The sequence below is a fragment of the Athene noctua genome, chromosome 13, assembly GCF_965140245.1.
Source record: "Athene noctua chromosome 13, bAthNoc1.hap1.1, whole genome shotgun sequence".
NCBI classification, from domain to species: Eukaryota; Metazoa; Chordata; class Aves; order Strigiformes; family Strigidae; genus Athene; species Athene noctua.
In genome coordinates, this window is record NC_134049.1 from 19,082,386 (window position 1) to 19,352,248 (window position 269,863).

The 269,863-nt window shown below is 39.4% G+C and overlaps 1 protein-coding gene across 3 annotated transcripts; it reads left to right on the top strand.

Moving 5' to 3' along the window:
* Nucleotides 1-4,975: 4,975 nt before the first annotated feature.
* On the top strand, nucleotides 4,976-211,484 carry TLN2 (talin 2). Of its 3 annotated transcripts, XM_074917748.1 has the most exons (58): nucleotides 5,743-5,853; nucleotides 67,879-67,961; nucleotides 91,371-91,541; nucleotides 94,224-94,321; nucleotides 94,957-95,086; nucleotides 96,541-96,693; nucleotides 98,164-98,306; nucleotides 99,757-99,884; nucleotides 105,100-105,163; nucleotides 107,365-107,469; nucleotides 109,340-109,495; nucleotides 111,428-111,529; nucleotides 114,122-114,198; nucleotides 116,716-116,896; nucleotides 118,847-118,960; nucleotides 119,569-119,677; nucleotides 120,355-120,563; nucleotides 121,392-121,490; nucleotides 123,858-124,025; nucleotides 125,517-125,811; nucleotides 128,095-128,261; nucleotides 129,342-129,470; nucleotides 131,121-131,234; nucleotides 133,046-133,159; nucleotides 134,530-134,664; nucleotides 135,622-135,750; nucleotides 136,324-136,426; nucleotides 138,707-138,915; nucleotides 139,736-139,855; nucleotides 140,875-141,072; nucleotides 143,270-143,409; nucleotides 147,274-147,367; nucleotides 150,337-150,426; nucleotides 151,569-151,691; nucleotides 152,954-153,097; nucleotides 153,287-153,448; nucleotides 154,566-154,706; nucleotides 155,899-156,080; nucleotides 157,187-157,319; nucleotides 158,897-158,998; nucleotides 161,729-161,899; nucleotides 163,343-163,489; nucleotides 164,361-164,462; nucleotides 165,841-165,960; nucleotides 168,512-168,658; nucleotides 170,145-170,311; nucleotides 171,747-171,930; nucleotides 173,948-174,073; nucleotides 175,315-175,431; nucleotides 177,679-177,864; nucleotides 183,133-183,240; nucleotides 187,888-187,993; nucleotides 191,237-191,361; nucleotides 198,154-198,279; nucleotides 201,542-201,604; nucleotides 201,700-201,882; nucleotides 206,316-206,441; nucleotides 207,297-211,484. In XM_074917748.1, the coding sequence occupies exons 3-58, from the start codon at nucleotides 91,406-91,408 to the stop codon at nucleotides 207,423-207,425; spliced, it is 7,629 nt and encodes a 2,542-aa protein (XP_074773849.1). In that variant the 5' UTR covers nucleotides 5,743-5,853; nucleotides 67,879-67,961; nucleotides 91,371-91,405; the 3' UTR covers nucleotides 207,426-211,484. The 3 variants fall into 3 exon arrangements, with proteins under 3 accessions (XP_074773852.1, XP_074773850.1, XP_074773849.1); XM_074917751.1 differs by lacking the exons at nucleotides 5,743-5,853; nucleotides 67,879-67,961 and adding an exon at nucleotides 4,976-5,471; XM_074917749.1 differs by lacking the exon at nucleotides 67,879-67,961 and having other exon boundaries at nucleotides 5,733-5,853.
* The last annotated feature ends 58,379 nt before the right edge of the window (nucleotides 211,485-269,863 follow it).

The window sequence follows — 269,863 nt, forward strand, 5'->3', positions numbered from 1 at the left end:
CAATAAAACCACATGATAAAAATGAGGCACAGCTGTTGCCAGTCATTGAAGGAGATTGTAAAAGAGAAACAGTTACATACATTATAGTGCATGTTATCTAAACGATTTGTTTGAAGACAAGGTGCTAACAATATCTCTCATTTTAAAGGTGAAGATTTTTTCTGTAACACTGAATAGTTAGATAGTAAAATTTACTATTTATTCCAGCAAGAAACTTAATATATTGTAACATCTGGGGAACCAGGGAAACAGCAGTGTATTTCCTAAAATACCTGGCATTGCTCCAGTGCTTTATCAGCATCCTTAAAACGCAGGAATTGAAAAAACACCATTATTGCTGCATGATATGAATTTCAGACAAAGCAGAAAGTTTAACATAACTCCATTCAAGTCAGATCTGATTTGGATCGCTCTGTATAATAACCAAGCAGTTTAGAAGACTAAATACTATTTTCAAAACTGTAATACAATATTTCCATGTGTACTTTGTGCAGAAAACTTTATGTTATCTTTGGATATAGATAAGAAAAAAAACTAAATAAAGCATCAAACTTTTAAAAATAAATGCTGATTTAGTAGGTGCTTTTAAAAACCAGCAAGAATGGTGTGAATATTTACACTCAGGAGTATCTGGAACCCAAAGACTCTGTATTACTTACTGTTCATATTGAGAATTATCGCTTAGCTAGATGCATGTGGGTTCATGACAACAGTCCTCATGTTTACTTTGCAATTCTTCCCACAACAGTTTTAAAAACCTGGAAGTGTTCATCAGACCAGAATGTAGTTCCGCTTCAAACATTAATGTTAAAATATGTTTGTCAGAAGCCACAGGGGGCTTGTAATCAAAAGGCAACTTGGATTGCCTTCCAAGGGGCAGCATTACAGAAAACACTACTGTTTGGGAGTCAGGATTTTTCCTGACAATAGAAATATCATGCTCGAGGGCAGCCAGACTGATTGACAAGAGGATCAGTTTATAACCCTTCTGCTCTACATACTATGTGGGATACAACTAAGAGATGCTACTCTTGTTCTTAGTCTCCTGACCTCCCACATTGCCAAATCTGTGTCCTATTAGCTTTGCCAGGACTGACATTTTCTGTGGGAATCAGTTCTGAATTATAATCCTATCCTTCATTCTCTTTGAGCTCTTGAAACTGCTGTTCTCTTTAAGATTATGTACCAAAACATCTCTTTTGTTTTCTGCAGTCTTGGTCTTGAGTGTTCCTTACTAAAAGTTTTAACTTGCTAAACTCATTCTTTCTCTGATCTCCTTCATATGTCTTCCAAACTTGCCTTTACTACATACAGCACTTTAAGGTAACAGACAACAGTTTAGGATACTGATGTATGGAAACAGAAGTGTGTGATGCTGGCCACTAACATCTTATTAGCACTCCCCATCCATCTCATTCAATCCGCTGTTCCTTACAGTGTAGATAGGTAGTAAGCTCTTCAAAACAAGGAGTGAGCTTTTATTCCATGTTTGCTTAATGCCTAGCAAAATTAGATGTCCTTCAACAATGATAACACAAACAGTAGCAAGATTATTAGAACAATAAGGAATACATAAGTACTATAATAGCTTGAGGAGCTAGTTTGTACCTTAGTCTCTTTCTGCTAGGGAGCAGCAAGGACTAGCTGCTGCCTAGAGGGTGGGAGGTTGGAAGTTACACACAATAACACAGCCAGCAAAGCAGAAGCCATCCTACAGTACTAAAGCAAGAGTAACAAGACAGGTATTATCATAGCAGACAGGCTTAACTCCAAACCCACATCATTAGAAAAGTTCACATCAATAAAGCAGATCCAAGATACAATCAGGAAGTCAGTCTACAGGTGAGGATGATGCCTAGTGAAGATAACCAGGGTCAGACACCATCTATTGATCTCCACAGCAGGTCCATAGTCAGGTCCATAGGTCAGGTTCAAAGTCAGACTAGGAACTACAATGTGCAGCTCACAACCTAAACCAACAGATAGTTCTATAACCAAGCTTCCACATGGACTCAAGGCCCAGGGCTGAGCTTATATGGAGCTCCTGGGTCCATGGGGCAGAGGGTGTGGGTGGAGGCCCCAGGTGAGGTTGGTCAGGGCAACTGAGTGAATGCACTCAGAACCATTATAATTACTGCCTGCTAATGCTAAAGCAATAATGACAGAGTTGACTTTTGCCTAACATTACTGATCAAGGATAAGTTTGACTCATTATAAATGCCATTTTTATAACTACATGTCTTAAGTTTATCTTTCAAAGCTTTCATTAAAGTAGTCTGGTCACACACAGAGAATCTAGTTTACATGCTTGGGGATGATTTATGCTGCATTTTAATAGAGCTATTCCAAGACAGTGATTTAAAATGTATTTGAAATGACAGATAGGAAAACTGTTTATAACGCACTTCATTGGAGGCCCCTGCACACACACACTTGACTAAGTTCTAGTTCACCCAAAACTATGCCAGTATTTCTGTCATCCACAGGCTACTTTAACAGAAATTTCAATACAAGGATTAACAGAGGGCTATGAACAAGTAAGACAGCATTTATCGATAGTTTGTATAGATGTTTCATGCCTCTGTTTTGGGGGATTGCTTCACATCTGCCCCCTGAGCGGTAAAAAAAAAAATGTCTTCAACCTTACTGTCCCACCTGGTAAACCACTGGAGAATGTCTTTCATGTTCACACGCCAATCCCATTTCACTTTGTTGAAGCATGTAAGTTTGTTGTAGCTCTTGCTCTAACAAAACACACTTACCCTTACAGCTCTGGGGTTTAGTAATTAGGAGATGGAAAGATAAAGCTGGGATGGAAGGAAAGCATAATCTCAGAAGTGGTCAGATGCCTGATAGCATATCTTAATTTTAAAATGTTCTCTGAACACAAGTAAAGCCTAGAAATGTTATATTCTTCTAAAAAATTCATTATTTTTCCACCAATCACAACAAATCATAAACATTACCTGTCACTGCTGGTAACTGCAACTGGAGTCTGATTTAATCTCAGCAGATTATTATGACATGCAGGTACTAGTATTTCAAACTCTGCAGCTATGACTGGTAAAATCAGTTTAACAATACTCCAGGAAACTGGTGGCAGGCTGAATAGAAAAGGAACGGTAAAGAAATTTTGGATTATGCAAGGACATTAACGTAAGTGCTTTCAGGTTCATCTATACTGTGACCATTATTTTTCAAGGGAAACACACCTATTTGCAAATTTTGATAAATTGAAATAATATAAAGGAACCAGGAAGTTGTACTTCTGTTCCCTATATCCACTTACTGCAGCAAAACTGTGGATATTTCTTATCACTGAAATAACAAAAACTGGATCCTCAAATGACAGATTGACAGGATACCTCATTTTTTATTGTAATAGTATTATAATGGATTGTTACTGTAGAACTCAGGAGTGTGCTCACACCCCCTTGTATTTGGTAGGGTGGTTTGTGCCTCAGAGCAAGTCACTAGCTGGGTGCAAAGGGAGATAGTAAATGTGTCCAGACACACAGAGGTATTGGGAGTAGCAAGACACAGAAGTGATACAGGGGAGCCTGGTCTCGCCACTGCACTCCATATTGCAGTAAAATTTTGTTCTTTGGGATTGGGGGGTATTTTTGCAGGCATTATGATAAAGAGATTTCCAAGGATCTGTTCGGAGGGCAATGCAGCAGAGGGATTTAAATGGTCTTCCTGTGAACTGAGAGGAAACAGAACACAGAAATTACAAGAACAAGAGACTGGAATTGTGGCTTTGCATGTTATTGCGAGAGAGAACACATAGGCTAGGAAAAAGTTTAAAAATGAAGTTCGTCAGGCAGAAAAAGCTGGTGCAATCAAGTATAGCAATGGAGCAGAGGAATTTTCTTTTGAATCAGTATTGCAGCCAGAAAATGGGATAATACTGCACAAAGAGATTAAATACAAAGAGATTATGTATTTTGTAAGAGGGGAGTTTAAATTGTATGCTGAATAGGGAAAGCCACATTGTTGGAAGCTTATCCTTATGGTGAGTAAAAGACCAGGATAAAAAAGCTGCTCTTTATGCAAAATGTTATGGCTGTTCACAGGTAACTTACATCTGGAAAAGTACCCCTAAAACACAAGAAATACTGAAGGTGTCACTTCTTCTAGTAACAGACACGATAGTATCTCATTAGTAACAAATATGATAACAATAACTCATTTGTAAAACAGGTATATTGTAAAGTATTTGTAAGTTATAAAGCACACCCTGTGTAGTCTCTATTTTAGTTACGAGGGTAGATGCTTGTTCCTTACTGAAGCTGACACAGCTCAGAGTGATTATTACTGATGTTAACATTATGCTGCTTCTAATTCTGTAGCGTGAGTGTGTAAGATAACCCCAGTTAGTTTTTGTAACCTCAGACTGTTTTAAACATGCCCACCAATAAGTGTGTTGGTACAAGTGTAACTATATTGGACTGTCACAGTGCAATTGTATGTGAGTGCAGTGTCTCAAGGTTAATTTGTTGGAGCAAAATTACTGTTGAAGGCGAAACCAGCTGTAGGGCGATGCAGCCCTTTAATCTAGTTACAAGTAAAAATATTTACTAATGGCTGTACTTCAGCTAAATCAGATTCCATTATTTTGATTGCATGATTTTTAACCGTTGCAGTTTTACTGATAGAGGCCTCAGTATATATGGAACTGATTCACATAAGGGACTAAATTTCCATCACTATTTCTTTTCTCCTGTTCATATCAATATATTGGTATGGAAGCCATCTACACAGCTCTAACGGTGGCAGAGCAGTTAAAATGATAAAAGATGCATAAGGCAAGTCCCGAGTTTTCTTCGCTGTGACAGCAGGTGATTTCTTGCTGCTGTTACTCGTGTAAATACTTAATACAACAAAACGCAAGGGCAGTTTGGATCGCTTTCAAAGCATTCTGACTGTATCCACGTCTCTGTGTTATCCTGAAGCCGTGTCTGCCCACGGAGTTCCGCCCGAGGTCGCCGAGCAGGAGGTGCGTGTCTGGGTGCCAGGCCCTGGGCGGAATCCCGGCGCCCCAGGTGCCTGGGTGGGGCACGGGCCGGCCCAGGGGCAGCCCGCGGGGGGTGCGGGGGGTGCGGGGCTCTGCCCCAGGCGCCGGCAGGCTGCCGGGAGCCGCCGGGGCGAGCCCCGGCCTAGAGCACCGCGCACCCGCCCAGCGCCCCGCACCGCCCGCACGAGCGAGGCCGCGCGCGCTGCCTCAGGGGCCCGGCGCCTCGCGCTCCACAGCGGCCCCCGGGGCTCGCTGTGCCCCGCAGCTTCGTCCTCCTCCTCCTCGCGGCGAAAAATGCCGGGCTCCCCCGGCCTCCTCCGGCCGCCTCCTCCGCCCTGAGGGGCCGTCGTCCCCCCCAGCGACTGCGCTCCCGGACGAGTGCAGCGGGAGCGACGCTGCCTCATCGCCTCGGCAAGGGCCGCGGCCGGCGGAGGGGCCTCCCCGTCTCGCCCAGGTAAGGGGGGGGGCTAAGCCCTGGGCCTGGCGGGCCGGCTGAGGCCGGTCTCCCCTCCCGCCGGTCTCCGGGCGCAGCGGAGGGGCTGGGCGGGCGGGACCCGAGGGTCGCTCGGGCTGGGCGGCCGTCCCGGGCTTCCCGCGCCGTGGGCCGGGCGGCGGCGGAGCGGGCCGGGCCGTGCCGGGCGGAGGGCGGCGGAGCGGTCCCGGACTGATGACGCGCTTCCTGCCCTCCCCGGCGGGGGTCTGCGCTGGAGTCCGCAGCGGCGGCGGCGGCGGAGCAGGCGGGAGCGGGCAGCAGGCGAGCGGGGGGGAAGGAAGGAAGGAAGCGAGCGAGCGGCGGGGCTTGGGCGCTTTGCAATGCTACAGTAACGTCTTTCCCGGTAGGAGCCCCGCGAGGACCCCCTTGTCCTGCCCTGCCGTTGCACGTTGCATGGACTGTCTGGTCCGTGCTGAGCCGCCGCCGAGAGGGGGAAGACTCGGCGCAGGGCTGAGCGGCGGGAGCGCAGAGCTGCTCCCTGCCTGCGGCGACTCGGCTGCTGCTGCGTTCGCATGTAGGCGCTGCGTTGCCCCCCGCCAGCCAGGCAGGCGGCAGCTGCGCTCCGTCCGGCACAACCTCGCCCGTGCGGAGCGCTGCCCGCCCAACAAGTTGCCGGTTCTGGGGGGGGCAGCAATAGCCCGGCCCGGTGCCGTGGCCCCGGGAGGTGGAGAGCGGTCCCGCTCACCTTCCCTTCGACAGGGGCCGAGCCGGGGTGGGAGGGAAACCGCGGTCCCTTGGGATTCCCCCCCCACCCCGTGCCGTATAGGGTTGGTATGGGAGGGAGGTGATGGGCCGGCCGGCTCCTCCCGGCCCCTCGCAGGCAGTCCAGGGGAACTTGGCGTGGCCGGGTCGGGGGGTGGGTTTGCCCGAGGGACGGAACTGTTCGCTGCTGGGCGCTACTGGCGACCGCGATTTAGAAAAAAACCTTTTCGCAACGCGTTGCGAAGCGACGACCTCCCAAGGACGATCGTGCCGCGTGTGTGTACGCGTATATTTGTATCCATCTATCTGTGCATATGTCCGCCTTCTCCCACCAGACCCGTGGGACTGCTAGGGTTGGAAGCGGGTCGCGGGCCGGTCCCGTAGGGCCACCCCGAGGGGAGGGAAGGACGCGTTCGCCCCTGCGCAGCGCAAACGGGGATGGATGGATGGATGGATGGATGGATGGATGGATGGAGGGGCGGGTGAGCCGCGCTGCTCTGCCGCCTCCCCATTGCCGGGGCCAGCCTGGGAGCGTGCCAGCGGTTCTGGGTTACCTGTCCCGGTGCAGCAGGGCTTCGTGCCCTCCACCGAGCAAAGCGCAAAACCACCGTTGGTGCGAGCCGGTAGTGGGTGTTTGCGGAGGGCCTGTCCACGCTGTGGGCTGGGGTTCCCCTGCGTGTCCTGGCACCTCTCTTTCTTCCATGCCACCCTAGGAGATGGCTGTGGGGTGCAGGGCACAGTCTTCTCTTAGGGCGACTAGAGGGCGCCGACACAGTGCCACTGCCCGGGCACTGCGTGGGAACACCTGTCTGGGAGCTGGGGCCTCTGCTGTCTTTGTGCTCACCTTCTGTAGCGCTTTTGTTCTGCTGACCAGCCACTTCGATTTCTTTAGGCTCTACTTTTTGTGTGTTAAAATGCTGCTGCGGTATCTCGTTAGAAAGATCATGGGAATGTTCATTGATTGAAATAACTGTGTCAGATTAAACAATTGCCCCCTTTCCTCCAAGTCTTTTAAAAGTTTATTTTGCAGACCTGTATTTTAGAGCCAAGTTTGAGCCATATTAAGTTTCAAACCAGTTCTGAATTTGAAAGTATGTTATTTAAAGACATCAGGAGTTCTGCATCATCAAGAGAGCCCGGTAGCTGTGGAAAAATGTCCATACGATTAAAAAGCAAGCAAGCAACACGTTTCTGAGATTTCTCTTGCTTATGTAAAACATCACTTACTCATATGTGAATGGCAGTGTGTTGCAAGTACAAGTGCAAGCTGCCAGTGTTAGTTATAAAACCTTGCAAATTGTGGTATAGGAAAGACTTTCATATCTGTTTAAGATAATGGTCACCCTTCTTCCAACAGTACAGTTGTTAACTCAGTTTACTATGAATTAAATTGGCTGAACTACCTCTTCTGCTTGAATTCTCAATACATGGAATTTTTGAGGCGGTACCTTGAGATCGGAGGTTACCACACAGCTGGGGGGGGGGAATCTCTTGCCTCTGGGAAGTGCATTTTGTGTGAGTTTTACAATGCCTCATTTAACTCGCTGGTCCCTGCAGAACTAAAGGGTTAAGTGGAATTTTCATCTAGCTTATCTGTTGATGGCAAAATTGTTGAGTTTAAGTAAAACAAGAATACTTTTTGTTTCTGGTTGCCAATCTAAGCCTTTGGGTTGTGACAAATGTGGGCAATATTTTAAATGTTTAATCTCAGTATAAAACTTGATAAAGATTATAGCAATTTCATATAGGATACCCATTCATTTTACCATTCAAATTATAGACGTTTACCCTGAATAATTGTCCTGTGTGTTCTTAGAGTAACATCTGTTGCATGATATCATGTAATGGAATGTAATACAGCCTAATTTAAGTTGATTTGAAATGTTGCCATCGCACTGTAGTAGTGCCTGAGAGGGCGAGAGGTTTTTTGGTGTATGTATGATGGATAGGTTGGTTAGGAGTAGACAGTGTTGAGAAAGATGAACTTGCATTTGATCTGCAAAGGATTAAGTAATTTTACTGTGAGCTAGTTTTGTTGTACAGTTTTACTTAGACTTCTTTCATCGTTTGCCAGCTATTCTAATCACTGAATTCTACTTATATTAGGAAATGCATCTATAGTTATATTTGTAACTGACTAGTACAGCACTACAGTTGATTCAAGTATTTTTTATTTTGGAGAGGGGGGCGGGAGCTTGAAACATCAGGCTGTGGCATAGCTTGAACTGTGTAATATTCATAATGACTTAAAATTCTTGCTGTGAAAACTTTCTCTTATTTGGTATTGTTTCTACAAAGATTTGACTCCACACAGCAAGGATGTTCTGAAGCATTAGTATTTGGATAGTGGCATTTTCATATGCTTACCTATGTAATACCTGTTAAATCTCTGCAAATGTAAGGTCTAGGCAGCTTCCAAAATGCCAGTACTTAGTCACCACAGCTAGACAGTAGCAGTGCAGACATCCATCTCCATTTCTTTTTGTGACATTTGTCAGATAGCTGTTGGGATATCAGCGTTGTATGTTCATGACATGTGAACTATACCATTTGCTGAAGCATCGTTCCAATCCTTAATTTTAGCATTAAAGTCCCAAAACCACCATTTGAAGTAACTCTCAGCTTGTAGTCCTGTCTGAACCTCAGAGATTTCAATAAACTGCCAAATGTGTAGGCATCCTGATTTTTTTTTGAAATATGCAGTTTCTTGCAAAGAAGTTCTTATCCAGATGCTGCCTTTGCATCAGGCCATAATTAGAAAAGAAGTGTGAATGTGTTTACAGACCACTGTATCCAGCTTTCAAAAGTTATTTTTTTTTCATTGCTCTTGAATCTTTAAAAATTTGGCAAGTCCGCTTATACATGTTTCTGCAGACAATAGAATGCTGAGGCAAATTGAGAACAGCAAACAAAATGGTTGGGTGTTGTTGCAAATAGGGGGAGGCTGTCTTAATAGGCAGTATTTTGCATATTAGGTTTCATTTGTTTACTTTTGGATTTTAGTGTGTCAGTTGGGACAAATGTTGCTGGTATATAGCTGGAAATTGTAGTTTCAGGTAGCCCTGACTGTTGGTACCTGGAGGAGAATACAGGTTTTTGCTTCTGGGTTTCTGCTTTTGACCACACATGGTTATAAGAGTATAAATTAAATTGAACTGAAGAACTTTTGTGGTCAGAGGAGATGCAAATGTTAAAGCAGAGGGTTGTTTTCATAGTAGCCTGTCTACTTCTGGTTCTAGAGGCTATGTTAAGCAGAATAATCTAGACTTTTGAAAATCCTGGGTCTGATCAGTGTCAGAGAATTGTGGCCTTCTATCTCTGGGTGCAGTAAAGACATGCCTTTTGAGTGAGACTGATGTGCTTGGAGATGAGAATGTGGAGAGGAACCTGTGGTTAGTTTTGATGCCAGACTTGTAACTGTGACCACTGAATTTTCTAAGTTTCTGTCCGTGCTAATGCTGCTGTGAAAACCTGTTTCATAGTAGTGTCAGAGAACCATTTCCCTGGGTGTGTTATGTGCACACATGCTTATCTTGGAATGGAGTTTGAATTAGCCTGTGTACTTGAAGCAATTGTGATAACATTTTGATATTTTCCACTTCCAGTTGCAAGCTGGAATTCTATCCCCAGAGATCCACCCCCTCAATTCTCAAAGCTCCACCACTTTTTTACCCAAACATCTTCATAAAACTAGGAAACACACTGACTGACTTCACAAGATGAGGGTGACCATACAACAATAAGTCTGGTCTTAAAATATGTTTACAGTGTTGACTTCTTACTTGTAGTCCCTTTACTTGACAGCAACCAGTTGAATTTCTGCCAAGATGGGTCAGGCTGGCACTTGAAACTGCCTTCCTTGAATTCTCAGTAGGTAGCTCATCTTTCTGTGTTTGGGCAGTAGGAAGAAAGTGTGAACTGAAGTGAATTGTAAATGAACCTTGTGTCTTTCTATCTGTCAGCTCTTGAAAGGTTGAGATTTCTTACTTACATGAAAAAGTGATGTGTAACCCAGGAATAAGCAGGAGACTCTCAGTCTTCTGCATCACAGCAATTAACAGTTGAGGTGATAAAGAATCAATGGGCTACATGGGTTGTTTTAGTTTTTCAAGTTGAATAACCATCTACATTTGTCAGCTGTGGTAGAGTGATTTGTTGCTATAGTGTATCAAAGTGTGTATTGTTTTGCTGAAGTGTTTGGTATAGTGGTGTGAGAACATCTTAAACAATAGGGTTGTGTTCAGTTTAGAAAAGCTTTCAGAGGGGTGTAATGCTTTTCTTGTTACATATTCTTGTTTATTTTCTTATAATGATCTCTCTTACCTTTCTTGGGAATTGATATCTGTGATACGGTAAATAACCCCTTGTTTCAGCTACCTCAAGTCTAGCTTATACTGTGTTTTATTTACAGTGGTGGTATGTACTAGTGGGAAAGCTGTGATTTTTCTGGAATACGATATTTAAAGTTTGGCTGTAGATGATAGAAATAAGTGAGCATAAAACAGTTTCAGAAACTTACTGATAGTAAAAATTAGGCTTGAATTTGTACAAGTGGAAACATTAATTAGCCCTAAAGGGATTTATGGCAAGTACATCTTTCCTTTGTTCAGTTTAAATGTGCCAAATGCTACGTAGCAGGAAACATCAAGGTGGCATTTGGCAGAGGGAATGGAAGCAGCAAAAGCAGGTTGTGAATGTCTGACAGGATTGATAATCCCTGTTGAAGAAGAGATTTATGGTAATTTAATGGGAGAGGCTGTGGCAGGAATATGGTGGTGGTGTAGGACTGAAGTACATAATGTTTAGACAGTAATAATGTTGATTTACCAGGACACAGTCAAAATTCAGCAACAGGGATACAAATGAATGTATGAATAAATGAGATCAGGAAACTGAACTTGAATGCTGTAGTTCCGTATAGCCTGCAAGTTTTGTAATTCTTCCTTGTAATTTTCCCATTTTTGACTAACAGATTTTCTTAGATTAATTTTTGTTGCAGTATAAGGAAACATCTCCTGTTGGTGAGGAGGTAACTGAACTATCTGGGAGAAGGATCAAGTGAGAGCCACTACTGCGCAGCCCACATGCAAGGTCAAATAGAAGGAACCAGTGGCGCATCTTCTGGGTCAGGGTATCACTAAAGGCCTTGTTACAGGGAGGAAGAGATAAATGTCCAACTTCAGTTAAAAAAACGCAAAGACTGTGGGAAACGAGATCACTCTGTTGTGATGTTTAAAGTACTTCTCAGAAGTGTTACGTGCAAAAGCTGAGGATGTACAGATCCCAAGCAAGAACCTGAGATCTTGTAGTACGTATCAACTGTTTTGTAATTAAAAAAACAAATCAGTGGCTGTGTTTGCAGTTCTGAGTAAGGTCCTGATAAGCCTGATTGTAGCTGGGTTGCCTGTTCAGTTGCACTGTGATACTAACCAGACTTAAAAGCAGCTGAGGAGAGAGGCAAAACTGAATGTACAGAATACTGAAGTCTGTGAAGAAAGGGTAGTTAACTAAATTTTGCCTGGTGAAATGGGACAATCCAGACTATGGATTAAGTACAGAACAAACCCAGAATGAGAGAAGCGGGCTTACAGTGTATCTAATGGGCCCTGTCCTCTACATGCAAAGGCCTTCAGACATAGGATATGTAAGGGGTCAGTTCAAATGGGTTCACAGGTGCTGTATGGCTGAGTGAGGTTTTGTCCTCTGTCTTTAGAGAGCCAAGAAAGCAAAGGCTGGGCTGAACAAAACAAAATTTTCCCAGGACCAGGAACATAGTCTGTTAGTGGTGCTACCTGCATCCATATCTGTGGGTAGTTGGAGGACCTATGGCATTTCAGTCTTTCTCCTCTCCTGTTGTATACTGCCTGTTGTTTTGTTCAAAATGGCCACCTCATTCCAGAACATGCAGATACTTACCTCTTACAGGGAGATGCTTAGCCACTGCTGTGTGGCTGTTCTTGAAAGAAAATGGTCTAGTCTTGAAAAACCCCATTGTAGAGGTCACAGCAAACCATCCAACATGAACACAAAGCCTTCTAGTACCATGGAAAATAGTCATTTGAAACTTGATGATCTTGAGGAAAAGAACAGTTACGCTCAGTATGTGATCACCTAGGGCACAGTACAGTTAGAAAGCCCAAGTATGCAAATTTCTTGTATTTTTTCAGTGGGAAGAAGGAAGTGTCACTTCTGCTCTCCTGACAACTTTTTTGCTGTTGCCTGGTTTGCAGGACAGGGCTCTCCATCCCAACAGCTGGTGGTTGCCTGAGCTCTAATGCAAGTATTTCAAGAGTGAAATTGCTTCATGAGAAGATTTAGGGAAGTCTTGTTGGTAATCTTAAAATATAGTTCTTTACTTGCATACTTCTTGAAAGCAAAGACTTTCAGTAGCCTTCTTTCTGTTAGTTGACATGATGACCAAGGTGCTAGCCAAATTTTAATGCATTCTGCCTAAAAAACCAAGATATATGAAATAAGAAACCATGGGATTTAAATTTCACAATTTTCTTGTTTTTCTGAAAGAAATCCCACAAGACAAAGCATTAAAATATTGGGAGGGCCTGGGCAGAAAAGATATTAATGTAAGAAAGATTTCACGTCAGAACTGTGGCTGACTTTGTAAGAACACTCCAACAGAATGGCAGGGCTTTAGTGGCAAAGAGAGGAGGCAGAAAAATAACCTCGATTGTGGTACAAGTGTGTGGCTAAGGTGAGCTACTTCTGCAGCAGTTCTTAGAGATGATTTAACACAGATAAACAGAGGCTGCAACCAGTTAGAAGGGTAGATGTGCCCTGAAGAACCAAACAGATCGCTACTGAAACAACTGTAAGGCCAGCCTCTGAAGGGGACTCAGTAATGATTGTGAATATCTGTGCAGGAAAAATGTGTTCCTACCTAATGCTGCTATTACTCCTTTTCAAAGATACATTGAAATCTGAAGCTTTAAAAATGCCATACATGTATAAGGGCAAAAAGCCCTGTTGCTTTAGGCTGAAAAGTAAAAGTTAAAACCAAAACACCGTGTTCCATGTGGATCTTATTACAATCAGCAATGGCCTTAATTTCTTTGAAATAGTTTTACCAGCCTACCAGATCATTTAAGGTAGTGGTTTCCAAAGATTTTTTTGATCTCATATTAGTAAAAGATTTGTGAGCATGCACACCCAAAATATGTATATTTAGTTATAAATTATGCACATACACTACTGTACTAATATGTACATTATAAAACATATACAAAAGATAAAAAATAAGGATGAGAAACACTATTTAAAACTTTTGGTTTATTTCTTAAAAAACCCTCACTTTTTTCTCTCATTTAAAAACATCTTTTTGTGACACCCATGTGATTGAGTATGCTTCGCTATTTAAAAAAAAAAATCTTGGTTTAACACTTACTTTGATACAGCTATTCGAAGGTCTGGTTCTAAGTTCAGTTTATTTCAATACATGTTTTTAATGGCTGTCATAGCTGAAAAAGACACGAAGATACATAGATCTAAAGGCAAGAAGTGCATTGTTGGTTGTGCTTACTAAATAACGATACTCATTTTCCACTCCCATACACTAATTACGCAAGAGTTTTTCTTGAAATTAATCTCTTAAATTTCTGTCTTCCCTCATGTCAATCAGTTGTTCTTGTAAACTAATGGGAAGGTGTTGCATTCTTCTGTTTTTAACAATTGCATTCAAAACCCCCTGAAACCCTTCTTTTGGAATATTTTTAAACAGGTTAGGAAATTCTGTTTCCAAGTCTTTTAAATGTACAAATTTGAGAGGTTTTTATAGTTAACACATCATTTTCAGCAACAAAATCACCTAACAGTGGAAACATTTCCAAACATCCATTTTCAAAACAATCTGTAGAGTGAGTATCTTTTGAAAAGCAGTTACTTTCTTGCTCACTGTTAAAATGTCAACTTCACCTTGAAGGGACACTGTAAGTGCTTATTTTTTTGAAGATATCTGCTAGGGAGCATACTACTGACAGCCGCTTGTCATCACAGAAAAGGTCAGCAAATTTTGAACAGTTGTCTTTGTGGAAAAAAAATGCACAATGCATTTTAAAGTTTGACAACTCTTCTAAGCACTTTGCCACAAGATAACCAGCAACCTCAGTGTGGGAATATGACTTTCATAGTCACTCCCCATCTCATTACAAGGTTGTCGTAAAGATTTTAAAGGTCTTGTTTTTATAAAATTAACCATTTCAGTGACATCCTGTAGCACTTTGTATGCTTCTGGTTCCAACTTTGCTGCAATAGCTTGCCTATGAATGATGCAGTGAAAGAAATTCACATGCGGTTCTGTTACCTTTACACCGGAATTAATATTATTTTTTGTATTCCAGTCAAAGCAGCCACCCCATGAGTGATTACACTTGCAGAGTTTTTCCATAAAACATTGTTTCTATTAGAGGAATAATTTACTGTTGAGAATGTGTTGAATCTTTTCCAGCACATCTTTCCTGTAGTGACTCACAAAAAAGTAGTTCCCAGTGTATTTCATCATTGAAACAATCTAGCATATACTGTAAACTGAGACGTGTTAGAAACATCTGTACTTTCAGCCAACAGTATAGCAAACCTCCCACACTGCACAATTTATTCTAATGCGCTTTTTTCTTCAATTTTTTAGCTGTTTTCTATGCATCTCAAGCAGTGTTTGCTGACAAAGTAATGCCATGTTGTCTTCCATTTATTACTTCAGCCATTTTTTACTGCGTCAGGAAGACCAAGTGCTTCCCCAATGGTATGTCTCTGTTGCTATTGGGAAATAAACCTTAGAGAGACTTCTAAAGGTTTATTGTGAAGTTCAGTGCTGATTTTTTTTTTTTTTTTTTCCAGCAAAGTTCTGTATTGAGTATCTCATTGCTTGAAACCAGTGCTGAAGAAATTGTAGAGATTTGTCCTCATGTTCTGGGTGCTTAGTTTTAAAATATATTTCTAATTGTGATGGCTTCATACTATCATTAGCTACTATCTCAAGCCACAGTGTACACTTAGGGTGAGGTTCATCGTTAGTGATAGCAGATGTAAATCCATAGGAGATCAGTTGCTGCACATGGATTTTGAAGCAAAATCAAAATCTGTTGTGGCATCTGTGTATCTGACATAACACTTCAGAGTCTTTGGGGTCAGAGGTGATTTGAGCGAGACTGCAACTGTAGAGAGCCCTAAACCATTTGTGGATTTCCCTGGTTAGAATTCCTTGTCTTCACTTGCCTCACATTCTTGTAGTTTAAAACCATGGTATTTAGTAATGTGACCCACGTGTGTTATGACAGCATGCAAATTTTTATGAGCATGCCTTTGTGAATTGCGGCCTTAGGTCACAACAGTTAAACTTTTAGAAATCAGCATTCCTAAATGATGGAAGTTTTCTTTGGTTGCTTGTTTTTGTTTTGTTTTTTTTTCCATCTGGGACTTCTAAGAAGGGACAGCAATTCTTACTCGGCAGCCGACACAAGGTAGTTCTCATTGTGCCTGAGGCTACAGTGTCTTCCCTTAAAGATAAATTTCAGGTACCTGCTAAACATCTGCTATCAGGCACCAGTACTGTCTTGGTACCACCCATTAAGTGTATCTCTTCATGTACAGCTCAGCTGTCATGTGAATTGTGAGGAATGAAGTACAACTTTAGCCCCTGAGGAAGATGTGAAAGCAAGGTGGGATTGCAGATAAGTCCTTTGGGTAAAAAGGGAAGATAAAGCAGGGAGTTGCTTTTTGAAAGTTGTTTACAAGGCACTTCTTAAAACCAAAGTAAAAAATGTAGAATGAAGACAGAAAATAAAAGAAAAAACATGAGGAAAGCATCTTTTTAAAAACTGTAATTACAGCTTTGTAAAGACTGAAGATTTGCCATAGTGTGGTATTGACTAATTGAGTTCTTTTCTGGACTATGTACTCGTTTCAAATTTCTTGCTTAAGCTGTACCTTTCAATATTTAAACCAAAATTGCATTACTACGTGTGAAATAGTCTTTGTACTAGCATTATCAGATATGGAAAGCAGCTGTCTCTTCATAGAAGCAGACTTTCTAGAACAGTTGTGGGTATTCGGTACCAACACTTATATGTATATGTTTAATAGATTTTTTTTTTTTTTTCTTTTTGAGTTAAGTTGTTCTGCAAGAAGAGTCTCCAATTTAGTTTCATTTGGGACATTTTTCTTTACATTTATTCTATGGGACCTAATTTTCCCATTACATGTGACAAGTGAATCAGTATGCTATAGACCTGTGCAAGTGAAATTTATCTTCCTTTTGGGCCTCTAGTGTTTAATACAAGTCAGTTGTTTTCTTTTTCCTGGTCAGTCTACAGATGTTTGAAATACTTGTGCTTGTTGGGAATTTGCAATTTGAAATTTAAGCAATCATACTTAAGATATCTCCAGGTAGCTTAGAATTAGAAAATCTTTCTTCTGACAATGTTTAGGGGATAATCAACTAAGCAATAGGAAAAGGCTTCTTTAAGTAGTTAGCTAATGAAAACCTAGTATTTGTATAATCAAGCTTGCCTGTGGAGTATGACTGTCTTGATAGTAGTTAGTGGAATGCAGTCTTTTGATGGTGTTGGTTGACAATCCAATATTTTCATCAGTGTGAGCGTATCCGTGACCACTAGCTAGTGAAACAGCTGCGCATATGATAGAGGAGCTGCAGCAAGTAGGAGAGAGGCTAGCCTTTGCTTGTGTTTAGTGTTTCTTCCTGTTTAGAGTTATGGAATGCTTGCATGAAACCAGCTTGTTCTCCAGAATGCAGCTGATGCAAAATGGGGCCAAACTGAAGTATTTGCAGAAAAAAATTAAAATGAAGGCTTGGTGAAGAATGTAAACAGGTGAGTCTGGGTTACTGTTAGGCATACTCTGGTTAGGTAATGAATGTATTCAGAACAGTGACATGAAACTCAAGTGGTACACGGTATCTCGGTGCAAGTCCTACAGTCCAGAAATTCAGGGGGTTGTAACAAGGAATCTGTGTTCAGCAAAGAAGCTTTAGTGTTGTGTGGAAGACAAAGGTCCTGACTAACAGCTAAAGAGTGGATTTAGAACAGAACTTTGGAGACTGAAAATATGCATTTCCAGCATCCCTTTGTTTCCATTGAAGGCTTGTTTGCTTTTTCAAGAAGAAAAATAGGCATCAAAGACACCATCAACAAACACTGACCTCAGAGTTAGGTCTGGTTTCAGGGGACATGGATGGCTCCAGACTCCAGCTTATGTGTCTAGATATGCAGAGGTTACAGCCCACCTTGCTACATATTTGGATTACCTACTTTGAAATTTTTTTTTGGCACACAGAAGGGAAAGTTTCCCATCTTTTGCAGGGGAATACATGAATCAGTATGGTGCTCTAAAGCTACGTATCAAGATCCTTTGTGTAAAGAGGATACCTTTAGGAGGGTTTTGGTAATAATAGCTGTTTGTCAAAGAAGACTTTTTTATTATGTACAGCTTTAAATTATCTGTCCAATACACAATGGACAGTGGCTGCTGTCTTCACTCAAGGGGGTTGAAGACTGTGCTTAAGGTTCTCTCACTTAGATGTTATGCTGCAAATTAGTTATACATTGCACTGTCTTCCTAGTGCAATGAATAAACAATTAAAGCACTTGAAACCAGTATTTCTTTCAGAAGAGTCTGATTTTTGAACTGGAAGAAATAAGCTGATGTGTTAAACTGTTCTGAGATTCTCTGGAAAAGTCTGCAGGGTGCTGCAACTTATGAGCGTAATAAACCTTGATTTCAGTTTGTTTATACTAGTAGCTAGTGGTTTCTAAATGTCTGTTCTTGGCTTGTTTGGGGGCAAGTCTTGCAACAGTTGTCTCCTGCAGCTGAACAAAGAAGCAGTGTTTCTTCAGTATTTGAGAGAAAATAATATATAGGCAAAAGAATGCTTACCAGGTAGTGGAGAAAAGGAGCTTCCTAGTAACTCAGCTTTGAAATCCTTGAATTGGAGAAAATCTTGTTTTCCTACATGTTCTCTCCTTTTCCCATGCACGCTTTGTTCTGCTTTAGTTTCTGCTCTTTAATGATTCCAAACACACAGAACCTTTTGTTTAGTCCTACATAAGACAAAGTGTAAACAAGAAGTGGTTTGCACACTTCTAGATCTATATGAAGTGCAACTGGGTGGTTGCATCTTCTGAGCTGCTGTTTCAAGTTCTTGTTCCACTGAGATACCAGTGCAACTGTTTTGACTGCACTTGGTGGTTTTTAATGTGTTGTTAACAGTCATATAAGCTGGAAATGCAAAGCAGAGATAGTTGTTTAGGTCTTTGTGGTGACCATGGGATCCTGAAAATGAAAGAAAATGTTTGACTTTGTAGGGTCCTAGGTTACATCTAGGCCCTATGAGTTTAGGCTTACAGCTTAGTAAAGTGCTTCTTCAGGCAAGGTAGAAAACTATACATACAATATAAAACATAAACCAGAGTTTTGTCATTATAAGAGAGAGGGACTGTGGTGGTGTTCAAATAAAGAAGGGGTTTTTGTTGATTTTTGAGGAGGTTTATAGAGATGAATTACACTTTATAAATTACTCCAAGCATTTTATAAATAGTAATTTGTGCTGCCTTTGTAAAGTGTCAAAAGAATAACCTTGTTGTATGACAGTTACTACATTTGAAGACAATGTAAGTTATTAATGAGATGGTGAAGTTGTGCTTTCTGTTGCATATACTTGGTATCTTCTAACTGACTGAACACAAGTTTTCAATTATACACATAGGCATGAGTCCAAAGCCTTTGAAGCACTATGGAAATCTGTGTACATGAGAGTTATGTCTCTGAGGGAATGTGTGTGTAAAATAAGCATGTACATGATGTGTTGAATTTGTCTAAATAGGCACCAATACAGCCTGTGGCCTTAACAGTTGACTACTTATGATACTTCAACCCACACATAAAAATAAATCCACCTAATTAGTGTTGATGGTCAGAAAGAACTATATATTAATGTATTTTGAACAATGGAACTCTTAAGATTATTTGTTTGACTTCTTAAGGATAAATAGAAAGGCTCAGGAATACGTGGTATTGATTTTGAGTGCTTTAACATGGATTGGAACTCCGAGACAAGGACTAGCCTTTGTGCTTAAGCTGCCGAAGTGTCTAGACATGAATTCAAATCTGGAACTGTTTTTGCAGCATTTTCTTACATAAAATGATGATGTATCGTACCCTGTATCAATGATTTACTGGCATCCATTTTTGGTTTCTGCATTCTCTCTTAGAGAAAAGTGGGTTTGATAGCTTAAGGCCAAGTTCTACTGTCATCTGATACTTCATTCTCTTCACACAGCATGTAGCTAGTCTGTGGACTCTGGCACTTTTGGAGATCAGAGCTGGGTAGCCATATGGGCAGGATTGATGTGGTTATGCATGCTACAATAGAAGTCCTCAACTTCAGCCACAAGCAGCACAATTTAAGTTGAGAGCCTAGGGGGAACAATTTTTTCCTTGTGTTGCATGTATAGGATTGGCCGAATGATCAGGATTTTACCCTTCTAGAAGCATTACAGGCTTGCAATTACTCTGTCAAAGGTGAAGGCAGAGACCTTGATGGGCAAGGGGAAAGTAACTATGTGTGTCATAGCAAATTGAGTTGTTGAGCCCAAATGTCAGGTTTCAGTTTGAAAATTTAATTTGGAATACTGACTTTGCAGGAATTTGACCTACGGCTTCAGTTTGAAGCTTTATTACCCTTGCATCCCTCTATCCCTTCTTTCACATCCCATTCTCTAGTAATCTTTCATATACTCACTGGGCATGATGGAAATAAGTCTGAATTGCTGTATTCTGATGATACTTGAGAAACTCAGATGCTAGATTTTGCACATCAGTGTTAATACTGTTAAAAGCCTTTTTTCTTAATTTGCAAAAAAATACGCAGTTTTTCAGGAAACATAACATATTCAAATTGTTGCATTAATTAAGAAAAAAATTTTTTAAAAAAATTGGCAGTCTCCAGAGGTGGCCCACTGGAGGTCTGACTGATTGATAGATGCTATTTTAAATGTAGTCAAGAAATGTCATGCCTAACCTTACTTTTGTAGGGGTTTTGTTTCCTGTAGAGCTACTAGTCAGAATCCAGTGGCGGTGTTTATAGTATCACTGAACAGGAATTACCCCAAATTATGATTAAAATGTAGCAACATTTTTTTTCTAAAATTCTTAATTAGCAGGATAAAAATAAACTGTATAGGTAAACATGGCTATTGTATTTAACACTCTTTTAGGGTAAGAACATGTGAAGCATGTCCTTCTATTATGAGCTTGGATATCCTAGGTACTGGCATAATAGTCTAAAAAAACTCTTCTGAAAACACTTGTTTCAGTACTTTTTTGACAATGCTGTACTGTGACAAATTCAGTTATTTTTTATAATGAAGGTGCACCTTTTGTCCTTGATGAGTGAATTGCCATCTCTTACAGTGAATATTAAAAATCAAACCCAAAGTTTTTGAGCTAGGTTACATACCTAATGAAATTTTGTCTTGAGATAGTCAGCAATTCAGGAAAGGTTAAAAGTGTTTGATCCATTTTTCCTGGGGATATATTTCTCTTTTTGCACTCAAAGTGATGCAACTGACCCCATCTTGCAGCAACATGTAACTTTGTTCCAGCTTCCTGAGCTGACACTTTGGCTTGTAAGGAGATTTTTTGCTTCTGGCTTGCTCTCTACTTGTGCCTTGTTTAGGATTTTATATGCTGCAAATTTGGTTAAAATAAAGATGAATTGCTAAGTGGATGCTTTTAAGTTTCTTGCTTGTTTCTAACAGAAAAATAGAGGAAATGGTAAGATCTTGCTAACCTTGACTTGTACTTGGACTGTGAGCAGCCCATTTTTGGTGTGCTATAAATGCTGTTTATACTGAAGGTAAAAGTGGATCTGTTCTCAGTTACCCTCTGTAACTATTTATCCCAAAACTTGAAAATAATCTTCTTGGATTTTGGATGTTACATTTTAGTTCGTAAATTTGTGCTTCCCCCAGATTTCTGGGCATTTTTTCCCCAAAAACTGCTTCTGTGCTAAGCACCACTGAAGTACTTGGTAGCTGCATATTGGAGTGCAGCCTGTGACAATAAAAGGGTCATTCCTTGGAAGATGAGCATCTGCCTGCATAGCAAGCTCTCATTGTTCTATACATTGCTAATATTACTATTGTATGTTTCTGTTTTGGAAAGAGCCAGTCCTATTATATTAAACCTGAGACTTTGGAAAAAATGTGTCTCTTTATCTAGGTTTGAGTTCCAATACTTCAGATGAATGCCATAAAAATAATTTCCTGTCGGGTTACTGAGGATGGACCACCTAGCCTCTGTAAGAAGCAGTTCTTTCTTTGAAGGGTTGACAGGTCACAGGACAGACACTTGCTCTTACTTGGTTCTTCTGTAGTCACTCATAATAGGGAACATGTATTCCAGTTGTCTGGTGCTAACACCAAAGACAGTCTCTGTTTTTTATGTGTGGGATGTGTTTGGCAACAAATACTTAATTCCAAATCTTTGTAAGAAATGCTGATTACCAGGTTGTTCAAGTATCACAGAGGTGCACCATCCATACCAAACAATTGTTGTTAATACCCTTTCCTTCTCAGTTTGCTATATTTTCTGTAATAACAGAGATCTTATTCATGGATATTATTCATGTGTATTGAATCTTGCAGAAATGTTGCTGTCAAATCATCACATTAAGGGGTGGGATTTAGGCATGCAGTACTTGTTTGTGAACTAGTGAGGAATCTAACCTTGGTGTGGAGGTAACGCACTGTGTGGTAGTGCATGCAGGAAGTACAGTGAAACTGAAGATGCTTAGGTTGTGTGAATGGCTGTGACTTGTCCTCTTTGTTTAAATACAGTTTTTGAAAGACTTTGAGCATGTTAAATCTACACAAGAGGATGTTGATTCAACCAGTATAAATCTTCATAGTCCCTTAATCTTGATTCTTGTTTTTAAGCTGTGTTTTAAAGCAGATCTCATCAACACTTTGTATAATTTCATGCATGTTTTTTCTCTGGAAGCCTTATTAATTCATTTCAAGCAAAATTATATTGGTTTGCTGTTGGTACCAGTCTGTGATAGCTGCTTATCAGAAGGCTTGAAACTTTTTGTGCCAACTTGGAAGAACAGAATTCTGATCAGTGTTCTGTATTAAGCACTCTGGTAAATACGATTCCAAAGCCTATTTCCTGCTTTAGGTGATCAAAGAGAATGCAGACCTCTCCAGTGATTATTGTGGTTGTGAAGAATTCATGTCCCTTCCAACAGTGCACGAAACTGATTTACAGTCTCTTGTGTGCACAAATCAGCTTCCTGATGTGATTAGCTACACTGCTGCCCACATTCACTTTTTCCAGAAATTAGTAGCATAAATGGTCTTGTAGTACAATATCTAGCTTCTTGATGTAGATGGGGCAGAAAAATATTTGGGCAGTGTATTGACAGAAGACATAGTTGACTTCCAGTGTGCCTGACAAATTGGTTCGTCTCCTTAGCCTTCAAAATTAAAGGCATTCTTATGTTCATAATTTTAAATTTAAATTAGTGTGACAGGACAGATTCTGCCTGACAGCAGGACAGAGGTCTTGATCAACTGTGTGCTTTAATATTTTTGTTGTGGGGAAGCAAAAGATGATGTATTGCATCTTACACACTGTTCCTAGGTTCAACTAGAAGCTGGAGATTCCCCTTTGAAAGTAATTGTTTCCAAAAATCGAAATCTGCTTTACAAAGCAGACTTGCAGCCAAACCAGATTTTCAAATATGCCCAACCAATGCAAAAATCTATTATTCCCTAAGTTTAAAAGCTGTAGGAAAGCTAGTATTAGTTTTCCTTATTTACTCCTCATTTCAGTGCCAGATACTTCCAAGTTCATTGTATTTGACATTGAAATAAAAGTTATACACAGAACACTGAATGTTGACTTTGACTCATTCATGTTATAGAAATGGTCAAAGCGAAGCATGTCTCACTGGATTATGAAGCTTTTCAATCACTTCCTTAGAATGTTGTGTTTGAAATACTTGCACCTTTCATTTCTTTTCCCCTCCCCTGCAGAAGTTCCTTTGAGAACCGTGTGTTAAATTGGCAATGACCTTACTTGCCTTCAGTTATAAATAGGAGCAAGAAGGGGATTCCCCTGCTGCCAACCCCCATTCATGGCTTTCTATTTCGGTTCAGACCATGTCTTTGACTTCCAGCCCTGAACATGCTGCAGCAGATTCGGTTGTATTCCAAAAACGGTGCACTTGAGGTCATGAGCAGGTAAAGTTGCTGTGATACATGTGCTTTGATTTTTTGTGTCTGGGAGTTAGTAGAATTAGACTTGCCACAACATTTATTGAAACAGCGCCCTTTTGATATTCACCACCAGGTGCTATCTCATGTGCTTCATGCATTGATTGATCTGGGTTATGTTCAGTCATGAGTTAAGCTGGTGAAACATAACTGTGCCTGAAATTTAAAGAAAATAAATGTTGTGTATATAATAGCTTGAAAGGACAACAGTTTTTCTTTGTTCATACAGCTTTCTCTTATGGGATTATGGTTCTTATACTGTAGCTGTTACAGAAGCTAAGCACTTGAAATGGTAAAATAATTTAGTAATGTTTTGTTGTGTGTTCTTTCTTTAAGACAACATATTTAAACCTCTTTTTAAAAAATCTGTTATATGAAGCATGAGTAAAAATGTGCCCCTATTAAATAAGGTAATTAAATATTAATAGTTCTTAACCATTAAGTACATGTATTGTGTGGCTGATTAGCTGATCAGTGGTCTTACTAAAATATATATTTGACCAAATATAGGTTGGTACTGGCATTCAGCGTACACCTCATCTTCAAGTTATACTGTTCATCTCAAACTTTGCAATGCAGTAAGTGTTGGTGTGATGGGATGGAGCAGTTGATTACTTAAAAGGTGATCATATATGATCTTGAAAGTAATGTCACCGAGACAATGTGATTCCTAATTCCTAATTCAATGATTTCTAGTGAATTGAATGCAAAACACCTGTCTCTGGTAACACAGTGTGAAATGCTCTGTATCTGTTAAATACACGATAGAGCAGGATTAGTGGTATACCATTATTTTGTACATCGCTGTGATTTAGTTTTGAAGGGAAAATTAAGTTAAGCTTGGCTTCTGACTTAATTGAAGGGCTAGTTAAATTGATTTGACATTAGTATTTTATGTCATTTCACAAATCAAGATAGCAAAACTGGTGGAGAAGGTAGAATTAGTATAAAAAATGTGAGTGGCAGATATGCTCATGTCAATCCTCTGCCATCCTTTTGCTCCTGTCGGACAAGCTAAAACCAGAGTTCTCTGGTTCGGCCTCTCCATGACTGACAAAGTAGGTTATGAGTGGTGATTATTTCTTCACAGCATGTCTCTCACTTGTGTTCCCCTCCTGCCCATTTGTTTGTTGTATTGTAATTCTCTTCTAGAGATTGGACATTTTATATTTTAACAGCTTTGGATTTTATTGATTGTCATTTAATTTGAAATGTCAGAGCAAAGACTGCTGAAACAGTTAATGACAAACTGGTTTTTTGGATGTGTTCCTTGTTTCATGCTTTCCTTTCCACTTCTTCAGTACTCATTCAAGAACAGCCTCTCCTCTCCCAATTTATACCTTTGCCTGGCAAATATAACAAATGTTGCCTGGCACAAGTATAAATTGGAAGGGGAGTGGCTGGAGGGCAGCCCTGCAGAAAGAGATCTGGGGGTGCTGGTTGACAGCAGGCTCAATATGAGTCAGCAGTTTGTCCTGGGCAAACCGCATCCTGGGGTGCATCAAACATAGTAAAACCAGATGGTCAAAAGAAGCAATTCTCTTGCTGTGTTCAGTGTTGGTGTGGCCTCACCTGGAGTACTGTATGAGGTTCCAGGCCCCACAATTTAAGAGGGATGTGAAGGTCCTTGAGTGCGTCCAGAGGAGGACAAAGCTGGTGAAAGGGCTGGAAGGAACGTCCTGTGAGGGGTGGCTAAGGACTTTGGGCTTGTCTAAAGGAGGCTGAAGGGTGACCTCATTGCTCTCTACAGCTTTCTGAGGAGAGGGAGAGGTGCTGAGCTCTTCTCCCTGGTATCTAGTGATAGGGCATGTGGGAATGGTTCAAAGCTGTGTCAGGAGAGGTTTAGACTGGACATTAGGAAGCATTTCTTCACCAAGAGGGTGGTCAAATACTGCAACGGGCTTCCTACAGGGGGGTGGTAGATGCCCCAGGCCTGTCAGTGTTTATAAGAGGCATTTGGACAAGGCCCTGAATAACATGCTTTTAAGTTTTGGTTTGTCCTGAAGTGGTCAGGCAGTTGGACTTAGGTGATCACTGTAGGTCCCTTCCAACTGAAATACTCTATTCTTATTCCTTGACTCTGTCTGCAAAATAGTTTCTAAGTTTTCATGCTTTCAGTGATAACTAGCAAGAATGATTTTTCCTCAGAGGTATACTGGCAGTAATTTCTGATGGTTCTTCTTCTATGGGACAGCTCTTGCTCAAAATTAGTTACCTTTTAATTTCTGTTTCAGGGGATATGACTCCATCTGTTTATTAGGCTAAGAAAGGCTTGCCTTTTTTTTTTTTTTTTTATCTGTTCTTGTTCTGTTCAATAGTTCTATTTTTCTTGTATTTTGAGAGTTACACTGAGGGGATGCCATTTTTTAGTGAAGCCCTAAGCTGGTGCAGTCAGATTCAAAAGAACTTCAGCATGCAAAAAGGCGTTAGTGTGGCAAGAGCTAGAATTTTCATTTTTCAGGTCTTGTTAATGAGCATATCTTCAGTTTCAAGCAGATGAGTTCTCATTAAGTCTGGCTTTTGGCTTCAGTTCAGTCTGAGTGGGAAGAACTGGGGTATGTACTGGAAGTGCCTATCTAGCATAATGTATGATGTCCTGATGACTTTCCTAAGCAAAGTTATTTTTAGGGTAGTGAGGCAGGCAGTATCTCTGCAGGTTTTACTGTACATATATGGTTTGTGAAACATAATTTGTAGTAATAAGGTTCTCAGTGGAGAAACTATAACTAACAGAAGCCTTGAATCTTTCATCTCACCATTTCTTGGATTTTACTCCAGCTTTTGTAGTCTTCATGAATCACTAATGCCTCATGCAGGCAGCTGCTTAACCAGTATCACTTCTTTGAAAAATGAAAAAATTAAAGAGTTTAGAACTAGTTGATTTTGAAGGAATGCATGCTTAAATGCATCTTGGAGAATGTGTGTTGCTTAATTAAAAAACTTCCAAATGCTTGCTGAGCGTAGATCTAAGAAAATTGTAGAATCTTTCTTATTAGGATATGAACAGACCTGCCCAGAAACCATACAACACTTAATAGCTTTATCTTTTAATATCTCTGTGGGCGTTATTTTGTAACTTGCTAGGCATCATGCTGTTAAAATCCTTCTAATGCTTTAGTTAACTTGATATCAGGTCAATTTCAAGTGACTGAAACCCAAAAGAGTAGTTTTGTTATTAGCTGTTCTCTTCCAGAATAATTTGTGCCAGTTCTGGTGCCTGTGTCTGTGGTCAGGTATAGTGTATGTGCAATATGGTCGCTGCACTTTGAAGAACTTAAGCTTCCCTGTTTACCAGCCATTGGTTTGAAGACTGAATATTTTTCCCTGGATGGGAAACTCTTGCAGCATAGTTGAAAGTATAATGGTAAAACCTGAAGTAGTTCAAGTGGCTTGAAAGTCCATGTTCCTGTTTTCCTGATCCCTAAGATTGGAGGAGATAATTTTGTTTACAGTTTTCCCTTACACATGTGTGTGCACACAGCTGGTCTCTAATAACCAATTGCTGGATCCTCTGACTGCTGAAGTTGTAGGCTGTAATTGTAGAAATCCCTTCGAAAGAGCCAGGTTAGTTTGTCAAACTGGATCTACTTGCTCCTCCTGTTTCTTTGGGCATTGCCAGGCTCCCCAGTGATGTCAGGATGGTCAGTGTAATACTCTAACTCAAGTTTAGCACTTACTTGGTAGCTATGGAATTGTCTTTGTTCACAGAAGTTTTTTTGACTCTGTGAATGAAGGCAGAAACGCTGTATATTTCGGAGCTATGTAACAGAAGATTGTGTTTGGGGTTTTTTTGTGTCCTAAAGACAGAGATGTAAGGAATCAAAAGTCATTGGTGCTGTGTAATGAGAAGGAAGAAGCTGCTCTTGGCAAAAGTTACCTCAAAAGTGGAGGTTTACATTTTCTTCCTTGCATGTACTTGGATTCCCACCTACCGTGGGCGAGGTATGAACCACAGTGCGGAAAGCATATGTGGTATGAGTGTGCTGAGAAAAGAGCTTGATCAGACTTCCCTGTGAGAGAGGAGAGGGGAACAGTGTGAGAAATTCACCTGTGGTGTGAGGTGAAGGGGGCTATTAAATAAGAATTCTAAAGCACTGACAAGGAACAGACTTTTGTGGGGAGATGATGTTATCTCACTGATGAGCAGGGATTATGGTGGCAGATGTCCGACCAACTTTTATACTCCTTGGTACAGCTACAGAATCAACAGAGTGATCTCTTTGGAAATGTTTGATATTTTTAGGTCAGAGCTATTGATGGGCCAGGTATTAAGCAATGCCAGATAGCAGTCTTAGTAATTAGTGCAGGCTTTTGATGCACAGGTCACTGGTGGATGATGAGATCCAATGTCTGTTTTACCTGAGTTGTCATCAAGTTTAAATGCTTGGAATGTGGGCAGAATGCAGACAAATGGGACGACTTGGATATAAATTTGTCTTGTGGCTATAAACTTCTTTTAACCTATAAAGGTGCCTTTTGGACTTAAACTTAGATGCCTGAAACATTAAACATGGTTTTTTTTTGTCAAATAGCAGTCTGTGTTTTCAAAAAGTATTACAGAAATTTGAATGACCCACATAGCCCTCAGCAGAAATATTGTCAGACACTCAAAATTCTGTTTCAAGGTCAAATTCTCCTCACTTTTTAATGTTACCGTGTGTAGCCCATGTTTATATAGATGTTTCCTATTGAGCTAGGACTGTTACTTCAGCTTGTCACTTTCCAACTATGTTACTTGCTGAATGAAACTACTCCATTGTCTTTTCACCCTTCTCCTAAACCAGTTCTTTGCTCTCCCCTATGAGATCTTAGCTCTTCATCTTTCCAATAAAGTGTTATGGATTTTAAAGGTATTATGTAGATAAAGAGGAGAGTGTTTACCCTGTGGTGGCTATACACAAGAATACAGGTGTGTTTCTTGGTTGAAGAAGAGCAAGTGTCTTAAAGGTAAAAGGTAGTGAGTGGGGAGCTGGGGAATTTATCGCTATGTTTTAAACCATAGATTAGCCTTTACAAGTTGGACAGCAGAGCAGCTGTTCCTGCTTCATACAGCTACAATTCCATTGGCTGTATTTTCCCACCTTCTAAGTAGTTTTTGAAATCATAGGGCTAAGCGTAAGATAAACTATAATTCAGAACAGTGAATTGGAGAAGTGGTGGTGCTGCAGGTGGTCTTAGCTCAGCGTGATGGGATAAGTTTTTGCAGTGCAAATATTAATTAAGCAAATGAGCTGTGGTGTTGGTCACCTTGTTGCTCTTCCATCTCTGTTGGTGATCTCTGCCCTACTTTCAGCTTACTTCTGCTGACATGTTCCTTTAAAGAAAGGATAGTAACAAATGTGAGTGTAAAATGGCTTGATAAAGTAACCCTGAAACCATATATCTTGTGTGAGGAAAATAAGAAAAGGTCGAAAGTCATTATCTCCATTTTGGTGAAATGTGCTTCAATGTGACACTTCTGTAAAAATTAAGGTTGTTGGTTCTCCAGACTGTGTACTTAGGAATTCCACTTGTAACTGTGTACATAGAGCTGGTGTCAATGGAACAGATCACTTCTTGTCACTTGGTGTACTGCAGCAAGGTGCCTTTCATACTTCAGGAAAGTGTGCTTGATTCAGATTTGAAGTATAATACTTCTTAATTATACTTTTTTCAGAACAGTAAATTCCTTAAGGAAGTATTGGTAGGAATTTTGAAATAGTCAGAGGAAGCAAGACTAAAACCTTTAAATCTTACAGTGTAATCAGGATAACATGAAAAAAACAGAAGACAATGCAACCTTTTAGGTATTTAGGTATTAGCTTTTCTGATTCTTTGCAGTGCAGTGGAAGTTGGAGGTCTCAACATGCTTGTTAATAGCAATTAAAGAATGATACAATGGTTTGGGTTGTAAGGGACCTGTAAGATCATCTCATCCATCATCCTTCACTAGATCAGGTTGTCCAGCTTTCAAAGATGGGACATCCACAACTTCTATGAGCAAGCTGTTCCACTGTCTCATCACTCTCATAGTAAAAGAAAATTTCTTCCTTATGTCCACTCTAAGCTTACCCTCTTTTAGTTTAAAATGGTTGCTCCTTGTCCTGTTACTACAGGCCTTAGTAAAAAGTCTCTCTCTGTCTTTCCTGTAAACCTCCTTTAAGTATTGAGAGGCTGCACTAACATCCCCAGAGCCTTCTCCAGGCTGAACCCTCTCAAGTCTTTCTTCATAGTAGAGCTGTTCCAGGCCTCAACATTTTTGTGGCTCCCCTGTGGACCTGCTCTAACAGCTTTATGTCTGTCTTGTACTGGAGACCCCAGAGGTGAACACAGTGCTGCAGGTGGGCTCTCATAAGAGCAGAGTAGGAGGTAAGAATCACCTCCATTGACCTGCTGGCCACACTACTTTTTGTGCTGTCCAGGACACGATTGGCTTTCTGGGCTGCAAGACAGTCTGATCTGACAGTCAAACAGACTAAAAGTATCTGTTGCATGCTGCTAGTACATACATTTCTGGTATATCCAGTACTTTCTTAAGGTGGAGAACTGCTAATGTATTAACTCTTCAGCTTTGACACTCCTTGACAAACTCCTATCCTGTAAACACAAAGTCACTAATAATTGAAGATCTTTGTGCTGTTGCATTCCAGATTGCTTGCCTGTCAAGTGTGTGGGGTAGGCCTTCTTTCTGTATTTCAAACTTGTAAACAAAGCCTCTATTTATTCCAAATGAATGGTGGCTAAATAAAGTAGGCTGCAATATATGTGGCCTTTACTAAGAGTAAAGGCTTAAATGAGAATTGGGAGGAGGACAAAGCCAACTACCATTCCAGAGCAATATAGCTTGCAAAAGTTACTGCTTTCATTGTAAGCCAGGCTGTTTGTGAAGGCCTGTGCTGTTTAACTGTAGCATGCACTACAAACTTATGTTCACAAGGAACTTCAACATCTGTAGCATCTGTGAAACTAGGAGCTATGTTCATACATTTGCAGGGAACTTGCATATTCAGTGCTTCTTCAGCTATAGAAAGCATCTTGATAAGAATGATAAATCCAATTTTTAGTCAAACTTACTTTAAGGACAAGATGGAGAAACGTTTGCTGCCCTACATTTTAGATATCTGCTTTAGCTACTAAAATGGAAGGGTCATCTCTTCTCTGGTTACAGCCCTGCAGCTGGGAAATAAAATGCAGTCTCCCTAGCTGTGGAATATTATTCTTGGGCACAAATGTAGAAAGTAGAGATGACTGTCATATCCAACCTGATTTTAACTCTATTCCATTCTTTGTGTCTTGTAGTCTCCTACAAGCGTTGCAATGAAGTATCTGAAATCTTAATATAAATTAATTATTAAATGTTACCTCTCTCATCCCACTAGCTATGTAGTGTAACTGCTTTGTTCTGAAATGGGTGAAATGAATGAATTTTGGGAGTAAATAAGCATGATAATTTTTTTTTTTTAAGGATGATCATCTTGTGCCATCTACCTTTGATAGAAGTTGCCATAAATGCTTTTCTTAACTTGGAATATAAACTGAACAGTGATTGTGTTGTAGAAGTGATAATGAAACCTGTTTATTAGGCAGATTTGCATAAATCTTGATTTGAAGAAGCTTGTTCTTGTGCAAAATTACATGCACATGAGAGTTTATCTTTTCCAATACAGTGAAAACAGCAAAAGAGATAGCCTAACTTTGAAATTCTTCATTGTTGGTACACTCTAACAGTAACTGAATCTGATGGAGAACCTCTGAACTATTTCTTGCTCCTTATGGAGCATCTGTGCTTGGGTATTTTCTCTTTGTAAAGGATTTAAAAGGCTAGATCAGCAGTGGGGGCCTTCCTGGTACCTTTACCTTTAAACTGCAAAACCTGTTCTGGTATGCTCTTCCTCATTTAGAGCAAGAGAAATTTGGCTTTTCTGTTGATGTCCTGTATCTAAGCCATCTTGTCCTGCTGTCAGAACAGGTACTGTGACTGCTGTGAAGAGAAGACCTTTGCTTTTCCTGTTACCATGAGTCCCTCAGGTCTGACTTGTATCTTGATAAGCACTGTGTGTGGAAAGAAGCCTATAGTGTATATAATAAAGGTTCACTGGTGTATAACCACTTCTCTAAGGTTGGTTTAGATTGAACCAAGGTTAGTGCTGTCTCGCTCTTCTTCCCTTGTGTCTACCTTGTGTCTGCCTGACTGTGCAGAGAGCTAGACTGGAAATTTCAGCCTAGTTGAAAACTAATATTGTGGAGAAGCAGGGGGACCCAAAGTTGGACAGTTTAGCTCCCTGTGCATACCTTTTATGGACAGGGCTGAGTGCCAGTGTAAGGTGGGAATGGGAAAAGCCGGAATTGTGGGGTAAAGTGAAGGATGGGATTGTGGCAGTGCTGAGATGGGGGACTGCACCTCCAAGGAATCTAGTTGTCTCAGTAGAAGTGGTCTGCTTGCTGGGGTCAGGTTGTTAATGTCCTCCAGCATTATGAGCTTCTAGTTTGGGTTGGTTAAAAAGGTTTCTTCTGGAGTGCAATTACAGATGCTAAGTTTACTTTAATGGCTTTGAGTGAGCTCAGGCTATGCAGCATTGCTTGACTACAGCTGGCTTCATTCATCTCTCATTTTCCACATGGGTTATTAGTCTGGTGGTCATATTGCAGTGGACCTTTGGGAAGGAAATAGTTATTTGAGCAGACTTCAGTTTACATGGTTCCGTTTCTTGTGTGATTGTTTTAAGCTAAGTTGTAGTATGCAATTAAACACTATAATGGATAGTTTCCTTCTAGTGTGTTTCCTCATATTCATTTGTATCTCTCATCAAAGTTGAGCAAGTAAGAGTTGAAGGGAAGAGTGGAGACATTTAAAGATCGAAAAAAACTCATGTGAGAGAAAATTTATTGAGGGGAGATGTATTTCTTCTTAGCCATCCTTGTATTTTGTATAAATTTATGGGCTTTTAAAAATAATAACTTCTGAATCAATGTTGATTCACTCAATTTCTTTAGTAATATTTTTTTTTATCCTGATTTTTTTTTTTTTCCAGTAAACATGGGAAAGGACAGGGTCCTTTACTTACAAAAAGGTAAATCTATTTTCACCTGAAGAAAAGCTAGCTCTTTCAAAGATCTAAAGATTGTGTTGTATCCATTTTGTTATTTTGGCCAATTTGAATAAGAGAATAACAAACAACTCTCAAATGTCATCTTTTATTCTAAGTAAGCCTTCTTTTACTAGCTTGCTGACCTGTGTTGAGTTGTATGGGCATTGTAACAGTGATGAATATTCTTGTCACAAGGTACTAAACACATATTGTCCAAGAAATAAACAAAATTATTGTTCTGTAACCCTACATAAAGCCATCCAGATGGCAGACTGCTGCTGCTCTGAGTGCAGCTTGGAGTCTCTGCTTTTCACTTTCATCACATCTAGAGATAGAGGCAGCAGATGGGAGGAGAAGGTGGGAAGAGTGGACTTCAGGCACATGTTTTGAGTGCTAATGCAAATGGAAAGGGCTTAGGAGGCATTGTTACATCACAGTTTCCACATAAATGATTTTGATGGAAGTAATTTTTAGATACCATCGGGTGACTTGTTAATTGAGGCACTGACTGAGCTGTTATCTTGGCTGAGTTCACTTGATGTGCATAAGGGAAAATGGATATGAAGCAAACAAGCAAATCCTGTGTTTGTTATGAGGGCTTTCTTGGAGTCATAACCAAATTGATGTGAAAAGTGCGGTGCCATTTTGGAAAAGTTGTATTATTATGTGCTGTAGAAAGAAAATTATCTATTGAGAGAAATGAGCAGGGTAATGCCAGTTGCATGTCCAGAAGGGTATGAAGTGAAGCTGCAAGAACTGAGTTAGAACTACAAGAATGTTTGGAACCTACTGGTTTTTGATGTTAACAGAACACATAGAAGCAGTAGCAAGTCTTGCATTTTATTCTGCAGTCTTTGCCCACAGGAGTGTAAAGGATTTGTGTCACAGTAACAATAGCTTTATTGCTATGTTTGGAGTTTCTGGGTCCTCAAAGTCATTCTGTACAGGAAGATTGCTATTAAAGTATCTGCCTCAGGGCACTCTATTTGAAGAGTTTGTTCTCGGTAGCAGGGGCTACAGGGGTGGTTTCTGTGAGAAGCTGCCAGAAGCTTCCCCCATGTCCGACAGAGCCAACGCCAGGCGGCTCCAAGTCAGAGCCACGGCTGGCCAAGGCCGAGCCCACCAGTGACGGTGGTAGTGCCTCGGGGAGAACGTGTTTAAGATGGGGAAAAAGCTGCTGCACAACAGCAGCCAGGAGAGAGGAGTGAGAACGCGTGAGAGAAACAACTCTGCAGACACCGAGGTCCGAGAAGAAGGAGGGGAGGAGGTGCTGCAGGCGCCGGAGCAGAGATTCCCCCGCAGCCCGTGGTGCTGCCCGTGGGGAGGCAGCTGTGCCCTGCGCCCACGGAGGTGAAGGATGGAGCCGATACCCACCCGCAGCCCGTGGGGGACCCCACGCCGGAGCAGGGGGGTGCCCGAAGGAGCTGTGACCCCGTGGGAAGCCCACGCTGGAGCAGGCTCCTGGCAGGACCTGTGGCCCCGTGGATTGAGCCCACGCTGAGGCAGGTTTGGTGGCAGGACTTGTGACCCCGTGGGGGACCCACGCTGGCGCAGTCTGTGCCTGAGGGACTGCACCCTGTGGGAGGGACCCACGCTGGAGCAGTTCACAAAAAACGGAAGCCTGTGGGAAGGACTCACGTTGGAGAAGTTCATGGAGAGCTGTCTGCCATGGGAGGGACCCCAGGCTGGAGCAGGGGAAAAGAGTGAGGAGTCCTCCCCCTGAGGGGAAAAGAGTGGCAGAAACAGCAAGTGAAGGTGTTTTTAAGATTTGTTTTTATATTTGTTTTTATTTTTTATTATCTTACTCTGATTTGATTGGTAGTAAATGTTTCTCGAGTCTGTTTTGCCCGTGACAGTAATTGGTGAGTGATCTCTCCCTGTCCTTATCTCAACCCGTGAGCCTTTTGTTATATTTTCTCTCCCCTGTCTGGTTGAGTGATGGAGTGGCTTTGGTGGGCACCTGGTGTCCAAGCGGAGTCAACCCACCATGGAGGTTCACCCAGTGTCTGACCCTGAAGAGCTGATGCTTCTGAAGAGCATTTAATTCCCTGGACTCATACTGGCCACTGTCAGGGAAGTTGTCTGAGCATTTTGAGATCTATCTTGAGGGACTAGTGTATATGCTGATGGTATTGTTAAGATACCAATTAAAACTTAACCTTCTGATTTGGGCAGGGCTAGAAATGATAGTTTAAGTACCAGTTAAATGGTAGTCTTGCAGTTAATTAATTGTGTATGACATACTTCATAGTATCAAACGATACTGCTGCAGGCTTTTGTAACTGGTATTGTGCGTTAGATTTTGAGTGCCTGCAAATTTGTTGATGCAAATGAAAGTTCCAAGCAGTTAGCTGCTTTTTTTTTCAGTTGAGTTTTGTTACCTCAGTTGACACACATTCACAGGCAGAATTTTCTACCTAATTTAACTTTCATGTAGCATTTTTTTCTAAGTGTTTAATAGGTGTTTAATAACTTTGATAACTATAATTATTGTGCAACATACTTCAGTACATCAGGCCATGCAAATAGAGATTGACTTCTGTTGAAATTTTTTTGAAACATCCAGTGTACTAATAACATTTTGTCAATTATAAGTTAATTAAGAATTATTTTCTGTACTTGAAAGACAGTTTTGTGTAAAAGGTAACAAAATAACTTATTTTTATATCTGTTTCACACATGTACACTTTTAGTAAAAGCCTTGGGTCAGTAGAAGAAACAAGTCATCCAGTAGTGATCAGTGCTGTGCCACATCATTTTGACACACCTAATCCACTAGAGACGAAGAAGATAACATACAAGTGCTTTACAGGCAGTGTCATTAATTGTTTGAAGTGTTTATTAATAAACCTGAATGTACTGGGTAACAGCTTGCCAAGTGCATCATAAATCTGTATGTGCATGTATCTAGGGATGTAAAGTCTTGCCTAGTTTTCCTGATATGCACTTACCAGCCCTGTTGCTGTTATTGGATACCATCGAAGAAGTATTGAAACGGTAACAGGAAATCTAACTAAAGCTCACTGAAGTTACATCTTGCAGGTTTCTTTGAAGTTCCCATACAGCCCAAAACCTTTCCCAGTCTGTTTTATTGCATTGTGTTCTAGCAGTGCTGACCATGCTGGTTGGCCAAGAGATTGTCCTAGAAAATCTTGGACCCACATGAAAGTCAAATCCATTATGCTAATAGAATGTTGTTGTCTGACATGAAGGAGAGAAAGGAATATTTCTGCTTTCAATTGTTGAGATTAAGAAACAACTACAGTTGTGATTTTTTCAGAGCTCAGCAGTAGTCTCTAAAATATATGAAGGAAGCTACTCGACTTCATCTCTTTCTTCTTTGCATGGCTATTTTGTTGCAGCCAAGGCCATTGCTTTACATGTACCATCAATAAATTGTGTATTTCAAAGATTAATGCATCTTATATGAAACTGCAGGAGATTATAGAGTGCTAGACTCACTAGTAAGGTATAATTATCTTGACAGAGCATCAACTGTCTTTTGAGAGGAGGCTAATTTTGGGGTAATTTAGGGTCATCAGATTTAGAAGTTGTAACAGCACAGCCATCAGCTTTTTTTTTTTTTATTATTGAATAAAACAGCAACAGATCAGAATATATGTAGACGTATCAGTCTGGGAAGATCTGTGAAATACAGTTAACTAGCTGAACTGCATGTAAATGGCATCAGTTTTGTGTTACCCATCTGTACTTCACTGAGATTTTTGCGTGGCTAGTTTATTGATATTCAGTACCTTGGCAGTGTTTTCTTGCTCTGACTACATAACCATTTGAAAACTGGGTCTGAGCATTAGTTGTTACTTGACATTGTAAGGATTTTGACATGCACAAACTGGAGCATTTTTAAATTCAACCCAGCTGTCGTAGAGAAGAATCTGAATATTCTTTCAGTGCTATTTACATCCTGCTGCTAATATCTAAGTGTAGAAAGACTACAAGTACTTGCTGTTCCCTGATCTGTAGCAGGCACTATGTATTCAGGAAAAATTTGGAATTTTATAGTATAATACTGCATTCTGTATCTTAAAAATACAGCGATTTTACTTTCCCATTTTAGGAACAACCAGTCTTGTAAGAATTGCACAAGAGTGCAACAAGTCCACTCAGTGCCACAGCAGTGTTGGCAGTGTTGCATTCTCCAAAGTTCTCCTCCAGTGGATTGCTCGAGTCTTGCAGTTGCAGTGCTGAGACCTCAGAATTCAATGTGGCATTTGATGCTATGAGGTACTATTTCACTAGTATCTCTGACAGGTCAGCAGTATTTAACTGGGCTGTAGGTAGTGACCAACTCAAACAGCATGGTTTCAAATTCTGTTCTTAACATTTTGAATTCAAACTGGCCAAACTTGCAGGCTGCATGTTACAGAAAAGTTTCTCAGAGATACTAATGTGAGTCCCTTCTGTTGATGATGATGGAAATGACAGCTGCTGTTTCTGTAAGCATTTTTGGGGGGGGAAGATAGGCTAACTCCAGAGTTTGACTGGAAGGTCTTTTGAGCACTGAACTCTTACAGCAGGTTTCTCAAGTGTGTTTGCCTAATGCTGTCATCTAAGCAAATAACCTTCAAGGCAGATGCATAAGATTGTCTATTGGCAGTCTAGAAGATTCTGCTATGGTAGAAAGCCAGAAATTCGTGCTGTTTCTGTCAAATACATTAGAGGAAAAAAACCTAATTAGTCACTTAGCATTTTCTTTTTAAGTAATTGTGAAGTTGTGAATTCCAGTCTTGGAAAATGACAGAAATGTATTTCCTGTGCCTGGAATAATTTTGTTCTTTGTGACATGGAGGTGTAAAGTTTATTTTGAATTGCTAAAAGGGGTATCTGTGAGGCATACCATGTTAAAGTCCCTTAAGAAGTTGAACTGAAAATTTCATCTGACCTGTCATTAGCAGATCAGTCTCAAAGGCAACTTCAGGATCAAGTAGGTGCAGAAATGTGTTTTGGTGTGCACCAGTTATGTGTGTGAATGTGTGGGCTGCTGGGTGTAAGCAGAGGGAAGCTATGGTGCAATTCAGTTTGCTTAGCTTTTATTCCATGTGACTGAGCAAAGGATAAGCAACACTAACTGCTGCCATGACATTTTGTGGCAACCTTTGTCTGCACTAGTAAAATGTTGTGAATGAAAGCATGGCGAGAGTGGAAGATATTTCTTAGAATACTTCTGGCTGTTCAAGGGGAGTTTACTAGCAGTAGAGCTACTCAAAGAAAACAATTTCATTTTAGTAAAATAGGGAGGTAATTGCACATATAAGGCAAACTGTGATTGGGTAGTGTTAACTTTTTATGTCGTTTAGATGACAAGCTTCCTATTGAGTCTCTTCTTTATGTGGGGATCTGGGCATTACGGTCTGTCCTAGACTGTGCCCCATGCCACAGCTCCTCTCGTTCCCAGTCATATTAACAGAACGGATGCGCTGACAGTTTCCCTTTGGGGCACTAGGATGGTACAGATTTGTAGTGCCAAAAATATCTTCAGAACATATCATTAGTTATTCCTCCAGAACAGAATCTAAATAAGTGACAGTGCTTCTAGGAGAGAGCTGCTTCTGCTGATCTACATAATTAACCCAGTTGCAGAGAAGGATTTAGAGCACTGATTCAGTATTTGCATGAGCCGAGTATAGAGGTGAGGGATGATCCAGTCTGTCTTAAACATTTAAATCATCAAAAGATGCAAAACGTCTTTTTTATTGATGCATGAGAAAAATAATACTAAATGTCAGATCAGTGAGCTGCAAGTTGATCTCTCATGTTACTCTAGTAGACAAGTCAAGTGCAGTTTTCAGTTACAATTGCAGATGTTTATTTGGTATATGAGGGTAAATTTTTTAGGATTAGTTTAGGCTTTCTCTATGCCACCTCATATTTGTGTTTTTAAACCATGCAATGGAGAAATTTGTAGAAAAAGAAACAAAGTAAGGTTGCTGTCTGGTGTCAGCAGGCATATGATCGTTCCAGTAAGGACTAAAGGTAAGTTAGTTAACTAAGAATAGATTACAGTGTAGGTTTGTTTTGAATCCCCAATTATTTCTGGCATGCCTTCAGTTTTCTTAGTTAAAATTATTATTGCCCTTATCTGTAAACTCTTGAGATTAAATGGCTTTAAATTCATCTGTCCAAGTCTATGAACTACCACCTTATGCTAAGCCTTAAAACTGAGGAAAAGCTATTAAAAGACTTAAGATTTTTTTTAATCAAGGGGAAAAGCTAATCTTTTATATTACTTTCTTAAATCTTGTAGATGACCCTGAGTAGTTGTGGCATACTGAACTCATATCCTCCTGCACTGGAGGGCAAGCAGGCAGGTGCTCACGCTGTAACTGATGTCTTTTGAAATGTCCAGCTTTACTACATAGATGAGCAACAGTGCTAAAATGAATGGTAGTGACGGCTGATGTAGTTTCAAGACCAACAAATGACTTCATTTTCTAGATTTTTTTTTTTTTTTTTTTTTGGTGAAAAGCTAACCACTTGTAAAATAATCCTTGGAACCCCAAACAGCATATTGTAGTGGCATGTTCATTACTGAGGTTGGGAGTAATGAAACCAGTCAGGGGTAAAAGGTACACTGTGTATCTTGTATATCTGCATGCACATATATGGTTGTATGTGAATGACGCATTACTGGATAACGCCATCAGCAGCTTAGAAGTTCTATTTAAACACTGCAAGTAATTTCTAAAAATTTTGTGAGCATGTTGAAAGTGCCAAAGGCAAGTATTAAAATTAGAAAAGTAATTTGTTAGACCCACATAATCTGAATCTCAGCGAATTGAAAAGGAGATGGGGTCTGGGAAGAAGTACTTTAGTTGTAGACGATGCATTTCTCTTCAAATTAACACGTTAGCACCAGTGTTCTAACATTCATGTAGACTGAAAATCTTTCTTTCGATTGCAATATTTACTCCTTTATTGGCTCTATTGTAAATTTTTTTGCTTAGTTTGCTATGTATGTGAAGTTTTAGCCCAAAGATGTTAATGTTGAATGGGTGAGTTGCATGAGAAAAAAATATGGGATTTGTAAAAGGTATGTAAAATAATGACATTTCTTAAAGATACTCTGTTCTGATTTGGCCAAAATATTGTAGTTTTTGACAGCTTCAGATAGTGACATTCACATTCATAGATGCCAAATTACTTTGGCATTTAAAGAGAAACTGAACTCATAAATAATTTCTAGGTGTCTGAAGAGTTACTGATTTGCCATAGTGTTTTACCAGAGTTACCCTGAAAATAATGGTAGTTTGTCTATAAACAAGTGTTGGGTGATAGAAGTAGTGACACTGCAAATCCTAAGATTACCTATCAAGGGTTTTGTTTTTCTCTACATATTGCCAATATGCACATTCTTGGGAGCATTGATCAGACACTGTAGATTTGCCATAGCTTATGCGTGTTTGGATAGTAGTTGCTGCTGTCGGGTCACTCCAGCTAAATTGTGTGGTATGAGCTGCCCTGGTTTGTTACTAACTTCACTCTGAAAGACTGAAGTATGGGTCACTTTGCTGCCACATTTCAAGTTGTTGATTTTTTTTTTTCTGTTGTTTGGCTTGATGTGTCTATCGTTCTGAAGAGTAATGTCAAAACATGCTGTTGCTTTCACTAATCTCTTTGCTTAGGTAGAATATTTAAAATGTTTTTTTCTCCCCATGCCTTTTTTTTTTTTTTTTTTTCCCCTGACTATTCTGCTCTGAGTTAACATCTAGGTCTTGCTTGCTTCTGGAATATTCTGCTGACCTGTCTCAGTATTCTAAGATCCTAGACAGGCAGTAAGGAACCAGTAAGTACTATGGTATGGGGTAATATTTTACTGTCATTAGAAGTTCTACATACCTCAAAGATAGATAGTACTAGTTTGTGTGATGTTGTGTGTGCTTGCAAGAAGCCTTGCAAAACAAGTGGCTAGTGGTAGCATTTATTTTATACCACTTAGCCCTTATTATTAGTACATGCAGCTGATCAATAATCAAAGTTTAGGCACCGCTGTCTTAAAACTGCATTTTACATCTGTATCCCTTAAAGAAAATATTAACTGTAAAAAAGGTAGGAGAAAATTCTGTGAATAAAATGCATGTCTCTTCAAGGGCTGTTTTTATTTTACAGTCTTAAAATCTTAGGGAAAGTATTTGACTGCATAACCTATAAAATTGTATCAGTAGGAGGAGGAAGAATATAGGGAAACATTCAAAATAACTGAATATGATAAGATTTAATTTGGCAGCCTGGAGTTTACTACTAGCAACATTCATCTTTGACAGGACATTATGTAGTATATGTGGTGTTCCACCTCGTGTCAGTGTTCTTGGCATGTGAATTATTTGGAGGAGTGATTAATATACTGGTACATAGTAAATGCATAGAAAGATTTGCATTGTCGGTTATTTTGTTGCAATTCCTTAGTTTGGAAATGTTTCTTGAGGTCCAATCAGCGTTCTTTCTAAATGCCCGTGGATTGCCCCATGGGGCATTTAGTATTTTCTGCAGAGATGTCTAGGCTGGCTTCAGGAACTGAAGCACTGTAGCTGTAGCAGTTGACTTGGTTTCTTCACTGATCTTATGCATTTTAAGTTCTGTTGTCTTTGTTCTTGTCTTGTTCCCCTCCTGGCCACCTCTGTAGCTGGAGCTTTAGCAGGTGTGCTAAAAGGCCTTTCTAGTTTAGGCATATACAAAGTGTGTAATTTCCAGTGTGTGTTTTCTTCAATGAAATGTAATGAATGTGATATTTCATGTCTCTTATTTCAAACGACTGAGTCTGAGTCCCTAATAAGAACAGCTTCTGCAGACTAGCTGGGTGGCTTTGCTGCATTGTGTAGTTTTGTTGTTGCAAAGCAATGGATAAAACTAGGAGTATCACACTTGAACAAATACTCTGGAGGAAGTGGTATTATTTGTAGAGGAATGGTTGCTGAATTAAATGTTCTAGCAAGAACACTGGAAAACAAAAAAGTGTGCGTCTTGAGCAGTTCATCAGGTACTCCTTACTGGGAGTGCCATACTAAATACTACGTGGTATTTCAAACACCTAGCATCCTGCAGTAACTGGGTTCTAGAGAAACATCTGAATAGGGAAAAAAAATGTTTTTGTTGCAAGGATTTCATACTGTGACAGTTCAAAAATGGGAAATGCTAGATTATTTTTTTGTCATCGGCTCAACTTGCCATGACTGGAGGTAGAAATGTGAAAACACTTCAGTCAAAATGTGGTTCAGATGTTGTGACTGATGTGGGTCAGATGTGACTGCAAATGGCACTTCACCCTTTGAGAGATCTATTGATGTCTTCTTCAGTGATCGTGCTCTGAAAATGAGATTACTTCATCATGTGACAAGCATTTTCACCTTTTTTTTTTTTTTTTTTTTTTTTTAAATTAAGAGTGGCATAGTAACTTAGCTTTCCAAGTGCTTTGTTTGAAGCTATTTCCAGGAACAAGAGCGTTCAGATATTAAACGATACTCACTTTTTTCTCCCATTGACATTCCTGTCTCTGTTGACATGGCTTTCTTGTGTCAATACAGCTGATTCTTAGTATTGATTACATTTAATTGTTTGAATACTAACTTGAGTTTGATACTGATGTGATTTTGAGCTACAAACACTCAAACTTGTCTGGAATTTTCACCCCTAAAGATTGCTTCATCTGCTTACTGTCCTGCTGATACTTACCCCTCATGTTTGGGGCTGTTAGTATGTATATGTTAATGGTCACAGCTATTACAAGGAGAATTTGGATTTTCTGTTTCAGAGAATGTAAACACGTTCAAAAATGCTTCATGTTGGATAGTGAAACAGTTAAATAGTGTGCTCTGACTGTGGATCTTGCTTGCTAATGAACTTCATAGTTGCCATGTTATCCTTTTTTGATTAACTGCTATATCCCATGCTGTGTGTCTGTGAACTCAATACTGTGGGTCTTCTTCCTACTGAGCTGTGAAGTCAAGAATGGTTTATTTGATTGAAATGCTCCACTGTTCAGTTTGCAGATGGACACTGTTATCTTCAGGTGTTGACATTTATTGTGCAAATAGGAAATAACTCTGGCAGTTTGATTCTTAATTTAAAGTTGAAACCATGGGTTAAAGCTCTTAACTTTTAAATGCTCTGAACACTGAGAGAGAAATGGAAATTTTTCAAATTTGAAGACATTGAGAATACTGCAGAAGAATGAAAATGTTATCTTTTACTTGCCCTGTTTACTTTCTTATCTCACTGTATGTATTTGTAGATTAGCTCTTGTAAGCCCCTAGTTTTAGTTTCTTTAAATAGGCTGTAGTAAGTCTTAATTATATACTAACTTTCTGTTGCATGTGGATTTTTTTGAGGGAATGAAACTGCTTTGTGGAGCAGGAAAGTGTTATAAAATGGCTTCTCCTACAAAGGAGAGAATGTTCAGTGTGACATACCCAAAGTTAGCCTACCTGCACCAGTCCAACAATAAAGTTGCTGTTCAGGCAGAGCTTCCCAAGTTACTTGGCTTTTTGGCTTCTAAAGGCTGATCATAAAGTTTAAGTTGCAACTGAAACATTCTTCAGTATAGGTAGGGTTTGTGCTGTCTCACTAATCCCACAGGGCTGCCAAAGTGTCCTTGACTACTGTTCAAATTGAATTCTAGGAAGTTTGCCAATATTTTGTTGTTCAACTTCTTAGAAAAATTGCCACAGCCTCAGGTTATGTATTTGTATACTGCTGACAAGCATGGTTTGTTGCAAGTACAATAGTTAGCTGAATGTTTTATCTACAAAATGTGCAACTTTTGGTTTAATATTTTTGTGCTGAATGTCCTGGTGAATTGTGTTAGAAGGGCCCATAGTTCAAAGGTAATTCTAAAGGTTCTTTTTGTGAGGCATGTTGAAACCTTGTGAGAACTGCTCGGTGTTGCTGTAATAAGTTGCACTCTGAGATGCAGAGCCAGTTTATACAGGATGATTCAGAAAACTTCAAAATAGTTTGAGTTTTAGAAAGTCATGTCAGTTTGTATTTGAGGAAGTGTAAAGCTTGTAAAAAGTTGTGCGGACTGTTGTAAAGCTAAATGGGCGTTTCTTTGCCTTTTCTGGTGGTAGGGAAACACCCCTTGGAATAGGCCTTGAAGTATGTGTCCTGAAGTTAAAGCTAAGACACTGTTCTTACTTTAATAAAAAAAACCAACCAACCAAACAAAACCCAAACACAAGTTAAATTAGATATGCATTTTAGCTAAACTGTGTGCACACTGGTTAACATTCTCTGAAACTGTTCTTGATAGACATTTAAGTAGGAGGGCCTGACACTTTTGCATCTGTCCAAATATTAACAGAGTTCTTATTACTATTCCTGTTATTCTGTAACTTCAGATTCTGTAACTCCAGAGCTGTCTACCTCTCTGCTTTTTTCCCCCCTTAGATTTCTCTGCAGTGTTCTCAAAAATACCCAGTCCAGTTTATATGGCTTTGAAATTACGTTGGACTTCTGTAAGACTTGGCAATCAGGGCATCTGGCTTATCAGTCGTCTTATTATTAGGGCAATATCTGGAGAATTTTCTGAGGTTTTCTTAGTTCTGTTAGATATTATCAGCTGCTTTATCTTTCATTTTGTTCAAATTTCACTTTTTCCTTTTGTCTTGACACACGCCATCTTGAGTATTGTACATATCACAAATTTTCTTTTCACTCTTGCGTATTATCTGAAATTATTTGTACTTGGCTAGCTGGACTATGTGGAGTACTTGTGAAGTCTTTTCTTGGAGAAGGAAGATGTCACAGGGATGTAGGGTCTGAAGGAATTAGAATTACTGGGGGAGAGAGGTGTTGGGAGAAGGACATTATGTCTTCAGGAAACCACATTTGCTGATCTCACTGCTCAAAATCAACAGTTTCTTCTTCACAATGTTAAGAGTTTTACTTCAGTATCACAGAGGTGAGGGCAGTTTGCAAACTGGTGATATAATTTTTGTGTGTGTGTTTTAGAACTGTTGGAAGACTTGCATATATCCTTATATATAATCTTAGCACTCTGCTTGTATCCCAGTCTATCCCTGCTTTCTCCTCACCCAAATCCCTATAACACCTGCTCCAGAGCAGCTTTTGAGTTCAGTCCCAGAGGGCCCTTACTTCCCAAGGCAGCCATGGCAAAGAGTGTTTGTTGCTTGGTTTAGTGTGCTGTTTGTCTTTTTGGGGTGGTGGTGGTGTGGGTTTTTGTGAGCTGATGGCTTTCTCTAGTGTTTTCCTCTTGCTTCTTTTTTCCCCTGTATGGTGGGCTTCCAACACTTTCTGTGGCAGGTTCAAGCTGCTTATTCTGCTTATATGATATTTTTCTGGGCATGTAACGTGTTTAAACTGTTGATGGGCTTACTAATGGTTCATTAAATGGCTCACTGACTTCTTCTTTAAGTGGAGAGCAGTTCAAGCTGTTTTGATTTATATTTTCTCCTAGGAATGTTTATGGTGCTGAGATCTGGCTTATGAAGAAAACTTGATTATTGAGAGGTAGGAAAGAGTGTGTTTATTTAACTTTCTTAAGTTGTGAGAGAACTTCGGTTTAAATATTCTGTTCTGCTAAATATTTTTTCCATGTATATACTTTCCATATGTCAAATAAATAGATAAGCAGTTCTGGCAGGTTAACTTCAGAGTGCAAGAAGCTGTTACCTTCATAAATAAATAGATGGGAAGTTAGTTATCTTTTGAAAATGTATAAAGAAATATTGAGCTCAAAACAGCTGCTTTGACAAAGTTAAATAAATAAACAAGATGCATTTTATGGATAAGGGGAGACAGAAGGAAAGCTTAACCTTTTTAGTGGCAAAGAAGCAATAGAATCCAAAGGTATGATATACTGATGCTTCCAGGATGGATAACTTCTATATTAGACTTTATTTGTGTATGGAGAAAAATTATCTTATTTTAAAGTGCAACTTTAATTGCATTTTAAATTAATCAACCCACTATGGGAATATTAAAATTATAGGGAAAGTTAGTCTGCAATTTAATTCAGTGCATGAGCCATTGAGCCACCAAGTATGCTGAAACTATAGTACCAAATTATTATACACAGTGTGTAACATAAAATTTGTTTTTATATCATCACTGTGTATATTCCCATAACAACACAGTTCTTTTCCTAAAATCTGAGGTGTACAAGAACTAGAAATGCAGCTAACAGGAGGAAGCTTGCAACAGCTTCCAGTATTCAGAAGGTCATTGGCTGTGATATTTGAAATGGTTGAAAGGAATTACTCACATGCATCTATGATCTGTAGGGCCCTTTTATCAAGGGTCCATTAAAGAAAGATCTTATTTAGATAAGAGAAGGGAACAGAGTTAAAGTTGTGCTTTCTTTACTTGGAATGTTCAACATTATATAAATAAGCTCTTGTCTGAAATTATGTAAGATAAAGAAGCTATTAGTGGAGTTCAATATTCAAGACTTCAAGGATTTTAAAGAAATGGTAGTGCCTTATGCATATTCCCTTTTAGCCTTATGGAACAAACTTTATCATGTGTAGAAGAGCTCTGTAGCAGGAGCCATTTTGCCCCCTTTCTCAACTGCAGATTTGATTGCTGTCCAAGATCTAGGCTCCTTCTTATCCTTCTGCAAGATCGATCACTTGTTGCTTTGCATGTGAGGCGGCCAGTTGAAGAGTACAAAAGCTGTGGAAACTAGCTCTGCACTCTGCAGTTTAGGACTTTTTCCATACTTCTGCAACTGTTCCTTTGATGGGTGGGAACTTCATAAACAGTGATTAGATCCTTACAAGATCTTGGGAAACGCTTTTAGAAAACTTTAAACCTAGAAGAGAGTCTGCATTGCAGCCATGGACATTGTTGGGTATCAAAAAATGCATTCCCTGCCTGGGTAAACAAACTAGTATATATTTTGTAAGGTCCTTGCAAAGAAGCTCAGTGTAAGTTGAGGAATAGTTTGCTTTTGTATACTTGTGAATCTTAATTTTAGTTTGCAGTCAGGCATTTAAAGATGCCACCATCTCAAAAATCCAGTATACAATTTAACAGGCAATTACGCAAAACATAGAAAGCTTCCTGTTAAGTAATTATGTGTGCAGGTGTTGTGTGATGAGTTTTTTAATGCTAATTATTTGGCTTGGACTAAATATCTCTCATTGTGAATAGGATTATAAAATATCAGACTGAATTTGAATTGCATGTGTGGACTTAAGAGGGGCTAGTTGCAGAAACTGCTTTCACGGCTGGGATGTACACTGGTTTCCTGTTTATCTTTCTTTTGTGATAGTATTACCATTCCCTGTTGCCAGAATATCTGAAACAAAATTCATCCCCCCTGCTTTTGCTTGGGAACTGAGGAGAGCTACTCTAAGTGACAAGAAGAATGAAAAAAGTATTGGTTTACTAGGGAGAGGTTAAAAGATTATAGGAAGACGATACTATGACTTTCTTGAAGTGTGGGACCAAAAAATCTGGGGAGGAATAAACAGCAAAGAATGTTGTGGAGAAGCAGATGATCACTACTGTAAACTAAGTTTCTCTGGAAAATATTCTTCAGTACAGAACACAGTAAAGAACTTGCTAACTATAAATGCTGTTTCATAGACATTCTGTTGCCTTCAGTAACGCATTTCTTCATCTTATGCATTTAGATGTGTAGTATGTTGTGACTGTTGTGAGTGCCAAAATGTGGAAGACCCGATATACTGCTCTAAACCAAAGTACTAAAGCTGGTATAAACAGTACTAGAGTCCACAAGGGAACATTACTGGTATTCCAACACTTCTGTTGGTCCTCTCTAAGTTCCTTGAGTTGTGACAGCAAATCCTTAGAGTGTTCAGGAAACTGCTTACAAAGTATACAGCATGTGTTAAAGTACACAGCATAATGTGTTAAAGATGTAGCATGAGATAGCCTGTATAGAGTAATGTAAAATTCTTTAACTGTTGAAATCCTTTCTTGGATCATATTTGAACACAGTTTTGTTTAGGATGCATGGAGTTAACTGGAACGAGAGATGCTGAGGCGTGTCAGATTTTGATTGATGCTTTCATTCTGTTAATGCTACAGAATAGCTCTGCAACCTTTTCCTTTACAAACCACTGCAGCTGTTGTGGTCCTGGCTGTTGTCTTCAGTGTCCACTGTTGCTTCCTCACGTACCACACTTACCTTGTTCATCACCTGTGTGCTGTCAGCTTTTTCGTAGCCTGAATGGCCTGACTTGGCTTTTTGCCTGCTTTGCTACAGGAAGGCTTCTGAGGGAACAACTTCATAAATGTCAAGTTCCCTTACTATGACAACTCTGTAATTTTTTGTTACTTTTAAGTATTTTTTCCTCTTTTCCATTTTCAAGTCTTGTAAGCTGTTTTTATGCTCAGAGTACTTTTCCTGTGGTTACTTGGGGTTGGTAGTAATTAAGGGTGTCACGTGTGGTTTTGATCAGTTTTTCTACTGGGAACTAAACATAGCTAGGATTCACTTAATACTGCTAACATTCATTTAGCTACAAGTGGGGGCCTTGTATGTCTTCCCATTGCATCAGAATGAACTTGGTTCAGCCAAGAAACTGAGTATGGGTCAGCAAATTGGTATCTTTAATATTAAAGAACTGAACAGGGTCTCTGGTGATAAGGCAGCAAAAGCTGTAGCTCTGTGGTGGATTGACTTGCATAAAGCAATTGTTTTGACAGCCACAAATTGTGGTTTGCTTGTTGTTCAGCTTCCTATGGTTGAGCTACTGTTTTTAAGCCTCTTATCACCAAACGTGGATGCCACAGACAGTCTTTTCAAAAGCATTATACAGGAGGAGGAATTGCTGCCAAGCTCTTTCCAGTATCTTTCCCCTTCAGCCTGCTGTTTTCTACCCTTTGGCCTTCAGGTTGCACATTGATCACTTGGTCCTTTCAAAGGCTGAATGTTTGCTTTGGAAAGAGCATTGCTACACCTCTCCATATCCAGAGAATGGAGGGAGCTGAACCTATCTCAAACTATTGAGCAGCTGTGTTAGGCTGTGAAAGACTTCTTAGCTTGGGCACACAAAAGGAATGCTCAGTTCTGATCCTCTTCCTTTTGTGCTTTGTGTGGATTGTTGCCTTTTCATGGGTAAAGGGCTTGGAAACCACAGGGCTTGGCTGTGATCTGAGAATTGTTGAGAGTATGGTGTCCCTGTTTCTGTCTCAACCTGTCTTGGAAAGGTTCTTTTCCACTAATAGGGAGAGCAATTAATTTCTCCCTGTCTTAAATTGAGGAATTTGAGAGCTTTGAGAGTTTTTAGCTGACAAATGATGTCCAAGTCCTCCCATGCAATACCTGAATGTTGTATCTCTATATGTGCCTTAACCTAGTCCACACAAACTTTCCATTTAGGACTTGCGTGTTTACTCTTAACAGTTCTCATGAACACATGCATTGCTTTTTTAGACTTAAATAGTAGTGTAATCTGAGATGAGAGCTGTAGTGCAGCAGTTAAATATATCATACAGCATAGCCCGGAACCCAACATTCAGAAATGAATTTTTGCAAATAAGGAGGACTTTGATATTTTTATAGCTACACCAAGTGAACAGTTATTTTTCATGTGGTAGTGTAATTTCATGTTAATTTATTCCTATGCTCTCCTGAGATACTGTTAGGTGCATAGGTGTTGGTATAATAAACTTAATGTGAAGCAGATCAATTTAGGCTAAATGGTAATGTTTAGTTTGTGGGGGCTATGCAAATGCTTAAGTAATAAGGTGTCAGAGTTGAAGCAGTTGTAGGTGGCTGACACATTTGTCATGTAATACCACTAGACACGCAAGATGAAAAAAAAAATCTATTCCATTTGATTGCAGAAATGGTTGAAATTGTATTGAAGCATTCCACAGTGGAATGTGTTAATTGAATGTTAATGGAGAGACACATGGTCAGTGTTGGTTTCTGTATAATTATTGCATAAAATGTTACATGGTAATTAAGCAATTCAGTTGTTTAGTCCTAAAACATGTGGAATGGGGGGAGGGTAATGTCTTAAGAAAGCCTGAGTGTTCACAACTGAATTTCATGCATTTTATAAGACTGTGAGATGAAAGAAACACTGGTGTTTGGCCTCTGCTCTTTGTTGAAGTTCTAACTATTATCTTTCTAGTTGAACTGGTGTTGTATTCCAGAGGTAAGAAAATTACCTGATTTAGACAGCTAGATTATGCTTGGATTTTAAAATAGTCAGGGTCCTGTTTTTTTACACTGGCCCTCTTTGCAGTTCAGTGTATTGCAGGCATCATTTCCCGCCATCTCTGGGATTCTTAAAATCTCTTTTATTGTCTCAGAATTGTACAGGTTAGCATGGCTACGTGTCCCTTTGTCCCTGAAGCCTGATTTGTGTGAAGGATTCTAGCAGCAAGTGAAATGTCAGTTCAACTGATCCACAGTTGTCAAGGCAGAAAGTTCTTCAGACACATTTCCCTGCAGATGCAGCTATTAATGTTACATATCTTATGTTGATTTTGTTGTAAATGCCATCCTATTTGTTTTTAAAATCTACTTGATAATAGTTGTACAGCAGCCTTATACACACTTCTTTTGTACAGAGGCATTTCCTTTAAACTCTTGTTTTTCAGTGTGTCAGTATTACTTGTCCAATTTTCTTTTTTTCATTTTTTCATTTGTCATTGAATGTCCTCTCTGCTGTCTGTGTCACAAACAGGTTAGGATTGTGAAGATTATACACGTGATACTTACATGGCTAGGGAAAAATCATTGAAGAAAGAAGTAAAACCTTCACTTTTGTTGGTTTTCTTCCATCTCTTTTTACTGCTTTCCCTGTGACTAGAATTTCAGTGTCATAATTTCATTACAGTAAGACAGTCGCTTCACAGACTGTCCATCAGTAGGGCTTTTTACTTGCTTCCCCAACTATCTGGTTGCTGTGAAAAATCTTTTAAGCTGCTTGGATTTCTTAAGGCATTGTTTCTGGATCCATTGCGATCAGAGGAACTACTCTCCATCTTCTCAGATTTTTGTGCAGCTGCAAGGTTATGAGGAGGTAGAACACAGTGTCAGAATAGGTGAGCCTTTTCCTCAATCGCACTGGGAAAGTTCTAGGCAATTTTTGAGTTTTCTTCAGACTTAAGATACTGTATCCTTGGTCTTTTCCCTGAGACAGACAGACACCCCTCCACTCCTCAGGAATTCAGAAATGTTTCAGAAGAATTGTATATCCTGGAAGTTATTATTTTCAATTGATAAAACTTTGTTCCTCTGCCTATTGTGTGTGCTTCTTTAAGCTACACCAAGGTCATACTGCATTTAGTCTTCTGTTCAATCCTAGAGTAGTACTTCTAAGACTGGATCTGTCATTTTCCATGCTCTCAGACTGATGTGTCCTCTGCCACTTTCTCACCAAGAAAAAAGTTGCCCCTGCTAAATACTTGCTAGTTGCAAGTTCAGGGCAACATGCCAAGTGGTAAATAATGTCAACCAGAAGTGTGGTTCCTCCCGCGTGCCTCTCCCCATACCAGTACAGAAAGAGGGTTTGACTTGGGTGTTCTTGGCTAGAATTGCTTCCAAAAGCTTGTTGTCCATCTGTTCGTACAGCTAAGTGCTGTCCAAGGAGCCAACAGCACATAGTTGTAGGAGTCTTGAGTGTAAATCATTCACGAGAGCAGCTGGAGTGAAAGTCAATCCAGAAAACGGTTCTGAATTATCTCAAAATAAAATCTGTTGTTAAAGGATATTTTGCAGTTGTCTTCCTCTTGGATTCAGTTGATAAAAAGGTAGTTAACTTCTAAAAGCACTTGTGTCCTTTGAAGTGCCTGCTTTCAAGGTAGTAGCTCAAAACAGCTTGCATAGTATTTAAATGTGTCCTTGTTAATTGTGGTTTACCTGGTGGATAATTATCTAATACTGGGCTCAGGAATAGCTCAGAATTATTGCTAGTTTCTCGATTTGTATACACTGTATCCCTGAGCTGAGCTACTCTGAATTTTCAGACAAGTTGGGAGCTTTGCTTCAAAAGTGTGCTATGACAGAAGTGGATTCTTTCACTTAAAAGCATAATGAGGAGTACTTACAGGTTTTCATGATAAAATCCATGTAATAACTGAAATGCAGATTTAGAAACATAGCAATAAAGATGGAAGTTGAATTCTGACTGTGTCACTTGGCCTGTTGACCTGCTAAATGCCACCTACCAAAATACAGTTGCACTATATCAGCAGTTTTCATGGACATGCTCACTTCCTCAGTTCATCCAAATGGCTTATGCATAGCTTTGTGCTAGTCATTTACTTGATGTTTATTCTTACATTCCTGTGGTCTATGACCAAAGTTAATGTTCCTAAGGAGGTATTTTATTTACTGCATTCAACAGTCAGTTGTATTCTTAGTAGACTCTTGTATTTTAAATTTAAGGTCTGTGACTTCTGAGAGCAAAAGCTGCCTGAGCAAAAGTTTCAGACTTTCTGCACCTATGACTAATGTCCATTCTCTGATTGCTAGGGTCAAGCTGGTAGCTGGGCTGTTACATTGCTAGACCTTCAGATCTGAGTGTCATACATCAACTTAATTTATCATTAACTTGAGTAGACCTATGTTAGCTGTTGCTCTTGTATGACATAATTCATGTATCTGGGCCAGTGAGCTCAGTTGTCACCTATGTGCTAGCTTGATTCAATAAAACCATTAGGTGCAGAATTGGATGTAGATCATGATTCTAAAATTTTGCTTTTAGTGAAAATTCTGAATGTAGTGCTTCAGATTTTTGGCAGAGAATGCCAGAAAGGTTAGGGAGTATTATATGCAGCAGCTCAAATTCCCAAAGACTTTGCACGTGTTTCAAGTAGCCTGCAATGTAAGTTTTGGTTTGTGTTCATCTTCCTTGTTAAATGGATTTTTCAGCCTAAAACTTGAATATGAGCTTTGTATACTTGGAGAATGAATACACAGGAAATATGTTTATTCTGAAGTGAGACTCTGGGATGAAAACCAGAGAGGCTTTAGCAGAGCTGTTAAGACAACTCAGCTGAGTTATAACAATAATTTCTCCTTTCAGAATCTGGAAGCAATAAACACTTCAGATGTGCTTTCTGAATGCAGTGGAATCAGTCCCTTGGGCAGACAGTGTATGGAAAAACCCTTTGGAATTAACTTCGGATATCAATTTTATGATATTCTGAAAATAGTGAAATGCTCTATGTTTACTGGAGCTAAGAATGCAATGTTTTACCTCTTTGTTTCTGAAGCCTTAGTTCTGGGCAGACTGGTGTCACAGTGACCTGTTTCAAAAAGACCAGATAGGAAAATTGCTTCATTTACTTGGGGTTTTTTGCTTCAATTCCAGGACAATGACTGGAAAATCAGTGAACATGCATCTTTCTGGGGTCTCTTATTGAAAATGTTAGGCATTGGTCCACTCTTCCATACAAATAGCTTGACTTTGTGATGAAATGTGAGGTTTCTTCATGTCAGTTTTGTTTTTTTTCTGTTTTTAATCCATGCCACCTTGCATCTGTACAGTGGCAACCATGCTAACTGCACTTCTCAGTGGTAGGTAAAGGGCATTGTCTGTATCTGCAGCAACAGTGTTCATGTCTACGATCACATTAAATAACTGAAACCAACTCTGAGTGACCAAGATTGTTGTGTACTTCATTAAGTAGCTTATTTGAGAGCAAAGGCAAAGAATGTTTTGTCTCCAGCAAAATGTTTCGGGTATGACCTGACTTACATTTCTTGACAGAAAGATTATGGAAGTCTAGGCTGGTATGTGGAGGAAACTTATGGGAACTAATTTCAAAGGCGAACCACAGTGAGGTAGAGAGATGTGAAATTGAAGCGGCTCCAGTATGGGGAGTGATTGAAAAGGATAGTACTTGGGGTTAGACATCCCATGTACATAGTTGGAGGGCTGACTTGGTTCAAGACCATTGTGGTGTAGAAGTGTGAGGGAGTTTTACTTGCTCTTTACGCTCTCGAATAAATATAAATTATATATATATACAAAAAATTTGGTCTAAGACCACAGAGCTAGAAGTAGTGAAAGCATCTCAGAAAAGGTTATTTCATGTTCTACATAGCTCAGACACTGCCTCGGTCCAGAAACATGTGCTTGGAAAGCTTAGTTCTGTCAGGAGAAGATGTCTCTTTTCCTTTTACTTGGAGGAAGGAGTGGGGAGGAGGTTGAGCTTCTCGTATGTTTGATTTCAGTAAACAGTATAAACAGCATGTATTTCTTATGTATGTGGTTTTCAGCAGTCTCTCCTTCTTCCCCCATTTAAATAGCCATTGCAGGCAGTGATCCCCCCTAGGACACAAGGAGTGCTGTTCAACCTGTCTGTGAACATGGCAGAGTTCATTTTTGTTCTTTGGGGGACATGAAACGAAGTAGTTAAAATGACAGGAAAATTTTGGGACTGAAGGATATATGTGGGAAGAACTTATGAAATTCAAAGCATATTTTAATCAGAAATAATTTATTTGGCAACTGCATAGTTAAAAGATGTGCTGTTTTTTCTGAAATGTTAATGTCCTCTAAGACAAATCAGACAGAAAGAGAACTGCTTTATGCATGTCTGGTATAGGGTACAACAGTTATCTGTTCACTCTGTAGGACTATTAAATTCTGAATCACTGAGGAACTCTTAAAAGTAGTAGCAATTAAAGCTGCCTTTCAGATTCCTCCCATTGCCCCCAGTTGTACCAAAGATTTATACCTCCTACAAGAAAACAAGTCCTTAATGCAGGAGGTAGCCACTGAGCTCCTTAATCTGTTTGATGTGGCTTCACTCACTTGCATCAATGGCTGTTAGTTGGAGAGGGAAGTGCATTGAAAGTAACTTAAAAACCATATATTGCTGAAGTTGAAATACTGTACAGGAAGCTTGATACCAGGTCATTGTGCTGGGAGGATGAGCTTCAAGCATACAAGAAAATTAAGAAGTACTTTCTTGGGAGGTCTCACAAACCTTTATTACTGGTAATCTGCCCTGAGGAGCACGTCTTCCTCTGGAGATACCCAGAACAGTTGCTGATGACAGTGGGCTCACTTTGAGCTAGGAGAATATTGTCTGTGGGTCAGGAAGTGCTTCACTTTCATTCTAGTCGACCACATTCACTGGGTAATTTTTAATGCCAGCTCTTTTGATCTCAACTTCTACAATCTTGAGAACTTGACTGGAGTGACAACCTTCATTGACAGAAGGTGTCCATGGGCCTTAGGTGACTGCTTATGATCGCGTTTTGGACTCCTGACAGCTATTTAAAGCATACACAACTAGTTGAATTAGCATTTGCCATTTAAAGAAAACAGTCTGAGGTTTACTTTTTTCATTACTGATTACTGAGGTGGTAGCAGACTAAAACAAATCAATTTTTAAGTACATAATGTTTCTTTTTTAATTTTACTAGAATAAATTTAAGAAAAATATTTCCTGGGGATGCAAGTTTGAGCTTCCTTTCTGTATGTGGTTAGGCAAATGTATAGAGGGAAAAGATACATAATACTGAGCTAGGGATCACCTGCATAGTTTGCATAGCAGAAGTGTGAAGACTGCCTGAAATTTTAGGTCTTGCAATTCTCAAGTGATGTGAACCTCAAACATTAAATGATATCATAGTGTGCCCCCTAATTATTTGGGGTAGTTTGATTTCCAGAAGTATATACACCTTTATCTGCAGAGGTCATTTTTATAGGGAGAAATTGAGAGAGAACTGTATTTACCACTGGATTTCAAAAATCATATTGTTTTTACGAGGGGGGTAATTTCAATTCCAAGGCCTTTAAGTAATCACAACAATGACAACCAACTGGTGTTAAGATGTCATACTGTAAGTTAGAGAGGTATAGTGATAAACATACAGAGAAAGTTGTAACTTGCTTTCCAGAACTTCACTTTGTTATCTGATTGCCTTGAAGAGCCTTCTGCTTCTGTTGTTTGTCAGAAGACAGTTTTCATGTGTGTAGTTTGCCAAACTGTAATAATACTTTCAAGATATCCTGATAACTTAATGGCCTTTCACTGGGATAAATACCAAATTTTTTTTGAGGAGAAAGTTGTGTCTGAAGCTGTGAAGTCTAAAGATCAGATGTGGTATGTCAATTTTTATTTTCTCTAAAGGAATTGAGATTTTATGAATAGCTTTCTGGAGTGCAAGAATGGAATTAGAGGAATGAATCGATTTTGTAGTCAGTACTTGAATTTGGGCATCTCTGTGGAGTTTGTTAGCAGGTTGGTATATCTTGACATAAATTTTCTCCAGCACTACAAAATCCAGTGATATGTTTGACTCCATATTCTTCTCTTTCAGCACTCTGAATTTGGCAGTGTAGGTCTGTGTACTGATGACTCTTCAGAAATACAGGTAGTTTTAGCAGTGGAATGCTAGCTAGAATTATGTTCGTTAAATTTTAACTGTTGAATTTCCTAGGCACAAAATATTTATGTGAATACAATATTCTAGTAAGAAGGAACTGAAGTTGTGACTGACTTCTGTTCTGGAAATATCTAGATCATATGAATAGAGATCCTTAGTGCATATAATGCAAAATACAGTGAGACTTTAAATTCCCTGCTTTATAATATAAGCTTTTCAAGATAAAAAGTTACAACCATTGCCCAAAACAACTTAAAGGTTTTGTTTTGAAATAGGAGAAAGAGTACTTACATGTTCTGGTGAGTACTGTAAAGACTTACCTCCCCCAGGAGGATGTTCTCCGTATTCTCTTTGGGCCTTAAGGAAGGTGTTCCAGAGTTGTTCCTTTTCCTACCTGCTGATTAGGTTTTCAAGCTGGGGTTTACCTCAGTTATGATAGACTTCCTCCTGTTGAAAACTTCTAGCCTTAACTGTGTTGAAAATGCTGGGTGTGCTGTCCCTATGTGATGGAGTGTAAAGACCTCCTAGCTAAAGCCGTTGTAAGCTCCGTGAAAGACATGTGTGTTTGCATGTCTAAAGGAATAATAACATGCACATACATGTATGTGTGTATGGATTTAGCTCAGAATCGTTTATTTCTACATCTCATTGTAGCTGCATTTTCTTTGATAACCAGCTTTCATTCTGAGGAGGTCTAGAACCTGTTCTGATTGGAGATTCTCTGTAATGCACACAGACCTGTACAAGATGATATGCCAAAGGGTTGTCAGCATACTAGTAAAAAGATTGGGTGGAATTTATTTTGTTTTCATAGAATCACAGAATGGTTTGGGTTGGAAGGGACCTTAAAGATCATCTAGTTTACACCCCCTGCTGTGGGCAGGGACGCCTTCCACTAGCCCAGGTTGCTCAAAGCCCCGTCCAACCTGGCCTTGAACACTGCCACAGAGGGGGCAGCCACAGCTTCTCTGGGCAACTCGTGATAGTGTCTCATCACCCTCACAGTGAAGAATTTCTCCTGTCTGTCTAATCTTAATCTACCCTCTTTCAGTTTAAAACCATTACCTCTTGTCCTATCCCTATACCCCCTGATAAAGGGTCCCTCCCCACCTTTCCTGTAGCCCCCTTTAGCTACTGGGAGGCTGCTGGAAGGTCTCCCCAAGAGCTTTCTCTTTTCCAGGCTGAAGAACTACAACTCTCTAAGCCTGTCCCCATAAGGGAGGTGCTCCAGCCCCTTGATCATCTTCGTGGCCTCCTCTGGACCCACTCAGGCAGGTCCGTGTCCTTATTTGGGGTCCCCAGGGCTGAACACAGCACTGCAGGCGAGATCTGATGAGAGCAGAGAAGAGGGGGAGAATCCCCTCCCTGTACCTGCTGGCTACACTTCTCTTGATGCAGCCCAGGATACAGCTGGCTTTCTGAGCTGCAAGCGCACACTGCTGGCTCGCAGTCAGTTTTCCATCCACTAACCCCCCCAAAAGTCCTTCTCTGCAGAGCTGCTCCCAGCCTGTATTTGTGCATGGGATTGCGTCAACCCGTGAGGTCTTGGTGAGTTTGGATCGTTCTGGTTTGAGTTCAAAATAATTTCTTTCCAAACATTATAAATTTTTATGCTAACGTGAACTTTGGATATTTGGTATATTTGTGATTTGCTACATTTCTTACTTTCAAGATAGTTAATGTGTTGCCTAAGTTAAGTATTTAATAACTTGGTCTGAAGATAAGGAAATCTTACAAACCACTGCTCTTTAGAAAGAATCTCTTCAGCCTAGTAAAACAGTAAGGATAGTATAAAAATGAAAAATCCAAGTTTTATTTCTATTGAAGCTGGATTTCCAGCACTTTGTATCTGGATTCTCTGAACCATTACTATACTAACCCTTTGGATGCAAATATAGAGCAAGCCAGCTTTCGAGGAATATGTTTGGAAAGTTGGCACACGTCCTGTTAGTCATGCCAAAGAGGTAAATTGTATGCTTTGTCTGCTGCAGTGTAAGTGGACTGTATTTCTGTTGTGAACAGATTTAGCAGGCTAATTTTATGCTAAATATAAACAGCTTGAGAATTACACCATTAGAATGGCAGGTGTCCTGACTTGGTAACATACTCTGGAGAAATTGTACCAACAACAAAAACTTTGCGGTGGTTTTGATTTTTTTCTTTTTTTCTTTTACCTGTCCATTGAAAGATTATTTTTTATTATTTTATTGCTTATTCAGGTCATGCACTAACCCTGGACATGAATTCTCAACTCCTAAAACTAATATTCATATTGCTAATGACTTTATTTGCAGGTATTTAGCCAAAACTCTATATGAATTTCTTGTCGTCATTCAAGATGAAAGTGTGTACATTACAGACAACCTCATAACTTGATTATAACCTTGTAGTCTCTCTTGAAAGTGATGTATTTAAATTAATGTTGGCAATGCAATAAATTTTTTTGTTTCAGTTAGCTTAACTGTCAGTACTTGGAACCAGCCACCTTTGTTACCCTTCCTTGCAGGGATTTCAATGTAAGACCTGGATTTGGTGATAGTTTTGTTTTATATGGGGTTAAAATCTACCATGCACATAGTCAAGCTATTTAAAATGTTCTTGTTAATGTATTTTCTTTAGCTTTTTGAGAAGAAAGATAGCAATGGTAGCTATTTTAATAGGCAGTCATTTTAATTGCCTAATAGGAGAGGGTGACACCTGAGACTTTGGAATTTTTCTAAATTTCCTTCTGCTATAAATTCTCTTTTGATCCAACTGTAAGCCTAGCCTAATTAGAGGGTTTTTTTGTGAAAATGCAGGTTAAATATGTTTTTCTGAAGATGAAAGCTTGACTGAGGATTGGGAGCAGGACCAGTGTTGTATCATGGCTTGATGCCCCTCTTTTATATGAGTAGCTTGAAGGGAAATGTGAACCTACTGTAAAAGATGTTTATTTAGGAGAAGTGTTTGAGGCCTGACTGATTCATGACTTATCAGTAAAGAAAAGGAAGTTCCCTTTTTTTTGTTTTGTAGTAGTAATTACTTATGACAGCTGAATTCACACTTTTTCATAAAGATGATGTGAATATACTGTTGCTTATTTATATTGCTATAGAACTGCTGAGGTTCAATAGCTTCCACTGAACCAGTGAATCTTTGCAATGGATGGCTGAATCATTGATGCTGTAATGCATGTCAGCATAAATGGCTGAGAAATCTGGTTCATTTTGACCTGAGTGCAAGCACATATTTGGATATTCTGAGTGCATACCATCACAGCATGGGAAGAAAATAGACCCTATGCTGAGGAATTTCTTTATGATATTATGGAGTTGTGTTCACTGCTCAGGTGTTAGTATCCAGCAGAGAATGCAACTGTTCTAAGGCAAGCTACACTTTCTGTTCTCATGAAAATTCGGCTTAACATCTTGTTTACAATTATTAAACTGCTTACAGATTGTCTGGTTGGAAATAAAGAATAACATTAGCACAGATTCCAAATCATAAAAGGTCAGAAATCATGGTTAATGCAAATGGCACCCTGATGAGGAAAGTGCCATGTACTCAATTTTAAAGACCTGTTATTTCATGTCATTACTACCTGTCATTTTCAATTACTATGTATTGTATTACATGATTGAAAATTATGTATTTAACTGTTTTTAAAAGGTTGTATTTTATGATCAAATCTAGAGATAGAGATTTTTAATAAATGAAGAATGACTGATGATGGCTGTAGTTACCTCCCTGCAGATGTTGCAAGCCTGGCATACTTAAGAGTGGTTGACACTTGTCATTCTCTGGATACTTCTGTAGTAGTACTTGGAGAATGAGTGTTACTCACATCATGAGAAAAGAATAGGTGGGTTTGACACATGGTGCAGCATTCTAGTGCGTGGTTTCTTAGGAGGGCAGTAAAGTGTGACTGCCTTGTACTTCAAATCACTCCTGTGAGTCAGTCAAACTAACTTTCTGGCATCAAAGAAAGGGCATTGCAATTTGATGCCAGGATGACATACTGTTCTGGGCAAACATGTTTCAAAGAACTTACCAAGCATGACTGAATGTCAATATTTGTGTAGCTTTTTCTGTAGTAGTAGTAATAATAATGATAATTAAAATAAGTTACCGTTGAATTTTGGTAGCTTTCTTTGCCTACCTTAAAAGTGATAAAAATTCACATTAAATAAGATTTTGTCTTTCTACTAGACAACAAAATTAGAACCTTTTTTTCTTACTTACCTAGAGAGGAAGCTGGAGTTCAGAATAAAGTTTGAGTAATAACTGCTCCTTTATGGAAAACTACTGCTCTTGAAGAGCCCTGGACAGGAAGAAAGTACTATTTGCCTGACAAAACTTCAAATTCATGAAGACATGAGAAGACATTTCTTTTATTAAAATCACAGAAAGTTGGCTCAGCTTTGTTATGTAAAAGATCTGAGATTTACAAAATTTGGAAAATATATCAGAGTATATTTGACTTTAAATGATGCAGCTTTGAGAAGAAACTAATGTGTACTTTCGTCTCGTGTTGTGGAATTTACCTGTTTTGCCTTTTCAGACTTCCTCAGTATCATCCTGTATGTGCAGGATGCTCTAAAGATTGACAAATAGAAGCTGCAGAGTAGTAGTTAAGATCTGATAGAGTGAAACAATGATAGATCCTTAGGGGTTGAAAGCTGAATTTTGGCAGACCTGTGCAGGACTGACCTACTTCCATTTGTAAGGTACAAAAGAAGAAAGTGTAGCCTCAATGCATCAGCTCACACTGAAGCACCATTTCAATAAACTTCTGAGTTTTTAAGGAATAATGTTTCATTCCAAGCGTAAGGGAAGAACGGCATTTCAGAGTGTAGTTACACCTGGGGGATAGTCAAACTTGCCTAGACACTGAATACCTTGTTCCAGTAGGTGAATTCTGATCATTTATGAAGTATCTGACACAGCAGTGGACTACGTGGTATATGTTGCTGATTATAATCAATAGAGAACAGATTTGTTTCGTTATTTTGAGCAGTTAATCTGGTTGAAGTCAAGTACAGCAAGCAAAAGACCCAGAAGCGTTAGGTTGTCTCTGGTCCAAACCACCCGAGTGGCCTGTTGTCTCCCTGTTATCTAGGGACAGTGGGGCAGTCTGTATTATTATCTGATAAATGGTAGTTTCTAAACCAAAAGTGTACATGATAGATCATATGTGTCTGGTGGGGAGGAAGGGCAAGAAATGACGTTGCATATCATTTTGCTCTGCTTTCTGTAGTGGATTTCCCACTGTAATGAACATATCCTGTAATATTTTGATGGGGAAAATAAAGCAAGTTAATTAAAATTGAATTTTGTATTCAAAGGTAAATGTTGTGTTTCAGTTCATACTACTAAAAACTGATTTACCTGCAGCAGCCATTTTGGGGTATAGGATGCTGTTTTGCCAATTATTAGGCCTAGCATAAAGATGAACCAATAACCAAATTGTATTTGATACAGGAAGGGTCAGTACATGGGTGAGCGCTGGGGGTACAAACAAGTCAGATTATACATAATTAACATCAATCCCACTGACCCCAACAACGACACCACACAACCAACAATGGGTGGAATAAATAGTGAAATGCAGTTTCCTATATAGAAAGGACAGGAGACAACCAAGTCAACAAGCCAAACACATAAGACCAAGGAAGCCACACACTGAATCTCTACACAGCCCGTGTTTACAAAGGCCAGACCTGACTGGAGCCCAGTCCCAGGGAGGCGGGAGGTCCTTCCCCAACAGGGAACTCTGCACAGGGCATCCACCTCACAGACAGACACTGCCCCTGCCTGCAAGGGGTCCCAGCTGTTATCCCTCAGTGGGACACCTGACCTTTGTTTCCTTACTGCGGGACCCCTGGGGCTCCTTTACCCAATGGCTCTGTCTGCCAGGCCACCGCACCCTGGAGAGAAGCCTAAAGGCAGACTCACCCCCCTTTGTGAAGGACTGTGGGAATCCCCCATATGTCAACCTTCATTTGGGGCTGAAACCCCAGCATTTCAGATTTTTATTGGTAATCACATGTGATGAAATTAAATGCAGAATTTCTGTGTTTATGTGCAGTGTTCTTCAGTTTAACTTCTGCAGTTGGAAAAGCTTGCTGCTTTCAAGGTAGTACAATGCCTAAAACTTGAAAAATCGATAGTTGAAACCCAGCTGCAGGCATAAAGGAGGCTTTAGTCTTATAATTTAGTAACTTTTCCTCATTAACCAAGAGAAGTGTAGTTGTGGTATGATTGTTCATGGTTAGTGTAGTTACAGTATCTTGGAGTACCGTTTATATAAAGTATTTAAAGCTTTACCATAAAGGCTTTTGGTAATGAACTGTTAGCAAGATTAAAAGCTGATATAAACCACTTTGAAAAACTGAGAGCTTCTTCAAGTAGTGTCAGGCTAAGATTTCCGTTAGCTCTTTGTAAGACTCATTGTTCACAGTACATGGAAGGGCATGACTGTCTGTCTTTAGCTGTATTTCTATGATGGGCTCTTTATGCACTTGTCCTGGCATGGAATGGGTACACCCACGTGCTTGATGTTGGAACACCCTGCTGGGTATCCCTCATTCCCGGCAATGCCTGCTGTGTTACTGACCCTAGCTGAGCCAGTCTGTCCTCGAGAAAGGAAAGCCTGGGCATTACGGCAGTTAGCCTGCGGGTTTACCTGAGGTACATAAACTATGTTGTTAATCCGTGTGGTTTTGTTTGTGTTGTGCCATGCTTTTGGAGGAGGTAGCACATGTGTTCTCAGAAATCACCTGCAAAAACATGGTTGTTGGTTACAAGAATATTTAATGTGGTAAATGCCAAAGGTGGCTTTGATTGTGAAAAATCCTATATTGATCTACCACACAAAAATATTACTATTGTTTTTCAATGTCAATTTGTTAAGTAAATTTGCATGTAGCTCAGTTTTACTCAGGCTTGTGACTGTTTCCAGTAAATGTTCAGAAAACCTTAAAGTTACGGTAGCTTTCAGGTATATTTTTGGTGGTGCCTTATCCCACCGTTTCTTCACTTGGTTAAGATGCCTCCCAGTGCTTTGTGCTGAGTACCGCCTTAGACTTAGAACCTGAAATGCCTGTTACTTGGCATGTCTAAATAGTCAGCTAAAATCAGACTAAAGTTTTTAGTATTTTATAATCTTTCTATCAGTAGGCTTGATGTTGTTGCATGAATCCTATGTTTGCCAGCAGAAGGTAACTCAACATTTTTACACAAATAAGAATGGGAAGCCTGGTTGCAGCCTTCATTGCAAGGCACACTTTTGAATGATTCTTCTTTAGTGTGCACGTGTGTCATTTTTATATAAAGTGGTGAAGATCCTTGTCTGTAAAGGTAGAAATTGTATCAAGCATTACATCAAAAAGGAACTTTGTATTATAACAATTAGGTTTTTCCAATTATTCCTTTGATATATTCATGTCCTACTTTAATTGTGTTTGTACTAGCACACTCTGAAGCCATCTTTTCTGTACTATATGAGTTCTAATATTAGAATATAGGACTGATCTGTACTGGTCAATAGGATGTCTTTGCCCAGTAAAGATGCTTCCTGCTTCATCTTCCAGCTACGTGTTGTGCAGAGTTGACTGAAAGCAATTCCATTGCAAACTCTGCAGTATTATTAAATGCTCATTGAGTGTGGTGTGTCCTACCTAAGCATGTTGCACACCCTCCCACGTCAGTGGATGTAGCAGTTGGAGCATGTTCTCAGAATGTTGTTTTACAGAGTGCATCTTGCTTGTTGTGCTGATTAGCAATTAGAGAGATGTCAGAAGAAGAGAACGGAGGAAACACTCAGAAGGATAGGAGCTTTATTCCTGTGGGTATTTTTAGTATATGGAGCTGAAATTCAGGATGCAAAGGAATTAAAGTACTAAGTTACTGAGAAGAGTTTTGAAGGAAGGTGGGAGTCTGCTTTTGGATGTAATTTGGAGATTATATCAGGTCCTGTTCAAGATGTTCTTTGCAGTGTACTGTGAGTGGCTGCATAGACCATATTTTTCCATTCTCTCCTTAAATCTGTTCGGTGGAATTCAGCCCTGTTTTATAGGGATGGGACTGGTAGCAGGGATTCAGCCTCTGAAGATGATGTTTATCCATGCCTCATACTATTGCATATTTCATATCCTTTTAGTAATTTTATTCTCTTGTAGTCTTTAAGAAAATAATAAAAGATAAGTGGAGGAATTAAGAATTGAAAGAAGTCACACCATACAGACATCTAAATTAGTACCAGCTTGAAATGTCTATTCAATGCATTTGTTGTGTGCAAGGAACATAAAGCTTTGAAGCATGGAACATACATCATAGAACAAAACTTCCCAATCTCTTGGGGGGGGATGGTGCAAAGGAACTATTTCTCTGTTTATAGCTCAAAATATTAAGTTGTTAGCAGATTCATTTAGCAGGGGTGATACAGTTATTTGGTGATGAATGCCAACAGGATGAAAACATAGGAATTAATGTGTTGTGTAATGGACCGTGTCTTTTGATTTGCTTTGGATTTTTACAGCAATGCTCAGCTAACAACAGTAAGAAAATCAAAAACAAAAACCTACAACCGAACAAAAGAACTCCAAAAACCCCAAACAAAAACACCTCCCCAAAATACAGTGTGGGAATATGCACGTAAACCCAATAGAAATACGTGGGCAGATATGTTTTCCACATTCAAAAAATGTAGTCTGAGAGGATACTGGAATTTACCCTTGTAGTCTCAGTAAGCCTGTAATCCAAATGCTACTGAATTAAACTATGTTATCATCAAGAATTTTGAGAATGCAGAATAACTAAGAAAAATCTATGAAGGGCAAAACTGTAGTTTTCTTCTAATTCACAGTGTAGGATTCTGCAGTGGAATTGAGAAAGCACATTCTACTTCAGCACTTTTCTTGATTCAGTCTTCTTGTTCTGTAAATAACATTAATAGCACTTGAACCACTTCATGGAAATATATCTGCAGCTAAGGAGAAAAAGAAAGGGGGAGAGGGGGTATGGGCTTATGCTAAAAAATACTCCAAAGAAAGCCCTGTTGAATTTTTTGTACACTTCCAGAATTAGGTGCTTTATGCACTTATTACTCCCACCCTACAATAAATTAGGAATGTTAGTAAGTAGGCTCATGCTGTGTACAAATCCAGGGTTCAGGACAGCTGGTTTGCTGACTGGGCTTTTGGGCAGTCGAGTTCCATCTCTGACTACATTCCAGGAAGTGAGGACAATGGAATAAACAAACAGTGATTAATAGTTTTTAGGTTCCCTTTAGCTCCATTTGGTAGGTAAAAAAAAATACATGGCTACTTCAGCAGTAATTACTCCACTTGAAAAATTAATGTTTTTTTCCACATTCACATTTGTTCAAGCTAGTCTTAAAATGTAACATAAGTGTTGTTTTTTTTCTCAGATTCCACCGATACATTAATTTTTCTACTGTTAAACATTCAGGTAACTGAAAATCTACTATTTTAAATGAAGTTGTAATTTTGAAATATGGTATTTGACTCATTAGCTTGCTCTGGTAATACATGCAAATGCATTGTTTTGTTCCTTGATGTAAAATGTAAAGAGAGCAGTTCCTTCACCTCCCTTCTTCCCAGTCATGATTCCAATTAACATGTGAGTGGATAGATCCTCCTGATAAACTACAAGAAAATAAATTTTTAGTTCACCATATTTGGTTTATATATTGAAAACAAGAGCTGATTTATTTTTTTTTTTTAAAGCAACAGTTCTGTTATAGACCTGCACCCGAAAAGAGCGGATTTCAAAGCAGTTTCCCAATCATTTAAATCACAATGATAGGAAATGAACACTGTGTATTGAACTGGAAAATTTATTTGGGGATCTTTGTCAGGTGTTCTAGAAGGAAGCAATAATGGTATGGTCACTTCATTCTCTGCTACATCAGGTTTTGTTGTCCACTAGATGTGGTACATTCTACAGACACTGATTTTACAAGTTGCCTGAGTGTCAGCCTTAATTGGTGAAGGCTCTGAGTAGAGGTGAAGATGCTTTCAGCTGGGACTTGGTGCTCTGAGAACTTGGGGTTTTGGAAGGGCTTCTGATAGCTTTGTCAACAAAGGACTGAAAATGAAGAAAGGTAGTAATGTTGCAAGTGACTGAAATACTTTACAATCACATTTGAAACAAAGTTTAGAAATTTAGAATATGTGCAAGTATGGAGAAGTAAGTAGTGCTTTCCAGGAAGTAAGGTGGCCTGCAAATTCATGGGCAGTACTGAATAGGACATTGGCATGTTACGGTAATACAAATACTTGTGTTACAGGTAAATCCCTTATACGCTGATATAGCCTCCTAAGGGAATGTATCAGATATGCAGATGTTTCTGTGCACTGAACTTGCTTCTATCCTGACCTTAAATTTTAGCAGAAAATCATGAGGTGCAGTCTGGTGGCACAGCTTTTCATTAAACTTAACTGTGCATCCTTTGTGCGTTACTAGAGACTTGGTAGGCATTGAAAAGTTGAATGAGTGTGGATTAGGGGTCTAAATTTCAAAGTAGTGAACTACTACAATGTCAATTTTAATAAAGGTGCAGGTGATCTATTGGATGCTGAAATAATTGTTCTGATATACACTGCATTTACTCTGGCCTGCAGTAAGTTGGTTAACCTGCAGTTAGTAGTTAACAGTAGTAGTTGACAGTAGTTCCAGCAGTGTTGACATAGAGCTGATGTGGCTTAAAAGTCCACTGAAAGGAAAAGAAATCACTTTTCTAACGAACCTAGACAAGAAAAACATCCTATGATGAATTTATTCCTTGGAAATGTTTTTGCCAGCTTTGGTTGGTTAAAATTTGCAAGAATACTTTTGTTGCTGTAGGCTTTTCTCAGCTAAGATGCATTACTTGTTATGTAGCTATATACATGTGTAACTGTAAGTTCCCAATCTTTTTAAATTGGTACATAAACTTGTTTCAAATTTGGATAGCTCTTGTGGATCAGAACTTCATCTGAATATTTTAGTTGCGCTAAGAGAGTGCTCCAAAAGATCTAAAAGTGAGGATAAAAGCCTTCCATAACCACAGTCTGCACACACGGCACATATACAAGCCTTTGTTAGCAGGACGATCTAGGCCATCTTCTATTTGTCCAGACATATTGCTGTGTCTGGAAAGGACAATCAATCTTGTAAACTTTGAGATATTTGAAGAGAAGGTGATGTTTATTTCATAGCAGGGGGGTGAGGAAGGGGAGGAAATTGATAAATTGCAATTTGTTTTGGTGTTCAAACTGATTTACCCATCCTCATGAGTGTAAAACCTGTATGCTATATTAGCTTTTATTTAGAATAAAAACTAACAAATGATCCTATGAATTGTAGGGGGGGGGGGAAAAGAGAACAAAGTCTAAAAAACAAAGCCTAAAACCACCCAAACAACAAAGTCCACCCCCTCAAAACAACAGAAACCTTTGAAACAGAGTTTCTGACATATTTTAAAACTAATACAGAACTATTAATTCTATTCTTATTTTTCTGCAATCATACTCTCAGAAGGGGGTTCACTGTGAAGGGAAATTGCCTGGAGAAGCTTGTGCTGCTCAGTTTTCTACTAAGTTACTCCATACAGAGACTGTAAACCATAGAAAAGCACAGTTAACGCAAAATAGATGTCTCTGAGAGGTCAGCGTGATTGTTTAATTTATGTTAACACTCCGACATGTGCTACAAGTGTTTTATTCAGTGCCTAGACAATTTCAAGGTATTTACCTCTAAAATCTCAGAGTTCATTTATTATGAGCTTTTAAGTGTGAATAATTTGGAAGCCTGGGATTGAAGTTTATTTTCTTGAACTTAAAGCTATTCTTTTGGCAATGCAAATTCTGACTCCCAAAGAAAAAAAGGAAATTTATAATTTCTGGACTTGCTTCCTTTCCAGTGTGTCGGCAGAAGGTACTTTAAAACTAGAAATTAATGGACTGGGGGGATAAGTAACTTGTTTGTATCTTCTGTTACAGACCTGGTTACTGGGAGGATTCCACATGGTCAAGCAGTACTTTCAGACAAGCTTATTTTCTATTAAATGAAGTTTAATTTTGAGGTAACGTTCTGTTTCATTTTCTTTGGTTTGCATATAATGCAAATAACTCCTACTAATACTAATAACTCCTACAGTAATTAGAAACTTACCTGCTGCTGTATATATTAGTATAATATTTTCTTTAGAGAAAGCATGAAATGTGTACAGCTGTGTTTGAGAAGAGAGAAATCAAGCTGAAAAAGAAATGTGATGCATGAATATTGAAGTTCCAAGTAAACATTGCAGTTAAACAGCCAGGAGACCAACCTGACCATTACAACTATTGACTATTTTTAAACAGTTTCCAGGGAGACTGGAGAATATGATCATATAATAAATGAGTTCTCTAAGCCTTAGGAAGAAGGGCCATGCCTTTCATTGGTATGAGAACAAATAGCTGAGAAGATGACTTAACTTTGTTCATCTTCATACATGTAAGAGAGGTGGCAAAAAGAATAAGGAAAAATCATCACTGGAATAACTGCACAGATACAGTATCATTTTTATACTGTAATGCTTTGAGAAAAGAATGTCACAAAGTGGTAAAATTTGGGCAAAATGTTGATAAATTTTGCTCCAGGTTCTTAATCTGTTGGAGTTATTCTGACCTTGTACATATTGCTGTTCTAAATGTGTCTCTGGCTTTGACGGCTCATCTGGAAATGGTGCTTGTAATACTAAAAGGTCACTAATGGAATTTTGTTCTGCTATTTTCCGTGTTTGAAAAATGTCTTTAGTGAACTTTCAAAGCAGCCTATAATTAAAGCAGCATGTCAGTTTATCTCAGATGTGTCTAAGGACAAGGTTAAATGAAGTAAAATCACTAAATAGTTGTTCAGGATATGCATTTCATCATAGGTGCAAATCTTAAGAGAGGGCTAGATGGTTAGCAACACTGTTTTTTTCTTGTTATTAGACATTTCAAGCTAAACATTAGTAGAGCATTCTGATAATCAAGTCTGTCAGCAAGAACCTTGTAACTATTGTACTTTCAAGAGTTAACACTGCATTAAGTCCTCTTTTGCAATGTTTTTGTTTTTCCGTTTTCATTTCACTGATGCTGCTGTCAGGTCACTGTTATCAATTGTGCTATCAAATAACATGGCTAAAGATCTTAATTAGCTTCTGATTTTAGAAATTTTATAAATAGTATTACCTCTTCATGTAGTTAATTCTCTATGACCATACAGCTGATTGAACTGGATTGGTAACTTCTTGCTAATCAGACAGAATAGGCGAGTTTGGCAATATTATTGGTTTCTTAAAGGAAATTTCCCCCAGGAAATATTTTCAGTTCATTCATGCTGGTCTGACTCAGGAATGAATCTCTGAAAGTCCACAATGATTTCCCTCCTTTCTCTTGGTAATATGTCAGTGCTGCTGGGTGCTGTATATGTAAGTGAAGAGTAGGAGAATAAACTTGTACTCAGGAAATTCACTGACCTCTTCACACGAGATCTTGTTTAACTGGTGGAACAATACCCTAGCAGTACCAGAAAGGAACCATAGTCTCTAGTGGAATCACTGTCGGTGAAGAATATGAATAGTAAGGAATGCTTTAATCCCTTTTCATGTATACACTGGAAGGAAAACAAATGCAAAACTTTCTGATAATTCAGTCAGTTTTAAATGTTATGTGATTGTCTTTGCAGAAATTCAATTCATTTGAAGAACTTTTGAGAGTTAATGGCATGTGTTTATTTGGAATTTACTAACACAGAAATGGCCAAGCAAGCTGATTTTTGCCTATATGCCATGATTCAGTGGTTTTTGTTCATCAGGAAGTTCAGATATTAAGACACGAAAAACTTGATGTTGAAGAAAACTTGCCCGTATATGTCTTTGGGAGGGTGGCTCACTTGTCAATATTGAATGTATTTGAAAGGCTACTTGCATTGTTGCTCTTGAGTAGATTGACAAGCAGATCTTCAAGAAGCAAATCTTAGCCTTTCCTAATTTAGTTAAAAGCCATACCAGTTTGTGACAATAGAGCCAAACATGTTTGCATTGGATGGTAAGCAAAGTAAAAGCTATTTATTAAAAAAAAAAGCAACCAACACAAACAACCCCCCCAAAAAAAAGCAAGAAACAAAAAAAACCAACATGGAAATAGGCAGGGTGGGTGTGCTAAACTGTTCTGCTTACTTTTTCTTTCATAAGTGAAAACATTCTAAAATATTGTTATAGAAAGATGCACCTCTGTGTCCAAATCCATATTATACAACATTAGTTCTTACAGAAAAAAAACTAAAGCCAAAACCAAAAACATGTTTCAGTTGATTAGCTCACCACAATATGTTCTTTCTTTCTATGAAATTGAAGAAAACAGTCACATTCATTTTAGTATGTTTTACCATTGATGTTCTTTTAATGGTGGTGATAGTTGAATAGCTTATTTTAAAGCAATACAGATACCATGATGCATGAAATGCGTATGGACTTATTCCAGAGATGTCAGTGTATAACTTCTGCTGAAGCCATTACAGTCATATAGGGCAAGCAGATCAGAATTAGGTCTTGTGCTGCAAGAGTTCTTGAGTGTTACTCCCTTCATTCTGAGTTTTTGTTCAGTTTGGATTTTTTGGGGGTGGTGGTGCATAGGGGGTGGTGGTGCATAGGGGATGGTTTCAATTAGTCACCTTTTTCTGTTGTGCAGTTACTGTAGTCTTTGTAAACCACATTATCACCTATGGTGAGCTGGTTTTAAGTCCCCAGCCTCAATCACTGGATCAAGGGGATTTCCATTTACTGCATGTATTGAACATTCAAAATCATCTCCTCCAAGATGGAAAGCTTTTTAATCTACTTTGCTTCTGTTCAGCGGACTAAAACTCTCAAAAAAGGCTTTGTGGGGTTGTAAGTACAGGAGCGTGCTGATGTGTACAGTTTTAGTTCTGGGAACACATGGACAAAAGATAGAAATGGTCAAAAGGCTATTGAATGACTGCTTTCTGAATTGCTGTATCAGTGCTGGAAGAACTTGTTCAAGTGAGAATACAGTAAATAGTTTTTTTGTTAAAATGACTTATTCCAAGATGTTTTTATATTTTTCATATGTGATCCAAACAATAAATCACAACTTCTTACTGATGCCATGATTTAGGAAGAATAAGCAGGTGAAAAGTTTTCTAACTCTCTTCAGGGTGTACGAAAAATCATCTTTAGTCTTGTTACTTTCATTAAAATAGCTGTGTTAACTAACTTCTCTTTGAAATTTCCCATTCAAATCTCCTAAATTCACAGTTAAGATTATTGAGGCTCAGCAAAACATAACTGTCTTCTTGAATGTAAGAAACTCCTAAGTAATTTAAACTTCGTTTCACATACTTCAGGAACAGCATTGGCTAAATGCCTGCTGGAAGAAGGCATTGTTGAAGCCCTGTGCAGGTTCTGACAAAGAACAGGTGGGGAAGCAGAGTCTGTCAGGGACAAGATGATCTAGCCAAATCAATGGCAGCATCCACGTCTTTTTCCCTGAACAGTGTCCTAAACTTTAAACAGGGCCTTTCTTTCAGGTTTTTTAATAGTGTCACTTAACCATTGAACTTGCATTTAAAGCAACTGCTGTAACACGCTTTCCACAAGAAACAGGCACTCCAATGAAGAACAGTTGTGACACAGCACATAATAAGCAAGTAGGAAACTGCAATAAATCTGAGATTGCTTCCAAAGCTGGATAGATTCCTGGTCTTAATATCTAGCTTGGTGATTTTCAATATTTAATTTCAGGTTTTTGGTGCTTATTTTCCCCATTTTGAATGAAGTGTATGTTTTATACCAAGAACTTGGAACTGTGACGAAACCTATTTGATGTTTTAATGCAAAATACGGAGAGGATTGGGAAATAGTGGTGTGGAGTTAGGTTGTAGTAGGCAAGAAAAGTGTTATACAAGAAAACATTTCACTGCTGTCTTGCCTAGTTGTTACAGTAAGGTACATCTTAGAGGGAAAGGATTGGAGTTGCCCAAGCAAATAAAATACAACAGCATAAAAGGACTCTTCCCTGTAATGGAATATTTCTGTAAGAGTAAGAAGGATGTGGAAGGCTTGAAAAAGTAAGTCAATTACTCTTATGTTTATGCATAAGAACTTTAGTGTAGGTTTAAATTGTGTCATTCTGGGTGAATGTTGTACACTGTTCAGGTGCAAAATATTAGATTTAGCACAATGCTTAATTCTAAATATGTTTAGATAAACATCTTGTAAAAAAAATCAGTGATTGGTGGCATTTCGCCCCCCCTGCCCCTCCAAAAAAACAGTGGGGTAATGCCACTTGTATCCGCAATTATACTGAAGTTTTATTTCAATTTTTTCCATTTAATATTTTCTCTGTATCCTTCTGCTGCTAGACCATGGATAAAATTACTTCAGATTTTTAAAGTATTGCGTTATTAATCAGGCTGTAAATATATAATTCAATATGAGCAATCCAATGAGCATTCTGGTGCAACTGAAGCTGATTAATGATGCTGAGCCTGCAGTAACTGTAAAGAGGCTTTATTTTAAATGCTTGATATGTGTTGTTGAGGTCTTAAATTTACAGATAAAGTAGTCAGCCATTCAGCCAGTGATGGTAGTGGAGAAAGGAAGAGTAGGAGGAGGGCTTTGACCTTGAGTGCACTAATTGCACTAGACAACATATTAGGGAACCATGTATTCTCTTCAGTTCCTTTTCAATTGGAAACTCTCTCAATGATACTCAATGCTTCAAAGCCATGATGATTTTTAGGGATGTATCTGTGCATGTGCTTGTATCATACATGCACACACAAATATGCTGTGTTTATGTAAAATTAGGGTATATGCACAAACCTAAAACCATGGTATATCCAAGTGTGTTGGGTTTGTGTGTGTGTGATGGGTTTTTGGTAGTGGGGGAGGGGGATACAGCAGTGGCCCTTGTGAGAAGCTTCTCGAAGCTCCCCCAGCTCCGAGTCAAAGCCGAGCCAGTGAGGAGGAGTCCTGTGAAGAGGAAGGAGCGGGGGGACTGACCACAGCCCCCATTCTCTGCCCCACTGTGCCACTGGAGAGGAAGTGGTAGAGAAATCCGGAGCAAAGCTGAGCCCAGGAAGAAGGGAGGGGTTTAAGATGTCGTAATGCTCCTCACTGTCCTATTCTGTTAAGTGTTGTCATTGGTGTGTTTGAATTAAATTGATGATGTTGTTCTTCCCCCAATGAGTCTGTCTTTTGCCTGTGACTATAATGGGTGAATCATTCCTCTCTATCCTGATCTTGATTCATAAGCCTTTTGCTGTATTTCCTCCTTCCCATTCTTCAACGAGGAAAGAGTGAGTGAGCAGTTACATGGTGCTCAGTTGCACTCTGGCCTCAAACCACAACACAAAGGCAAGCAGTGCTTCTAAAACTGATGCTTGGTAGATGATTAAATATGTTATTTGCCATGGCAGTCATTTTAATACCTTTTTACTAACACATGTGTTTTTAAAAATAAAGTTGAGTTCTTTAATTGTTTGTGAATATGCTCTGTTTTTCTACAGTTGTGGTTTATTTGTTTCTTTTCAGATGATAATAGATACCAAAATAGTTAACAGATCTTTATTAAGTATTGGCATAACTTCTTGCCTGTATACATTGTGCTTTGTTGTTGCTACAGAAATAACATGATTTGCACTGTGTCCAGAAGAACATAACCCTGATGAGGTTAGATAAAGATGGATATGGATTTCTATTTAGAAATGGACCCCTCCTTGTGTTTTTATAGTATGAAGTTAGGGGGATGACATACTGTAGTTTTAAATACAGGTTTATAACTCTGTGGAATTTTCACAACATTAACAGCAGCTTAGGTTTAGGGATTCTGTTGGGCTTATTGTTCCTTTAAACCAGGAATTGTTTTCAAAACTCATTTAAACAATTAAAAGAAAATAAACAGAAAATTTAATGCATGCTGTCAGGACTTTGAACAGTCTTCTGTTTCTCAGAAAAGAAGTGCTGGTTTCAGACAAGGCCCATTTGCTAGGTGGGAAGTTGAGCCTACATCTCATGACAAACAGAATTCCATGAATCTGTAGCTGCTTGGAGCTTGAGAGGTTTTACACAGTGATGGAAAGAATGAATCTCCCTGCACAGCTGTCCCCTGTGATGTTATTAATCCAAGTGTCATCATATTTTCTGTCTCATCTTTCATGGATTTATTTTCGGAAGTGCCTGAAATTCACTGTGGAAGTCAGCAGTAAAAATGAAAATTTTGGCACAGGAGTAAGAGCTGGAAACACCCTAGAAAGTATATAAAAATGAAAACTAAATAAATTTGGCTGGGTGATGTTGTCTGTGGAAATTAACACTGAAATCTTCTCTGAAGCTGCGAAAGGAGAAACATGAATTATATATATTGGAGTGAAAAAGAGCTGTTCAGCTGTTGCTTTCAGGTCTTTTAAATAAGTTGCTGTAAAGTCATTTTGTTGTGATTTTTCCTTTTAAGGATGTGGTATGAGAAGGAGATATTTTTCAGACTGTATATTTAGAGTCATTGGTGAATCTGTGACATTTCCAACCGGGAAATCCTGTTGCCCTACTTATTGTAGCCTTCCTTAACATAAGAACTTTTTAAATGGAAATTCTGTTTGCAGGTTGAAACTCTACAGGGTGAATAAGTCAGTGTCTGTCATCGATTTGCAACTCAGTTGCTTGAATCGGAGGACCACTTCAAATGCTTCTGACTATCTGTGTTTAAGACATTCCTTTGATTCCCACCTAAACAGCCATTAAGTAAAAAAATCTTTAATCTCGGAGACGCCTGCTTGGTGAGGATCTCCTTGATAGCCAAAATAAGATAACTGTCAAAGATTGATCCCAGCTGAAACAAGTGGAAGCCCTACCGGAACCTCATGTCTTTAGGTAGGAAAATTATTATCTGTAGTTTTAAATTGCATCTCATGTTGATTTGCCCATTGCTGCTGGCTATAATCAACAGAAGCAGTGACAATTACAGATTATTTTTCCCATCTGCACTTGGAAAACAATCTCTTTTCCTTTTTATGCTGTAAGGTTTGTTTATTGTCCTCTGGTCTTTTTGTGTCCATTGCAAAGGGTGGTGGCTTAAATCTTCTAGGAGACTGTATGTAGTACAGAATATTGGAATGAAATAGGACTGATGTGTAATGGTCCAAGATGGTGTTAATTCCTTTGTGGTCCTGGGTCCTGTTTGATCTACAAATTTCCCCCTGAACTGCATTCTCCGTTGATGCTGTTGACCATCAGCTGAGGTAGAGGAGGTTCTGGTAGGTCATTTTATCCTCACTTAAGAAACTTGAGGTTTTTTGGAGGGATGGTTTATGTGGAGAATGTACTCAGTAATCATCTTCTGGATTGTGCAGTGACAGTAGCTGGAATTCAATGCATTTTTGTGGTGGTTATAAATTTATACCTATGTCACAAATACTAGCCTATCTAGCATCCTGTCTTTTCAGTTATGTATTCATATAGATCTGTTCATATATACATGTATGTGTCTATGTATGTAGGTGTAGAATGAGTGTGTTCTTCCATATATAGCACATACTGAGTATATTCCTGCTCTGCATTAGTAATGCATTTTAAGACACTTATGGGAGCTAATAGTTACAAGATACAAGAATCATCCGTTGTTTCGGGTACATCTTGAAATAGGCTTTGGTTTAGGTAAATCTTAGGTTCTAGGTACATCTGGAAATAGACTTTGCTAAGAAAAATAATGGAATATCTGAATTCAGGCTCCACCAATTGAAGTCTAAGTTGACTTTGAGCTTTTCGGTAAGATCACTGCCAGAGTCTCTTTCTGAACACATTTGATGTAGGAGGAGGTTTGACCTTAGATTAGCACACAGTTGGCAGTGTGCTAGGCTAAGTATAATCTAATTGACATGTAATGTTTGTGCACACTGTTACACCCTGATAAAAGTTCAGCAGTGTTTTATGTTCTCTTCCTTTCTGTCTCTGTTGTAGGAGTAGCAGCTGCTTTGGAGTTCCATCCTGGTCTCTTCAGAGATTTAGTTTTTTCTCAAGTTTAAACATGTTCATAAATTTTCATAAGGATTACACCAATTGTAATTCGCTTCCTTCCTTATCCAGTGGTTGTTGAGCTTTTTACCTAGGGGGTATGCAGTGCTCCTAAAGCTGGAATGAAGTGAATGCTGTGCTGCTCGCTTGAAACATTCGCTCTAATCTACATTAGCTTTCTTGTGTGGCTCAATCTCTGTGTTCTCTTGTTTTGTAGCTGTATCAGAGATGTTGATTTGACTGGTGCAAGGACACTGTCCTTGCTCAGTTTTTCTGTTTTCATTAGTTTCAGTGATTGTGGTAGTAAGTGAACCTTCTGCAGTCTATTGCTGTAGATCTTGTTTCTTCCCTTCGCTACTCTTTTTTTCTCTTTACCCCTCTACATGTTTTGACTAGCCATTCCTGTGTCTTTCTTCGGTTGAAAAAGTGTTCTTATTTAAAAATTAAAATTACTTAGTAAATAAAAAGCAGAGAGAAGCCTGATGTCTCTACCAGGAACCTGATGTTTAAAAAAATCATTACAGCTAGCATCCAGCCTTTGAGATGGCATGAAATGATGAAGTATTGAGACGCCCTGTTTTTCCTTTTTTCCTTCCCTTCTTCCTTCTCTCTTCAATTGCTAGCATCAGTAAATGAAAGGAGCATGCACTAAGCTCATTCAAGCTTGCTGCAATACCATCTGCAAACCCACTGGTATTCTAGATACTATGACTGGTGACTGCATTCATTGTAAATCTCAAGTAGGTGATGGAGGTTGGAAGAGCAGGAATGGCTTTTTTTAGTAGCTATTTAAACATGTTGAAACGAGATTGCATGATCTGCTATTATTCAATTTGACATGTTTTATGAACACATCATTTCAGTTGTAGACCATTTGCGTGTAAACCATTGCATGTACTTTCCCAGCATTTGCTCGGATATGACAAATTTATCACAGTTCTGTGGGACTGCCTTTCTAGTGAGGGATGTCTTTGCTGACAGCAATACTAATACTAATTTTATTTTTACTGTTTTTTTTGTAAACCTTCTTATCTCTGCAATGTGAAAATTGATAAATGATGATTTATATGGAAACTGTGTTAATCTCATATTGATTCCAGATTGTGATTGCTTGTGAGCAAAAATTGTCTGGATAATACTACAAAAGATGCAATTGAGACCAGAATACTTAAGCGGTAGAAACATAACTGAATTAATTCGAGTTTAGATTCAAATAGTAATTGGCTTTGCTTTGAATTCCCCAATAAATATTATTAGGTGCAAAGAAAACTGTGTTCAAGTATTCACTGCAGTGAAATAGATGCTAATGAAAAAAAGAACTGTTAATCTGTTTGACTTGATAGGGATTGTTTTTTTCTCTTACTTTTTTTGTGTACCTGTTTTTCTGAAACCTGATTTAGTCAGATTGCTGTGGGGGAATAGGAGAATAATAGTTCAAGTTTTGAAAAATACTTCACGTTCACAAATATTCTAATTGATCTTAAGCAAAGTGTCCAGGGTCTTGGCTTCTAACACCCCACTCTTTGTTTCAAGAATCAGCAGCCTGTGGAGGTAGTTCCAATGAATATGGCTATGTAAAGAAAATGTTGAAGAAACGCCGTTAGTGAATTAGTGAATTGTTCTGATGGACTTGCTTGACAGTTTCATCCTGGACAACCTGCCTCTTCATGGATCTGCCAACAAGCAGTATAGAAAGATGCAGAGAAATCACATAGTTTACATTATTCCCTTGATGTCTTTTCAGTACTGTTTTTGCAAGTATCTCTTTGGCCAGTCCTTTCCAGTGAATTGTTGTGTACCTTTTTTGCTAAAAATTCATGCTATGACTCCTGTCTGTGACCTTTTCAGTAACATTTTGTGCAGAAAAAAGTTGCATTGGGTTGAGTCAGTAGGATCACCATTCTTGTCCAATTGTTTTTGCAGGAAGAAATTCTTGTTAAATTTCAACATTGGTAACACACTGTGTTAAGTGACACTAAAAATGTATGTCTGAGTCTGACAAATATCTGTGAGAAGCACTTAGTGGGTTTTTTCCATTTTAACTCCAGGCCCATAACCATATGTTCTGTGGTTCATGTTAGGAGTCCAACAGGGGATTATTTTGCTTGCAACAAATTCTGTTAAAAGTACTACTGCCAGCTTGGTTGTTAGGTTGATGTTGACCCTTTTGCAGTTTTAACATTGGGGGTATTTTGTCTTACCCTCATTTGGGTTTAGTGTCAGCTCAGTAATTTTACTCATGTTTTCTTGTTCTGTGCTTAATGTGTTTCAAGGAGAGATGTACATGATGGCAGCAGTGTTCTGTTTATACAATTTTAAATATAAAATGTCTGATAGTTGTTGGAAAAGCAACAATAATACTCGATGTTAGTCACAATAAGAGGTGCCTAAATATTAAAGTAAAAAATGACTCTATAGAATGTTCTATGAAGAGGTCAGAGAATCAAACACCTGAAATACTAGAAACATTAGTAATTCCATCCTTTCATAGTTGACCGTACCATATGGCTGCTTATATGCTTTCTAATACTGTCTGATTCTTAATTATGATTTTATTTAATCCTGTATTAGCATGGAGTAGCTTCTTGAATGATCATACCATATTTACCTCAGAGTAAACCATAAGATTTTGTTTTTACTGCACAATCTTACATACTCCTAAATTTCTGTTTATTGACTTTTCACAGTAGGCTATTAGCAGAATATGCTTTTCTTTACTTTTGGACCAATGTTTTATTATTGTAACTAATAAATATCTGACCTGTACAAAAGGCACATAATGGCAGGGTTTAACAAGAAGACAGGAAGCATCAGTATCTGATGCTGGTTTATATTTATAGGGACACATGTATTACGGAAGTCAGTCGTAGGTTGCATGCTGAGCATTTGTGATGGAAGGGGTTTGTACTGTTATGACAAGTTTTGGACTTATATCCTGGTGGGAAAAACAGATGTAGCATTTGGTATCCCCTTAGCTGCATTTTTATTTGATTTTTTTTTTTTTTTTTAAATTACCAGTTTAAGACAGAAGATACTATGGAAATGAATGTTTCCCACAACAGTGATTTTGCTATCATTTGTATTCCTGGCAAGCTCGGTAGATACCGAAGGTTTAAATAGAAAAGTTAGCTTAAGCACTTGGATTTATATTGTGCTATACAGTTTTAAAGTGCACGCCATCTTTCTGTATATGACTGTTTTAACATAGAATGAATTTTAGTGCATGCTATATACTTGTACAGAGAAAATGTGAGTTAACTGGCCTGAAGAGTAGCTATATCTTTCTGACTGGGACCTGGTTTGCCTAATAAAAATGACGGTCTCTAAGCTGTCAGCCTAAATTTTCACTAAATGACTGAGCTTTTTCCAAGCATTCTGCTTTCCAAAGGGACCTGCAAGAAATGGTGGCTTTCCAAGTCAGGAATCCCTTTGCCTTTTGTGAAGATTCTGGATGAGCAAATTAGGTTCATTGTGGAGATGATGGTTTGGTTGTCAGCATGGCTACTAGTTCTGTGTAGTTCTTCTTCAGGTTCTTCTGGGCTTACTGAAATAGTTGGAATGCTAACTTGCCAGGCTACAGTTGCATTCATTCAAATAACATTTTATAAATGTTTACTTTTTTTTTCTGCCTTGCTTCCTATTTTAGTGAACTATTCTAAATGATTGTATTAACTGATTGTTGTGATAAATGGATCAAAACCTACTGAAAGCGATTTCAGTGCCTGTGAAGTTCACCATTTCAGATGACATCAATGAGAGCAGAGAACTATTCCACATAAACCCTATCACTGGACTGGAAAAAAATAATTTTACTTGAACCTCACTAATTTTCTTGGTTCTGTGAAGCAAAACTGTTTCTGAAGACTTATCTACCCCATCTAATTCTAGAAGATGCTGCTGATCAAATTTATCAATATGGATTTATTTCAGTGATTTCAGTAGCTAAGTGGATTTTATTTTATTCAGTAGTTCACTTCCCTAACAAATAAAGAAGGTTGTTTGTAAAGCTTGTAAGGAACTTGAGCAGTCTATTAGTTGCCTTCATGTTCCCTAAGGTAGGTAATCCAGTAACTGTTGAGTACTGTTTTCCTTAAAGAAAATTATGAAAAAGTTCTAGGGCAGCATCAGATGATGTTCAGGAGGGTGGGAAGAAAGCAACAGAAGAATCCTTATATGATTTATCATGGCATTTTATCTAGAAATTAGCGATAACGTTACTGTACCCCCAAAAAAGATTCCTTGATTTTCTTCTGAATAGGCAGAGTATATTACTGTACAAAACCCGTAACATATTCTAATCTCTGCCTATGCATGTCACTTAAAAAAAAAAAAAAGAGTAATACTTAGACTGCAGTAGGTAAACCCAAGAGGTCATATCCTAGCTGTGTCATTTAATGAGTAAATTAACAACTCTGATTTATTACATCCTACTTTGGGGCGGTTGCCAAGAATGGCAGGCATAGTTCAGAACTTTGAGTGGTGGCTTTGAATTAATTCAATGAAAAAAAGCATTGAAGTGAGTGTGCTCAGAGGTTGCAAACCTAGGCATAAAAGCTTCAAAATTGTCCCTCAAAACATTATAGCATTTCAGCAGTTGAAAATAGTGTGATTATACAGAACTGCCTGGATTTAACAGCCTACTCAGTAGTTCAACCTATTATTATTGTTAGTGTGATTTAGAATATGTGGGTGAAATGCTTCAAATACTCAAATCTGCTGCTTTGGAAAATCAATTTCTTAGCATCTTAACTCTTCCACAGAAAAGAAAATATTTTTGTTCTTCACTTTTTCTTCTTATCCTATAATTTACCTATGTGCTCTTAAATTACCATAAATCAGAAAATACATTTGAAGCTGTATAAGTATATATCCCACTTTGAGCAAGTTGCAGCTCTTGTGATGGACCTAGATTAACTTTACAAGCAGTTATTTTTGGTTAAAAAACCCCCAACAACAGCCAACAACACACCCTTCAAAAAAAGAAAAGGAAACAACCAAACCAACCAACCAAAAAAAACAGCCCAGACAAAACCCCACCAAACAAAAATGTCTTTTGTATTACAGATCCTAGAATCTGTGAACGTCTTTATTACCATCCTCCCAAGGACTCTCTTCAAAAGAGCTCATTTCTACGAGGGAAACACTTCCTTTGGGAAGGAACCTAGTGAAATGAAGTTGATTCAATTCTGATTTTTACCAAAATTCATGTTCCCTGTTTTCAGCTTTCTCCTCTGGTGTTCTTGCAAAATAAGAACAAAAGCCTTGAAGGCCTCTTCAAAGAGTTTCATCATGGCCTGCCATTATTTGGAGGCTTCTACTCCTGAGGCTAATGACTTCTACATTACAAACTAGTTCCAGGCAACCTCTTTGCTTTTGTTATCTAAAAGCTGTTTCAGCTCTGTTTGGAACAATGACATTCCTCCTGTAGTCTCTTGTAATTCATACTTCTTTTGAAGATACATTCAAGCAAGTTAGTTTGCAAATAGGCTTTTTGACTTAAAAAGCAAACTGTAGTTGAATTGCTAATAAGCTGACTGTCCTATAAACAACTCTTAATTAGACTCAAATATTTTGGTCTCTTACATAATTCTGCTTGAGGGTACTTCCTTGCTGCGTTCTTAGCAAAATACATTCTGTTCCTGTACAATTATAATGTGTGAACTGAGAACGGTATGATTAATGCTTACTAATGATTAAAGCCTACTTTCACAGTAGCCTTTCAAAGCTTGCCCTAGTTCACCTTCATTTTACTGTTTTTTCAAGTAGTTTGATTCTAAGATTCAGCATTGCATGATACAGATACTTGCTCTGAATTTTTTCCCAAGATTCTTGAAGGCTTTAACTGTAAGCTTACCAGGCTGTGTGGTGTGTGCATACAGGCATTGTGGATGAGTAGGGCTTTTCTTGGGGCAGGAGGGCATACAAGAGGCCTTGCATTTTCCATACACATTTACAGAGAATAAACGGTGTTTTGTGCTGTACAGTGGTAAGTTCATTGTATTATAATTGATGGAAGGAAGGATTATACTTTTTTGCTTGCTTGTTCAAGCTTCAAGAGTTCTCACTAGCCACCCCAGACAGCATGCGGAGCCTAAGGCTGTCAGGCTGCTTTTAGACTCCCCTAAGCTCATATCTTTGTATTCACTGCTCATTTAGAACATCAATTTTTAATCCATTGGTTTACTGCTCTTGCCTTCATCTGTGAGCTAATTAGAGGGAAATCAAAGTTGTTTTTTTCTTCTTCCCTTCTGACAACCAGAAATGCGTACTACTCCCTTCTAAACTTACTGACGAGATGCTACTTCCAGTCCAGTGTTTTTTAATTTGCAGATTAGTGGTAGTTGTCCCTGAAGCACTTCTCTACACTGTTCTCAGTGGAATGGCAAAGCCAGCTGAGCTGTGATGGCATCTTCCCTGTCTTGTCCATCAAGGAGTTGATGAGGAAGGCCTTGGTAGGATGTATGGACATATATATTTCAGCCATACAGCCTACAGATGATCATTCAGCTCCTATATAATGTTCTGGTGGAGAATTAGCCAAGTGTTCTAAAAAAGCATATTAATAGCACCCCTTAAGCACCTTTGAAAGCATCATGGTATAAATGAGTGACAGCAGTGGAACACTAAAGAGAGTGGAGTCTTCCTTGGAAAGAAGCAGTGTGACAAGCACATAAGATGCCAACAGCAGCAAAGACCGACTAGTTTAAGTGCCACTGTGAGTTTGTAGTGAAATGTGTGTTGTTACCCTCTGTGCTTGTGCAGTCATCTGCCGGCATGCCTGCCTTGTGATTCCATCATCCTTGATTTTTAAGGATGATGCTTTCATTTGCATTCATAATTTTGGAAATAGCATATGTAGCTGTCAGTACAACTGGGTTTGTATTTTTGAGTGCCTTTTGCTTAAGGAGGTCTTACCAGGCACCAGTCCACCAAACAAGTATTTGGTACTTTGCAATAGAATTAGATGTTCAACTGTAATGAGCAACAGAGAATTAGTGCGTCCTGTTTCATTGGTGCCTTGTGCCAGCAGGTAGGTGGTAGGAGTGCTGTAAAGGATAGAGAACTTTTGTCCCACTGGATTTTCTTGCAAAGTTAATCTATTATAAAAATACGTAGCTTTGCCTATACTAACATGTACACATGCGGGCTTTTAGACTGTGACAGTTCTCATGACCTAGATTTGAGTTTGCTCAAGCCTGAATGAACCAGTTAAGAAATATCTCCAGGGAGACAGACCTCTCCTAAATCATAGCAGAACTTTGCTTTTAACCATAGCACTGGCAGTGGCAACTTTCCTTTAACTGGGTGGGCATAGTCCATATTTGACAGTGTCAGTGTTAGCTGTTCCACATTTGCTTAGTTTAGAAATGCAGATATTTTTGGATTGTGTTTTACTTAAGACACTATTGGCAAGGGTGTGAAATGGAAGGCAAAGAAGTGTTCATCTCCTCACAACATTAAGCAGAGATAATACTAAACAGAGATTTTGCATTCTCAGTTTGCTAGCAGTGTAGTTCAAAATATACAGATAGCATCATGGCCTCATCAGCTGTCAGACACCACAGACATCAGGGTAGGAATGGTACAAATTAAGCCAAGTGGGGATGTGAATGAGCAGGAAGGTCAGTGTTCACTAGCTGCTCTCCCCTCTAAATCTTATTTCTCCCATGCATCTAGTAAGCCATTCTTCTGCTGGTTTATTGTATGCTTTTAGCTTGATGGTATTTGATTCCTGTTGGAATTACATGATGCAAACTTTTGTCCTCATCAATATTTGGAGACACAGCCTTTTATCCTGGGTTACATATCTCTTGAGAGTGCCTGTAAAATGCGTCTCGAGATAATCTGCTCCCCCTTGCTTTAGTCTGTCTCTTTGTACAGCAGCTGATGAGTTGTAACATCACAGAATCATCTAGGTTGGAAAAGACCTTGAAGATCATCCCGTCCAACCATTAACCTCACACTGACAGTTCCCAACTCCACCAGATCCCTCAGTGCTATGTTGACCCGACTCTTACACACCTACAGGGATGGGGACTCCACCACCTCCCTGGGCAGCCCATTCCAACGCCCAACAACCCGTTCTGTTAAGAAAAATGCTAATATCCAGTCTAAACCTACGCTGGTGCAATTTGAGGCCATTACCTCTTGTCCTGTCACTTACTACTAGGTTAAAGAGGCTCAAACCCAGCTCTCTGCAGCTTCCTTTCAGGTAGCTGTAGAGGGTGATAAGGTCTCCCCTCAGCCTCCTCTTCTCCAGACTAAACCCCCCAGTTCCCTCAGCCGCTCCCCAGCAGACCTGTGCTCCAGACCCTGCACCAGCTCCGTTGCCCTTCTCTGGACACGCTCGAGTCATTCAATGGCCTTTTTGTAGTGAGGGGCCCAAAACTGAACACAGGAATCGAGGTGTGGCCTAACCAGTGCCGAGTACAGAGGTAAGATCCCTTCCCTGTCCCTGCTGGCCACGCTATTGATGACACAAGCGAGGATGCCATTGGCCTTCTTGGCCACCTGGGCACCCTGCTGGCTCCTGTTCAGCCGGCTGTCAGTCAACACCCCCAGGTCCCTCTCTGACTGGCAGCTCTCCAGCCACTCCTCCCCAAGCCTTTAGCGCTGTAGTGCCACCTTCCCAGTCTAGCAGAGCTGGGGTCTCAGGTATGATTTAGTTTCTTGGGGAATCTTTTGTGGAAACAAATTTTGGTATGTTATAACTTCCTTTGGTCTAGAAGTAGTCTCCCCAGGAGAGAAATTGTGTCGGGTTTTTCCTTAAATTTGTCTGAGAATGCTGCTTCTTAGGGCCCTGAACGTTTCCATGAGCTCTTCTTGTGTGCACAAGCTAAGAAGAAAGTGTGCATACTTCACAAAGAAGGAAGAAATTACGGAGAAAAATGACTACTGATAGCTGTTTCACTTTTTGTTGTTGTTAACAGAAAATACTTTGACCACGGAGTAGCACAAACAAATTAGTAAAGATACATCAGCAGTGCACATCTGTTACTGTGATGAAAGTGAATTGGGAAACCTTTGGTGTGTCATCATGAGTTTAAAAAAAAGCCCACCAACTTCATCACCGTTAAAAGCCAACTATGTAAAATATTTTAGTGCTACCTCATACTGCAAGTAACTGTAGTTGACATTTCTAGGAGATCTGTATTTAATTCATTGTGTTTTGGTGCTGTGTTCTCCTATTAATTTGTAGGCAGGCTGAGCCAGAAACTGCAGTAAGTTGTAAAATGTCAGTTCTGGTTGTCCAGATTTGTTAGCAATGTATGGACTTAGACTGAGGAAGGATTTTAGGAGAAGGGAGGTAGTATTGGTGGTAGTCATCTGTTGGGAAGGAAGATACAGAGGAGCTGGGGGGAACCAGGAAGAAATAAATTTTTGTCCAACTAGTTTGGTTTCCTGTAGTTTATAGTTGCAGTAGGGGGTCTGCACTAGGTGCCTGAGTGAAGAGCACCATTTGTACATACTTACAATTGGGTACCCTTAATTTTGTTACACCACCCGTTTGGCATTACTGAACCGTGGGGTTAATTTTCACCAATTTAGTAAAAAGTTCTGATTCTGTTTTCTGGTTTTATTATTTGCTGATTTTACACTATAGTACAGTTACTTCAAGAGCTGTAGTATATTGATGTTGCCTCAATTCAAATGCTACCTAGGTTGGCTCTGCCATGTGGTCCAGACTGCCGTGCTTCTGCTGAGCAGAGCACGGGGCCATGAATCACTCTTGAATGTTTATCTGAAAAGTAGTTTTCTTGTGGACAGTGTAGTTATTATGTTGATGTCCCTCAACAGGAGACAGCCAAGCTATGTGGAAGAAGGAAGTTGGAGAGTAAATCCACGCAAAAGCTATTTACTTTTTACTGTGGTAACACAGACAATGTGTAGAAATTATTGGTAAGACTGACAAAGGAAGAGGTATAGTAGCATATGAGGAAATGAGTATGTTTCTCAGCTCTGAGAGTCTGCTAGGTGTTGGAAAGTTCTGGTTTGCTTTTCTCGAATGACACGAGAATGAAAAGCAATTTTAAATGAATTTCCAGTGGAAATTATGGGTGGGTGTGCTTTGACATTGACTCTTTTCCTGTTACTTTGGGGACATTTCTCAAATAATTTTTTTATTTATTAGTTTGTGACTTGCTGTCTGTATTTACCTTTGTTTTCTGTCTTAGTTTGTATCAAACATTAATAGAAAAGCATTTTGCAGATTTATTTCATTTCAGGGGAAATAGAATGTTCAGATCTATAAATATTTAACTATTTCAGCAAAGTACATTTTTTGTATTTAATATTGAAATTGTTTCACTGAAAATACCTACTTTAAAAGAGATGAAGACATGTTTAGTTTTGTAAATATTGGTCCCTGGAATTTCAGAAAATCTCTTTTAATGAAGAGAAGTTGTGAAGTAGTTTAACTGTTCATTGAGTATGTATCTGCTTCTAAGCCCACACCTATTGCAATTTAACAGTAACAGCATCCTAGCTCTAGTTGTTGTGAGAATGTCTCTATGCAGGGAGCTTTTGGGAAGGATACAGCAGATTCAGCTGAGATTTGAAGTAAGGCTGTGCGAATGGAAGTGCAGGTGCCTTCTGCAAGTGTTATCCGCCCAAGGTACAGTGACCAGAGGCTATGGTGACCCAGCTGGGACAGTTCTTTACCACATATTGCTCCTGCTCCTCTGCTGGAGAGTATTGCTGCCTTGGATATTCTGGCAAATTGTGTGTAATCACTCCATAACCCAGTTCTGTCAAAAAGTACAGGAAAATTTCTTTAAAAATACAATGGCCAACACAAAAAAAAGAAGTGTCAAAATGGGTTGAGAAAGTGATTACACAAACAAAAACAGTGGCAGTTGTGAGGGGGGGCGGTTAACTTCTGGAGCTGAAGGGGAGCTGGTTGCTGCCGTGGTTATGCTGTTGCTGAACTGCAGGTGGAATGGCAGTCATTCCCCCAGCTTGAATTTATTTTACTCTAAAGAACCTTAATATTGCCTCATTCTTATGTCTTCCTTTTCAGCATTTGAGAATGTCTTGGGTTTTATATGTTTAAAATATTTTTGGTTGCTTGCTTTGTTGGTGAAGTATCTCTGTGAGCACAGAGACCTGCTCCTTTTGATTCAACCACTGGTTTTAATGTTGTTTTGTTGCGATTTGTTTGCGACCTGTGCACTGTGATGATTCAACTTGAGGCCTTGACGTACACGGTCGGATATGTACCTGCAGGCACTGGGTTCTCTCACCGGTGAACTGTGTTTTCTTTTTAAGAGCTCAGAGCTGCTGCTACCTCTCCCAGACCTGTCAGATTCATAATTTATTACTTCAGTCTCCATCTTTGCAAGCACAGATCAGTCACAGTCTGATTTATCATAGAAACTACCTACTTCAGTACTCACAGAACATTAGTCTTAGGACCAGGCAAACCATTCCTTCCAAAATCCTGTTAATTTCCAGGAGCTCTTTGACTTTTGGTCAGCCATTCCAGAGACTGAGTGATACTGGGGAGCAGAGAGTCCATTACCTGCAGAGAGAAATATTTAAATGTGATGAGAATCAATGGATAGAAAAGAACTTGGAAGTTATTTTTTGCTTGTTTTTCTCTGTGAACTCAGGCCTTTTTCTTGACCAAGTTCTTTGAGAAAAAACAGCTGTCCTGTTTTGGCTGTTACCCAGGAGTTGGAAACTGCCTGTCCCCGTTATTACGGAAAGCCAAGTGGGAAGGTTTAGAGCCTGAGGGTGATCTGGAGGAGGCAGATGAAAACCTTTCTCTGATGTTTAAGAACACAGTATTGGAGGAAGCTTGATAACTCACGGGCGCTTTTCATAAGCTCTTTTTTGGATAAAGCATCCTTTGGTGTCTCTGAAACCAAGAGCACTGAGTTGAAGACGACCAGACCACTGACGTGTCTAGGTCCTTCCTTCTTTAAGGAATTGAACTTCATCCTGAAAAAAAGGAGAGTCATTGGAAGGACACAGTAACAGATTCCGAACTTGTAAAGTTGTGTTAAAGATGAGAGGGATCGATTTGCCATGTCTGTTTATGTGGGGCAGGGAAGAAAGGTTCTTTTGCTGAGTGGAAGGAAGACCTAGGTTGGCAACTTGCCTGAATAGGGGGTAACCCCTCAAGATGCAGAAGTAGTAAAAAGAAAAATACGGATCAGCTTCCCTGTACATAATATGGACTTCATTTCAATGGAGCTTTGTCAGAATGCATTAAACGAGCATCTGGCAGAGACAGCATAGGGATGTATCATTTGGCAATACAAAGGCCTAGGCTAGGCTGCCTCTTGAGGTTCCTTCCAACACAGGTTTTTATGCTTTCTGTGGTGCATGATCATAAAAAGAAAATACTAACAATCTGAGAAACTACTTAATATATTTTAAAAGAATGAGGTTTTTGTCTAAATTTTAAGAAATGAGGCCTCTGCTTGTTTTTAAATTTATTAAGTGTGTGACACAATGCTCTACTGGCTAAACAGCTTTCAAATTCTGACTTACTGTGTTCTGGATCTCACAGGTGAGATCAAGTTTATTGGAATGCTCTGGTTTGCTAAATTTGTGCTAATCTTGTAAAAGCAACAGCACAAACTGCAAACTCACAATAATTTTACAGAACATTTTAATCTATTTTTTATTTTTCAAGTTAAACTTTCATGGTCAGTCTTCACCATTTGGATTTTCTTTGCCCCTTTTCATAAAAGGAGATTAGACACTGGACTAAATTTTGATGTTCCTTGAACTAAGTTAGTGCCCTAAGTGTTACATATAAAAGTTTAAACTAAAAGATTAAGTAGATTTTTCAGTTTGCAAGTAACTGTATCTATTTTCATGCCATAACCTTGTGACCCTTTGCCTTAAAAGAAAATATTGTTTTCTGAAATATTAAAAGATTCACCTATACACATAGGAAGCATATCACCATAATTTACATGACACCGACTACTGTCAGTGCTGGTCATACAGGATTTGCATGGCATGAAATTTTCAAGTCAGGTGCTAATTTATTCAGTCACTTGTATTCCATACCAGAAAGCAGTTAATCATTTCATTATACACAAGTATTTTTCAGATGGATCCTATTTTCTACCTTAAAAGAAGTTTAGTTCAATCTTGCAGAAGGTGCTGCAATGTATCTGTGCAACTGTATTATATTAACTTTGCTTTAATGTCAGAGAATGCAGAGTCAGTCATCTGTATTACTCCTTTATATGTTAGCAGAAGAGAGGAGACATCTTTTAGTGCCTCTATTCAAGTTTTTTTTTAAAAAAGATGATTGTTCAATGTCCCTACGTTTTTTTCCAAATGACTGTTTCCCTTTAACTGAAGTCATTCAAACCAAAAGTTGAGTGCGCTTGTCCATGGGAAAGTTGATAGGAAAAGGTCAGTATTCATTTTGCCTTTTAATAGACAAGATAATCAGATGAAGCCTGAAGATGTGATGTGTGTGGCTTGCAACTCTTACCTTCAGGTGCAGTCGAAAGCAAAGAGGAGAGGAAAACTTTTTCTAGACCTTAGTTCTTCACTGGTGTCGCCTTTTTAAAAGGAGCAGAAAATAGGAGAGAGAGAGAGTTCAGAGGGTTGAGTTATAATGGCTGTGCTGTAACACACTGACCTCACAGAGGAGAGAGCAGGAATTGTGACTCACTTTACCACACTGGAAGCTGACAGCCAGGTTTGATGTCACCTCTTAGTTAGAACTGCCTTCTTACCAACTTGGTCAGACTTTTCCAAGCTGATCTGTCTCTTTTTCCAGCTGTTTAGTGTGCCACTTTTTTTTTTTTTTTTTTTTTTTTTTTTTTAACAGTGCAGATAAACACACATGAACATAATTATTCCTCCTGGGAGCATTCTGGATGGTGAAAAACTGTTCCAATCAGTGTTTACCTGTGATATTTTTGGTTTTGTAATGCTCTGAGTTTTGCTTAGGTATAAATGATAAAGCACTAAACTGAACCCAGTTATGGTGAATCTCTGTGAAAACACTGGCGAGATCTATTTTTTGTATTGCATTTATTTTGTGCTGTTGCTGCTATACTGAATGATTACTTCTGAAATGTAAAGACCTTCTGGAGGGATTTTAGGAACTAGTATTTGGTAGTAGGGGGAGATCTTAATTTATTATTCAGACCTCTACCTATAATGTTTGGTTCAAAATACAGGTTGTTTTGTTATTAGACACCAATAGATTAGGAGAGCATTGAGGTGTGTACATTAATGTTTCTTGTATAGTTTTTTGCTCGTTCACCCCTTTTTCTTTGTTGGATGCTCTTATCTAGATAGTATTTCATACTGGTAGTGAATGGTCTTACAACTGCTAAAAAAATCCAAAGTAGATCGATTTGCTTTTGAGAGGCAAATGGATGGGCTGCCACAAAAATATGGGGGAGGATGACATCTTAGAGCCAAAGCTGCTCCTAAATGTTACCATTAGAGAAATGATTTTTCTGCTATCCGTGCCTTGGAGAAGGGATGCAGTCACTTTGCTCAGTGAATGAATGAAATGTAAATGGTGGTTCCTTCCTATTCCTTAAAGTGATTTTGCTAGACAGTATTGAGTATCTTTATTGTATTGAGTATCTTGATTATTTTTGTTTAACTACTGGAATTTGTCCTGCTCAAATTATCGCGGCAGTAGTCCACAGAATCTCACATCCTCCTCTTTAAACATACACATATATGGAGATTCTAGTAGATTCTGTATTTATGCAGAAAGGACTTCAGTTCTAAAGAGTTCTTGGAGATCACTGTGGAAAGTCTAATGATGGAAGAGTGGTTTGGAGTGTTATGACAGCGAGGGAAGACTCTTGAGACAAAACCCAGACTATCTACAAAATGAAACAAACCAAAAAGCATCTGTAGCTTCCTGTTTCTGTAGAAAAATGCTGTCAAATTCAGTGAAGTTTCTGAAATAGAACTGAAATGAAAAATAGCTGCTTCTTGAAGCTCTGGATAGCTGCTCAGCAGGATAAAAACATCCAGCACATCTATATGGAGTCTTGAAAAAAACTACAACACAGTATTGCATGCTTTAGAATCTTCATAAAGGAGAAGTTATGTACTAAGAAAATCCTGCTTTTGATTAAGTAGTTATTCTAAGCTGTTAGTTACCAGCTAATCTAAATGATCTAATAAAAAGGTGTGGTGAGAGAAAAATAATTTTCTGTTAGTATAAATATACTGGCACTGTACCCAATTAAGTATATGGTTTTCCTATGCACCATTTGACATACCTCAAAGTAGCAACCTTTAAGTATGTGTACACAAGTTTTTGGTAAACAAATTTCCAATATATCAAGAACAGTGTGTGTTTTGGATAGCTTTAGCTTGATGATGCCAATGAGAACTAATTTATTTTTTTTTAAATGAAAAGTTGAGTGTACTAAAGCATTAAATGGAAAATTCTAAGCAATAATACCATTACTGCTTTTTCAGATACTTTAGTAGGAACTTGGAAGTGACTTGACACCATGGTAGCTCTTTCCTTGAAGATCTGTGTCCGCCAGTGCAATGTGGTGAAGACGATGCAGTTTGAACCATCCACTGCAGTGTATGATGCCTGTAGAGTTATTCGTGAACGAGTGCCAGAGGCGCAAACAGGGCAGGGTGAGTTCCTGGATTTGTCCTCAGACGATTCATTGTCTGAATTGAAAATAAACACAGACTCATGTTTTTTTTACACTCTTCTGTTCCTCCTTTTCTCTTTCAGGTTGGAAGGTTTGGGGTTTTTTTTTTATTTAAATCGTAAGGCTCTGGAGTGAAATGCACAAGGCACAAACAGATTTTTAACTGACAGAATGTAGCTTCATTCTTTTTTCTTCCTTCCATCCTGACAGAGGTTTTTCTACAAAGGATGCTTTTTTTTAATGGAACTTTGACTTCTCAAATAAATTACTTGTTTGCCTGAAAGATTATTTTTTCCTGCTTGGAGAGCAATTTTTATGATACCATGTTTTTAATGCAGTGTTTGTGGAAATGCTTTCTAGGAAAATCTGAGCAGACTTATTTTGTGCCTCGATGAAAGAAGGGACAATATGAATTAGGAAGAATAGCTGGACATCTCCAAAATGAGCAAAGGGAAACGTTTAAAACTAATATAACTAAAAGCATCACCATGCTGTGCATACCATATTCACAGTGCTGCTACGTATTAATTAAATTTAACTGTCTCTGTACCTATTGAGCAGATTAGGTGAATGCAGACTGTGAAATACATTTTCACTTGGACAAAAGCTCTGGTTTAAATGTAGTCAAAGTTGTCAAATTCAGATTCTTCAGAATGCATTGGTGCTGTACTGTACATAATGCCACTGGAATGCGATTCTTAAAGTAGATTGTTTATTGAGTTTTATGCACAGCTCTCAACCTTTAGAGCTGTTTTAAAAGTCTTGTCTGAACTGTTAGAAAAACTTACCAGTAACAGACAATATTACTATTATTTAGAAAAGCTTCTCTTTTGCAGGAGTCCTTAGGTAGTCTAGTTAAGGAGCTTCAATTTTTAGACACAAGCTGTGTGTTTTTTCTATACTGATCTCTCAAAGCAATGATTTTGAACAGCTGTTGAATTCAGAGAAGCTGCATAATAAATACCCCTGAACATCATGAACCTCATAGAAAAGTCTAGAAACTCTACTCAGATTAGACAGTAGGTCTTTTCCTTTATATGTGGTTGCAATTACAAACTTCAAAGAACTTTATGAAGTTGAGTGATGAACAGCAAAAAAGGTTACTAACATATCCTTTCCCCTTCCTGGGGCTGTTAAAATGCGTGTGTTTGCCTGTTATTTCAGAAGACTCACAGTGGTGCAGTACAGACTGATCAAACTAGTTCCTGCACAACAGAAAATGTAGTTGTCCTGCGTTGTGACTGTCAGCCTTGCACATTTCACTTCCACAAGCTTGCAATGCTGGCACAAAGGTGGCCATGTTAACATACAAGTTGCACAGTTACTACTATTTCATTACTAGGGTACATCCCCCAGAAATGAATATCAGAGTAGTCTGTGCTTCCTTGGTAATTCTGTGCTCTGTGCAAGGCGCTTTGTGTGCTTCTAAAGGTCACAACCTATTTATAGGCACAAATTCTAAAGTTTTACATAACTGATTCTGTACTGCATTTGTGTCATAAAAATCTCTGTACATATGGATCACTTGGCTTTTCAGGGCAATTTTTAATTAAGGTCAGCAGGGAAAGTTTTTCTTATGCAGTTTTCGGAAGGATTCTTCCTTTGAAATTGTGTATCTGTAAGTCAGTTACACTTCTATTAGTTGAGTGTAAGGTCTTTTATATACATATAAGTTTTATATATGCATAACATTTTAGGATGAAACATTTCCCAAAAATTGCAGCTATGATTATCTGACTTTGTGATCAGAGGGTCCAGACATGTGGCTGAAAGTAAACAAGGGACCATCCCTGCACTGAGCTGTTGTAATAGGCTGTGAGCATGCAGCTGGCCCTCTTGCATGAAAAAAGCCCTTAGCTTAAACTGTAGAACTGCAGTTAGAGCAGGCTTAGCTAGTGCACAGAAGTTTACACTGTTTGTGGTAGTGAAGTATACTCTGTATCAGTTCTTCATGCATATGGATGGGCCTCGAGTTGACAGTCATGATCCTTCATTTTGTATACCTGGAGTCTTTGAAGCCTAAGCCTGGGTCTGTTCTTCTGTGACAGTAGAAGTTTTATCACTTGTCATTCTGGAAGAATCAACTGACATGCTTCAATAGATGCAAGCTGAGATTGTTATTAGGGATGTAATTCTAGAAGCCTTGTATTTTTTTAAATGTCTAAACCTGAAGCATCTACCAAAAAGATTCAAAAAATGCCAAAAAGATTCCAAAGTTCAACAAATTCAGTGTGTGAATGGTTGATTTTTATTTTTTTTTTTAAATAGAACTACTGCTTGAAATAGTATACTATCGTTAAGCCCAAACTTGCTTGCATTTTTGGTTATTCAATTCCAAAGCAGGACCTATGAGCATTTAAAAGCGATCATCTTGAAAATAAGTTGTTACAAATATAATACAAATTGCACAGTAGATGTGACGTGCTCTTGCTTAGTGAAGTTTTTGTTCAAGTCTTTTGTAAAGCCTCATCTACCCTGCTATCTGCTGCTAAGCTAAATATTTTCTAAAGCACACAAAAAAATTTCTATCTCAGTTCATTAAGAATGGAATATAAGTGTAATGGAAGCTTAACCCTGAAGCTGAAAAACCTTGAATGTCAACCATGTTGGCTTGATTAGGTTTGGTATTTTTCAATGACACTCTGTCTCTTCTGTTCCACAGCCTCTGACTATGGATTGTTCTTGTCAGATGATGATCCTCGAAAAGGTATATGGCTGGAGGCTGGAAGAACACTGGATTATTACATGCTGAGAAATGGGGTATGGTGCAAGTCTGTTGCTTCTTTCAATGCATTTTTTAGAAAACTTGTTTCCCAAGAAGCAAGAAGAATGTTTAGCATTTGGAAGGTCTTGAGTCTGTTCCTGGAATTGCCCACTTCTCTTCCTTGCTGTGCCTCAGTAGTTAGTTTTTTCTGTGTCTGGTTGTGACTGTGAACTACTGTGGCCAATCATGTCTTCACAGAATGATTAACAGAAAGACAAAAAATAAACTTTACATCTGAGGTGATGTTGCATTATAGTGTAGGTTTCTTGCATACTAAAGGTGATGAGGTCATACTTGCTCACATTATGGCCAGCTTGCTTATAACTAAAAGGCATTGCTATCCTTTTCAAATACTAGAACTATTTTTTGCAGCACAAAAGTACTTTGGTCTATCATGCCCTGTCTAGGTTTTGGTCTTGCCAGCTAGAACAAGTTCTTGAAAAATGACATTGGCAGAACTAAATGTAGTCACTTCTCAGGTTTGTTACATAAATAAGTTTGCCTATACCATAACAAAAGAAAAATCCAGCTGGGTGTGTGGGGAGGGAATCCTGGTTTAGGCTTCTAAGTTAGTGGATTGGCTTGAGGTGGCTTCCAAAAGTATTTAGAAACAGTATTGTTTACTTCCTAGGATATATTGGAGTACAAAAAGAAACAGAGACCTCAGAAAATACGTATGTTGGATGGTTCAGTGAAAACAGTCATGGTGGATGATTCTAAGACAGTTGGTGAATTGCTGGTTACCATTTGCAGCAGGATAGGTAAGATTTTGAGACCCACGTGCTTAAGAATTTGTTTTTCTGCCTTATTTGCATCTTGATTTTTAAGATGTTTTATGCATTACTGGCTAGATGTTGGCACATATGTTATAAAAATATTTAAATTTGTTATCAGTTAACATGTACTTTTTTGAAATCTGTTGTCCAGATCTTATGAAAGTCAGTAGAGAGTTAGCTATATCCTTAAGCTTCAGTATTTAACGATTGAAGGCATAAAGTTTTCTGACAGTATAGTTATAAATTTTTTATTACATTTACACATGCTTTCCTGCTATGTGGTAGAGAATTAGAACTAAATTTAAACAATTTTAATGGGATAACAGATAAATACTTTATCCTTGAAATACACCTAAACTTAGGGCTCTATGTTGTTATGATTAAGAGTTGATCACAGTACTATATCATTTGAGAAACAACATACGGAAGCCATCCAGAGCAGCTGGTCAAAAATGTGTCCTATTGGTTATAGTCTGTCCTTGTAGTTATCTAAATAGAGACATTTTGGAAAACTAATTCATATTTAACAATAAACATACATCCAATATGGATTAGTTTAAATCATCTTAAAACCTTGCTTAATTCTCATTTATAATTAAAGTGGCCTTAATTTGATTTAGATTAATTTACTTATAAAGTGAGTTAAGCTAAATTTAAATTAATCCATTTCGATTTTGTTTGAGTGTTTCTATGCTGGATTCTAATGTGCTGTAACTAATTTACTTCAAAAATTGGTTTGACTTATTTTCATGAATGTAGTCAAGTAGGTGAGCATTTAATTTTCTCTTCTGTATAGTATAAACATGCTTTACCAAACCATGGAAAAAACTAAGCAGAACAAAGAAACGAGAGCAACTTAGTGCATTTGCTAAATGTTGTCAACTGATTTTGATTCAGTTTCCTGTAAGATTCATGGGAAGAGTTGAGTTTTAAAACTCTAAAAAAATCATATATTTCTCATGGTTGCTATTCCTCAGTCTGCTCTGCCACATTTCTTCTACACATCGTGGGCAAGCTGAAATTACTCAGTTCTCAGGAAGCAATTGTAGGCATCCATGAAAGGCAATTTGCTATGGTGTGTCTCTGTTCTGGAATTTACTGCGATTTTAAATTCCACCATGTTTTTAAACTGGCAGCTTCTGGTAGATAACAAAAAAACTTTAATATCTTTCTGAAAGTGGGAAATGCAGCATATGATGAAGGAATGATGTGTTTGAAGGATAATGCTGGGTATTGGAGAGATGTCCTGAATGTGGAAGTTGTAGATTTTTCTTGGGATCTCCTTCCCCATACACTGTTTTAGCATTTTATCTGGAATGTCTTTGATATACTTCAAATTAACCATTGCTGTTTTAATATATGGAAAAGAATATTTCACCCACCCTAAAATGTATTAAATTTTTATTGTTGCAAACAATAAATGTTATTTATAATTCCAGGAATAACAAATTATGAGGAATATTCCTTAATCCAGGAAAGCATAGAAGAGAAGAAAGAGGAGAGTACGGGAACGCTTAAGAAAGATAGGACATTGTTGCGTGATGAAAGAAAAATGGAAAAACTGAAAGCAAAGCTTCATACAGATGATGATTGTGAGTGGTGTATTCCAGGACAATTCTTCCATTACTATATGTACTGGGTCTGGCTGAGCCAGAACTGGTTTTCCCCTATAGCAGCCCTCACGGTGCTGTGGTTTATGCTGGGAGCTGGCAGGGTGTTGATAGCACCCTGGTGTGGAGGCTACTGCTGAGCAGTGCTTACACAGCACCAAGGCTCTTTCCAGCATTTTCCCCCCCTAGTGGGATGGGGTGGGCAAGATCTTGGGAGGGGACACAACCAGGACAGCTGACCCCAACTGACCAAAGGGATATTCCAGACCATGTGATGTCTGCTCAAGTATAAAGCTGGGAAAAAGGAGAAAGGGGGCGGGGTCACCCTTGGTCCTCCAAGGCAACCACTACGTTTATCAGAGCCCTGCTGCCTGAGGAGGCCCAACATCACCTATTAATGGGAAGTAGAGAATAAATCTGTTTTCTTTATTGCTTCTGCGCGCGGACCTTTGCTTCGCTTTGCTTACATTAAAACTGCTTTTGTTTTACCCATAGGGGTTGGGGGTTTTTTCCTATTTATTTTCTTTCCCCTCTTCGCCCTGTTGAGAAAAAGGGGGAAGGGGGGGAAGTGATAGAACATTCAGCCAAGGTCAAACCGCCACGCTATCCTTCCACAGTGTAGTGCAAGAAAACCATACAGGAAAGCATTTTTAGGTTCTTCAGTGTGTCTCAGTTGATTCCTACCTGTATTGTACATCCTTTTATGTATAATGTTTGTACAACTGAGTATTTTTAAAATTAGATAAATGGACAAGTTGTTTCCTCTAGCTATGAGAGTTAGCAGGTCTTTTGAAGTGTGTTTCTTACTTTTTTGGTAAGAAAGAACTTAAGTGTGAAGGGTTATATCTATGACCATTTTCTCCCCTTCATTAAAATTGGATATTTTAATATCAATGCCTACTGAAAGCCATCAAAAGGTAGTTTTTTCCTTGAAGGTATAAATTTTAAGTGTAAATGGAGTTTGACAAAGAACTAAGACAGTATTTGATTTGTTTTATGTGTAAAGTCATGAGAACCATTTTTTCTGTTTTACATTAAGGCACTAAGATTAACTGTGACTGACAGGGCGATGTTTTAAAATTGTGTTTAGAGATAAGAAGAGTAAATGGAACAATTGGTTTTAGGGGGAAGATGTAGTAAACTTTTAAGTAATTTTGCAATAAAACTTTTGAAGATCTAAATCTAGTATAGAAACGTTACTATAGTTGTTTCTTCAACAAAATTGATGGTGTTTTATACTGTAGTAAATTCTTGTTTCTCAGCAGCGCTGTTCTTCAGTTCTCATTTGTAGCAACCTTTAACACTGATTACTAGAAACAGAAATGAAAGTAACTTTTTTTTTTTGAGTTTCCCCCTCCAGTGGAATTGCCAATTATCACATGATTTTCATAATAGTTTTTAACATTGCCAATGCTGTTTATTTAAGTGTGTATGTCTGTGGTTCTGTTCTAGTAAATTGGCTAGATCACAGCCGAACGTTTAGAGAGCAAGGAGTTGATGAAAATGAAACGCTACTGTTGAGACGAAAGTTCTTTTATTCAGACCAGAACGTAGATTCAAGGGATCCTGTTCAGCTTAATTTGCTTTATGTTCAGGTACAGTATGTGGACCGGAAGTACAGGTTCTACCTTGTCTTGAGGAAACGCATGTAATTAGAGTAATTTTGTTGCTGAAGCACTCCATCTTCTACAATTCCAGTTCTGGATATGTTTTGACTACTTTTTTGTTGATCCCTCCAAGAACACATGATAGTACAGAGGTTTTAATGATTCTTTTTAATAAAATACTTTCAACTCAATAATGGTCACTCAGCGAAAAATCCACTGACGTTCACGTCCCTGTCCTGGTTTCCTTGAAATTCATGAATGTGTTTAGTCTTTTAAGTTGTTCTTTTTAGTTCTTCTCCCCATTCTCTTCCATATGTGATGCTTTCTTTGTAATATGGAAGCTCATGTCAACCATCTTTCTGCTTCTCATCTCTTTTCTCTTCCACCTGATCAGTTAGAGAGCTGCTTCTGCACACTCTTCAACCCAGACAGCACACAAGGCATGCAGGCTTCCTGTTCAAGAGACCATGTAATGTAACATGGTGGGTTTCTAGGGAGGTTCCCCAAACTGTTCAAGGTACTATACCTACCTTAGCCAAGCTAGGAGATTTATGAAGAAGATACTATTTAACTGAAGGTTCTGGTGCAGTTGTCTGTAATGCAATCTGAAAAAAAGCAGGTTTTTAGACTCTTTGTTAAAAGGACTTTAAAAAAGTAAAAAAACCCACCAAACCAAAACATTGAAAGTTTAGTACAATGTTCAGTTGTTATACTTGCAGCTGATTCAAGTAGGATTACTCTAAATTACACTTTAAAACTAAGACAAAAGAAAGATTACATTCCTTGTAAGACGACGTTACATTTTCTCAAATATTTTGGAAAACTCTTATCACACTGAGTTGTTTTCCTGCCACTTAGATATTTCTTTCAGGCTACCATTATGACAGTATGTATCAATACTGCCTTGCCTTGTTTTGTCTATGGATAGATGAGCCTTCTGTTGCCAGAGCTATAAAATCCATAATTTTCTATGATAGTTAAATTTAAACAAAAGGAAGGAAAATGCTATTTGCCTTCTCCTGTTGCCATTTCTAGAATAGTAATCTGGTTTTTACTTATTAGTTATTGGGATCATTTTTTCCCTGCTATTACAAGGTGGTAAGATAAACACTTTTATATATGTGTATGTACATACACAAAAGTGTATATACATATATTGTATTTTATATGCATGTATGGCAGGAAATGGGTGTCAAGGCCTCTTCTTGATGAAAGTTGTTACAATTGTGGTTTCAATAAGTCTCTGTAGATATTCACCAGAAAATAATCTATCCCATAGTTTGATTAGTCATAAACACATCCATAATGGAATAATAAAGACGTTTAGACAGAAAACTGTGTTGCTGCATTCTTGGGCTGTGTTCAAGCTTTTAAGGCATTTCAGAGATGTGGTAGTTATTTTGGATGTCCCTGACATGTCTTTGCTTACCTCCTGTAGGCTCGTGATGACATTCTGAATGGTTCCCATCCTGTGTCCTTTGAGAAGGCCTGCGAGTTTGGAGGGTTTCAAGCACAGATCCAGTTTGGACCTCATGTAGAACACAAACACAAACCTGGATTTTTAGAGTAAACACTTCTAACTTCTAAATTTGGATGACATCAAGTATAACTAATGTTGAGCTGTTAGAGACTAAATGTTTTAGTATTTCAAGCAGAGGTTATCAGATTCAGTGTGGTTTTTGTAGCAGTCTCCCTGTGAAAGGAGACTTGTGGCACAAATCAGCAACCCCAGCTGATGAGGGAATGTTTGTCAGTGGCTTATTAGGCAACGCAGGGCACCAGCTCCCCCCAGGGTGCCAGTCAAGTATGCAAGTGGATTCCCCAACCACCTGGTAATGTGGGAGAACTGGGATTTTGTTCTTCCTTAGAAATCTGCTTCTGCCTGCCTTTAGAAATGCCATCTGTGAATTAAGTGTACATCAGTATATATCACAGATGTTTGGTTTGCTAGGAAAGTACACAAATGGAAAGATGCTTTGATATTTGAATAAAGTTAATATTGCTATGTATAGAGGTTAAATTTTCCAAACTTTTTAATGGCATTAATCAGTTGTTCGATTCACCCTCTCATGGTGAAAATCTAGACTTGTGCTCTTTGTTTCCGGTGTGGACAGGAGTCCTGCTCATCCTTTAACCTTTATTGTGATACTTACTTTTCTGCTGTCAGCAGGGCAAATTTAGTTTGACTGAAATCTAGATGTCCCATTTTTCTATCCATTTTGATTTTCTGATGGTTTGCCTGCAATAGAATTAACTGAGGGCCAGAGTCTAAGGAAAGAATGTAGCAAGGTAACAAAAAGGTATTTGCTGCACAGTCCTTCAAGCTTTGCCTACCTATGAGGCTCATGGATACCTTAATGGGATGCACAGAACTGGTTGCATATTTGGTTTCTGTCCTGTTCTGCTGGACGAGTTCTTGGTGCTGACTGTTAGACTTTGTGAGCCTGAGTCTGGGTTTTACTGTATCTCAGGGAATTACTTTAAAACAGTGGCTTGCTTTGGAACATGCAGTGCTGCAACACTTGTTTTGAAACAGTTCACTTTTGAAAGATTTTCCTGAAGTAGCAGTTCAGTTATGCAAACAAACCATGTGAACAAACATTCTCCAGTTCCAGTTAATAATCAGCTTTTCTTTGTACTGTTTGTCTGCTACTGACTGATCCATGAACCTTTCCTGATAGAGCTACTGATGTCTCTAACAGTCATGGGGACCCAGTGTAATAGCTTCAGCATACTTCTGGTTCTTAGTCTTTAGAACTGTGACCAGTTATGCAACAGTCTTCCTCTGGGATTTGTTCATTGTCTACTTACTCTTCCCTTCTCCCTCCACTCACTTAGGAGTATTCCTGCAGCAAACTATTAGGGTATTATGACAGACTAACATGTAATGGTAATAATTTCAAGAGTTAGGTGTTCCCAGCAATAATTGTTTCTAATTTTAAAGCGATAATTCCCCACAAATTTAACCAGCGGTTTTTGCAAACTGCTGTGCAGAGCTTAGTCACTTAAATTTTTCTAGGTGTTTTTATGGGCTCTACTTGGTCTTTTCAGTATAAAGATTTTTTTTTTCTCTTTTTAAGCTCCCATATAGTAACTGTTTTATGGTGGACTGAAACTGCTGACTGAATGATATTTCTACTTTGTTTGCAGTGTTAGATAGCTTGAAGTCCATCACAGAATAAAGTGATCACACATATAAAGTGCATTATCTTTATTTTCATCCTAATAGAAATGAAAGGTATAAATAATTGTATGTTAGAAAGAGAATGTTACTCCAGTGGAAGTAATTTAGAATCAGAATACCAAAATTTAGAACCTTGTCATTTTCTGCAGAGAATTTTCTCTACTATTCTTTTATTTTCATTCAAATGGGCTTTGACTGTATTAGGATCAAGCCTTCCAGTTCACTAAGTGTAATCGCTCACTGTCCTGCTGTATAATCAGCTTCATGAAGTGAAGGATTTCTGGTTTAGAAGTAATTCTCTTTTTGACCTTGATTAAAGGAGCCTGCTCCAGACTGTGAGTCCTTAGTCATTGCCTTCTAATTTCAGGTATACATGTTTATGATTTAGTGTTGTATGCATTTGGCTGTACACAGCCTTCATGACAGCTTTCTTGTGAAACCACATCGTTTGTTTTGAGTCTAAACAAGCCAAGTGCTCCTGACTCATTACGAAAAATATATAAAAATAGTGTAGATAAATGCTGATTTTTATTTTATTTTTTTTTCTGAAAATGCATCTCTTCTTTCAGAAGAAAACATTTGGTTTATTTTCTTGAAAAAGGTTGATCTTTTTAAAAGTTTCATCCAACTATTTCCTACTCTGGTGGATGGACATGGATTCTTTTCAAGGCTGAAAGTAGTTATGTTTTATGTAAACTGTATGCTGTAGCTCAGTATGTGAACTATATTTGGGAGGTGTCCATTCACTCACCACTGAAACCTGAACACGCTATAGATTGCCTTAAGAAGAGCATGTAAGCTTGTACAGAAAATAGCATGTAACAGAATAGTATTAGTATTTCATAGCACTGTTTTGAAACAGCTTGGTTTAGTTTGCCATGTCTGCAATATGTTTATATAGAGAGATCTTTTCTATCCTTTTTTGTCATTGATAAATTATTCTTGGCACAGATGAAGATTATTGCCTGCATCTTGTCAACGTTTTGGTGTATTGGTTGTTGGAATTTCCTTGAAGTTCATGCCAAAGAAAATTGTGAAAGCTCTTAAACTATCAAATTGCAAATAGTGCTCCTTCATGCCCTTCTTCATATAGCTGAAGTTTGCATTGCACCTACAGAGGTACACCGTGTTTAAATTTGCTGAGAGAATATCTAATAAAGAAGTCACACTATTCATATGCAGATAGGAAAGGAGCAGCTAAAACCACCCACCTCTGCTTTTTATTTCCAATCACACTTGATGACCAAGAAGATCACTTCTTTAATCTAGCTTCTTTTACTGTCTTAAACTGTCTTTTTCAGGAACACTGGATATACCTTTATGCTAATGAAAAACAATATGTTGGCAGTCGTATATATTCTTTTAAGAGCTGTAGGAACAAACTCACTGTAAATGGAGTTGACTAAACGCTGCCTGCTATTAGATGTTTTTTTTTACCTGAGTTCATTGTCCATTGTAATAATGTGAGATTAAAGAAGGCTAAATGATAATATATTCCAGGTGTTTTTGTGAACTCCATTAAACAAGCTGCAAAATAAAGTGAACTATTGTCTGTTGCGTTATAAAAAAAATATTTTCGTTGTAGGTAGCAATAAATAATTTCAGTCTGTTTACAGATAGCATTTCACCCTTTCAGTTGAGGTAATTATTTGTCTACTGAGTGAAAAACAATGGAATACAAGGGAAAAGCATCTGATCTAACTGCCAGCTACATGTGCAAGAGTATACCAACTGGTGCTTAGCGGACAAAGTGTAAAGTTCTTTTCTTAACTCTTGCTGCTTAAGAAGCTCCAAATAATGTTTACTCAGCAATGTCTTCTTAAAGTGTATATTAGTTAACAAAGAAAGTAGACATGCTTAAAAATGTAATGGTCTTGATAGTTTATCTATGTACAAAAGCTGAGAAAAATAACTCTAGTTAATAAAAGATGACAATTAGAAATGCATTCGTAACTATAATTTTTCTATATAAATCCATTTCCTAAATTAAACTGTGTTTAACTCAGGTTTGGTTGGTTTTGGTTTTTTGTGGTTTTTTGTTTTTCATTCGCCTTGGAAATGATTTTAATCCAACTGGTTTGAACATATGACATTCAGTGTGAAAGCACCAGTTGTTTCAGAATAAAGTCAATAGCTTTTTAGGTGTATTCAGTCCTTACTAACAAAATTAATTTGGCTGTCCAGTCTTCCCCCCACCATGATGTGTCTGTTTAAGTAGGTCCTGAGAAAAGATTTCATTATTTTGTATTGGTGAGGTGTAACTACTGGAGTATTGGAAGAATGATTAGCAAGGACAGTAGTTCTTACTTTGATGTATATGGCTAGAGCTTTATAGAAAGAACAAATTGAATTACATCACTACTGAATAATATTTGTAAAGAAAGCACAAAATCCTGATTTAGTCTTTTGAGTGTTTGTTTTCTGCAATGGCAGGCTTTTGTTTTTAAATATAAAAAAAGTGCACTAACACAAAAAAACCCACAGAAACACCCATTCCTCCCCAAAACAAAACAAAACAAACACAGAACAGTCAAACAGATTTTTTGCCAATCTTGTTTAACAAAAATCCATCCTTCTCAAAACTTGTAAATTTGTATGATAGTAGGTGGTTTTAACTTTATGTGTTAATAGTGTGCTTTCTTACTGAATAAATCAAAATGGCAAGGAGATTCTCCATCATACTTTTGTTGTGATTCTTAATAGTCCAAACCAGAGGGGATCCTTAGAAACCAATTTTTTTCACTGTGGAAGTTTCTTCAGGCTGAAAATGAACTGCTGAATCTGTGACATTGTTTCATCAAAGTAGAGTGTTCCAGATGGGAAGGTGCAATCCAGAAAAGAACTGGTGTTTGTTAAAACATGATGTTGATATGTCTTCAAGGTGGGGTAATGTTTGGCTAAGATAAAGGACTTATTTTTTTATAAGCAAAGAGGTACAGGTGAGGTGTTTAAAGATTCTTTCTGACTAAACTCTACCGGGGAGGCTAAACTTGCTTAGTTTACTTTGTATTCTGAGACTATTAATACCTGAGTGGTACAGAAATTAGGACTGGTTATTTATGACTTTGTTTTTGAGATAGTGACTGGTATTAAGTGTGCATTTAAATGGCTTTGCAGTTTTTCAGTAAAATATTAGTGTTCTAATATTTCTTGGAAGACACAGGAAGAACTTTGTCACAGACATCAGTAAATCAAAGTGCTACTGGAAAGTAATAGCAGTGTCTGAGTTCAGACACAGAGATGGCTCAAGCTTTGATGTTCCATTTTTCCCCGAGATTACAATGAGTGTATTTAAATTTAGATGTGAACCCCTCTGAGCTGCTGAAATACTTTAAGAATGGAAAGTGTCCTGTCTGTTACTTACTTTTGATGACTTTTCAAAGAGGTATTACATAGGAATGTAACTAAAGTGGTTTTCTTAATTATGTATACTTGTGGTATACTCTTGCTCTCACCCTACCTAGACAGAGTTTTGTTTGATTGTATAAGTATTTATGCCCATTTTAGAAAGCTTTGGGGTCTTAATGCCAATAAATGAGCATGGGTAGCATCCCTTCTCAAGAAGGCACCATTAACTATGGATTTTTTTTTTCCTAGCCTAAAAGAATTCCTGCCTAAAGAATATACCAAACAAAGAGGGGCTGAAAAGAGAATATTTCAGGTAATTGTAAGACTGAAAAACCTACTATAGTTTTACTTCCTTTAAGAAAAATACAAGCTTTCATAGGTGTATACTTTGTATATACTTGAATTATGTAACTATCAGAAAATCAAGTGTAAAGACTCTGACAGCTTTTCTTTTCTTTCTTCGGCAGATTTATTGTCCTGATCCTTTTTTCTTCACTGATGATTATTCAGTGTACTTTGTTGAAGGGGAGAGAGTGAATATTCAATATTCTTAAGACCTTTTTCTCAGTTGCATTGAAATGTAAGGATGTGTATTTGTACTGAAATAGAAGCACATTTAGGAAAGCCAGTTTTGATTTCATGCCTCCATTATTCAAGCATGAGCTTCAAGTAATATGGAGTTCTGTTAGCTAATGCTTGAGTTCAGTATGTGTCTGGGAATCACACAGTTGTAAAAGACTATAGCAGTTGAGTATAAAATGTACTGATACTGTTGAAAATGGTATCAGAGTTTGAGTACTGTAGATGCACTAAATATCTGTGCCTACTGAAATACAAGTTTGGCAATATAATGCAAGTTGAAAAATTCTGAGGTCAGCAGCTGAAATCAAGTCATACGGTTTCTGGAAGGACATACCAGTGATCTGTGATCTCAACTTGGGAGACAAGTTGAAGAGCAGGAGCAGGGCACATGCTTCCTATGTCTATTACACTGCAGTCTAGGAATTCTTAGTAGCTTAGTAAGTCTCTTCCACCTGGAGCTTATAGTGCTTCCTCGTAGACAAGTATGTTGAACACTTCTCAGTGTATCTTTAGCTGGGGGCAGTGATGTTGCAGTTTAAGCAAATAAAGATTCACTCACTTCTGAGTTTCACTGTCATGCTATTCCTAGCATGTGATTTTTGCCTATGTCAAATATGATCTATGAGTAGTTTCAGTCATTACACACTTCAGTGCATAGACAAGACGCTCATCAGTGAGGGCACTGATGCTGGGAAAAGATGCAACACCAAAGTAGAATAAGCAAGCTATCTTTTCTTTTTTTTTTTTTTCTTTTTTTTTTTTTTTTTTTTGGGGTGGGGGAATCAGCTGTTTTCCCCGAGTTATAAAATTCTTGAGTTTGGCAGGTGATTTTCTCAAAATATTCCATCTCCAGTGACTACATTTGGGCTCCTTGCTCTCTCAGGATCCCGGTTGTATTCTCCGTGCTGAACGTGACAGATATGATCAGTCTATGTCCTTGGGGTTCAGAAGGGGGTTTGGAGTTGCAGGTGCTCCCCCAAGTGCTCCTCCGTGGAACACTGTCAAGATGGCAACTTAAACTGGAGTAGGGAAGTGTTTCCCATGTTCCTGGTGCTCCCTCTGCTGCCATCATTCAGAATGAAAGAGGTGGCAACCAGCAGTTCAGAATGTGAGGGGAAGATGGGGTGTGATAAGAAATGCCACAAACAATATTTAAATAGCATGACATTGGGATAGGATTTTCATCAGAATGGTCTTGGAGTAGGAGAGGAGATACTGAGGTGAAGTTTCAATATGTAATATTGGTATTTGTCATTATTTACAGGTAATAAAGTTTACTAATGAGTAAATTGTTTAAATAATAAATAGAAATTGAATTACAAGACACACCTGGATGAGTATTTCAGTATGAACTATTTAGAGAAATCATTGCTTTTTCCTTACCTGTAGAATTCTTTTCATGTGATGGAAAAAATTATAGATAACAGTGCAACTGGCAAAAAAAGCCCATTGGAACTACCTACAAGAGATGAGAAATGGTCAGTTATAAGGCTTGAGACTCTCATGAATCAGAAGTTTGGGGCACTAAGCAGGAATAAATAGTCTGTTCCTGGAAAAATATGTGCATGCAGGGACTTTTAAATGATTTTAAAAAGCCAAGTAAAGAGCCATTTATTGTATGTTACTTAATGGCGTCAAATTGCAGCAATGCCTAGAATTTTAAACTGTTTCAGAAGTGGTTTAAATGTGCTTGATCTGAGGTACAGATAGAATGGATAATGGTCAAAGAGGAATGTTCCATTTGCACAGGTTAAGTTCTCCAGTGTGAAGAATTATGGGATACAGTCTTGTTAACATTTCTAGACAGTATTTTTTCAGATATTCTAAGCGTAATGATTATTAACTAAGCATCCTTAAACAGATAAAAAAAATAACTTTTTTGTTTGTTTCCAGCATTGTTTCTGCCTAAGTGATACTGAACTCTCATTACAGGAGCACAAAAACTGTGGTGAGATGAGTGAAATAGAAGCCAAAGTGAAGTATGTGAAGCTGGCCCGTTCCCTGCGGACTTACGGAGTGTCATTTTTTCTTGTTAAGGTAATGTAGATCTTGCTGTGAACATATTGTATGGTTGGTTATGCATTACCTCAGACTCTGCACTAAGCAAAAGTCAAAGATGTTTGTTCTGTCTGAAAGCGGCATTTGGAAAAAAGTGTAAATTACTATGTGGGCCAGAAGTGTAATTTCAGTTTAGATCCTTGTCATACTGCTTCCAGAAAGAAAGTTGAGTCTGTCATGATTTAATTTCTTTAAAATGACATTTCTTCTTATTTCTTTTGATTACAAAGTACTGTATTGAGAAAAAAAGTCACAAAGAACTCATAAGTTGTTACTGTTTAGAAGTTTAGTGATAATATGAATTGCATGCTGAAAAACTGCATCTGAAGAACAACTTCTTCATCTGCATGATTAATTTTTCTTAAGCCTTACACTAAAACAGGTCATGGTCTTAAGGCTGTTTGAAACAATTTAGTACCAAGATACTGATGTTCTGCTGTGAAAACAGGACTGAAGCATTAGTGCCTGAATATTCAGTAACCGTTGACATAGAATGGAAAGGAGGCTAAACTTAGGCAAATACTTTCATTCTTAGGTTCCCACAGTTACAGTGCAGAATCTTTGTAGGTAGCAGAATATTGATAGAATGCCTTTTTCTAAAGTACCTAGTCATCCACAGATGCCAGTGAAGCAGGTAGAAGGTGAAAATACAATGAAGAATGTTTAGAGGATACTACTATTAATACAGTACACTTTGAAAAAACTAACTTATTGTCTTGCTTCCTTTAAGGGAAAAAGTCTTGCTAGGCACCAGTAATGGTGAAAGGAGTCCCAACTCTATCAGAGATGTTGAGCTAGGTTGTGTATTAGAAACTATACAAAGTTATGGTGTGCGGTTTTCAGTAACTAAAATATTAAAACTAACAAGCATGCACATTTAGAACAATCTGCTAATTCACTGAGGATTCGTTAACACAGTGTAGCTGATCTGTATGGTAAAAGGTGAAAATATATTTTTCATTAATATCTTTCTTTCTTTTGTCATAGCTTAAAGCAAACAGTAACTGAATCAAGTAACCATGTCATGAAACTTCTGTTGGAAGGAGTACTTGGGCTTTTAAAAGTTTATCAAATGACCTACTATGTAAATAGGAATTGATGCTTTGTAGCCTACATAAATTCAGGGGAATGGAACATAAGGATTTTTTTCTATTTTATGATGGATTTTATGTAGAAAATTGTTAGCTTGGGCCTATGCTCTGCAAACTTGGAAAACTAAAGAGGCAGAATGGCCGACAAATAAGGACACATCAGCTGGCAACATGCAGATTGACCCTGCCCTATTCCATGTGATATTTGCATGGGTTAAGATGTTCTCACAGATTGAAAATAACTAAGATTTCAAATCCAAAATATGAGACAAATTATGGCTGATCTTGCCCAGTTGTCAGCCCCAGTGGGCCTTCCCTTCCTTTACTGCTCCAGAAATTTTATAGAGAAATGTTGAGGGCAACCTAACTTCTCAGTCTTCCTGATGCCAGTTTCCCTTTCAGCTTCTCTAATGCAGCTTTACAGAGGTAATCTGTGTCTGGAAGGACTGCCATCATGAGCTTTTTTTAAGTAACTTCCAAAGCTTTGTTATCACAATCCCTAAAATGTTTCTGTTTCCTGGAAGAGGGAGAAAAGGGAGTGTCTTTTGAACTCCATAGTAATTCTGTAAAGACCAGCGTAGCTTAATGTGTTGCTTGAAAACCACTGTGTGTGACCAGACAAGCTGAGCCTGGAGCATTCAGTTGTCCTCATCTATATGCCAGTTGCTTCCCTTTGTCAGTATATTACATCACGCTTTGCCTTTCTCCTATGGCAAGCTCCAGTTGAATGAAAACCAACCTTTCACACCTTGTTATAGGAAAAAATGAAAGGCAAAAACAAGCTGGTTCCTCGTTTGCTGGGTGTCACCAAAGATTCAGTGATGCGTGTGGATGAGAAGACAAAGGAAGTGTTGCAGGAATGGCCACTGACAACTGTGAAACGCTGGGCTGCCTCACCTAAAAGCTTCACTCTGGTAATCTTTTTGTATATATTCAGAGGAAGAGGGGTCAATGTGACAAGGAGAAAGGAGGATGGACCTGAACTCAGAACAGTTTCTTTAATATAACTTGTTTTATCTGTAATTTTCTAGCATTATATAGAATCACTGAGTCTAAACTAGTTAACTGGACCATATTGGTGTCTATGATCAATCTGTATTTTGATGTTTCTAGAAAGACCAGTTCCCCCAAAGTAATGTTGAAATCTTTCCCAAAAATACTGTTTAAATATGTTCTGTGCCTAACCACTAAAACAGTTAAAATCTTTATTCACACCCACTTAAACCCTTACGTACTTACCATTCATAATGCACTGTGACTTGCAAGATACGAACATAAACAAAGCTAGATAGTTTGTTTATCTATTGTTTAGCTAGATAGTTTACAGACATTTGATGATTATGGATTTAAAGCTGCATGTGATATTCTTTTAATTATTTGTTCCATAAGAGACCAATGCAACAAGGATATGAAAAGGTGTTTAAAGTGGTAGAGCAAGAGGCAGAGGCTAGAAAATTACATTCACTTCAATCATGTGCATCTGTTGTGGTTTGAGCCCAGAGGGCATCTGAGCACCATGTAGCTGCTCACGTCACCCCTTCCCCTTCAGGAATGGGAAAGAGAAAATACAGCAAAAGGCTTGGGAATGGGGATAAGGACAGAGAGGGATGATTCAGCTATTATGGTCACAGACAAAAGACAGACTCTTTGAAGGAAGAACAACATCATCAATCTAATTCAAACACACCAATGACAGCACTTAACAGACAGAGTAGGACAATGAGGAGCATTACCTCATCTTAAAAACACCTTTCCCCCACCCCTCCCTTCTTCCCTGGGCTCATCTTTGCTCCCAGTTTCTCCATCTCCTCCCGTCCAGTGGCACAGTGGGGCAAGGAATGGGGGCTGTGGTCAGTCCCCCCACTTCTTCCTCCTCAGGGGGAGGACTCCTCACACTCTTCTTCTGCTCTCACGTGGTGTCCCTCCCAGGGCAGACAGTCCTTCATGAACTTCTCCAACATGAGTCCTTCCCACAGGGTGCAGCTCTTCCCGAACTGCTCCAGTGTGGGTCCCTCCCACGTGTTTCAGCCCTCCCAGCAGTGAACTACAACCGCGGGGGCTTCCCACAGAGTCCCAGACTTCTCTGGGCGCAGCCCCTGCTCCGGCGTGGGGTCCTCCCCGGGCTGCAGGTCGGCATCTGCTCCCCCGGTGACCCCCACGGGCTGCAGGGCACAGCCGGCCCTCTCACCACGGGCTGAGGGGGGGCTCTGCTCTGGCACACACACCCCTGCCCCTTCTCTCTTCCACTGACCTCGGTGTTTGCAGAGGTGTCTCCTTCACAACTCCTCCTCCCAACTCCAGCTCCCCCTCCCAGATTGTCCTTAAATACACTATCACAGAGGCATGGCCACCATCACTGACTGTCTTGGCCTTGCCCAGAGGTGGGTCCAACTTGGAGCCGGGGGAGCTTTGAGAAGCTTCTCACAGGGGCCACTGCTGTAGCCCCCCTCCCCTGCTACCAAAAACCCCACCACACACACAAACCCAACACAGCAGCTGATTTCCAATTGCATGGGTGATTATGCTCTAGAATAAAATTGTAAAGACTCTTCTCCATCCTTCAGTGACTGAGGATGATAGTCAGACTAAGTATTTCTTGGTCCTCTGGTATTTAAATTGATGAAACATCTGTGATTAAGCTGCAATAAAAAGCATCCTTCCTCTCTCCTCCCTCACCACCCATATAGACTGGTTTTGAATTTTGGAACAGTTTCATTTACTGTTGGATATAATCAAATGTCTATACAAACAATTTTAAAATTTGAATTCTCACACTCATATTTGGTACCGTTTCTTCATTTATTTACTTTTCATTTTCAAAGGTTGTTTTTTTTTTCCCTCTTCAGGATTTTGGTGAATATCAGGAAAGCTATTACTCAGTACAGACCACTGAGGGAGAACAGATCTCTCAATTAATTGCAGGTTACATTGATATCATCCTAAAGAAGGTATAGTATTAAGATTACGTGTAGTAAAAATTTAGTAAAAATCACTGTACAGAAGTGCTAAAGCTCAAATTTGTGTAAGCTGCAGTTCTCTTTCTCTCATGAAGTCAGTGTTATATCTTATGTTTTGATGTTATTATTTTAAACTTTTAAGTAATATAAGCTCTTTCCATTTAACTTAAGTAAGTGCTTCTGGAAAATATCAGGGCTGTTAATTATAGCAGTAGTGTACGGGTCATGCTCAGTACAGCATGTTTGAGCTTTGTTTGTCTGTCTGGAAGGTGAACTGCTGACTGTGAGTGTATATCCAGAGAAAAGTCGAAAGCTTCAACTGTGGATTTTAAGCTATGGACCGAAGTGGTGCATCAAGTGGGAAAAAATGATCCCCTGGAAGCAGCATTTAGAACTACATTAAGGACTACACCATAGCTGTCCAGCAGCTCTTGTATATAATGCATCAAAGCTGAGAAAGTCTTTTGGCAAAACTAAAAAAAAAAAACCAAACAACCAAAAACCACAAAAACAAGCTAACAAAAACACATATTGCTTTAAAAATATTGTGATGAGTAAAGCAAAGAATTACATCTCAGTTGTGCAGAGAGATGGATAAAATCAGTATACTGTCTTGAAGCTTGGTTTTATGGATTGTGCCTGGCAGGAAAGAAGAGAGGAAGATATGAATCTTCAGCATTCTAAATAATCAGAAGTAAATAAGCACAACAGCAAAAAAATACCGGTTTTACCAACGAACATGGAGCTGAATGATCATACGTGAATGCCATGTTGTATAGAAAAGTGAGGTGTTTCAAATAGAACCTTCAGATGCTCCTTGACAAATTTTTACTTTATTAAGGTTCAACCAAGCTACATCATTATTTGCTGTAATGGATTTTAATAGTAAAGAAATGACAGAAAGCTAAGCAGCTCTTTAAAGCCTGTGTTCATGTGAACAGTGTAGGATATAACATCAAGTGTTACGAAATCAGAAGTTGAGGAAGATTGCCAGAATTCATCACACTACATGCCTTTTTCTCTGAGGCTGTCACTCTCAGATTTAATAAATGTTAAAGAAACTGCAGGTTTCTATAGATGGTTTAAAACTTGGTTTTAACTCTCAAGCTTCAAAAGTAGCTTCGTTTCTAATGCCAGATGAAAGCAGCCTTTGTGTCTTGATAGAATACATATGTGCATATTTCCAGTCCTTTCCAGTCCTTTGATTTCTTCTTTACAATCTGCTGACACAGCCAGTTTTAAAATGAATGAATTAGGAACAGGTTAAGTAATAAACACCCATGATGCTTCATGATGTGTATGAGAAACATGCAGTTTCCAATTGTTGAGCCCAAGTTATCTCTGTGATGCATGCTTCAAAGTATGGTTTATTGCTTTTAGTTGCATAATGTTAATTCCTGGTGTGTTTTGGACTGTTCCAACTCAGTTGCTCTGGTGTGGATTGGTGGTGCATTTTTTTCTGCTGAAGTATTATTGGTGCAACACTCTCCACCCTCACCCCTCAACCCCTCTTGTCCTGCAGTTTTAGTCATTAATCAGTTGACAGGCAACCCTGAATTTGAGTTATCTTTTACTATTTTTAGTCTAGCTGTATTTTTTTACCTCACATTAATATGGAAGTAAGGCACAAACTTGACTAGAAATAGGCAGTTTGAGTTCATGCATAAACTCAAGCTATAATAGTAAAAAATCTTTGGAGGAAGTTGGGTCATGTGTGTGTATGGATGTTCATGAGGAGTTCCTATTAAATGTACCCAAGGACATGGTGGAGTTCCTGTATTTATATACTTTTTTTTTTTTTCAGACATGTTTTACATAACAAGGTGGAAAGCAGACAGTATCTTTGTACTAGGTCACAAGTAGAAATAGAGTGTTTTTACAAGGCACTACTTCTATGACTTCTGTTGTTTCTAGTGGTTTAGACTTACTCTCTTTGTCTATATTTAGCTCCCTTATACCACTGTAAAAAAACTGCCTTGAAGTCAGATGTGCAGACTGTCCAAAGTTTAAAGTAACTGTGGTAAAATAACTTGGATACAGTGTTAAATTTATCATCTCTAGTATGGATATGTATTTCCTAGTGGTAGGTAGCATCATGTAGTAGCATTTCAGGATGCTAAATATGACATATGACTTCTAGTTACCTGAGTCAGTCTGATGTTCCTGAGATAGAAGAGACTGGGAAAGGACATAGTACATGTCCTGTCTGTGCTGAGATTTGCTGTTGTTGCATATCACTTGATCCTCAGAGCATTTTTTTTCCTGTGAGAAAAGACAGTATCTCAGCACTTTCCTTATACCTTTGTTCAAAAAGGCACCAGCAGGCTTTTTTCCTTTATGCACTCAATCTGACAGGGTTTAGAACCTGGTCTGTTAGCTGCTGAAGGGCACCTCTTCTGAGGTGGAAGTTATATTGTCACACACTGCCAAAAGACATGATGTTCAGCACTGGATAAGACTGCAGATTATTTGACTAGGTTTCAGATAAATGGCAAGGAAATGATGGAGAGGAAGCAAAAAGCAACACACATTATTTACACATTATTTAACCTTTTTTTTTTTTTTTCTTTCCCCCCTCTCCAGAAACAAAGTAAAGATAGATTTGGGCTTGAAGGTGATGAGGAATCAACCATGTTGGAAGAATCTGTTTCACCTAAGAAGTGAGTATATGCAACAGGAAACACTATTTAAGAGTGACACTTTTTAGATGTGACAACTTCTGTCAGATGAAGTAGTATAGTAATTACTTTTAAAAGAACTATTTCCTACAGGGTATTTCAATACAAATACAGTACTGTCCCCAGGCAATTCAGCAGACTCATAGCTTCATTCAAGGACTGAAGAATAGGTATCTGTTGCAAAGTTGTTGGTTGCAACCGACAGTGGTATCAGTTTGTGCTAACTTGACCCTTGAACAAAGGAACTCAGGCTGTAACTCAGTATAATGCTGGGGGTGGGGGCAGGCATAATGATGCCGAGCTGAAAAAGTCATATTCGATTTTTGATCTCCATGCAAACACCTAGGATTTACAAGGTTTTTAGTTGCTTGTGTGCTAGGTGTTTCCAGTAAATTTGACTCCTGTCAGTTTAATTGTACACTGTGTCATGAACAGAAGTTGGCTTATGTCACCAAGCCACTTTAGACAAACCAACCAGATGTGTGGTTGGTCAGGCTGTGGTTCTGATGGGAGAGTAACTGGATATGACTTACAGCAAAACTGTAGAGCTGGCCATACTCTTGAAAAGGAATGTTAAATCTTTCCTTGCAGTGCAGGAATAGAAATAGGTTTGTGACACTATAAGCTGTAACGAACCACTCAAGTCTTCCGTTGGAACCCTGAGGATGGCAGTGTGTCAGCAGTGTGTATGTGAAAAATCTATATGATTTATTGTTAAATATACAGTTTATAGGAGATAGATTTATTAGATATTTAATGTGACCTTATATGAAATTTCAACTTTTGATGGATCACACATGTTCAGATGTGCTTTCTTTTGTCATTGCCCTTTCCAAATCAAGAATGCACTGTTAGCGAAGTGCTGTGCAGAGAAGCCCAAAACTTATAATAGATGAATACAAGATTTTTCACAATTGAAATTACTTTTTTCCCCAGCAGATTGCTGTTGTTAAAGCCAGAATTTCTGTCAGCGCTTCTAGTTGCTAAAGCTTGAACTGTATTTAAATATGAGAAATATATCTGGCAAAGCGGTTATCATGGTTTGAGGTCAGAGGGCAACTGAGCACCATGTAGCTGCTCACTCACTCCTTCTCCCATAGGAATGGGAAGGAGAAAATACAACTAAAGGCTCTAGAATTCAAATAAGGACAGAGAGGGTTGATTCACCCATTATGGTCACAGGCAAAAGACAGACTTGGTAGGAGAACAACATCAGTTTAATTCAAACACCACCAGCACTTAACAGAGTAGGACAGCGGGAAGTATAACCATATCTTAAAAACACCTTCTCCCCCCACCCCTCCATTCTTCCTGGGCTTAACTTTGCTCCCAGTTTCTCCACCTTCTCCCTGAGAATGGCGTAGGGGACCAGGGGATGGGGTTGTGGGCAGTCCATCACCCATTGTCTCTGCTGCTCCTTCCTCCTCAGGGGGAGGACTCCTCACACTCTTCCCCTGCTCCCACGTGGTGTCCCTCCCAGGGCAGACAGTCCTCCATGAACTTCTCCAACGTGAGTCCTTCCCACAGGGTGCAGCTCTTCCCGAACTGCTCCAGTGTGGGTCCCTCCCACGTGTTTCAGCCCTCCCAGCAGTGAACTACAACCGCGGGGGCTTCCCACAGAGTCCCAGACTTCTCTGGGCGCAGCCCCTGCTCCGGCGTGGGGTCCTCCCCGGGCTGCAGGTCGGCATCTGCTCCCCCGGTGACCCCCACGGGCTGCAGGGCACAGCCGGCCCTCTCACCACGGGCTGAGGGGCAGACCTCCCCATCTTTCTTCTCTCTTTCACTGACCTCAGTGTTTGCAGAGGTGTCTCCCTCGCCACAACTCCTCACAACTCCCATTCTTCCTTCCAGGTTTCCAATCTTAAATACCTTATCACAGAGGCGTGGCCACCGTCACTACAGTTCAGCCTTGCCCAGAGCCGGGGGAGCTTTGAGAAGCTTCTCTCAGGGGCCACTGCTGTAGCCCCCTCCCCTGCTACCAAAAACCCCACCACACATACAAACTCAGCACAGCGGTTCATGACCATGGATGTACATGAAAGTATCCTGCCTCCCAGTCCACTATCTTATAGGGTGCCAGATTATTAGTAACTACCGTGTGTGCATGTGTGTATAAAGAGGAAAGAATGTTAGTTTTTATCCCAAATCTAGGGATTGCTTGCAAAATACATCTCCTCCGCAGGGTTCATGCTTCTATTTTCTTTTGATCAGCCAATGATACAACTGACACAAAGCAGTTGTTACGCCATAAACCTTGTTCTGGTTTTGTCTGTCATGCATTTTAAAGAAGTAAAGGTATTGTACCACATATACCAAAACTGCACATTGCCTTTCTTCCCTGGTGCCTGCTCATTACTGCTGCTAGTATTAAATCTGCCAAAAGCCCCAGATTAGTTTTTTTCTAATATGTTAGAAAATGGTTAGAAAGGAAGTACTTGATTTGCAGGAGCTAATTAATTCTTTGTGTTGAGTTGTGTTTTGTTTTGTTTTTTTCTTTAGATCTACCATCTTGCAACAGCAGTTCAACCGAACAGGGAAGGTGGAGCATGGCTCTGTGGCACTACCAGCTGTTATGCGTTCAGGGTCCAGTGGCCCAGAGACTTTCAACATTGGCATCATGCCTTCTCCTCAGCAACAAGTCACAATTGGTCAAATGCACAGAGGACATATGCCCCCGCTTGTGAGAAGCCTCCTTGTTTTGTGTTTGAAACTTTTTTGCATTTGAAACTTGCCTGTGCAGCAAGTAGTCAGAAACAGTATGTTGTTCATATTAGTAAGAGCAGGAGGAGGATATCGAGTGTGTATCGACTTCCTGGCTGTCCTACTAAACATATGTTTTGAACGTCCCTTAGATATTTAGGATATCACATTCTGACTTACTTCTTTGTTTTCTTTAAAGCCAGCTCTTCCACCCTTCTCTTTACTTCTGAGTAGTAAACTAGCATTCATGGGTTAGGAAAAAAAGGTTTAAAGACTGGCAAAAGTAAGCAATTTTCAGAAAAAGGCTTACGTTTATCTTATCACTAGCCCACCAGTTTAGAATTTCTTAGCAGGCTTAAAGCTGATGCTGAATTTTCTCATTTAAAGTAAAAGACTATCAAAAGCCCTAAACAGGCTGTAGAGAATATAATCAATGCTTAAGATCATGACATATCACTGTAAGTGTAGTATGTGTAGTGAGCTGACTTTGGCTTATTGCCAAATGCCCATTGAGCTGCTCTTTCGCTCCTGCTCAACAAGACTGGGGGGGGTGGGGAGGGGCAGAAATAAGATTTTAAAAGTTTTATCTCAACATAGGTCAAGACAAAGACAGGGATATCACTGATTACCCTCATGCGTAAAACAGACTCAACTTGGGGGAAATTAATTTTTTGTCAATTAAAATAGAGTCGGATGGTGAGAAACTGACAAGAACTAAAACACCTTCCCACCACCCCCTTATTGTATCCAGACTCAACTTTACTCCTTAATTCCTGAATATTCTACTCCCTGCTCCCAAGAGGTCAGTTTATAACCACCCCTTTCTGCTGCTTCTTCTTCCTCACACTTTTCCTCAGCTCCAGCATGGGTCCTTCCTATGGGCTGCAGTGCTTCTGAATAAACTGGCTCCAGTGTGGGTCCCCTAAGAGGTGCAGTTCCTTTCTGGAGAGCCTGCTCCAGTGTGGGTCTGCCATGTGCAGCAGTTTCTGTCATGAACCTGCTCCAGCATGGACTCTCCATAGGCTGTAGTTTCTTTCAGGGAAATAACCACCTGCTGCAGTGTGGGGGCCTCTGTGGGCTGCAGCGTGGATTTCTGCTCCAGCATGGCCCTCTCTGCACACTGCAGGGAAATACCTGCTCCACCATGGTCTCTCCCACGGGCTGCTGGGGAATCTGCTCCACTGCCTGGAGCACCTCCTCCCCATCCTTCTCAGACATTGGTGTTTGCAGGGTTGTTTCTTGAACTTTTTTCCCCCCTCGCTGCCATGTGATGTTTTGCCCTTTCTTACTGACATTTTCCCAGAGGTGCCACCAGCTTGGCTGCTGGGCTCAGCGGTGCCCTGCGGTGGGTGTTTTGGAGCTGTCTAGAACCAGCTGTGCCTGGCATGGGGCAGCCCCTGGCCTCTTCTCGCAGAGGCCACCCCTGCAGCCAAAACCGTGCCACAGACACCCAATACAGATAGCCATCCTGCTTTGCCTAAACCCCTTCAGTTTTCTGTTAGCTTGTGTATCTTGGTAGCAATTTAGTTTTAGAACCATCCTTGATTATGTTGGTAGGCTGTTCTAGGAAATCAAGAATGACATCCTAGAAGCAAATGCAGCTTTCATGTTCACGTTTTCAGACTGCAAGTCAGTAAGACAGTTTGGTGGTTTTGTGTTTGTTGGGCATCATTTGATCTGAAGAAGTTCAGCATTTTATAAATGTGTGCAAGTAAAGAGGACTATAAAATGGCATAGGCAGAATCAAGACTGAGAGGAGTGTTCAAGAGCTCTGCTTTCTCTTTTACACCAGGAAAAAGCTAGCTGTCTGAAATGGCCTGGTGTGATTGCTGGATTGTTGTCAGTCACTTTCTCTTCATGCATATGTAACATCTGCTTGAAGTGCCATTTAGAACACAGCACACAGCCACTTCCTTGTTTTGCCTTTCAGACCTCAGCTCAGCAGGCCTTGATGGGGACTATTAATACCAGTATGCATGCTGTTCAGCAGGCACAAGCTGACCTCAGTGAAGTTGATAACCTACCACCTCTGGGGCAGGACATGGTGAGTTTTTCTAATTCCTCATAGAAATGGATCTTAATGCTTTGGGTTAGACAATGGTATCACTAAAGCTTTTAAAGTGAGATTAAAATTTTGTGCTCTCTTTAAAGAATTAATGTACAGTGTTCCACCTCACTCTAATCAGTCTCCTGAGATTGGATGTAGCAGACTTCCTTGCATAACCATGTCTGGAATCCTATTTGTTTTATGTGCATGTGTACAATTAAATACAAACTATGGCCAGTATTTATGGTGGAAGTGACTGCCTCCCAGACACTTAAAAATAAGAGCAGAATATGATTCTGTTGTTCTTGATCAGGTTAAGTAGGAGGACAGATCAAGAGACTATTGCTTCTGGGGAACTGTCAGTCAAGAGTGTTTAGCCTTCATGGGTGCACTGTCGATGGCATTCAGCTGTTGAAATGTGATAGCAATTCTGTAGTGAATGATTCAGCAAAAGAAAATGCTTGCTTGGATATTTCACTTTAAGGGCTTGGTTGTTCTCTGTTTTGCTTTTAAATGTTCATGAAGGAACGTGAGATTTACACAGTATCTCCTCTTACAGAAACTTACTGCAATCCTTAATTCTTGGTTTTGTTATTGCTCTTCAGGCATCAAGAGTATGGGTTCAGAACAAGGTTGATGAATCAAAACATGAAATACACTCTCAGGTTGATGCTATCACTGCAGGAACTGCATCTGTTGTTAACCTTACAGCAGGTAAATTTCAAGGGAAGGATTTCCTTGCAGTCTCCTAGTTATTTATCAGTCTAATTCAGGTAACGTAGGGACTGAGTATAGGACAGCTGGAGAAAAATTTTCTTCAAAATACTCCAATAGTTAAGTGCATTGATGTGGGGAACAAGCTTTCTGTCCCTCCCACTGCAATTTTTGTATCTTCAGTATATCTGGTATGACCATTGATGATGATAAAATGTGGCTTATTCGACAAAGTAAAGCGGAGAGTGTTTGCAAGGTTATTACAAAAAAGCATTATTGATCTGACAGTTGTTAGAAAGAAATTATGTGTTTATTGACAGTGGGTTTTTTCTTCAGCAAATTACAAGTTGAAGGAGCTGTGCGTGGCTTACAGAGGTCAATACTGTATTACCTTGGGTTCCTTCAGTGTTGAAAGATAGCTGAAACTGTGGACTTCTCAGCAAATTGCATTGAATGAAGAGAAATTGTGTTAGAAGATAAATTCTTGTAGAAGAAATGTAGAAGTTGGAAAAATTATAACAGTCTATGTTTTTAAAGTGATAATGAAATTACTCAGGCAGTCCTTGGCTATCTTGAAATGTCTCTTTTGTCTCTTAGCGAGTGTAGTTTGTGGTAGCTCCCTCTTTTTCCTTTAACCACTAAAGCATTCTGATCATGAAAAACTGTTTGCTCTACAGGGGACCCAGTTGACACTGATTACACTGCTGTGGGATGTGCAATTACAACCATCTCCTCCAACCTCACTGAGATGTCTAAAGGTGTGAAACTGCTTGCTGCTCTCATGGATGATGAAGTTGGAAGTGGAGAAGACCTCCTGAAAGCTGCTCGAACATTGGCCAGTGCTGTCTCAGACTTGCTGAAGGCTGTGCAGCCTACTTCAGGAGAGGTGAGTAGATGGCAACTTCTCAAGTTTCCTCTTTGAAGTGCATGGCTTTGGCTTTTTTTGAGATGTGTTAGCTTCTAAGCTTCACCTGCTCAGTGCCACATAATGTCCCCTGTACAAGCAGTTCCTTGGACTACTTCTTATTACTTCATCTGTCTCTGTCTTTATGCCTTTAAGTCTTGCACCTTGATATTAGAATGTTCTGTGTTATATGCAGAGGTTAACTGATTTGTGTAATAAGTAGTTAATCTATCTGGATACTGTATTCTCTTTTAGAAACATTTCAAACAGTACTATAACTCAGTTTAATAGGAAGTGGAGAGGTACTCCTTTTTTTTTTCTTTACTATCTTTGTCTACTTTGATATATAAAATGAGAAGTTAATCCTTCTGTTGTAGTTTTCCAGAAATGAGAATAGTACTGACCAGGTTTGATCAGTTTGTTATGAGTTGGAGTCTGCAGCCCATTTGCCTTAGATCTCTTCACGTATTTATGTTTTGAAGAACATGAAATCTCCTGATGTTTCAGATTGGTTGGTATATTGACTGTTCATCCTTAATTATCCTTGGATTTATTGCAGCAATGTCTATTCAGGTTCTTCAAAATTCTTTACATGTCCTCTGGGAGCACTTCTGATGAAACCACTGAAATATGAATGTGCAGTTGTTTGTGTGGAAAAGTGGATTTTTCCAAAGTATTTCTGTTGTGTAATTATTTTTTTTTTTAGCCACATTGATTGCATGCTAATGCAGAAGTTCCTTGAGGAAATCTAAAATTCAAGTAAAGCTTATTTTCTTTGAATTAATGTATTTTACCATTATATTTTTCCAGCCTCGACAGACAGTTTTGACTGCAGCTGGAAGCATTGGACAAGCAAGTGGGGAGCTACTGAGACAAATTGGAGAGAATGAAACAGATGAAAGGTTCCAGGTAATGAGAGGGTTGCTTGTCACTGTCAGAACTGTGCAGCATTCTAATGAGGAGGCCGCTGCATAAAACCAGGCTTCCCGAAGTGAGGTTAGGCAATGCTAGATTTGAAGTTTCTCAGTGCTAATTGAGGTTAATCCATTATGAAATTGTTTTTAATTACACAATCAGAGTGTGCTGATTTCATAGGAAACCCTACTTCATTCTGTGCATCATAGAGATGCTTTCTTGCTTCATGGAGAGCTGTTTGCACTGTACTCCCCCCTCTGTTTAAAATGCATGGCTCATGCTCTTTGCATACCAGTCAGACTCTTGCTTTTCAAATTCTACTCTAGTTTTTACTTTCATCACTACATTCATCACTGGCTTCATTTATGGTGACTTTCATTACCTCAGTGTTGCATGGGTAACATCTTTTATAGCTTTCCTGTAGGATCTGGAATTGTCATTCCATTTTACAGATGGAAAATTGGGCATGGAAGTCTAGCGATCTGCTAATCTGAGATACCCTATGACCTGTTGATCTCTCAAATTCTTGACATTGTGTCACACTTGATATGTTTGAATCACAGTTCCCATTTGCTTCAGTTGCAGCAGAGTGCAAGTTATATCGCACAGTGCCAAATCAGACACAGAAAATAAGGAACAGCAAATAACTTTTTAAAACTCTGCCTGTCTTCACTAAGTACACTGTATCAGATGCAAGATTATAATTGAGTTTTCCAGGGGGACACACGTAGTCTTATCAATTGTTCTGAATGCTGTAGGGATTTAGTGGAAAGCAGTATATTAAAGGTTTCACATGCACACAGACAACTTCAACCATTGCCCTTCTTCGTGTTTCACTGTCTTTGCAGGCTAATGACCTATTATGCCATGTATTTATGAAGAATGAATGAATGTTTATTAAGAAAGAATGAGTATTTCTTCTCATTAAATTTAGTGGTTTTCCCAGAAGTGTTTGCTTTATCTGTTTGTATGCATGTAAACCAAAAGTTTACATAACCTTTTGGTAAACTGAGTAGAAGAAAATTATTGTAATTAAAACATAATTTATTTAAGATGATTAGTATTATCAATTATCAAATCATAATGCCTGTATGACTTAAACTGCCAATAGCTAACACTGTTACTAAAACCATTGTTCTTAAAATGTTCTGTTAAGAACATGTCTGGATTTTTTTCACTGAATGCCAAGAGCAGGTTTGCACTACAACCAAGGGGAAGTAATTTAAAGCCACAGATAGACCTCTGGAGTACACTGTAAGATGTCTGCTAATACAACTAACAGGCCACTTTAAACACTTGATCCACTAGTGAATCTGCCTACAAGTTTCATCAGAGTTCTCATTTGTGTTCCTAGTGGAGTATGTATTGTGGCCCTCTCTTTCTAGGCTAAGAGAAAGAACCTAAGCATTCTGATAAGTGCTATGGAGTGTTGGAGAAGGTGGGTAAGGAGAGGGATGGTTTATCATGCTTTCATACCCTAAAAACAAAATGAAAGCTGGTGTTCTTAATTTTTGAAATCCAAGGCTTACTTTCTGCTGTGAAGTTAAAATTAGCATAAGTGTATCTGTAGTATCTTTTTAGAGGAAAGACAGGTCATTTTAACAGTAGAGGCATTAGGAAGACTCCATCCCACTAAAAAACTGAGGTATAGGGAATGTAGCATTTTAAGTGGGGAAATGGGAAAAAAATTTCTGAACTTTTTCATTACAAGAATTAACACATGACTGTGTTTAATTTTGCAGTTTAAGAGTTAACTAAATTTTTGTACGAGGGAGAAATGTTCTGGAATTAAGACCTGTTTTGAGTTATATTTTTGAGCAATAATTTATAGGGCTGTATTTACATCATGGACAAGGAGATACTGTGGTTGGAAATGGCATTTTCAAAAATGGAGTGGCAGTTGTTGTTACTGTTAAGAACAATTAAGTACTTTAATTAGTATTAACTCAAGTACTGTCTATCTTCAGCACTTTGCTCTTTGAGGTTGTCATCCTTATTGCAGATATTTATCACATGTTTACTGGTGACCTCCAGATGTTTTTGTACTAACAGTGTATTCTGAGGAAGTAAAGATAAGCACATTTGTGACACGGATTTGTTCTTACAGACTCTGAGAGAATTCAAAATTTGACACTCCATACGCATTCAGTCCAGTAACTGATAATATAAATAGAGGAATAGTTATACTGAGAACAGAAAACTGTTGAGTTTTCTGAGTAATAGTCATATTTGCTGCTTTACATTAAACTGTTTTAAGTTTTCATACAAGAGAACTTCTTACCTTCAGAAAACTTGATCTTAATATAGAGAAAGTATTTACTTTTTTGCTCACAAGACTGAGTTTTTCCTTTATTTTACCAGGATGTTCTGATGAGTCTGGCCAAAGCTGTTGCCAATGCTGCTGCCATGTTAGTGCTGAAGGCCAAGAATGTAGCACAGGTCGCTGAGGATACAGTCCTGCAGAACAGGGTCATTGCTGCTGCTACACAGTGTGCACTCTCTACTTCCCAGCTTGTGGCTTGTGCAAAGGTGAGGCTAGTAGTGATTGTGAGGTGACAAGGCATCGTTTCGAGTGTATGCTTCTGTGCATTTCCAGCAGTCTCAAGCAGTATATTGTGTTAATATCATAGCTCTAGATTTATGCAATATCAAAGTTGATTAATAAATTGTCATGTATAGCAGTGGCAATCAGGAGTGCAGAGGATGTGAAGTGTTGCTGTAATCTCCAGAGAAGGTTCCACAGATAACAGAGCCCATCTGATAAGTTACTAATATTGATAAAATAAAAAAGTAAAAAAATATTTGTTCAAGAAGCACAGTTTGTTTGGGGGACTATGTAAGATTTCTAATAAAGCCTAGAATTAGGATGGCTTCACCACATTTAAAGCTAAGTAATTAGAAGTTGGTATTCTTGCTGAAAATAGCATCAAGTTGGTGATCGTTGACATTAAATATATTTGCACTAATTTACGGTAGCCCATTGTTTTAATAGATCTGTTGCTTTTGGCCAAGTACTGATTTTCAGTCTAAGCAAATTACAAAGGAATTGAGATCAGACCTCAAATTCTGAAGTCTGCGATTGGATTGTTATGTCTTCTGCAGCCTTTTTTTGCCTTGAAAATAAATAAATAAAATATTTAATTTTAAAAATTAGATAGTTTGCGTTTCCTACTTGGATGCTGCTTTTGAAGTCTGCAGTGTCATCCTTTGGAGGGAAATGGGCATTCAACTGTTATGAAACCTCCAGAGGGTTTATATTAAAATGAATAGCCAATATTAGGTATTAAACATTCAATATTTTCTATTATATTTCTCTGGCTGCAAGGGCTTTTTGTAATGCATATATATGAATTTTCATTATTTGGACTTGATGTTCTTACTGCTTGTGAATTTCTTCAGTGTGGCATAAGACACCCGGTGGCATCCTGTTTTCCTCGTAAGATATGCATAGTTTTCCCATTGCTAAAAGCTATCTGGATATGCCTGAAAAAAATGGGGGAGGGTTGTTTCTAATGTGTAGATTACAGGGTTTAGTACTTGTCTTGTGGCTTCAGAAGTAGAATGTTGTTTGCCTTGTGCCAAGCACTACTTTTATTTAAACAAACAAAAGGCTGATATAAGGAGGTCTTACAAGACCAATTTGAATTTATACTTCATTTTATTTGGAATTCCAGGGTACAGAAGTCTGCCAGTGGATGTAGTCACTCTGGAGGAGTTTGGCCCATGCCTACCCTCCTGAACCACTGTCTAGTGTTTTCTCAGTTCAGTAGCTCCTGAAGAAGCATGAAACAAGGTGTGGGCCTCTATTCTCAGCACTGAGATTAAGTTAATGATATTCAGAGCCCAGATTCCCAGTCTAGATGTCTGAAGCTACCATTTTAATACTCACTTTGAGGGTTTTCTCTCTGGGGAAAACAGAGAGGTTAAAGATTAAAAACTAATGTTGTAGAAATTTCACTTAGTAGTTAGGAATTTGCAAATAAGCCTTTTCTGAATGCTTTGTGTCACTTCCCCATGCAGGTTGTGAGTCCCACCATCAGCTCTCCAGTGTGTCAGGAACAGCTGATTGAAGCAGGGAAACTGGTAGACCGTTCAGTGGAGAACTGTGTGAGGGCCTGCCAGGCTGCCACGGATGACACTGAGTTACTGAAACAGGTCAGTGCAGCTGCCAGCATCGTCAGCCAAGCCTTGAATGACCTCTTGCAGCACGTCCGCCAGTTTGCGAGCAGGGGAGAGCCTATTGGACGCTACGACCAGGCTACGGACACCATCATGTGTGTCACAGAGAGTATTTTCAGTTCGATGGGAGATGCTGGTAAGTGTCTCTAATGGACAGTCGCTTTCCACAATTCAGAGATGTGCACATTTCAGATAATGCAAATATATGCACTTCTGTGAAGTGCCCTGTGCTTCTAGGCTAGTGCTGTCACAATGGCTAGTCATTCAACACGGAGTATTAAATTAGCAAAATGCACGTATCTGCTAGACAGAATGAATATTCTGTGAAAACGATCAATATCATGCTAAAGGAATACTGTAATATTTTGTCTGTTTTCTCCAAATATGAAGATAGGTACCTGGTTGAATACTTCCCAGTGATTGCTTTTATTATGCATAGATTTGTTGTAGGTTTTAAAACTTCTGCTTTTTCCTGTGATGTTTCTAAAATGTGCAGCCTTTAGAACCAACCAGATCTTGAGATGCCTAACATGTAACTGGTCCAATATGGATTTTTAGTAAAGAACCTGTGAATTACTTAGAATGGTGATATTTCAGTACTTATAAATGTTATGAAGTAGCAACAGTGTGAAGGGGCAGTATCAACTTGAAATCAAGACGATTCACAGGAAGTTTAAAACGCAATTAGTTTTGAAAAAGCAGTTACAATTAACAGTATGGTTTTGGTTTTTTCTTTAGAACTACATAAATGCAAGGACAGGAAAGAAAATATTTCAGTCACAGTTGTATTCACATTACAGTCGATATGAACAAACTAATCTTTTACTGTAGAGTCACCTTGGCTGTTAACGTGTAAGAGGTAAAACTTTAAGAAGTTTCTTTTTAAGGAACTGTCATTTCAACCATACAGCACTCTTCTAGAGGAACGTGTGCAAGGAAATAATTACTGAAATTCTCAGTGTATTTTGTCCCTAGAATCTTCTTTATGAGTGAATTTTTTTTTCTGAGTGATTAGAATTTTTAAAAGATGCACAGGAATGTTTGACAAACCACTCAATCTTTGCACAGAAAGCTGTGAAAAAAGTTTTCTAATGCTCCGTAGCTATCCTAAGGAATTTAATTGTGGTCAATGTGCACAGGAAAGCATGTAAAATTTTATGTTTAGCTGTCACTTACAATTCAGCTTCTGTACAGAAGGATGCAGTAAAAGAGATGATCTTGGGTAGCATTTATTTTCTGTTCAGATATCTTGTATATTTTCAGTCTATATATTCAGTCAAGTATCTTGTTGTGCAATACGTAGTTTTTAGTAAGGCATTCAGATTCCAGTCTGTATTTCTAATTTATCATTGCACTCCTGTGGTCGCAGTTTTAACAGTAAAGAGACGTTGGCTTGTGATTGCTGTATTTTACTGCTCAAGTAGGTTATTCTTTCTGTTTGATTTACTGGCTTAATACTGTAAGAAAGGGCATTTAAAGGTATTTTTTCAAGTGGAATATTTGGACTGGGAGCTGCATTAGCCATTATTGGTAAAAATTTTAATTGCAAAATTACATACTGGGAAATAGTTGAAACTTTAGGGGTTTTTGCCTGTGTCTGAGCAGAGGAGCATGGTAAGAAGCCATTTAATTCTGAAGCCCATTAAGTCACCTTTACACATGAGAAAGATGCTGCTTTGGTTTTATTTCCCATTATTTTTTTAAAGCATTTGAAAAGGATGAAGCCTGTGACTCAAAGGCATGTTTCTTGATTTGGTAACCTCCTGAAAGCCAAAGGCTTTATGGGTTAAAGTCTATTAAGAAGGAGTTCAAGTGTATGTTTTAGTGACCAAATGAATTTGCTCTAGAAGGGGTATGTATCCACTTCAGAAGCACTGCTGTTTCATCTCTGTGCTTCACCATGACCAGAACATGAGTCCAGTGTCTTAAATATACACCTTATTGTTGGCCAAAACCATGTAACTGGGGCTGAATCTCTTCTGACAGAGTTCTTCATTTAGTTTATATGAGAAAGAAGGTAATTCCCCCAAAAAAGGTGAAAGATGGGTAACTTTATTAAAGGAGTGAAATCTTGGCTATAATTTGAAAGCAAAATTATTAGTCTTCACTGGGCCAGGAGCTTCCTTGAACTGTATATTCAAAATTACCTTAAAGTATTGATTTTTGGTTTTTGTCTTGCTATCTAGAATGCAAATACTACATTTTTTCTTAATTTCCACTATAGTGGTTTCCTACATTTGTGTTGTGATCCAAGATTTTGTTTATGAAGCTTCTAAGTTACAAACTATTTGTGTATTGTTTTCAAGTCAGAAGAATGCTTCAGCAAATCTAACTTTATTTTTGTCTTGTTGAGATGACATTTGAAACCAAAACTGAAACGCAGAGAGAAGAAAAGTAAAAATATAATTGTCCACCACAGGTGAGATGGTCCGGCAGGCCAGGGTACTGGCTCAAGCCACTTCTGATCTTGTCAATGCCATGAGGTCAGATGCTGAAGCAGAAATTGATATGGACAACTCTAAGAAACTTCTGGCTGCTGCAAAGCTCCTGGCAGATTCTACAGCTCGCATGGTTGAAGCTGCAAAGGTACCAGGAAAATCAACTAACTGTCAGCTTACAATTGCTTGGTTATACACAAAGAAGAGCTGGTATGTGGGATATTATAGAGAGGATCTGGCTGATAGTAGGGATGGTTTTTCTTATCCTGTAAACGTTCTGCATTTAATCACATCCTAGGTACGTTCAGAAAAAAATAATTTATTAGTTACCTGGGGGGTTTTTTGGTTTTAAAAACGCTTCTTGCACTGCCTCGCTCACCTGTGTGCAGGGTGATCACGAGTCAAGTCACCCAGGGCAGTTACCACCAGCCATAACCACTGTGATGCGGTCTTGTACCAATCTACCAGTACAAAGGGAACGACAAACCCATTGCAGTATCTTGCAAATATCTCTTACAAAGACCACTAAAAAAGCAGCTCAGCCTCTGTCTTAGGAACAGTTTTCTCGTCGACCTGGGGAATCTTGCCTGTGTTGTTATGCCCCCAGCCCCCCTCTCCCAAGAGAGGCAAACACCTAACCTTATCTTTCCTTCCTGTGCTAGAAATCTATTTAAATCCACTAGGGAGGAATATGTTCTTTGAATTGTTTCCCAGATCCTGCACTTAAATGATTTTTACAGGTCAGGGCCAGCTATTCTGCTAGGGCTCTAGAAGGTCCATATGCCTGGCTACAGAGCATATCCTTGACTTTCTGGTACTTTCTCAGACTTCAAATGGAGAAAACTTACTATTTGTCAAGGTTTGGACTGCAGTTACTGAAAGGCATGTTGAATTGGGAATTTTAAAACTATTTTTTTTTCCAAACCTACATTCATTAAAGTATAGATCATAGTGGAAGCAATTTACAGAGGCTTTTTTTCCCAAACACCTGTAGTATATGAAGCAAATGTTCAACTCCCTTCCTCAAAGTACTTAACAGATACAGTAACAACTTTGCACTAGTGATAATTTTTCCACTTTAAAGCGTTGTAACATTTAAATGTTCTTCTAACTTTGGTTAAGATGATACAAGGCTGATGTAGCAGATACTAAGGCCTTGATATTCATCTACATTTTCTCCAGGAACTTTTACTAAGACTCATGTTTTTTGATCTGAAATTTTGTGCAGGGAGCTGCAGCCAATCCTGAAAATGAGGATCAACAGCAGCGTCTGAGAGAAGCAGCAGAGGGACTACGGGTTGCTACAAATGCAGCTGCACAGAATGCCATCAAGAAGAAAATTGTCAACAGATTAGAGGTTGGAAAGTAGATTTTGTTGGATTTTCACTTTACTCCATTTTAATAATTAGTATCTGTAGATATTTTCAGGCACGTGGAAATGTATATTTCAGGAAGAGTGATAAGCACAGAATGATAATGTAAGCTCAGTTCCAGAGTACAAAGCTTGAAATTAAGAATGCTATTACATGATACCGTAGTCCTCAGAAATTTGAGAAACTTGCATCTCTGATGTAGTAAAGTGGTATAAGAATTTGATTCAGAAGGCATTTGATAGCGGCTTAGTCATAAAAATTAGAACAGCTGAGGTTTCAAACGGCTGAGCTGAAACTACTCCATTACTGTTTTAATCTGTCTGTATGATCTGTCATTTACACACAATATCCTTTGGTGGTTTTATTAGTATATATGACAGTTTCATGTAAATTTCCGTACAAAGATATGTTAAATTACAGCATATCCAATTAAACTGTTAAGTTATTCAGAGAATCAAAGAAGCAGAAAGGAAAGTGAAAAGATACATCGTATCTAGTAGCAGAGCCAAAGGGGAGAAAGGCATCAGAGAATCAAAGAAGCAGAAAGGAAAGTGAAAAGATACATCGTATCTAGTAGCAGAGCCAAAGGGGAGAAAGGCAATTTACCATGCACTAAGGATAAAATATCTCTGAAGTTTGTCCTGTAGGCAAGGTTTGATCTTCCCATTCTCAGCTAAAATGTAGAAAAGACAGATTTTAAAAAAAAGAAGCCTTTCTTAATTCCTGGTTTCCAACTGTGGTTTTACAGTAGTCTGATTCAAGTGCAGTGAGATTAGACAAACAAGGAGATCTAAGTAACCATGTTCCAGAAGTGCATTTTAATTACTGTATCTGGCTAAAACAAAATATCAGAAATATTTCAGGAAATAAAGGCTGATGTTTTAATTTTCTAACTGCATGCAGAAGAGCTTTATAGAAAGAACATTTTGGTTTGCTGTTGTAATATATACTGCCTTACAAAGGAGTGAAATGTGTAATGATGAGAATGAACTTCATGCAGTGGGCCAGTTAAAGAAAAGTATTGTACAATATGTTGAAATACTTCAGATAAATTGTTACATTTTTAATTTTGTAATAAGGAGAGGTTGATAATAACACTCCTAGATAGTTGAAGAACGTCTTCTCAGTGCTTTTAGACTCAGTAATACCAGTATTTTATACCTCTGCATCATTTTAGTATCTTTGCTTTTGCCATAGAGCAATCTCAGTAGAAGTTGGCTCCCTTGAGTCTTTGGTCAGAGTTGTTAATGTAGCAGTGTGAAGCACTAAATGTACTTTGCCTGTTTTCTCTGGCCTTCTTTGTGTGGAGCTAATCGATTAGACCATTTCTGCTCTCTGTAATTAATTGACGTAGTGATGTTGCAGCCTAAGCTATGAAGCAGTAAGAGCTTAGAATTCTTCTAGTTCCACCTTTTTCTTTATTGGCAAGTTAGAGATGAATAACAGTGTTCAGCTCATTTTCATCTTGAGAAGAGCAGTCATGGGTTTCCTTAAAGCAAATCAAATTAATCAAGGGATATAATGCATTAATTTGTCAAAGCTGTTACTGTCAATGTTACCTATAATATATATTTCATCCTGTGAATTACTCAGACTTTTACCACTGATTTAACTCCGTTTCTTTTTCTCCAAAGATTGCAGCTAAACAAGCTGCAGCTGCTGCTACTCAGACTATTGCAGCTTCTCAGAATGCAGCTGTTTCAAATAAAAACACAGCAGCCCACCAGCAACTTGTGCAGAGCTGTAAGGTAAACATATCACAACTCACTGACATAACTCTTGAACTTTGCTTTCTGGAGAACTGAAGATCGCTTTTATAATAATACTGTTGCAACCTCAAAAGGAGTTTTAAAAGAAAAAACCCACCAAACAAGCAAAACCAACACCACATATTGTATTATCCGTAGTTTCTATGCTTTACTGTATGAAAAGCTGAGCTGCTGTGAGTACCATCTAGTACTTTGCTGTTAAATGCCCTTGTGACCAGCTTACTAGAAAGGACTGACAGGCTTATATACCTCAGCACGTGTCTGTTGAGTAACAGCCAAGTCACCTGAAGCAAATGCTTTAAGTAAAAGTTTTGCTGCGAATCAGTCAGCAGTACTTACATGCAGAGCTATGCTAGAAGCTCTGTGTGGAGGGATCCAATTGCTCAGAAATTTGCACACTGGCAAGAAGTCTTGGCCACACGTTCAGCGCATGAGTGTGCTCTTCAGCAGGCCAGTAGCTCTATGATTATCAAAACAGGCTGTTGAATGATACATGCAGTGAAACGGGACTGAGTTTTGCTATAGAATAAAGGTAACCTTTGAATTTTCCACAAAAAAGGGTGAAGTAGCAATTGGTCATATAACTAACAATACTGAGCCTGTCATTCTGATGTTCAGCCTACAAGCAACTGGGGCCTTAAATGTCACTGTGAAAAGTAAGCTAGACCTTACTATGGGGTTAACGTGATTTCTAGCTTGAAGTTAAAGCTGCCAAAACCACAGATTTTAAGGTATGCCTGAAATCAAGCACATTTTTATTGTTCCAAGCTGGAATTCAGAGTCTGGTGAGAAGCTGTTCTCTTTTGTGTTTAAGCTACACTTGGCAGCTTAATTTCTAGCTCTGACTAATGTTGCCTCAGGGTTTTTAAAGAAATTGCATTTAAACAAAAAATTGAAAAAGACAATAGAATGCAAAAGGGTTTTGTTCTGGTTGGAAGAGCAGTTTTGTGAGGAACAAGAAGAAAACCATTAAAGAAGGCATCGTTAAAAACCACGTTAACATTCAGCAATTATTTCTTGTCACAGTGGTAATCCTAAGAAATGTTGGCATTAGATATGGTAGCTCAAGTACATCTCAAGATTGTGTTTCAGGCAGCTTCTATTTCAGTATGAATTAAAAAAAAAGCAAGCTGATTCAATGTAGTGTTTACAGTTCATTCTAATTTGATCTTGCTGATGATTTATTAAATAGCAGAGAATATCCAATACCTACTTTTTTAGGGGAAAATAAATTAGTATTGCACTGCTGAAGTATGTGTTATTGTGAAATGGATGGACAAGGAGTATCAGTCTGAGCAGTCCAGGAATAAAGTTTTAGCAATACACGCTTCAGAGTGCTCCAGCCATACTATAAAGTTTGTACTGTTAGAAGTCAAGGAAAAGTAGGGTGAGGTGCTTCCTTTAGGAAAAGACAGTGTTTTTATGAAAGCAAGACAGTCTCTTGAAAAATCTGTCATCTCCAGTACTGGCATTTCAACATGCAAAGGAAGTAATTCACAATACTTTGTGTACATAATTTTGCAGAAAAATCTTAGATTGTCTTGTACAATCTTTAATGAGTAGCTTGTATAGAGATTTCTTAAGTGAAAGCAGAATATCTCTGAAAAATCCTATCATGTATTAATTCATTTCCATGGAATCCAAAATGAATTTTGTGAAGGCACAAGAGTATTGTACCTGTGAACACTACGGGCTGTCTTTAAGGGTGGTGGGGAGAGGGCTTGTTTTAGTGTCAGAGGATTTGGAGTTGTTATTTCTCTACTAAAAGCTTTTCCCTTTTTTTATTATAGAATGTTGCAGACCACATTCCTCAGTTGGTGCAGGGTGTACGAGGAAGTCAAGCTCAGGCAGAAGACCTCAGTGCCCAGCTTGCTCTCATAAATTCCAGCCAGAACTTCCTTCAGGTGAAGTGAATCAATCACTGTAGTAGATTCCATCAGAGCAAAAAGCTTTTTTTATGTTTTTGTATGGTTTTATTTGTGATAAATAAGTAGTAAACTGTTAAGAACCGTGTAAAGAGGTTCATCACTGTGAGCCATAGCTAAGGAGAATTTAGTTCCTCAGGTCAGATGGCTGAAGTATCTTGAATTTGTGGACAGTGACAACTGCCAAAACTGAGGATAAATGTAACAAGAAAACTGAAGTGTCTGGAGAAGAAATATTCACTGCTGTAGCACTTGCCTTCTGGGGAAGGAGTTTAAAAAACAAGATGGAGAGAATTCAGCATCTTTCTAAGCGGAGATCTGAATATGTGAGATGCTGTTGTAACCTTTCTTAGCAAAGGTAAAGTTAGTGTTACATCAACAAGCTCCAGAATTCTTCACAAATAAAAGGGAATATTACCATGTTCTCTTAGATGCTCGCCTGCGTATGTGATGGGTCTTGGTTGAAGTTTTGAACAAAACACAAAAATTGAATCTGTGGTTCTTCCAAAACATCTTTTAAAAAATAGATAAAATATTGAGCATTGATAACAAAACTGTGGGTTTATTGCTGACATTACAAGAAACAAAGAGAAGAAAGCAATTCCCCATATATTGACATGATCATTACTTGGCAGCAGTTAGTCCTGCCTTAAATGTGGAATGGAAATGAACCCTTTCGTTGGTTGCTGTTAGCAGGTTCTTTGTGTTCTCATATAGTCAGAGGTATGGCAAACCATGCTCTTGTTCTGCATATTTTGCTACATGATTCCCTTTGGGGTCACTAAAATGATCCATCTCCCCTCTGGCTGTATGTGTGTACCATGGTGAGAATCAGCAAATTGTTTTAATTGTATTAGCAACAAACCCTATGAAGAGTCATTGCTTGAATTACAGTTTTCAATATATAGAATTCTGACAGAGTTTAGTATTTAGAAACATTGAAACGAATTTGGCATCTGTGCCCCTTGGACCTGCTCGTACCACATGAATGCTGACTGGCAAAACTCCACATTTAAATATTTTTAAGTAGTCTACATGAGTACTCAAAGGCTTCAGGCTGACATTGGTACCAATGAAGCAGTCATTGTACTAGTAAATCACAAATGAGTCCTGCTGCAGAGGACGTTGCAATGTGGAATTATGACAGGGTGCACCATATGAATAAAAGGCTGGGATCTAAAAGCTGCATAGTTAAGGAGCAAGGAAGTGCATGAAGTGGTCGTTACAGAAAATCTAGAAACATCATGAGCGTGTGAATGGAGGAAGCAGTTTGTTTATTGAATCCTAAGCCACCTTTAAAGAAAATCAGCTAGTAAAACCAATTGTGCTCACTGCTCTTCTTTGAACAGCCTGGAAGTAAAATGGTGGCTTCTGCGAAAGCTGCAGTCCCCACTGTGGCTGACCAAGCAGCAGCAATGCAGCTAAGTCAGTGTGCAAAGAATCTTGCTACCAGCTTAGCCGAGCTACGAACTGCCTCCCAGAAGGTAGGTAAATACTAGTTTTAATCGGTGAAAGCAAGATGGCTTGGATGGTGGTCACAGGCTCACTCCTGCTTGGCTCAGTGTATCTCCCCCAAGGGAGTGACTCATGCTCAGGCAGTGTTCACTGCTCAGTTTTGCTTTTTGTGCACAGTTTGCTCAGACTCCCAGGTGGCTTCTGTGTCATAATAGAAAGGGGAGGGGGGTGGCAAGAAAACTGAAAAGATTGTGCTACCCGTTCCATACCAGAAAGGCAGAAGAAGGGTGTACACAGAGCATCACATCAAAGCTCTGAGCTCTGAAGGAGAGCAAGGACAGGGGAGCATATCTCACCAAACTGGGGAGAGAACCCCAATACAGCACTGCTGTGGTCAGTGTTGTGATTGTGAATTGGAGCTATCACCCCTGAAATTCAGGGAACCAGAGGCTGTCTGCATTTCATACATAGATTTCTAAACTATATATGTGTTTACAATAAAAGTATGAGTGGAAGGTCTGCTCTTTTTTTGTGTACGCTGAGGCCCAAAACCAGGATTGCAGCATATAGATGGCTACACCTGAGCTAATGTTAACATTTCCAGCTCAGGTACTTCTTGTGGGTTGCCACATCAGAGGGTTCTGTGTGACTTCAGTCACGATGCATAGTTAGACTTTGTCAAAGGTGAAGTCCAGACAGCAGCAGTTACTTTCTCAGTACCTGGACTGCCTAGTGTGAAGGTATGTGTACACAAGCTAAGTGCGTCGCATTCACATGGGGGCTCTTAACAGTGTGTTATTCTGTTCATAAGCTGAGAATATTGTGCAGGAGTTTAGAATCCTTGATGTGTAACACTTAAAGTGCCCACAATGGCCTCTAAAGTCATGAGGGCAATAATTTGGTAGGGGGAGATGATAGCTGCAGTATTTACTGTTTCTGATAGTGGCTTACAGCTGCTAACAGTGATTGATCTGATTTCTGAATAGGCTCATGAAGCGTGTGGCCCAATGGAAATCGATTCTGCTTTGAATACAGTCCAGACGCTCAAAAATGAACTGCAAGATGCGAAGATGGCAGCTGTGGATGGACAGTTAAAACCTCTCCCAGGAGAAAGTGTAATTGAGGAAGGATGTTCTTCATTTAAAAACAAACGAACAAAGTTAGCTGTTAAAAAGTTTAAGTATTAGAGGCAAAATAAGTCATGAGGCTTTGGATAATGATGATGCTGATAGGATTTTGCACTAATTCTCTTTGAAAGAGTATATATTCTCGCTACACCAGAAGTGTGTTCTGTAGCAGAATTACTCACAGCACTGTACAAATTACAATTTAGTAGCAACAATGTTTCAGTCGTCAAAAAGAAATTTTTTTTCAGTAGTGACAAAGATGAGAACTCAATAGTTCTATCAGTCCTGGTAGGCTCAGAAAGTGAAATATTTGGCAAAAAAACCCTTCTCAGATGAAGGTATTGATTTCCATTGTGAATTATAAAATAGTTGTTCATATTACCTAATATGTTAATTTATTTCACCTAGGAGAGGGAAAACACTGTCAGGTTTCAGAGAAACTGTGTGTATGTTCACTAGCTTGGTTTTTGTGGAATAAGAAATTTTTTATTACTATTTAAAAAACAAGTGGGTTTTAGTTGAGCTTAAACAGCGTATTTTGTCCTTTGCAATTTTTCACAGCTTGAGAAATGCACTCAGGACCTGGGAAGTACATCTAAAGCAGTTGGTTCATCAATGGCCCAGCTGTTAACTTGTGCTGCTCAAGGCAACGAGCACTACACAGGTAGTGTTTTATTCATGTCTCTGTGAAACCTCTGCTTTCCATAAAATATTTGATAGAGGGTTTTCTTATCACAAACTACTTAAATCAAGGAATTACTTTTTTTTATGCTGATAGTAAATTATGGCAAGTTACTAGGAATTGCTAGCACGAATCATGCTTCATAAAAGAATAACCTTGCAATCTACTGTGTGTATATAATCAGAATAGATCAAGACATCTGTTGTTTTTGTAAATACATGCCACTGAAACTCTGTGAAAGACAGAACTAAAATGTAGTGCAATTTAAAGGTCAGTGCCATTGGAAATACTGCTATGTCCTTTCAGAAGATTAAAGGGGTCTGTAGGTATTTTTTGAACCACAGGATGCAAAGGTATTTGGTGATGTTTAAAACTGTATCTCTTACTAGGTGTTACCAGTTTACATGTATAATGCAGCTGGTCTCTCTGTCTCATTGATCATATTTGCATAGTTTGAGTTAAAGCCAATAGGGAATGTGGGCACACAGATTCTGCGATTTGTTTTTGTACCTGTACTTTTAGAAACCAAAACCACCTTAATAAGAAAATGCTCCTTGCAGAAGGGAAAAAGATTTACTCTTAGATGGTAAAAATGTTCTGTCTTGTTATTTCTTTAAGAAATGAAAGCTGTTGATGCAAATGCTACTGTAGGACTTCTGAAAAATATTACTGATAAAATGCATTATGACAATTACCACTTCATTGGATAGAATTGCATCAGGGCTATGTAACTTACAGTTGCTTTCATTTGAAGCAAGTGTAATTGCATTAAGATGGCTCACATTTCTATCACATAATTATGCAGAAGTTAGGACTGGGTATCTGGTGAAGGATGCAGATACTTGCAACTGATATCAAATAATTAAATCTAGTAACTCTCTTAACATTAAACTATAAGACCTGTTTGGTTGGGAAATCCTACAAAGCAGTGAGTTCCTTTTCAAAGCTCATATAACTATTTTCTATCTTATTCTGCCTTAGTATGCAAAAACTATTGTGTGTTCAAGCAAGCACTCGAGTGTTTGCAGATATTATGACATTCTGCTCTTTCTCTGTGATAAAAGTTCTTTACAGCTTATATTCACTATTTAATAATTCCCTCTTGTCTGCAACTGTCACAGTAATTTTCTTTTCATTTTGTACTGAAAGTCATTGTAGAGGACAAAAGCAACACCAAACTGAAACCAAAATAGTCAGACCTTTGTATTTTGTGGTGCTCTGATAAATTAAGTTGAACTTCAAAGATGCTTACTGGTACTGTAAATAAAGGAAACAAAACGTGGGTATTTCTTCTGAAATTTTTTAAATTAAGAATGTAGAAAGCTCTGTGGTTTGTTAAATAGAAAGGTTGTAACCTCAGCATAGGCAGTACTGTTTCTCTGCCTAGCTTATCTTTACTTTGACATACAATATCACTTGCTTTTCTTTATCTTCTAATGTTTCATTTTAAAATGTTCAGTTAATCAGAAGAAAAAATGTTAAAAGGCACTGGTGTTAAAATACTAACATGGCTTCTTTGTGGGTTGTATTTCACTCAAAATATGCTACGCACATTAATTGCATAGTTGTTGACTAGACTTGCTAATTAAGGTCTTTTAGAAGACTATTTTGTATTGGTTTTCTTTAGGGGCTGAACTAAATCTCACAAAAATGGAACCAGTATTCATATGGTCATATGCCTTAGCACTTGAGCTGATGAATATCATCTAATCTTGGCCAGACAGACCACAGAATCTAATTTCATTACATCCTCTCTGACTTCATTCAGTTATTTTTATGTGCTTCTACTTGCACGTTAGGTTATATCCAGTTGTATCATCCCTAATGTTCTGTTATTTTTTTTTAATTGCTTGAACTTAAGCTATTGCTGTGTTTATTCTTTAAAAAATCCAAAGTAACATACACTGTTCTTGCAGACAATCACTTCTTCCATAGCTTGGAGTATGAGTTCTTCTGCACTTCCAGGTTTTAGATTTTCTTCCTTTTTCAGTGCCTCACTAAGATGTAGTCAGTGACACAGAGCTGTGCCTGGAATGTGGTCTTTGGGGCCTAATACTTACTTTACAGCTTCACTACAGGGACTTTTCTAGGCAAATGATTCTGCCTATTTCAAATGTGTTCATGTTTGAAGATTTTCTTTTAAACTGCATTTGAGATGTTATTTTGCAATGGGATCTTTGCATGGGATGACTGCAAAGTCATCTGTCATAAAATACAAAGATCATCTTTACTAACAGAATACTTAATGAAATCTAAACATAGGAGTTGCTGCCAGAGAAACTGCTCAGGCTTTGAAGACTTTGGCTCAGGCAGCCAGAGGGGTTGCAGCATCTACCACTGACCCTGTGGCAGCACATGCAATGTTGGATTCGGCAAGGGATGTCATGGAAGGCTCTGCTATGCTTATTCAGGAGGCGAAGCAGGCCCTCGCTGCACCAGGGGATGCAGACAGTCAGCAGAGATTAGCCCAGGTAAGTTGGGCCCTTAGCCAGCTACATGAATTATCAAACACCCAGCGACATTACTTAGAACACAGCGTTAAATATTGAGAGAGAACAACAGAAAAATAAAACTGCAAGGAATGTCAGCTTTCTTATTCCTTCCAGCAGCTCTCAGATAGTAACATCATGCTTACGTTAATCAATGCAGATAGCGCAAAGTGGGATATTTTAGTCATCTTTTAGAAAAATAAACTTGTACAAAGACGCAGTTATGTGCTTTTACCCACAACATACTTGAGCAGGCTGCTTGACTGCAAAAATGAAACAACTGTTAAACTGATCATTACCAAGTGAAGAATCTGTATTCATGTTATATTCAAAAATAGAAGGCAAGTTTTCTACACATGTGGCACCACTGTGAAGACTAAAGGAGTAACAGGTTCTTTTTTACTGGTGTGAAAAGTTCTATAATTGGCCTGTATTTTCAATAATTTCTTATGAGGAGATGTTTGTTTTAATCAGAACTTTGAAAACAGAAGCATCCAAAGGATTTCTGTGATTAGTATATGGTTAACTTCAGGGGCATTCCCCTATCTGCAGTGCTGCAGCCTTTATCCCAGGTGCCAGGAGCAGTTGTGGAGCTGACCTGCCAACACTATCCTATCAGATGGGTGAGCGTAGACAGTGACTACTGCTAGACTACAAGTGAACAAACCAAGTCAGTCACAAGCCTCAAAAATGGTCTTGTTAGAATCAGAATGTAGGAATTAGGCTTTAGAATATGCCTCCTATTAGATAAATGACCACTTAAGCCTTTCTCAGTAAGGATGTGTTTACTTATGTGTTGTAGGTGGCAAAAGCAGTGTCTCACTCCTTGAATAACTGTGTGAATTGTCTGCCTGGACAAAAGGATGTGGATGTGGCCTTGAAGAGTATTGGGGAATCTAGCAAGAAGCTCCTTGTTGATTCGGTGAGATGTCTTTTAATATAGAAATAAATTTCAGATAAACAAAAAGCAGATCTGGCTTCCTCATGTCAAATTGTTATTTAGTAAATGTGCCCTAAGTATACTTCATAGAAGTTTTGTTTAAGTTTATCCAACTTTAAGTAGCTGATTTGGCCGAAATCTGTTCTTCTTGTTTATGGGAAAGATGAAATGTGTCTTGTGGCATGTGAAGGCAATATTAAAGTTGTCACACATCACCATTAGCTTGGTTTTTTGAAAGTATCAACTGTGACTTAACATTTTGAAGAATATGAAAATGAGAAAATTAAAATCCATCTCCCACCTAGAAGTGATCAGTACAGTTTAAGGAGTATTGTGGTCAGTCAAAAAATGGTGCCTCTATGGATGTTTTTTACAAGGAGAAGAATTGTTATATTTCTGTTAAACTGCATCCATGTCTGAAAAACCCCTTTGTGCACTGGTAATTTTACAGAAGGTTATATGATTTGAAGAACTTTATTGTGCGCCTACCAGTGATCCTGCAACCCTGTGAATGAAGGAGGAATTGTATTTTAATATGTTTGTGCAATGCCTTTTGGTAAAACCAGGTCAGGAGTTTAGAGTGATTGTGAAGAGCTACCAATGACATGTGGTGTTCTGGAAAGTCTGCTTGTGGAAGCGAATGATGACTTGGAGACGAAAAATCTCCATCTTTTGCCCCTGAGTTCGTCACTTCGAATTCGTAGTTGAACCATAAAAGCTAACATCTTTGGTGTCCCTTGAAAGGCCTACATACTTGTCTGTCCCTTGAAAGAAACAGCAGGACTAAGGTTGCTGTATAGATTTCTGGTTGATAGCTGTTCCATCATTGGACTATTCTGCATTCAGAACTGAATCACTAGCAGTCCATTTGCAGTACTCCATTCTAGCTTGTATGTGAAGCTCACATGCATTTAGTGGTCTTGCATTGCGTTGAACTTTCCAGTCATGAAGAGCTGGTGTGGTGTGACAGACAGTAAAATATGGCACTTGGTCTCTTACAGCTACCTCCAAGTTCTAAGTCATTTCAAGAAGCTCAGAGTGAACTGAACCAAGCAGCAGCAGACCTGAATCAGTCAGCTGGAGAAGTCGTCCATGCTACACGGGGCCAAAGTGGGGAACTGGCGGCAGCTTCTGGAAAATTTAGTGATGATTTTGATGAATTTCTTGATGCTGGTATTGAAATGGCTGGCCAAGCACAAGTAAGATTTTTATCTTGCTAACTGGGACCAAGAATTATCTTTGGCATAGTATCTTGTGGTGCAGTATCTTGGTTAGCTAGTGTGAGTCTATACAGATATGATGGGTGATGTTTGTTAGGAAGCAGTCATCCGTACCTGGTTATCTGGATTGAAGTCAACTCAGCATTTGTATTTTATGCAGGGTACTGGACTTTGTTCCTGTGCCCAGTCAGAAATATGACTTTGTACTCCTCTGTCTAGTTTGGGCTGTTAACTAATTTGAACTGTGTATCTGAAGGTATGAAGGTGTGCTGAGCCTCTCAAAACTTGTGGAAATGGCTGCTTCTGTTTTGGTAGAACTGCCATGGAGCTTAATTTTTATGAACACAGTTCAAAATTTAGCACTAATTGTTTCTTTGCTAATTTTCAAATGCTTTAAGTAGGGTGTAGAAGAGATGCGTTTAAAATGCAGACTTAATATTGCTCTATGGTGCTTGCTGCTGTGCACCTGCTACAGAGTGGAACAAGTATTTGGTCTGGCTAAAATGCCATGGATCTGACAGTAAGCACTTGGACTTCAGTGATTTAAACTAATCACTTTAGTGATTTAAAATCTGACAGAGTTCTGTTCTGATGAACTCAGTAACAATCAGGAATGTTGTCACGCATTACCTAGCTTATTCCTAGTATTCTAGGTACTCATTTGAAGTCAGAAGATACCTCCTTCATTCTGTCTTACTGGGTTTATGTCTACAGAATTACACAGACAGGTCATTTGGAGATGATTTAGCATAACAAATATCAGCATATACAGAAGGGTCACGTACTAGGATAGCAAGGAGGACTTGCAGAAAAATGAATCTGCAGACTGTTTTGCTCTAGTTAGTAGGAGGAACTTGCAGACTTAAGAAATGGTTGCTAAAAGAAAACTAGCCAGAAAGTCTGGAGTGTGCCTGCCAGTCCTTTGAAGTTTTTTATGGAGTATCCCTACCGAGCATATTCTTTGTAGATAGAGCTGAGTAGAGAGATTGGACTTCTTATTATTCTCCATCAAAAATTAATCATTTAGATTCCAGATCCATGAAGTGAGTTAGGCACCAAATATCATTTCGTTCTCTGAAATTGAGTAGGAATTAGGTGCCTTATTATGTTTTTAGCCATGGGCCTCATTGACTTTTAGAATGTTTTGTTTGAGGCAATTCAGTGAAGGCAGAGGTAGAAATGGTACTGCAAAGAGCTACTTCAAAAGAGAATTCCATCTGCTGATGACCTTGTGGGCCTTGAAGATTTGCTTATCCTGCTGACATAGGGGGTGATAACCATCTTAGTTATTAATGGCTGTCCTTGTCTAGTTATTTGGCCTGAACAGAAGCAACACCAGGTATTTTGGATGCCCAGCAAAATGTCGGAGTAGGGAGAAAATACAGTGTAAATACAGGATAAAATATGGAATCTCTTTACATAAAACCCTGATCAGACTGTTACAATGAATTTGTTTCTACTGATCATTGACAGAAGAACCTAGTCACAGCTGTGTAGTGACAGATAGGTGATTTATCTGTATATATTGTGTGATAATGCATATATATATATATATATGTGAGATGTGACAATACATACTCATTTATATACATATATATATATATAGTGATAATGCAGCACTGCCCTCTAACTGTATGTACATGCAGGTTTTCCTTTTCAAGCAATGGCTTGAAATAAGTAATAGAATGTCCAAGTCTGAATATTTACCAAAGTAGGCTTATAGAAACATATTTTCTTGGGTTAGAGGACTTGGGGGGAGGATCTTTCTGTGTGACTAATGCCAGATAGATGCTGGAGAGCCTGTGGGTTACACAGAGGATGCTAGAATACAGAGTGTACACTGACTGAATAATGTGGATCAGTTGTGCCAGGCAGAGACACATGAGAGTCTTGACAACGAAAGCGTTGTTCAGTAAGTAGTAAAGTTTCTCCGTTGCTCATTTGTGAATACTGCCATTGTTAGAAACCAAGCTATTTCTTTTTCTGTTACGTAAGTGAAGCTAGGGACACCTGTCTGGGCAAACAGAGGCTTTGGTCCATGTCCTTCTCTGGACTACGGACCCCTGCATGTCAGTGGTTTCAAGTGGATAAACAAACTGGGTCTTCAAACGTGGTTTTAGCACACTTTGCTTATTGCAAACTCTGCACTTAATGTTATGCTGCTGTGGCTTTCCAGACTAAAGAGGACCAGATTCAAGTAATAGGTAACCTCAAGAGCATCTCTATGGCTTCCAGCAAGCTGTTACTAGCTGCCAAGTCTCTATCTGTTGATCCTGGAGCTCCTAATGCCAAGAACCTCTTAGCAGCAGCAGCAAGGTAAGAATGTGTTGTTTGCTGTCGGTTTTCCTAAGATATTTGCTTTTTTCTGTGATCTTTATAATATGTTTATATATTCTTCTGCTATGGACAGTTAACTGAGTGGTTGGAACCTGCAGTTCTATTTAAATGAAAGTAGACTGGAGGAAAACTGCTTATATTGGAGTAATTCCTTAACTGCCATAACTTGTTACCTTTGGTGGAAATAAGAACCAGTAGTTGAAGAGTTGGCCTGGTTTTTGAGAAGGACTAGTGTGTTTTGCCTACTGTTTTTTTACGATCTGTGTTCTGTCAAGGCAGTAGCTAAAAGTAAGCCTCTTAATCCCTAATAAAGAAAAGAAATTTAATAATGTTTCTATATAGAATGTGCCTAAAAATCACATTGTGGCTGCCTGTCACTAACAGTGTGTATATGTGTATGATCAAGAACACTTGGAAGAGTTAGATGCTGTGTGTATTTGGTGAAAGATACCCTTACTTTAGGGATTCTGCCAACCATGCCCTGAATTTCATCTTGTGGACCCTGTTCTTCTGTCAAGGTGCTCAGTGTTCACGTGAAAAATAATACCGCATTTCAGTCTTTGACTGGATAATCACCTCTCCTTTATTTTATCAAATCTTTTTCACAATGTTTTTTTATGAATTAACTTTTTATGCAGTTATCTAAGTTTGTAAGTGCAATGTTCAAATATCAAACTGGAAAGGGACTGCTGAAGGATAGATAGACATCACACATAGAAATGTTAACATTAAATCAGATGAACATCCAAGATCATGTGGATGTGAATTATAATATTGTCTTCCAGAATGTTTATACCCACAAAGCTTAGCCTAGACAGGAAGTGAGGAAGACTGTTACTTCCTTGGGGATAATGTAATTGATGTTTGTCCTGAACCTTGGAATCATCCCTTTCTAATAGCAATAACTTTATTTTTAAAAAATAAATCCATTCCTTTAACAAAGGACTTCTTTAAGAAATTATGCTGCTTTACTTTGTCATATTTGGTTAAAAAAAAATAATTCTGACATCCATCTTGTCTCCCTAGAAATATATCATTTCTAGGAAAGTTGTAGGTAGTCAAAAGCACACTTCTTCAACATGAAGGAGTTGCATGAGCTCTTGTTATTGCTACAGCATCAGACTGCTACAGATTTCTGCTTTAGGCTTGGATCATTCCTGTTGGGAGTGTAGAGGAAGTGAGTGTCCCCAGTGAAGCCCAGTTAGTTGTTAGTTTCTGCCAGGCTGGTTTTCCCTCTGTAGAAGTATGTAATAAAAGAAGGGAGACAAGCCATGTAGAGCCTTTAGATATTCTATTTTGTCATGCTGTTAGTGTGTGTATGTGTGTCTGCATGCATGAGACTTTACATAGACATCAGATAACCATAAAAAGTAAATACTGCACCATTGCTCAGTTTGTGTTTAAGACTCTAAGGAGACACCATAGTTCCCTTATCAAATCTCTGTGGCTGCTTGTGACAAGCTTGACAGGGCTCTGTTCTCTTTCCCTGCTATGATATGGTCAGGGTCAAGTATTTTTACTTTTCTCTTTCTCATGAAAACAAAAGGATACAGCTTCCTTTGGTTCCTGTTTATAAGATGGCTTATCTTCTCATTTTTGTTTCATCTTCTACAGTACTGTGATTAATCTTCTTGTGTATTCTTCCCTTTCTTCCCCGTTTGTTCCAGTTATAATAGACATTCCAGATTTTCAGTAGCTTTGGCCTCCTTGTGGAGGCATTTTTCTTCACTTCCTCTGACAGCCTCATAGGACTCTGCCTGAGTTCCCTGCAGGACTCAAGTATTTATATGCTGTATTTGATGAAAACAAATGCGGCTTTTAGAGACCTAGAAGCTCTCTTCCACTCTGGGTTTTGTGTTTGAGGGGCTGCCTTCCTGGTTCTACTGTTTCCATAAAGTTTTAAAATACTTGTACATTGGATGTATTCGTGGATACAGGTACCTTGTGTGTAGTAATGATATTCATGGGACCACATTACATCCTCTACAAAGCTGACAGTTACCAAGTTTGGGGTTCCTTATTTAATCCCTGATACTCTCAGAGTCAACATTCGTTGTCTCTCAGATTAAAATCTGAGACGATATTTTTGCATGGAGTTTCTCTGGGAGTGAACAGAACCTTCCATTTTTGCCATCTATTCATATGTCTGTATGCAATGACATTTTTCTGATGAATCACTGATGTTCAGGAGGTTGAGAAGCCATCATTTGTATTGATGCTATGTTGGTGAAGCCATGCATGTTGTTTTTCAGAGATAGGTAATAATTGTAAAAATATTTGTGTATATACACACACATTGACTCAGAGAATATAATTGATTAGTTAAAGAAAAAAAACAAACTTGATAACAGACCATATAAATATATAGCAGGACTACGTGTGTATAATACAATATGCCAGACAGGACACAAGACATAGATATGTAGAAGTCCTAAAAGGCTGAAGTAGTCAGTTAAAATGGCTCCACAAGGACACCAAAACTACTGAAAAGGGTAGGGTAGAAATCTCAGTTAAACATGTCTGATAGTTTCCATTGTCTTTGCCCTGAAATTAAACATAAAACCTGGTATGTAAGTAATGCACACATCCTGTTTTCTTTTGTAACAGCATGATACCATCCATCTAGGTAATCATGTTACTAATATTACCAAACATGTTATGAAGTGCCAGTTTTCTTAAAGAGAAAATAATCCAAATGGCATGCAGAGTTTTCAAGACCGGAGGAAAACATATTTTCCATGCACTCTGATTTCACTCATTTTCAAATTTGCCATAAGAAACAACACAAAAAACTTGCATTCCACTATAATGCCACAATACATGCTAAGTTTCTGCAAATTGGTGACAATATGTCTAGCTATAGAAAAGGATCTTTGATTAATAACAGTCAGCAGCAGACTTCCTCCTGCAAAGCCTCCTCTTCTAGAAGTTACTTTCCTGGGTGGTTAGCCATTAGTCTAAAATGAATGTAGTTATAATAAATTTTGCTTAATAGCAGAGCATTCATCAGGAACGCAAATAGGGACTGTATTGTGTGTCAGATTCAGTCTGTGTTCACGAGCATCAGAACTGTGAACTTCCATAGAAATATTAATGCAAAAATATTCTCTGTGGATTTAAACCTAAGGGAGCCAGTGCATATTGACTTGGCGACTATCAATGGTTAGTTAAAGAGAAAAAAAATCAACAGACTATGGAAATATATAGCAGGAGTATATGTGTGTGTAATACAGTATGGCAGACAAGACACGAGGCTTTGCTAACAAAGGGCATATAATCGTACTTTACATTCAAACATTTTTTTTAAATACTGGCCACTTGTTTCTGTGTCTTTCTTGCCTTGATGTTTTGCCCTTTCTTACTGACATTTTCCCAGAGGTGCCACCAGCTTGGCTGCTGGGCTCAGCGGTGCCCTGCGGTGGGTGTTTTGGAGCTGTCTAGAACCAGCTGTGCCTGGCATGGGGCAGCCCCTGGCCTCTTCTCGCAGAGGCCACCCCTGCAGCCAAAACCGTGCCACAGACACCCAATACGCTTATTGCTGTGAGATGAAGCTTCTGTTTCTTCTGGACTAACTTCTCAATTGTTTGCACTGAAGAGATAGATTTTTCAGGTGTGGATCACTATCAAATGCTTTGGTGAGAATGTTTTTGCTCCTATGGAGCTCATTAAAGAAGAGGTCTGTAGTGAACTGTTCAACATACCGTTAATTCCCAGACACTGAAGAGAAAAATGTAGAGGAATATCAAAATTTTGAATCTTTATGCAGTGTACAGTTAATGAAACAAAAGTTTTAGTAAGAGGCATAGTTTAAAATACACTTTTTTTTCCTTCTACTCTCCCTAGAGCTGTGACTGAGAGTATAAACCAGCTCATCACACTGTGCACGCAGCAAGCACCCGGTCAGAAGGAATGTGATAATGCACTCAGAGAACTGGAGGTATTACTACATGTCAAAAGTTCTTATGTATAAAAATGGGCCCCAAATGTTTGTTTCCTTTGTCCAATTAGTTGCTGTCACTGTCTTCTCACTTGATATCTGTAGCAGGGGTTTTAATTGCATACAAGGTAAGTATAGAACCTCTGTGAACATCTTGTCGTTTTGGCCAGGTGAAATTTGCTGCCCTGTCCCCATCTCCTCTTCCCTGTTCACAAAAAGATACAGTTTAGTCTTTATTATTTATACTTACTGTGAATTAAGGAAGAATCATGATGAGATGGACATTCCAACTACCAGCAGTGCACTGAAGGGAACTGCGGTATCCTGATTTTTCTGCTTATAGAATGTTATTACTGATAGTCCACTTTAGGATGACATTTACCATATTACCCTGCCATTTTTTAGTGTAGATTTTTGATGCTTTGTATTGGCTTTCTCACAGCCAGACTGGTAGAACATGTCAGTACAAGGTTTTGCAAGGTATGTCCTCGTTCATGAGGGAAATGTTTGGCTGGCTAAATAGTGGGTAGCAGGTCAACTGAAAGACCCAATTCTAAGGCTGTCCACTAATCATAGACACAGCTGCTTACAATAGTAGGAAATAGCATCTTCTTAATTAAACTAAATGGTTGTTGTTTGCTGTCAAGGTCAGAACATCAAGGGATGACTAGCCTGTATAGAGAGCATAAAAGACGTTTAGGCTTTTTATTTCTACCCCTTGGTGTGAAAAGGATACAAAGGTCATTGCAGTGCATTCCAGAATATTGTGAACTTTTTTAACATGCCAGTCTACAGTCATCATCCCAAAATATTGGTATGAGTTTGCATGTGAGCTGTTTTGTACTTCTGAATCTTAGCTTCTTGAGCTTACAAGTGTTTTCCTCTTGGTTAAAGGGAGTGGCAGCAAGTCCAAATAATAGAAAGAGAAAACTGGAAATTGGGCCATAATGTAATGGCTCCTGAAATCACTGCAGAATATAGGGGTGGAGCAAGCAGGGGGGATAAACCGCCATTTCTCAGGACTTCCTGAAAGAATACTGGGGTTAGATCTGCAAAACAGGAGGGATGTGAAAGATGAGAATTCCCAGCTAATGAGCCACAGAACAGTGAGAGCTTAGGGGAGAAATGTAGGACAGAACAGCCTTGAGAAGCCATTGTAGAGGGTTCTGTGCCAATAGCGTGGCTTGCATTGATTGTGAGCAGATCCCAGGAGGGGCAGAAGGAAGGTCTGTAGCATCTTGAACTTCAGGAAACACTTGCCTGAGAGGAACAGTTAGCAAGAAAAGCCTGGGTGTATGGAATTAGATTAATTTCTGAGAAAAAGGAAACTGAGGCAAACCCACACAGTCCTGAAAACAGACTGGAGGCTGGTACCAGTATGACCTGAGGAACCTATCAAGTTTGGGGGAAAGCATTCTTAGCAGTCTTAACTTTCAATTTCTCTTTACAATGATTAAGCTCTCACCTGTTTCCTTCTTTTCTCCAATTCATTGCCTACTATTTCTAGTCTTCCCAAGGCTTCTTAAAATTACTATAATGTATTGTTTCTGTAGAAAGAGTGTGGCTCAGATCAGACTTGATAGACTGTCAGTATGCTCTGTAGTCTTCCCTGGAGAGTCTCTAAGACTGTGTTTAGAGAGGACCTTACTGTATATCCTCCAGTGAGGTAGCTAAACTTGCCTGGAATTTCATCAGAAAGGATTAACAAAGGTGTTACAGTAATAGGAAATCTATGTCAGTGAGAAGTTTATGCTGGCTTGTATTTCAGTGTTCTGATTCCTTACATTCCAAGGGCTTCTATCTCCACAGTAGTGCAAGTGCTGCAGGAACATTGTTTCCTTTACAAGTTGTTATTTAGAGATGGAACACAACAATGAAGAGTTGCTGCAATGCCTGTGAGAACTGAGAAAGAGATGAGAGGCAACTGAAAATTGTTTTCTAGATATGACTACTTCATCACATCACTTTGTTCTCACAGTTTAATTGCTGTGTTCTCACAGTTTAATTGCTGTAAAGCTTTAAGTTAGACTATAGCTTTTAAAAAGCAATAGCTGGGCTGTTAAAAGTATTATAGGTGTATCTTAATGTTAGTTGAGTTATGAGGAAAGTCTAAGGGTTTAAAATCATGCCTAGGTTTCTTTCAGGTGGAAGGCAAACATCAGCTACAGATATTGGTATCTTTCTATACTTACTGATTTCACTTTCATCAGTAAGATTAAAAGTCTTTTCTGCCTGATATTTGGCATGGAAAAAAGTGTATTGCAGGGGTTTTATGTATAAAATAATTAGTCTACTGTATTTTAAGGCTCTTTACAAGTTTTGTTATCTAAATGCATTGATTCTTAAAGAATATGTGGCTGACTTTCACATTGTTATTTATAGGAATCAGAATCATCTCAGAAAAAGAAATTAAACCCATCCAGTATATCTAATTTTCTGACAGAGGAAGCTATGTTGGTGAAATCTGTTGACAGTAGTAAGAGGCAGGCAGGTGGTTGACTTGCACTTAGTTCGGTAGCCCTCTGTGTCTCTAGACAGCATGCAACAAATGGTAGCTGGTTTTCCTATCACTCTTGTAATTCCATTTACGAAAATTAAAATAGTACTGAAAACATATATTAGGTTGTTGAGAGCTGACAGAAAACCAGATTACCTTGTGTCAGCTAAGCATTGCTAACTAACCATAAATCGGTCATCACAAACACAAGGTAAACCACATTAGGCTATACTTCCAACAGATTTGTAGAGCACAAATGTGTAGTTATCACAGTTTGGTTGATGCAGGGTAGCATTTAATCTGTAGCACACTCATCTGTATGTTGAGCCCTCAGTGTGTAGTTTTGTTTGCTGGCTGGAGATGAAGTTGTAAGATTACACTGGTATAAGCAGGATAGTTGTGATGGTCTGTGTTCTTCTCAGCTCAGTATTTCAGGCTCTGCCAATAATCAAAGTTTCTTTCATTATTTCAGACAGTTAAGGGAATGCTGGATAACCCCAATGAACCTGTGAGCGATCTCTCATATTTTGATTGTATTGAGGGCGTAATGGAAAACTCAAAGGTAATTTCCTTTTCCCATCTCTGTGCCAATTGTAAAGTGCATTCTGATTATCAGAAGTTTCCACGTGCATATCAGACATGTTAGAAACACAGCACAGTGTTTATAGCAAAAATGTATGCTGCGTTCCTTGATAAAACTCAGCCTGAGATGGGTTTCTTACAGGTAGTGTCAGGTTTTGGTCACTTAGAAGGCATATTGCCTCAGTAAGAATTTTTTAATTAAGCGGCTGGTAGGCAATGCTGTTAAAGTTTCCCTCCCTCTCCCTTCTTCTCCTGTGCATTAGACAGTATGTCATACTTTAATTATATATTTTGACTGCAGCTATGTTAGAACAGCCCAAAGTGTAAATGGGAGGCTTGGCAATGGAATACCATTGATTGTTCTGTGCAAAACAGCTTAGAGAAATGTCTGAGCTGTCCAGATATTCCAGCACATCAGAAAATCTGTGTGAAATCCCTTAAGTTATTTTTAAACATACCATGCTATACATCCTTCTTTGAAGGTTTGTTTTTGGTGTCCTTATTTGTTGCATTGGAATTGTCTCAGATCCTTCCTTCTATAAAAGGAAAAGAAAGTGCTTGATGGATGTGCATGTCATTTTGCATCTAATGCTCTACTGCAGTCAGACCTTACTTTGAATTTTAAAAGAAAATAAACTGAATTCAGTAGGAGACACTATGGGAATTAATGAATTCTGACATTCAGATGGTTCCAGCAGACAAGATGCAATTTCATTTCCACTGTGTTTCAGTGCGTTTAGGGGCAAAGATGATGCTGGACGTGTCAGCAGCAGCTGCAGGATTGGTTGTCATGTTCTGCAATCCGTGAAATGTACCTAGCACCAGGCTAGCTGTGATGACTAGTGGATGACAGCAAAAATAAGGAGGGTTAATTCTGTATCGTCGTAGTCATTTACACTATAATAGTTCAGCACTGTCAATCCAGTGTCGATCTGCATACCTTATCCCTTAGGCCACACAGAGGAATGTGCCCAGTTGAGTGAAGTCGTTAACTAGCTAACAGTTCTGGAAGCCAGGTCAAAGACACTTGTGGGCCAGTACTGGGTCAAGACCAGGAATCATTTGCCTTTGAGTGGTAGCAAAGCATATTCAGAAGGTAACTTTGGTTTTTTAATTTCTGAGGTTCTTGGAGAATCAATGGCAGGCATTTCCCAGAATGCAAAAACGGGGGATCTTTTAGTCTTTGGAGAATGTGTTGGAGTTGCATCCAAGGCTCTTTGTGGCCTCACAGAGGCAGCAGCTCAGGTAAGCTACTGAAGTCTATAAAGCAAGTATGTTTTTATTATTTTAGCAAGATCATGTTATGGGTGTGTAAATTTGAGATTCACTTCCCTGTGCCCAAATGTCGACCTTGTACTACGCAGCATGCCCTGTGTAGAGCCGCAGGAATCGTGCACACACTGCTGTACATTGCAGAAGCAGCAGAGTGTGATAGCATGCATGTTATAAGGAAGGAAAGTGACATCAAGAAAGAAACTTTTCTGAGGATAAAGCAAATGTCAAAGCTGTAGCATGTAGAGGTCATGTTTGCAGCTCAAGATCTGAATTATTACTTCATAGAGAAGCACACAAAACCCAACCACAGTTAAAATGAATCAAGTTTATTTAGTATGTAAAAATTCATAAGGAGCATTACTAATTTCAGACATTTTAAATAAAAAGCAACTTGTTTCATCTGTTCAAATACTTTTGGAATAGCCAAAATTCTTAAGATAGTACAACAAATTCAGAGTCTGGAACCGGTCACTGTGATTTCACTGATCTGATAACTGGGTGACTTGAACTCTTGAGAGCTGATCTAGCCTTTCAGTGAAGGATTTGGTGGTGGAGGGATCATGCTCTGCATCCGGAAACCACTTCTTGATTTCCCCAAACATTGAAGGTCTCAGTGCAGACTCCACATCTAACTCTGTGCTGCCTTACTGGCATATCAAGGTGACATTTAATTGTATCTGCAATGGAAATTCATCAAGAAATCTTCAAATATAGTTTTGATAGTTCAGACAATTCCTCCTTGATGAGAGGCATGAAACTTTTTATTTCATTGAGAAAGAAAGAATGTTTGACCATCAGACATCTTGAGCTGCAGTGAGACCAGCAACTGCAGACTCGATGAGTCCTACACTCAGCAGTAGTGCATTTGCTGTGAACTACATTTTTGCTCAGGCTTGATGAAAACCCTCAGTAAATTGCTGATGCTTGTGACCATTAAAGCTCTTTCCACTGGCTATGCAAGTGAAAAATAATGTTTCTAGGGATACCAGCTACTTCAACAGTGGACAGTTTTGTTTTGACTAAATAAATTTCACAAGTGTAAGGGTAAGTTTTCTTGGTGTCAGAGGATTCTGGAGATCTATTACTTAAAAATACGGTAATAGTACTTCACAGTATGATTTCTGGATAATCTCTGACCACCATGTGCTATGACATATGGCAAGCTTATCAAAGAACCGAGATGGATTTAGAATTGTTTCTTAGGATTGTTTTCTTCCTTTCTCCATTTCTAGGCTGCTTACCTGGTTGGCATCTCAGATCCTAACAGTCAGGCTGGTCAGCAGGGTCTTGTTGACCCAATTCAATTTGCCAGAGCCAATCAAGCCATCCAGATGGCTTGCCAGAATTTGGTGGATCCAGCAAGCAGCCCATCACAGGTGATTCCTGAGGATCGCAGTGAGACCGTCATTGTTAGGACACGTGACTTCACTTTATTTGTGACCAAGCAAAGGAGTTTTGGTTTGAAACTGTTACATGGCTTTGAACTGCGACTTCACAGAGCTAGAGTATAGTAACTGTCATGCTCCTTTGACAATCTGCTTTTTTTGTGCCATCTATTTTTACAGGTATTATCAGCTGCCACAATTGTAGCCAAACATACTTCCGCTTTGTGCAATGCTTGTCGCATTGCTTCATCGAAGACAGCAAATCCTGTTGCCAAGAGACATTTTGTGCAGTCTGCCAAGGAAGTTGCAAACAGCACTGCTAACCTGGTTAAAACTATCAAGGTACAAATGCTGCTTAATTGTACTTCCTTCTCCCTTTGTGGTTTTTTTGGTTTTTGTTTTTTTGCTCTTGAGACAAAATCAGAACAGTTAGAAATGCTTTTTCCCTTCTGTGATATGTATGGTTTAAGAAATCAGTAATTACATTTTTGAGAACCTGAACTGGAAAACATGTTCAGTGGTATAACTGAGCCGTAGTCAGGATGGAAAGAATTGGGTGATATTAGTATTAGGAGAGGCAGCTGGCCATCCGGTATGAGACACCTCTGTGTTGATGCATTTAATGAGCTCGCACCATGCAAATAATTTGAAAATAACTGTATGTGAAGATTTTTAATGATGTTACATTGCTCAGTATCCAGAGGTTTGTGGATGTATTTCTGACAGCTTTACCATATTTATAAGAGCAAAAGAAACAAACAAATAATAATGGGAACCAAAGAGAAGCTGTTTATGTTGCAGCTGTTTTAAATTCTCCTGTTAATAGTAATCTTTTATTTTTCAGATACCTGTCTGCAATTTGGCAGGAGGTAGTTTTTTCCTCATGCAAGCAGAAATACTTGTTAAGCCATAGAGGACTTAGGACTCAACCCTTCTGGAAGCCATTAGCTGATCTATGACCGAAAGTCTTTCAAAATAATTATGCTCTTAGGACTGAAGGTTCTACTACATTACACAGAAGGTCCTTCATACTGATATCTTTCCTATGAGATTATGAAAGAGATAAGTTGATTCACTTGAAAATGTGACCAATAAATTATTGCTAAAAAAAAAAAAAAAATTAAAATCAATCTATAGGAAAGAACCACTTTGTTAGCCACTTCCACCCTTTGGAGCGTGAAGTGCTGAGACACGATTTATGAGAGTCATCAGAATGCAATGCTAGAAAACCTTTATTCAGTCTTGTGAAACAAAGCAGGAGTTTTAAGTTTAGGGTCAATAACCAGCTAAGGAAAGAAACACATGCTTAAAGGATCACATTCCTTGCATCAGCCTTGTTTATGGAGGAACTTTCAAATGCCGTAAGCACACAACAGTTTAAAACTATGAAGAATTAAACCATCTTCAATTTTGCAAAGAAACCTGTTCAGACAGAACTCAATCATGATTTAATTTCCAGGCCCTGGATGGTGACTTTTCTGAAGAGAACCGCAACAAGTGCAGAATTGCTACTGCACCTTTGATAGAGGCTGTGGAAAATCTGACAGCATTTGCTTCAAATCCAGAATTTGTTAGCATCCCAGCACAGATCAGCACTGAGGTAAGGTAGGATGTTGCACTTCTACCCTCAAAAAACTGAAAATGTTGAAGTAATCATGTCAGGAGAGAAGAAGTGAGCATAAAGACCGGACCCTGAAATGTCTCTCTGTGTTCCTGTGTGTTCATAGGGCATTCTGCTGTCTTTCACTTAACCTCTGACCTTGAATTTTGCACGAGTAAAATAAAACTAGTTAGACTACAGTTAAGCATTGCCAGTCTCCTGTTAGTAAAGTGATGTAGTACAGGTGACTCTCATGTCTCGTTATCTGGATTCTTCCATGTGATAAAGTAATAAATGCCCTTTTTTCCCCTCAAGAGCAGCTTTAATACATGGAACCTAATTAGTTCTGAAAAGGATTGAAAGGATGTCACTGGGATTTTTCTCTTCCAAAAATCATGTCATCATGACAAGAAGCAAGTTTTCTGGGAAGAATAACTTTCTGTGGACCTTTTATATGTTGTTTTTTCTTCCCCCCGAGTTCTCTATCCTCAATCCCTGTAACTACAACAGAACAGTATTTAAAGTTATCCAATAAAGGCTTTTTTCAGGGTTAAAAAAATAAAAATAAATTGTTCAAGCTTTGTAAAATCTTTGAAGTAGAGGTCATGTATTGTTACTCACTCTCCAACTGCTCCGTCCTGCTTTTAGCAGCCTCTCTTCCAGCAGGCAGTATCAGATGATGCAGTAACTGTTGCAGTCTTACAGATGTGGGGCTGTAACTGAAATATAAGCCTGTCCTCCAGGCCTGTCATTTCTGGATTTACCAGACTACAAGCAATATAATAGATATGGAGATGATGACCCAATTAGAGTGTTGTAGTCCATTTAATTAGGAAAAAAAGCACACTTGGTTGAATCTTGCAAGTTTTGTGACAAATAAAGTTTATTTTCAATTGTATCTCCATAGTCTATGGTTAGACAAGTGTCATTGTTTTCTCCTGTTTCTCAGCTGGATGGTGCCTTTCTAAACTTGAAGAGTGTTTCTTAAGTACATTATCGAGAAAAAGGTTAGACTGTGATGATTTTAATACTATTTCCATGTTGACTATCTGTGAATATAGTAGCGTGAGGCAAGAAACTATAATGCCATTTTAATGCTGTTAATTAAACTGATTTTTAGGAGCAGAAAGTGTTGGTGACCTCAAATAATTACATAAATGTTCTTTGTATTCTTGTACCTTTCTGATCACAGGGATCGCGAGCACAGGAACCAATTCTAGTTTCTGCTAAAACAATGTTGGAGAGCTCATCTTTATTGATCAAAACTGCCCGTTCTCTGGCTATCAATCCAAAAGACCCTCCTACATGGTCTGTACTAGCTGGGCATTCCCATACTGTCTCGGATTCTATCAAGAGTCTTATCACCTCTATCAGGTATGTCTTCTGTAGTAACAAAATTGTAATAATAATTGAGCAACCATTCATAAAGAATAATACTATATGGTTGTTAGCACTGGGGTATTTTTCATTAATAGAAATTATTTATTCTGTGATGCACAGTATCTCCTCACTTACACTGGGTGTTTAATCATAATTGATGACTGCAGCACTCTGCAGCATAGGGTTGTTCTGTGTTTGTTTTCTGTTCCCTTTCCCTGGTTCCACCTCTGATTCAGTTTAAGGTACACGTAATAGAGAATGCTGTAGAATAAAAGAAATGCAGCTAGTATTACCTCCAACCAGGTGACATATGTGGAAAAAGGCGGGTTTTTTAAGGTGTGTCAGACAGTGTATGAATTACCTTTGCTCTCTATTCTTTCCTGTAGTGTTCTCTTTTAGTTGCAAGAATTCTGTAGTAAGAAGTGATTGTTCTTTATTTTTTGAACTAAACCTGTCTGTCCCTTAATGAAAAATTTCAAGTGTAGTCCTATACTTCTTAATATTGATTATATACTTCCTAATATTGATTATATTTAACCTCTTAATATTGATTAAATCAAAATGGTGTGAAAATGGTGAAGTAAGGAGTGTCTACAGTTTCACTGATCTTTGATGATGATTGTACTGAAATAGCAAACTGCATGTTAGGCCAAAGTATTCAGAACCTAACCTTCACTTAAAGATACCTGGGACTGAATGTAACAGCTTATACCTAAGGAGATGTTTTCTGAGACAGTCAATTGCACTGTACAGAAATGTGAATATTTTTTCATGATGTCTGTTGTGTTTTTATGTTAACCTTTGTTACTGGGCCAGTCTGGCCATCCTGAGAGGTTGAACTTGCACTTTTCTTCTGAGGCAGCAAACTTTTTTTCTGTCGAATCATTACGAGAGGAGCAATGTGTGTGTGTATGAAATTGTGCAGAGTACTCTGTACATAATATCAAGATCCTGTAGGTAGAACAAAGCTTAACTTTTGTCCTTGTCGCTCTCCTCCCATGTGTTTTATATATTGTCAGGTAGTGAAGTACGCTTGGGTGCATTTGTGAAAGAGCCTGCCTCCTTCCCACTGTGCTCAGCTTAATACCTCTGCCTTTCAGGGACAAGGCCCCAGGCCAGCGAGAATGTGATTTCTCCATTGATGGGATCAACAGATGCATCAGAGACATTGAGCAGGCCTCCCTCGCAGCTGTCAGTCAGAGTCTGGCCACCAGGGATGACATCTCAGTTGAGGTAAGGGAGACAGCACGGGAACAGAGTAATGCTGAGCAGCCTCAATTATCCTGCTGCTTTTTTTTCCATTTGAAGATTTGGAGCTGAGAGCTCAGCACAATCTACTACCAGTAGTATTCTTACTGGAATCTTTCCAAGTAAAATCACACGCTAGCCAAAGTGTATCACTTCTTCAGAGATACCAGAAGCACCAGGCAAAAGTAGGGGCAAAAGTAGGGTTTTTTTAACCACCACCCATGTATTACTCTGACTTCCTGTGCTGATGTGACCAACTGATTGTATTTCTCTGGTGTCTTGCCATGTGGAAGTAGGGATCTTTCTGAAACTAATCTGTTACTAGAAGTCCAGTGATGTAAATGTCAATGTCATTTTTCTTAATGCATACTTTTTCATTAAATTAGTGAAATCTGTAGTTGATGTTGCTATGTTCTCATTAAAAAAGCTTCCTTCCTTGCCCCACTCTCTGCCCACCATGGTAATGTAGACCAGTCCTGTCCTATTTCAGCCTTTATCTCATTGAGGAAAGGCTGTCATGCCAGACTGCCTACAAAAAGTCAGCAACACATGATCGGGTTCCCAGCTTGGTATTTAGTGTCTTTTTATACTATTGCTTCCTGAAATTATGTGTCTGTTTGGGTGTTTCAGTGGTTTCTTTGGACTGTAATGCTGCATGCTAGAAACATCTCAGACTGAATGAAGCTATACAAAAGACATTATTACAAGAAACACGTCATAGATACAATTCTTTTCTATTTAAGTGATGAAGTCATCTTGGACACCATGTTGAACTGAAATAAACATTATTGAAAATGGCAGTTATTTATAAAGCAGTACAGGAATGTAACACAGTGTAAAAATAATATATATTTTCTCTTGCCTTTCTTGAGAGTGAGCTAAATCCCAGTGGCTGCCAAGACATTACGTGCCTCTGAATTAAAAGCCAGTATTTATGTCTTGACAAGCCCAGTAATACACTTGTCTTATGCTCCCATCCCACAGATGGTATTCAGGTGGTCAGTCCTTATCTCTGTACCTCAGAGATGTCATGTTTTTCCTTTGCTTTTCCTTACTAATTTTTCCTGCTAGCTTCAAAGTCTGCAGCAGAGCTTTCTGCTCTTGTGCTGTATTGTCTGCTTTTGAAGAATGTGTCTTCATATTCAAATCACAGCTCTTTCTGGTTTCTCTGATCAGTGCAGTGATACTAAATCTTCAGTAGGGCAAGAATAGTTGGGGGGGGGGGGGGGCGGGCAGGGGAGGGTTATTGCCTTACAATGAGAAAGGACACCTACTCCTAAGTTTGCTGCTACCAGCTGGAGTTGGAGGGACCTGTCTTCCCTTCTCTCTCCCCAGACTTGCCATGTAAGTGTACAGAGGAGCGGGCCTGCCTCAGGGTTCTTGTTGGGGTAAAGGAGAAGAAAGGAGCGAGTGTCTAAAGAAAGCAAACAGCATGGATTTCGGCATCCTACTGTAGTGGGTCATTTGAACAGTGTTCTGAGTAGGGTCTGAGGGTGATTGGTATGGGATAACTTGTTAAAAGAACAGCTCTGATAGTACCTGACAATATCTCTTTATATTAGGCTCTACAGGAGCAGCTGACATCAGTCGTCCAGGAAATTGGCCACCTCATTGATCCCATAGCTACCGCAGCTCGGGGAGAAGCAGCTCAGCTTGGGCACAAGGTACTGTCCGACCATTAGGAAGGTATTTGAAATCTCCGACAGCTGGATGTTGGGGCAGACTGTGATTTTGTAGTTTTTTCAATTCCTACAAAAGAGCAGAAGAAAGTATATGGAAGGAGGAAAGATCTGGGATTTTCAAATACTTGGAGCTGAGTCCAAATAAACCTGTTTGTGTTTTGGGCCATAGGAAAGATACTTTTCTTGAGGTTTTTGGTGAGGGGCAGGCTTGCAGAGAAAGGACAAATGAAGAAAGGGGATGGAAAAGCAAAGATGGAAGGATGGAGCCTGGTGCTACAAGTCTCCTTAGCTCTAACTGTTGCAGCCAGCAGCTGTACGTATGTGTTGGTTCTTCTGTCTCTTGTGCTGTATTGAAGGTGACCGCAGGACCTGGGGCCCATCACACTGCAGGCTCGTTCAGCAGATCACAGGGTTATAGTTTGAGTATGTATGTATAACAGAATTTGGCCAGTTGAAGAAGTCTGGCAAAGGTTCGTCAGATTCTGTCCTGATCTGAGGTCCTTGCATAAAGTGTGCTGCTCCATTTCTTGGCCAGTTCATGACAAAGCAAGGAGGGAAGTGTGGGATATGCACAGAGGTTACCTCTGGCCTGTGGAGACCCATCTCCTGCAGTGGCTTCTGTAGACTGAGGAGAGGGAGGTTTAGACTGTGGTTTCAAAGGAGGAGTGTGATGTGCCTGCTTTCCACCTTTTGAGCAAGGCACTCTGTCTTCACTGATTATAGAGAGAGTTTAGCTTCATTATGAAAAAATCAGTGATTTTGAACTAACTGAATTTTAGCTGCTGTTGCAAATTTTTGGGGGTCGGGGGGGCAAAAGAAAGGCTTAGAATAATCTTGCATTCTGTTATAAGCATTGTGTAAACATGTCACTCTCTTACGTGGAGTGTTAGGTATGGTAGAACTTGTGCTTATTAGATCTCTGTAGAAAAATGAAATGTTACAACATGTGTATTATAAGTGTGCATTATTTACAGTGGTTATTAAAAGATTTCAGTAAAGTAATTCCTCATACTACAATATATTATTAAGAGAAAAATAAATACAAGTTTTCTGTGTCAGTGCATTTAATACCAGAAAGGAATCACTTTATTAGCGTGAGAGCTCTTCCAGAGTTGTTCCCAAGGAACTCCATTTAGCTTTGAATAACCATGAAATATTTCATAACATCTCAACTATTTGCAGTGTTCATTCTCAGTTTACCTAGCACACAACAAATCAGGACTGTGAAGATACAGGTGGTTAGGGAGTCACATTTCTCCTCCTGCTTGTTAGGTAAATGTTGACCGAAGTCAACAGCACTTCTCTTGAGCTTGTTTTTCCTGCTGAATGCAGAAGAAGCCATTGTTGCTGTTTACTTTGAGACAGTTTAAAAGATCTTACGTTTGTGAAATCATTACTATTTTTTTTTCCTTTTTCTTTTTTGTCTTTAATACTCTGAGAAACAAAATAGAAAAATAAGTCTGACTAAGTCTCAAAAATTTTAGGAGTAAACCTTTTACTATCTTTTCCTGCACATGAGGTACTGCTGTTTTTCTTCCCCATGCCAGCCTTTAAAAGCTGCTTATAGCCCTTGCAAAGGTATGCACACTTGTACTTCTGAGGCTTTAGGTGTACCAGATGGTGCTGCAGGGGGCTATCTGTGCATGTTCTGTGGACCAATTGGCCCAAAGAGGTACAGGGGTTTTGCATCCAGTAAAAACTGTAAAAGCAAAGAGTCATGGATTTCTGACAGGAACCAAGCACTGCTGTGTTTTTGTAGATGTGTCAGATGACAGGTAGACTGTAAAAATATTCATTTGTATAAAAATACTCGCTTATTTTCTTAGAATATGTGTATAGGCAAAAGCAGATGTTTCCTCAGAACAAGTGTAAATCTGATCAGAAACTGAGGAAGACAGAGTGGCTGACTCCACATATTTCTGGAGACTTAAATACAGCAACAGAAGCTGCTGGCAGAACTGTGTCTTTAGATGTTTCTAACACTATATCGAGCCCAAGTAATTAACTGAGGGACAAATGCAGTGTGCTTGGTATGCAGTCTTTGTAGCGTGCCTCTGCCTATTGGCCTGTACAAGCCACTGGGTTGCAGACTAGCATTTAACCACTAGTCTCCTTTTTAGCAGCAAGAAACACTGCAGGGTTGGGCCACATGGCTGTCTTAAGGAACTGTTCATGCATCAGGAGTGATGAACCCTGTGAGGTGATGTTAGCATTTGTGCCTACTCAGCAGACAACCTTCCAGGTCTGCACTGGAATCTGATGAAGAGGGTTTGAGAGGTTAGGAAGCGAAGGTGGCAAACACATGCAGTCCTTGAGGTGAACAAAACGGTCCAAATCCAGTGTGGTCCCGTTTGTTATCCATCATCCACAGCAAAGGTTGAGAAAATCCTCCCTTGCATGGTGGAGACAGTTGTCATGGATACTCCCTAAGTACTGTGTGGCTTCCATGAGTTTTGAAAATTATTTCATCTGACCTCAAGGGACTTTGTTCTAAGGGAGGAACACGTGGCTTTATCAAGGAATTTGAAGGGGAGGGGAGACAGAATCACATGGGCACATAATACAAACCAACGCTGCGTAGCACAGAAGCACTAGGACAGTGTGGTACTTGAGCTAATCCATGGCCTAGTGCTAATTGTGGAATATGGTTCTTCTCAGTTACACCTGAGAAAAAGGGTTAATGGCTTTCTCTGGTTGTTCTGGTTTTCTTAGGTAACGCAGCTGGCAAGTTACTTTGAACCCTTGGTTTTAGCTGCAGTTGGAGTGGCATCCAAAACGTTAGATCATCAGCAACAGATGACCGTGTTGGACCAGAGCAAGACACTAGCAGAATCTGCCTTACAGATGCTGTATGCTGCCAAAGAAGGGGGAGGAAACCCCAAGGTACAGTTATTGTATGTAACTAAGGGATTACTGGAGGTGGGCAAGGGCGGGCAGGTGAGGGGAGAGAGGGCAGGTGGGGCAGAGAAAGCAGCACCTACGTACTGCATAGCTCAGGGATACATTGCAGTGAAAATGCCATTGACAGCTCTTCTGATGGCTCTCATCGGAGAGTGGAAACGCCTGTCAAAGACAGGTTTCCAGTCCAGATCACAGCGTCCTCCCAAGGGACACAAAGTCAAGGTCTCACAGCAAATATCTTTGCGCCACTACAGAAACCAACCGCTTAAAAGACAGGGCCTGTCTGCTACACAGAAGCCATGGGCTGGGGCCCGATGGCCCTCATGCTTGTGGGGATGCCCCATGCTGCCTGGAAGGAAGACAGGAACAGTTCCCTGCTGCTGAGCTCCAGGAGGAAGCACACACCATCCCACAAGCCCCTCTACAGCAAAAGGAGCGTGCGTGACCCCGACCTCATGCCTTCTCCCTGCAGGTGGCCAGCCAGGCCCCAGCCATGCCCCATGCCACTCAAAACCTACACGACCCGGCACGCCGCCTGCCATGTGTACCCACAGGGCACGGACCCCTCCAGTGGGACCTTCCCCGCCGTGGGTCTCCCGCCATATTACAGCGCACTTCCATGCCTTGCACTAAGGGCGCCGACGTGCCACAGACACTCTATACAGATGGCATTGTGTAGACACCTTCGTAGAGACCCAACTTCATGTGACACACCTCTCCTGGCACGCTTCCCGCTCCTTTGAGGGGCACTTGCACACCCCGCTTGTTTTCACTCTTTTTTCATGGTATTTGTCTTTTTTAAAAAATTGTGTTTGTTCTAGGTTTTAGCTTGTGTTTTTCTTCTATGAGTTTTTCATGAATATCCAAACAGGTTTCTTTGAAATAGGTTTTTGGTTGAAGGTAGAGTGGGTTTTGGGTTTGGTATTTGTTTTTATTTACTGCTTTAGGAAAACTGTTGTGCAATAATTCCTTAGGAGTGTTTTTGTTAGTCTTTTTTAGCAATATTATATGACTGTGATAGTTTTTCTTCTTTTATATAGCAAGCATTTTCTCTTGTTCATATGTCTACATGTGTCTGTTTTGAACATTTTGTTCTGGTACAGAGGTAGACTGTTTCACTGTCTAGTGTTATTTTTGCTTTCCCTTATCTTTGTTGCTTCTGTTATGTACAAGTCATTTTCCTAATTTTTTCTTGAAAAGGTCCTGTTGCTTTTCTAATCGATTCCTGTTCAAAATTGTGGCTTGTCTAAGCAACATTTGTTCTGTTGACGTTGCTGTTAGATTTAGTTTCTCATCTTCAACCTGAAAGGGGATTTTCAGAGCTGTTATTGTATTGCCTTCATTAATTATACTTTTGATTCACACATTGATTTGTGCACAGAATGCTCTCTGATGATCTCTGTTTTCTCATTTTCTTTCTTCCAGGCATCCCATACTCACGATGCAATCACTGAGGCTGCTCAACTGATGAAAGAGGCTGTGGATGATATCATGGTTACCTTAAATGAAGCTGCAAGTGAAGTAGGCATGGTTGGAGGTATGGTAGACTCGATAGCAGAGGCAATGAACAAGGTGAGCATAGAAATCCAGATGCCCTTTTCATTTTGCACTTGAAATTCAATCCACATTGCTGGGAGTTGGAAGAGCTGTGGCTGATTCACTTCAGTGGTGGTTGGTAACTGACACACTATGACATGAAACCTAAAGATTCTTTGATTTTGCAGATTGTGTAATCAAACTGATGTAGGCAATGACGCTTGCATTAATAACTGATGCAGTACCTGTTAGTAGAATTACTATAAAATATTCAGTAATATGCTGTTATTTAACTGGATCTTAGGTCAACTGGCCTTTTATTTTTGCTTCCTTTTCCTACTTATCTTTCATGTTATTCTCCTAAATGATCAGCAGGCCAACCTTGAAGCAGGCTGCTTTCAGAGAAGATGATGTCAAGCCTGAAGTGCTCTGCTACACTTTGTATTCTATTACAAATGCACGGTTGCAAAATGTAAATGAGTTCAGTCCAAATAATTGGCTTTTCCTATCTCAAGTTAAATGTGTGCAGCACTGAAGCCTTTACCGTGCAAAGGGATTTTATGTTATCTTCTTGCAAGCACATTTTGTTTCATAACAGTTGCACATTCCTTTCTACATTAGCCAAGAACTACAGGTGGTTTGACCTTGCATGAGAAGTTGACCTTGTGCTCAAAAACTCTGCACTGTACATTCTCTTTGTCTTCCATGTACATAACATGGGCTAAAGCCTTTTCTGAGATTCTCCATACATCCTGGTGCACTGTCTTTGCTTGCATATTTTGAGAGAGAGTAGATTATGAAGGAGATATAGAAATGAATATGTAATACAACTTCATTACTACATATAAAGTATGCTATTAGTAATGACCTTCTTATTTTTGCTGTGTTTTTCTCTCTTTTCTTGCAGCTGGATGAAGGTACGCCTCCAGATCCCAAGGGAACATTTGTTGATTATCAGACCACTGTGGTGAAATATTCTAAAGCCATTGCTGTAACAGCACAAGAAATGGTAAGATATTTGGTTAGAACTAAGTACAAACTCTTCTGCATACAGAAGGAATGTGGAATGATTTTCACAATGTTGTGAAACTCTTTATAATGCTAATTGTCAATAACCTTATGTCTTTAAAGGTAATGGAGCAAAGGATGTTATTTTGTCAATTTAACTCTTGGATCTTAGTGGCGTGATGATAGGGGTGGCCCTCTACAGGAGGAGAGCTGGATAGTGTGGTGGCTTTTCTGCACAAAACCTTTTTATTTGGCTCATTTGCTATAAGAAATAAAAGGAGAACATTTCACCTACACACTTTTTCATCAGCCTTTTTTAACTGTCACTGAAATACCATCTTACGTTTAGTGATGACTTCAGGATACCCTTTCACACTTACTGTTTCATTTAGCCTATGAAATAGTAGTATTTTCAGACCCCTTTAATACTTATGAACGAATGCAGATCAGCATCTCAAATTGTTCTTTTCTTGCTTTTTTTGTGGTTCACCTGGGTTTAACAAAAGAAAAAACGACACTCGTTGAATCGAGATTTTCTTAACTCGTGTTTCACAGTAGTGCTTACCATAACATGTTTGTCTTTTGAAAAGTATTTCCATTGATTGTTTGTTTTTAACAGAGGCAAGGGTACTATTTATGTGTGCTACAGACAGGATTTTTTACAAAATTGATTGCTGTTGCAGTCAAGACAGGTTGATGATTCTGCTATCTATGACATTGCAGCTTATTGGCAAACAGTATAAATTTGTCTAAACTAGTTTTGCCCCAAGGATGGAATTCCATGGCTTTTACTAACATAAATTGGAGACAGAAGAAATATCTCTGTTAAAAGGTAGGCTTTTTCTAAAGAGAGATTCAGTTACTTATACTGACCTTCTACCAAGGCATTTTGCATAGTCATACCTATTTCTTCTTGGTCCTCCTCCTGTATCTTAGACATGTTTTGCATCAGTCCTCCGATTTTTTTCCATGTTCGTGTTCCTATGCCACACCAGCTGAGACTGATGTAGGCTAGCTCACCTTTCACAGAATAAGGTGGCTGTGACACACAAAACCCACTTCCCCAACTGGTCCGAGTAACTGTGTACCTGGCCTGTCTCCCCACTGTCTCAAAGAGTGAATTACCAGCTCTAACTGCTGCTCTTTGATTACTCCGTATGTTCCATGAGTGCCTGTTTACCTTGACTCTAATAAAGCATGTTTGCTTGGGTTTTGTCATGGAGTTCTTGCTGGAGGACAGCTCCCTTACATGGCAAGTGGTTTACCCCATTTCATCAGTGTGGCCAAACAAATGAGTGTGCTTCTAAGCTGGAGTGTATTAACAAATTATTCTCATGCCTGTCATTTTTCTTTTTCTCTTGCCTGTGTTCTTTTTTCAGATGACTAAGTCGGTTACTAACCCGGAAGAGTTGGGAGGACTTGCATCACAAATGACCAATGACTATGGGCATTTGGCTCTCCAGGGCCGAATGGCTGCAGCTACAGCAGAACCAGAGGAGGTCTGCAGTTTTTAGACCTCTTTATTCTCTGTACATGGTGGCGTCAACATGGGTACTCTTTTACTGTAGAGAATACTATAAATATGGTGCAGAGTGACAAGGGGTATTCACCTCACTCGATTGCAGCCATTGCCAAATATGATACATCCCTTGTATTATCAGACAGACAATAGGTTTCAAACCATTGGGTAATGTGTTTTCTTTCAAATGCCTTTGCAGTGGTTCTAAAACAAATGCAGTGAATGCGTTTCCACTCCTTTGCTTCATGAGCCACTTTTTTACACAAGGACTCTCTATACTGTGTGCGCTTTGTCTGATAGACAACCAGATGTCCTCCCTCTGGCCCACTGACACTTGAAACATGGGACAGGACAGTATATCTGTTCCCAGAAGAATTTGACTGAAACCATGATATGAACCAAGTCAACATTATAGGTGTACTTTGGCTATACAGATCTGTCTCTTTTACAGTCTACTTCTGTTGTCACTAAAAGCAGACTTGCAAACTGTATGCAGCCACACAAAAACTCTACTAAGTTTGTTTTCACTGGATGATGAGCCTAGCGAAATTGTGTGTCTTTTCAAAATGCCATGAAATCTTAGAATATCAACAGTTATTTACATGTGTGTGTTGTCAGTACTGTTTTCTTCTAAACAGTTAGTGGAGAGATACCTGTTTTGGTCTTTGATACCAACCTTTCCCTCCTCCAAACACACTGTCTATTCAGTGTTCCTTCACAGGTTGGGGCAAAGCTGCACCTAGTACTATGGAGTATGTATTTACTACTATGAAGTATGTATTTACTGATAGCACACCTCAGTTTCACCACTGCTCATGTGCACAGGTGTACAACAATAGGAATGATGATTTACTACAACATGTTTTTAGTGAATGTTCAGAACTTCAAACCAGCTTTGCTTCTGTTTCTCTTCAGCCCTCCTGCTGCTCTTGATACATGTGAAACTGTCTATGGAACAAGTTTTCTCCTAGGAGTGCTATGAATCAAAAGATTTTTAACTACACATAGGGACTATGCAAAAGATGTAATATTTTACTTCATAAATGTGGCTTTTTATGCTACAAGCCTTGTTACAAGAATTACTCAGTCAAAGAACAGAAACCTTTTGTCAAAACCTCAGTCCAGCTTCAGAAAGAAATGGCTTGTGATAATAGTGGACAGTTCCATAGACCAGGACAGAACCTCCTAAATTACTTGGGACTTTCACTTACAGACAACTTGCAAATACAAAGAAAACTCTTAATTATTTACTATACAGCTTTCCTTTGATCTCTTATGTTTTGATGAATTAAAAATGTATATATATGATTTTTTATCTTGCCTGTAAGCAATTTCAAGTATAACTTCCTGTCCTGAAAGTGAGGTGCAGGCAACCAGTAGGAGCACAAGTATCTTTCATTGACAGGACATTTTTCCGTACCTCAGAGTCATAATACGATACAGAAGAAGCAGGTTCCCCATGCAGCCTTAGATGCCTCTTGCTATCAGAGGAATATGGATTATTCACCTCAGTTGCATTAACCTGTTACAGTAGTTGCTGCATATTGTCTGAGCACAATTATAGAAATCCTTTCATCTCTCTCTTCTCCCTGCATGCCTCTGGTTATGGAGCATAGATAAAATTTGTCAAGATAGGGTAAGAGGGTATCTCACCATGACCAGATGTATCAGATTCTCTAGATAAAAGATCTTCAAAGAGATTTTGACTTTGTAGTTACGTTCCACCGCTGATAGACTACTTGAGTGTTTCGTGCTCAGTAGCTATGTGAAAAGCATTGGCTTGCATTTGGTTTGATGTTGTTAAACTGAATTACCATTTCTGCACGTTACTTTCTGCCTGAAGTTGAAATAGTTCAATTTGTGATACTAATGACTGTGATTCCTGCTTACTTATTAATCCCAATATGCACTTATATGCCTAAATTCGTAGAGGTACTAAAGCTATTAGGTGTTTCTAAACAGGGACCACACAGCTTATGCTGTAGGATTGTTAATAATCAGAAGCAGTGAGGGCACATTTCAGTGCTCTGTACGTATGTGGTTGGTTCTGGAAAGTTGAGACTCTGTGTGAGATTCAAAACCAAACAGTCATATACTTTTTGACCCAGTTTCAGCAGTGTAAACATGTACTTTTTACCCATCGTGCATGCTGTGAATACAGCTCACACTGACAGTATAGTTCTGGGAGATAAAGTAGTGTTATTCAAATGTGGTGAAATTGTGTGTGCTTGAATTACATACAGTTGACTTGAGTACACACCTTATGCCTTTTCTTTCCCAGGGTCCAGTTCACTAGTGCTCCTGTTTCATTAGTAAGCCTTTTATAAGGTTGGGCTACATGAGTAGATGGTATTGTATCTGTCCTTTTTTTCAGTTCTCTGCAGAGAGTATAGTGATGGGTGGAATATTGGTAATAAAAATTCACTGGAGTGTCTGTGTTTCCATTTGTGTTGACACAGCGTACCAGCATGACATACATTTATTTACTTTTCTCTTGCTTCCTTTTTACCTGTACCTCCTTTACCATTTAGATAGGGTTCCAGATCAGGACTCGGGTACAAGAACTTGGCCACGGCTGTATCTTTCTTGTGCAAAAAGCTGGAGCTCTCCAGATTTGCCCTACAGACAGTTACACCAAAAGGGAGTTGATAGAATGTGCTCGTGCTGTCACAGAAAAGGTAAGAAATCCCTCTATGTTACCCCACAGTGTTTGTCTACTGAGCTTCCTCAGGGAGTAAACCAGTCAAATTGTTTGGGTTCAGGAAAATATTTCTTTTTCACTTCTCATCAGAGTACAATATTGGCTGAATTAAGTTCTTACTTTTCTTTCAGTGCAGTTCATGTGGTAGATTAGCCCATGGTTAGCCCTTGTTCATGTCTCATAATAAAGCTTCGGCCTCCAACCACAGGGAGTCTGGTCCAAAACTAATCCCTAAGACCTGAGATGGCACTTGTGCCTTAATGAGGCACAGCCTTGGAAATACTGAGTCCACATGAATGGCCACAGTTGCCGTGATGAGGTTGGTAGATGACATGTGATTTCATGTAGCAGCGTCCTCCCTTTTTAAGACTGGGCCAAGCTAACGCACTTAGAACTGCATCTTCAAACTGAATGGGGTTTCTTGGTCTTCGGAAACATCTGCTTCAAATACAATGACTGAGTAGTTTGGCTTTGCTGAACCTTTTTGCCAGTTCTCTATCCTTTTGTTGGGCAAGAACATTGAGAGTCAAATGTCAGTTACTTCTGCATTTCACCAAACATCACCAGTTCAGTTTGTGTTAGTGTGCTCTTAGCTGTACAAAATTTCCACTGTGTCGTGCCCCAGAAGTATCAGCAATTCCAAATTTAGGCAGGAGTAAACAATATCTTGTAAGAAGAGTTAAAGCTGGTAAGGAGAGTAATAATGAATCAGAGTGACAGCCCGTTCAAGAGCGACTAACAGGATTTCAAGGAGAACTGCATTATTAGGAGTCAGTATACATATCCCCAGATGTGAATACATTCTTGCAAAAGCAAAACTTAGGACCCTCGTATGGCATGAGAACAACATCCCAGCTGTGGAGCTTTGCAAGTACAATGTTAATTACATGAAATGGAGACCTTTAGCTTTTTTAGTGATCAGAAGTGTTACAGATACGAAGCCATATATTGTCTTCCTGTAATTTTCTATAACAGTATTTAGTGTTTGGATTCAGAGAGTCTATACTTCCTGTTTCTCTGATGTTAAAGTTTATATCTGTGTATTGTATGTGACTCCTGGGCTGCTTGAGGCCGGTGTTTATTTGCACATGTTAGGGGAAAAGCAGTAGCTCTTGGCTATGACATTTATCTTGGCAGACTTTGACTACATTACCTCTGACTGTATTTCAAGTGCTAACTGATGTGCTTCATCCTATGATGAACAGATCACTTCATTCTGTCTGAGAAGTGGACTTCATAGCTCAAGTCCCCTTTAGTTTGAGACAATCTTTAGTTGTCATAATGACTACTGCACAAAGAGAGCAAATAAGAGAAAGGGGAAGTAGAGGTTTATTAAAGTTTGCAAAATGGCACTGCAGAATAATTCCCGTTGTTTGTTGATTCCAGTCATGTTAAAGAGCTCGCTTAACCTGTAATGAGGCTTTCTTTCAATGACCGGCTTGTTGCTTTAATGTTGTTTCCAGGTCTCCTTAGTTTTATCTGCCCTTCAAGCAGGAAACAAAGGCACGCAAGCCTGTATTACTGCGGCTAGTGCCGTGTCGGGGATAATTGCAGATCTGGACACCACTATCATGTTTGCTACTGCTGGAACCCTTAATGCCGAGAACAATGAATCGTTTGCAGACCACAGGTCAGTGTAACTGAAAAAGATGGAAGGGCATGTACACAGGGGAACAGTGGAACTGGCAGAAGTAACCAGCATGTGGAGATAAATTTCTACCATCTAGATTCCCATGGATGAAACTCATGGCAGTGGAGTGAGAAGAGAAATAGGAAAATTGGGATATTGATAGAGGACAGCAAACTTGACTTTTATCATTTCTGTGAGGAAAGAATTTTAAAAAGCTGGGGAACATCTGCTGAGAGCACTTATGACAGAAGATCGCAACTGGAGCACTATTTTGGCTTTTTTTTTTTTTTTTAATTTTTTTTTATTTGAGCTGTCGCACTGCATAGACTACCATGCACTGTTATTCCAGTAGCAAAAATTAACTGTCCATGACGCTGAAGAGGAATCTTCTATTTACTTTTTTCCGACAGCTGTTCTTGACTGTCTGGCTGTTTGTCTTGCTAAATAATGCTTATGGTTAATGCTGTTGTGGTAGCAGCAATGGAAACTGCCCGTCTATGCTATGCGTTTTTCCCTTTGGCAGAGATAAGCCTGTTTTCCCTTCAAGTAGCATCTGCCACAATCCCACAGCATTTTCATCATGTTAAGAGATTTGCAGCATCTGACTGTTACGTCCTTTGCAGTAAAACCCAGGGCTTCACAGCCAAGATACTGACTTACTGCTTCGCAGCCTAGTCGGCTTACACAACAATTGCATGGCCAGCATTTATTTCCCACCTTGCCAGTTGCTCAAGAAAGAGGAAAGATGCAGCGGTGTGTAAATTGCTGCCATTCTGCAGACTGAAAGTCAGAGATTTTCATACAGGTGTCATTAATTTCTAGGCTGACATTTTATGTGAATATGGTTCTGATTCTCAGTTAACTTGACTCATTTGTGAAACACATACTCAATATGGTTTCTTTTTACCCAAATGTTGCTTTGGATTTGTTGTCCTGACATGTCAAAACCTGTATATAGTGAGGGGACCCCTGACTAGGTCACATTCTCTGTTCCTTTTGCCATTCTTGCCACTGCATTCGTCAAATAAAAAAAATGCTGTTAGTTTCCTTAAAATATGCTAATTAAGATGGATGTTTGACAGCTGTTACTTTCTCACAGCATGGCCAGGTTTTCTTTCAGTGTTAAAATGCAATGCTCTCTGCTACTACTACCCTACCTCATTTTTTTTCAGGGTGGTGTCATTTTAATAAACTGCCTTGTATCTAGCCCAAAATACAATGCTACTGCTTTAATAGTGGTCTTGTCCTTTTTTTTTTTTTTTTTTTTTTTTCCACTTGCAACCTGGCCTGTGCTTGATTGTCATGAGTGAACACTGCCATGATGACTTACATCAGCTCTTTGATGTAGCTGTTAGTCACCATAACATAGAAAAACACGTTTTTTTCCTCTTCTCCTTTTCCACTTCCTTCCCTGCTTCCTGTTTTTTTGCTACAGGGAAAATATCCTGAAAACAGCAAAAGCTTTAGTTGAAGATACAAAATTGTTGGTTTCTGGTGCTGCTTCAAGTCAGGACAAACTGGCCCAAGCGGCTCAGTCATCAGCTAACACCATCACTCAACTTGCTGAGGTAGTAAAATTGGGAGCGGCCAGCTTGGGATCCGATGATCCTGAAACACAGGTGAGAGGTTTTAAAATTTTTCTGATACTCATAAAAGAGACCAGAGGCAGTTTTCAGTTAATAAGATCTTGTGGGACTTCTGCTTTTAAGCAACACAATAGGGTCTTGGGACTTTTCTAGATTTACTCAGACATCACTCTTTTTTTAGAATACAATCAAGAGGTTAAAACATTGAGTGGAACCAGACAGGCCTTTGTGTAACATTTTTGCTTTTATTTCATGGTTATGTTCCAGCTGGGATGCTTTTGGCAAATTATTTGTCTTATTTCTACTAAGTTGTGATTGGACCCTTGACTCATCCCATTTTTGTTCTAAATAGCTTGCATGACTTTAAAGCTACTTATCCAGCTTACAGCTGGGCTGTGTGTACTTGTGTAGGCTAACAAGCTCTTGCCGTTCTCAACTATATCTGCATTGTTGTTCATTTAACTCAGCAACTTCAGCCTTCAGTGTAGATTATCTCAAATATTTCTTGAGTTGTTTGTTTGGATCTTGGTGAAATCGAGGTTGGCGAGCATGTTGCAGATGTGCCTGTGGTGGTACCAAGTTGGTTTGAAAAGGCCTGCTCATTTGCATAATGCTCTGAAAGGGATGTGTGTTCTGCTTTGCTTGACCTGTATGATGAATTAAACTTCCAAGATTTTTTCCTGTCTAGGAAAATACTGTTGGAAGCACTTTTTTTCTTTTTCTTTTTTTAACAGAAGGATTTCCATAAACGAGCAACATTTGCAAAACTTTGATCACACATTGCTTTTCTCTATATGTAAAAGCCAAGAATCAGTACTTAGAATAAAAGCTATTGTGCACAAGTAATTATTTATTCGGAGCAATTTTATATTGCCAGTTTGAAATCAGTGGATCATGTGTATGGAGCATTTCTAATAGCTTTAGCGCATGACAATGTCACAACAGCTTTTCCATAGCAGCGACGCTTACTTTACCTGGTGCAACAGAGTTTCTGTTGTGCAAGTTGCTGCACAACGTAGGCAGTTGGACAACAGAGAATCACATTTGTCAGTGCTGTGTCTCAGGTTCTTTTCTTATTTTCATGGTTAAGAATCTTCTGAGCTACCGAAAGCTAAATAAACTTTTCAGGAAAAGCTAAGACTTCACTTTTATGTAAGTTACAGTGAACTACAAACATGAAGGAATAAGGCTGCTTTCTTAATATTTATAATGCTAAAGAAATGCATTACTGAGAAGTGATTGTTCCACGCCTTTTTTTTTTCCCCCTGAACTTTCTCTTTTTTCACACATCTTTCAACATTTTCCTTAAAAATAAATCTTCTGAATTCCAGCAAAATACTTAAAACATCTGATTTTCTACTAGTGGAAAGGGCAAAGGAGAGGGATTTGGAGGAGAGAGTTATTCCAATAATACCATAAGATAGTTAAAAAGCCTGTTATTGTGCCTGTATTTTGTTGAGTACTTCTGTCTGTGAACTTGGGTTTAGGGGACAGTATCTCCGGATTTGACTTTTCCCGAGTTTAAGGCCAATGAAGTTATTCAGCATTTAGTTCTGTGTAGCCTCTTACAGAGGTTTAACTTCCTTTTCTGTGACAGAATATCTCCCCCTAACACCTAGCCATAGCAAGTACATTTGATCTTTCAGTAGGTCATTTCAGAATTGGTACATAACTGTAGCATTACACTGTAAGCTTATAATCAATCTGTTTTCGTGCTCTTGTCTCACTTCCACCCAAAGAGTGGAGAACATGGAGGAAAGTAAACCTCTTGGAGAAGCTCAGAGGAAGGAAATCCTACCTGAAATCAGCATTACAAATTCTTCACAGGAAATAGTCACTTTTATAGATTCTGACCAGTTGTATGAAATCCTGTAGCTATCAGCGTAGCTTTTTCTCTTCCAGAATGTTCCATGTTTTACTGGAGTAGAGGGAGGGTGGTACAATTTGTGTATCAGTAGTAGATTTTTTTTTACCTGTGTTCTAAAAACCACATCTTCAACCAAACTGCTGTTTCTTGCCTGACGTTTATGGCTATTTCTCATTCTTATAGGTTGTCCTGATAAATGCTATCAAGGATGTTGCAAAGGCTCTTTCTGATCTCATTGGTGCTACCAAAGGAGCTGCCAGCAAACCAGCAGATGATCCATCCATGTACCAGCTGAAAGGTGCTGCCAAGGTAAAACCTTATTCTTACATTTTATTTGAAAGTATCTGTGCAATCACACTTGATATATATGCAAAGCTTGGATTTCAGCAATTTCTGATTGCCTGAAATCTTATCTCCTTTTTGTTTCATTATCATCTGGGGATGATACAGGAAAAATAAGGAGATACTATGGAGTTTCCATGAAACTATTAGGTTTTGTAGGCTGTCCGATGACTTTTGTGGTTTTGATGAAAGTACTTTCTGAATCTTTCGAAAAAGAAACTTCCATATCGGAGGGCAGGTTCTTCTTTATTAATGTTATAGACTAAAATCTATCCAGTATAAAATGGTACCTAAATACTACATTCTAAACAATGGCATATGCTCAGGATAAGCATGTGACCTCCTTATTTAGACCTTGCAGCTTGGGGAAGGGGGAGAGAAGGGTGGGGAGGGAGGAAAGGAAGGGGAAAAAAAACCCTCCTATAACTCTACAGTAGGATATTGTGCATTTCTGACACCTCTCTCCTAGATCTTTCCAGGTAGTACATAGGTATCAAAGCTTAAAAATCATACAGGTTACACTATACCCATGATATCTGTGCTTTATTTTCTCTGTACCTGAGGTCTGTTATGACATTTGCCTCACAAAGATCTTGTGGCTTCGTGTCTACAAAATATTTCCAGATGTGGAGATTTAGGTGGAATTACTTCTGCTTTCACGTTATGAGAGTGGTGTGGTAGCTTCTTGCTTGGCTGGAAGCTCTTCTCACTCTCATGTCTGTCGCTTACCTGTAAGAACCCTGCCCCTCTCAGACCCCTTGACAGCAGTGTGCTGTTGAGGCACTACTTGAAAATGACCCATCGAGTCAAGAGAAGTGGCTTCTTTGCTCTTCCTGCTGTGGAGAGCTTTCTGTGTTTTAAGTCATAATTGTCAAGAAGCTGGCCTTTCTGTCTCTTAGTTTTTCATTGTAGCTGTCATTTGTATGTCAAATTTTGTAAACTTTTTGCCAGAACACTCACACTTAAGATGGTATTGCTCTACAGTTAGTTGTGCTACGTTTCTGCAGCTTTCAGGGAGCTTTCAGAAACTGGACGACAGGAGAGTTGGTATTTAGTCCCTAGTCCCATAACAGGTACAGTTCATGAAGCCTCTTAGGCCCTGTTAGAAGTAGTAATGCTACCTAGCTTAATTTGCCTTGCTTCATACCCTGCTGTCTCAGAAAAATGGGAGGACGGAATCATGTATTTTTGTCTTCACCTCTCTCCAGGTGATGGTAACAAATGTCACATCACTTTTGAAGACTGTTAAAGCAGTAGAAGATGAAGCTACTCGAGGGACAAGAGCTCTTGAGGCCACGATTGAGTACATCAAACAGGAACTCACGGTACAGAACAAAATAGCCCAACATGGCAATTTTTGAAAGTATGCTCCTATGCTCAAACCAGCCTGTCCAGGCACTCCTCCTCAAGCTATGCTTTACTGCTTTGCAGTGTGTTGGATGCAATTTGATTCTCTCTACCTGTTGCAAGTCATCTCTGAAAGTACAATTACAATGCCAGTTCAGCCTATCTACTTTCAGACGTTACCAGTCTCCACTTTGAGATTTGAGATGCTACCATCATGTACAATTCTGGAAGCAACTGCTGCTTTGTTCTTTAGACATTAAGCTTTCACTACAAATATTCTTTTCTGAGTACAATGCTATTCACTTTTTTTGATCCTGCCTTTGGTAATGTCTCCTCAGCATCATAGCCATATTGCATCTGCAGTTTAATCTTGTTTCTATTTTTCCTTTATTATGAAATGATACTACCAGTGATACATAGCCTGCTATCCGATATTCTGTCTGAGCAGGAATTAACAATAGCATGGCATTCTCTCCTAAATTAGGTGTTAGACCATAACAATTGTTTTCCTTCCTCTTTAAGGTATAAAAGTACAGCTTCCAGCTGTAGCTTTCAGGGTTTTTTTAGTAATACACTGCTCAGTGACTTAAATTAATACCTGCACGTTTGTGAAGAACCCTGATTTTTTTTTTCCTTCCTTTACTTTTTTTTGAAAAAAACCTAGAGGCACAGACTTCAGCAGAAAATATTTTATTGTATAGTGTGTGGAGTACCAATTCTCACACTGTAACTGCACTGGCACAGTTTTGACTTGTCAGGTGCTCTCCATAAAACATCTATTTTTGTTGTGTGAGCAATGCTGTTGTAATGAAGAAATAACCCAGGGTTTGGGGGCAGGGGGAGGGGGGTGTCATATCTGTATATAGTTGGGAATTCATACAGTGTCTGCAGTGGTAAAAACTTCTGGTTCAGTATCTGATCAGGAATGTTCTGTACAGTATCTAGTGCATGTTACTGTCATGTATCCATCCTCATGAAGGCCTGGCTAAGTTACGTTCCTTTCCATAACTCTGATCTAAAACCTGTCCATATCTGTCATTGAAAGATTGTGCATTATCACATCTGCTTTCTCAGTCTGTTGGTATCTCTTTGAATCTTCCTCCTCTTCCTTTTCATTTTGTCAGCATTGCTCAGGAATGGGTCTGTGGTGGTGGTGGTGTCATCTTTTTCACAGGCAGAAAAGCGGAGTACTAGGAGATGGTCGAGAGGAACCAAGGATGGCACGTATGTGCTGAAGGAGTTGCATCAAGCTTGGCCTGGAACTCCAGGGACTGAATCTGAGCAATGTTGAAAGATGTCCTTTACATATTTAACTAGACTTTATTTTTTAACGTCGCTTCCATTTCTGGAGAGAGAAAGTAAAAAACTGATGAACTGGAAGCACGGGATAGACCAGGCTCATTTTTGTCGAGACATTTGCCTTCTGTAGCCACTAGCCTACTTAGGTTGCACTGCGTTCAGTCAAGAAACCTCTCCTGATTAATTGTGCACTCCACATTGCCCTTTCACAGTAAAAGAATGGCAAGCAAAGACAGGCTAAAGCTTGGGAAAAGGAAATACAAGATAAAAATAAGGTTACCCAGCTCTTCTTACCTACATCTTACCACAGTTCATGTATTCCAGTATTCAGGAGAGTAGTGTGTACTGTCAGATAATTTGAACTATTTTCGCACAATTCACCCTATTGTATCTTTAGGTTTCTAAGGGAGACTGAGTATGGCATAAGAGGCAACACTCCATCTCTCATCTCTACCTTTTTAAGAGACATTTGAATATTTTAGCAGTGTTCTTGGTCTGTCCTGGGCTTGGTAGGGCCCAGCCTTTGCAGGGGAAAGATCTCCTCATGTGAGCAGAGCAGCCTAAGCAGCAATCAGGATGAAAAAAGAATGTAAATAAAGGAATAGTAATTCCTTCAGTCCTGTAAGACTCTGAACAGCTGTCTGTAACAAACTATCATCCAAGTAGTTAAATGGCAGAGGAGATGAATGGGTTAACGTTTTGTGTGTGTGTGTGTGTGCTTCCCTCAGCTTATTGTTTCTCTGCTGTCTGTAGGTGAGCAGGCTTATCAGGGCCAGGCTCCTGACAAGCAAGACTGATATTCAAGTACTCCAGATAGGTTTCTAATTTCCTGCTGCTCAAAGGCTGCTTCCACTTGCTGTCTTTTTCTCCTGGTTGTTCTGCTTTGACTTGAATGGTATCAGCTTTCCTTCTGCTTTCACTTTTAGGTGTTTCAGTCAAGTGAGGTTCCAGAAAAGACATCATCACCTGAAGAATCAATCCGGATGACGAAAGGAATCACCATGGCAACTGCCAAAGCTGTTGCAGCTGGGAACTCATGCAGACAGGAGGATGTGATTGCTACAGCAAATCTGAGCCGCAAAGCAGTAGCTGACATGCTAACAGCTTGTAAGGTAAAGATTCACTTCCTTGCCTAAGATTGATTTTTTTTTTTTTTTTTTTTTTTGGTATGCCTATAAATCCCTTCAATGTTATAGTTTTTGTTCAGATTCTTTGTATTAATGCTCTGTTTTTCAGGTGAGAAAGTTAACGGTTATGAAAATTTTAAGGGAACGTCTCTCAGAAAGGGTTTTCTGTGCTATGCACGAAAAAATAAATGCACTAATATTGACTATTTTCTTTTTGTGAAAATTAGAAGTTTTATTTGACCTGAAATTTCCTAGTTTTCAGTCTCCTATTAAACTGAAGACAAACAATCTGCACAAGTAGTAGAAGATATGAATAATCCTATGGTCACAAATATGATTTCAGTATTTCTAGGAACAGTGAAAGGAATGGTGAAAGGAATCACTCAGGTCTATTTTTAGTAGCCTTTTCCCCCCTTAATGAAACCTGTCGGCTTGCTCAATTTCTTCTGTGCTTTTCAAAAATGTGCTTTGCCTTTGCACTAAAAATATTGATACCCTATTTTCTACACTTGCTTGAGCTAGACAACTTCAAAAACTGACCTGCAAAACTGGGGGGAAATTATGTGTCTCATAAATGGCTACTAAGCCATTTGGCTTTGTTCTGAAGATAAAAAAGATCTAAGCATAAATTAATAAAAAATGGGATTATGAAGATCTCATTCCTTTTGGTCCTCAGTAGTAACACAGAAGTGCCTTTTCCTGCAAATTATATTTATTTACTTTTGCCTTTACATGTATGAAAGATGACTGAAATAATGGTGCTCTGTGAGTTGTCCGATTTTCAATATTTGGTCAAATCCTAACTTTCTACATCAGCCTTAGATTAATTTTTAGGCTAATAGTGTCCAGGTGGAAGGGTTAATTTTGTTTTTAAAATTATTCTCTTACAAATGTACAAGTTCTTATAGAACTGGATTTATACAAAGCCACTGAATGAAACTTTTTATTTTAACTTAGTTTTCTGACAGTTTTTAGTCTCTGGCAGTCCTTGAGCACTTTGCATTCTTCAAATTTTGATTCTGTTCACTTCATAAACTCAGGTCAACAAAACAAAGCAGCTCTAATTTGCATAGGAAAACTAAACAAGTGTGCTACTTACATGAGAACTACCATGGCCTAATATGTCTTAGGTACTATCCAGTTAATTGGAACTTCTAAGGGAGGCGAAGAATAGCTCATAGTTGTGCAACGTTCTGACAAATCAATTTAGGGGTGAATTCAGATGCTGAGGCACACTAAATGTCCTTTGTTATTTGGAAGTGGCTAGTGCAAACACATTTTTGCTTCAGTCTCCAAACAGGCAGCAGACTTAGGAACAGAATCGTCTGTTTCCAAAAATGTTGTAAACACACTCACATACACAATATACAGCCCAATATGTAATTTCGAACATGTAATTATGAGCATTCATCTTTTTATGTTTACATTTGCTCCCACTTAATTTGATGGGTTTGGAGTTCATGCACTGCAAACAGCTGACAGGATGAAACTTCCTGCAACCTGAACAATGGAGGTCTGGGATGCTGGAAACGCATTTGTAATCCCCCAGGGAACCACCCTCACAAAGCAAACAATCCTCAGAAGGAAAACGGCTGGGAATCATTTTACTTACCTGTATTGATACACTGACAAGGAGTAAGGTCTAGTTTTATCTTGTCTAGCTTCCCTAAAATCAAGAGTGGAATGAGTCTCCAGGTATATTAATTCTATGTACTATCTAAAATGTATTACAGAATAGCCATGTCATTTAACAAAGCTTTAAAATATACAGTTAATATCAAATTTTATATATAAAATCTTGTTTCTACAAATTTTGCTCAGAGACTTAAAAATTTTGTGCCATTACTTTCTACAAATTGTTTACCATATGTGGCATCTCCATGATATTCACATCCTTGAATTTTAGGGGTAGGAACCAGCAGTCTTAGCCTCACTGTGCTGTAAAAGCTGTGCAATGCAGTGCAACTTGGCTTTTGTGATATTTGACAAATACTGGAGGGGTTTCCCATGTGATTAAGCTTGTCTGTACAATAAACACTAACAAATAATCAGATTTTTATGTCCTTTGGGCTAAGACAAAAGTGCATGTATATGATCTATGATAGAATTGTATAGACCATAGCTCAGACTTCCCTGATGTCAGGAATTTAAATTTAAATTCTCTTTCATTGCCAGCAGCCTAAGGCAAGTAGTATAATGGATTTGACTTATTAGCAGTTATATATGTGCTTGTTCTGCTATACATGAATTTACAGTGCTCATTACTAATTCTATGCTTATAAGTAGATGCCATTTCAAAAGACAGTGAGGTGGATTTCTGTGGGATATAATGAACCAAGACAACACTCATTAAAAGTCAGTGGAAACACTGTCATTACCTTTACAAAACGTTAGAGCAGGCCCTAAGAAAATAAAAATTTCTGTCTTGATTACCTATTTGTATAAAGCAATGACTATGCAGTAAGTAACCTGTGCATAATATCACTATTTTTAATGATTGCTGTTGGAAAGGAAGCAGGTATGAATCGTCCATCAAAAGCATAGAAAATAATGGAATGAGTAATGACTTAGGTCATTACATAGCCAGCAGATTGAGGGAAACGATTATTCAATTTTTCTCAGCACTCATTAGACTCCATCTAGAATACTGTGTCTAGTTCTGGGCTCCCCAAAAGAAGGGCACTGATAAAACGGACCGAGCCCAGCAGAACCCACCCAGACAGCTGGACTGGAGCACAGACCCTGTGAGGAGATGCTGATGAGCTGCCTGTTCAGCCTGGAGAAGAGATGGCTTTGAGGGGACCTCAAAAACCTACCAGGAGATTGGTGAGAGGAGACAGTGCTGGGCTATTTACTTGAGGTGCACGGCAGGGGAACGAAACACAGTGGTCAAAAACTGAAACATGGGAACTTCCAATTACTGTGGGGATAATTAAGCACTGAGACAGGTGCCCAAAGAGGATACGAAATCTCCATCTTTGGAGGTTTTCGAAGACCTAAGTGATCTGGTCTGAATTTAATGCTGACCCACTCTTTACGTTGGACTATGTGAATTCTCTAGGTTCCTTCAAACAGCACTGTTTTTTTGACTCTATGTTGCCTCCACGAGTTATAATCAGTGCTGACAGTAGTTCTAGCAGTAGAGTCAAGTCATGCTTGCTGCCTTACTGATTTGAAAGCACATGAAGAGAAAATGGGGGCTGATAGTGAAGAAAAACCTCGCCATGAGGAAATAAATATGTATTCTGGTTCTTTGGACACATGTTTCAGTTTGAGATGCTTTGGCAGCCTTTCTGTGCAAGTCTGGAAAAGTAAACATTCCAGTTGCAAGTCCTAACTAGTGTAGTGACATTTCTGTTGGGATGTTTCTGGGTTACAAAAATGTCTTCCTAAAATTACTTTATCACCTCTTCAATGTGCTGTGAAGGATATAGTTTGTTTAAGATCCATTGAACCTTAAAAATGCTCCCAAATCATTCTGATCTCAGTCTTGGCTATGTGTGCAAAGCACAGAAAGAAGTTTATATTTCTTTCCTACAGATGTTTGCTCTAACTGCATGTGTAACAATAATATCTAACTGTGGAAGAGTCATATTAGGATGCTTATAATGTATTCGTACAAAAACACTAGGGGATCCTTCTGCCCTATTGGAAAATGAAAAATAAGCTGCTCTGGATTTTTTAAGGCTTCTGGAGCTTGTTTAGAGTATGCTGAAGATGGGAAAAATCCTTTCCTGTATTCTCCCATCTCCTTTCCCTTCAGATTATTTTTTGACAAGATGAAGAGATGGAGGTGGCTAATGAGAGCCGTTTTCGTGCTCTGCTGATCTCGAACTTCCCGCAGAGGGAGCCCTTAGACCAGCTCCAGGCCCAGCTGACAACAGCGCTGGCTCGGGGTGTTGAGGGTTGCAGGAAGGACTCCAAATAAGTGAGCAGTGAGATAATTCCCCATCCCCATGGAAGATGTGAGGCTGCAGGGGTGGAAGGAGTTGTTCTGTGAGAGGAAATGCTATTTTTTAAGGTTTTTAGAAAGTCTCACTTGTCAACAACTAGCACTTCTGTTCAGTAAAAACATTCCCTGTAAGTTTATTTTAGAATATACAAGGCTTGAGGAGACTACAGTTTTCACTTTTTAATAAAAATAAAATGGTTGAATTAGTCAGGCCTATGTCAGATGTCAGACAGTATACTTTGTGGAAATCCTTAAGAAGTCAGAGAGCTGATTCTGCTGCTTCTCTGTATTTAAACAGATGGTTCTACCACTGCCTATTGCCATGTTAAATCCCTGTGTCAAGCTAAAGCCATTAATAAGCTTTTCCATACAGTGTGTTACCAGATAACCAAAAGCAGCTAATGCTTTTTTTGGGTGGGTGGATTATTTGGTTGGTTTGCGTTTTGTCTCTGTCATGTAGAATAACAATATCCCAGCACTTCCATAGCACTTTTTATCTGCTTTTTGTAAAGCTTTTTATAAGGAACAAACTATTATCTTCATCTTGTGGAACGTAGAAGGAAAAGTGAGAGACCCACATTCAACCCATGTGCTGGACTAGTGGTTGATCTCTCCTTGGCCAAAAGTCTTCTGAGGCCAGCCCAGTGCTTTGGTCTCTAAATTGGATGGTCATTTCTGCTTTCATTCCTTGATGGTGGGCTGTACAGGCTTACAATAAAACAATGAGTTTAGCCTATTTCTAACCCATGAGATGTAAATGGCCATTTATGGGTGGCAAATCTATACTTACAATTTTTATTTTTGTTGGTATTAGTAAAAAAGAAGAGCCACAATAGCATAACCTTTGCACTGTGGAACGGTATACGCCGCCCAAGAGCCCATTCCAGCCCCAAGATGTTTTCCAAGTGATACATTTTCATCAGAAGAAATCATAAATCCTCCTGTATTTTCAGATGGTTCTTCAATGGTTTCTCTGTTTGCTCTCAACTGTCAGAAAGAAGTAGTACTGCTGCTGACTATACCTAAGGAAGGACACTAAGAAAGGCTGCAAATGCACACCCAGACAGGAGGATGTGCTGATAAAAGGAAGTGTTCCCAATGCCATTCTCAGAACCAGAGCTCTGCTGCTGTTTGAGTGCAGTTTGCTTACACCTTTACAACAGAAACAGATGGCCTTCAAGCTTGAATGTCATTTGCACATTATGAAAAAATTGCTTCCTTTCTCTTTCCCCTAACTTCTCTGTGTTGACCTTCTCTTGTGGGAGCAGTTTTGGGGTATTAATGTTGTTTTACCTCCTCAGCAAGCATCATATCACCCAGATGTGAGTGAAGAAGTTCGAGAGAGAGCCCTGCGCTTTGGAACAGAATGTACCCTGGGATACTTGGAACTCCTGGAACATGTTCTCCTGGTAAGGAGTCATCTGCATGCACATACTGGATCCCTTCCAAGAAGAATAATCTCTCTGACCTCTTGCTATAGTGGCTCCAAGTGACACATTTTTATCAGTTTGTCACAAGATCATGAACAGTTTTGTTATTCAGGAAACGCAAGCTAGAGTAAACTCGGTACTTCAGCTCAAACTCTGAGACAGACGGAAGACTGGAAGTACTTAAATGGGACCGAGTTGTGGATCAGATCTGGAGGCAGTACAGGTCCTGACCTAAAAATGGTCACTGACAATTAACATAAGACAGTTCAGCATTCTTCTAAGCCCACTTAAGCGTTACACCTACTAGGCACACTCCAGTCCCCTAGACCAAGGAGTTGATGTAATCTCTATGAAAGCACTTTTACATGCCTCTTGCAGTCTTGATTCCAGGAAAATGAAGCACCTATTCAATGCCATCCCAAAACCCCAAGCCAGCACTGCCTCACTGTCCAACTCATGCCAGACATGACACACTCAAAGCTTTGCATAAAACTTCTTCCAGCTCAAAATCAAACTCACGAATCCTGCTGTCAGTTGTTTTTTCGTGACCATACGTAATTATCACATAATATATTTTTCTGTTGCTAGTACATTTGTAGGAAGCAATAATGTGTGTTTGAACTAACATTTGTGAGATGTTGAAGTTTCTGGAGGTGACTTAAATCAGCAGTCAGCTTCATGGATGCCCAGAGATTTAAGTGGCTTTAAACTGACATGTTAAAGTCTCTGAAACTGAAATTTGCAGACACTAACTGCAGATTAGCAAATCCAAGTCAGCTTTACTGCTGGGAATACAGCGTGTCTGATCATCTACATCAACTCATTGAAATATATGTAACATACAAGTCAAGTCACATTTATGCTTGCCACTAGCAGGGAAAATAGTTCAAGAAAGATTGAACTTGTTAACGTAATTCCTAGAGCTGCATAGCAGTGAGTAATTTAGCATTAGATGTCCAATCCATTTTTAGTTTAGAAGTATGTTGGGGAATTTTTCAGATTTGGTCTCTTGATGTCAGTCATTGTATTTGTTTCAAGCTATACCAGAGCAGACCAAAGATTTGAGTCAATTTTTGCTCATTTTATTTTTCTGTCTTTGTTGAAGCCCAATAAGGCAGAACAAACCTTTTTTACCTTAAGCTGCTTTGCTTTCAGGGCCCTAAAGCCATGAGAAAATTCTCCCCCCTCAGTGTTTACTGCCTTAGAAAACTGACTCTGACCCAGATTACAACCACAATTGAAGAGCATAATGCCTGCATGGGAAAAAAGATGGATGGAATGGTAACTTCATCTTGATTCTGCTGAAGTCTGACTAGAATTAGTCACATACATACATAGTACATCCATTCTGTGCTCTATAAATGTAAACAGGATCTGGAAAGTAGATTAAAAAAGATCACTTTTGGAGGAGCGTTGAACCAAGTAAATGACAGACTTTTTGCTCTAGGGGCTTTTTGCCCTCTTTCCCCTGACTTCTCACTCTTGGGAGTTGTGTCAGAGACACAGTCTACATGTACGCCAAGTGATTTGTTTGCCTGTTCTGTTGTTACCTGAGCTGTTCTCCTGCCATACACAGTCTTGCTAACTTAACATCCTAGCTTAGATTTGTTTTGCTCCGATAAAAGAAAATGACAGCAAGATGGTTTCAGCATGAGATAATCTTGTTGCTTCCTGATCCCTGTTACTGTGGTAGTTTAGAACCTCTAGGTCTACAATCTCATTTAATTTATAACCTCCAGAAACGCAGATCATTTCAGATTAGACATCTCTTTATTAGTCCACATAGCACCTTGTAATATAATTGTTAGTAAGCTCAGTCATGCCCGTGGTAGTCAGGGTAGGGATGATTGCACGAATGTCTCAACACAGGGATGCCAAGGAGTATTATTCAGCAGCCATATTTATTTGAAGATGATAATTTTTAGGTGCAAGAGTTGTCAAATGCAATATCTAAATGTCTCAAACCAGTGTATTGATGTGTGCAGAGGTTGCATTGGGCAAGTGGCACAAAACTGACTTGATTGCTCAAAGGAATATTCCTCTGATCACTTAGCTAGGGCTAGGGCATGGGGATACACTAATTAAAGCTGTTGGACATGCACAAATTAGTATAAAACAACCTCAAAGTTGTACTCTAAGCAATGTTAAAGGCTGACCTGCCCTCCTACATATTTGTACAGTCCATCTCAGTCAGTATTGATGCATGCTGAGTTGAGAGGAAGTCTGAAGCTTTTGTTGTTCTCATGCTATGACAGTACATGATGCTGCAGGGGATGAGAATCTGCTGTGGATTCTAAATTGGCTTTAAAACAATACAGTTTGCTAACTACCTAGTTGTAATTTTGCATCCATTTGTTCAATTCCAACATTGTCACCACTGTCATATATAGCACTAGTGTCAGTTGCTGGAGCAGAAAATGTCATTCTTTGCTGTAGTCCTGGATATAACCCTTGAGATGCTCAATGCACAATTTCCGCCATACTAAGGGATTCTGCAGTATATAAACATTGGTGTCGTGGTTTGAGCTCGGAGGGCAACTGAGCACCATGCAGCTCCTCACTCCCCCTTCCCTCCCAACGCTGGGAAGGAGGGAAGCAAGAGACCCAGGAACTGATAAGGATACTGACCCAAGAACTGACCAGATAAGGACAGGGAGGGATGATCTCATCCTTTAAGGCAGGCAAAACCCAGACTCATTAAGGGAAGGAAAAAAGAACATAAATTTAATACAGACGCTAACAGCAACAGACAGAGTGGGACCTTGAGAAATGTTCCCACATCCTGAGAACACCTTCCCCCACCCCTCCGTCCTTCCCAGGCTCCGCTTTGCTCCCGATATCTCTACCTCCTCCCCCGCAGGGAGTGGGGGGTGCGCTCAGTCCTGACGCTTCTTCCACCTCGGGGAGAGGGAAACTCCTGGCATTCCTCCCCGGTGCCAGCGCAGCCCCTCTCACAGCAGAGTCCTCCACAAACCAGCTCCGACAGGAGTCGCTCCCGCGGGTGTGTGGGGTCACCCCCGCGTGTTGGGACCCTCCCAGCGCCGAGCGACAGCAGCGGGGCTTCTTCCCACAGGGCCCCCGGCCTTCTTGGGGCGCGGTCGCCTGCCCCGGCGTGGGGCCCCCCCGGGCCGCGAATCGGTGTCCGCTCCTCCGGTGACAGGGTGGGCAGAGGGGCCGCCCTGCCCTCTCACCACGGGCTGCAGGGGAGTCTCTGCCCCGGCGCAGCTCCCCCCTTCTCCTCCATCCTTACCCTGACCCCGGTGTTGGCAGACGTTCTCCTCCCAACGGCTCCCCACAGCTCCCACCGCTCCTCCCAGGTTCTCCTTCTTAAATACGTTACTGCAGAGGCACAGCCAGTCGGCCCGGCCTTGGTGCAGAGGTGGGTCTGACCTGAGCCAGGGGAGCTTCGAGAAGCTTCTGACAGCTGCCAAAAACCCCCACCGCTCCCTCAAACCAGGACACTTGGTTATAATGGTGTTGCGACATTTTGTTAGTATTGCAGATTGCTTAACTATTGAGGATTCATGTACTTGTGTTTACTATGGAAACTGGTTGACTTAGAGATCATCCTTAGGAAGCAGGAGTCCAGTCCACTCATACATTGACATGGCAGTTCCAGATAGGTAGAATTCCTCATGTGGCAGAGTTCTCACCAGGAAAAGTTAAGAAAACAGTTCAGTTTAGTTTATTCTGTCAAGGGGTTAGACATTTGACTGCAAAATGGGAGACATGCTTACAAAAAGATAAAATGTATTTTCAGTGTGCACCTACTTTTCAGAGCTGCTTTGCACGGAAATTCTTGAAAACATTAAGAAAATGCACACCCGAATGTGACTTTTGAGACTCAACCTCTTGTTTTGCTCTTAAATGTCTCTATATATCTGTCACTCTCCTCTCAGAAGTAGTTTTTGAGTATACATGTATTTCCAGAAATTTACCTTTTTTCTCCTTACAATATGGTAATTAAAAATGTAAATGTTGTTCCTGTTCAGGAGAAGAATTCAGCTTTGCTGTTTGAATATCTGGCTCTTTTCCATTTGAAGAAGCAGTTTAATACTTGATGCAAATTCAGTTCAGAGGTATATTTCATTCCCTTCTATATAAGGGTCTTGCCCAGGGTTGGCATTTCCATTGTGTTCACCATTGCTGGTTTTTTTTCCAGAACAGGCAACTAGCACTAACTTGCAAAACTCTGTAATTCTATTTCTTAGACATAGTGACCAACCAGTTAATACTAGAAAATCAGCTCCTCTCCAGCAGTCTAGAAAGTCTAAGCCTGATGTGTAAGTATAATGACTATAATATCTGAGAATGGAATGCTAGAGCTGCATATTCCTCCCACATGTGCCTCTGTTTTGGAGAATTCTGTCCTAGTTTTAGTACTGAGAACTTCCAGACAATTCTCAGTTCCTGTGGAAATGGAAGGCAGTGCCACTTCCCAGTATTCATCGGAGATTGCAGTGTAAGCTTTTGCTCCTAGTGGTTCATTGACAATTATATTTCTCTCACTGGACTCATGTATTCTCTCAGCCGATTGCTGTATAAAAAAATCTTTGACTAGTGTACCTTGGGAATGTTCCAGAATTCTCTGGAATATGCATTATTACATTTCATCTTTTTCTCTAGATCCTTCAAAAACCAACTCCAGAACTAAAGCATCAGTTGGCCTCTTTCTCTAAGCGGGTTGCTGGTGCTGTTACAGAGCTCATCCAGTCGGCAGAAGCAATGAAAGGTGAGTTGGGCAGCCTGCCTACCACTACAGTGTGCCTTTTACTCCAGAGATGATGATCTGTCATATTTTTAGTTTAAAACAAACCCAGAAACTAACAAAATCCCTTTTAATATGTTCTAGGTGTCTCAGTGCCATCTACTTCCATTCTTTTAATTTCTCAGCTGGTATTCACTTGTGCACAGAAAACGTGTCTCTTTGACCCTCTCCCACTACCTATGGTGGGTCATAGGTCATCTGTAAATCATGTGGCCTTTCCACAGTAGCAGAAAACAAAATACAGTATCGCTCCTCTTGAACTGGTGGCTGAATTGTAACTGGAAGGCTGGTTCCTTTCCTTATACTTATGTTTGTTCAGTCAAATAAGTCTTTTGCTTTGCAGTGACAGTTGCTTTCCAACTTCAAATAAAAGAGAATACCATCATCTTACTGAATTAATATTCAGCCTCTAGCAGTGATGTCAATTTTAGACCTACAGTGCTTACATCCTCTGTCTGGGTCCTGCCCTGACAAGGTATGTTAATGAGCAATGAAAATTGTGATCTGGATGATTTCTTGTGCTCTTAGAATTGAAAAATTTGTGAACAAATATAAATTCAGCACTCAAATAAGCAGTGAATTGCATTGCTTAGCATAAGTTCACTGTTCTTAAAACAGATGAGTCATATTTTTCTCAGATACTTCCTTAAGTAAAATTTTTATCCAGTGGTGTTCATGAACTCTTAGGGTAACAGTTCTAACATTCTACATTTTAAATGAGATGAATACCTAAGGGTGGTGGTGTTAAATATTAGACCCCTACTGCTGAAACACATCTATTACCAGATTTACTGGGAACTTCAGTCTAAAGGAATCTTCATAGCCATCAGAAGGGCATATGAGCACTCTAATCTCATAGGTAATAGAATGCTACATTAAAATATATATTTAATAAAGCACTGTAATTACTTTTTTTTTTTAATTCTGCCCTCTGCCTCCCCAACAAAAGCTTCTAGTAAATTCATATTTGATCCATCATTCTTTCCTAAGCTAGGCCAGAGAACACTATACTCATTTTTCTGATATTCTGTGTAATATAAACTGTGGATTTTCCTCAGTTGTTTCCTGCTTTTATCAGTCCACATTCCTTGGAAAAGAGTCCTGACTAAACACGTTACATATATGGGAATACCTTATTATTTTTCTAAGGATTATTTTTTCCTCTATGTCTTAATATAGTTACTCTGTTTCGTGTAACAATGATCTACATTATGCTTTTTCCCCGTTTCAGGTAAATTTATTGAATTCTTCAGCCTTTTTTTCACTCTTTCTTATGTTTCAAAATTTCCATTTTCATTTGCTAACAAACCAAGCCAATATCAGAATTTTTCTATTCCCTAAATGCTTTTTTAAAAATAATTTTATTGTCCTCATCTTTGGAGATATTTATTAATTTCCAGTAGTTTTTGCATTTTAATTTAATTCATTAATTTAAAAATTAATGACCTAATTTAAAAAATAAAATACTTTAAATTTAATTTATTTTAATTCATTAAAATAAAAATTTACTTTTTCTTTTTTCACTTACTGCCTGTAGGGAATTTTTTTAAATTCACTTTAGAAGCTTTTTTGCAGAAAGTAAAATGTTTTTTTAAGCATTCCCAATTTTCATTCTTAATTTTCATGTACAGATACATGATAAAATTCTGTCTCCTAACCAATTTAGCATGTAAAAGTTTTTACCTTTGTGGAATGTTTTTCTTTGAAGAAGAACTGCCACATTTTACAAGTTTGGTTTTGACTGTGTTTATACATGCTACCTGTATCACAAAGATTTTTTTTCTCTGTTTATTTGCCAATATTAAAGTTTAATACAGAATTCTTTCATCTTGTACACCATTTGAGCTAAGAAATTGTGTTTGGTAATGTTTTAATATTTGATATAAAATACATATATACATACTGTATAGGGATTAGCAGCATGAAATGTAGCTCACTAGGATTACAGTACCGTGTACTTCAGCTTTCTCCCAGCACATCATAAATAGGAGCCAGTCATTTTGTATTCTCCTGTGATTTGGTCATCCATAGCAAAACCTGCCTCATTCTTTAGCTGGTGCAATGCTGACCCATAAGCATTCAAGGTTATTTCCTTTGATGTTTGATGAATCAGACATGGGTTCTGCTATTCCTCATGCAAGGTGCCACTATCCTTCTCCCCAGTTTTTCTTCCTTAATAAAAATTAATGTTTCGGTTGATGTTTGAATATTAGGTTCACTCAGATTTTCTGATCCAGTTTCAATAAGTTTAACAAAGCTTTAAGAGATTTTTTTCTTTGTTTTTTTCATTCTAGCTTAGTCTTCCTTTGCCTGCTGTACACTGCTTCCCATCCTTTTCTGTTTCCATCTGTGACGCCACTTTTCCCCTTGCCCTTAGTAGTTATGAACTTAGAAGAGTTTTTTCTGGTTTCCTTTTCTTTCTCCATCTGATTATCCTTTTGGCTCTTTCATTGCTTCCCTCAGTCCAGAACAGGGATGCTTTCTGCGTCTTGTCATCCAGAGAATAAAGTTACGAAATTGAAAATAAAAATGCACTGAAAACTTCTAAAAATCTGAGATCACCTTCAGCTAAGTATTCGTTTTGTGGACCTACAAAATTTCCTTGAGCCAAGAGAAATGCCAAAAACTTAACCAAAAAAAAAAAAAAAAAAAGTTGACCTTTTGGATATGTTACAGAAACTGCTTTGGGCTCCTCTACATTGCTGTTAGAAACACATTGCCAAAAGCATGCTTTCTTCAGTCAGTACTAGCTTTGTCTCTAACCACTGCCAACAAAGATTCTGTGTGCTGTGGATGATTATCTGTTGTCTATAGCATGCCCCCTTTACCATTCTGTCAGATTCAACGTACCTTACAACTTGGTCAAGTTAGAAACTATCTTAGTGAGAGCTCTGATAAATGGAAGTTGAGTGACAGTAGTTTTGTTCCCAGTATGGACAGTATTGCTTTTTGAAGCTGCTTTGCTTACACAATTCTCAAGTTATTTTCATAACAGAATAATCCTGATAAAGACTTTTTTTCCCCCTGACTTTCATTTTGCTCTCAGTGGCATAAATTACAGTGGGTTTATGCCATTATGGTACTAAAATCAGCTTTCTACAATGTCCATTCTGTATTTGACACTTGAAGTGTGATTGTAAATCACCCTGTTTGAATGGCAGCTCACAGTGGCACCGAAGTTATTGTCTTCGTCTCCATTAATTTCAGGGACAGAGTGGGTGGATCCAGAAGACCCAACAGTCATTGCGGAGACAGAGCTACTAGGGGCTGCAGCATCAATTGAGGCTGCAGCAAAGAAGTTAGAGCAGCTGAAACCAAGAGCCAAGCCAAAGGTGAGTGTCCATCCCCATTGTTTCTTTGAAGTTAATAAAGCAGAAGATGCATATAGCCCATATATTGGTGTGTACTTTATTACTGTCCACAATAATGGTATAAACAATCAAACCTTGCATCAGTCTCAGTGCCACTAAACACTGCACTGGATGGGACTTACCCCTGAAGGAAGAGGGTAAAAAGATGCTTTTCAGGGAGTGAGTCAAGCACCAGCCATGAACAAGCAAAGGAAGTAAAGCCAAATGTTAGAAATGCTTTTAAGAGTTACAGTATCATTACTCTTGATTATTTCCTTTTCTGTTTCCAAACACATTTTACTGATGTGAAAAGTCATTCTCACTTGCTTTCCTCTGAAGACCCTTTGTTCTCATCTGAATGTGTTTAGTATAGCAGGAGAAAGCAGCAGCAACACAGAAGGGACTCAGCAGAATGCGAAAGACCTTCAGGATTTTCTAAAATAAAAACATAACATTTTATGCCATGCTAAAAGAGTAGCTGCCTCACTATCAAAACAGATATGTGGTATGACCATTTCTATTTAATTTTCCTGAAGGAAAATAAATTGCAGTTCATTATGAAAGCAAGTGGTGCTGCATGCTGCCAGGTCATTTCAAATGTGTCTCTGAATATATTCTATAAAATTAAGCCAACTATTTTCATGTGTGGTACAGAGGGAAGGTATGAAACTGCTGTTACTTATGACTGTATGCATAGCTCACGAGACTGGATCACAGAGAATTGCTACCTTTTGCCTAGTATGGAATAACAGGCAGGTTTTGGAAGAAATTACCATGTTGCCTAGAATTGCATCTCTCTAAAATGAAAATCATTCTTTGGCTGTGTAATTGACATCAGGAAAGGACTGTGTATCTATTTCCCTGTTTATGCTGCTTTGTAGGTGCAAAGCTGTTTCCTAAGTAAAGCTAATGAGAAGTCTTTCTAAAAAGCAGGGCCTCAAGAACATTCAGTGTTGGATGATTGTTTTTGGTGCAGGGTGGTATTTTGTCATTCAGGAACATCACATGAAATAGTTCTTGGTAGCTTCACTCTTTGAGGACTACCCCCACCCCCCTGCTTAGTGATGGGAATAAATTAGCTCTTGAAAAAGAAATGCTCTTTGTCCTGCATTTTTTAACAAGTACATCCATTTTGTTTATAAAGAAAAATGGTCCTTTATAATGAGATTCTACAGGGCAGAGGACACAGGCTGAGTCTGAGGAGAGGAAGAGTCCTCCATCACCTTTTCTATACAATCACTGCACAATAGCATATGTGTGTTGCCTAGTAACCGTGGAGCAGTTTCCTTCCAACATCTAAGGCACTCCAGGGTCATTGTAATTTCCCAGTGAATACAGATCTCACACCTGCTCCTCATTTAACATGTTAATTTGAGTATCCAGTCTGCCTGTGATTTATTGGTCTGTTTATTTGTCATTTTCTGAAACTGAAACTCACCCAAGTATTTATTTATTTGATTTGGGATTTAAACAGCTTTTATACCCTTTTTTAGAAGTTTGATCCCTTTCACAATATAGATTGTAATACACATCAAAGGTACTAGGAAGATCACAGAGTGGCTCACATACCACTTTTTCTGCCGAAGACTTGTAGCTTTTATCCTCCCAGAATAGGATTTCCTGCTTTGAACAGGCTCTCTCTCTTTTTCTGATGCTCGTCTTTGACGACGTACATAGTGTTGTAGTGTGAATGCCCAGACTAGGTAATGCAATTGATTTTTCTTATGCTTAGTCTATGAAACGCAGGAATAGTAGCTGTCTTCTACAACGGAACAGACCACTGGTCCACCTAGACCAATATATCCTGCTTTGGGTAACAGTAATCAGCATCAAGTGAACTTGCAGAGAAGTCCTTAGTTGGTAATTTTAGAATAATCTGCCTGCAGGAAATCATCATCTTCGTCATTATTAATTGGTGGCTGACTCTATTTTTGGGTAAGCTTCTGTTATTGGGGCAGGGAGTGGGAGTCATTTGATTTAGGCTTGAAATTTTCATCTTTGTGTGTTCCAGTTATTTCTAAATAAAAAAGTCAGTAGTTGAAGGTAGGGTTTTTTCTCATTTGTTCCACTATCTTAATTTATTAATACTTCTGGATTTTTTTAGTTCTTCTTTTCCTTGTTTTCATATTTTTGCACCTATCACACCCCCTTGATGTCTTAAACTGATACCAATAGTGAGAGGTCTTCATTTTCCACTACTGGGAATCATCCCAGAGAACAATTGCTAGTAGGACACTGATCTGCTAACTGCTGCCCATGTTTTATTGTATGATACATATTGCATTTGCTTTAAATCGTGGTCATTTGGCTACTGGTGAATGTGCTCCTAAAATGCTTAGTCCGCTAGTCCGCTGCCCCCTTGATACCCTGTTAATACCTGTCTGTCTTCTGAGCTTGTATCTTGCAAGCTTCTTCCAACTTTGAGGACTCCTAAGTAGGTCTTGTTACTCCTCCCTGTAACACAAAACCTGTTCAGTGTTCTCGTTGCAGTGTTCAAGGTGGGGAATGATCTGGGAAGCAATGAGATCTTAATTGTTTATTAAGCAAGTTTTTTCTATTTCCTTTAAATACAACTAAGTTTTTTCTGAATATGGACTCTTTTTTTCTGTTCTCCATTTTTGGAGGGTCAAGTGTCTTGCAATGCAGCCACATATTCTTCCTGTTATGCAAATATGCCACTGTCTGTAAAGTAACAACCCCCCAAAATTAGTAATTTTTTGAAGAAGAAAAACATTTTGTCTAATAAAAACTGCGTGCTTCATTAATACTGGAAAAAGAACACTTCTAAGGAAAAAGGTGCAGTAGATGAGGTGCAACAGCAAAGAGCATTGCTGTACCTGCTCTACTCTGTTGGTATGCTCTCCATGCTTCAGTGCAGGATTATGCCTTCAAACAAGTGTCTTTAGTAGTCAATAAGAGTTCCCTGCTGTTAGCTTTCAGCAGTTTGTCCTTTTTTTTCCCAAGATGAATCAAACCTGGATGCCTTTTTCTGCAGGACTCTGTGTGATATGTTTGATATATTAGGTTGTTATTTAATCCAACTATATATCAAACATATTCCTACAGTGTCCTGCCCTGTCTCCGGGGGTTTTAACGTAGTAGAAGGCAATATGAAGGAGTACATTCACTTACAAGCAGGTTTAGAAGACTTCCTGCAGACTCCTAATCTAATCTGATGTAAAATATGTACATCAAGGGCTCCTTTATCAGTAAAGTTGATCTTGGAGGGACTTTTAAGTTGTGTAGGGCCTTTTATGACGGTGAGCAGCACCTGTGCCAAGAACTGACTTTCACTGAAACAGTTATTATGTTTTCAATGGCTCAGTGCAGTAACTTACCTATAATGATTTTCTTTTTATGAAACAGAAGATGAGAGCTGCCTCAAAATAAAATGGTTTGTCTTCTGTAATTTTTTTATACTGTTTGCCAATGAGATTGGGAGCTTATTTGTTCTCCTATTAACCCTAACTTTATTTATGCTACCCACAATAATGAAGATTCTATATAAAGCTGGTTAAAATACAGTACAGAATCATCTCAATTTTTTTATTTTTTTTTTTAATGGTACAGTCAACATTTTCAGTATATTTCATGCTACAGACTAACAATTTTGGTTTGTCTGTTCTGGTGACTTCATTTTCCAATCCATTTATACTCGTATGTAATCAATAACAGTTTATTAGTTTCAGCGTGTGGAAAAAGAGATGCTGATCTTCATGGGGGCTACTTGAGGAAGGAGAAGCTAATCACTTGTCTCATAGGTCTGGTTTTGTAAAGAAATCCAAGTAGCCCTCTCAAGTGACTAAAATCTTACAAGGTAGAATTTTCTGCCATGTGTCACATCACTGCTCCTAAAGTTGTTTATGAAGGCTGTGAGCTGACACATGTTGTGATGAGTGTGAATTTAAGACAGTTCAGGACACACTCTTTTAATAAAGGGAATGGGTAGAAGAATTACTTCTCTTGTAGGGCATTTCGCTGTATTCAGTCTTGGACTGCTACGTGTCCTTATTGCTGAGGAATGCTCTTCGGAGACTACAGGCAGTTAAACATACCCACAGTGCTGACTGAGCATTGTGCCTACTTCCCCATTTCAAATATGAGTATCCAGCCCTTAGATGTCATACCTGAGAATGCTGAAGGGAAAACTGCAGGGAAGGACCAGAAAACAAGGATTTATTAGAAAAGATGAAAACTCAACAGAAGTTCCACAGTTTGAGTCCTGTGTAAGGCAGCTTCAAAAATAATGTCTCCACAGAAGGGATCATCTGTCAGTGGAAAACTTTCTTCTTTTTTTCCAGAAATAAAAGAAGTTATGATATTACAGGAAATGTAGGATTTGAAAGTTTGAGAAACTCAGGGTGTGGTTTCTTCTCCCCACCCACAAAATTTCAGTGTAATTGGAAAGAAATTCATTTGGTATAGGGGGGGGGGATGCCAAGGAGAAATCTGTTATATAATGAGATACTAAGTTTAGCTATCTGTTTTCCTGCTGAGCTTTACCTGCTGCTCCACAGTCAAAGTTAATCCAGCCATTGTACAATAGCATTGTCAGTAATGCAAGATTTGATCTCTCTGCATTCCCTCTGAAAGAAATAATTTTTTCTTAGCACTTATATGCAATACTTAGTCCACTCACTATGTTGAAATGAATTCAAACGACTACTTTTCTTCAGCCTCTTTTTGGGGGCTGTTTTTTTGCAAATGGAATACCGTTTTGGCATATATACAGCTGCCTGGTAGATCAGAGTCTGGCCATGGGCATTTTCTTAGACTTTACTAAAGAACGACACCTCCTTTATAATAAAAAAGCAGATACTGAAATGCTCCCTTGCTGAAGTTTGAGTTCCTGGCAATGCTGACATGTAAAGAATAATAGACATAATATGTTTTGTTGTGTCAGAAATGAAAATTCTAAAACTATAACAGGGAGCCTTGGACAAATGTGAAAGCGCAGGAACAGTCTGTTAAATTGGCTATCATCCAGTGGTACTTTGGTTGATATTTCACTTTAAGTCATTAGTCAACTTAAATCAAAGTTAACAATACATCTATTTTAATGATGAAATCTGATAGTGACTATACTGAATTCCATTTAGTCACTTTGGTTTTATGATGTCGTGATTGAAGTAAGAGTTTTATAAAGAAGACTTGAGGCCTGTTGCATAAATTCAGGACCAGTGTGATCACCACTTAGATATAATAATGGTTATGATGTTACATCACTAAAAATTCACGTTGGAACATGACTTGCTCACTTTACAAAGCAATCTCTTATACTTTTATTACAAAGACATATGCTTCAGTTGATGGGATTAGCCCAAAAGCAAGACAAGATAAATACTTTTCCTATTCAAAGTGTCTTTTCCTAAAGGACAAGAAAAACTTTAAAGTGCCAAACAACTTAATCTACACCGCATTTTTTATTTTCAGATCATTCATTTTTCCTGGTGTCTATGGATGCTATGTTTTCATCTCCTGGACTTTGTTTTAGTTGTGTGGCAGTTATGTACTGTAGGACTGAGCACTGCTTGATGGGCCATTTTGTAATAATTTGTAATTATTCACCATTATTTTATAATTGGCTAGTATGTCATCAGATGGCAGTAACAGGAGAACTAAATCTGACTTAAATTTACATGGATGTGCTTAGACTTGTAAATTAAGTGCCTGGTTTTCTAACTTGAAGCCCACTTAGCTGGTGTTTAGTTATTTGACACAAGAATGCTGTGGTTGCATAAGTTGGAAGAAACCTGTATTTCAAAAGCTTCATCTCTCGCAAGGTGGTCTGTTCTGGTATTGTATCCACTAGCCCTACTGGTCATACTGCATTGGATTCTGGTAGGCTTGTGATTTGATCACAAACAAAATACATTCTGTTCATTTATTTTGTATAAAAAACAATCAGAATACATGGCCCAGGCCTGGTTCTGTTTAAAATGACAGTAACTGTTTATCTATTTTGTTAACTGTTCAGAAGCTAGCAAGTGTGCTTAAATGGATGAATGTTTTCAGTATTTGTTTAAATTATTAGAAAGCCAGGGAAGTTGTTTTATGGAACAATAGATTTGCATTTTAAATAGCAAGAAACCTCATTAGGAACTCTCTATTTGCACATGCTTGTTGAAAGACACGTTTGGATGACTGAAGTGTTCCAGACAGACCTTTGGAACTTCATAGCTCCAAGATGACTAAACTGGACTGCTTCAAAATGCTGCTCTCTGTGAAATGACAGCTCTTAACAAAAGCTGTTCACTTCCTTGGTATCTGCGTTACATTTCTTAGTACAGGTGAATGAGATAATATACATTTATCACTGTTCTTTTTTAATGCTTTAAGTCTTTAAGTATTTAGAAAATGCTCTGCCTAGTTTAGCAGTCCTGAAAGCCAGTATTACAGCACTACAAAGATAATCTTGATACGGAAAACCAACAGTTTCTTTTCAGGCCTGCACTCTTCTGAATCTAGTTTTGAGTAGCCCTAGTGGAGGTAATGTATCAGAAAGTCAAAGGTGATTCTTTAAGTATCTTGCGTGATACTCAGTTTCACAGGTGAGCAGCCGCAAGGGCGCCATTTAATATTTAAATTCATTTATGTTGACTCCCAGCTTTAGTCCACATGAAACACCTTTGCAGAAAATTATGTTGTAGGTCTTACTGAATTTACTGATGTGTTCCAAAATCTTCTTGTCTCACTTTGTTTTATGTCCTCGTTCTTGAAAGTACAACTGTTTTCAGGTGAATAATGTGTGACATTGTTCTTTCTTGGTTATAGCAAGCAGATGAGACTCTGGATTTTGAAGAACAGATCCTGGAAGCAGCTAAATCCATTGCAGCTGCTACCAGTGCCCTCGTGAAGTCAGCTTCAGCAGCCCAGAGAGAACTGGTGGCACAGGGAAAGGTGGGTAAACAGGACAAGTAGCAACAGTAGGGGTGGGGAAAGCATCAAAATTGAATCTACTCTCTTAACTGTTCTCTGTTAAAAAGTCGGAAAGGAGCTTGGAAACGACTAATGAAAATTTAAGTCTTTTCATTGCTCATCACAATACATGGCCCAGGCCTGGTTCTGTTTAACAAAACACAATTAGGTTTTTTTAAACCTCACAAGTGTAATCGAGTGTTTGGCTCTTCAGATGTTTCAGCTGTGGGGAGTTTTTGTGTTTGTGGTTTTTTTCATTTCATGAAGATCTGTGATTCAAGCTAGTAATGTACAGTCCCACAAGACAGCTTGGACATCCAAAAACAAATGTCACAGTGCGCACCACCACACCAGACCAAGAATAGCAAACAGCCTCCCTAATTGTGCCCTCAATGTTTTGTTGTCTTCAATGGGGGCACAGGCCTGCATGCAAATTCAGTACATTCAGGTGGAAGTGCGTGTAATTACTGTTGGGACCAGTAGACAGAGTGCTTCTGACATGTGGTGTCCTGTTAGTCTGGTCAGGATTGAGGTTTTTATAATTCCATTTCATATCCATCACTTTTTTTCTCCCCAGTTAATATACTTTGAAACTTAAAATCTGAACATCAGATATGTTGCCTGTGAGAACAATTTGTTATAGGATCATTGTTGTTGTATAGTTATGGTTTCCAATTTCATCTAACTCTTTATTCTGAGCAGGCTGTGTCATGGATCCTGTAACAGAAGTGCTATGCAGTCTACTTCAGCTAGGATTCCTGAGGAGCTTGTGCTTTGAGTTTCAGCAAGAGCACAAAGCACTTGTTTCAGAACAATAGTGATGTAACTGTTTGAAAAGACCCACCATAAGCTCTAGTCGTGGAACCTACCAGTAATCCATAAAATAATACATTGTTAATACCCATTAAAATCTGGCTGTGGAGACAGTCCAAAAAAAAAAGAAAATTTTGACTTACCTGCTTCACTTAGATTATGTGCAGTCTGCTTTTATAGGATAAGACCTGTTCTTATTTAGTCTCATTGTGACATACAGCTTGCTTTACTTCCCTCAGCATCCACTACTGTAAAGTTATACAGAATAATACAGAATGTATTTCTATCCTGGTACCAGCCCTGAATCTCCCTCAGGTAGTTTGGGCTGCTTTGTTCCCACGGATACATTTCTATTTGCGTCATTCAGATTTAGGCTGACAGCACCTGCATCCTATTCCAGCCAAGTTCAGATACTTGCTAAACCCACTTTAATCTGTCTGTTTGAAGAAAGCTGTAGCTTGCTGTTCTAACAGAAACACACGTGTCGAATACAGTGCCATATTAGCAGATCTGTTCAGCCTGCTTTGCTGAATTTTTCCATCACCCTTCTATAGTAACTTGCGGAAAGATCAGGACTTTTTGCAGCAAATGGGTTTTACTGATAGTTTCTTGCCTGCTTGGAGGATCTGCAAATAATACTGTGGTCTTTAAGGAAAAAAATGAATCCCAATCAAATCAAAATTTCATGAAACACCAAACTTCAGAGTTGTTTGTGGCACATCCTCTCATTGTACTTTTCACAAATAAATAAAGCCATTAAGATACTTCTGAAATAATGAAGCCGTAACCTGTTTTCCTTCTTTCTTTACTAATTACTGATGCTTAGGTAATTGTTGCTATAGGGTATCCTTTGACTGCTGTGATAGCCTGTATCTCTAGGTCAGCCAGAAGTACAAGGAGCTGCCTTCTAAAATGACCAACCATAGTGAATGGCTCCAACCTGCTTGGTGGGAAGATTTTGTTCTTGATATTGGGGGAAATGTTTTGCTTTTGTAGGAAAACTTCTGAGGCATATGGTAGGGATTCCTCCCATAAGAGCATGGCTGGCATGTAGGCAGGAAGGACAAGTTTGATCTGCTCCACATCCATCGCTTCAGTACTGAACAGTAAATGGTACTGACCGTTGGCTTAGATTCCTCACTGACCATTTTCTTTCATATGGACGCAGTGGGAAATTCTTACCCAATTGCACAGATGAATGCAAACCAGGGATGTTCTTGTCCCAAATGAATTTCCAGCATTGCTTGGTAAAGACTGTGAAGGTATCTTACAGACCAAATTGGTGCTATATTGTAGCTGAAGAGTTTGTTAAAGAAATTTTAAGCTAAACTGTTTTCCCCTGTTGAATTGTTACAAAATCATTAATTTGATGCGAGTCATCCATTTCCATTTCTGCAGTATAGATGAAGTCTAGGAAGTTGGATCTGATCTATCTTCTTTCACATCACACCCCCCCCCCCCCCCCCCCCCCATTCACTCACACATGGACGCACACACACAGAATTCAGATACCACTAACTACAGTCCTACATCTGTGGTCTACTTAAAATACATTTTCTGGGGATGATGAGGGAAAAAAACCTTGAAACCTAAAGAATTCGGGGACCTAGAGTATTCTTTTCTATAACTGATTTCTCAGTTATACAGAAGTGTCATCACAGCTATGAGAGAACACATCTTCTGTTTATGTTGATGCTTCACATAAAGATTCAATTCCAATCTCTGGGATCTTCATTATGCATGAATCCCTGTTCCCCTGTTTAAAATACAGTAAGTTTCTGGACCATGTTTACACTTTTCTGAACCATGTTTACACTTCACATCTTCCAGCTTCTCTTGCAAAAACTCCCAGACTGGGCTGGCAATCAACTGTAGAATTCTGTTTCATTACTTTCATCTGACCTGCAAAGAAAACTGTCTCCTGGTTGTTACCGTACTGCTGATGCCATGAACGCTTCAGCTGATGGACCTGCTTTCCTCAAATGCCATTATTAGGCAAGAAGACAGTTAAAGATCTTCCCTATGGAGCTTTCTGGTTTGTACCTTCCCATAGTGCCAGAATCAGAAGAGATTCAGGAATTATTTAAATCCAAATGTATTGTGGAGACAGAAATAAGTTGTTTTAAAAGCCAGGAGATAGTAACTACTGCTTCAGCTGGTGCTTAGGCCAAAGTCTTGGCTGCAACAGTCATTACTCTGGGACTTCTACACGTTTCATGGACAGGGCGATTCAAGCAGCATAGGAAGTTGGACACTACATGAGCAGGCAGATGCATGCTGGAAGCACAACACACAACTAACTTTCAGTTGAATTTTCTGCTCCTGTATGTGCCGGGCACAGTCACAGGTGCAACTGTCTCCTTTTTACATGGATTACGAAGCAGCTGTATTTTCTGTTTCATTGTAAGCCATCTCTGAACTGTTTTTACAGGTTGGAGCAATCCCTGCAAATGCAGCTGATGATGGACAGTGGTCTCAGGGACTTATTTCTGCTGTGAGTAACTACTTCTCTTAAGGAAAACTAGCACCTTCTCTGAAGAAATAATATCATGTGAGAATATACAGTGACTTTTTTTTACTGTCTCCCAGGCCCGAATGGTGGCAGCTGCAACCAGCAATCTCTGTGAAGCCGCTAATGCCTCAGTACAAGGCCATGCTAGTGAGGAGAAGCTCATCTCATCTGCCAAGCAAGTGGCAGCTTCTACAGCACAGTTGCTTGTGGCTTGCAAAGTGAAGGCTGATCATGACTCTGAAGCCATGAGGAGGCTACAGGTATTTGTGTTCTTAATTACTGAAAACCCATAGTAGTGCTATGTAAACCCTGCTTTAGCACTGCATCAACAAACCCCAAATTTTAAGAGCAGTTTCTTGAATTTTCAGAATCCTGTTCAGTTTTTCTTCCTTGTGGGATTCTGGGGCACTTTCATTCATCAAGGATGATGTGACTGCATTTGTCATTATTCAGCAGTAGATAAAGCTCACTTCACTGCTTGTTTTATTCTTTTTTAAGAGATGTTAGAGATGTAAATGCTGACTGGCCTGTGCCAAGCCTTGGCTTAGGTGCAATATTGATAGATTTATATTCATAATAAGCCACAGGAATACATGAGCTGAGAATGTTTACTACATGCATTTTTATAGTGACTGAGTATACTTGGTTTCTCTGCAATTATTTCTGCATTCAGTTAGACTCCCACTGAGCTTGCAAACAGGTAAGCACGCTTAATTTGGTTGCACTTGAGTATCCTCCTGACCTCTGCAAGATTATTGCATATGTTCTGCAAAGTACTCACCTAAGTGCCAGCCTGGGTTATGGCCAATTTTCCTTTGTTTCTGAGGTCAAGAGACAGTAACTGTAGGTTACATTCCTACAGTAACTGTAGGAACATTTCTAAAATGGAGAATCATTGTCAGACAAAAACAAGAACAGAAGCTGATACAACATCGTCTGATTTAACTTTTCTGTAGGAAACTGGTTCCCTTTTACATTACACACCCACTTCATGTTGAGCTTCTCTGAACTATTACTGAATTAACACTCTGTTATGATGGGCAAAATCTAATGTCTCCAGAATTTTGTTGAAGGGTGTTCATTTTAAAAATGGCTACAGCCTTCTCATACAGCCTGTCCTGCAGGCTTAGCCTGGAATGTAGGAACTATTTCAGCTCCTTTTTTTTCATGCCATCAACGTGGAGTATCTTGGGCAATAGTGAAATTTCCCCTTTTCCTCTTATTTACACGGATGCTACTAATGGACATGCAGTATAACAGTACATGTATGGATAGGTAGAATCAAGTTCAACAGAAATACATACAACTAAGTATCTGTCTGAGCAAGGAAATTGATGTCATCAGATTTTTCAAAGCATAAAAAATGGGTACAATATTCAGGAAGAAAAAATGTGTAAGTGTATGAACAATGTGTTTGTTTCTATAAAAATCAGCAGCATGTCAGTGTTATACCTAGGGATGAGATGGGTTTAGTGCTTTATAGTGGATTTGTATGGATTGACTTTGTTAAGGGTCTGTGGGGGAGGTATAAGTAACTGTAAGAAAGTTCTGACTGTAATGCAACCTGCAATTTAACATCAAATGCCAGGATGGGTCTGCAGGAATTTCAAATGCAGACCAAACAGTAGAAACAGGAACAAAATAAAGTACTAGAGACTGTTTTCTGAGCTCTGCCAGGAAATTCAGGGCACTCAGTCACTATAGGCAACTATTATTAAATAGATAACAAATGTGAATAGTTGGAAAGGAATGTGAAGGAAACGCGCCCAAGCATGGATTGAAGTTGAACTTTGCCACTTTATCAAGCTTCATGTTAGTTCCAAAATGAAAAATGAAGGGAAAAGCAGTTTGCACTTGGAAATAATGTCCTTTATCATAGCAAAACCAGTGAGTTGATGTCTACTAAATATTTTTACTGGTGGATTTGCCAGAACTACTGAGGCTTTTCAGCTGGCTTTACCCCCAGTACAAATGTTTTCACACAGCTTCAGTTGATAGGTTAGGTTGAGGAGTTTGAGTGTATTGGCTTTCTCTTTCCTACCCCACAAACAAATGCATGCTCTGGGAGAAGACATCTGAACTGCATTTCCCATGAATGCAGACTTGGAATGCACTGCTACAGAGTCTGTTCCAAAACTTAATGAAACAAATGGAAATGTTTCTGTTCTCTTTGGATGAACTTCAGACTGAGCAGAGCAAATTTCGAATTATTTGTCCTTGGGTCATTTCAGGTGGGGTGAGAGTTAGGTTGAAAGGGAGATGAAGCTGGAAATATGGAATAGGACTGGGGGGAGGTGGAAGGCGGGTTCAGAGCTGGTCCATGTGGCTTCCCCTCCTAGTGCCGCTGTGTCTCCAGCACGTCAGAGCGGGCTGTCTTGGCCAGCAGCCTGTGTGGGAATGTGTTCTCAGCACACATGACATGACCTCTGGGGACATCGGGAACCACGGGACAGAGAGCTCTGCTGTTCTCTCTCACTGACTGTTACAACACTGCAAATACCTACACTTTTTCTGCACATTGTAAAAGTATTAATGTTGTCTACTGGTGGTGTTCACTGATTTGCTGTTAGATACTAGGGTTTAGGGTTTAATACAAGAACAGCCTTACTGGATCAGATGAAAAGTTCATTAAGCCCCACGTGTATCCTGATTCCAGCAGTGGCCACTAGGAAATGCGTAGAGAAGCAAGTAAGAACTGGGTAAGCATGTGTGATACTATTCTCTACTATGTTCTTGGCTTCTGAGCATTTTCAGCTTGGGAACTTCCCAAGCCAGATGCAGATTCCGTATGTTTAGTAATCCTTAGTGGTTTTCCCCTCTTAATTTAGCCAGTCCTCCTTGACCACATGTAAACTTTCAGAGTCTAATTAACACTTCTTGGGCAGTAGATTAAGCTAGGACAGCTGTACCTACATCTGTTCCAACCTGCTTCTGCTGGTTTAAACCCACACAGTACCAATAGCTGAATGACATGCAGATCCGCTCCTGTAGCACACAGGTCTCAAATGTTATTCACAGGATAGCCACCTTTGCAATGCAGGGGTTCTAGCAAGACCTAACCATTCACATCCTTCTCTTCATGAAGTATTCAGTTGCTCTTGAGAGTATCTGGTACAAAGTAATGTTTATTTGTATAATTAATGTTTAATTATAACATAGTAACAGTCTATGTTATTGCAGGAGTGTTCATTACACATTGCTTCTGGTATCTCAGGTGAATTCTTCACAATTACATAAGATATCTCTCCATAGCACTCCACTGTGGACTAAAGACTTACCTATGGTAACAGGTGATATAGGTGTTCCTCTTGTTCAGGAGGTGGAAATATCTTTGAATGGTGTTTGGTCCCACTCTCTAAAGTTATCTCTTTGCTAAAGCACATGAAATACATCTGAGGGCCCACCTTTCACTATTTGTATGGATAGAAAACATATAGCTATGTCCCCCAGTCAGTCCCTCAGAATGAGTAACCATGACCTCTCTTAGCACTAAATCCACATCAGACCAAAAGTTTCTTTTCCTGCCTCTATCATGACATTGATGAATAGATAAGAGATGGAAAGGAAGAGGATTCCAGTAAGAGCCAAGAAGGAGGCATAGGTCAAATTTTGGTGTATCAACCAATTTGAAATACAAAATATCAGACATAAGACTTACCTGGGACACACAAATTTAAAGGCCCACCAGTGGTACAGGAAAGATCTCACTTACACCTCCATGTGCAGTACCCATTAAACCATGGACCATTCTTCTCCCAGAGCCAGCTTTCCACCACTTTCACCAACACTTAGTACACTGCAGCAAACTCAGTGCCAGATCCTACAATGCTGACCTCTGTACTACCATCACCTGTCTGCACAGGGTATTTCCTAGCCAGTGGTCTTCAAGACCTCAGTGCTTAAAAAAGAAGGTGCCAGCTCCATCTTCTAGCATTCATAGAAGAGAGGTTTTCATTTTGTTTGCCACAAGGACTCTTCTCTTCTTCTCCATGGGGATCACAGTGGGAGATTCCAAAGCCACTCCCCTGGTATACTCCTCTGTATCCATTAAACCAGTGCCTGTGGACACGGTCATTACTGAGCATGCAGTGTGGACTCTACTGCCACTGTGTATTCTAGTGTAACAGAGATAGCTCTGCCAGTGTTAGAATGCAGGTACCTTAGTTACCTTTTACTTTTTGATGCACAATTGCTGACACTACTCAGTTTAGACAACAAAATAGGTATTACAAGTGTTTGTTTATCTTTAGAAATCTGAGAATTTTTAAGGAAATAAAAGTTTAAATGTGAGACAATCATGGCTATGTAAGTGGCTAATTTGCCCTGATGAATGTCCATTAATTTAAAAACTCTATTGCCTTAAAATGTTTCTTTATACGCTAGCTTTCATTTTCTGTACTTATTCCTAAAAAAAATATCTGATCAGTATTGTGCATAACATAAGTTGCAATTTCATCCACTGTTTTATTTCAAACTGTAGCAAAAAAAAATCTCATTTGTGACTTTGCCAACTTCTTAAATAAAGGAATTGTACCACTGATTTTGAAAGATTAACTTGCTTCACTGGGAAAACCAAACCAAAACACACTTATTCTGTGTAGGCAAGCAAAGACGTTTTAGTTTTGATGCTCAGATGAATCCTTGTTAGTTATGCATCTTTGTTATTAATAAATTGCTTTTGTCTTTTTCAAAGGCTGCAGGAAATGCTGTCAAGCGAGCATCAGACAATCTTGTCAGAGCAGCCCAAAAAGCAGCATTTGGGAAAGCAGAGGATGATGATGTTGTGGTCAAAACAAAGTTTGTGGGTGGCATTGCTCAGGTTGGTACAATCACGCAAGAAGTAAAGCAGAGAAAAACTATCACAGGAATGTATCATAATGTTACGATGTCCATCTGCTGCATTGCAGGCTGGACAAATCTATGTAGAAATCTATGATAAATTACTTGGTGCCGCACTGTTAGGTAGCCACTGACCTAACAGCAAAGTGATAATGCTGTAAGATGTCTACACTTCTTCATTGAGCATTTACCATAATAACAGTTACCGTTGTCCAATATATTTTATTTTTGTGCTGATTAAGTTAATGGTTCTTTTCAAACTTCTCTTATGTGCTTTAAATATTCCCAAATCTTAATGGAACACTAGTTTGTGTGTATCTAATCAAAAGAAATAGAGAGTGAGAGATACGAACTGATGACATTTTGTTACTGCGACCGTAATAAATAAGGGGAAATAATAACAACGTTTAAAAATATATTCCAAATCTTTGAGGTTGTACCAACATTTGTATTCACCGTTACAAATGAGAAACAATATATACTGTGGTCACTACTTAAAAGATACTGATATTTATCATTTCTGCATATTTGTAGTACTGTCCTTTTTCCTTTGGCATTTTGAGTTGCAGGAAAATACTGTGGGTACCTGCAGTAATGAGTGTTCAATTTGACGGTCACTCAAACTTTGTTAAGACATGGTGCTTATTCTACATGTGCTAACCCCTCACCCTGATGAATGTTAGGGGAGCACAGCACTATAAAATCCATCATGGATGTATGGTAAAACTCTTTAAGAAACAAGTGGGAATACAGTACTGTTCCCAATGGCATAGTCCTGGAACCTGTTTTACAGACAGTATTCCTTGCTGTCATAATTCATGCTTCTGTTTTCTAGATTATTGCTGCCCAAGAAGAAATGCTGAAGAAGGAAAGAGAGCTGGAAGAGGCAAGGAAAAAACTGGCTCAGATCCGCCAACAACAATATAAATTTCTACCCACAGAGCTAAGAGAAGATGAGGGTTAACCTGCTGAGATTTTCTTTTTTTTTCTTTTTTTTCTTCTTTTTTTTTTTTTTTTCCTTTTCTTTCAAAGAAATAAGCTAAAGGGGGACAGTACAGTGAGAACTGCTCTGACAACATTCTGGTATGCCAAGCACTTGCCTAAATAAACTGCCTGTCATAGCGTTGGATGAGCAGAGGGCAATAAACACTTGTTCTTTCTCATCTGGTCAGCTGAGGTGCATGATGATCAAATAATGGTACAGTGTTAGGTTCATCATTCCTGTTCCTTCCTTGACTTATATCTCAGGAGAGAATATTTTACTTTTTACTAAAGATACTAAGTCAGTATTATTGTCACTTTCCTGATGCTTGAGGTATTTATCGTTCCTTGACTTGTTATAAAACATTCATAATATCAATAGGAAAACAGTCAAGAAATCTTTCATATGATAAATATCGCATGAGCTGGTGGTTCTCCCCCAACTACCCTTGTAAAAAGAAGACCAAGGTGGAGAAGGATGTATGTCTGAGTAGAGAAACACGCATGAGTGTGGGTTTGAAGAAGATGCCTGTCCTCTCTCAGTGTTATATAGCTGGTTCACCCCAAAACTGGAGGAATTGTCTCTGCACCAGTTTGCACTAGTAGTATTACTCCTTACCTGATACAAACAAGCTCCTGCTTGTACAGTATTTAGGTTTACAAAATGTGGCAATCGCCATTCTGTAAAGAGCTCAGAAAACAAAGAAATTGAAACCTTGTCACTGCCTCAATAATAGCAGGTTCATGAAGGAAAATGCTGTTTCAATTATATACCTCTAATGTGTGACTACTTTTACAGTATTATACACACATACACATGCTCTAACATTGGACTGAATAGTTTGCATTTTGTTTTTTAATTGAAGTTTTCTGGTTTGTACTGTGGGATTTCTGTTAGAATGTATGTTAGTTAAAAAAGGGAAATGCCCAGTACAACAAAAGACTATCACAACTCTTGTTATTCTTTTAATAATTTCATTTATAATTATTTTGTTTTGAAACCTGTGGGTATTGTAGGAGAAGTGATTTACAAGTACACTTTTCCTGTAATATATTTTTTAAAAATCTGGACTCTAGGGAGTTTCTTTTCATAGTTGGTATTGACAAAAGTGTACTCCCCAAGGAATTGCAGAGAAGGAATAGCAGCAATCTGTCAGCTGTCTTTGTCTTCAGCTGCAGTAAGGTACAGTATGCTCTCAGTATCTCTGTTGTGACCTAAACAGTAGCAGTATGGGTAGAGTAACACATTTTACCCTATCAAAGAAAGAACACAAATCACAGAAACTTTAACTAAAAAAAGCTTAACTATTTGACTAGCTACAGAAACACCATCTCTCATAACAATTTCCAACATGCCTCCAACTCCAGTCAAGCCCTCTTAAACAATAATGTCAAGTCTATTTAGGTCAAAGGATGTTGCCACTCCAGTCCTTCTGAAGGCTGTGCTGCCATTTAGATACCTGCCAGGTACATTCAGCTGAGCCTGTTACGTTACACACATACCCACCTAGTTGTCATTGTTGCAGAAATACTTGTCTTGTAGACTCAACAGTAACCCTGCTAGTTGTGGGTTTACCAGTTTAGATAGTGCTAACTCCTCATTTAAGTTACCTGCATGAGATATAATTACCAGGAATTTTGTCACACTAGTGTTAAATATATAGCAAAAAATTACTAGAGAATTAATAAATATTAAAGTGTACAAAGATTTTTATTGTTAGAGTCTCTTCTCTGGTACTGACACATTTCAGACTCAGTAGAGTTGCTGGAGAATCCACAATCAGGAGAGAAAAATTGGAAAATCCCAAATGGAATCACTAGCACCAACAGAAGTGATGTGTAGGCTTCTGTGCATATGCAAACCCTTACTATCAGAGACATGCAATTCCAAGTTCTGTAATTTTCCACTTCAGCACAACTGATTTGACCTTTTTTTCATGCAGCTCTGTGAGCAGTGTCACAGAATCTCAATGTTAAGAATTCCTACACCAAAAAAAAGGCTTCCTGTAAATTTTTAGGCAGGAGGCTAAATTGGTGTTTATTGCTATAAGACCTAAATAAAGACCGCTCTTGTGATAGGGATTTTCTGCTGGTGCTGGTAGGTTCAACAACTTTGCAGCTTATGGCTCTCTTTATTTTTTTTACCTGGATAGCCTCACATTCCCATCAATTTTTCAGAAAGATCTGCGATACAGATTTGTTACTGCTTCCCTTTCAACCTATGTTTAACGTATTTGGTCTCATTAAAGCATGAAGAAAGATATGCTGTCCTTAGCACCATGCCAGTATTTTATTGTAGGATAAACTGTTGTAATATATTTTGATCAGGATGGTATTTGCCAGTTTGAAAGAAGCCAAAAGACCGGTCAAAGGCAACTACGTATGGAAATTGTATAGCTAGAAAACTTTATCAGCGTGTAGAAGGAAAGAGCATGCTCAAATTGTGTTCCAGCTAAATTTGTTTGGGAAGTCCATTTTAGCACAGTTATTTTGAGACCTCTCTATATCTGATTTAATGCCCCCTCTCATTTGACAGAAAGTACTGTTCTTTTTTCTCCTTAGCTGTGTGCTCCAGAGAGGAACCACAGTAAGATGAGTAGCTGAGCTGAGGAACTGAAGTCTTTTTTTACTGTGAATTTTGGGTCTTCATTTGGAAGCATTAAGAGACTATAATCTCATCTAAAGTCTTTCAATTTTTTTTTGCTGTTACAATTTGCAGTACCACTGAAGTCCACATGTGAATGTCTGTGGAGTTTGGAACTAGTCCATGCATTTATCTGACATGGAGACTTGCAGCAGGGAGTGACAAGTTGCAGTAAGAGACAAAAGCTAGTTAATAAGAAGGACAGATGTTTACTTTGTTCTGTTAATTTGTGAAATGAAATGAGCTCTGTTGTATCTCACCCTTCTTCATGTGGAATTCACTTTAAGGAATTGTATGCAAATTAAAAGCAAAATGCCTCAAAGTTGTTTGTGTACAAATAGTCTAGTGTTGTTTCCCCAGCTATTCAGAAAGTTGAACATTTTATCATTTGTCTAAATATTTCTACATCAGAAGCCTCAAAGTAAGAAAAGTTTTGAAAACAAAAATTGAACATTAGACTTTGTTTCATCTGTCCCTTTCCTTTTGATTTTCTGCATCTTCATTACTTAATTCCTAATGAAGGGATAGTCCAGAAGCCTCCTCAATGTAAGTATGTTTAGCTCATGAGCAGTTTTGCTTTTAAGCAGTCCAAACTGATAAGATACTCACCCCAGGAGTATGGCATGTGCCGTCACTACATTTATCGTCCCTACATTTTTTTTAATCTCTGAGTTTGGACTTTCTGTGTGTGTGCTTTATACTCTATCAGGATTAACAGAGAGTTACCTGCCGATAACTGTCATGATTCCAGAAACCTACTTTTCCATATTCACAGTAGTATACATCACACCTATCGTGTTGTTCATGTTAATGGAACAAGTGTCTGTGGCACAAAGTTTATGATGCTGAATGCAGAAACTGTTTGGTCATACAAGTTACAAGTCTGTTACAAGTTGCTGTTTTGCCTGACCATAGTACCTGCGGTGAAGTCGGATATATCAGTTAAGAGGTCGACAGAGGCACAGACTGGATCTGGCTTGTGAGCTGCTCTTCTTTTAACATGTGAACCCGTGCTTGGGCACGGCGCGTGGGTCAGTGGGGAGTGACGTGGAGATCTGTGAGCGGAGGTTGCTAAGTGCACACAGCACTGGGCAGAGCCACGCGGGTGCACTTCAGCCCAGGCAGCATCATCCATCCTCCTGTCCTCACAGTGCTCAGGGCTCGCAGGGTGCGGTGCCCAGCTCACGCTGCTGCAGTCAGCGCTGGGCAGGAGGGCCTGGCACTGAGGCGAAACACAAGCAGCATTCATGTCTTCAATAGCTGGTAGTTTCAATAATTCTGGCAGATTATCCCCTGAGTCAACTGCCTCGTATCAGATCAGGCCCCTGAATCTGATACTTCCTAGTTGGAGTCAACAGACTGGACAGTGCTGAACTTTGTGTGTTGCTGTTCCCAGCCCGCTGCTATAGAGCGGTCTCCAGAAGGCACGGTAAGGTTGTGCCAGGTCCTGTAATCTGCTTAGCTGCTGCATAAAGCAGATACTGCAGAAAAGTTCTGGGCTGTAATGTTTCAGCGCCAGAGAAATTTAAGAGAATGAATCTAAACTAGACGTGGCCCTGTTCAAGGCGCAGGCTGAAGCAACCCTGTGTCCTAGAGCATGGAAATATTACCCCCATGACAGGTCATGTCTGACAACATGATTCATTTTGCCTGAAGATTATTATCTGTCATTTATCAAGGTACAAAAAGTGCCATTTTGTCACTTTTTTAACCTTTTAAAAATAACAAAGCAGAAGAGACTTCTGTTTAAAATTAGTACACTTTGTTGCAGTGGAAGAACCTTCTGTTCAAGACAGTTTTGTAGTTTTATGCTGGAGTTTCTAGGGGGTTGAACTCTCATTTTAACATCTTGCCTCCCTGTTAAAGTTTTAACCCCAAGAAAAGCACAGAGAAGTTTATAGTCATGCCTCCACACCATTATGTACAGTATTTATCTGGCCATAAAAATAAGTAAGGTAAATTATTTTTGTCTTCAACAACAACAAGCCCTTCCCTCATGTAGGTACCTGTGACTTGTGTTGCACTGGTTGTCATGCGAAGGATCACTTTGCTGCTTAAGCAAAAGCTGTATCTATCTCCAAGGCTGGGAAAAGGCAGAATTCCCAGGTGACAGTGAGAATGTTCTATTTAAAGCTCTGCCACATAGGCAAAACTATGCAGCCTTCCTTTGCGATATGCCAGTGACTGTTCAATATCCTTAAAATAAAGCATGTTAACCACACATAAATATATACAAAAGTCAAACACCAGTTATTCAAGGGTGTTGGATGCTTGGTGTTGTGTTTTGGGGGGGGAAGGCTAGTTTTACTTACACAGATGTTACGACTTCGGTTTCTTTCAACATTTTCCCATGTCATGTATAGCTCTGTGCATACACATACAGTTAGGCTACTTCAATTCTCCATATGATATCTATGCCAGAAATCGTGACACTGATCCGTTACAACTCGTTTGATGTTGCTACCAGCAGGGGCTGCTTCTGGCACAACTGCGTTCATGTCAAAGGGGGCTCTTCCTGGCATTCCGTGTGCTGGTGGAGTGGATCCATCACCAGATGTGTATGGCATGCCCCTGATTATATGGTAGTCTTCTTCCATGTACTCTCCATGACACAAACAAGATTGCAGAAGCTCCTCTTTTAGGGTTAGTTAGCTGAGTATTTAAATGGGGGCAGTAGAGGCCCTAGGCATGGTTTAGGCTAAAATATTTTTTAATATCTATTGAAATATTTTTAAATAGTTATTTTAAACTACTAGAAAAAAGCATTTGGCAAGTTTGCTGTCCTTATTTTCAGTGCAGCACAATTTTAATCTACTGAAAACACTCTAGGCACTAGTTTAGAGACTCTACAGAAGTTAATTCTTTGTGCTTGTACAGTAATGCCTACAGACCTGAAAACTAATTCACAATGTTTCACATGTTTGGGTCCCTTTTGACTTTATTTTTCTTTACAAGTTCCTTTCCTTCCCCCTTCCTCTTTTGTTCTGAGCTGGACTCTTTCTTCCTCAACCATCTTTTAACAATATATACACTAAGTTTTCCGCCAGTGCAGGTCAGTCAGTTATGTGTAGTGTGGCAGGAGAAATACTAGTATATGGGGTTTATCCATGTCTGATTTGGATAATGTAAAGCCTGTATAACAGATGTGATTTTATTTCCCTACTGGTCATTTTCTTTACATATTTTTTTAATCTTAAAAATGTATAGTAGGGGCTGGTGCCTTCTTAGCATCCTAAAATGTCCACTGTGAGGGTTTATCCCAGCTGAAGAGGGTTTCTTTTAGCATGTTTACTCATAACTGGTATTGCTATAAAGTAAAAATCTCTTTATCAAAAATATACATGGAACATTAAGTTCAGAACTTTTGAGGATTAAAATTCATTCATGGTACTGAATCAAATGTTAATTTAGCAGTCTCAGAAGCATTTAGAAGTCTGTGGAAAAGATAATTGCATTAGGACAGTGCAAAAAGGTTGCTGGCTATTTCCTTAATACAGTTCTTGCTCATAAAATGCTGAATTTAATACTGGCTGGAATCTTCAATCCCACAATATTCAGTGCTTTCAAGGCCGTTGGTATAATCCTTTTGGTTTAGAATAGTTGCCTGTACTATGCTCCATCTTCTCTGAATATGGTTCAGAATCAGTTGTCTTTGTGGCTGTTTGTAATTTGTAAGGTGCAGTTGACCAAGTAAAAAGGTTAATATAGAGGTTTCTTCCTGCATTATAGTTGATCTTTGCATTCAAATTGCATTGTATATTCTAAGTTATTGATTAAAATATTTATTTGAACATAACTCACTGAACTATTGACCTGATTAAATCTTGGAAAGAGTGGTCAGATTATGGGGCAGTGAGTGTATTGTAAATACGTGTTTGTAGTGTCTTGTACATTTTCCAATATAATTCCAATAAATATTTTATTAAGGATGTACTACGACAAGGTAATACTTTTATCAGCCTTGCTTCTGAAACAGAAAAGGTATTTATGCCCCAGTTTATCAAATGCTATAGCACATACTTACAGTGTTTTAAAAAAAAAAAAAAAATCCTTGCATACTCTAGCTGCAATATTGTTACCTCAACTTGACCTAAATGGGCTTAAGCCCACACTTAAGGGATCTCCTAAATGACAGTGTTTCAGACACTCAGAGAGACAATGTGCAGCCCATACGCTTTACTACATGCTACTATAGTTAGAACCACCTTCTCCATCATATCCATCCCAGGATCACCATAGTGGGTTTCAAGTATTAATAAGAATATTCCGCTCTTAGAGACCATTTCTTATTTGTGGTTCATAAAGCACTACAAATGAGTCGCTTTATTTTACAGATGGCAAAATCATGTTGCAGGAAGGGAGATAGTTTGTTCAAATCCACAGAGCAGGTTGTACTGAATGTAATAGCCGCTCAGGGTCCTGTGATCCAAGAACTAGACAGACCAGTAGTAGCCATATCCTGGAAAGAATTAATATTTATTTTCCTATCTAGTTACGAACGGGTCTGCATTAATTTTTGCATTAATGTTTTTGCACTCTGTCAGTTCCAGAGAAATCAAATGCATTCTTTTTTGGTAACTGTACAGAAGAGGGACTTAAACAGTGATTGTGATTAGTGCCAAGAACAACCATCTTCCGCTGCCAGTGCTTTAGACAAACATTCTGTCTTCCAGAGTTGAATTTAATCTGCAAGAAACCCTGCTCAGTGCCTTGGCCTTGCCTTATGTTTTACCCACTTCTCTTAATGCACCAGCCTCAGTTCTCTTCCAGTAAGTAAGGATTTAATGCAACATTTTTCTCTGACTTTTTCTACAAGAGAAGTGACAGCTTTAATACTTTGGACAAAGATCTTGCAGCTTATTTAAATCAGCCTCCTGCTTTACCAAAGCTTCCTGCAAAATAAGATGAAAATCCTGAGGCATTGAAGCCTTTAGTGTGACACTTAGCCACAGAACCAGTTTTGAAGTTTACTCAGAGATGCCTTTAGTCATCTGCAGTTATGTGAGACTCAGACATTAAGAACGCCACACTAATGATTCTGGTCTGTCTGCAATTACTTACCCTTTGCCTTCAGCTATATAAGCATGCTTATTTTGTCTCTTCTAAATACTAATCTTTTGTTTGCACTTTTTAACAATAAATGAGTTGAAATGACACTGTATTTCTAAATTGCTAGCACAGTTTCTTGAGATCCAGTCTGAGGATTATGTTTACTTCTACTTTTTCTGTGTAAGTTGTTAGCTATTTTAAAAAAACAACCAAACAAAAAGAAATGGCATGCATGGCAAAGTTGATGTGAAACTTCTAGTAGCTCCAGTGCATATCAAATACTTATACTTGAGACTTTTTTTTTTTATCTTTTACTGAGGGAGAAAGCACACTGCTTTGCTAACAGTTTAAAGACTGTTATTTGTTGTTATTAAAATTTAGTGAGTTGAAGCAATACAGTCACTGTGGGAATATTTGAGTTATGACCTGAGATGGAGGCATGTTAGGAAACAAAATGGGTATATTCTTCAAGCCTAGACTGAACTTTTGTCTCATGAAATCACTGGAGATTTCTGCTGAATGTTTATTTCTCTTCTCTTTTTGGTTATTGATTTTGCCTGCATCTGCTTTTGCCTGCTTTCATCTGCTCATGGTTGGCTTTTTTCCTTGAAAGTCAGTATCTTTCAGTATGTGCAATTGTGTCTATCTGTGGTGAAAACAAGGGTCTTAATGATTTATTACCAAAATCAGGAACAGTATCTCCTGCAAATCAAGATTAAATCCTCCAGTGGTATTTATCAACTGTCATTAATGTAGGATACTCAGTCCCTAAATTCATGAAACTACAGTACAGGAACTGAATTTGTCCCCTCATATGCATGGCCAACAAATATGAACAATCACAAACAGATTTGAAAATTAGTGAGTTCAAGCAACCTAGACATTGTAGGAGTATTTGTGCTATGATTTCAAACAGAAGAGTGTTAGGAAACAAATTGGATATATTCTTCAAGCCTAGACAGAACTTTTGCTTCATGAAATCAGTAGTGATTTTAGCTAAATGTGTGCCAACATAACTCTGAGCATGTTTCTTTTTGCTTCAGAAAAATGAAAGTGAGTGAGAACTTCAGTATGAACACGTTGCTGTTCTTGCTGATCTCTCATATATATTGCTGATCTCTTCTGATCTGGGACTTTGTGTTACTGAGATTTCACATACAAAAACTGGGGGGGGGCGGGGGGGAAGAGTTCAAAAAGATGACCTCAGGAAAACATCTTTATTGGTCGTTCTCTTATGCTTGGCTTGCAGTCCAGTTGCCTTCCTCTATCATTTGGTGATGATAATAAGGCTATTTAGGGTAATTCTCAAGCCAAACCACTGCTGTGATGTGCCTGTGATGCTTCCAGACCCTATAGCCCAACAATTCAAGCCACAGAGAGAATTTTCTGGTTAGTTTCTCAACTGTTCAGGAGTCATCTTGGATCTCTTCCAAATCATGGGAGTGGCTCTATATTACATGACCAGATCACTCATATTTCAGTTTGTCCAAGATCTTATTATCTGAAAAGACAATAGATGCAAGAATTTCTCTTTAAGGGTGTCCTATTCCTCTCTTAGAACTGTAAAAACTCTAAATATGCTGAATATCTCCTAGACTAAATGCTTTATAAAACAAAACAGGCTGTGCCAGGGTGCCAGTGCACCCACCTCAGAAAAGGTCAGAGCCTATTCAGATCTTCTTCCCGATCTGAAGGGTAACACCCGCTAAAAATAGAACCTTCAACCTGCAGTCCTTTTTCAAAAGTATTTGCTAGCAGCACAGTTCACACTGTTTGGCCCCACGTAGATTCATAATAAGTAGATTCATAATGTCCGCTGATGAAGATAACTGGTATTCCCTTTTATTTTGTTGTTTCACACCCTTCTTCCTCCCTGCTTAATATGCTGAATGGTTCCTAATACCCTCATTGCCTTTGAATGGAGGGAGAGCTGCTGGATACAGAATAGGAAATTGCCTGTTCCTTTCTTCTGGGACTGTAAGGCAGGCTTTGGGCTTTGGGATTTGCAGAGGTCTCTCTAAATCTGGTGGGTGTTACTGCAGTGGAATTGAGATGCCAGCACAGCCTTGGATATCTGTGAATGTGTACTGGAAATGAGGCTGCCAAACACCACGGTGCAGGCAACTCTAAACCCTGTGCTGGAGAAAAGAAAAAATCACTGTGAGCAAAACATGAGATAACAGCTTTCCACCCTTTTCTAGACACAGTAAAAGATATTGCTGCATCTCTAATGTGTTGCAAAAGGGAAACAGGGTAAGGACTGGGGGGGGGCTATACTTGGATTTTCCTGTAACAGGTGACTGTTGGGTTACCTTCAAATTCCTAGCAAAACTCTAAAAATACAAAAATTGAGACAGCGAGCAGACTGTTTGAGGCTCGTTTCAGATATTTGCTTCCAAGCACGGATTATACTGTCTGTAGTTGCTCCCCACCAGTAAACATGGCAATGTTGAAAGGGTAAGTTAGACCTGCAGTGACACTACTGATGGTGAATTACAGAATCATGTCTAAAATTAGGTAAACTCAGATGTTGCTTTGGTCCCTTTTGATCTTGCAGACAAATAGGTGGTGGCTTTTGAGACATCCGTGCATTTCTGAGAGTCCAGGCCACCTTCAGAGTTCAAACAGAAATACATGCTATAACTGGGGCAAGTTGAAAGCCATGACTTCATTTCTTAGAACTTTAGCAGCTGTATAGCTCAAAGACAAATAACTCATCCCTGGCTGGTCCTGTAATAACACAGACATCCAGAAAATGCCTGGCATTTTTTGGTTCACTATTTGGGATCAGATTCCTCTCATTTTGTTTCCCACTGGACTAAGAACAGACTATTCTTAATGTTGCAGCCCAAAGGAGAAATCTTGCGTCCTGCTGCAGCTTTGTTTCCACACGTGTTATAGGGTCCCTGGAATATTAGCATTAGCGGTATTTGTCCGGTTTCATGTCCAGCCCCTTCCATCGGCAGCGGTTCCTGTTGTTTCATTCAGATTTTCAAAGAAAAAGGCATCTGTCTGCTCAAAACCCACTTGGCAGTTCTTCAGCCCCACTGCTTCCACAGAGCCCCAGGGAGCTCAGTAAAGAAGCTACTTCCTGCAGAACTAATTCTAGGTGCAAGTTCTGAATACCCTGATGATTTTCTTTTCCCTACAGAAACTCTTTTGTGATCAGAAATCTCGAGCTGTGGAAGCACAGCATTTCAAAGGGCAAAAATTCTGAAATTGAAAGGAAAGGAGAGTCTGTCCTGGAGGCCAAAGGGAGAAGTATTTTGTTTAAGCTTAAGAGTGTGAGAGCAGATACGGTACTTCTGCATAAAACCAGCAAGAGGGTAAGTGCAGATTTGGGAGACAGGGAGCTATTTAGATTCACAACACTGTGTTGGCATAAGAGGAATTGATAGGTATTGGTCCTGACCGAGTTTGGGCAGGAAGTGAATTCTGGACTAGTTTTTAAGTATGGCTAGAGGGGAGTAGAAATCATTCCGCTTTTGACATCAAGAATGAGAAACAGGCTTATATGGTCACAGTCAGAGTTTGGCCTCAGGGCCCTTCTGCCTCTGTCCCTTACAAAGTGTTACTGAAATTTGTGATGGGAACCCAGTGCTAGGGTTACAGGTTAATCAGCCTGAACCATTTAGTCTAAACAATTGCCCAGATTACTGCAGTCTGTGGAAACTGATCTGAGCCTTCTGGGAACTGTGTTCCAGCACAATGCTGTGTTTTTCCAGTAGGACTGTATTCCACAGTAACGTGTATCTCAGGCATACATCATGTGAGACACAGTGTACGGTCAGATACAGCTATGGCTTGACATGGCTGGAGTTAGTGTCTAAGCAACTTCTGCTGGCTGCTGTCTTAAAAGCACTCTCTCTAGTACAGACTTCAGGTCCCTACTTGCATCTGCAGTCAATCCAACCCATGTACAAGTGCGTTAGTGCAGCCAGTTAATTTCTCTGCTCTTCCAAGTACTACCAATAGAGAACATTTTGCGGTGCTTTCATCCAGTTTGTCAGTTTTAATATACTTTCTGATGCTTTCCTGGAGATCTCTGTAGACTGTGCTGGGAGTTGTTTTTTATTCTCAAGTCAACTGTAGTTGATTAAATCAAGAAGATTGAAATGGGGGTACATAATATCTTACATGATTCCTCTCACACAATCCTGGATGTTTATAACCTGCCCTTCATTGCCTCATAGTCAGGTTTAGGTTGAAATCTTCACCCTTCTCTCACAGCCTGGCCAGCTCTTCAGAGCTTTTTTCTTTACTCCTTCATTCATGTTATTCACTGCCCAGAATCACGTATTGAGTCTTGAAGCTGATGACTGGGTAGAAAGGAAGGGCATTTGAGTGACAGAGACTGCAGACAGAGCATGGTTGCAGCAGTCTCTCTGCTGCTGCTAAATCTCTTCGATGCTTCTGCAGCCCACTGTTTCTTGCAGGGGCCACTTCCCAGCAAAGCCTAAAATGCTGTTGAAAGCTGCATTTCCTGCTACACAGAGCTCTCAACCAAAACAGAAATCAAAACAAGAGCAAACCCAGTGTGGACTCTGGCAAAGATCACCCTCTCTTCATATATAAAAGGGAAGCGTTTAGCCTGACCTCATAAAAGAGAGAACTTAAAGGACCATTCTACACTTTGAAATCTTACCCTTGATGGCATGGAAACAAAATGCTGAGTAGGGAATTTCAGCAGCTCATTTCATGTTCTGCTCAGCCCGCTGTACTTCCTGAGCATGAATCGGCCATTGCATCATCCCAGGAAAATGAAGGTTATTGGGTCATTGGCTGCCCTTATAATCTGCTCAGTAAGGAATTTCTCAAGGGTATAGACCAGTGCCCAGAATAACATTTAACAAGGTCTTGAAAATTATGCCCGCTATGAACAGAGACCTCTTAAAAGTTTGCAGGAGGCCTACTGTTTGGATGAGTTAGCAGCACCCCCCCTCTATAAACAGCACTTGAAACAGCTGCTTCCAGGAACCATGGAGTTAAATAGCTGAGGGAGAGTCCTCTACCTACAGTTTAGTACCTTTCTTAACATATGTGCTAAATGGAGAAAAACTGATGTCAAGGTTTTCTTGATCCTATTTGCTTCCAGAATATGTCAGGCAAACTTCTCTTACACAGCCACTCGCTCTACATGCAAACTGCACCCTGGAGCATAGGTATGGCTGAAACTTCATGCAAAACAGTACTGCCTCTTCTCTTGCAAGTGCTGTATGTTCTCTGCACGTGCTCTATATGAGTCCTTTCTTTTGAGGGTATCTGCTTTCTCTGGATTGTGAACCAGACCATAAAGGACAATTCAATGGCTTTGTTCTCCAATTGGATTGCACCATTTCACCAGGGAATAGATCCTGGGATTTAAAGAATTTAAAGAAACCTCCTACCTATTGGGCAAATGCCGTGACAGACAAGATTCAACTTACTGATAGCACAAAACAGCTGACACTAGAAACCCAAATATGTTGTGCTGTTCAATTTTAGGCTCTCTTTCCACTTACTCTGGTGATGATTTGACTGTGAGCCTGAAGGCTCTCACCAAACTTTTCTACAAAGCTCCTCTTCGCTCAGCTGAGCTTCCTAGTGCTGACTGTATGCCTGCATGAATGACCCGCTTCTGCTGGTTTTGCACCTGATTCCTGTGGGAGTATTTAAATGGAAAGCATTTCCTGCTCACACTCATCTGTTCACACTCTCTCTTCACTCACAGGAGAGGTGAGTTGATGAGGAAGTGATTGTTTCAGGAAGTTATTTGGAGTGAAGCTTTGGTTTTTCATTTTCTGTTTGTTCCTTGCCTGTGGACTGAACATAAGGGAAAAGCTCTATCAATCCTAATTGGTGTTTCTGGATGGGGACTACTTGTCTTTGCTTGAAAGTAGTTGAGAGACTGAAGGGAAGGAGCAAGGAAGAAAGTAGGAAAACTTCATCATCCTGTGATGGATTTCTGGAGGATTTTTCTCCCAGCTGCTGCTCACAGTATAACTCAGCCTCACAAGCCAGACTAGCTTTGTTAATGTTGCTCCAGGCTTCTGGCCTGCTCTCAAAGCTATTTTGATTTGTTGGCACCTCTCTGGCATGAGGGTGGTCTGAAAGAGTCTTCACAGCAAGATCTGAGCTACAGCAGGGTACAAAGTCAGGGCCTTCATCCTAGACAGGGAGTGCAGAGATGTACAATGCTCCCGTGTCGCTAACTCACAGCCACAGATGCCATTTGCACTGTCCAGCTGTAGGGATGTGCACTGGAAAGCAGCAAGTGTTCGTCTACAGGCAGTGCTTCTGATAGCTCCCATTTGTGTCTTGTGACATCACCTGGTCCTATGCCTAGAAAAGCTGCTGCTTTGCCCCATCACCTGATCCCACACAACTACTGTTCACCTCTTCTTCAGCAAACAGTGCTGAGCTGTACCACAGTTGTTCTTCAGGCAAAGTGTGAAACTGCAAATACACTAATGACCGCAGTCCACACAGGATCCTTGTACTACAGAGATAGATGAAATGTCTATAGACAGACAGAATGATCAAAGCTTGAAAATATTTGTGGAATAATTTCTGGTTAACAAGCCCATTTTTATAATGGGTAACATATGAGAACAAAAGGCGCAAGGGAACATAGGCTTTGGAAAATAAAGCTTAATACAAAATTATATATTGCATATTGTTTTTAAAAAAACAATGTAAGTAGTGCTTAACTGTGATTAGAAGAAATCTAAAACATCTGCAAGAGCTCTTAAATAAACCATGGAAAGTGGGAAGAATTCAACAAATGTTGGGAAACAAAAGAACAAAGAGTTGGGTGGAATTTATGCGTCTGCCTTAGTATGCCAAGCTTTCCCCATGCTTGTTGTCACTACCACTAAGCAGAAATTGTACTTTCACTATTTCATTGTGCAAAACTTCCATTAATGATCTATAGCCCTCAAGCCTGAGAGCTGAATTTCTTTACAGCTGAGCTACATGGCTCTTGGCAATTTTCCCTCCATTTTCTTATTGAGTGTAGATAATGGTATTCATTTCTCTCAGTGAGAGAGATATTTAGGGTTAACTTGGGCAAAGAGTTCATCTGGCATCACTTCTAAACTGTTCTTAAATAAAAATGTTGACATAATAATTTGAAAAATGGGATAACCTTCAATGCTATTTTTGCCTCTTGTTAGATTAACCTTTAACTTACTTTGCTTCTCTTTATTTATATCCCCTAAAGACATCTGGGTGTGGTACATCAACCAATGAACGTCACCTTCTTTAACCATAACTTGGAATAGTCCACAATTCAGATCCAGCACAACACTTACCCAAACCTAGCAGCAGCACAGCTAGGCACCATTCCTGCTCCCTGCTTGTGGAAAGAGTTCTAACCACACCTCTAAAACCCACAGAAGCAAAAGAAGTAGAACCAGTACCCATCAGACATGGGGACACAGGAAACCAAATTATTTCACATACCTGTGGAGAACTTTTTCTATAACCTGGGAAAAGGCTGGTTGGTTTGTTTGTTTTAAATTAGAGAAGAATCCTTCTTCAGGAGTCTAAGGTAAGTAGGATTTGGGGGAAACCACCTGTTTTGGCACAATACACTGAACTGTATTGTAGGAATGGTCAACAAAATAATTCCTCTTCATTTAGTTTTCAAACTGTTGCAGACAGCTCTGTTTAAAGCTTTTTTTAAAAATAAAATCTATTAAGAACAGTATTGCACAGGTGCATGAGACCCAGGAAGTGAAATAATAGAAAGTTTCTTCCCTTTTCTCCTCCCCCAACTTCAAACTAAACTGTTACAGATTTTCTCATTCTTACTTTGTTTGGCTCAGAATCAACTGCTCTCATCATGAAAAGGAAAAAAAATACAGAAAATCTCTCAGTTCCAGTGACCTGCAGCTTTATCTGTAACAAAGAGGAGGGAAGGTCTTCCTTGGAAGTATTTTTCGTATGACTACTTCTGTCCAATCTCTCATTTAGGACTAATTTATGCTATGTTGCTGTGAGCAACCCAGCTCTACAAATGGAAGAAGCTAACACCAAGTCTATGTATTCCTTCTTGTTAGGATAATTCTTCTCTGAGGTACAAATAATTGTTATGATAAAGCAGGCAGAGATCCATTTTGTACACAAAAATGAAATTGCTAACCCTTTTCTCCATTGTTAGAATCATCGGGACTGCGATCCCACACAATACACCTTTTCTGTCCTTATTTAATTTATCTGCTGTGCCCACACTGAAGCACTGACCACTCCAAATGGCCTTCAACTGCTAACTTGGATGCCAGCAATTGTCATCTTGCAGCACCAGGGAGCTCTGCACAAGCTGTGAATCCCTTCCAAAAGCAGGGCTGTGCAGACTTGGTCCTTCACATGTGACAACAGATGGAGCCTCTAGCAGGGGCTCAGTTGCGCTAGTGCTGAAGGAGCCTCCTCTAGCCATCACGCTGGGACTTTCCAAGCCACTATCTTTATTTAAAAAAAAAAAAAAAGAAAAAAAAAAGCCGTGGGAGGGAACTACTTGGAATTTTTGCAGTAAAAAACGCAGCATTGAAAAGGTTCTTGGTTATAATCCAGTTCTTCTGTGTGGAGACGAAAACTTGCTGCTACTCAGGCACGTGTATCTGCAAAGGCATTTTGGGATGCTGAAGCAGTACCATATTTGGCCACTTCTCTTCATAGTCCCTGTCTGGTTGTAGAGAAGGCTTCTGCATCCTGCTAGCATTCCCAGACTTCTGCTAAACGTGCATTAGAAAGCTCTGCTTTCAATCTTCAGAGCTGTCAAACAGCTTTAAAGAGATGCTGACTGTTCTGAAGAAGAAACAGAAGAAAAGATATTCAGAACAACTGAAGTCAGTCTCTGTGCACTTCTCTTCCACCCAGGTAACAAGTATGTTCTCTCAGTTTTCAGCTCTGAACTCCTTTGTATCATATTTGCTTGCATACATAACATTTTTAGGGGCTGCTCCAAATGACAGTAGTGCATAGTAGTCTGAATTATCTGAGCCCACAGATACTTTGCAGTTTGTGCAGCTAAAGTATTCTTAAGTGTTGCAATTTTTTCCATCATTGATTTAAGCATTTAGACTTCCTTCCCAAGTAAATTTAGTGTGTAAAGAAAAGAGGGAGTTATTCAACAAGAGCAGCTTGTCATAGGGGAAGGCCTGGAGCAGCAGTACATCACATTGAACAGTTTTGAGAAATATTTTTAGCAATTCATTGGGATCACCAAGTCCCTGAGAAAATTAGGGTGTATGCTAGGAAACAGAGCATCATATTGTGGGCCTAAAATGCTCGATAAGAAAGGAGAAAATTCAGAATTTAACTTTAGCAGTCTTAAAGCTTTCCATGCTAAAAAGGGTAAGTGATAGAGACAGGACAGAGAAAAGTAAGTAGCGAGTACTCATAAATCTGTTCATCTGCCCCTAAAATCTAATGGAAAATAACACTGGAGACTAAGAAAATCTCATAGATTCTTTTGTGCTTAATAGACCAAGTAATTTCCCTCAGTAATTTCATGAGCTATCTCTTTAAAAGTCATGTTCAGCTTTAGAAATAAATGTCTACTTGCCAATATTCATACCAGCCACATTTCTAGTAGCTGTTTGCTATTTATTGGTTGCTGCAGTTCCTAGGGGACCCAGCTGGCTACTTCTAAGTGGATAAAACTACAGTGCTTTCCTGAAAGAATGGGAGAGATTCTGACCATGAAGAGTTATGTCTCAATTCTCTTGCTCCAGGGTACAGCGCTGGGAAAGGAGTCCCTGTGTGGGCCTATGCTCCCATTAGGATGGAAACCCCTCTCAGTCCTCTGGAGCTGCAACCTCAATCACGCCTGGTGTCTCTGCAATGTGGGCTGGTGTCCCACCTCCGACAGCAGTCAGTTCCACATGTTTCAGAGGAAGGACAAAGAAATCTTTTGGTGATTTCTCAATGAACTAGAGATTGTAAGTAAGCACAGTCGACTCCCTTCCTTCTTTTGGGATGGGTTCTGTGCTGTCATCTGTGATTCACAAGGAAGGAGAACAGCAATTCAACATTGCTCCCATTCTGCAACAGGATTTCCCTTGGCTGAGTCAAAACTACAAGGTGGCACTGGTAGCTTCAGTGTTACACCTGTAGAGTTTTAGCCCTCATAAAAACCATGTAGTTGAAGTAACTGATTACTTTCTTTGCCTTTCTATCTCAGAGCAGTTTTGAAAGCCTCCTACTTCCAAGAGTAGACAATGTAGTCCAATGCTAGGGAGTAGCTTTCCAAGAAGATTCTGCACCCTTAAAGACGAGATAAAAAGATGCATTGGGCTTATCAAAGCACTGTTTGAAGGGCTGGTGTTTGTCATTTGGTTTTCTTTAACTTAAAAAAAGACTACGTAGAGTGGTCTCTTCAGGCACAGGGAAAGGCTGACTATAGAAAAAGGAATTCTTACTGAACCATAGAAAAGGTGGTGCATGTTATCCTGTCATCTCATAGCAATGTTCATTTTGTGGTCATCTATGAGTTTTAACCTGCCACTTCAATGAAACAGACATCTGTAATATTGCCTTGTTATTTAGACAGATACATGGATAGATCTGAAACCAGGTTATGCTGCTTTACATAGAAATGCCAGCAGCGTTGGGAAGTTTCCAGTAACGTAGTGCACCAGTGCTGAAGTCTTCAATTTCAAACCCTCAGTTCCGAGACCAAAGGCAGAGTTGCAGGCAGAGCTGTGAGCAGTCTCTCTGGCCCTGTGCTACCCAGTCTCACACGGACGCTCCAGGATGTGCTCCACAGCTTCGTGAGCTCTACCAGGAGACTCTGACATGCCTACAGGCTTTGAAGGGGAAGAGAATAGAAGCAGAGTCCCCGTCACATGTAAGACTCGGCTATTCTTCTCTTTGCAAGAAACAAAGGGGTGGTGCCTCTGACTGCAGGATATGCTGTATCTCAGCCTAGAGGTGTCACAGGGTAGCACTTCTGAAAGTCCACTGATAAACTTGAATGAATCTTGATAATAGTTATTCCATTCTGAGAAAATCCCCAGTCCTTGCCTTGAAGCATGAAAAGCTTATTGTGCTAGGGATTTTTAATCTTTCCATATTTTGTAACTAAAGATCTAATGAGTTTAATTTTTGTAAGAAGCTGGGTGTTGTTCTTTGTATTCTGGCAAAATTCCAAAATGAATAATTGCATTCTTAATTCTCACCACATTTCCTTCCCTCAGCAACAGTGGTGTGGCACACTGCTCTGCATGGAGCTGTTCAAGTGTTGGCAGTCAGAAGTATCACTTCTAGCACGGCAGTTCTAGCATGCAAACTGTTAGAATCAAAGGCATTGAAACAACATCAGCTATTATTTTTAGTCAGTAAATATCCTACAGCTTGAACCAAGATTTTGCATTCCCAAAGAGATTTGCTTTTCTCTACTAACATCTTATCACAGTACCATAAACAGACTGATCAAAGCTATAAACCCTCCCACACAATTCCCTTCATTCCTTTCTTTTATGTATTCATGTAGATGCGTTTGCTGTCAGCAGGGATTCTCCTTGTCTTCCTTCAGAGTCCACTGCAGTGATAAAGGCAAATCTCCAGTGCCACACCAGAGATGATGTCTCACCCAGGAGAAGTTAGCCAGTTCAATACCTCATCCTCCTACAGACTTCCTGTATGACCGTAGTCAAGTCTTTTAGCCTCTACACTTTCTAACCCATCTGTAAAACGGGATAATTGCACATAAACCTCAGAGATAGATGGCAAGATTAAATGCACTAAAGACTGAGAGGCGCTTTGATCTTACACTGGTCTGGTTCCTAGACAGTTTTGTGGGGATGTGAATATGAATCTAACTTGGAATAACGCCAAACAATTCTCCTGCAGAAGGTGAATCCCAGTGAACCATGCTGGAGAGTTGACTTGCCTTTTTGTTTAATGTTTGTCCATGTTTTATGAAGGAGTTTCTGCCTCTAATTTGTACTCATGCTTTTATCTCTACAGATAATTGCAGGTAAACAGGATTGAAAAGGGCATCCCAGGCCAGTGCTATTCTATCTAGGCAACTACACTGGAAGCATTTGTACAGCACACTAGATGTCTACCAGGTCAGTGTGAGGGAGCAGACCGCTGTATTAGTGTCACTCAGGAAAGCCCCTATTTCTACTTGCCAAGATTTAAAAATTTATCCTGGAGGCAACAGTAACACACTGAAGCTTGCTCACTACCAGACAATGCTGTTAAGCCTATCTTTATAGAGGGAAGATAGAACACTGGTTGATCACGATAAAAATAACACTAAGTTATCTAAACTAATCCCTTGTCAAATTCCCTGGATCCTTTAGGCAATGTGTGCACAGTTAACATGTTAATTGGTATGGGAATGTGTTGGGTAAGTTACAGCAGTTATTGCTGTTGGAGATAGGACTATCATCCACAGCTCAGTAACCTACTTTGTCTGGCACTTACTGGTGTCAAGTGCTTCAGATGTGTGTGCTACTGGGGACAACAGCTACCTAATCTGCTAGTTGTAAATGTTATAGGCTACTGATTGTCTGTTTCCTCTGATGAGATATATGTGTCTTCTGCCAGGACTAGGAGATCTACATAGCCCAGTACCAACAAGCAAGAAGCCATGACATTCCTGGTTCCTTACTTTTTAATTTTCAGATAGTATGTTCTGGACCACAAGGCTAAGAATCCAAAGCAAGCAAAATTCTCCACCCCTGAAAGAATGGATGATTTGGAAACATGAATAAGTTAGGAATGTCTAGTTTTGAATGGAAGCAGTCAGATGGTCTTTCTTCCTTTCCCCAACTCCTCACACCAACATTAATCATCTGGAGGCGCACAGGAGTGCAAATGTGCCAAAATGGAATAATGGCCATTTCAGGATAAGATTTTTGGCAAGACATTCAACCAGTATTAACTGAAATGGCTTCATTAGGATCACCTTAACACAGGTCTTGCTAGTTCGTGCCACCCAGGAGATCTGACCCACTGAATCAGTCCTTTCAGACCTGTTTTGAAAGAGAAAAGGAAAATTTAAACCAGATTTTGGAAAATACAAAGATGAAATATGCTCAAGTCCCTATGTTATTAATGGGGTTCAGAGGAAAACTGCAGGGCCACTGATTGGACTAGATGATCTCCAGGGTCCTTTCCAACCTAGATGATTCTGTGGTCAATTTTGGTAACTTCCACTTCTTTGATAGGCAGTTTCAACAACAGAGAAAACATAACTATGCAAACTTGCGGTACAGTTCAACATTCAAACCTCAGGCCCTCCTGCATTGACAAAATGTACCCCTCTCTCAGCACAGCTGATACCTTCAGAAATGTATCGAAAGCTACAGAGACTTTCCTCCCAGGCAGCTGGTTTGCTCTGACACTGTTTCATAACAGTTATGCTTATCATCAGCTTCCAGTTGCCCCACTCCTTCTCACACATTGTCACCTGCCAGGTTGGGACTCTGTGTTTAGCAACTGCTTTTACATTGCAGGGTTACAGTTAAATGATACAGTCAATAGCACTGCAGTTAGAGCAGTCAGTTCAGATGTGGGAGACATTGCTTCAAATTAGTGGCTGATTCCAGTAGTGCAGGGACTTGAAACTGAGTTTCCAATGTCAGAAGTCAGTGGCTATTCCTGGGTAAGTAGGGATGTTTGACCTCAGGAACAGGCATGTAAATATAAACCATGAGCTCAGCAACACAGTGTTATCCTGAAAGAAATGTCAAACAATCTGCAAAGCCATCTTTTTCCTTGCTCATGTCTATAGGCCAGACAGAGCCTGGGGCTACTTAATCATCCGATCTGCACCAGCATCTGTTGCTATACAAGTTCCTGTAATGTTTGGCTTCTATCCTGCATGAGAATCCAATATCCTTGAACTCCACTGGAATTGATGTGAACAAAGGCAGGAGGCAACTTCTCAGTGGGTAAAATTCCTATAACCAGTAAACACAAGGCTGGGTGAAATTATGTGAGTGATCTGGAAAGTCAAATATGTATTAAAAGCTGTTGTTCAGCTTTACTAGCAATGCAGCCAGGATTCTCATTTTAAGTAATGGAGCCTGTATATCTTAAAACTATAGTTTTAAGAACTAAATTCTTCCCGATTCAAGGATATCTTGGAATTCTATAAATTATATCATTGTTTTTTGATAGCTCAGACAGCGTATATCCATGTCTTTCATTAATACTTCCACAGCTAGCATTCCAGTTGTGCTTTTGCCTCGCAGTAGAAACCCAACAGTTACCACCATAATTTTGTGGGCACAATCGGTGCACAGTAGGATAATGTGTTTTGCAATAATAAGGCACATGTGTAAGGCTGTTGCCAGGTGAGCTGCCGAGGCAGCTTTAAAATAGTTCCAGACTAGTGGCTTTTGATTAAAGCTCCATGCTCTAGCTCATTCCAGTGGCCAGAAAGAAGCACTCCAAAACTTACATCATCTTGCTGTCTGCCAGATCCTGCTTACTGTTGCCACTTGCCTCTTGAACAGCCAAACCTCAGTCCTCTTCAGTAGCTGGTGATAGCCACCAAATGACTATACTGGGAGCTGGGAAAGCAACATTTGAAAAAAGAGCTACTCAGATTTCCTAAAATTTCTCTGTCTGTCCTGGAAAACTCGGTCAGCTGAAGATTTTGGCAATGTCTATGTTGTGCTTGGGAATCTTGGATAGCTGAATTTAAACCACAGCCTCAGTTCTATCTGCATCTGAAGCAGAGTGGTGGTAAAAGGGAAAAGTATTTGCCAAATGGAACAAAAATCCCCTTAATTCCAAGTGGCTATGTACAGCAGGAATAATCTGTTCTTTGATGTGTATCTTTAGCTAAAAGGTGATTGAATCAGTTATTTTTTTGCTTTTATTTTTTTTGTTTTTAAATATTCTAGGAAGTAATTGCATCAATAAACAGGGGTTTATGGCATTCTGATATATGCCAGGCATGCTGGTGTTTGAAGTTTACCTAAGTACATGGCATTAGGATGCTCGGTAGTAGTGCTGACAAAACTAAACCATTGCATTTGTGGTGTCCTGAGCTTACAGAGTAAGTAACTTCAGATGCTCCCTCTCTTCCCACTCCTTACTGTGGTGGATCCTGTTTGTTGCAGCATTCAGGCAGTTTTTGAGATCTGTGATTTTACTGTTCTTTTCTAAATAACCCTAGGCATCAGAATTTATCCTACTGTCCTTGGCAGTGGTGGAGCAAGGTATTTGCTATAACGGATCAGAAAAGTCTGATATGTATACTATCTCTTGGGAGGAGGCAGAGCATCTGTATTCATGGGTAATATATTATTTTGCAGCCAATTCCTTTATGACAGCCTACCCATAATGGAAAAATTCTTCTGGTGAGGTACTTAAACACAGATATTTTTTTTTTTTTGATGGAAGTTAACTGAGGTTGTGATTCCAAAGGCCCACAAATACTGTGTGTAATTAAATTTTGGCAAAGGCAGATTATACAACTCCAGCACAGAGAAGCTTGCATCTATAAAAGGCAAGATCTGTCCTTTGTTTATTCCCTAGTAAATCAGTGAAGTATGTCATGGTATTTTAGCATATTTTATTTTCCCTTCTAGTAATTTACAGGCCAGTGGAGAATAGAAATAGACCAAGTTAACTAATGACTTAGAGACTGTTCATAAAAAAGACTGGAAAGCAAACAGTTTCTCAGCTCTGCAGACAATGGGCAGCACGGTGCATTTATGGTGTGGTATTACAAGCTTCAGGTGCCACAAGAAAGTTAAACACGATTTAAAACTGCACTAGCAAGCAAAAAACTTGAAAGAGCATTTAAACACAAGGGAAAAGTCAGGCTGCATGTATGTAAGAGAAATTACTGATTTAGACAAGATATTATTGACATCTAATGGCACTGAAGGTTTCTCTGCAGTTACCAGAAGAACGATACAGCACTGACTGCGTCACCCACTTGCACTTATCGCTACCAGTGGGACATAACACGTACCTTCATTAGCATTTTAATTGAGATCAGGATTGTAGTTTTGATGCGAATATTTCTGTTAACCTCACTTCCCGTGCTTTAGTTTGTATTGTTGGGTGCCTTGAGGCACACGAACTGTGTACCTTAGATGAAACAAGAAGATGTGGTCAGACCACAAATAGGCATTCAGTTCACACAAGACTAGAGAAAGTCCGAATTAAAAAAGTGTATATAGGGCAAACTCTGGCCCTTAGTACCAAATGATTTGCTCTAAAAATCTGTTACTTTTACACCACTCTGCTTGCTAATATAGATACAATTGTACTTGACTATCAGTACATACACACACATATATATGTATATGTGTGTGTATATATATATATGTACATATATAAATAGCTTCCCTCGGTCATGCTTTTAGATTTATTGGGTTGGATATCAAGCTAGCAAAAGTCAGTGCCATTTCACTGAAACCTGCTAATATCCATAAATACTACTTCCTAAATATTACAGTAGATTCATAGTCAACTAAATTTGACAGCTACTGTCCCATGTTCTTTAAAATAAGAGCTGCAGCAAGCCTAAGGATAGATAGCTGGAGCTGTTCTGAGTAGCAGCATTCCCAGTCCCAAAGCTGAGGAAACCTAAATTCAAATAATGTGGTTGGTAGAGAAATATGTGTTCTGCTTGCTTCTTTGCACTCCATCTTGACGTGACCAGCAGATTGTATAGATGTCCACCTCTTTGTGTGGAGTGAGATGGGTAGTTCAGTATTATGTATCTTCATTCTCTCATAAAAATACCAATTAAATGGATTCATTGCATACAAAAATGAACGCCAAGTTTAAAGCCTATCACAGGAATACCAGATGAAACTTCAGAAGAAATAAAAGTATTTCCATGTTAAGGAACATGTTAAAAATAAAAGTCATTAACTGGGATGTTAGACATACGTGAGTTAATATTTGTCATTACTGCCTAGTTACATGAACAGGAGCACATTCATTGTCCTTTAAAAGGGAAGTTAACATTGGGAAAGGAAATGTGAGAAGGTGTGAGACTGCAATTTATAAATGGGGTTAATGACAAAAGACTGCAATCTTGCTTTCCTTTAAGTTTTCCACAGCAGCAGGTTTAATTTCAGATGTAATCTAACTTGATCAGATATTTACAGCTTTTCCACTCAGACTACTATGGGGAAATACCTTGAAAAAAGTCGTTTCAGACATGAAGAGAAAGAAAGTGGCCAAAATGAAAATTTCATCTCAGTATTTTGCTACAGTTTTGACTTGTCATGTCATTGTCTAGAATGAGATTTCAAATACCCCCAATATGAGGAGGGCAACTTGAAACAGCGTTCACTCACACTTCCTTATTCAGCTTGAGAGATCAGCCAGAACCTCGACCCAGTGAGAAATCCCAAGTATGGCCATGAAATCGTATCTGCCAGGACTGACTGCAGCTGTGAGCTCAGTCTGATGCTTCTGCCTCTCTACAGAAGCTGCCTGCCAAGACCTGTCACTCACACTGGTGTCCTAAAGGCAAGATGGAGGGCTGTGCAACTCTTGGCTGTCTTGTTAAGACTGAATTCCATCAAAGGATGCTGTTTCCTTATGTGCTTATGTTTGCCATTCTCTCACTTTGATGATAGTGTGAGTTGCCATTTGTGATAGCCGTTTCACTTGTGTTAAAATAAACACTGAATTATGTATGCAGACAACAGCAGCTTTAATGTAGGCAGGCACCCTTTTAACATTCAGAGGGGAGAACACACAGGTGGGATGAACCGCAGTTGTTTGTAAACTCTTTTTCCACCACAACAGTTGTTTTGAAGTGAGAGTGATCTCCAGGGATGCTCCAACTTCTGCACATGCCTGTGTCAATTATAAAAAACCTGCATCTTCAGGATCCCAGAGAATTGTGAAGTCATGGACCTGGGCCTATTCTAAAATCATTTATCCAAGCACAATTGGAAGTAATTAAGCTGAAGTCTGCAAAATCATCCTGGCATGAAACAGCTTGTGAGATCAGAATCAAGACCTTCCCCATGTTATTAAGGCATTTTAACAGGAGCTACTTCTGATCAGAAGGGAAGTAAAATACAAACAAGGGCAAAACTCTACCTCAAGCAAACATCGTGAAAGACTTGGGTTTCTTTTTCTACCTTAGGAAAGAATGAGCCTGTTTCAAATTTAGACCAGAGACAATCAGTTTCTGAATCAAGTGTTGGACCCCTCCTCTCCACTATGAGTTCCAGTCAAGCTACCATTTGCCTTAAGTGACATTTTGGCTAAATACTTAAAGATCAATCCATAGTCTACATGTGATTACCGACTACGCAAGGGAATTGCATTTGGGGAAAATGTGCATGAGAGTTATCTTGCAGGTCTCCTTTCCTGCTGGTATAGTACTTGCATCCCATTTCTCTGTATTGTTCCTCTTCTACAGGATCCAATATGACTTACAAAACCTTTTGTTCTTTTTCAGGAGGCTTTTGCTGAACTTCTATGCTCTTTATCTGAATGCTGCTTTTATTCCTTTAATGGCAACAATCATCATTGTTACACATTCTAAGAGATGGTTGCCCTTTCAGGAGCATCATCCAGTCCTCTCTGCTTGCCTCCTACTGCTGCAGCTTTATTCTCCATGCCTCATAACTGGCCCAGTTGGTATCTCTAGCTGTGCTGGTTGTATCTCATACCATCCCCTCTTCTGTCTGGTCTTTTCTCAGATTCCATGATGGCCCTGAAGTGCTTAGCTTCAACCCTAACCTTACTTGCTTCTGACTTTTAGTATAGATACATTCTACACCTGAGTCCCATAAGCTCTCACTGCTGTCCTTATGTCCATTTTTATGGCCAGAGTATATCTATGTTTCGGTGTCTATCTAGTATTTCCTGTCTTCATCTGCCAACTGAGATTCCACTCTTTTCTGGCGTTTTTCTTTACTTCCCCACTTCATTTCCTGTTTCACCTACTGCCTTTCCTTCAACCAATCCCCTCACTGTAAGAGAAAAATCAGGTCAAGACTGCAGAAGTAGTGGAGACAAAACTAATTAACAATTACAGAGGCCCCAAACTTCCTTTCTAATATATCTGTGCAACACTGAATCAAAACTGGTGTTAGCATTCCAGTGGTCCTAGAGGCTCCACAGGGATCAGCTGTCTCCAAGAGAGGTCAGGTCTTCAGGACAAAAGCTGTTTAACTCTCTGACTGTAAGGGCCTTGGAGCCACACATCAAGAGCCATAATGCATAATATAAGTGCATGTACTGCACAATCCAATGCTAAGACAAGAGCTTAAAAGCTTTTTGAATACCCCTGGTAAATCCATTTGGTTTAACTAGAACTACCAGCTAAAACTAAGATGGGGAAAAGAAAACTCAGAAACACCAGGACCTGCTAAAAGTCAGAAAGTAATCAGAAAGCTGGATTTGGAGTTGAATCTCAGTCCACATGTTTCCAGGCCACTATCTTACCTATTAGCCTAAGTAGATCTGTCATTCTCAACTATGTATTTTTATTTTATGTTAATTAGTTCAGTACCTTGTTTTGAACAACTGTTCCCTCAATCAGGACAGCTGCACAGTGTGGATGAAAAGCCACCCACAAGTGCATCCCAACTGGAGCTGTGCTTATTAAACCCAAATAACTAAGATATTCATGAGTGGCGTGTGAAATCTGTGGAAACTGGCAATAAATTTTTTTGTGCAGGCACATGTCACAAAATGGGCTGGAAGCCAGGGCTGCTGCATGTTTGCATGCATGCCTGTGTGCAGAGCTCACTTCTTTGGCTTTCTCAGAGAAGAACAGATCAGTATACAAATGTTAGCTTCTAATTAAGCCCTACTTTTATGGGTTATTAAACAAACAAAACCCCCACAAAATAAACCACAAAAATATTTTGAAATGGTATTACCAATTTAAACCATTTTTTGAGACCAAAAGAGAAATACTGTCAACTTGTATACCAAGCTTTCAGTAGACACAATATAAATGCTAAGTTATTAACCACTGTACAACTGTATTTATACTGGAAATCGCATTTGATGCTTTCGAAGAGCTTCAGATCCATGCCACATTCAGTCCCATGGATACACTTGAAACTGCAGAAATCTTGTTTAATTCTTCCATTTAGCTCATGAAACCTCTGTGGATTCAGTGTGCTGGACTTTAGCCCAGACTTGTAATATTCAGTCTGAAGCCTTACAGGGAGAGTTCTGGAAAATGCTTTTGGCATTGACAGAGTTCTTTCTTACCTGCCCATATTAGACCAAAGAAACATTGGCAAAAAAGTATGACTCAGGCACTCTGAAAACTCCAGAGTGTAAGAATGTTGGCTATATTCAAGCCAGTCATGGTGTCAGAAGGAAGAAAAAGCCCTCTTAATTCCCTAGAGTCCCGGTATAAATCACAGAAGAAAGTTCTTGTCAGCAGACTGAGTCTAACTTCATGAATTACAGAGTTACAAGACTCCCTTCCTTAGAAGGAAGATAAAGTTACATCTTACTTTAAGTAAGATGTAACTTTATCCTGCATATCTTTAGCTCTTGCAAGTAGAAGGTTAGCTGGTAGACCTGAGGAGGGCTAATCTCAGCAACATAAACAGGCAGAGCCTGATTTTTCCTTCCAAGTATTTCCTAGACTCCAGTAGTAAGGCTCTGTCCACCAGAATTTATCTAGTGTTGTTAATTAAAATCAAGCTATAGCAGATGATTGACTCATTTCCTAAGACCAGTAGGAGTAGCATACTGCAGTGACCTTAGTAAAGAATAGTGGGCTAGAGACCAAAGCTTTCTTGTAAAAAAGAGCTCTTAACTGGTAACCATTCAAGTTCCATTTCCTTAACCCAACCCAAAACCCGAAGAAGAGGCAAGAAAAGAAAAAGAAAAAAAGAAAAAAAGAAAAAGCCAAGAAGTGGTTCTGCTTGTCAGTAATGCAGCAAAATACCTCAGCCCTAATCTAAATCCAGAAAGAGGCTATTTTATAGAGTGCTTTGGTCACATGCAGCACACATACGAAGATTTCTTAAACTGGAGACAGGAATTAGATCCCCGATGAAAGATGTGAAACACTGAAAGCACTTATTTTTTACTTTTCATGAGTTTAGTCTAGAAACATACTGGACTTGTTAGAGCCTGCACGCAAGTAGCACTGCATCCCACAGCCGGCGGGGCTGCAGCTTCGATGAGCCCAGGAGTGCTGCGTACATTCTTGAGTGCCATCTGCTGGCACCTTGTCCGTTATCTCTGCCGCACACATAACCTGTGATCCTCCCAGAGGTTGTTCAGCGTCTCGCTGGATCTGCCCGTACGCTTCTGCGAGACAGAGAGCTACCCAAGGGTTTTTAAAAACGATGCCGACCTGTCTCCCCGTGCAAACTTCGGACCTGAGCCTCTGAGCACCAACGCTATGGTGATGAAAAAATATGTAGCACTAGACTATGGTTTTCACAGAGCAAGGTTGAACACACTGTGGTGCTGCTTTTGAGGCTACTAAAAGAGAGAACATGGAAGGCTGATAGGCCCTTACCTACTTAGAGATATTTGCTTGCCACTTTTGAGAAACATGTGAGTGTATTTCTATTTTCACATAATACTCTAACAACTTTTTAAGACACTAAGTCACACTACCTCTTACTTCAATCAGTAAATTGTTCGTGGGCATGTCTGGGCACAACTGTTTGTAAAATTGGACTTAATGAAAAATATTTCTGTATTTTGGCATTAAAATTCTAGCCTACCCTACATTTGCAGAATTTATATTTTGTAATTCTACAGATACCAGAAAGCAATTATCTTCTGCACAGATACTGTTTTTAGTGACCCTAATATACTATAGGAAAGCTTTATTTTTTGTTGGTCCTGGCGTTATAGACTAGTCTTTACTCAGATTTGCACAGTGGGCAGCAGATAAATACCTGATATTGTTTCAATGACTATTCTACCAACTCTGAAGAGCCATCACTGCTCTTTATAAGCTAGCCAATTAGGTGCACATAAACTTGTGGGTCATATTGCTCTGATACAAGCAGGTGATCTAAGCACAACTTTTTGAACTGTCACATGTGATCAAAACAAAGTTCAGGATCCTTAAAGTGAGGTTTATTCAACCTCAGAGGAAATGAACACAGTCAAGTTACTCCAGAGCAGAGAAAGGAAAGCAAGCTAAGCGGATAGCCACTGCCTCAAGTTTATACAGAACAAATCATGGGATTTCTATGTCTGGTATTCAAAATCTTACCTCAGCTTTTATTTCCCTGCGGGTAAATGTCTCAGAGGTAACTCCAGGTGAGCTGGGTTCTGGGCTCTGCTCCTTCCAAGGCCTGGCGCATTCTACCTGATTGGGGGCTTGGACAGGCAAGCATCAACTCATCTCACTAAAGGAAGCTAAGGACACACCTCACTAAACCCTTGTAAGCCATGATTGTTCCTGCTCTCCACTCTGCCCATCTGCCAAAGCTTACTGGCCTCATGACAGAGCTCTCAGAAAGGAACAGGCTGTGCTTGAGCCCTTCACTTGCACAGGTTGGTATCTTTGCTCCGTCAACTTTCATTTTTGTGCTAAACTATGGTGGATTACATACTGAAGAAGCTGAAGTGCAGGGACATGTCTCCTCTTCTGCCCTCCATGCTGTGGGGGATGCGAGTGCTGGCATGGAGGCAGGGCACTTGGATGGTGCTGGTAATGTTTCAAATGACTGTGGCGAGAGTTGCTGGAGTGAAGTCAAAGCCTGTGGGGCCATTTCATAATCTCCCTGTGCCACTGAGCTCTGATCTTTACAACAGCACAATAGTCCGCTTTATCTGTACACATTAGAAAGATTTTGTGGCTGATACTGTATAATACAACCCACATGTTGCTGAGCGAATCTGCGCTTTCACTGCCCTTTCCTTTGTGGGTTTTGGCATGCAGGTCTTTCTGTTCAAATGTCAGCCGCATCCCCCACTATGCAGGCAGGATGTAAATGGCTTGGCCTTTACTCACAGCCCGTGCAGCCCAAGGTGCACACATATGCCCAGTGCCATTTCTGGTAGGCTCAGGTCGGGGCCTGAGGCCGGGCAGTGATGAGGCCAGGCAGTGATGAGGCCTGCCTGCCTGCAGGCATGGCGCACCCACCCGCCCTCTGGAGCTCCTCAAATACAGTTGTTGCTGCTGGTGTGAGGGAGGGGGCTTAGCAGCAGAGTCACGTTCCCCTCACCTCTTTTCAAGCTTTAATTAGAAGAGGTCTCTCAACTCTTCTCCTAGACTTTTTCTCCCTCTTGTGAAAAACAGTCTTTGCTGGGCCTTTTGTAACCCTGGAGACTGGATTCCGTGCTTTTCCCGCCCTTTTGGGGCCGGGGGAAGAAACCACCACCGCCCCCTCGCCCGCTGGCGCCCCTCCGCGCCGCCGCCCTCAGCGTGGCTGCCGGCAGGGGCCAGGGAGACCGGGCCCCGCAGGCTGCCCAGCCGGGAGGGCATCGCGCCTCTCCGCCACCTCCGCCTGCGCGGCCCTTCCGCGGCAGGCTGTGGCGAGGCCCCGAGGCGGCGGGGCTGGCTCCGCGCCGGCCGACCCACCGGCTCTGCGGTTCCCAGCTCTGGAGGGAGCTCTTCAAGCTGGCGGGTCTGTCTCCTCCCTCTCCACGCCCAGCGTTTGGGGTGCCTCTGTCAGGCAATGGGAGAAAGTCCTTCCAGCTCACTTTATGAAGGCTGCACACATAAAATGGCTGCTGTTGAGCAGGGCTGGTTTTGGCCTTAACAGCTAAGGTGCGTCAGCCTGACAGGATCAGGGTAGGTTTCTGATTTATAAAATGCTGCACTGGGATTTTTGTACATGGTGGCAGGTGCTGTTAACAATTCTAGGGGTACTGGGGTAGAGCTGAGTTACTAAATTAGTGCATGATGGAGTTTTTCCTAAGCCCAGGCCCACCTCTTGGCAGATCCCTATTCTACAAACTGGGCACAAGATGAACTGAGGCCATTACGAAGTTATCCTATACATGATTGACTTTATTTTTTTGTGTAATTTAACAGGATAAAGAGCATGAAGAAACAGCAGCACGCTGCTTAGTAAAGTTACTACAGGAATCTGCCGCAAGAAGGAAAAGCTGCTGCTCTTCTGCCTGGCTGAACGTCTGTTATTCACAGTAGAGCAAACACAGGCCCTTAAGGAAGCAGACATCAAACTGGCAAAATGCGGAAGGTAAAAGTAAAAGGCAAATATGAGATTGTCTCTGAGAGGCAGAGCTGTTTACTGCTGCCCAGTTTACCCTGTGAAAATGGGATATTTATTGTTCTCTTCTGTTGCAAATCCCTACCTAGCTTGGAATTGGTCCTTGCTTTGAATTGCTGTGGGGAGGACTTTGTTCCCTGCACTGTGACTTGTTCTGTTTACTTCTAGTGAGTTCTTGCACACTCACTGCAAATGCTGGAGAGGTGCTGCTGACCTGTGCTGTCCTCAGACTTCCAAGATATAAGCATACTTCAGCAATGAGCAGTGCAGAATTTGTCCCATAGCCGAAATTCTCACCAAAACCAAACTCAGTGCTCTTTGATTATGGTCCCTGTATCAGCATATAACAAGCTGTAACAGGCTGTCTTGTTATGGCTATGAGAAATTCTCCACCCTCTTAACAGGTGTTGATCTAGTTGAGGGAGTAATAGTTCAGTTCATTTTGCAGGCTCTTACTGAGGCAGGTGTCTCTAATTATTACACATTAGTTACATAAGGAAGAAAAGGAGTGGCTTTCTGAAGGCAGAAGGTACCTAGTTTCCTGAAAGAGAAAGCCTAGAAGAGGAAAAACTCAAGGCACCTTTTGTTCTCTTGTTATCTTCCTTTGTTGCTGTATCAAAGCTGTAGGAAGATAGGAGTTTTAATGAAGGAAAATGCATATTGTTTAACTTTCAACATTTTAGTAAAGAGCTTTAACTGTATTTGGAACGTATGCCCTTTCCATTCAGTAAGGGCTGGGTTTGGAGAGCAGTTCCAGTACGGATTTAACGCCTTCCTCCCACTAAGGAATTCACACCATTAAAATTGTATAATTCACCATACAGTGGATTTGTCATCTCCAAGTAAAATGAAGTTGTATTAAAGAATTAAAACAACCTCAGCAGTGACTTTATGCCAAATAAACAGTGTCTTTGATTTGGATTCAGAGAAGCAGCTTGCACTGGTAGCCTTTGTGGGTAGAAATGGAATTTTCACTATGTATTGTTGAGTGGAAGCACCTCCGGTGGAAGCTGTGATTTCTGTTAGAAGTGCTACCCTGGGTTTGATACATTAATTTACTTTTTTGAGGAGGGAATAGAAAAGTTCTGAAACTAGGGCTGCACCTAAACAAACTGCAAACTTCAGCCAAGCACAAGCCACCTTTTCTTCTTATGCCAAACGTATTCTGTCCCAAAGACACCCCAAATAAATACCCCAGTTCTTAATGTTTCCCAGCACTGAGTTTTTTCTAAAAACTGGATTTGAGTTTTGGGGCTTACACTCAGCTTCCATTTCTGTTAAGAAATTACTGATACGGGTTTCCTGGGGAGCTTCAAAATGTTGAAGAAACATTCAAAGCCACAGCAAGACTGACAGATTTCAGTAGGCATTGGAACAGGCCTTTCATAAGGAGGCGATGAGAGGTCATCTAGCTGGGTGGAGCAAATTTCAGGCTGGATATCTGTCTCATGATTTTACTTGGCTTAACAGTGGTGGTTCTAACACCACTCATACTGTGATTCTGAATGTATGTACTAGGAAATTCAAAATTACAATTTTAGAATTGCAAAAAGAAAACATTGATACTATCATGATAGTGATAGTTAGAGTTGAGGCAGCCAGCCTCCCATTAGAGCTGTGGTGTCTTGAGGCAGGAGGCTTGCTGCGTTCCCTTGTCCCCAGCCAGCCAAGGTTTTCTGAGCTTAGGTACTTTGCCATGCTATGGATGTTCTTTGGCCTGGAGATTCCATCCTGCAGAGAGCTAGGGTAATGGGAGTTGCAGTTCCACGTCCTCTGCTTTGCAGCACTGTCCTGAAGAACAAGATTGCAGGCTTCCCTAGTGAGTTCAGATTGACTGGACAACACAGATGTCTGACAGGGAGAAGCAGGCACGTGAGCTGACCTTCGAACAGAAGTGCCCTCACAAACCACATTGATCTTTTTGTCTGAGGATTTAAAAGTCTGAAAATTTGTGCAATTACACTATGTTTTGAGGGATAATGTCAGAATCTTTAGAAGACTTTTTTTTGGCCCATCCATACACTAGATATAGTGCACTTCTTTGCTCATTTATTTGCCCGCTTCCTTCTTGTGTCATATAGCGTTTGGGAGCTCTGCCCGTTGTTGATGTGTTAGTTTAAGATGTTTCACTGCTTTGGGACTTCTGTGGATGGTGAGCTTTGACAGGATCAAAATTTAATGTTACACAGACCTCACAAGAGGGCATTTCTGCATGCCCTCTGTTACTGAACTCTCCAAATGAGTTGACTGATTAGGGTCTTCTAGTTTGCTTTGCTCCCTCTCACTCAGGGTGCTTTCACTTATCTTGGAATGTGACAAGAGGAGAGAAAAACCATTCCTGAGTCAATACTAAGTAGCTTTCTACACCGCATCTTGTTCTTTACAAAGTGTTTGTTTTGGGAGAGCCTTCAAATCAAATTCTGTAGAGCTTCTACTTTTCCTTTCGTGTATGAGTGGCCTCTCTGAGTATAAGCCAGAGTGCTAAAAGCCTATGCCTGTTTAACAAGAGGCAGGCAGAACCAAAGAACTGGTTTACAGTGCCAGAAAAACCTGGAGTTTATTCCTTCCATCCACTGTTTGAGCAGCCTTTCCCTAGCCAATATCTACCTGGAGGGCAAACAGTTGCACAGAGGTGAAGTTTTTTCTCCCATATCCAAAACAACTTGGAGCTTTAGAGAATGCCATATCTGAAATAAGTGTGTCCTCCTCAGTAAAATGACCTCCTCCTCCCACAGACCTGCCAAGCACGCTGCATTTTGCTACATACCAATCACTGCAAGGTGGTGAAAAGCAGAGCAGTGCCTCAGAGGCAGGCTGTCTCTGTGCAAGGAGATTTTCAGTTTGAAAGACTAATTATGATAAAAATCTGAAAAAAAAAAGAGGCTTTAGGCAGATGTTTTTCTCACAAGTTTATAAAGACTTCTCCTATGCCTCCTTTCATTTTTAGAAATTTTGTATCTACAGTTCAACCACACGTATCCTTTAACAGAGTCATGCCAGGCAGTGCCTCTCTTGCTCTGAAGCATAAATGCACAGGGCTTTTCCTCCCCAGCTTCATCCTGTTTTGATATGGAAGTTTCAATCTTGCAACTAAAGTTTGAGTGTTTGTACCCCTAGTTTGCTTATGAATGAGCAGTCCAAACAAGCTCTGCTGTGAGATGCCTGCTGAAGAGATTCAGTATTTAGTTTAAATCAGGCTTGCTTACCCCACACCTTGCTTCTATCAGTGAAGGTGAGGCAGAACTTATTCTGGGAGAATACAGGGTTAGTTGGAGTCTCTGTATGAATGCACTGATGAATCCAGCTCTGAAAGGTCACTTTATTGCAAAAGCGCTCACTGATACAGGAGGGAGAGAGAAAAAAAAAAAAAAAAAAAAAAAAAAGGTTGGTTGGTTGAGCTTTTTATAGTCAAAACTCTTAATGTCTGCACGGAAGTTGTCTGCCCTAACTTTTTGTCACAGGTCTTAAATGGGATCCCCTTTCCTGGCAACAGACAGTACTTGCCCCTGCCAAGCCCTTCTGCTGGGCCCAACCAGCCTGCAGCCAGCTCCTGCACTTAGGTTGCCTGTTTTCTTGATAGTCCCCACCGTTTCCAAAGGTGAACACTAAAAGTCTAGTCTGCTGATGACCCCATTTATTAGCAGAAATTAATCCTATGGTCACAGATTTCCTGGGAATGTCCCCTGAGTGAGCAGCCCCATGATATTGCTGCTGTGAGATTCAGCATCCTGCATCCAGGTTGTGTAGGAAGCCTACAATCTATTTCCCAGAAACAAATTAACCCAGAAACAAATTAACCCAGGGATGTTCAAGATCATCTTTGTACTGCTAAAATTTAGGCCATGAAACTGCACTGTACTGGACCTCTGATTAAAATTGTCATGTGCTTTTAGTATTTCAAAGCATGTTTTATTGACCACTGTAAAAATTACACTTTTAGAAAAATTCCTAGACAGTAGAACTGAATTTCCCCTTTTTAATTACAAACCAGGCTGTAGCTTGAGCTTGAAATTCCTGCATTTCTTAAAGGATCTCTAGCATCGTTCTGCTAAGCACTTAAAGAACAGTTGCTTCAGAGAAGGGGCAAGAGGTTTACTGCATTCTTTGTGAGCTGTTTAAATTCCATATAAGGTTGAGGTCTGTTTGCTAAAGGCAAGTGAAAGATTTTATTACTGATTGAAGGTGCATGGAGTCAAAGTACAAAATAGCATTCTTAACAAATGGTTAATTAAAAAGCAAAGGTCTGATGACCTGAACAGAAAGCTATACCATCCCACTCATCGCTTTCCACCATACCATGGTCACAGACATGTGCTCTGTATTCAGAGAAGTTGTGCCTGGTTGCAGCTCTTCCCTTGCAGCTTATTTAAAAAAAAAAAAAAGTAAAAAGCACTTTAAAAAATAAAACAAAAAGCTGTGACACCAGGGAACTGAATCCTCACTGCTGTTGTATATTTCATATTACTCTCCTTAGTAAGTGGCCATTCGACTAGGCAGTTTTCCCTGGTGCTGGTTGATAGTTTTAAGTACATATTCCTGATAACAGTAAACTGTTGGCTGTGTGTTGGCTCAGCCCCATAATATCCTCCTCAATGTTTTGTCCCAAGCAAGACAAGGAGTTAGCAGAGTGGGCTGCATGCAACCCTGTATCTAGTGTGCTTGTGAGCTTGGTTGTGTTTTTGTAGAGGAAGAGCAGCAGAGAATCAGGATCTGCTGTGAGACAAGTCACTTGATTTATTCTTCTAGGAATGAAGCCCTTTAAGTTCTGACATACGTCAAATTCAAAGAAAATTATGATAATGAGATGGCCTTTTTTCTCCATTGTCAGTCATTGATATTTGGTGCTGTGCAAAGCTCACTGTTATATCTTGTTCTATGCTAAGCAACATCTTCAAAAACTGCCAGCAGGCAGTAATGATTTAGGATCTCTTTTCTTCAGCCTGTAGGGAGTGTGGATTACTTCTCCAAGCAATGGCAGAGGATAAACATCACAATGAAAGGGGAGTGGATAATATTGGCATAAGGTTACCAGCTGCAGACAGGCAGCATTGTTGCCTGACTAGGAATTGAACCACCCTACCAAAAGCAAGTGGGCTGGTTAAAAGGATGTGGCTCTGCAGTAAGGTCTGAGTGGAGATGGCTGTGTCTCTTCTCATGGTGACCTGACTGCTGTACATGTCCAGCACCAGCTTCAGAGGTCTCTCACTGAGGAAAGAGGGGAACTTAGAATATCATACCTAGCATCTGTGACACATCTGGAAAGTAAGACATGGGCAGAGATGGACCTAAAATGGATCCAAATTTGCGAAATATTTCTTTTCAGAGCCTTGATTTAGCTTGATTTAGAAGATCGGTTGTTAACAATTTATTAAAATACTAAACAAATGAAGAAAGCAATGTACGTTTGCTAAGCACAGTGGTGCCTTTAAATCCTGACAGGCATATGGTTTTGTTTACTCTGTTCCCTAGTTCAGTTACTCCATGCATAGATTGAAACTGCAATAAACAAATGGATTAATCAAAAATGCAGTTATGCTGCTTAGAGAAATTACAAGATGTCTTTCAAATACAATCAGCAAGACATGCTCTGCATCAAAGAGCTTTAAATGCTCTCAGGAAGGTCTAATTCAAACCACATCAATACTGCATTGTGGAAGCTGAGAATTATAAACAGGGAGGCTTTCAGAAATCACACAAGCAATGTGAATTGCTGGCACTTAAAGAGGAGATAAGGTATGTGTATTCTGACTTCCTGGGAAAAAGACTTTAAGTGAAAACTGTTGGGCAAAACTACACAGCAAAAAAATTATTAGCCCCCTTGCTGCCAATTGTTCATGCTTGGTTAGCCTACTCTGTGTCTTCCTTGGACATTTTTCCTGTCCTTCAAATCCTAGGATAAGACAACTGAGTTATTTTAATGTCTATGTAGGGTACTGTTCTTTTCAAATATCTATTCCAGTTGGTTTCCTCAGATAGACAAGACAAAATTGTTGTAAATCCTTGAAAGCCTATCATAAACAAAGCATCATCTGCCTGTTCTTGGGCCCTGCAGCTGTTCCAAGACTACAATTATAGATGACGGTGAATTGAAAAAGTAACAGTAGAACAAGATACTAGACTTTCTTTCTGTGCAGTATACGTGACACTGTTATTATGAATTGAGAGCAGAGCAGCTGGGGTTGCATCATAGTTCATCTGTGAATCACAGAACAGATTTTTCTTAAGGTATGTCAGTGTTAGATTAGCTGCTTCTGTGTGTAGTTCATGACAAGTCTGTATTTGAATGATTAACTAATCTGCTATACTTCTAAATCCTATCACTAGGGGTGTAACAGGTCTATCCTCTTTTCAGGAGGCGTATGTAATAATTCATAGCATGGTAATAGACTTGTAAATTAAACCTCAAATTCTAGAGACACTTCTGTATTTTAGCTGTAAGAACTTGAGTTGTTTTCAGGGTCTTTTATTTGGAATACTTTTTGTTTGGTTATTCATGGTTTGGTTTGGATCATATATTGAGATAATATCTGTAAATTGAGATAGTAATGATACTGAAATTTCTTCAAGGCTATGTAACAAGATAAATTAACTTTTCATTCGATCTTGTAATTAAGCAGTTCTCTCACTTCTTCCCTTTTTTCTTCAGTTAGAGCTTCAATTTCTTGTCAAATGCATTTTTTATATGAAATGTAAACAAAGCAGAGGGCATGCTAGCCATATGAAACTGGGGCCAGCAAAGTACATCTCCCAAGTTCCCTTCCAGAGATTTCTTGTTTAGATTGGGGAAGCTGATTTTAAAAAAACAAAACCAAAAACAAAACAAAAACCACAAACCTACCCAAAACTCCCTAGTTTGTAACATGCCTGTGTTGTCTTTAAGTACTTTCAAATGGATTAGTCAAAATTTGCAAAATGCTATCTCATCCTTGTGTTAGAATTGCAAACTATTGTTATATGTTCATCGTGAATCAAATTGAGCTGCTTCACGGATCACCACTGATTCATCACAGGCTCCTTCTGTCCTGGAGAATATCTGTTTTGATCTAGCCTTTGTTTTGGAAAAAGTTCTTAGATTATGTTTCACATTTTTCCTAATTTTATATGGATTAGGTTTCCTTTCAAAGACATAGCTTGATCATGCAAATTCATTTTTAAAATAAAAATTACTGTATTAAGTTCCAGTTTGAGGCAAGGATGTTAATTTTTCTAGAGTAAACATCTCTGGTTGCATTTTTAGGAAAGAAGAGTATTAAGTCTTCTCTTTCTCCCCTGTCCAGAATGGTTTGCTTGTAAGGATACTTGTAGGGATAGGTGAATAATTAAGAAAAAAATCCTAGGTACATGCATCTGTTTTCCTGCACAGGACATGAGCCAGTAGCTTTACAGCCAATAGCTGGTGTGCTCTATGTCATATTACAGCTGAGTTAAAGATGTTCTGGCAAGTAAGCAGTTACCATTCCTACTGATGGCCTGGTGGATCTGGGCTCAGAGGGGAAGCTGGGGCTGAGGTTATCAGGAGGGTGTTCCCCTTTCCTTCCAGCTCCCTGGGCAGGAAGGGCAGATGAGGGAATTTGTTGCTTTGCCCTCTGAATTGGCTTGTTTTAGATTTGAATATGGGGTTTGGAAGTAGACCCCAAGGAAAGAGTTGGGAAATGGTTTTGTAGTTAGGATTTTTCATTTTGCTGCCCTGACTAGTGAACCTTCTGAATGGCCTCCTTGGTATATCTTTTCAAGTTACAGCTGAATATGAAAGTAAGAGAGGGTTCCCTGAGCTCAGCTGGGCAGCCATGAGGGAGCAGAGCTGACAGCTTCGCTAGACCACTGCCGTAGAATATGGTAGGTATAGAATATTCTGTGCAGAGTATTAGAATATAGAATATATACTATATCACTGGTACAGAATAAAGCTTCAGGTTTCCATTATTAAACTGTAAGTTCAGCCAGATAATCATATGTGCTGTTCTGCTTTTCTTTTACTTTGGTGAAAGGAGCCCCTGGTACAGCTAAATAGGTTAGGATAACATGAAACCAGAGGGATAATGTGGAGTGACTTCCAGCCTCACAGGCAGTTTTGACTCTTACAGTTTTTCTTACTGTCTCTGTGTATCGCTGAAGTGTGGCATAACATTGTTACCCTGTACAGTGTGATTCATCAGAGAGGAACTGTAATTTATTTATCAGCACAAACAGCATCAAGACATTGACCTCTATAATATGTAAGACAGTAAACAATAATGGGAAAGGAAACAGGGAAGCAGTATGTGTTAAATGAGTAAAGACAATGTCCTGTAAGATTGTAAATGGTACCAAAATAATAATTTTTGGTGTCTTGTATGATTTCTGGGTCTCCCTTGTGGGTAACTTAGAAATCTATCTGGGTTTTTTTTCCTGAACTATTTTCTCTGGACCATCACAGATCTGCAGATATTCCCAGTTCACACCTGTTTCCTGACCACTTTTTGAGCGCACAAGTTGCTATTGTTTTCTGGGCATCTGAGTTCAGTAGTTCAAGCAGTTAGCTTGCTTTGTCCCAGGAAGAGCATTAATCTTCAGGAACTCACTGGGAGTTCCACTTCACCGCAGTGACAAACATAAAAGCTGACATGTTCAGCGTCAATGACATTTGTAACAGTTTTCTGACAAATAGTTTCCAAGATGTTTGAAGGATCTAAGTTGCATAGCCCCTTGTTATTTTGCTCTCAGCAAGCTTGTTTGGAGATTCCTTTTTAGACTGATAGTGGATGATGTTATGAGATGCTGATTTTCCACAGTATCCCTGAAAGTGCTGATGAAAGAAGGTACTGGACTGGTTTTTCTATCTGTTACACTGCTTGTTTGCTCTGCCTGTACTTATCTTTTGAGGAGTTAATTTACAGTGATACTGCGGAAGCAGAACATAGTCACAGATGCACAGAAAAATTCATGCCTGATAGAAACTTTCAACTATTCTGTGACATTCTGTTAGGTTTGCTGGGTAGATGCAGAAAACCTCATTAAATACAATATATATTTTCTGTGTAGAGACTGCATGGAATGTATCCTACATCTTTTTTAGCTCTCCTACAGTTTATTAATTTGCATGAATGGGACTGAGGGAACCTCTATATAGTGCTAAATGCTGTACAGATCCAGACTGAAGAGATGACTCTATCATTGTTCCAGCTTTCTGGGGATGGCCTCAGAGAAAATGTATTGCGTCATTTGTTGCTTCTGCAGATTAAAGAGCATGCCTCTGGAATACACAGAAGGCTACAGAACAGTTTTTCAGTATTCAACCTTGGAGTAAAGCAGAATGTGAAAGGTGGATATAAAAATAGAGGCATCCATAGAAAATTTAGGAAATTTGTCAACATAGATGGGTAGACAAGTTTGAATTCCTTAGGCCCAATATCTGTCAGCACAAAAGATACGTAGGCCTCTTTAAATGATGTACAAACCACATCTCTGCTCCAGCTGTATATTTTGAAAACATCAAAACTCACAAATTTACCACATGCCAGAGACACTTAGTGGACACAGAGTCAGCACAGTTGGCCCTATGTTTTGACATTTGCTGTCTGGGGAGGAATGTGAGAGAGAGTTAGACAGTACCTCCATTCTAACTACCCCTGTGATTACAGCCCTTGAGGAGTTAGCGCCATCAGGCTGCTCTCAGGGCTGCTGAGGCTAATGTAAAACTGGTTTTAGGATTGGGAATTAGTTCTTGGCTCCCTGCCACGTCCATCCTATTGCCCTTCCCAATAAAGCAAATGGAGACAGAACACAGCAATGAACATCAGCCTCTTGGGTTAACATCAGCTGTGCCAAACTACTTTTCTGTTTCTGAGGCTTCAGAAGCAGCAGTATGTCAGGAGTACTTTTCCCTTTGGGTTTACCTTCCTACCTACCTCCTTCATTCTTGCTGCAGCTGCTGCAGCATTTACTGATAGCAAAGCATAAGTGAAGAAATGCATGAGAATGCTAGTGTTTGCATGCTACTATCACCAAACCTCTGCTTGCTTCTTTCATTTGTAACTAAAACTGTATTTGGAGCAGAAACTCATTCAATACGATGAGACAGCACCAACCATGATGTGGGATTTCGATTTCTGAACTGGCACATGTAGATGTCACTGCAACAAGCAATAGAGTATAATTATGAAATAAAAACTCTTCGGAAACAGTATCTAAAACCTCGAGTCAGCCATGTTCAGTTACCCTTCATCCTTCAGGACCTTTTACTTCTGTGTGTTCCCAAATTCTGACTAGGAGGTACAGAGCCATAATCAGGCATTGCTAGTCTAAAAGAGAACAGGAAGTAGGAGAAATGTGAGGAAGGAGCTTGAGGCCTTGTCTTGAAGTTTCAGCCTTTATGCTAACTACTACTGAACCTCTACTTGGAAGTTTGTTTCAGTAACACATCAAGCAGGGCTAGTTGTATATGACAGCTCTGGGAAAAAGCAAAAATGTAGAACATGGATAGCAAGGTTGCATTCTTCCTTTTAAAAAGGAATGAGTCTTGCCCTCTGTATCCGGTAGGGAAGGCAAGTTACAAGAGGACGCCATATTCAGGGATGTCATCAAAGCATTGCCAGCATTTTCCTTTCTCTCAGCTCACTATGATTTAAAGAGCTGGTGATGTCAGAGAGCTGGGATTCCAGACAGAATTGTTGATCTTACCTCACTTGGAGAAGGTGCATGGGTTAGCTTTTCCTTACAAGACACTGTCCAGCCTTCTTACATGAAGGATTTCTCATATTTCATTTGGGCTAATTATGCTGCCTCCCTTTCCAGGTCTCATGAATTAATATCACTATGCCTGACTCCATCCATTCTGAAAATAGCTATCAGTACAGCTCACAGCTGTTTTTATCTGCTAGTGTCAACATGAAGCAGGCACATGTTCCCAGAAGAAATTACGACTTTTTACAGCTTCTGCATCAGCAAAGTTAAAAAGGCTCAAAACACAGAGGTAGCTTGGACAAAGTTTGAAATGTTTTTACTGTTACCTTTCCCCTGAAGAACATGCAGAAAGTTGCATGTCATGATAAATTTTAAAGTCTTACAGGATCTGCCAGAATTTGCTCCCCTCCTTTTTTTTTTTTCAGCTTTGAAAACAGTGTTTTTCAAGTCATGTTGTGTTTAATGTATCCCCAGTGTTCAGCAACAGATTAGCTTCATGTCCAGGAATGCAATAAGAGATGTTTATCATTGTGGTGTAGTAACTTCCTTCCCTAGAATTAAGTCTTCCATATGCTTTGACATTTTGGTTCCTGAACTGCTGTTGTAATAATGCTAGCAAAACCTGAACAGGGTTGAGTAACTTAAAGAGCAATTTGTGCTCCAGAGTAGCTCACAATGTAGATGTAGGAGCATTACAAAGTAAAGAAGCATACTCGTGGAGTGGTTAGAAAACAAGTGTGATGTTCTGAGGATGTCTGAAACACTGCTGAATGGTAAATTGAAATTGTATACTTGCGTCTGCTGACAGGTAGCTGAAGTGGCAATACATTTTTTTTTTCAATGTTTGTGACTATCTATTTATCATTTGAAGTATGTAGACACATTTATATCTAGGGATCTGGGCTTATGTCCAGTAGTGTTGTTCCCACAATGCTTTGTTGAGAAACTGGAGAGAGAAGAGGATGAAGGATATTTATGAATATATTGAAACACTTTGTTCTATCTCAATTTTTTTAGATTGTGTGTACATTAACCTCTAGTGCAGAACAGTAGTTCTGAAACAGGAACTATTAAAGCATTTCATTTCAGTGTTCAGAATTATTAACATTTCATCCAATGCTCTGTATTTTGCTGTGCGCATTGGATTTTGACAGAATTTTTTACTCTGATGAAATGTGACTCATGGTGACTCTGTATTAGAGTGTCAGGCAAAAGCCACATACCAGGTTTTTTAAATATCTGCAAAAGAGTTGGTTCCAGAGCTGATGGAACAAAGGATAGAGCAAGGGAATCCATTCTTCTAACTGCCTGCTCCAGAAAAACATGAGAGTTAGTGGGAGCAGAAGCCTCCATAGTGTCCTGGCTGCTGCCTTAGCCAAATATAAGAGACCATGAGGAGTGGGTGCTTCATGTCTTTCAGAGCAGTGCCATATGAACAAGCTCTCTGAGATGGGGAACAGGAGAAGGGATCGGTGAGACTCTCATCTTCTTGGGTTTGAGTGACTTTTTGTGAGCTTCCCTCTCTTCAAAAGTTTCAGGAGCAAATTCCAGTGCCTAGGGGCAAGTTAGAGGCAAGAGGAACTTGACATGGGGCTTTTGGCATTTATGAATTGCAGACAGCAACAATCCTTAAACAAACAATGACAAAGGAAATAAGTATTTCTAAATCTCACAGTGTGGGGAACTAAACCCAGTTAGAACAGCTGCAGATAAGGAGTGGCGAACAGGATCGTGTTAAAGACTAAAGAGCTATAGCATCACTTGTGTTTTTTTCTTGTTTTGTGATCATGCGTGCAGTGCCCTGACTAATCAAAGATAAGAGGCAGTTGCATTCTATGTTGTACTTAACAGGAAACAAAGTTGTACGCGTGCATGAAAACCAGACGGAAAGTGTTTAGACAGGAATTTCTGAGTAGCTGATGAGGTCAAAGGTGAGATCCAGTTACAGAAGATTTGATGTTCCTCTGATATCAGAGATAGTTTTAAGACTTCCCTCCCAAACAGAAGATGAGCTGAGGCTATGAAATTTCTGTCACTTTGGTTCTATTGTGGTAGAAACAGTCCTTGAAGATCTTTAGAGACAGGCAAAATAAAGCTATATAAAATGTTCTTTTCAGGCTGGAAACAAGATCCAGAAAGAATTTAAGGAACTGGATGTGCATTTGTCACCCTTCAAAAAATGCTGAAGGGGTTAGGATCCTTATTCTGTATGAGAGGAAGAATTATCTGACCTTCCTGTAGTATGTTTAGTATTTCTTCCATCTGCTCTTCAAAAAACAAACAAAATCTCACAGAATCATCAGTCACACACAAGAAAATGATGATTTAGGTAAGTGTACCTCTCTGTACAGGATGTATGAGATGAAAATCTGCCCACTCTCACTTTCCAAGTAATTTATGGAACCTTTCAACTCGTGCTGTGCAGTAGAGGAACTCTGCTGGAAGTAATGAAATACCAGTAAACCTTTTCTTGTGATATTTTAATTAAAAATTCTGAAGTTAAAGCTAGTTAGAGATAAGGCATTACTGAGCAGTTGTGGAAAGACTGAAACACACATGTTGTAAAAGCTCCTGAGATCCCTCTGTGGAAAACCTTAATTGCGTATATGTTTGGAAAGTGGTCTGAAATCTCCATCGTGACAGCCTATGGAGAGAGGATTGTGTCTCTACCCTTCACAGCCCCCTTCCATTGGGATTTGGAATGTAAATTGTATGCTGCTGGTACCCAGTGCCACCATCTTTATCACCACGGTCAGTTACCTGAACACAGAGGTATAATTAGCACTAATTAGATGCAGTAAGACAAACTTTGACTGAACATGATAATTGCTAAAATAAAGATGGCTTTTTCAGATATTCTGACAAGGTGCTTTTGTATTTGGGAGTTTGTGGGCTTTGGGTTTTTTTCCTTTTGGGTTGTGTGTTTGCTTTTACATGAGGAAAGACACTAGAAACAATACATTTACAATTTAAATACTATTCACAAAAGTTCTTAAGGAGGCCACAATGGTGGAGCAGCTGCCAGCAAGGTAGTTTTCAGCTGAGTCTGGGTTTATGAGTTCCAGAGTAGTAAGGGTACTGGCAGAGAGTAAGAGAATGAACCTCATGTGGTAGATGCTGGTAGTATCAATAGGAGGATAAAATGCTGCAGTCATAAGGAGTAGTGTCAGCACAATTCCACGGATAGCTGGTTTAGTGAATTCTGCCCTATACGGTGATCAGTTTATGACAGCAGGCTCTTCCTTGATTTGGAGTATTGCTTCATTGATTAAGCATTGTCTAAGCTACTCTAAACATAAGTGCTAGTTGCTGTTGTTTCCATTCTTGGTTTTTAATAATATTATTTTGTTACTCTTATTAGAGCTGATTTAAGGCCCACTTCTACAGAGTTCAGACAAGTTCTTGGAAGATTGATAATTCTCCCATGCCTGGTTGCTATGTAAGACTTAACTCTGCAATCAAGTTGCAGCAAGTTAAGAAGTTACCTTGCAGCTGTTGACTTAGTCAACACCAAACACGGACAATGTATGGTGTTTAAGTTAAATTGTATAGTCATGTGTACTATAGGCTAAGACCAGATACTACAGACAATCACCATGGTTCAGCTGATGAGTAGAAAGTTATGGAGTTGATGTAGTTTGATCATGTATCTCAGTAAGGGCAGCAAAATGCAGATTTAGTCAGCGAGGCCCTGACTTCTCTGATTCTCAGCAGTTTTTAATTTTTCCATCTAAGTCTAGAGGACTGCTTTGCTGAGGTCTTATTTTTAAATCTGTTGGGCAAATATTGTAGATACGGGTGTTGATTTATTTTGTGGAATGACTTTCATGGTGCTCTTTAAATGCTGAGTAGAGCTAGTCACTGCAGTCAGGAAGGAAAACTGTGAATTGTTGAAAAAAGTTGTAATTCTTGCAGGTGAATAAAGATAACCAGGAAAGCATACCAGTTTTTATTAATCTCAACCAAACAGGACACTGTGGCCTGCAGTATGGTAGAAAGCAACAGTTGCTTCATACAGTAGAAATTAAGACTGATTCAGACACTGCAGTTCAGGTTAAAAATTTAAACACTGAAGACTGTAATTACAAAATCACAGTCAGTCACACTCATATTTACTTAATACTAGCAAACTCCATGGTAATGGTGCAAGGACTACAGAAAACTATAAATGTGGTGACAATAAGTATTTGCAAGGAAATGCAGCTACACATACACCCTGCAGAATAGGATGTTAAATAAGGATCCATAAAATTGTTTAATGAAAATTTGGCCTTAATGCAGTTGGAGGATCTTGTTTATGTACACTGCTTCAAGAAAGGCTAATGCTTGGTAAAATGAGCTAATAGCACTGCTCAGAGATAAGAATAAATATGGATAAGGGACTTTAAGCTTCCTTTGCACACCTTTTGAAAGTTACCTATTTTTTCCTTTTAGCAGATAGGCTTCTGCTATTCCACGCATTCCACACCAGTTCCTGTTAGTACAAGAACAGCTCAGTCAGTAACAAACTAGGCAGTTGTAAAGTTGAGCATGATCATGTACTCATGATCACTGCTGTGACTATAGTGGATAAGGTATTTAAGTATGTTACTTCTTGTCCTTCTGGCACATTGTTTCTGTCCTACTTGATTTCTTGTGCATGTTGGGTGGTGGTAAGGCAAACTGTGTTTTGTTCAGAGTAGCAAAATGGCAAGAGTTCACACTTGCCAAGAAAATTGAAATTGCCCCATGTATTTCCAGACATGTTCAAAAGAAATAAAGCCAATGCTGCTTTATTGCCTTTGAAGTCTAACCACAGTGTTTGTGACCTCAGTGAAGAGTGAGCAAACAGATGAAACCTCATAGCACCTTCTGTTAAAAAATAAAAAATAATTGAATAACAAATGAAAACAATAAATATAACAAACTGAAACATTCCTATCAGATCTCTGTCCAAGAATTTTTAAAAGGTAATGTCCACTGGTGGTTCACCTGCAATGTTCACAGATAAACTTTTGTTGTTTCTGAGAGATGAGAACAGCAGTATGTGTTTCTGATGTTATAAAGCATTGTGTATTTCTGAGCTCATTCAGTTGATTATTTTGTTTAATATCCTTCATGCCTGAGATGACAAACAGCAGAATTCCTATGACCAAAAACTCCCAAACAATTACAGTGCAAGATATAAACTGAGATGTTGGATAATGCACTTGCATGCTGTGAACATGTCAGAGGTCCCCTCTCTGACATGGAAATGTACAATCTGCTTGTTTCTGGGATGCCAATTTTATGTCTAGGTACCATTCACAATTAGTGGAAATAGAAGTGCAACATTCCTATTTCTTCAGTGTGTAATAAACCCCTATCGAGAGATTCATAGTCTGTTGTGACTGCTAAGCAATAAAAAGTGCAGTTGAAACATAGACTGTTTCCCAGGTCTGCCATCTTGCTCAGTTTGAGCATGGGTCATGCGTTACAGGATGATTTTCAGTGAGGCCCAACGGCCAGAGTAATAGAAGACCCGGCTCCTCGGGTAATGTGAGTGTGTGAGAATCTCAGATTTGGCAGGGATAGAGTAAGGTCGTTTGTTTAAATTACTATGTATGTTGAAAATCGTGGAAATATCATGTAAAAATCTGGAAAGAAGCCCAACATCAATTCATTATTTCTATGAAACTGTAGAAATTAGGATAATAGAACATTCACCTCTTTGGCAGTTTGACTCATGATTTAAGAGGATCAGCAATATCCCCATAATCTCATGCAATTAATTCTTTTCTATATACACAGCCAACCCTTAGGATGCATATAGCATTGGTTCACACAAACAAAAGCCCGGCTAATGCAAAACATAGAAATTAAGTGAAACAAATCTGTTATGAGACTGATGTAGAAGAGAGGAGTTCATGTGCATAGCTAGTCCATAATCTAGAAAATCAGAACTGAGTTCACTTTCTTCCATTCCTTGGAAAGCCTTAGAATGTATGTCTACGTCTGAATCTGTCCTTAAGGTGTGTGAAGTCATTCAAACACAGATGATAGGAAGAAATACACTCTACAAATCTTGCTTTGATTTGTTTTTCCAAGGTCACCAGCCATATGTTACCTTCATTGGAGTTATCTGCAGAGGAATTGATTACAAAGACAGAACCCTTTACTTCAGGTCTGTAGAAGCACTGAGTAGAGAGGGTCTGCCTCAAGGAGCCTATGTAAACACCAGTAAACTTAAGCTAATAAACTTATTTAATAGTCAGAAGAACTGACATGATGCAGTCAAGTAAGGAAGGGAATCCAGATCTTTAGCAGCCCAGTTCAGTGCCTGATACAACAGATGCCATATCATATACTGAGTCTTTCTCCATGTATAGAAAGACTCAGGAATTAAGTATGCTTTCTGACTTCATCACAAATAAATATTTGTTAAAAACATGTCACAGACTGTTATGTTAGCCTTCACTTAAGATTTTTGGGTGACAAACCTTTTAAATATATTGAGGACCAAGTAAACCATAGGCCACTTTTTAATAGGGAGACACTAATTAAAAAAACACATTACATTCATAACTCACAAATTATTTGTCTAGAACCTGTATTTTCATTAATTACTTGCATTGAAATAATTACTTTCCTTTGAAATACTCAGGTATTCTTGGTATTTTGTAAGCTCATTATGGGAAATAGATGATATTTGGATGGAGATAACATAACCCTTACAGGAGATTTTGGCAGATGAGTTTTAGGTTTTGTCAAAGCAAGCTAAGAAGCTGAGTTGGCAAGTAAAGTGAATGTTGGCCTTTCAGTTCACAGACCTGTGTGAATGGTGTTTGTAATGCCTAATTGTAGTGGTTTCATGTTGCACATCCCCTTATTCCTATCTCAGTTCAGTCTCGCTCTGGGTTTTGAGGTTTAAAAAAGTACAGGTACTTCGCAGAGGAAAATTATTGCTCTCAACAGAGGAGCACTATGGGATCCTCCTTGATTTCTAACAGCTACATTCTTTCAAGCTTGGTAATGTATTTAGTGATAATTAAAGTAAGTAGCTCATTGTGTTGGTATGAGCCAGGTGTAATGTAAATAGGCATTGTGCAAACGTATTTGGACTACCAAAGCAAATTATTTCAGGTTGATCCTGGCCTTCTGTAAGCACAGATTGATAACCAAGGGGAACATCTTTGCTTAAAAGCTTACTACTGTTATCTATAGCCCTGACATTTGGAGATCTTCCCAGAGAGCAAAATGCATGACTGCTTCCAGGGCAGGATCCCTACCATACTGCTTTGACAGAGCCTACAGCAAATGCTAATTGATTAAACTCTTGAAAACAATTCTGTTTAGAACTAAGCTTATCAGGCTGAAGACCTAGCAAGCCATTAGAGGAGAGCCCTTCTGAGTGATGCACATACAGTGTCCCCTTCTGTCGTGGTTTAACCCGGCAAGCAACTAAACACCATGCAGCCATTCATTCACTCCCCTCGCCCCCAGTGGGATGGGGGAGAGAATCAGGGGGGAAAAAAAAAAAACAAACAACTAAAATTCATGGGTTGAGATAAAGACAGTTTAATAGGATAGAAAAGGAAGGGAAAATAATAATAACAACAATAATAATAATTTTTAGAATATACAAAACAAGTGATGCATGATGCAGTTGCTCACCACCTACCAACTGATGCCCAGCCAGTTCCCAAGCATCTGGGACCCCCTGGATCAGCTTTCCCCCTAGTTTATATACTGAGCATGACGTCATATGGTATGGAATATCCCTTTGGCCAGCTGGGGTCGGCTGTCCCAGCTGTGTCTCTTCCCAACTTCTTGTGCCCCGCAGCCTACTTGCTGGCTGGGCAGTATGAGAAGCTCAAGAGTCCCTGACCACTGCTTAGCAACAACTAAAACGTCAATGTGTTATCAATATTATTCTCCTCCTAAATCCAAAACACAGCACTATACCAGCTACTGGGAAGAAAATTATCTCAGCTGAAACCAAGACACCTTCTTAGACCTAGAGTTCTCCAGTAGCATGGACAAAGCATCAGAGGAAATCAAAACACTGCCTGTCAGTTAATAAATTTGTGACCAGCAGGCAGACTGTAGAAGAGCTTTCTGGAGGGGAATCACTAGCATACTGGCACCTATGTGTTAGCTGAAAGCCATACTGTTTAAAAACATGATTGAACTGATACCAAGTCTTTAGAATTAATGTTAGCCCCAAGCAGAGAAGTGTGGTGGAATGCTGGCTTCCACTTCCCTTTGGTCTCATCAGCAGCCCATCCTCTTGTTATCAAGGCCTGGATGTGTGGAATGCCTGGAGCTGTAATAATAAAGACCTGGTGAGCATGTAGAACTGGGTGAAGGAGAATTACTGGAAATCTGAGACCCCTCCCTGCATCTGCAGAGCAAACACCTCTTATAATTAATATGTGTATTTATTTAGTGTTATTAGTTACAAATCTTCAGTAAATAATACCTCGACAAGTCAAATATTTAAGGCAATATGAGTCATTCCCCAGCATTAAATGAGAAGCCTTGATCCCCAAATTTCTGATTGAGGCAAATAAGTGTTTTAAATGTGTATCTCAAGCTACTTGTTAAAATAAATGCCTGTGGTATGACTGGGCTGGAAGCATGGGAGAGAAAATTCACTGGGCTTTCACACTGAAATGTACATTGTCTGCTCCCACTTCAGGTTTTACTGCAAGAGATCTGGTTTTACCCAAGTTGACAGCAACTTGGCAGAAGTTTGACTCAGCATGTTCTTTTTATGTAGATTTACTGGCAGTAAACTCAAAAATCGAACAAATGAAACTTGTCAGTGAACCTGTGGTGTAAGTCTCCCTCTGTGCCCAACCCACAAAATGTTATTAGTCAGCTGTTGCCCCAACCAGAAAGCTCTTTAGTTCAGGTTGTGGTAGCTTGTGTGTTTAGCTTGGGAGACTCCAAAATGCAGAGTGCCAGCTACAGCCATGACTACTCTGTCAGAAACAAAAGGTCTATCAAACCATTTGGCCTCCTACCTCTAAAGAAAAGGTGAATGTGTCTGGGGAAAGAAAGACATAATAGACTTATACCTGTCTTTTTCCCCATAATGTCTTCCCTCCAGCTTCTACCAAGATAACGTGCATACCACCTCAGTGGAGAACCCATCAGGGGCTTCCTTTAATTCATGATATGTCTGCTACTACATCATTTTAAGATCCATATTTCAGCATAGAAACATAAAATAGTTTGGGTTGGAAAGGACCTTGAAAGGTCATCTACTCCAACCCCCTGTGCAGTAAGCTAGACCAGGTTGCTCAGAGCCCCATCCAACTTGACCTTGAATGTTTCCAGGGATGGGGCATCTACCACCTCTCTGGACAATCTGTTCCAGTGTTTCACCACCCTTATTGTAAAAAACGCCTTCCTTAGGTGTAGTCTAAATCTACCTTCTCTTAGTTTAAAACCATTATCCCTTTACCCTACTAAAAACTTTGTTCCCATCTTTCTTGTAAACCCCCTTATAAGAAAGTACTTATAAGTACTGAAAGGTGGCAGTAAGGTCTCCTCAGAGCTTTCTCTTCTCCAGGCTGAACAACCCCAGCTCTCTCAGCCTTTCTTCGTAGGAGAGGTGTTCCATCCCCCTGATAATTTTTGTGGCCTTCCTCTGGACCAGCTTCAACAGGTCTATGTCTTTCCTGTGCTGAGGACTCCAGAACTGGACACAGCACTACAGGGTGGTCCCACCACAGTGGAGTAGAGGGGCTGAATCCCCTCCCTGTACCTGTTGGCCACAGTTCTTTTGATGCAGCCCAGGATACCGTTGGCTTTCTGGGCTGCAAGTGCACATTGTCAGTTCGTGTCCAGCTTTTCATCCACCAGTACCCCCAAGCCTGTTTTGATACTGGATGTTGCCCTGACCCAGTTGCAGGATGTTGCACTTGGCCTTGTTGAATCTCTTGAGATTCACATGGGCCCCACTTCTTGAGCTTGTCCAGGTCCCTCTGGATGGCTAGCATGTCCCTAAGAAGTTAAGTCCACTTTGTGGATTGATCGCTATTACTAGAGCAAAAGTAGTTTGATAAATTTAACTAGTTGTTTTACACAAAAGACTTCTTTACAGGTATATGCTTACGGTTGGGACTGGCTCTTGATTAAGAGGTAGTACGATCGGAAATTTAGTTGTTTAACAGCTCTAAAATAGAAAGTTTTTTGCATACGTGAAATTTTTGAGGGAAAAACCAATCCTCTCAAATGCTTCAGATATGCATAATATTTTTACAAATGTTAAAATCTTCCTGAAAGAAGGAGCTTGGGGCTTTTTTAAAAAGCCCTGCTTTGCTGTAATTGAAAGCTACTTTAGCTGTCACTCAACTGTTTTCTGTTGGATGATACTGTCTTTCTACATTTTGTCCCCTAAGACAGTTTTGTTTTGTTTTTTCTTTTTCTTCCTACTTTGTCCCTCTTTGGCAGTGTTTTGGTCACGTAAGGAGTATTTGGTTTCTTGGTTGCTTGCCACATACATGGTGTCCATAGAGAGGATTAAAACTTTAAGCTCTTGCTGGACATTTTGATGGAAAAATGCACGCACAGTTCTAATGGCCTCCTTTGTGAGTAGATGGATGGTTACACTGTCATAGGGGTTTCAGTCTCTAAGGCTAAAAGCTTCCCTGCATTTCATATCCAGAGGTGATAAACTTGCAGATTGTTGTTCACTGTGGACAAAAGGGAATGTTTTTAACACTACACAGTGTTTCGTAAAACCTAGACTATGTCTGTGTGTAGTGACTGCTCTCAGTGCTCCTATCAAAAGTTATTTTCACCCTCCAGGTGGAGTCCCGTGATGTGTATATGTGCCATATAAATTGAGTTGTTTAGGCTATCCACTCTCCAGGTCAGCAAATGGAGGCTCCATTAAATTTTGCGAAGACTGGAATGATGACAGTATTCTATCCAGCCAAAGCAGCAGAAGAGGCAGTTCATCATTGCGTGTAAGGGATCTTTTCTCTGTGCAGGAATTGTAGTTTAGATCTGCAATAATCAGAAGTGCTTGGAATGATTATGAAGTGGTAGGAAAAAGCTTTCATCAGTATCACCTGAATCACTGCTGTGTCTGCAAGTTCTAGAATTTAACTGATGCTTACTACCGAATCCAGTAATCCCCCTTGCCATTTGCTGGTATCTGTTTTTATTGATCTCTAACAGTGACCAGATGGAAGTTCAGCCAAAAAACTATCCAATTGTTTCACCTGTGAGTAAGAAGATGACAGTACACATGTGACTAAGCTGCCTGTGTCCTTTCCTTCCAAACCAGTTAGTGCAGAATTTTCAGCTCCATCTCCAGGCACTTAGCTTCTCTTCTTGTGACTGCCCATATTAGAGAGCCTAAAGGAGTGTGAATGTAGATACTGCCAACAAACATGAACAGTTCTGTTTTCTCTCTTTGACTGTGACACCTTCAAGTACCATGTTCATAGTGTCTTTGTGTGAAGACTGAAGCAGCAGATTTAATCTAGAAAGATAAAGGTGATAATGTTGGAAGAAGAAGTTAAGAAGAACCACCACCAAACACGGCCTGGATACCAAAGCTCCAAGATAACTTTTCAGAGCTCTGTAAAACACCCGTTGAAGCATATTAGAAGTCACAATGTATTTCCACAGTTGTTTCTTTGAGTTCTAAAACGTCTTCTGAGCTATGTCACACTAGAGACCAGAGAACTGCTTCTTTCTTGCAGAACAGATTCAGGAATGGGCTGGATTTGACAGAATCTTCAGCCGTGGGGTTTCGTTTTTGAATTACTAACTGGGCAACCATGCAGCCATTTGTATTGATCTCTGATCAACTGTTAGAGATTTTGGGGGATAAACATCAGTCATAGTTGATCATCAACTCAACATGATTCTTTCTGTTTCCTGGATTTATGAAGTGAACTACATGTAAATAGGCTAGAAAGTAGCTCTCTGTGAAAGGTGTTGGGTACGAGGTAAAGGGATAGTGGATTATAAACACTGGTGTTTTGTTTTTAAATCAACAGGTTTTTTAAAAGCACAATGTAAATGTTTAATTTAAAAAAAAAAAAAAAAAGCCCCACAGTTTTTTGGAAGAAACATTGTCCAAACACACTAGTGCATGACAACTGAGATAGAAGTGCCCTAGGCTAGAGAAGTCTGTTTTCTTTTTTCAGCTACAGGACATATAAAAAGAGAACAGAGTTGCCAGTGCAAGAACTAACTCCAGATTTGAAAATCTTCCTGTTGAGAAATACTAGTTTCATAAACAAGGAAATGTGCTTCACATAATTATGATCAGTTGTTCCACCAATTTCTTACTGAAGATTAGGAAATCTAAACAACCTTCTACATAAATGGTAATGCCAGGTGCTATTATTTTTTTATACTATGTAAATGTGACATGAGCTGTTTTTCCATTTTTTTCAAAATTGATCTTTACAATTTCTGTACAATTCCCATACATTGTCTCTTAAACTAGAGAGTATACAGATGCGCACGTCTCCAGTACTTCTGCTTTGCAAGTTGAGCAGTTCTAATGCATCTATTAGTGTAGAAACCAGAAACAATATTTTGCTAAGACATCTCCTGTTCTTCTTTCTCTCTCCCTCTCTGTTTTGTTTTTTTTTTAACCTCCCCCTCCTCAAAGCAGTATGCCATTCAGCACCTGTGGAATTTTCTGAAGACAGAGCAACACTGTATCCCATTACAGGTCACAGTACATAAGAGTTACACTGTCAAAACCAAATTTCCACCTGTTGCCTTTGAAAATGCTGTCTTGTTTTGCCTGGGAAGGGAAGCAGGGCCCCTATTCGATGTTTCTTAAGAAAGTAGCAATTTGCATAGTGTGCACAGCCCATGGTCTGAATTCCCATGTTTGTTGATTCCTGAGTTTCACATTGTAACTGTTGGCATTCAGCTTTGAAGTGATGAAACACTGAGAAAACATACAGAGGTGTGATAGAAATGGGAACAGAGAGCTTGCCAAACCCTGCAGCATTTTGTACAGTTAAAAAGCCGATAGCATCCTTTTGCTCTTGGCTATGGTACTTAACTTCAGCTGCGCAATGGGTGTAAGAATGAGCTTGTTTCCATTGAAAACATGTTTGAATTGAACTGAGTCTTCTCTACTCTTATTTTTATAACAGTCCTTACAAGATGTCTTGCAGGGATCATAGCATACCCTCAGTCAGCATGAACATCAAGAGAAATCTGAGTGTAAGACACACATGTACAGCAAGATGGATATACTCATGCTACTTTTAGAACTGGATTTCTAGAGTCAGGCTAAAATTTCCAGTGGTCCTTTAGTTAAAGGATGTGTATATTAAAATGTTCCAGGCCTCCTTTTTTTCCTCTCCTCTTGTTTGAATGGAAGCAATGTGCTTGCTTTGATACAAAGGTGAGCAGGTAACACATTTCCTGCCATGCATCCCACTGCACTGTCTAAACACTGGAATATGAATGTTCTGCATCTGTGAATTACCCTTATGCTATTGATTTGTAGTCACAATATGGTTCTGACCATGCTAGTCTAATCCTGACATTTGGACTTTAGAGACTGAAGTAGTTGGAGCGATGTGATCTTTCCCTGAGTTGTAGGGTGCCCCTGTCACTAGATGTAATAGAAATACTCTTCCATGGTAGGTGTGATGTGTTCTGAAAATTGGTGTTAAGAAAGGAGTTGAAAAAGTTAAATGTGAGGACCTACTCAGTGTTTTAGTGGCCAAGATCACTAGTATTCCTGATACCATATAAGTAATTTCTGTTCTTGTTGATCCTAAGTACTTTTCAGGACATTGAGAAGCAACTTTTTGTATGTGCTTGATCATATGTACAGTATCATGAAGGCCATACCTTCAGACCAGCACTAAGGTTACATCTGTACTTCATTGTTGATTACAGGGTTAAATAATATTGCAACAGCCCCACAAAGACCAGAACAAGCACATTTTTCCCAAGGGAGTAGACTTCTGAAAGCGGCAGTCACATTTCTTCAGGTTGTAACTTCTACCTGAGGAGAGGTATAGACTGCTTTTCTGTCACTAATACAAGACTAATAATAATTATGCATTATTGTATTTAATTATGTATTACTGTATTGGGCAGCAAAGGTATTCCATTCTCTATCATGAAGCTTGACAAGGTTTATGTTGACTAGCGTTAGTATTATTTTGAGCCAAGTAAGGGAGTAATTTCACGCATTTCCAGAGTGATGCAGTGGATCTGAATCTTTATTCTTAATCACTTAATGTTCTAATCTCTTTTTGTGTGTTGATACTGCTTTGGCTTTACTCAAGTAAGCACTGTGATTTTTTGTCCAAACTCAGGTAGTGCCTGAAGCAATATAAGCCTTATTTCCTGTTCCGTCTTTTTTCTTGAAACAGGCAAAGATTAATCCATGAGTGAAGTATTAGTTAGAGGAAGAGGCAAGATGTAACATAAGATAGCTTGTGGTATGGAGTGCATTTGTTTGCTAACCGTGTGTTATGTAGGGCAGAACAATCATTTAATGATGGAATTCAGACCTCAATTACAGCCTGTGTGAGGCAGTGGTTGGTGATTCAACATTCTTAGCTCTGCACGGGTGCAATAGGGCATCTGCCCGTCAGCATGGATGTAAGAACTCCTTCAAGGGAAAGGGTCAGTCTAAAGAGAGTCCTGCAGGCTGCCAGCTGGATCACCCTTACCTATGGGAAAGTCTTCAGTGCTCCTTCTCTCTTAGATTACCATGGCTATAATCAGGCTTAAAATGCCAAAGAAAAATGTTTGTACTGATTGTCCAAAATTTTTATCAATAACATTACAGTAATAGAAGAAAATGCAGAATGAAATACTGTTTCTCTGGCACCTTTCAACCATGAGTCTGTGAGTTGTATCTAAGGTGTAGGTATCTTCTACTGACAATTGAAGGACCAATTTTAGGATCATCACTGTGTCCAAGTGGCTCCAGCAATATGTCCAAGTGCAGGAGCAAATGATAGAACTACCAAACACATAACTTCCTAGCACTGCCTCTTGGCTGTTATGCTCTACAAATCTCTACAACACAGTGACAAAGAGCTTTTCCTCTGCCATCTTTTAGCAGTCCGCAATCCTCAGCCACACAGGTTTTATTTCTTTGCAAAACCAGACTTAAAAATAGCAAGATGGTCCTCATGGTTCTTAATCAAGTAGGTTGGCACTACATGAAAGAAATCCTGTCTCCAGAGAGCAGATTATTGGCCCTTGCTATTACAGTAATCGTTCTTAACTTCCCAATGTTGCCTGCTTTCAGCACAAGGAGACTTCTTGTGAAAATACCTCAGTTCTGCTACATTATTCACAGGCAAAGCTTCGTGTGTGTTGAGAACAACAGATTTTTTGAAAATAAATGAATATGTTGGAATCTGTAACTTCTGCAGCAGCTGTGACAAAATGCAGGTTAAAGCATAATTTACACTTACTCAATCCCCTGCTTTCTCACTCTCGATCTTTGGGTGCTGCTCAAACCAGAAATCCCCTAGCACCTTATTATGAATGTTCAAGGAGAGGTTCATGTTATTTTACTGATAGTGGGCCAAAGTGATGCCTGTGTTATCCTCTTGCACCAACTGTGAGTCTGACCCACAGTCAAGCAGTTTTGTTAGTGCAAAAAGAAGAGACTTCAGTCTCATGTTCCCAGTGCTAGCTTGAAGTTGTCAAATTTAACCTGCCCTGTCATCTTAAATTCTTTCCAATGAAGTTTGACAACATAGCTTAAAAATGTCAAAGGTCATAGCTTTTTTTAACAGTATCTGTTTCCGTCACTTAGGAGGTTATTAAAAAATTAATAACAACCTCGAAAACAGATAGAAAGGGAGCACCTGTACAGTGAAAAGCAATTTCTTTTTTTTAAAAAAATACCAACAACGTTTGTGTGCTCCAGGATAGGGTGGGGAAGTTGAAGATGCAAATTCTCCTCTTAGTTTTTCCTACTTTTTTGTAACAGAGATTTATATATTTGCCACCATGGCCACGAAGGGAAAAAATGGATTAGAGTGAGATATCACATATCAGAAAATTAATGTTCTTGCTGCCGTTACCCCTGTACACAGATAGAACCTTGGGCTGGAGTCTTGCCAAGCCTGGCTTCTCACCCAATGGATTATGTATCACTGCAGCAGCACATGTCCATGCCAGTCTTTAACACTCAGCAATTAAATCTAGGGATTTGATTCCCATATATTACCAAGAAGTTTAAACGCATGCCATTCATGACTACAAATATATTTAGGAACTTTCTGCTGTCAGGAACATTTGGGGATGAATATCTGTCTGGTTGTCTGTTGGGTTTTATGATAATCAATTCTGCTAATAAGGGGTACTGTCTATTACTGGCCTTTAAGCAGTGAACTGAAAGCATGCCCCATAATAAATAAAAACTTAGTTGGAAAGAATTCTTTTGTTCTTACATGGGTTTGCTGTCATCTCCTGAAATGTTATTAATTTCCTTTTGGAGATGGCTACAACAGTCAAAGTTTGATATCCTTGCCAGCCATTTGGTTTAAATAAACAGCTGTATTGATTTACAGAGATGCTGGGCCTTGTGCCAGTTTTTTCTTTACGCTGCTGCTGGAGTACGAAAGGATCCCTGACACAGTGTGACCTTGACTAAGCTGTATCTTGTCTGCTACATTCTATGTATTCGGTTTCTTTCAGTTTACTTCTAGACGTGAAAGCCGGCTGGCCATTAAGGAATGTAAAGATTTATGGTGTGAAAACTGGAAGTAGCCAGCTAGCTCTTGGCTTGGTTCTTTTCATCCCAAACCCACATGTTTCCCAGCCCCTCTGGGGTTCCCAGCATTTCCTTCTAAGCTGCTTTAAGCATGATTCTGCTTCTCCACCTCTGCTTCTTATATTTTATAAAGAAAATGCCTAGAAAATGGTTTTCTTGGAGACATTTCCTTCCAGAAACTAGACTAGAGCAGAAAATATAATTAGAATGGAAGGCACTGACTGAAGGTTTAATACCTCTGTCCTTCAACAGGCTATTTCACCACTGGGAGTAATATTGCTAAGGCAAAATAGGCTGTAAATACATTTAAGCTGGCTAAATACATAAGCTGTAGACATGAGCTAGCTTTGTACCACCATGGCAACACTGCTACCAAACTAGCTCAGATGTGTTTGTGGGAACTGATGCTGTAGGAATGATGGCAGCATTGCCAAGAGGCTTCCTCCCTGCCAGAGCGGCAGAGTCCTTTCAGTGCATCAAAGATGTCCCAAGAAATGGCCTCATTTTTGAAGCCCCTCAGCACTTTAAAGCACAGTCAGTGAGTGAATAAACGAGCTGATTTTAGACTTAGATGGACATCAGAAAGATCTGGCATGTCAGAGCCACTGAGGAAGATCTAGATTTTAATTTCTTCTGTTGGATGTGAATTGGGATGACTAAAGGCAGAAAGTAGCATCTGTTGTGTCTAGTGGCAACTGCCTCTTTAGGAAGCAAGTAACCCGACTTGACATAAATGCTGTGATGCAAATGTGATCTTAAATTAGGACTTGCAGTAAATTCAGACTGGCATATAATCAGGTAGGAAAGAGCAACATAGGAATATTTATTTTGGCAGCTTATGATCAGCAGTCAGGATTCAGCTCAGATTGCTGAGTTTTATGATTATTGATACTGCACTTGGAACTTCCTTTGCCTTACTTTTCTGGACTTCGATCTTATCAAACACTTCAGGTATGGAGGCCTAGCCTGTCTGCAGAACCTTGCAGCATCTCCAGAAGCAACAGCTCCCTTTGGGATTCTGTCAGCTGAGCCAGAAGTTGATTTTTGGAGGTAGACTATGCTATTTGCTACTGTGCCATTGGAAACCCAAAGTCCAGGGGACATCATGATCTGTTTTTAAATTCGTTCTGACACTAAACTGTGATAGAAAAGGGAATTGCTCTGGAAGTCTTGAAAGTGTTCCAGTGTCTGGGTTAGCATTTCTTAACTTCTGGTTCTTGGGTTACTTGCAAGAGAGCAGATGTGCCAGAGCAGTGACACAAACCTCACGCTACCCTTGTTTTTATATAGTTCATCTCTACTAGTTTTATCTAGAAAACAGGATAGGGATAGTAAGAGCCTGGAACAAGTCCTAGGCTGTAGACTTTGCTGGAGTTTTTGTGATTAGCTTCTTTTGCTAGAAATCCCAATGGAAGAGCAGTAAAATCCTACAGGCAGAAACTTCCTCTTGATCCCTTTGTCTTTTAATGATGAACCTCACAGCCGTAGGTAGCCAGTACACCTTGTCTGCCCTTTCTACTATGTGAATCTCCAGTCTTTTGAGTAAAGATCAAGAGATCCAAACATTTTGTACTGAGATTTTGAGTATGGCTTCTCTGCTAGTGAACTGAGCTGGAGAAAAAGAGAAGCTTGCAGGTTTTTTGATTCATTATTACAATCTATAGCATAATGATATATTGTACATTATTGTTCCTTATGGACTAGAATCAGAATTTTCTACCTCATCCCATTTCCTGAGAAGTTAAAAAATTATTCTCTTTCAACAGGTGGAACTGGAGTCTTAAGCATTCTCTCCCAGTATTAGCAGGAAGGCTGGGCTATCCTCTTTTTTTTTTGTGCAGTGATGTAATATTTGATCATGTTTATAGAGCTGTTGCAGCATTTTGGTCTTTATCTGATGCTGAAGTTTGCATCTAGCAATGCTCATGCTGTGTTACATCATCACTGGTTATTCGTGGCAACAGTTTATAAAGCAACATCATGTTAAAAGAAAGTGTGCAGTTACTCATCTAATCTGGATAAAAGTGATGCCCAGGGACTAGCCAAAGAAAAGATTATCCTGTACCAGGCAACATAACAGTTCTTCCTCAGAGGTTTATTGGAACAGTGGCCAAAGATGCAGGCAGAGTACATAACAGAATGGTGACTTGTCAGGGTGAATTTTGGGATTATTAGTATTGTAGTTTAGAATTATGCTTTATTTCTCCACTTTGATCTTTCATGAATATTGAGTTTATTGCAGACAATTAGATGCCAAGATGCTTCAGGCTTCCATTATTTATTGCCAGTTCATAATCTGGATTTCATCTGAAATAATCTTCTCTAGGTGATGTAAATATTTTCTTTCCAATGTGTGTTTTGTTCATTGTGCTTATAGACCCCCCTCCCATTTTTAAAGAGGCTCTGTATGTATTTTAATAAAGGCATAAAAATGTCCTAGTAGGACTGCAAATCCACTAACAGCTTGCTTTTATCCTTACTCTTTGTGGAAGCAGGAAAGGAAATTCCTTTCAAAAGATACTGACGTTCCCTGCTTTCCCTAGACTCCAGCAGGATTGTCCTTTGCCTATAAATGCTTTTCTGGTCAGCAGTTGCACTTTGCTGTAATAATGGTGGAAGAGTGGCCACACTCGTCCAACCTTGAGTGTAAAGTCCTCTCCATAGTATTGGATGCCTAGGAGAAAATGGAAGAACAAGGTACAATTGTAGAGATCCTTCCCCAGGTATTTCCCCAGTCGCCAGTAATCTGTGATGTAAGGATCACCTTAATCAGACAGTGGTTTTGTTTTCAGTAACAATGGGGGGTTTTTTTCTATGAGTTTGTCCATTTGCTTTTGAACCCTTAGAGGTTTGCTCTCCAGACTCTCTGGAAATGAGTTCTACACTGTGTCTCTGTGTTTCCTGAATATGTAAGCCATGAATAATATACAAGACTCGTCTGTGATCTTCTGTCTCCAAAGCTTTAGTTTGCATCATGACGAATTTCATTTAATCTCCTTAGTCATGCCAAGACACTGTTGCTGGGGAAAGAAATACCACAGCCTGTCTTTCCTCTGGCAAACAGCAGACAGATCCAGGGAGCAACTGTTGTCTTTTGTGTGTAGCGCTGGAGTAAAGACAGACATCAAGCAGGTAGATGACTCGCACCTCTGCAGGGATGCAGCCGAGTCACAGCATGGCTCTATGCTCCGTTAAACTGACAAAGCAAGCTATGTGTTGTGGCATCACATGCACTA

Excerpts from the sequence above, each read along its gene's own strand:
- TLN2 (XM_074917751.1), top strand. The coding sequence starts at position 91,406 with ATGGTAGCTCTTTCCTTGAAGATCTGTGTCCGCCAGTGCAATGTGGTG. Across the intron at positions 134,665-135,621 it reads TACGAACTGCCTCCCAGAAG|GCTCATGAAGCGTGTGGCCC; the intron begins GTAGGTAAATAC and ends ATTTCTGAATAG. Across the intron at positions 143,410-147,273 it reads CTCTTAGCAGCAGCAGCAAG|AGCTGTGACTGAGAGTATAA; the intron begins GTAAGAATGTGT and ends TACTCTCCCTAG.